The sequence below is a fragment of the Hyperolius riggenbachi genome, chromosome 2 (assembly GCF_040937935.1).
Source record: "Hyperolius riggenbachi isolate aHypRig1 chromosome 2, aHypRig1.pri, whole genome shotgun sequence".
In the NCBI taxonomy this organism is placed as follows: domain Eukaryota; kingdom Metazoa; phylum Chordata; class Amphibia; order Anura; family Hyperoliidae; genus Hyperolius; species Hyperolius riggenbachi.
Genome location: NC_090647.1, coordinates 331243872 through 331467616, shown reverse-complemented (window position 1 = coordinate 331467616; position 223745 = coordinate 331243872). Strand labels below are relative to the sequence as shown.

The following is a 223745-nucleotide window of genomic DNA, read 5'->3' as shown; positions in this document are numbered from 1 at the left end:
CCAGCGTCTGATAAAATACAAGTGAAGGTGGTGTGGACAGTGGCGAGCACTGCGCAAAGGGATGGTAAGCAGTTTTTGCAGGTGGTTAGGGTTAGGAATGGGGGGGAGCAGTTGGGCATTGGTTGGGGGGAGGGATTTGTTAGGGTTGGGCAGCAACATGGATAACCGATAAATTTAATAGTTATTACAAATACATAATGAGCAGCCAGGGTCTTCACATCTCTTCAGGGGCAAAATTTCGTAATGCATTATGATTGAGTTGTCAATCAGTTGTAATGTGGGGGTATATTTATTATAAGCACACTTAATCATTGAAGTGGAACTCCAGCCAATAAAATAAAACTCTTACCATAGGGAAGGACTAGAAGAACTTTCAGGTTTTTAAGGTAGTCTGTCTCATTTTGGTTCTTTTTGCTGTCTGCTTACGTGTGTGTTTCTCTCACTTACTGTTCTCAGTGCCCCTGTGACTGGGACAAAAACTGAGAAGAACCTTCTTAAAAGACACATCCAAGGAAATAAAAAAAAAAAACAAGCTCTACTTACCCAGGCTTCCTCCAGCCCCCTGGCAGCCAATCTGTCCCTTTCTGCAGCTCTGGTGCATCTACTACTGCGCCTGTGCAAAACGCTCCCGGCCACTGGCGGGGTGCAGGCGCAAAAGATGCCGACCTGGCGAGGCCGGCATCTGCAACTAAAGGGATACCGGAGCTCCTGCAAGGGAGAAGCTCCGGTATATATCGGCTGCCAGGGGCTGGAGTAAGCCCCGGGCAAGTAGACCTTTTTTTTTTTTTTTTCTTCTTTTCCCTCTGAACTATCCTTTAACAAGAGCAAGGCATTGAAAACCTTTTAGACGTTCTAATGCTTTCCTACACTCCAGAGAGGGTTTTGTTTACAATGTAGAAACGAAAGTGTGGACACCGCTACCACCCACAAAAACTCTGCAACAGTGCACGACCAGGCCAGCAAAGCACAGGAAAATGTAATAGAGGAAGGTCCGCACTTTTCCATATTTTCAAATCTTTATTCTAGGACATATCCATGAAATAGAACACAAAACAATAACATTTCTATAGCGCTTTTCTCCCATAGGACTCAAAGTGCTTAGGCTCTCAGATTCAGTAATTGGTAGTAGGATGAAGTATTCACACAACAAAAGTTATATTTCTGCAAATGCCAAACTGTACAGGTGGGTTTTCAGTCTGGATTTAAACACGGTCAGGGATGGAGCTGTCCTGATCTGTTGAGGTAAGGAGTTCCAAAACGTAGAGGCAGCATGACAGAAGGCTCTGGGACCAAAAGTTTGCAAGTGGACTCTGGGTATGACTAGATTATTAGAACCTGTGGATCTGAGAATGTGGGGATTGCTACGCAGCTGCAACATATCTTTCATGTATCCAGGGCCCAGATTATTCAGGGATTTAAATGTCAGTAGGCCGATCTTGAATAGGACCCTCCATTTTATAGGTAGCCAGTGAAGGGAGTGCAGGACTGACGTTGTGGCAGTGACAGGGTTGGTTAGCAGTCTGGCAGCAGTATTTTGTATCAGCTGTAGGCGGTACAAGACCTTTTTTGGAAGGCCAGTGTAGAGAGCATTGCAGTAGTCCAGTCGGGAGGCAATGAAGGCATGAACTAAAGTTGGTAGATCTTCTGGTGGGATGAGGTGCTTGATTTTTGCGATGTTCTTAAAGTGGACCCAAATTAATAAAAATACAGGATTTCAGAAATAAAATCTATTTTCTAAATTATAATAATAAATAGCAGCCTTTTTACAGCTGCATGATGACAAATATAAAATATTTTACTTTTATTGGAGAAACCCCTTCCTTCCTTTCAAATTGCCGGGACAGAATCCGGCAAACTGGTGGAGTAGATGGTGTCCAGCAAAGGAGGAATTGCTAATGGCTGCCACCTGTATAACCCTAGTTATGAAAAGAGAAGGTAAAAAGCATGCACTGAAATGCTCATAGGCTTGAAGGAGTGTTTATTTATCTTTGTATGTGTCAGAGTGGTGCAAATAAATATTTTAAATTAAAAAAAAAAATGTTTGGTTTGGGTCCGCTTTAAGGTGAAAATAGGATGATTTCACCACAGCAGAGATGTGAGTTCTGAAGTTTAAATCCCCATCAATTAGAACTCCCAGGCTACGCACATGATCAGAGCTGCCTAGATCCGTGCCTCCTATTTCCAGTGGTGAAGACTGCAAGTTAAGTTGTTTTATTGTCATGCGCTGCCCTCCGATCAGAAGTACTTCGGTTTTGTCTGCATTCAGTTTCAGCCAGTTGTCATTCATCCATTGCTAAAGTTCACGTAAGCAGGCATTTATAGTTAGAGTTGGGTCTGTCACACCAGGCTTGAAGGAAACATATAGTTGGGTGTCGTCCGCATAGCAGTGGTATGTCAGGCCATGTTTTTGGATTCGTTTTCCAAGTGGTAACATGTAAATCGTGAAAAGCAGGGGAGAGAGGATTGAGCCCTGGGGCACCCCATACTTAAGTGGTAGAGGGGTGGACAGGAAGGGCCCCATAGACACTTTTTGGGTTCTGCCACTCAAGAAGGATTGGAACCACTGAAGAACTATGCCATCAATGCTGCATTATTCCTGTAGCCTGTTTATCAAGATGTCATGGTCAACTGTATCAAAGGCTGCAGAAAGGTCTAGCAGTATGAAGATCGAGCACTCTGTCTCTTGCCATGAGCAGGTGGTTGCATATTTGGATGAGGGCAGTTTCAGTGCTGTGGTGTTTCCTGAAGCCAGACTGGAATGGGTCATAACTGTTGTTTTGTAGGATTTTGGCTTCTAGCTGGAGGTATAAAGCTTTTTCAATTAGCTTACCCAGAAAGGGAAGGTTAGAGACAGGTCTGTAGCTGGTCATTGCATCTGGGTCCAGGGAGGGTTTTTTGAGGTGAGGCCTGATGATTGCTTCCTTCAGTAAATCAGGAAATATCCCTGATTGTATGGAACAGTTAACAATTTTGAGGAATACCGGTACAGACAGGTCGGGGCAGTTCAACATGAACTGTGTTGGGCCAGGATCCAGGTCACAGGTAGTTAGGCGGAGGTGAAGGGGGATGCTTGCTGTGACTTCTCCATCAATTTCTTTGAAGTTTGACCAAGATGTTACGTTGTCTCTGCTAACACAGGAACATGCATCAAATTGCTGACATGTTTCGAGCTACAAGCTCTTAATCATAGCTATGATTAAGAGCTTGTAGCTCAAAACATGTCAGCAATTTGATGCATGTTTCCTGTGTTCTATTTTATGGATATGTCCTAGAATAAAATTTGAAAACCTGGACAAGTGTGGACCTTCCTCTTCTAGGTTTTGTTTACAGTTGTATCCCCATTGGAGAAGTTTCACCTCACACTCTGTTTAACTGGAACCTCGGTCAGCAGTAGCAACCTAAAAAAGGAACTAAACAGTCTCCACACTATTCAGAATTTACAAAAATATTTTGAGCGACGTTCCATTTTAAGATGTATTTGTGGGTGTTGGCTACATATGCAATTGCAGGTTATGTTACTGCATACAATGCAAAATTACTGGTGTGGTCAAGACCCTGAGTTATGTGGCCCTATATGGTCTCCGCTCACTCAGATAACGCCTGCCTATCCAGTTGTGAACTCTTGTAGACTGGATACATTTTTGTCCCAGTAATTTAAATGAACCAGTTAAGCTCAGAAAAGGTAAGCATTTCACCAATCGTAGATGCCACAATGGAGTTTGCTTACAAAGGTTGGAGAACGTTAGGGATCACAACTAATCCAACAAACCTGGGCTGGACTTTTTAAAAAGTCTCCTTTAAACAACCCTGAACTGAAAATAAAGCTATAAGATAATTGTGTATTACTTATAGTAAATAGAACTTTAATGGCGCAATACATTTTTATTTTTAATTTCAGTGCTGTATTTCCAAGAGAATTCTATGCAATAGCCATGATAGTTTGATGAAAATGTTGCTCACAATCAGCTGCAAAACAAAATGACAGCCCTGTACATTACAGCCCTGTCTTGTTATCAGCAATGTTTTCCCAGACAAATAGAAGTGTTTTGGTTTCTATTTACTTTTCAGGAGAACATTGAGTGAATTCATGTGATTGCTGTTTATTTGCATTGATAACAGCAATAGTTTGTGACCCTTGCAATGGAGATAAGGCAAGTTATTAGGACTAGTACTATATATACACCCGTGTTTGTCATTATGTGACATGACAGTTCAGGTAAACTTTAAGGTGGCAAAAGTTTGGAACCAACATCTGGGTCGTGGAAACCAAAATCTAACCTAAAGTTGATATTGTTGAAGCCGCATGCACAGCAAGAACTTAAAGCCAATGTGTACCGATTAAAAAAAAAAAAAAAAAAAAAGTCAGATACTCGCCTAAGGAGAAGAAAGGCTCGGTCCTAATGAGACTTCCCTCTCCCGGTGCCCGGTCCCGCTCACGATCCCCCGTTAGTTCGGTCAAATACTGCCACTTCGGAAGTCTTTGGGCGCACTCGGGCTCCATACTGCGCATGCACGAGTGCCCACTATGACGAACTCGCGCAGGGTCTATGACGCGCGTGTGCACAGTATGAAGCGGCCCATCTTCGGAAGCCCGAGTGCTCCCGAAGACTTCCGAAGTCCCCCGCGGCGGGGGATTTGAACGGAGGATCCACCGGGCACCAGGAGAGGAGAGGGAAGGCTCAATAGGACCGAGCCTTCCCTCTCCTTAGGTGAGTATCTGACTTTTTTTTTTTTTTTTTTACTCGGTAACCATTCACTTTAACAAAATAACAATGACAGTCTGGAATTATGTATAGGTGTGTGCACGTAATGATTACAGTGGCACAATTGCTGATAAACTAACAATTCCGTGGCCCCTCTAAATTTTGCTATGACAACAGTTTTAATAATTTACCACCTAAAAAAGTGGTATCATTTTAAATGATCTAGTCCAGGTCTGCTGAGTCACATCTGGTTGCCAGTGTTCTCCAACCCTTCTAAATCCTCTCTGTCTGCATCTTGTGTTATTTCCCACTGCAGTTTTACAGTAGTCTTGGCTCTAGTGTAGTCTGCTGGACAGGAGTGGAAAATGCAGGTCAGCTGAGGCAAGCACGGCTTGCCCATCCCTATTTATACACTGTATCTCATTAAATTAATCCTATAAACAAGCTGTTTTCCTGAGCTTCCTGTGCAAATGAATGACATACCTGGAGCTTTGCAGTTTTATAATAGACATTTTAACCCAGAGTCAAAACACTTTTTTTTTTTTTTTTTTTCGTTTTGAGTTTTCTCACTTAACAAGTGTTTGCACCTTTTGAATCAAATATCCTATATCACCATGGATAAGTCGGCTTTTTGACACATTTTGGGATAAAAGTGTTTGTGTGGTGAAGTGTTGGCTTATTATCTGCAGGTGCTTGCTGTGGGTGATACTGATATACTGTATGTGTGCGTGCCCACCCCATGCATATAGGGCTAGGACAAGGGGGGTCGTCAGCTTATTGGCGGGACCACAGCAAGTGGCCTTTTTCTTATGCCAAAAGTGTGGGATGGACTGATCTGGGCGTGGGACTATTCGCTGTGATTTATGGTACCTTTTTAATGCTCAGCACCTAAGAAAATACTGAATTTAAATTACCCCACATCATGCCAAGTTTGATATTGCAGGATATTCCTTTTCATGTTTTATTTTTATCCCCTTTTGTAGTTGCTAAGCGATGAAAAGGTATTTTGTAGATTAGCTAAAAAAAAAAATCTGAGACGAAATTCAGAAGAGTTTAATGAATCAGGTCCTTAGTTTCTTTAACAGATGCCGAATAACCCAGTTAATGATCTATTTTAATGCTGATGAACTGCTTCTTTAAACTAGCAAATCATCCAGTGGCCACTAAGGCTGACCATACACTGGTCGACATGGCCAAGAGAAAGATCCCCCTCCAATCATCTGATCAGAGAGGGATCTAGCTGCTTGAATCGCTCCACACACTGCACATAGATTTTCAATCAATTTCACCATGAAATCTTAAACATGGGTATGCGCCTGCTGGGGCTCCCAGTCCTCTCCTGGGCACTGCGGTGTAGCTCACCCGTCCACTGCTCAGTCCTGGTTTCTGCTCTCCTCACTGGCTGCTGCTGCTGCTGCTGCTTCTCTCCCAAGACCTGATGCCTGTGTGACGTGACGACAGACACTAGGGGCAGCGTGGCACTTAAAGAAGCTGCTGGTGTTTTAGGTACTTAACACAGGTGCCCAGGGACACAAAAGTGAAGAGAGGAAGGAGCCAGCAGGGAGAGAAGGCACCAGAACCATGCCATGGGCAGGTCAGAGAAGCTATGCTGCTGCGCCAATCGGGCCTAAATTGAACACTGAAAATCTATCAAATAGAATTGGCCTGATTTAGATAAAAAATTAACTAGCGTATGGCTTGCTTAACTGTCACCTTTCACGTGCCATTTTATGGGAAGGCCGGTCTATGACTAGAATCCATGAAATTCAGAAACTTATGTGGGTTCCACTTCAAATACCCAATCAGATAAGTGACAATTTATATTGTAAGGGTGATTGAGTTGGTTAAGTAGTTGAAGTAAAAAAAAAGGACGATAGCTCATCAATACAGACTTATCACTGCTTAAATACAAGGTAATAGATATAGGCTGACAGCTTGCGGTAAGCTCCTTCGGTGTTTAACCAATTTTGGCAACTTAAGGCAAAGACCATGGTGCAATAAAGCGCTGTTCAAACAAAAGAATCAAATAAACTTCCTGTTCATTTTCATTGGTCCAGTCCCAAGCTGTATAGAGTTTGCAAGAAATGTGCATCTAACTGACCAACTCCATTTCTGACTACTATGAACTGGTGGAAAGTAAAGTCATCTTGGCTGCTATAGGCTACTGCTCTTCAAGTGTCATTCCTCTGCAGTGCCTTACTAAGAACATCAGCAGTCTTCAAGATGAAGGGATGTGTAGTTACAGCTCCTTGCCAATATTGTTTCTGTTCAAGCAATCATGATCATGCTTTTGAAATCTCTTTTCTAGTGTACTCTTTATTCTGCTACACTTCTTTTTGTGTTGTAGCTGTTTATACACAGTAGCATGGCACAGAATTGGGAACTATAGCTTAACTCTAAAAATAAACTGTTAAGTTCAATCAAGAGTCTTTTATGTGACTTTTTCATTTACTTTGCTGCTTAAACGATGGTGATATGTAAGTAAACACCTGTCTTCACTTTGATTGGAACACCTGCTTCAGTGGCATCTGCTCTGTATCTGTGTCAATTCTGGTTTACAGGGCTTTCGTGTTTAAGTGACAGTTATGAAATCAGATGAATCTTCCTTCTCTTCTAAAAAATCTGGAAAGCTATAGGCTGTGCTTCAACATAAACAAATCTTAGAAGGTAGAAACATCTATGTTTTTAGAGTATGTGTTGTAATCAGATTTTATTGGTGTAGATGCCTAGATATGAAATCAATATTTGATGCAACTTCCCTTTTAGCCTTCAACACAGCAACAATTCTTTTTTGTACACTTAAAGGCATCTAAGCACGTAGGTGCTCCTACGTTAAATAAATATATAAAATGAACCTCGCACTATGGGAAGTTGGGCTTTTGGGGTAGACCGCATGCATACTTACCTATGGGGAGGTGCTCTGTTATCGTCCATCTGATGGCCTCCATCTTTTCTGTCGCTGCCACAATGCTGGAGGTTGAAATACCTGCAGTGACGTAGTACGCCGCCACAGTGCATGCCAGGAGGGTAGTCCAAATCATGTGGTCTCCGGGACAAGATATGCAATCACATGAATGGACTACATCTCTTGGCTTGCACTGCGGTGGCCAGGGATGTGCTACATTGCTTCGGGTATTTCAACCGTCTTCCGGTATACAGGCACAGAGAAGATTGAGGCCCTCATATAGATCATGGGCTTACTTATGTAAGTAAATGCACGGTGCCCACAGTGGTTTATGTACAGTATGTGTTACCATAGTCTTCAGAAGACACACTTTTTCTCCTTCAAAATATAGGAACAAAAGTCACTGCGTCTTATATTCCAAATACAGGGAGTCCCAGACTTGGGAATGCCTGTTGATATGAACCGCTGACCCGCTGCAATGCCAGAGACTCCCTGTATTGTTCCCATGAAAGCAGCAGCAGTAGCAGCAAGGCTTTCCTAGTCCATTGGAGCTTGCGGCAATCAGAGACTTCTCCTCTCCCTCACTGCTCCCCTACTGCCGTCTTCTGCTTATGATGTGATCAGCAGAAGCGGGCACTAGGAGAGCAGTGAGGGAGAGGAGAGGTCTCTGTCTCACCACAAGCTCAGTTGTATTAGGTGAGCCACGCTGCCGCTGCTTTCATTTTTTTTTCGTATGAGACACATGAGGTACAGGGGGGGTGAAGAAGTTGGTTACGCCACTCAGCGCCGAAACTAAGAGCTGCTATATCATTAATTCTATATTGTGTGTGCCACATAAGGGTAATTTGTGGGTTCTGCCGATCGCTGGACCCCCAAATTGCTTCTCCCACTGAGTTGCTACAACTCAGAGGGGGAACAGTATTTAACTCAGTGGCATTTCAGTGGCAGCAGGCTTAACCGTGACACCACTTACCGGCAGCATAGTAATACATACATCAAAGGGGACACAATGATTTGGGGAGAAAATCTACAAGACGCGCCTGGACCATGGACACATCAGGTTTAGTAAAAAAAAGACAAAAAAACCCCTGTTTTTTGCCCTCTAAACTTAGATGCATCTTATAGTCCAAAAAATACAGTATATGTTGTGTTTTAAGTCTTTTTTTCCTGTTTTTCCCTTGTGATATATATTTTATTGCTATATCAATAGTGATATGGCTGAATGGAAAAATTGTCAGGAACTTCAACTGGTTAACTTGCACTTATGAAGAACTTGGGCTGTTCCATGTTTCCCAGAAACCCTATAGCAGTACTGCTGCAGCCTTTGGGTGTCTTGCTCAATTCTCTTAGCAGTCCATCCCAGACTGACTTACCGTAATAATGTTGAGGTTAGAGTTATGTGGGCCATGTGATCTACAGATGAGTACTTTTGTTTTCTAACAGTTAGACCTCCAGTAATTATATGGCACCTGCATATACCGTGATGCTGTAAAATTACAATGGTAGGCAAACTATAGAGACATTTGCTTTATACAAACAAGGGCATTGCAGATAATACATACTCATACAGTAGGAGGTACCGAGTAGAAATGGTAATGAAGTGACACATTTGCAGGGGTGGCCCAGTCAGAGAGTTTATATTCTAATGACATAGAAGGTTGGAACACAAGGTAAATTGAGTTGGTAAGTTGGTGTGACCTGACAAGGTAATAGAGAAGGAAACCTAGCTGGATCAGTAACTGGACAACATTTTCTAAGTTAGATTGTATGCTTGCCTGAACAGGCGTGTTTAAAGCTCCATCTACACTGTACAATTTTCTGTCAGATTGGATTATCTATTAGATCATTTCCGATTTGATTTGGGGTACTTATCAATGCAAAATCGATCGGAAACAATTTGATGTCTACACATGATGCAATTTCTTATCAGATCACTGGTCGATCCGATGGAAAATTGCACTGTGTAGATGGGGCTTTAACCTCCCTGGCGTTATGATTATTTCCAGATTCAGGATCTAAAACTCGTGCAGTTTTTTCACAAGCTTTTAGACCCTAAAAACAAGAAAAAAAGATATACAACAAAGAGATCTGCAGCAGCTCCTTCATATAACACACAGGCATGGGATTACCTCTCTGAGCTGCAAATTTCTGTCCCGAGCCTGACTCAGGATTACTGCTAAGTAGAGTTGGGCGAACTGTTAGCGCAACTGCAGCCGAACTGTTCGGCTGCCCAACCTGTCATGTGGCTGTGGCTCTTACTACTTCCGGGTCGCAATGACCCGGAGTAGTACGTCTGCGCTGGCCCGACGGAGCGTGTCCTAGATCGCGCTCCCGTTGCCGGGCACTCTCTGCGCATGTGTGTGACGTCATGAGTGACGTCACACACATGCGCAGAGAGTGCCCGGCAACGGGAGCGCGATCTAGGACACGCTCCGCCGGGCCAGCGCAGACGTACTACGCCGGGTCATTGCGACCCGGAAGTAGTAAGAGCCACAGCCACATGACAGGTTGGGCAGCCGAACAGTTCGGCTGCAGTTGCGCTAACAGTTCGCCCAACTCTACTGCTAAGGAGGCTAAGGTTGTGTGAAACTCTTAAAGGAAAACTGAAGCGAGGAGTATATGGAGACTGCCATATTTATTTCCTTTTAAACAATACCAGTTGCCTGGCTGTGCTGCTGGTTGATTTAGCTGCAGTATTGTCTAATGCCTAGTACACACCATACAATTTTCTTTTAAGCCCCATGTACACGATACGATTCTTTGTGCAATTCGATTACAATTCTATTTACGATCCGATTAAATCCGACATGTCCGATTGGGATTCAATTCAATTCGATTTGCCATTGTTTTGCAATGGCAAATCAAATTGAATCAAATCCAGATTGGACATGTCGGATTTAATCAGATTGCAAATGGAATCGTAATCGAATCACACAAAGAATCGTATTGTGTAGATGGGGCTTTAAATTTACCTGCCAGATAGATAATTTCCAACATGTTGGAAATTATCTATCTAACCATCTATCTGCCTACAGCAGGAGATAACCAGAAGACAATGCACCAGAGATAATCACCAGTCTCTACCAGTACTTTACAGAAAATCATTTAATTACAGAAAATCTAACAGAAAATTGTATGGTGTGTACTAGGCATAAATCACAGCAGAAACAAGCATGTAGATCTAACAATAATGTTAAATACACCTGATATGCTGCATGTTTGTTTAGGGTCTATGGCTAAAAGTATTAGAGGCAGAGGATCAGCAGTATAGCCAGGCAACTGGTATTGCTTGAAAGGAAATAAATATGGCAGCCTCCATATATCTCTCACTTCAGTTGTCTTTTAGGCTACTTTCCCACCAAGATGTTGTGTTTTAGGGGACATTATGGTCGCATAACGTTCCCCTAACGCAATGCATGTTGCTGTTTCTTCCAGACAGACAGACATCCACTGTGAACCGAATCTTTCATTATGATGATCCGGATAATTCGACTCACAAAAAAGATCCGGATCAAATGCACGATTCGTTCATGATCTAGACAACACTACAGTCGCACCACAAGTCACCACAGTGCAGTGAATATTAATTAGCTATGTGGCTGGCGAGGAGGAGGGGAGACCTCCTCCTCCAACATTACTGAGCATGTGCAAACAGTCTAACGTGGCTTAGCCCAGTATAACGTACAGCATGCAGCACTTTGTTTAAACTTGCTGCGTTACAATGTAACGTAACGTGTGCACTGTGAACAGCACATTGATTTTACAGAGCTGTGAGTTAGGCTGCGTTACTGGCTGCTGTAACGTGGGGCTTTAACGTCCCACTGTGAAACCAGCCTTAAAGGCATGTGGAAGTGAGTGCCAGAGGACAAGACAAGCTTGCAAGAAGTGATCAGCGCAGGTGTTAGAGGTGGTTATTGGTGCTGATGAGAGAAGAAATTGATTTCCACAGCTAAAATCACTTTTTCAGGATGTATCTTGAGATTAGTACAGCAATGGATGAATGGGCTGCATTTTAGACAACTTTAGGTTAGACTTGAAAGCTTATTCTGAACTAGTGAAGTCTGTCACTGCGCACGCTCCCACCGGCCCGTCATCGCTCGGCACTCTCCCGCAATGTCTCTGCGTCCCTGTACATGCGCAGAGCCAGAGCGGTGGGACACACACACAGGGACATGGGACGCAGAGACAGAAGGGTTTTATTATAGAGGATAATTTGTGTGATAGGGAGCCAGTGAAGAGACTGAAAGAGGGAGCAGCATTAGAGATTTGAGCAGAAAGTTAGCTAAGTTGCCAAGCAAGCTTTATGCTACATATACACACGTGAAAGATTAATAAAAGATCTCGGACCAATTTTACCCCATTCCATGTAGTATGAGAGCCATACTCTACACAGTCTATTCTACTGAGCTTAACTCTCCATCAGGTAAAAATCTTTGCAAGATGCTGGACACAAAGATGCTTTACACATTCAAAAGATCAGTATTTGCAAAAAGTCTGTTCCTGCAAAATGCATTCATAGTCTATGGCCACATACACACATCAGACCATAGTCTTTCGAAAATGAAAGATCACAGACCAATTTTACCCCCTTCCATGTAGTATGAGAGCCATACCTTCACAGTCTTTTCTATGGAGCTGAACTCTCCATCAGAAAAAAACCTTTGCAAGATGCTGCACACACAGATGCTGTACAGACACAAAAGATCAGTATCTGCAAAAGATCCGTTCCTGCCAAAGATCCGTTCCTGCAAATTGCATTCATAAGGTCCGTACACACGCCGGACTTTAGGCAACGGCGGGTCCGTCGTTGCCTCCCGCTGGGTGGGCGTGCCAGCGACAGTCCGGCGTGTGTACGCTCTGTCGTCATACTGATACGGCTGTTTCTGAGCGATCCGCCCGGCGGACCCGTCGTTGCCTAAAGTCCGGCGTGTGTACGGACCTATAGTCTATGATATCTGCATATCATCATACACACCTTGTTTAACCTCCTTGGCGGTAACCCCGTGTGTGACACGGGGTAAGCCGCCGGAGGGTGCCGCTCAGGCCCTGCTGGGCCGATTTTCATAATTTTTTTTTTTGCTGGACGCAGCTAGCACTTTGCTAGCTGCGCCAGCACTCTGATCGCCGCCGGCCCCTGCCCGATCGCCGCTATCTGCTGCGGCGCGCCCCCCCCCCCCCCCCAGACCCCAGCGCTGCCTGGCCAATCAGTGCCAGGCAGCGCCGAGGGGTGGCCCGGGACTCCCAATGACGTCCCGACGTCAGTGACGTCATCCCGCCCCGTCGCCATGGCGACGGGGGAAGCCCTCCAGGAAATCCCGTTCTATGAACGGGATTTCCTGATCGGAGATCGCCGAAGGCGATCGAAGCGGGCGGGGGGATGCCGCTCAGCAGCGGCTATCATGTAGCGAGCCCTCGGCTCGCTACATGATTAAAAAAAAAAATTAAAAAAAAAAACTGCTGCGCTCCCTCCTGGCGGTATTTTTCATACCGCCAAGGAGGTTAACTGACCTTCATCTGCAGATCAGACAATCATCTGCAGATCTGAAAATCCATCCTGGTGGATCTGATCTGCAGATGAATGTCTGTTAAACAAGGTGTGTATGATGATCTGCAGATATCATAGACTATGAATGCATTTTGCAGGAACGGATCTTTTGCAGGTACTGATCTTTTGCAGATACTGATCTTTTGAATGTCTATAGCATCTTTGTGTGCAGTATCTTGCAAAGATTTCAGTCTGATAGGGAGTTCAGCTCCATAGAATAGACTGTGTAAAGTATGGCTCTCATACTACATGGAAGGGGGTAAAATTGGTCTAAGATCTTTCATTTATCTTTCAAGTGTGTACACACCATTAGGCTGGATGAAAACTGAGCCTATCTGTTCCGCAAAGCCGAGTCTTACAATAATCTAAGCATATGATGACACACTAGCATTTTAGGCTGTGTTCCCACGTGAGTGGAAAACTGACTTTTTTTTTACACTGCATTGTAAAACTGACAGTGAACAGATCCCATTTTACAAATCGGATCTGTTCACACTTGTCAGTCTGAAATGGATCCGTTGCGGTAAGTGGCCCACACTTCTGTGTTGTCCGTGATTTACCTGAATAGGTGGATATGTTTCCTATATAGCCTATGGTTGAAACGCATCTTCCTCGGGCTACTGCCAGACCTATACGGACCATTGGAGCGGACACTACACATTACTAGTCTGAGCCCAGCCTTAATAATGTCCTGTGCAAGGAAAGGACTAGAACAGAAGATCTATATTTGGAAACAAACATGTCTGCTCATCAGAGCAGGACAGGATGCCACTCCTCAATGCCAATAATTTATTTGGAGTTGAAAGGAGGTTGTTAGTGTATTAATCAGAGTTGTGAAAGAGAGCTGAATCTAGAGCAATTCGTAGGCGGCAAATGTGTTCACCCTATATTTCAAAATAGTTTAAGTACAGTGCACTTTCTTCATTTCCTCAAAACTTACCAAGAGGACCTTCAGGAAGGAGTACAAAGTATGTATGCCTGGTTTGGGAGGAGTTATCCTGATCTTGTTTCAACAGAGTTTAGAGAAGGCAAATAATGCTGATTGCAAATCTATTCTAGTGAAGGAGGCTATCTGTGGTGATACCAATCCAAAGTAATGAATACGTTCAGATTATTACCAAGGTTTGGTACCCACTGGCCACAGTTGACCTGTACACCATAAGCTGCTGGTCAACCCATCTTTGTCTGCCATTGTGAGTTTGAGGCTTCTACTTGCACCACAATTTGCTCAGAATCTTGGAGACCGTCTGGTTGGATCTGAGTTTTCAACAACAACCTGGAGTCCAAGAATTATACCATGGTTGGTGGGTGGTCAGGATTCAAAGGAATGAATACAATTGGTTGCTGCAGAATTTGTAATTACTGCACATTGACAAGACAGACACCCTTTGAAATGTGCAGGGTAGTAGAATTTAACAAGTCAGGAGTTTTATTGTACCATATATGCTCTCTTATCTTTGTGAACTGAAATACAAGTATGTTGTGAAGACAGAGTGTTGGTTTGAATTTAGCACTGCGGAACACATCTTTGATATTCAGAATCAAGAAGAGCATATATCACAAGGGCAGTGGCGTAGCAATAGGGGTTGCAGAGGTAGCGACCGCATCGGGGCCCTTGGGCCAGAGGGGCCCCATGTGGTCCTTCCTCAACCAAAGTATTAGCTTTCTATTTGGTCCTGTGGTGGAAATAATCACTTCTATAGATGCTTTGAATAGTAGTAATCATTAACAAACTGTTCCCCATCCTCTTCTTGCACCTCTAATACTGTAAATGACCTTGGCAGGTTTTGTTGCGCCATATCAAGTGTTACATATAGAGTGCTTGGGGGGCCCAATGTAAAACTCGCACCGGGGCCCATAGCTTCATAGCTACGCCACTGCACAAGGGAGGTCATTTTGACAACCAGCTTTTACAAATAGAATGTAGACATTTTCCAGCTAGAAGAATTCAAATCAGATATACCTAACCAAGAGTTAGGGTGGCCACACACCATACAATTTTTTTAAATATCTGTTCAATTTAAGAATTGCAATACATTTTTCTGACTGATTGTAACATTTCAAAAATATGACCAATGTACCACACACCTATGTTCAATTTTTTCCTCAATTATGATAAAAATTATTGGAAACTCAGAGAAAATTGCTAGGTTGTGTATATTAACCACTTGAGGACCTAGGGCTTTACCCCCCTTAAGGACCGGCCACTTTTTTTCCATTCAGACCACTGCAGCTTTCACGGTTTATTGCTCGCTCATACAACCTACCACCTAAATGAATTTTGGCTCCTTTTCTTGTCACTAATAAAGCTTTCTTTTGGTGCTATTTGATTGCTCCTGCGATTTTTACTTTTTATTATATTCATCAAAAAAGACGAATTTTGGCAAAAAAATGATTTTTTTTAACTTTCTGTGCTGACAGTTTTCAAATAAAGTAAAATTTCTGTATACATGCAGCGCGAAAAATGTGGACAAACATGTTTTTGATTAAAAAAAAAAAACATTCAGTGTATATTTATTGGTTTGGGTAAAAGTTATAGCGTTTACAAACTATGGTGCAAAAAGTGAATTTTCCCATTTTCAAGCATCTATGACTTTTCTGACCACCTGACATGTTTCATGAGGGGCTAGAATTCCAGGATAGTATAACTACCCCCCAAATGACCCCATTTTGGAAAGAAGACATCCCAAAGTATTCACTGAGAGGCATAGTGAGTTCATAGAAGATATTAATTTTTGTCACAAGTAAGCGGAAAATGACACTTTGTGACAAAAAAAAAAAAAGTTTCCATTTCTTCTAACTTGCGACAAAAAAAAAATGAAATCTGCCACGGACTTACCATGCCCCTCTCTGAATACCTTGAAGTGTCTACTTTCCAAAATGGGGTCATTTGTGGGGTGTGTTTACTGTCCTCGCATTTTGGGGGGTGCTAATTTGTAAGCACCCCTGTAAAGCCTAAAGGTGCTCATTGGACTTTGGGCCCCTTAGCGCAGTTAGGCTGCAAAAAAGTGCCACACATGTGGTATTGCCGTACTCAGGAGAAGTAGTATAATGTTTTTTGGGGTGTATTTTTACACATACCGATGCTGGGTGGGAGAAATATCTCTGTAAATGACTTTTTTTTTATTTTTTTTTTACACACAATTGTCCATTTACAGAGATCTTTCTCCCACTCAGCATGGGTATGTGTACAAATACACCCCAAAACACATTATACTACTTCTCCTGAGTTTGCTCTTGCACTTTTTTGCACCCTAACTGCGCTAAGGGGCCCAAAGTCCAATGAATACCTTTAGGATTTCACAGGTCATTTTGAGAAATTTCGTTTCAAGACTACTCCTCACGGTTTAGGGCCCCATAAAATGCCAGGACAGTATAGGAACCCCATAAATGACCCCATTTTAGAAAGAAGACACCCCAAGGTATTCAGTTAGTAGTACGGTGAGTTCATAGAAGATTTTATTTTTTGTCACAAGTTAGCGGAAAATGACACTTTGTGAAAAAACCAATAAAAATCAATTTCTGCTAACTTGTGACAAAAAATAAAATCTTCTATGAACTCACGTACTACTAACAGAGTACCTTGGGGTGTCTTCTTTCTAAAATGGAGTCATTTTTGGGGTTCCTATACTGTCCTGGCATTTTAGGGGCCCTAAACCGTGAGTAGTCTTGAAACAAAATTTCTCAAAATGACCTGTGAAATCCTAAAGGTACTCATTGGACTTTGGGCCCCTTAGCGCAGTTAGGGTGCAAAAAATTGCCACACGTGGTATCGCCGTACTCAGGAGAAGTAGTACAATGTGTTTTGGGGTGTATTTTTACACATACCCATGCTGGGTGGGAGAAATAACTCTGTAAATGGACAATTGTGTGTAAAAAAATCTAAAGATTGTCATTTACAGAGGTATTTCTCCCACTCAGCATGGGTATGTGTAAAAATACACCTCAAAACACATTGTACTACTTCTCCCGAGTATGGCGATACCACATGTGTGGCACTTTTTTGCACCCTAACTGCACTAAGGGGCCCAAAGTCCAATGAGTACCTTTAGGATTTCACAGGTCATTTTTGTTTCAAGACTACTCCTCACGGTTTAGGGCCCCTAAAATGCCAGGGCAGTATAGGAACCCCACTAATGACCCCATTTTAGAAAGAAGACACCCGAAGGTATTCCGTTAGGAGTATGGTGAGTTCATAGAAGTTTTTATTTTGTTACAAGTTAGCGGAAATTGATTTTAATTGTTTTTTTTCACAAAGTGTCATTTTCCGCTAACTTGTGACAAAAAATAAAATCTTCTATGAACTCACCATACTCCGTACGGAATACCTTTGGATGTCTTCTTTCTAGAATGGGGTCATTTGTGGGGTTCCTATACTGCCCTGGCATTTTAGGGGCCCTAAACCGTGAGGAGTAGTCTTGAAACCAAATGTCGCAAAATGACCTGTGAAATCCTAAAGGTACTCATTGGACTTTGGGCCCCTTAGCGTACTTGGGGTGTAAAAAAGTGCCACACATGTGGTACCGCCGTACTCAGGAGAAGTAGTATAATGTGTTTTGGGGTGTATTTTTACACATACCCATGCTAAGTGGGAGAAATATCTCTGTAAATGACTATTGTTTGATTTTTTTTTTACACACAATTCTCCATTTACATAGAAATTTCTCCCACCCAGCATGGGTATGTGTAAAAATACACCCCAAAACACATTATACTACTTTTCCTGAGTACGGCGGTACCACATGTGTGACACTTTTTTGCAGCCTAGGTGCGCTAAGGGGCCCAACGTCCTATTCACAGGTCATTTTGAGGCATTTGTTTTCTAGACTACTCCTCGCGGTTTTAGGGCCCCTAAAATGCCAGGGCAGTATAAGAACCCCACAAGTGACCCCATTTTAGAAAGAAGACACCCCAAGGTATTCCGTTAGGTGTATGGCGAGTTCATAGAAGATTTTATTTTTTGTCACAAGTTAGTGAAAAATGACACTTTGTGAAAAAAACCCAATAAAAATCAATTTCCGCTAATTTTTGACAAAAAATTAAATTTTCTATGAACTCATCATACACCTAACAGAATACCTTGGGGTGTCTTTTTTTCTAAAATGGGGTCACTTGTGGGGTTCCTATACCGCCCTGGCATTTTACGGGCCCAAAACCGTGAGTAGTCTGGAAACCAAATGTCTCAAAATGACTGTTCAGAGGTATAAGCATCTGCAAATTTTGATGACAGGTGGTCTATGAGGGGGTGAATTTTGTGGAACCGGTCATAAGCAGGGTGGCCTTTTAGATGACAGGTTGTATTGGGCCTGATCTGATGGATAGGAGTGCTAGGGGGGTGACAGGAGGTGATTGATGGGTGTCTCAAGGTGTGATTAGAGGGGGGAATAGATGCAAGCAATGCACTGGCGAGGTGATCAGGCTGGGGTCTGAGGGCATTCTGAGGGTGTGGGCGGGTGATTGAGTGCCCTAGGGGCAGATAGGGGTCTAATCTGATAGGTAGCAGTGACGGGGTGATTGATGGGTAATTAGTGGGTGTTTAGGGTAGAGAACAGATGTAAACACTGCACTTGGGAGGTGATCTGACGTCTATTGGTGTGGGTGGGTGATCAGATTGCCCGCAAGGGGCAGTTTAGGGGCTGATTGATGGGTGGCAGTGACAGCGGGTGATTGATGGGTGGCAGTGACAGGGGGTGATTGATGGGTGGCAGTGACGGGGTGAATGACGGGTGATTGACAGGTGATTAGTGGGTTATTACATGGGAGAACAGATGTAAATATTGCACTGGCGAATTGATAAGGGGGGGTCTGAGGGCAATCTGAGCGTGTAGGCGGGTGATTGGGTGCCCGCAAGGGGCAGATTAGGGTCTGATCTGATGGGTAACAGTGACAGGTGGTGATAGGGGGTGATTGATGGGTAATTAGTGGGTGTTTAGAGGAGAGAATGGATGTAAACACTGCGCTTGGGTGGTGATCTGATGTCGGATCTGCGGGCGATCTATTGGTGTGGGTGGGTGATTGATGGGTGATTGACAGGTGATCAGGGGGGATAGATGCATACAGTACATGGGGGGGGGGGTCTGGGGAGAATCTGAGGGGTGGGGGGGGGGTGATCAGGAGAGAGCAGGGGGCAGGGGGGGGGGGGATAAAAAAAAAATAGCGTTGACAGATAGTGACAGGGAGTGATTGGGTGCAAACAGGGGTTTGGGGGGTGGGTCTGATGGGTGCTGTGGGCGATCTGGGGCAGGGGGGAAATCAGTGTGCTTGGTGCAGACTAGGGTGGCTGCAGCCTGCCCTGGTGGTCCCTCGGACACTGGGACCGCCAGGGCAGGAGGCAGCCTGTATAATACACTTTGTAAACATTACAAAGTGTATTATACACTTTGTATGCGGCGATCGTCGGGTTAACATCCCGCCGGCGCTTCCGTATGGCCGGCGGGATGTTGCGGCGGGTGAGCGGCGCCAGGCGGAGGATCGCGACACTGATGACGCGATCACTCCGCCCATGCCCCTACAAGGACCACCACCATTTGTCTATACGGCGGTCTTTGCGGGGTCCACTTCCCGGCCGCCATTTGTCAATACGCCGGTCGGGAAGTTGTTAATACATTAACAATCCAACACACACCATACAATCTTTAGTAGAGATTGAAGAGAAATATCTGGCATTCCGGATCGATTTAAATCGAAAAAACCGGGAAATCCGATCGGATTTTTCAGTCGAATGAAAAAAAAAGCGTTCAATTTTTTTCGAGAGATGCGATCGTTTTTTCGAATTACTGTAAAATCGGATCATTTTATTGTATCGTGTGTATTAACACATGGCTCTATTTTTGTAAATGGTTTACACAATTGGCTAATTTGAAGATTATATTTCCTATTGTATTCAAAGCTTACAGTGATCCTTATTACATGTTGCCCATACTACATTCAGAAGTTATAGGAGCCTTTAAAAACTTGCTATCATTTTTGTACTCGACATCAGTTATTAGATAACCGCTTATTCTTTCTTTACCCTCCTTGTAAAGATGGCACTCTGTGCTTATGCATTTGGTGCAGCGCACCCTTTCATACTCAGAACTCGGATGCCATCTAATTGAATGTTGAAAGGGGAAATCGGAACTGCTTTAATGGCTCATTAATTGGATAGCATGGTGAAGCCTTGCATGAGGTTAAAGGTAGGTACACACATCAGATAAAAGTCTTTGGAAACTAAAAGATCACAGACCAATTTTACCCCCTTACATTTAATATGAGAGCCACACTCTACACAGCTCTATTGAGCTGAACTCCCCATCAGATAAAAATATTTGCAAGATGCTGTTCACAAGCAAAAGATCAGTATCTGCAAAATGTCAGTTCCTGCAAATTGCATTCATAGTCTATGATATCTGCAGATCCTCATACACACCTTGTTTAACGGACATTCATCTGCAGATCAGATCCACCAGGATGAATCTTCAGATCTGCAAATGATTGTCTGATCTGCAGATGAATGTCCTTTAACCACTTGATGACCCAGCCTTCACCCCCCCCCCCCCCCCCCAAGGACCAGCACTGATTTCGCTGATCTGTGCTGGGTGGGCTCTACAGCCCCAGCACAGATCAAACACCAGGCAGAGCGACTATACCATGTATGGCAATCAACACTAGTAATCACTTTAGTGAATGTTGTCGTTCTGGCTATAAGTTGCAGAGGCATCTGCACGCTACTGTATACAGCAGTACCAACTAAAATTGTAGAGGATAATAGTTCCTCTTTCTTAGTACCCGACTCCTATCGAGACCTAGATTGCTCAATTCAGACTACGAGGCTTGGGACCCACTGGCAGCACTTTGCAACGTATAAAAAATCATAGGCAATTTCCAATCCTGAAAGTTGCAATTCCTGGAGGGATCACAATTTGGGCTTCTATCCCATCAATGCGATCACTCCGGGATCAGTCCAAAGCTGCTTCAACTCTATTGCCCTGTGCAAGAACTGCAGTGGAACCCCCCTCATAAGATTTAACTGCCGAAGCTATTTGTTCATTGCTGGCAAACCGCAAACATGCAAAAAAAAAAAAAAAAAAAAAAAAAAATAAAACTGTTAGTGAGTCCCAGATTTAACCACTTGAGGACCTAGGGCTTTCTACCCCTTAAGGACCGGCCACTTTTTTTCCATTCAGACCACTGCAGCTTTCACGGTTTATTGCTCGCTCATACAACCTACCACCTAAATGAATTTTGGCTCCTTTTCTTGTCACTAATAAAGCTTTCTTTTGATGCTATTTGATTGCTCCTGCGATTTTTACTTTTTATTATATTCATCAAAAAAGACATGAATTTTGGCAAAAAAATGATTTTTTTAACTTTCTGTGCTGACATTTTTCAAATAAAGTAAAATTTCTGTATACATGCAGCGCGAAAAATGTGGACAAACAGGTTTTTGATAAAAAAAAACCCATTCAGTGTATATTTATTGGTTTGGGTAAAAGTTATAGCGTTTACAAACTATGGTGCCAAAAGTGAATTTTCCCATTTTCAAGCATCTCTGACTTTTCTGACCCCCTGTCATGTTTCATGAGGGGCTAGAATTCCAGGATAGTATAAATACCCCCCAAATGACCCCATTTTGGAAAGAAGACATCCCAAAGTATTCACTGAGAGGCATAGTGAGTTCATAGAAGATATTATTTTTTGTCACAAGTAAGCGGAAAATGACACTTTGTGAGAAAAAAAAAAAAAAAAAAGTTTCCATTTCTTTTAACTTGCGACAAAAAAAAATGAAATCTGCCACGGACTCACCATGCCCCTCTCTGAATACCTTGAAGGGTCTACTTTCCAAAATGGGATCATTTGTGGGGTGTGTTTACTGTCCTGACATTTTGGGGGGTGCTAAATTGTGAGCACCCCTGTAAAGCCTAAAGGTGCTCATTGGACTTTGGACCCCTTAGCGCAGTTAGGCTGCAAAAAAGTGCCACACATGTGGTATTGCCGTACTCAGGAGAAGTAGTATAATGTGTTTTGGGGTGTATTTTTACACATACCCATGCTGGGTGGGAGAAATATCTCTGTAAATGACAATTTGTTAATTTTTTTTACACACAATTGTCCATTTACAGAGATATTTCTCCCACTCAGCATGGGTATGTGTAAAAATACACCACAAAACACATTATACTACTTCTCCTGAGTACGGCGATACCACATGTGTGGCACTTTTTTGCACCCTAACTGCGCTAAAGGGCCCAAAGTCCAATGAGTACCTTTAGGATTTCACAGGTCATTTTGAGAAATTTCGTTTCAAGACTACTCCTCACGGTTTAGGGCCCCTAAAATGCCAGGGCAGTATAGGAACCCCACAAATGACCCCATTTTAGAAAGAAGACACCCCAAGGTATTCCGTTAGTAGTATGGCGAGTTCATAGAAGATTTTATTTTTTGTCAAAAGTTAGCGGAAATTGATTTTAATTGTGTTTTTTCACAAACTTTTGACAAAAAATAAAATCTTCTATGAACTCACCATACTCCTAACGGAATACCTTGGGGTGTCTTCTTTCTAAAATGGGGTCATTTGTGGGGTTCCTATACTGCCCTGGCATTTTAGGGGCCCTAAACCGTGAGGAGTAGTCTTGAAACGAAATTTCTCAAAATGACCTGTGAAATCCTAAAGGTACTCATTGGACTTTGGGCCCTTTAGCGCAGTTAGGGTGCAAAAAAGTGCCACACATGTGGTATCGCCATACTCGGGAGAAGTAGTACAATGTGTTTTGGGGTGTATTTTTACACATACCCATGCTGGGTGGGAGAAATACCTCTGTAAATGGACAATTGTGTGTAAAAAAATCAAAAGATTGTCATTTACAGAGGTATTTCTCCCACCCAGCATGGGTATGTGTAAAAATACACCCCAAAACACATTGTACTACTTCTCCCGAGTACGGCGATACCACATGTGTGGCACTTTTTTGCACCCTAACTGCACTAAGGGGCCCAAAGTCCAATGAGTACCTTTAGGATTTCACAGGTCATTTTTGTTTCAAGACTACTCCTCACGGTTTAGGGCCCCTAAAATGCCAGGGCAGTATAGGAACCCCACTAATGACCCCATTTTAGAAAGAAGACACCCCAAGGTATTCCGTTAGGAGTATGGTGAGTTCATAGAAGTTTTTATTTTTTTGTCACAAGTTAGCGGAAATTGATTTTAATAGTTTTTTTTCACAAAGTGTCATTTTCCGCTAACTTGTGACAAAAAATAAAATCTTCTATGAACTCACCATACTCCGTACGGAATACCTTTGGGTGTCTTCTTTCTAGAATGGGGTCATTTGTGGGGTTCCTATACTGCCCTGGCATTTTAGGGGCCCTAAACCGTGAGGAGTAGTCTTGAAACCAAATGTCGCAAAATGACCTGTGAAATCCTAAAGGTACTCATTGGACTTTGGGCCCCTTAGCGTACTTAGGGTGTAAAAAAGTGCCACACATGTGGTACCGCTGTACTCAGGAGAAGTAGTATAATGCGTTTTGGGGTGTATTTTTACACATACCCATGCTAAGTGGGAGAAATATCTCTGTAAATGACAATTGTTTGATTTTTTTACACACAATTGTCCATTTACATAGAAATTTCTCCCACCCAGCATGGGTATGTGTAAAAATACACCCCAAAACACATTATACTACTTTTCCTGAGTACGGCGGTACCACATGTGTGACACTTTTTTGCAGCCTAGGTGCGCTAAGGGGCCCAACGTCCTATTCACAGGTCATTTTGAAGCATTTGTTTTCTAGACTACTCCTCGCGGTTTAGGGCCCCTAAAATGCCAGGGCAGTATAGGAACCCCACAAGTGACCCCATTTTAGAAAGAAGACACCCCAAGGTATTCCGTTAGGTGTATGGCGAGTTCATAGAAGATTTTATTTTTTGTCACAAGTTAGTGAAAAATGACACTTTGTGAAAAAAAAACAATAAAAATTAATTTCCGCTAACTTTTGACAAAAAATTAAATCTTCTATGAACTCGTCATACACCTAACATAATACCTTGGGGTGTCTTTTTTTTCTAAAATGGGGTCACTTGTGGGGTTCCTATACCGCCCTGGCATTTTACAGGCCCAAAACCGTGAGTAGTCTGGAAACCAAATGTCTCAAAATGACTGTTCAGGGGTATAAGCATCTGCAAATTTTGATGACAGGTGGTCTATGAGGGGGCGAATTTTGTGGAACCGGTCATAAGCAGGGTGGCCTTTTAGATGACAGGTTGTATTGGGCCTGATCTGATGGATAGGAGTGCTAGGGGGGTGACAGGAGGTGATTGATGGGTGTCTCAGGGGGTGGTTAGAGGGGAAAATAGATGCAATCCATGCACTGGGGAGGTGATCGGAAGGGGGTCTGAGGGTTTGGCCGAGTGATCAGGAGCCCACACGGGGCAAATTGGGGCCTGATCTGATGGGTAGGTGTGCTAGGGGGTGACAGGAGGTGATTGATGGGTGTCTCAAGGTGTGATTAGAGGGGGGAATGGATGCAAGCAATGCACTGGCGAGGTGATCAGGGCTGGGGTCTGAGGGCATTCTGAGGGTGTGGGCGGGTGATTGAGTGCCCTAGGGGCAGATAGGGGTCTAATCTGATAGGTAGCAGTGACAGGGGGTGATTGATGGGTAATTAGTGGGTGTTTAGGGTAGAGAATAGATGGAAACACTGCGCTTGGGTGGTGATCTGATGTCGGATCTGCGGGCGATCTATTGGTGTGGGTGGGTGATCAGTTTGCCCGCAAGGGGCAGGTTAGGGGCTGATTGATGGGTGGCAGTGACAGCGGGTGATTGATGGGTGGCAGTGACAGGGGGTGATTGATGGGTGGCAGTGACAGGGGGTGATTGATGGGTGATTGATAGGTGATTGACAGGTAATCAGTGGGTTATTACAGGGGAGAACAGATGTAAATATTGCACTGGCGAATTGATAAGGGGGGGTCTGAGGGCAATCTGAGCGTGTAGGCGGACGATTGGGTGCCCGCAAGGGGCAGATTAGGGTCTGATCTGATAGGTAACAGTGACAGGTGGTGATAGGGAGTGATTGATGGGTGATTGATGGGTAATTAGTGGGTGTTTAGAGGAGAGAATAGATGGAAACACTGCGCTTGGGTGGTGATCTGATGTCGGATCTGCGGGCGATCTATTGGTGTGGGTGGGTGATCAGATTGCCCGCAAGGGGCAGGTTAGGGGCTGATTGTTGGGTGGCAGTGACAGGGGGTGATTGATGGGTGATAGGTGATTGGCAGGTGATTGACAGGTGATCAGTGGGTTATTACAGGGAAGGACAGATGTAATTAATGCACTGGCGAATTGATAAGGGGGGGGGGGTCTGAGGGCAATCTGAGCGTGTGGGCGGGTGATTGGGTGCCCGCAAGGGGCAGATTAGGGTCTGATCTGATAGGTAACAGTGACAGGTGGTGATAGGGGGTGATTGATGGGTAATTAGTGGGTGTTTAGAGAAGATAACAGATGTAAACGATACATTTGGGAGGTAATCTGACGGCGGGTTTGCGGGCGATCTAATGGTGTGGGTGGGTGATCAGATTGCCCGCAAGGGGCAGGTTAGGGGCTGATTGATGGGTGGCAGTGACAGGGGGTGACAGGGGGTGATTGATGGGTGATAGGTGATTGGCAGGTGATTGACAGGTGATCAGTGGGTTATTACAGGGAAGAACAGATGTAATTAATGCACTGGTGAATTGATAAGGGGGGGTCAGAGGGCAATCTGAGCGTGTGGGCGGGTGATTGGGTGCCCGCAAGGGGCAGATTAGGGTCTGATCTGATAGGTAAAAGTGACAAGTGGTGATAGGGGGTGATTGATGGGTAATTAGTGGGTGTTTAGAGGAGAGAATAGATGTAAACAATGGATTTGGGAGGTGATCTGATGTCGGATCTGTGGGCGATCTATTGGTGTGGGGGGGTGATCAGATTGCCCGCAAGGGGCAGGTTAGGGGCTGATTGATGGGTGGCAGTGACAGGGGGTGATTGACGGGTGATTGATGGGTGATTGACGGGTGATTGACAGGTGATTGACAGGTGATCAGGGGGATAGATGCATACAGTAAACAGGGGGGGGGGTGGTCTGGGGGGGGGGGTCTGGGGAGAATCTGAGGGGTGGGGGGTGATCAGGAGGGGGCAGGGAGCAGGGGGGGGGGGATAAAAAAAAAAATAGCGTTGACAGATAGTGACAGGGAGTGATTGATGGGTGATTAGGGGGGTGATTGGGTGCAAACAGGGGTCTGGGGGGTGGGCAGGGGGGGGGGTCTGATGGGTGCTGTGGGCGATCTGGGGCAGGGGGGGGAGAAATCAGTGTGTTTGGGTGCAGACTAGGGTGGCTGCAGCCTGCCCTGGTGTTCCCTCGGACACTGGGACCACCAGGGCAGGAGGCAGCCTGTATAATACACTTTGTAAACATTACAAAGTGTATTATACACTTTGTATGCGGCGATCGCGGGGTTAACATCCCGCCGGCGCTTCCGTATAGCCGGCGGGATGTTGCGGCGAGCGAGCGGTGACAGGCGCCGGCGGAGGATCGCGTCACGGATGACGCGATCGCTCCGCCCATGCCCTTAAATGGACCGCCGCCTCTGTGGGTGAGGCCGTCCTGCAGGGCTCCACTTCCCCGCCGCCCCTGTGTAGTGGGCGGTCGGGAAGTGGTTAAAGAGGAACTGCAGTGAAAATAATGTAATAAAAAAGTGCTTTATTTTTACAATAATTATGTATAAATGATTTAGTCTGTGTTTGCCCGTTGTAAAATCTTTTAAATCCCTGATTTACATTCTGACATTTATTACATGGTGACACTTTTACTGTTGGCAGATGTCGCTGCTGCATGCTTTTTTGGCAGTTGGAAACAGCTGTAAACAGCTATTTCCCACAATGCAGCAATGCACAGACAGGAAACTGCCAGGAGTAAGTACTCAGTTTCTTGTGGGAAGGGTTTCACCACAAAATCAGCCATACAACGCCCCCTGATGGTCAGTTTGTGAAAGAATAGATTTCTCATGTAAAAGGGGGTATCAGCTACTGATTGGGATAAAGTTCAATTCTTGGTCGGAGTTTCTCTAAGTTTACTGGCCACATTGGTATACGCAGCGGTCAGTTTGCCAAGACCTCTAAGGCTACTTACACAGTAGGACGTTGCGTTTGATGCGATGTTAAGGTTGCGCAACGCGGCCGCAACGCATATACACTTTCACAGTGCGACATTAAAGTTGCACGTTACAAAATGTATTTACTATGGAACGAAAACGGCGCATGCGGAACATATAAAAAAAAAAAAAACGAAAAACATTACTGAGCATGTGTAACATAAGTAACACAGCAGATTCGTTGCTAAACGCACAGCATGCAGCACTTTCTAATAATGCTACACGTTACACACTAACGCAACGTGTGCACTGTGAATGTCGCACAGACTTTGCATTGCTCTGCGTTAAAGTATTTTATAACGTGCGACTTTTACGTCGCACTGTGAAAGAGCCCTTAAGGCTAGCATCCATCTAAATCAGGGGTCTCAAACTCGCGGCCCGTGGGCCATTTGCGGCCCTTGATACAATATTTTGTGGCCCTCGCCGGCAAAAGCTTCCTTATAGTTCGCTTCAGTGCTCCCAAGTAATCCGCCGCATCCCCGCCGCTAAACGAGGGCTGCAGAGCCCCCAAATCGCCCGGGGGACAATCCGCCCGCATTTCCTGGAAGGGGCAGAGCTTTCAGCTTCAGCTCTGCCCCTCCTGACGTCAATCACCGCAAGGATCGCCGCCTCTCCCCGCCCCTCTCTGTGAAGGAAGAGTGAGAGGGGCGGGCAGAGGCGGCGATGCGCCACGATTGTGAAATTCCTTATGCGGCCCAGCCTCATCCTGACTTTGCCTCCTGCGGCCCCCAGGTAAATTGAGTTTGAGACCCCTGATCTAAATGGTCCATGAAGTTACTCATATTTTCAAACACCAACTCATCCTTTTTAATGGCCAGGGAGAAAGGAGCCTCTAATTTTGGATTTTATCCTAAAGTTAACAGTTCTCTTCTGCAAACTGAAATCTCTTCTTGACTGATCTGGGCAGAATTTGTTTCAAGTTCCTGTAGTTAACAGCTTTGACAGAAAATACTCCCTTTTAGTAGCCTCAAAGGAAATTTAAACTTGAAATCTAGGCAGTTCAGCTGTCTAGATCTGCAAGACTGACAAGTGGTTGGGCACTGTAAACAGGGTAGCAGCAGGGCAATATCTGCAGAGCAGGCTTTCCCAACCAGGGTTCCTTGAGCACTCTGCAGGGGTTCCTTGGCATTTTCCCCCATTATGGAGGAAGTATAATAGAGCACATTATAATAGGGGGTACTGTAAAAAGAAGCACTAAATTGGGGGTCAGAATAATAATGAGCACAGTATAATGAGTGGCAGTGTAATAGGGGGTAGTGAAACTAACAGCCTCACATACTTTTAAAGACCATGGCCTTGATTCATCAACACTTAGCAAATTTGTTAACAACAGTTTGATAAAATACCAAATTTGTTAACTTCATTTCAGGATTCATCAAAGTTATCTACAGCTGTTAGCGAACATTCGGTAACGATTCGGTAACTATTCGCTAAAACGGAATAAAGTGCAATTCATGAAAAAGAAAGTGGGCGTGGTTTAGCGTTACATTTAGGATTAGTTATCTCCTTCACTGCTCTGTCGTTATTCCTGTCAGATCATTGCTGACAGAGAAGATAGAGCCATTTGAAGTGGTTATGTATCAGCTGAGAGTGATTCGAAGCCGCAGAAGGGCAAGAATAAGGTCTGCAACCATATAAATTTGTAAGAGAATAGATTTATTTGCTATAACACGACATCTGCATTTCTCTTGAATCATCTTGTAAGAGAACACAGGCAGTGTCAGGGTTAACTAATTTGCTAGCTGCACTATAATTTTTTAGAAAAGGCTCCTATCAAATTGTGGGATTGTCCCAACCACTTTCAGAATCCTGGTCCAGGTGTAAAGCCCTATTCAGAATGTTGCTACGTAGTGCTCAAAGGACTGCCTTTTACCCACAATTCCATGGGAATCTTATGGTCTTGTGTTAAAGTACCACTGTAAAATGAAAATATCGACACGTTACCGAATGGTTACAGAATGGTTATCGAATTCACACCGAATGAGGAAAAACCTTGATGAATACAACTAGAAATCGCTAAACTTCGAATTCGGTAATTTAACAAACTGGAAAAAGTTATCTCAAAGAGAATGATGAATCGAGGCCCATGCCTCCGGAAACATAAATGCAGGGGTTCCTCGAGATTATAAAATGGTTTGCAGGGGTTCCTTGAGATCCAAAAGTTATTTGCAGGGTTCCTCCAGGGTAAAAAAGTTGAGAAAGGTTGCTGCAGAGACTTGATGTGTTACCAAAAGATCGAGAACAAGATCATCACATTATTCCACTCCTTACCTCATCTCATTAAATTACCATATTCCCACCTTTATAGATCGATGTTAAAATAAAACAAATACCTTAAGGCCCACTGTGGTGGTTCTTCCTTGGCCAGTGTCCTAGACTAGGTAGTCATTAGCAGATGTGTAAAACTTCTGTATAACTCAGCAGTATCCACACAGGTTATACGACATACATCCTCCATTGGCAACAGCACACTTTCATCCCGATTTTCAAATTTCACATATGCATACCCCAGCATTTCTGCTGTCAGCAATGATGGAATCACCTCTATGGATAAGTGAGTCACAGCACTCCTGAGAGCAGGACAGTAGTGAGTCCTCTGCCTTCCCTGCCACATAAACACACACAAAAATAAAAAGGAAATACGGTATGTGACATCAGAAACACAGATGTGGGCACTAGCCACAGCCAGAACCCAGAGAAGGGGGGAAAAAACATACTTGCTTGCTTTATATGCAGCCACTGGGGGAAATATTCTAGTTGACAATTTATACTGACCAGAAGATATGAACAATGACATGCAATTTTCTCCTCCTAATCTCTGCTAAAGATAGGAATGGACAGTGACATGCTATTATAGGACAACTTTAGTGAGAATAAAGTGAGAAGAACATGGAGGCTGCCATATTTATTTCCTTTTAAACAATACCAGTTGGCAGCCCTGCTGATCTATTTGAATGCAGTAGTGTCTGAATCACACCTGAAACAAGCATGCAGCTAATCAGAAGCACAAGTCAGAAACACCTGATCTGCGGCATGCTTGTTCAGGGTCTATTGCTAAAAGTATTAAAGGCAGAGGATCAGAAGGACGCCAGGCAACTGGTATAGCTTAAAAGGAAATAAATATGGCAGCCTCCATATCCCTCTCGTTACAGTTGTCCTTTAACAGCTGATAGCTCTTGGTGAGGTCACACTCACTGGCTAACCATCCAATCTGGAATGGGAAGGTGTGCAGAAGATCCTATCCTGGAAACAACAGCTGATACTAATTTTATAAAGCTTGGAACTGGGCCAGTCAAAATAGGATTTGCATTAGATTAACCCAGTGCCAAATTGCATACAATGTGCAGTAAAACTGCATGCAGGCCAGAATTATTAGCAACAAATTGACTATCCCCTAATTAATGATGGCCAGTGAGATGATCGCTATTCTCACTTGCATGCAAATCATACGCAGCATGGAATTAGTCCAATCAATTGCACTTTCTGCCAATTTTTTTGCAGCCTACTCCAAAGCAGCATACAATTTGCATTAAACTTGCATGAAAGTACATCAACCATATTTAATTCCAGCTCCTTCTTGGAGACTTCCCTTTGTAATGCCCTCGTCTCCTAATTGCTCATTTTAAGTGTTTAGCCACTTTTAGGCCTCTTTTCCCAGAGACATCTGAACCTTTCAGGTGCTGCCCACGATTGCCATTCAGGTGCAATTTAACACCACGCATGTCAAGCGCTGATATCCGTCAAAGAATTGCCCATCACACCTGAGCACGGCAACCTATCGTGCTCAGATGCAACTCCATGGGAGGAGAGGGGAAGTCTGTCCATGCATAGTGCTAGCAAACACTTGGCTGGTGCACGGGAGCAGCTGACAGGCAGTTAATTCACCACCTGTCAGTTGCTCATGAAAAAGAGGCCTTAGAATGTTTACAATGTTATAGATGTCTTATGGCGGGGAGATAAAAAAAAACAAAATACCTCAGGTGGGGGATCTTCTAGGCTTCCCAATCTTCCTCCACCAAGCCTTTCAGGAACAGGGACCCCCTTGCAGTAGCACGGACCTGATCAGGTTTGGCTTTATTCACTTCGCAAGCAGTCTACAAGTGGTTTTGGGGAGGGGACAGCACTGGAACTGCCTGATGGACAAGGATGGGGGAAGCCTCTGGGAGAGTACCCATTTGGGGCACTTTTTTCCCCCTACAGGTTGTCAACTTGGGTACTTTTATATGGAAAATGCATGCCTTTCTTTATGCCCAGTCAATTGAATTTACCTGGAGTTGGATTACAAATTTATAGAAATAGGTTAACTGTGTACCAGAGAAACATGGTGGTATAAAATCTTGTTTTCACAGGGTTACTCATACTAAAGATTTAAAGAATCTGAATGTATTTCTGTAACTGGCTTAGCTATTCATATAAACTGACTTAGACCCATCTTTCAGTTCTGTAACTTGTTCTATTCACGATAAGTGCGTGCTGGCAAGAAAACTTGTACGGTTTCATTTTGTTGTCATGCTCCATTAATAAATCAATATTGACCATATTTACCACTAGTAGCAGAAATTGATCGTTTTCCATTGTCCCAATTATGACCTTCAGCCAAGCTTTATGTACAATTCCCTGCCAAGTTTGAGGACTCACATTAGAGCACTCTTCCTACAGTGTCTCGGGAATTCCATACACTACTGATAACAGGAAGGGCAAGATCTCCCAGGACCAGTTCAAAATTGCAGTCTACTTTTCAGCAGAGGATGGTAACCAAACAGTCATCCAGTTTTAGATTTTACGTGACCTTTAAAGGGAAGCTGAAGTTATCCATCAAACTAGCAGTGCAAAAATAAACCCCTCCATCCAGTGTAAAAATATAAAACCTTACAGCAGCCTGAACAAATTTTCCAGAGAAATAATTGTTCTTGAATGCAACCATATTGTCTTATGGTGTTTTTTGGAAGGCAGGTCAAACAGGAGGGACGGGGGTTGACTTCGGGAGAGACCCCCTGGACTATATAGAATGTATTTGGATTATAGTGTCTGCTCCTTTGGAAATCTACAAAAAGAAAGGTATCGGAAGAACCAGATCCTGCAGCCCACTTTCAAACTATATTTACATGGAGAAGCCCCTGATGATGCAATTGCTAAACCGGTAGGGCAGAGTGGTTAGTGAACGAAGTGACTGTCTATTTACTACATTGCAAGTTATTCATAGCGGATCCCTGTAACTGGGACCTGGAAGGGATTTTAAAGTTCAATTCTTTTTAAGAACCTGGCTCAGATAGCATATTCAATTCCATATACCTATCCCTGGGAGTCTTCATGATTGGCCACACATTAGAAGTGCACACTGTGATAGGTGTTGGTGGTGAAGACATACAATATTAGCACTGAGGGATGGTTTAATATATTTACATGGGGCAGCTCATTATAGAAAGATATGCAAATGTGTTACTGTCAATAGAGATCCTGCAGAGTATTCTTTGCCTTATTTTAAAGGGAAGGTCCAGGGTAATTAAAAATCTACTTACCTCAGGCTTCCTCCAGCCACTTTCAGCCGTCCTGTGCCGTCGCCGCAGCCCTGGTGACTCCCGTTCCCCTCCGGGGCAGATGCCGACCTCGCCAGGTCAACATCTTCCTGCGCTCCAGCGTGCGGCTCACGGAGTCGCACTGACGTCATCTGGGGTGTACTGTGCAGGTGCAGAACTACTGTGCCTGTGCAGTACAGTCTGGATGTCAGTGCGACTCCACACCACTCGCACAGTGGGCATCTTGCACCAGAGGGGACCCTGGGCCACCGGTGGGGAGCAGAGCTGCAGCAAGGGCACAGGACGGCTGCAAGGGCGTAAGTAGATTTTTTTTTTTTTTTACAGGTCCTTGGATGTGTCCTTTAACTCAACTTTAAATGAGACCTGCACAGATATGGAGGCTGACTTGTTTTGTGTATGAAAAAGAGGTTGGTTGTTTTGCTGATACTCTGCCTACCAACGCAAAGTAAGTACACATATAAGGTGTTCTGACAGTACTGGCTACATAATTGCTGCAGGACTGGTTACTCACACTACTGAAGCAAAAAAGTCATTGCAACAATCAAATAATTTATTTTTCTTAGAAAGGAACGAAATATGTCAGAATCTATATTCCTATCATTCCAGCTTTTCTTTAACCAAAGCTACCACCAAAAATTTGCTTGTAGATATATTTTACATCATCCCATGTGGAAGAACTCTACATACAAACAGCAGCACCTATCACTAAACTTATATGTGATTACCCACCTTCAAATCCCTAGCTGCAACATGTTGTATTGGTTACATTTCAGGGGGTCACAATCATAGAGCTCTGCTGCTGAAAGTCAAGATTTGCATACAGAACAGTCAGGATGTGGGGGTTGCTGAGATAGTAAGGAATATTACTTGTGCTAGTATATTTGAATAAAAACAACAAAATAGTAAATTGTTGTGTGGTCACACCAAAAGACACTGGGATAAAGGACCAACCCCCTTAAAGTCTGTCTTAAAGGACACCTGACATGAGAGAGATATTGAGGATGACATTTATTTCCTTTTCAACAATACAAATTGTCTGGCTCACCTGCTGATCCTCTGCCTCTGATAGGTTTAGCCATAAATCCTGAACAAGCATGTAGATCAGATTTTTCTGTTAAGATTAGCTGCATGATTGTTTCAGGTGTGTGATTCAGACACTACTGACCAGAAAAAAAATCAGCAGGACTGCCAAGCAGCAAGTATTGTTTAAAATTAAATAAAATATATGACAGCCTCCATATCTCACTCACTTCATGTTCCTTTTAATATTATGATACAACCATATATTCAACCTCATGTTCTTTATCAGGAAGGAGTATGGACCTCAGTGTTCTATATTCCTCCAAACTGGAACGACCAGAAACAGGCATTGCAAAACAAAGTACCCCAAATGATGCAGAAATGTAATAAAACGGGTCCTCGTTTTAATCTTGTGTTAAAATTAACTGCACACAGGTTTAAATATATCACAGGTTGGAAGAGGGAGGCCAGCAAAACAGGGTCACCCCAAGCCTGCACCTGGGTGTGGGTGGCCATGTGTAAGAGATAGGGATGATCAATGAGATGCAAATTTCTCCTTGCATTAATAGTAATGTAAAGGATATGCAGCTTGAAACAGGACTAATCGGAATTACTTCCTGCTAATTTATGTAGGTCCACGTAAGAAGAAATTATTTGCATCTCATTGATCACCCATAATGGGGAATGCAGTTGAGCAAACAGAGAAGGGTGTGTCAGTGCCACTGGCCACCACTCGCATAGCTTTCTATATCTGTCCTCATAGGTTGTTACATACTTAACTGCCACAGATGCCCTGTAAGCGAAAACTCACCTAATAGCCTCATGTTTTATTAACAGTTCACCCCCATTTGCAGCACTTTTCAGATTTGACATGCCCGGCATATTTGGTTGCCTGCTTCTAAAGTCCCAGTTCAGGTAGTTTTTATATACTGACTAGACAATTTCACATTTTTTTCGCATAAAGCTTTTTTTCAAGAAAAAGTTTTTGCAAAAAAATAAGTGTTAAAAAGAAATGCAAAGATTCTCATGCCCTCCACAGCACCCTTCAGCTACCTACAGACCAAAGACCCTCCATCCCAGCAATCAGTGTGAAGCTGCTAGAGACTGGCAGCTATAGACTCGGCCAGCAACAAGACAGCGCTCTAGCTAACAGTGCAATCTGCCTATGTGACTAATAGGAGACCGTCTCACACTGAATCTGACCAGGCCAGCTTACAGGCTGCTGAGATGGACATGAAAACCTATGAATTGGGGCAGCAAGTAATTTCCTTTATTAAACAATGTTCTATCAAATGCTTATAAAATATGTGCCTGAACTGGGGCTTTAAAGTGTACCTGTAACGGAATTAAAAGTTACTTACTTCAGTAGGGGTAAGTCTCTGGATAGTCCAGAGGCTTCCACAGCCCCTCCTGCAGCATGACCCTCTTAATAATGTTAAAAAAAAAAAAAAAAAAAAAGTCAAATATTGCTCACAGCCACACTCCCTGCCATGTACAAGTGTGGCTGCACTTCACAGTCGCAAAGTATAGGTCACGCCTGCACAGTAGCACTGAGCCACTTGAGCAAAGCTTTGTACGAGCGGCTCCATGCTACTGCACAGGTGAGAAGAGAGGTCCGCTCTTGCCTTAGAGGTTCAATTCTTTATTGCTAGACATATCCATACATTAGAAAACCATGGGAATCACAAAGCTATGTGATGCCCATGGTTTTTTTTTATATATGGCTATGTCCAGCAATAAAGAATTGAACCTCTAAGGCAAGTGTAGACCTCTCTACTTACTTGGATACTTCAGGCTTCTCTGACCTGGTTGGACACTGTCTTGCAGAGTAGGAGGGGTGTAGCGGTGTTCACCCATCTTGTTGCTACTGCACAGGTGAACTCACTATCACCTACACAGCTCACCCCTACACGGAGGGTAGTGCAGCTGCAAAGATAAAACCGGTCCCGGACATCAGCGGAGGGGTCATGGAATATCAGGAATGCCTCTGGATCATTCACTGCCTTACCACTACTGATGTAAATACGTGTATGTATGTATGTATGTATGTATGTATGTATGTATGTATGTATGTATGTATGTATGTATGTATGTATGTATGTATGTGTATATATATATATATATATATATATATATATATATATATATATATATATATATATATATATATATATTTTACGTTACAGATTTACTTTAACCTGTATAGTCCTCTTCCATTCTGGCAGAGGTGAAAGGATTTCATCAAAATACGCAAGAGGTTCTCTAATCCAGATGAAATTCTACTTTACCCAAGATTGCAAGGTTACATAACAGCACCTCAAAATGTGTTCTCAAAGTTCCACAGGCTCTAGTCCCCCCTAAATATACATTATATGTTGTAACCAAGGATTTTATTCCACAATATAAACTGCAAAATTTGATACAAGCTACAAGAAGAGCCAAAAACAAACAAAATAATAATAAAGAGGATTTTAAGGAAACTGACAGAGCTTATTTTGCTATGTCTAACACGCTTGGCTGCCCTAAGCACCTATTCACCCAGCATTTCTGTACAAAGGCCCACTTCAATGCAGTGGCCAATTAAATCAGAGCAACAGATTCGGTATCTCAATTTAAATTTTGGAATTAATGACAGGGGAAAGAAAAAAAAATAAAGTTATTGCTCAGGAAACAAAAATGTCCTACAGTAAAGAAACAGAAGCTAGGTGCTTTTTAACTGAACTGAAACTTTAAAGTCTTGGTACCTTACCACAAGTTAACATTTCATTCAACTCCGCCTAATGTACTGCACTGACTGGATTCCTACAGTGAGGTAAGAAAGGGGGGAAAAGTTCATCTTCAAACAGCAAACAATCCATAACAAACTCAGCTTGCTGGAGAACCAGCGCATCTGTAACTTGTAACAGTTAAGTAAAATATACAAAACAATTTGTATTCCTGTGAAATCTGAGTTGTCTTGAAGGAGTGAGTTAATTGGTTTTCAGGGTCTGAGAAGCACCATGAGGAGCCGGATCTTGAAAGGAAACCGGGCGTGTGTTTAGAGGAAACAAAAGGAATCCTTAAGTTCTTTTGAGCAGTGCAGATCTGAGAGAGAACAGTGTTCATTTGTGTACAGCAGCAAGTGCATCATTGCAGTGAGCACACACGTAATCTTCCTTCTCAGCAGTTTCAGCAGAAACACCAACACAGACTTGATGAAACCAGCGGTTACAGCTTCCATCACACTGTACCCAGTCAACCTGAAATAGAAACATACAGGCCTAAATTATGTAGTACTTTCACACAAGCAGGGAATACATTACAAAACCTTTTGTTGCGGATAAAGTGTACCTTCAACTTAGACTTGTGTAATATACATTAACCACTTCCCAACTGAGGGGTTTTACCTCTTGAGCACCAGAGCAATTTTCACCTTTCAGCGCTCCTTCCATTCATTCGCCTATAACTTTATCATTACTTATCACAATGAAATGAACTATATCTTGTGTTTTTCGCCACCAATTAGGCTTTCTTTAGGTGGGACATTATGCCAAGAATTTTTCTATTCTAAATGTGTTTTAATGGGAAAATAGGAAAAAATGTGGGAAAAAAAAATTATTTTTCAGTTTTCGGCCTTTATAGTTTTTAAATAATGCATGCTACTGTACTTAAAACCCATTAAATGTATTTGCCTATTCGTCCCGGTTATAAAACCATTTGATTTATGTCCCTACCACAATGTTTGGCGCCAATATTTTAATTGGAAATAAAGGTGCATTTTTTTCAGTTTTGCGTCCATCCCTAATTACAAGCCCATAGTTTATAAAGTAACAGTGTTATACCCTCTTGACATAAATATTTAAAAAGTTCAGTCCCTAAGGTAACTATTTATGTATTTTTTTTTAATTGTAAATTTTTTTATTATTTTTTTAATTAAAAAAAAAAAATATTGGGGAGTGTGGGAGGTAAGGAGTTCATTTTTTGTGTAACACTAATTTATTTCTATGTAAAAAATGCTTTAGGGTGTAATTTACTATTTGGCCACAAGATGGCAACAGTAACTTTTTGTTTAATACAACCTGCAAACGTCCTTCCGGACGTTTGAAGAAGTACTAGGAGGCCGGGAGTTTTTTTTTTTCTTTTCACAATGATCGCGCTGCTTATCGGATAAGCAGCGGATCATTGCGGGGCTTAGATCAACGAACGGGAATGGATTTTCCCTTTCATTGATCTCCGGGCAAGCGGCGGGCGACGTGTTTACCGGGGGGAGTGCGTGCTAGAGCGAGCAGGAGCACGGGCAGCAGCGGGAGCGCGGAAAGTATGGGTTTCTCCGTCCCTGAGGGTTAAAGGATGGAATAAGGGACGGAGAAATTCGTACGGGCGGGGGTAAAGTGGTCAATTCTGAGGGATTTCTGCTCAGTATACAAAAATCAAACGTTAAATAGTTTAGAGGGGAGTATAGTTATCTCTAACCTGTTTTGCAATAGAAATAACATTATCAGTAGTAGTGCAAGTGCCAGATTTTTTTTCTGCTGGAGGGAGGAACAGGACTTGCAGCTTCAGCACACACAGCCCAGAAACTTTCCATCAACCCACCCAGTCCTTTCTTTAAAAGAAGGGGATTTTAGTTACAGATTCCCTTAGCATTGTTTCAGTCTCTGTTTGCACACATTGTTATTGTCTACACAAATCTGCATTTTAAGGGCCTGAACATTGTAATTTTTAAAATTTGTGTATGGATTAAGGCAGAAAGGCTGAAGAATAGATCTACATCTTTTTTCCACCTAGCATTAGTAGGAATGATTTAGCTGATCTATAACTAAGCAAAACTCACCCACTGACCACTTATTTTCCCCACCGAATGCCCGGATCACAATAAAAGGTGTGTGTGTGTGTGTGTGTGTGTGTGTGTGTGTGTGTGTGTGTTTCTTGTTTTGGGGGGGGGGGAGGGAGAGAACGACTTGCTTGCACTTTGCTGCTGTGCTCCTTTAGTTACAGTTATAGGGGGCATCTAGCAAACCAGTAAACATTTAGGGTGACTGCTGTATTAAAGTGTGTAAAGGGCTTCAAGGGCAAGCATTGCAAAAATTGTCAAATTTAAAATACATACATACAAATGTACATTTCTCCTAGAGTAAAATAAACTAGGATTTTTTTTTCCTGTGTCGCTATCAGTTACAGTAGGTGGTGAAAATCTGAGATGTGTCAGGTTTTGGACTAATCCATCTCCTCGCATGGGGTATTCTCAAATTACTTCTTTAAAGTGTAACTGTCTGTTATAAAATCAAAAATTATTTATTTTTATCTGGTAAACAAGTAATAAGGATGCTAACCAGGCAATCCAAAAGTTAAAATCTCTATTACGTTTCTTGTTTATAAATGATCATTCCCCAGTTTACCTGACTCTTATTTGGTACACACAAAATTTGGTACACAAAAAGGAAGTTGCTGGGCATGCTGGGTTGTCGTGTTTTGCTTCTGTACATTAGTTAAGTCTGAGGGGAAATAAAGAAGCAAAAAAAAAAAGACAACCCAGCATGCCCTGCAACTTTTTTTGTGCGGCAACGTACCAAATAAGAGTCAAGTAAACTAAGGAATGATCATTTATAAACAAGAAAAGTAATATAGATTTTAACTTTTGGAATGCCTGGTTAGCATCCTTATTACTTGTTCACCAGATAAAACTAAGGAATTGATTTTTGATTTTATGCCCGACAGTTACACTTTAAATACAAAAGCACTTCCTGAACTGCATTTACTCAGCCCCACTGCACCCGCAAGGTACTTCCAGTTGTCGTCCGTACAACCGGATGCAGAGTCATGCAGCTTTCTGTTGACGACTGAGGAATTGGATGCGTGCTGCAGAAAACTGCAGCATGCTATCCATAAATTCCCCTGCGTCGCATCATGCCGGATCACGTAGCATAATTCGCGTCAATGGAAACTACTCCATTGAAGTGAATTGGTTGCAGTTTCCTTGCGGTGCAATGATTGCATTGCACTGCGCATAGTGGAACTGAGCCCTTAATGTTTACAAAGAGATAAGTCACACAAGTGATGTTCTTTTAACATGGGGTTGTTACCCAATCCATCATACAGTGCTAGTGACATTATGGGAGGAGCTTAGTTTATGAGCCAAAGTCCAAGGTAGCATAATAAGTAAAGCAAGGGAATTGAAATTGGAAGATTTGTTTTCTTGCCTTTGCTTGATCTAGTGCCCTATGCATATTAAACTAAGTTGCAACACAAACATACCTCATCTCCTTCAGGCTCCATGCAGTGGTCTGCTGGACAAATTGCATTTTCATCCTCTGACTCGGATGTGAAAGAACATTGGGAGTCACTGTCTCTGTCTGGACGTTGTTCTCTGCTACAAACTTCTTTGGACCGTAGAGTTTTTACCCTCTTTTTCCTTGGAGCTGGTGTCTTCTTCATTCTCCTTTCAGTGCCCTCATGACGCCTCTTCAACTTCTTTTCTGTGCTGTCTGACCTCTCCCTCTTTGTAAAGCAATGTACAGCCTGTAGGAAAGACCATTGTTGACATATTATACCTTGCATTTTATGCATTCACAACATGAGCATGTGGCTCAAGTAGAAATGGGCCATTTGGCATACAGTCATTAGACAGGAAGGGGTAAACTCGCAATTACGCTTTTAAAATATTAATCAGATCACAGCAAACTGAGGAATGTAAATACAACATGCGAAGATTATTATTATGGATTTGTAAAGCACTGACATATTCTGTGGCGCTGTGCAATGTAGGAAAACAAACAAGTGGTACATAATGATGCAGACAATGATATACATCAAATATGGACATTGGTACAAAATTCAGAACTGGTGATTACAATGACAGATGTACCAGAGGAGAAGGGCTCTTTTCCACCAAAACGCACAATCACCATGGCAAATACTGTACAATGCAATTTTCTCCATTTAAAATGACCATTTTTTCTAGTGGTGCTTTGTGGTGAATATTCAAGGATTACAGGCCAGTCGCAAATGGACAAAAAGCAGCATGTTTGGCATGGGGGAGGAAAGGGGAGAGACCAAAGGTTTCCTGCAGCACCTACAGAGCGTTCTGCCAAACAATGCCATTGTGGCTAATTGCTTGTCACCCATGGTATCACTGATGCAGGAAAGAATGGATGCCTGTACGGACATTAGTGCAGCAGGTGAAAAAAGTTCATTCATGTTTGATGTCTATATGAATCTTCACATCTTACAAATAACTAGACAACTGTTGTCAAATCAACAGCCAATATATCATAACTGCAAATGTAAAAATCAGCATTCCTTTACCTCTGATCGTGCAGAGCTCCACTCTGTTCCTTGCTGTTTACTGGTCCCCCTCTCTCTCCCTGTAGGAGATAAACTGCCCTCTGAGATTGTTGTGCTTGGCGTCATAAGAGCCTGATACAGTTCTTGCACTTCAGGAAGTGACACTTGTAAAAGCTGAGCCTCCATCAGCAATTTATCTAATTCAGTGCTCAGGCCTAAGAGGGAAAAATGAACAGAACATTCAACTATTACTGCGTCACCGCAATTCCAGTTATCTTTTTTATTTATTATTATTTTTTTTTTTACTTTTCTCACTTCAAACTTAGCCTGCATGTCTGAAAACAAAGTGTACAAGAGCTGGATTACATTAAAAGTTTTATACATACCTGGGGACCCCATACACTCCGATTGCTCCCACGCCTCGGCTCTCAAGTCTTCTGCAGCGCCGCTACCGGGTCCCCGCACTTCTGGCAGTTAGAGCCAGTCTGACGTAAGAGAAGTGCGCTCTTTGCGTATCTCTCCAGCAGCCACTGGACAGATACGTAAGGACAGTGGCATGGGAGCGTTTGGAGCGTATGGGGCTGGAGGAAACCACAGGTATGTATAAAAAGTTTTTTGTAATCCAGCTCTGAGTCCCTTTAAAGAGTAGCTGCAGTGAAAATGACAATTAAAAAAGGGCTTCATATTTTACAATTATTTATAAATGATTTAGTCAGCGTTTGCCCACTGTAAAATCTTTCCTCTGATTTATAATCGGAAATGTATCACATGGGGACATGTTTACTGATGGTAGGTGATGTCTGTGGAAAGAGATACTGCTTTTTTTGGCAGTTGGAAACAACTTATTTCCCACAATGCAACAAGCCTCCAACAGTGTGATGTCAGTACCTAGGTGCTGACATCACACTGTGGGAGTGTTTGCACCACACTATCAGCCATACAGAGCCCTCTGATGATCAGTTTGAGAAAAGGTAAAGATTTCTCATGGAAAAGGGGGCATCAGCTATCGAGGGCTATTGCATACCAAAAAGCGCTAGCGTAATCGCAAACGCTCAGCGCTTTTTGAATGATTTTCCAGAGCGATTCTAGGCATGTGCCTGGCGATTTCCTAATCATGCCTAGCGATTTTTGGAGCGTTTTGGTGTAGTGTTTATTTATTTTTTATTACAGCAGAGCTGGAACTGAACAGCTTCTGTAACAAAAACGCTTGGAAAAATCGCTCTATTCTGACGCTTTTCAGAGTGATTTTCCACTTTCCTATACTTAACATTGAGGCTTAATCGCCTCAGAAAAGCGCAGAAATGCTGCAGGACCCACGTTTGTGAGAAAATCACATCGCTCTGGTATAATCCATCCCATTCAAATACATTAGCCAATCGATTTTTAAAGCGCCAGCATTTTTAAAAGCACTCAGAAGCGCTGTTGGTGTACACCAGCCCTGATTGGGATGAAGTTCAATACTTGGTTAGGCCCGGTTCACATTAGCGTTTTTCTGCGGAGCCAGCCGTAAGGATCCGGCCATCAGGAAAAACAGTCAGTTTTTACAGCCAGTGTGCTGTAAACTGTCAGTTTTCTATTTGTTACTATGTAGCTGCAAAACGGCCTGGAAAATTGGGTCCTGCAGCATTTTTTCGTCCGCTCAGCGGAACGGACCACGGAACCATACGGCCGGTTCCGTTGGCAAATGCTAATGTGAACCGGGCCTAACAGTTCCTGTTTAAAGCTAAGAAAGTATGAGAAATCCATATACTGTAACCAATTTTAAATTGTGTCTCTGTACCACTCCAACAAATGTTGAATCAGCATGTTATTCAGTGATGTCTGCCCCATGCAATATACAATTTAAAGGGCTGCTGGACAACCTAGAGTGCAGTGGACTGTGGGACCATGGGACATCTGAGAACATTACATCAACCAAAAGAGCAGAATGTACTGCTGATTCACCAGATGTGGCTATGATAATACAGTAAGTGTGAACTTAATTGTATCCCAATATTAGCCCACCACAAACAAAACACTGATTGCAAGTTTAGTGCAACACTGGATGTAGTATTGCAGAATACTCTTTGCATAAGAATTACTGAGTGGGGGCCATGTACACTTTATTTTCTCTTACTCTTGACTTTGGTGGGTGGTATTGGTAGGTAGGTGGGTAGGTGGGGGATGTAGGCATCGGTAGAGGTAGGGCTCGTGTGAGAATAAGGTTAGGTTTAGTGATAGTAAAATATCGGTAAAAGTTAGCATTATTTTACCATCAGAATTACAATTGCCTAATAGTAAAATATTGGTAATTTTACCACTAATCTACTAGTGGTTATTTCAGGTGCCCAAATTACTGTGGTACCCTTTTTACATGTACACTCTTCAACTCTCCACTGACGTCACCTATGTACTTCTTAAGAACTGCAAGATGTAACGAAAATAGATTATAGGGGGTGCCTAATACACAAAGTGATTGGTTAGCATCTGACATGCTGCTCTGCGCCATGACCAGTCCTGGAGATTGCCCTTTAGCGGCAACAGAGCTAGGTATGTATGCTTTTGCCATGCAACCAGGAACACTGTTTCATGGATGGCCTTTATGCCTGCATATTCCACTATTAGCCAAACTTTACAAAAACTTGTAGCCAAGAACAGACAGTGTCTCCAGCAAGGAACCAGGGGAAGCTCAGCTGCAAAATCCGGCAAGGATGATAAACTATTGCCAGGACAACGCTTTCAGAGCTAGAATCTATTACAACATACAGGTTCTTCATGGATTATTTCCAGGCACTTTGAATGCAGAAACTTACTGTTTAAAGGAATACAATTTCGCCCAGGAGAAAAAGGAGAAGTGATGTACACTGTTCTGTTGTCCCACTCATGGGGCAAAGAGAATGATGTGGCCCCAACACTTTGTGACACCTAAAGACCAATCAACATACATTAAATACAAACTTTTCCTATAAAACAAATCTCATTGGAAATAAGCAACATTTTAGCTCTGCATGCAAAAGATAATAAAGACACAAGAAAGTATCTGTAAAGACAAGTTTTAAAGAGTTTAAAAACTCTTACACTAGAAGTCTCTGCCAGCTGCCCAGCAGTTGCTTGCCATCGGTTATAAAAATGACTTGTGCTGAGCCTTTCCTGTACCAGTTTAAGTTCACCAGAAGACATCATGTGCTGTGCTTGATGCTGCCAGTTGACGGTCCTCTCAATAAGATATCGCAGGGCGTCCCCTTCCGGAAGTCGAACACGTAAACGCTGTAATGATGCCAAAAGAGGGAGAATCTTTTCCAGTGGTGGCTTCCTTGAACGATGGCACTGTGGACACAGCCAGACTTGGGATCCGTTCCTCTGAGCATTAACGCAGCCAGAGTGGAAGCAGGCTCGACATAACTCACACTGGATCATAGGAGCAACGGGCTCTCCCTGACAAATACAAACTTTCCAGTCCCTCTGCTCGTCTCTTGATAAGATTCTGTTCTCATTAGAAATACGTATGGCATGTAAAGAGTCCATCTCACAAAGCCGGGCTTCACCAAGAGCTGCCATCTGTTAGATTGTACAATTACAAAGACAAGATGAAAACCTTGGTTTATAATATTGGACACTCATAAAACAAAAACATCTAACTTTTAGTTTTGGGTGGTCACAAGTAATTTATGGAGAAAACCACTTACAAGGAAATTGACTTGCCAGCTGCTTTACAGACAGAATCAATGCGATACAAGGACAAACAATATAGATATTACAGATCAAGGATAGTAGTATAGGAGTTAAAATAATGGCAATCAGGATGAGAAGCATTCATTTTCCAGTTCTGTGCTGTAATGTTTTCATGTCCTCACAGTTTCAGAATTGCTGTTTGTGCTGGATGAATAGCGTGGTTCTGCACTGAGCTACAGCCTGAGGGAAGAAGCTGCTCCTGTGCCTGGAAGTTTTAGTTACAGCTAACCAGTATCTCACCCCTGTGGGCAGAAGTGTAAAGATGGGGGGGTTTGAAGGGGACTATTATCCTGCCTATTTTGTAATCTGTTCCCCTACTGACAACCTATTTTATTCCCTATGTAATTTGGGCTCTAGATATTTCTGGCACCCAAATTACACCATTTGAATTATAATTTGGGCTCCATGGCACCCAAATTACTCAGCGAGTGCCGTAATTCTATTATGGCCTATGGCAGAGCCCCAATACCAAAAGCCGCGCGGCACCCAAATGACCTGTCTTGCATACTGGGAAGGTAAGCTGCAGCATACATGTGATTGCTATAGCACTTCACCTTTGATATGGATTATATATAGTAATTTCCAATTATGCATTTAAACGTTACCAATATGGAAGTATTTTAGGAACATTTACTGCCTATTCTCTGAACTGACATTTTTCATTTTCATCCAGAACACAGTTTATGAGCCAATTATTTATTTTTATGCAATGCACCCAGCCAGTTGAACATGTGTAACAGAATCCTCTGACCATCACAGCTGAGTCACTAGAGTCTTCCAATTGCCTTTCCTGAGCTCTGTGCACACTATAGGGGAATAATGCAAGTCACAGGAAGACCCCACCATGTGTGCATGCATTCCATAGTGACACTCCATTGAGATCATTATCTGGTACCTATCCTACACAATTAACTTGCTATCGGTCAAGAAAACACATTTTTTGTTAGGCATGCATCTTGGGCCCCTTTTCCAGCATACATTTGAAATCGGCACCGGTAGACTTGGGCACAGGATACAGCAGTATATGGCTGATCCTGCTTCTGCACAAGTCCGGGCCGTATTAATTACTATTCCCCCTCCAGGCCGCCATGGATAGTGGGGGAAATTATAGAATTCAGCCTCCAGCTATTGCTGGAGGCCAAATTATTGTTTTTTTTAAGCAACTTCGGCTCAGTCTTCTGACGGCGCCGACGTTACTGAGCGCCGCTCAGTTGTGATTCCCTTTATAGTCAATGGCTGCGCCCAAATCTAGCAGCGCCGAAAAGCACTGCTCCGCTTTTCCATGAGCAATGGATAGGCAGTGAAAAGCCTCTCAAACTCTACAACTGGTTGCTGCTGCCTAGTAACTGCTTGCTGAGCATGCAGTTCACCTGCCGTGGACATGAGCCCTCTAGATACATGCAGTCTCCATATGTATAGACTTAAATTTTGGTCAGTATAAACAATCATTAAGTGATTGTTAGAACAGTTTTCCCAACAAACATGATATTCTAGTAAGCCCAAATACTAAAGCCCTCTAAGGTCAAGCGGCATCCCTTAACACACTGAAAATACATCTTTTAAGAATTTTGAGAGACCCAAGCTGCATGTGTTAATGGACCATAACTCCATGTGTTAGGTAATGAACAATGTACTTAAATGACTCTATAACAAAGACAAGAGCACCAAAATATTACTTACAGCTGAAGCTGTGTCTTTACTTTCAGTCAAGGCTTTCTCAAGTTCCAGAAGGCCATCTGGTTTTGGGTATTTCTTCTTCCCTCCTGAAGCTGATTGGTCTTTCACCTTTCTCATTTTTCTTTTCAAGCCAGGAATACCAACATCACAACGCGGACAGAGTACCTAAAAAGACATATGGTATAAATGGATACTAAAGCTAATGTAGTTAAAAGTAAGCCAGAGATCAAAAAAATCGAAAGAATTGATACTTACCCGGGGTGGTTCCTCCAGGCCCATAGGCACATGCGAGTCCCTCGCAATCCATCTGTGATCAGCCCTGGTCACTGGTTCAGTCCTGTCAGTCCAGGTCTACTAAACATGTGCGAGAGGTCCACGCATGCGCAGAAGACCCAGACTGGACCCAACTGAGCCTTTTACCAGGGCGGATAGCGGCTGAACGGCACACCACGGGAGAACGGCGAGGGACTCACATGTGCTTATGGGTCTGGAGGAAGCCCCAGGTAAGTATCGATTTTCAAGTGTTTTGATCTCTGGTACAACTTAAATGAGGTGAAAAGCGGATGCATTGCTAGTATGCGTAATTATATAGCTTAAGCACTGGATTGTTGCAAAGGAGTATGAAGAACTTTCTAAAAAGTGAAACTCTGACACACATCTAAATAAACCATTTAATAACTTACTAATTTTTTTTTTGAAATGTTACATTTTCTGTGGAAAATAAGGCTTCTGCAGATAAATTGATTAGATGACCAGCTAAGCTGAGAGACTGAAGAGCTGACTCTGTACAAGGGGTTTCTGCTGATGCTCTGATTGCATCATGCTGCTCATAATGAAAGGGAGAAGGCAAAGGCTCAACTGAGAAATTAACAGTTTATAGTTAAGTATGTCCATGGTGCAGAAAGTGATCCTCGTCTGCTATATTATATGGATTTATTTGGCACCTGCTACTCAAAGAGCTTTTACATTGATAATAACCAATTCTGCCACTGAAGCCTACAAAGGACTATGAAACCACTATGGTGTCTGAAGTGGAGCTTTAACAATAAAAGTAAAATATGCTTTAGAGGACTTACGAGGTGAAAAAAAAAAAAAAAAGTTCAGTACCTGCATCAATTTAGAATCCACTGAGGACACCACGCGCGCCCTCCGTGTAGTTCCGCCGAGTCCCCACAGTTTAATCTCCCTCCCGGGCTGACTCCCGACCCCACAGCCCTGGTCAGCTCTCATGCCTCCAGTAAAATGCCTGCCGGAGCTTGGCGCGGCTGCACAGCTCTAGGGCTCCTCCCGCTGCATCCTTGCTACAGGCTGTCTTCTGTGCGTGGATCGGGGGGGCTCTAAAGCTGCACAGCCGCACTCGCGTCTATGCGGACTGCGCAGCCGCGGCCAGTTTACTGGAGGCATGAGAGCCGACCCAGGCTGTGGGGTCGGGAGTCGGCCCGGGAGGGAGATTAAACAGCGGGGACCCAGCGGAACTACACAGAGGGCGCGGGTGGCATCCTTCGTGGATTCTAAATTGATGCGGATACTGAACTTTTTTTTTTTTCACCTCGTAAGTCCTTTAAGGAGAAAGAAGAACATGAACACACCTAATAAGTACCAACGTCAATCTGACAATTACATTTGCTCTGTTGCATACTGTAACTTTGAACCCACTTTAGACTAGAGATGGTGAATGAGATGCAAAAAATTCTCAACTTGCATACAAAATTAATACAAAATGTATGCAGCTTTGCACTAGATCAATGAAATGCACTCCCTGCTTATTTGGATTTTACAATTACAAGCTGCATATAATTTGAATAAAATTTCAGTGCAGACTGGAATTATTAGCATCTTGACCAGTGTGTGATCAATCTCATTTACCTTTCACATACAATATGCAGAGTTTAGCTTAAAGCTACATAAGGAGACATTGATCACTCGAAATGAGCATCTTTGGCAGTCAGCTGTGATGTATAGTTTGACAGCATTCACCAAAGTAATAGGTCTCCTATCCTTCCTCACCATCCTTGGTTTGATAAGGGAAATGAAGAGGGAGGGGGTGAATGCAGTATAACCGAATGAAAAAAAAAAAAAAAAGGTCAGCTAGTTACTTAGGATGCCATGGTCTTTTTTTGTCTACTACATTAAACAAGACAGTTACTCATTTCTAAAGTTTTGCAGTCCTGCAAAGCCAACTTTCAGAGCCACAGCATTCAAATCTTCAGGACTTTGTCCTGGCTGCGAATAAAGATGACCAACCATTACACAGTGGCCATCTTCCATACAGCTGGTCTACAGATCGTAAACTTGCACTAACCATAAAGAGGAATTAACTTTAAAAGCGCAGCCAAAGACTCTACAATGCCAAATTGCTGTAGAGAAGACTAAATCCCAATTAAATCAAACTTATGAAACCTGATTTAAGCTATAAAACTATTTTTTGAACTGTGACTTACCTCCAATAAAGTGTAGGGAGAGTTAGATGTCAAAAATGTGCTGGTGGCACACTCCGTCCAGACTTGGACTTCACCCACAAGAGTTTCAAGTCTTGGTAAGGGACCGAGATGGACCGGAATTGCTCGGCCTTGATTCACAAGCTCAATTAAAGTGTCCAATACAGGAACTCGGGCCCCGGACTTCAAACAAAAACAACAAGTTAAAAAGGATCATTTCACTGTGCGATGTTCAATACACTTACACTAAAGGATGAAACTAACCTGCAAAGTCTCAACCTTTCGCAGCCACTCCTGGGCTCTCTGAACAGCATCCTTAAGAGAATCCACGCTAGGAAGGTAGGCAGGAATACTCTCTGCTTCCTGAAGTGCAGCTGTCATAGAGCCAAGACTCTGACGGGGCCTATGTGAATGAATACAACAGTAAGTTTCAGCAATAAAAAAATTACAATATGGTATGTTCCTCTAATTTCTAACAAATGATAAACTGATAATCAGAGATGGGATTATGGGCATGGAAAGCTTCAAAGTATCAACTGGGAGGGGAGGGAATGCTTTATGAAAGTAACTTCTTCCTCATGGGATGTTAGTGACAAAAGGTCCATAATTGTATTCTATGCAGTAAACTCTCCGTTATCCTGAGCTCAGTTAACCAGAGTGCTTAGGCAATGCGAAAAAAAAGAAGTCTGGCCTCATAGAATGAACAAAGCTACTTTTACACTAGGTTATACAGTAAAACTGTGTCATGCAGACGGTGCCTGGCAGTCGGAAGCACTCTGCTTCGAATCCTCTGCCTCCTCCCCAGCCCCCTTACTCATAATGTGAAAAAAATGTATCAGCACACCGGTTTTCCATAAGTCCGCGCTCTTTTATTGAGCCATGCGTTACCAAAAAGGTATGAAGCCGACAATTGTTTCGGGGGCCGCGCAGGGTCCCCCTTCTTCAAAGCGTATAGTTACGCCCTGTGCGGCCCACGAAACAATTGTCGGCTTCATACTTTTTTGGTAACGCATGGCTCAATAAAAGGAGGGTGGACTTATGGAAAACCGGTGTGCTGATACATTTTTCTCACAGTTTCACTTGAGACAAAGCCTATGTCCCAGTGTCAAGCACCCGACTATATTTTTGATGGTGTGCCCTCCAGAACCTCCTTCTTTCCCTTACTCATAATGCCGCATCACTACACTTGTTAATGGACCCAAAGGCTTTCATTGGCCGAGACATGCTGTCACTCACAGTGTGCACCTATTATTCTTGTACCTAGCAATAGGTACAAGAATGTTCTAATGAGCGTTCCATCCCACTTTAAGTCACCTTAAGACAATTTGTTTTTAAATTACTGTATTTCAACATCAAAAAGGGACCTGAAGTAAGATATGGAGGTTGCCATATGTACTGTATTTCCTTTTAAACATTACCAGCTGCATGATTAGCTGCATGTTTGTTTCAGGTGTGTGATATCCAGATACTAATGCAGGCAAAGTTCAGTAGGACTGCCAGACAACTGGAATTTTTGGATCTTCTATATACCTCTCACATCAGGTACCCTTTAATACAGAGTTTATGATGTGGGTATAATGCAGTATTAGTTTGGCCTATTTTCAAAAGTAACTCTCAAGCAACCCAAAACGACACTGATCTGGTGCATACTGATGGTGCCTGATAATTGAGATTCTTCTGTAGGTGGTAGTAAGTATGACAGCTAAATAGCATCAAAAGAAAGGTTCAAGTACTAGATAAGATATTCACTTTAACTGCACTAGCAATGGCTCCTTGAAGGGTTATGTTCAAAAGTTTTCCCTTAAGGTACATACAAACGTCGGATTTTTCCAAACGACCAGTTATTTGGACGTCAAATCGGGCGCGTGTACGGTCGGACATTCAGCTGATAAGACTGGATTTCAACGATCCGCTTGGCCCGATTTGATGTACATGTACACACGTACATATGCATATAAACTAAGGATCAGACAAAAGGGAATACTCCCAAAAGCTAAGCCTTGTAAGAAACAAGCACTAGTGCAAATAAAATGTTTAAAAAATTCACATGCAATGTCTTTTTCTTAATACTGCAAGTGCATTAATACAGAAACAACTAGAACACCAAATAGGAGTGCTTCTCGGTAAGAGCAGAAAATGATCTTCCAATACATCACAAGGTAGCAGCAGTCACAGATGTGGGTAGAGATGTACCAGATGTACCAAGCATAAACAATGTGATTCTGCTAGCTTGTAAAAAAAAACAAGAGCAAAACCGGTAATGCAAGATAATTGCATCATTGATCAGGGGAAGATTTTTTCTGCTCCTTACTTTCTAGCAACAGATTAGCAGATTGATAAAGCTGAGGTGACTGACACTTAACCTTGCTTTGAGTAGACGCTTGCACTGGTCATCCCATTGTTCTGACATAGTCAGGAGCTCCTGAAGCTTAGCCATTGCTTTCTCCACAGTAGGATGAGGAGCTAAGCCCACACCCAAGTCTATAAGTCTCCTCATAACATCCAGTGTTAATGTCCCAGGATCCTGACAGGCTTGCTGCTGTTCCTCCAACCAGCGGGCCTGTTCTAGCCGCTCACGCAGACTTTCTATGGGCAATTCCAGGTCAAACTGAAAGCTGGAATCAAGAAGCTGCTGCAAGTCACTTGCTTTGGGCATATCTGCTGCTAAAAGCTTCTGGCTGCGCGACTGGAATTCCTCCACACGATTTAAGAGGTCCTTAGAACAAATGTAATGAGATTGTCAAAGTAGAAGACAATGATGGATATCAAGATAACATGAAGAATAATAAAAAAAACCCACACAAACAAAATACCAGATCATAAATACCTTGAGTTGAGGTGTCTGAGTTATATTGCAGGGCAGACAGTGAAGCTGCTTTACAAAAGACCTGAGCTCTGCAACCGTCAAGTGATTCTGCGATTTTCCTCCCCCTGACCGAAATCTGCAACAAGAAAACTCTAAATTAGTATACAGGAAAAAAAAATTTGTAATGTGCAGCTTACAAGAGCTCTAGAAGGAAAAGAACCAGTGATTTTACATTGCATACACACTTCTTAAGGGGCCGATACACTTAACGATTTGCAGATTTGATCACTGTGATCGAATCTGCTGTGAAATCGTTGCGCAAACGTTGATCAATTTCCGTCCGAAATCGATCGTTCCCGTCGATCCATCCGTGCGGAAGATTTCGCTCGATCACTGGCGAGTCGGGAGTGCGTCGAAAGCGGTGTTCGACTGTCGACGACTGACGCTAGCAGCAATACATTACCTGCTCCGCCGGCGCGTGTCCCCGCTGTCACTGCTGCTCCTTCTCCGCTGGGTTCCGGCAGGCTTCACTTCTTCCTGTCCCGACAGGAAGTTTAAACAGTAGAGCGCCCTATACTGTTTAAACTTCCCCGGACAGGAAGAAGTGAAGCCTGCCAGAACCCAGCGGAGAAGGAGCAGCGGTGACAGCGGGGACACGCACTGGCGGAGCAGGTAATGTATGCAGGGGGGGAGGGGGGCAGCGGCAGCTTCACAGATGATGAATCAAATTCATGCTGAAATCGATTCACAATCTGTTTGCAGTAAAGGCAGCCATACAATCCCTCTCTGATCAGATTCGATCAGAGAGGGATCTGTTGGTCGATCTGATGGCAAATCGACCAGAAGACTAGCAGTTCCTGGCTATAGATTTACAACCTGGTATGACGTTTTCCATTTAGCAGTTGCTGTGCAAGGGCTCCACATTTCTCCGCATCTTGAACAACAGCTCGCAAATGCCTCAAAAGGTCATTTTCAGGAAATTTCTTAGATTCCGATACTTCCATGAGCAGCTGAAGACTAGAAAGGTCTGCAAACGATTAATATAAAAACAAATTACACGAGAGTCAGACTGACAACAGTAAACTGTATTCTGTGGAAGCTAAAATTTTAAATAGACATTTTAAACAAATGACAGGAAAAGTTTCCAGAGAGAACTGTATGACATTTACTGTTATCCATCACAATTATTGTTTTCCCCCAGTGCTACAGGTTACACAATGAACAGTGTCATAATTTACATAGCACTCTAACAGAGGTTTTAGCTTTTTGTTTTTTTAAAGCAGAAGATTGTTGTCCACACTGTAAAGTACTTTTTTCTCTTAAGCCTCATACATATGCATGAGGCATGTTGCCCAGCAGGGACTGGGACTTGATCGCTTAGGCGACACTGCAGGGGCGAGCTTGTACGAATGTGTCACTAGCCTGCATGGGGAGGACCAGACAGCAGCGCCCAAGGAGAGTGTCACAGCAGAAGGGACGAGTGTGCAGAACAATGCTCTCTGTCAGCCCTTAGCTGGATCGATCAACCGGACTGATCATTGGTTGAGGCAATTGGGGGGAGGGGCATCAGGAGCCACTGTATGCATGCTAAAGGTGCGTACACACGTCAGATAAAAGTGAAAGATCACAGACCAATTTTACCCCCTTTCATGTAGTATGAGAGCCATTCCTACACAGTCTATTCTATGGAGCTGAACTCCCCATCAGATAGAAATCTTTGCAAGATACTGCACACAAAGATGCTGTACACATGCAACAGATCAGTATCTGCAAAAGATCTGTTCCTGCAAAAGATCCGTTCCTGCAAAATGCATTCATAGTCTATGACCTCTGCAGATCCTCATACACACCTTGTTTAACAGACATTCATCTGCAGATCAGACAATTATCTGCCGATCTGAAGATCCAACCTGGTGGATCTGATCCACAGATAATTGTCCGTGAAACAAGGTGTGTATGAGATCTGCAGATATCATAGACTATGAATGCAGTATGCAGGAACGGATCTTTTGCAGGAACAGATCTTTTGCAGATACTGATCTGTTGCGTGTGTACAGCATCTGTGTGTGCAGCATCTTGCAAAGTTTTGTATCTGATGGGGAGTTCAGCTCCATAGAATAGACTGTGTAGAGTATGGCTCTCATACTACATGAATGGGGGTAAAATTGGTCTGTGATCTTTCATTTTTATCTGACGTGTGTACGCACCTTAAGAGTGTGTGTGTTGTACCAATCACATGAGTGAAGGCTGTCTGTATCAAAGGAGGGGTGCTTGGATACAGACATTTTTCATTGACTATATACTACGCGATTTTTCCCTGCTTTTACAGGTAACCCAATGCCGCGTGAACGATCTATTCTATCAGCAGTCAGCAATAGTAGCTGCTCCCTGCGCTGCCTCCTCCCTTTTGCATAAAACAACTCTGGAAAAAGCTGAATGTGATATACTGTATATACTCGCATATAAGCCTAATTTTTCAGCATAAAAAAATGTGCTGAAAAGTTACCCCCTTCAGCTCATATGCGAGTCAGTGGAGCAAAACAGATGGTGGAGCAGGTTTTGCTAATGGCAGAGGAGCGCACGAATAGTGCACTGGTGATCTCTTGCCAGCTGGCTCCCTGCTGTGTCTGTGCCCCATCCCCTGCAACATGGTGTGCAGAATGTGCTGCTTAAGACTTCCTGTGTCCCCTGGCTTGTGGAGCAGACTATGGCTTCAATTCATCAAGCATTACCGCATTCTGTAATGCTGAAAACAGCTGACTTAACGAAGCACTTTAGAAAATGTTAATTCATCAAAGCTGTTACCGAATGAGAAGCTGAAATGACACAGCAATGAGATAAATTACCGACGTGCTCAACAAATGTTAATTCATCAAGGTTCCCACATTCGCTAACACATTCGGTGTTTATCTCAAGCTCTCCCCTGTCGTTACAGGCTTCGAAAGCCTTCTGTGTGAATGTTTTCATGATTAGCAGGAGCAGGCAGCCAATAGAAACAGCCCCTGTTCTCCTGCAAGTGCCGCTGATAGGTCACACAGGCTTCTCCACACAAGCTTTCAGACCCCCCAGGCAGTGAGCAGAGAGAACGGGTCAAAATATATCCCCAGATTCCCTTCGGTGGTGTAACCCTTTCAGGCCCTGTTTGATAATGCAAAGATGCTGGTGGTGAAATCACCAAGCATGGCATTTGTAATGTCTCCAGGAAGTTCATCTACGTTGTGGCAAATAAATAAAATGTTAAGAAAGACTGATCGACAGATTCAGAGCAGCAAAGGCAGTATAAATAACAGTAACTATAACACCTTTACATCTAAAGGGATGTCTGGATGCCTTCTATTGTTATCAGCTTGTAACAACACAGGGACATTCCAAGCTGCTCTGCACCACTCTGCTGTTATCGAACAGCCTTTGATGAATTGAAGCCTAGTAGTTCGGTAACTTAACGAACCTCTACCACACATGGGAAAATATTGATGAATTAGCACAGTGAAGTGTAAAATACCGAATGCGGTATTTTAAGGACTGGGGTTTTGTTATCGAACACCCTTTGATGAATTGAAGCCTATGCAAGCAACGTGTCAGCGGTGAAATGATCTGGGATACTTCCTGTGTAGCAACCGCTGTCTGATATCTATGCTATCTAGTGGCTTCTTGAGACAAAGCTGTATGATCCTGGGGCACATCTGGCTATGGGGAGGGGGGGCTGACTTGTATTGGGGGCACATCTGGCTATGGGGAGGGGGCTTATATGCAAGTCAATCACTTTTTCCTGGTTTCTGAGAGAAAAGTGGGTACCTTGTCTTATACACGGGTCGACTCATATGCAAGTATATATGGTATTTAAAATTGCAAGATGGTAGCCCCCATGAATCAGACAATACTGTATATGCTGCAACTCCGCCCATCTAGTTAAGACAGTCATGTGCATTAGTGGAACTCTGGGGCAGATTTATTGAAACCAGGCAAGTAAAGCTTTAGCTCAATTAGTGCATAATACAAATGTGGAGCAGTTGTGCAGACTGACTAATTTAAATCTTTAAACTTCACACTAGTTCTGCTTTTACTGTTTTTGCACTTTTTTTTATAAATCTGCCCTAATATTATTTAGATAAGTGGAACACAGCAAAGGTAAATCAAGGGAAGGGAACTTTAGGTTTGCTCTAAGCATCAGTAAGGGGAACTACCTTGGTCAAATGCATATTACACAAATGCAGGATTCAAATGCTGGAATACAAATCAGAATTCAACCTAAACATATTACATTGTAAGCCACATATGTAAATACATCCAGAAAATCTGCAAACTGTATATGCAACTTTGTTCTGAGAAGAGAGTAAGAGAAGATCATGAGTCATACAGATTAGTAGCATAAATTTCAAATGCAAACGTGTATGTTTTTCTGTTAAACATTAACATGCATACCAAGAGAACAAAAGAGTAGAAATTTAGAGGGGAAAAAAACACAATTAGGCTTTGTTCACATCTAAAATCGCCAGACAACTTCGACATACTGACTTGGCCAAGAACAGTGAGTGCATTAGGCCTAAACGTGTGCACACAAGCTATACTAAGCTCGGTCAAGAATCGAGATTGTGTACGTGTCCTTTGTGCTTGTTTAAAGATCTACAATCTTGAAGCCTGTCGAGCTCTCAATTGTTTTGAGTTAAACCCAATTCTACCCATACAAAAAAAACCTTGAAGCACCATTAATAGCAGTAGTTGTTGCAAGTGGCATGACATTTCTGTCTGGTGCCCCATTTGTCTCTGAAAGAGAAAACCATGGCAACGTTGAAACAGGCAAGTGACTAACCATCCTATAAGCCCTCACAGAACCAGCAAGGCAGCAGACATAGAGGTGCTCCATGGGAAGGCACTCTACCTTGGGTGGCAGGTTCTAATGCAGCCATGTAACTGAAATTGCTATTGCAAATTAAACTAGGGACATTTTAAAATGTATAATTACTAATGGGGAGGAAGAGGACAAAAAAAATGTTAACATGCCATCATTTTCCAGCTTACTTCTTTTATTGCTTGCCGATTTAAGAGCTTCTACAACTTCAGAAGCCCAAGAATCATAGGATTCCGCACGCAACTTCACAGCATTCATCATAGGAAACAAATCATCGAGAGTGTAGCGATACCTGAGAAGGTGACATGAAGCAACGTTATGGCACTTCTTCCTAATTTTTACAATAACCACTTATCCAAAATTGCTTAATGAATTAACCCTTCCCCGTCGCATACTGCCTGGAAGCATTACCTCAATCAGAACAAGCTTTCCCTTTGATTCTGGGGGTGGGGTGAGGTCACATTACTGGAGACCACACTGAATAGAATCCAATCATGCTTAGAGTGCTAAGGCGACAAGTTGCACCACAGATTACAGCTTGCATAAAAAGCACACAGGCATGAAGTGCATGGTCAGTAAATTATCATTTCTGCAGCATAAAGCATGTGCCGCAGGAACACTGGTTCACAGTGCAGCAGCAGGAAGGGTTTAACAAATAAAGTCTAAAAAGGTACACCCTACGAGACTATTTTTAGTTGCTGGATTCCTTAAAAACAGAAAATAATGGAAATTTATAGAAAATTACAGTCCTCATTTATAAACAAAAAATTTATATCGGAAAATATGCATAGTTAACATTGTTGTCAAATGATCAGTGTCAACTAGCAGCAGTCCACATAAGATTTGTCTCACTGGATTTTCCTATTCAATGTACTGTTCAATGTATGTCCCCCATGAGTGGATCTTGCTCCTCATCACCTTATCCCTCTAGAACAGGGATTTTTAACCCTGTCCCAAGTACCACCAACAGTGCATGTTTTGTGGAAATCCACAGAGGTAATTAATCAGCTCTGCTGAGACACTAATTACCTCACCTGTGCATGTTTGTGGTTTTCTGCAAAACATGTACTGTTGGTGGCACTTAAGTGTTGGGAAGCCCTGCTCTAGAAAACATATCTAAACGGTGGAAGTTTGCTTGTGTTCTGCATGTCCTAGTGTATATGTGCTACAATTTTCAATGTAAAGTCTAGTCTTCAATCCAGATAACGGAACATGGACTTTAATCTCTTACAGCAGAAATCATTCTAAATACTACAACATACAATTTTTATTAAGTTCCTAAAAATAACCAAATGCATTTTTTCATATGGCATACGAAAAATTACCTTAATCTGGATATCGGAGCATGCACTGTACAAAACTGACTTGAATATAAAGTAAGTGGACCGCCTTACTTTCCCCATTATTGCTTCTCACTGGCACCCTTGTTCGCTAGCCAATCCCATCACCAGTATAGAACTTCATCCTACCTGTCCTGCAGCGGCTGGTATCTACCCCCTCCCCATTGCTGACAAGTGTCCCTCGTGTAACATACTAAGCAGCTGAGAGGGGGGGGGGGGAAACCTAGTGGCTACTGGAGGAAGGTTTGAAGGAGTCTGAATTGACCTAAATGGAGAGGAATAGGGCCCAACTTGTGTTAAAACTGTTTTCCTGGAGAGGGTAGACAAACCATAATGGGCCCAATCCAATTCACTTTTTCTCCTAGGTGATATTTTCTCATTACGAGTGAAACGCCTTAAAGGATACATCCAGGCTCCAAAAATAAACCAAAATCCACTTACCTGGGGTTCCCTCCAGCCCCTGGCAGCCATCCTGTGCCCTCGCCGCAGTTCCGGTGGCTCCCAGTTTTCTCCGCTGCAGAAGCCGACCTCGCCAGGTCAGGTTCCGAGTCAGCTTCTTCTGCGTTCCACGCCGCGGGTCATGTGGTCCGGCCGACGACATCAGGATTGTACTGCGCAGGCGACGTCGGCAGGAACACGTGACCCGCACGGTGGAGCGCAGAAGAAGCTGTCCCAGAACTCAACCTGGTGAGGTCGGCTTCTGCAGCCGAGAAAAACGGGAGCCACCAGAGCTGCGGTGAGGGCACAGGATGGCTGCCAGGGGCTGGAGGAAGCCCCAGGTAAGTGGTTTTTGTTATTTTTTTGTTTTTTTGGAGCCTGGACCTTCCCTTTAAAGAGAATCTGTATTGTTAAAATCGCACAAAAGTAAACATACCAGTGCGTTAGGGGACATCTATTACCCTCTGACACAATTTCGCCGCTCCTCGCCGCATTAAAAGTGGTTAAAAACAGTTTTAAAAAGTTTGTTTATAAACAAACAAAATGGCCACCAAAACAGGAAGTAGGTTGATGTACAGTATGTCCACACATAGAAAATACATCCATACACAAGCAGGCTGTATACAGCCTTCCTTTTGAATCTCAAGAGATCATTTGTGTGTTTCTTTCACTCTGTTCTCATGCACTGAAGTTTCAGGCTGCTCGTTTCTTCCTGCAAACAGCTTTGCCCTTGCCTGTAATTCCTCAGTATGTGAAAGCCCAGCCAGCTCAGAGGACGATTTATCCAGCTTGTAAAAGATAAGAGAGAAGCTGCTCTAATCCTAAATAACACACAGGCAGTGTGCAGAGAGGGGCCTCGAGGGGGGAGATGCATCACAGAACCACAACACTGAAGAACTTGGCAGCCTTCCAGACACAGGCTGACAAGTCTGACAAGAGAGAGATACATTGATTTATTACAGAGACTGTGACAGTAGAATGTGCTGCAGTAAGCCAGAACACATTAGAATAGCTTTTTGAACTTGTAGGATGATAAAAAACAGGATGCAATTTTTGTTACGGAGTCTCTTTAAGACATCAGCAAGCAAGAAAGTACTCCAAATAATTTGGCAGTTTTTTTTCACCTACTTTTTAGTACTTTTTCAGCTGCAGAGTGCAAAAGTTATTTTAAACAAAAGATAAACGTTATCTCCTAGGAAAAAAAAAATAGGAGAAAAAGTGAATTGGATCAGGCCAGATCTGTTCTTAATGTGTAGGTTTCCTAAATCACTGGACTAGTAGCCCAGAGCTAAACTGTATTGGTATGCAAGACATTACTGCAGTATATTTAGCTTCCTAGTGCCTAACGTGCAACCTTCAGGTGCCCTTTTATTAATGAGAACAATCACAGCCAGTGGAACAGGGCAACAATTTGGGCAACAGTTCATGCACAAAATACTGGCAGTGACCATTCTCCATGACAGAATAAAATGAATGTTCCCAGCATAGCCATTGAGCCAGCGTCTCTTATTTTGATGTCCCTGTACGGTCTTGGATTGCTGTAATCTCAGTGAGCTCCTGTCCAGAATATCTGCATAGTGTTAATCCCATATAGCCGTTTAGTAGCTTTTGTACACATTGAATAATTTAGTAGTTTGATGGGTATTAAAGTTTTAAAGGAACTCCGAGCAGTGCAGAAACTATGGAAAGATGCATATCATTTTAAAGCCCTCTTTCCAATGATATATAAACCTATGCCTTTTAGTTTTTGCTATTTTCGCAATTGAAATTGCCGCGGCCACGATTTCTGCTGAATGGTGCTGCTGCTGACTTTGAGAAAAAGTCGCCCTGTGTAATACAATGTAACTATGGAAAGATGGATATCATTTTAAAGCTCTATTTCTCCTCTTTCTGATGACCCCTAAATCGTCGCCCTACGCCTTTTAGTTTTCTCTATTTTCGCGATCGAAATCGCGGCTATTTCAATCGCGAAAATAGCAAAAACTAAAAGGCATAGGGCGGCGGTTTATATATCATTGGAAAGAGGAGAAAGAGAGCTTTAAAATGATATGCATCTTCCCATAGTTTCTGCACTGCTCGGAGTCCCTTTAAGGTCTTGCCCCATTTAGAATTATATAAGAAAATAGAACCACTATATGTACAATGATACTTACCCTAAAATATACTTGTGTTTGGGACAAGAGCACAGACCGTCAACATGGTATAAACACACAAGAGCATTAGGCTGGCAGGGACAGTACACTGCTGACATGAAGCAAGTAGTTTTACATTTCACACACTGGCGCTCATCATCTGCTAGTAATTCCAAATCAATCTCCTCAGATTCAAGTACACCCTAAAAAATAAATTTATCTTATGTTAAATGAGAATAGAAAAAAAAAAACCTCAACCAATATTCAACTACGCAGAACACATTACAGTAAAACAGGGAAAAGTCTCTATTCTCACCATCTTTCGGACAGCCTCACGAAGAGCCTTCTCCTCGTCAATCATAGCAGCTAAATCTTTCTGTACAGAGGATGCAAGAACAACGTCCAGTTCATCTGCTCTATTTGCCATCTTGCATATCATCTCATCATGCGAGAATACACAGTATCTGTTCAGGAGACGATAATGTTCCACACATTGACGGCCAAGAGGTAGCTGTTGAGTCAAATTATACCAGATCATCCCAGGGTACACATCAAAAATATGTATCAATATAAAGTATTAAGTGAATTGGTGATTCACAAAAGAATCCAAGCTGCAAGATACACAAGAACTTTCAATCCTTTTTTATAATCAGATGCTCTACTTAAAGAGAACCTGAACTGAAAATAAAAAGTAAAACTATCTATACGCCGGTATTACTAACCTCCTGTGTATTTTACTCCTCAATCTCTTTCTCCTCTCCTGTGTCCCATTTGTCCACTGTGATCAATGGAATTCTCTGTTCTCCATTTTAAAAATGGCCATTACCCCATAACAGCTTCCTGGTCAGCACACTGTTAAACTGTTATATCACCCACTTAAACCATAGGGAAACATGGACATTACCTTGCACATTCAGTTGTAACTGACAGCTGCTGATATATAACTGACAGCAACTGGTATATTTCAGTTCTGACAAAATATTGTCCGAACTGGAAGAAATCACTGTAAGAAGAAAATGGGGAGCTTCTGAGAGGCACGGACGCTGAGGTTAGTATGTAATATTCATTTGCAGCTACGTCATGTGTTTATTTTATAAATAATTTTACTCGCTTCGGATTCCCTTTAATGATTTACAAATCTGCTTCTGTATACAGCCATTCAGAACAATGGGTACACATGAAAAACTGAAGGCAGATGAACGCTATAGCACATCTTAAACAGAAACCCAAGAATTGAACTTCATCCCAATCATTAGCGGATACCCCCTTTCCTATGAGAAATCTATTCCTTTTCTCAAACGGATCATCCCCCTGATGGGGCTCTGTATGGCTGATTTTGTGGTGAAACCCCTTCCACAGTGTGATGTCAGCGCCTCACAGCACTGAAGTACTGACATCACACTGTGGGAGCCTTGTTGCATTGCGGGAAATAACAGCTGTTTCCAACTGCCAAAAATGCAAGCTGGCAGTGGCATCACCTGCCAGCAATAAAAATGTCACCATGTGATATATGTCAGAATGTAAATCAGGGAGAGGAAAGATTATACAAAGGGCAAACACTGACTAAATCATTTATACATAAATTATTGTAAAAAATGAAGCTTTTTTTTATTACATTTTCACTGGAGCTTCTCTTCAAGCCTAAAAAAAATAAAAATCAGTTTTACTCACCTGGGGCTTCTACCAGCCCCTTGCAGCTGTCAAATGCCGTCGCAGTCACAATCGGATCCTCCGGTCCTCCGCCGCCAGCTACCTTAACTTTGCCGACAGGCCTGGTCACGCGTAGCTTTATACATATTCCCGTCCGCAATAGCGTCCTGCATCTCTGCAGGGTGCTATTGTGGACTGGAACGCGTAGAAGGAGACGCATGGTTAGGCCTGTGCAGGCGCAGTAAGCCTGTCGGACGAAAATTAAAGTGGTTGCCGGCGGGGAACAGGAGGATCTGATCGGGACTGCGAGGGCACGGGACAGCTGCAGGGGGCTGGTAGAAGCCCCAGGTGAATAAAACTTTTTTTCTTTTTTAGGCCTAAGGATCCCTTTAAAGAGAATCTGTACTCTAATATTCTTACAATAAAAAGCATACCATTCTATTCATTATTTTCTCCTGTGCCCCTCTGTGCTGTTTCTGCCACTCTCTGCTGCAATCCTGGCTTGTAATTAACAGTTTTAGGCAGTGTTTACAAACAAACTAACCAGCTTGTAATAGGCTCAGCTAAGCATAGTGTGTGAGTCATTCAGAGTGTGCAGGGGGCCTGCAGAGGGTGTGTATCGCTTCTACCAATCACAAGCAGCCCTGCACATTCCACACAATCAAGCCTTAGCCCGACAAACAGGACAGAGGAAAGATACATTGATTTATTACAGAGACAGTGCAGTTAGGAAAGACTGCAGTAAGCCAGAGCAGATTAGAACAGGCATAGGAACTTAGGATAGAAAAACTAAGGCTGAAAAATTTGTTACAGAGTCTCTTTAAGCCTGGTGTGGCTGAGTTTTTACGCCACCGGCTCCCGTGCACGGGACACAATCGCGCATCCCAGCTAGCACTAAAGACAGCTAGGCTTTGTTACACGGTCCCTGTCCATTTCATTGGCTCCTGACCCTGTAATCAGTGTAAGCCAATCACAGTGATCACAAAATTAAAAAAAGGCTCTGGCGGACTCAAAGCGCCAGAGCTGCAGCCACTAGGGCAGGCTCTATAGACAGTAGCAGTGTTACGGAAACTTGCCTAAGGTCTCCTACTGAATAGGTGCTGGCTTACTGAACAGAGTCGAGATTCGAACCCTGGTCTCCTGTGTCAGAGGCAGAGCCCTTTAAGGGGCCAGAGCTGTGTAGTTCCAAATAAGTTAATGAAAAGCTATTGAACAATGAAGTCATCCCTCCTAGTCACGCTCGAAGAACGGAAGCAGAAAAGAGATCCACGCTTAGCCAACAACTTCAAAGCAAAAAAGATCTGAGACTCTTGTTAAAGTGTATACATTTGATTTCTATGCACTGAATTGAAGAGAGACTGGGACAGATCCAATTCACATATTCTAAGTTTTTTTTCTAGGTCCTAATTTTTCATCATCTGTTTAAAATAACTTTTGCACTCTGCAATTTAAAAAGTACTAAAAAGTAGGTAAAAAGGACTGTCAAAATTATTTTCTTGTATTTTCCTGCTAGCTAGTGGCTTAAAAAGCATTTTGTTGATAAGATGTGAAAATATCAAAACTAGAAGAAAATTTAGGAGAAAAAGAATTGGATTGGGCCCACTGACTCTTAAATATAATAACTTGGAAGAGGTTGTTGGAACGCCTGCTAGTTGCAGTAATAGTTCAGTCTGGAACAACCACTATTTCAAACCATGAATTACTGTAGTCTTCAAACTACCCCCCAGTAAAGCTGGTTTGTGCAACTGCCTAGATCAAAGATTTCTAACAGCTCGCTCTTTTACTGAAAATCTTTATAAATCTGCTCCACTTGTCTTGCAGTGTTGTGTTTACTCAGTATCTGCCTCCCTTTCCCTCCTGTATAATGAGTGAGCTAAAAACCTACAAAACAACAAAGTGTTAAAACCAAAGTACATTTTAAAAAGTAGACATTTAAACATTATTACGGTGACGGTGGATTCAGACTTGCTTTATTTCACTTAAAGGATGCGTCCAAGCAGAATAAAAAAACAAAAATCCACTTACTTGGGGCTTCCTCCAGCCCCTGGCAGCCATCCTGTGTCCTCGCCGCAGCTCCAGTGGCTCCCGGTCTCCTCTGCTGTAGATGCCGACCTCGCAAGGACGGCTTCTTCTGTGCTCTACCGCGCGGGTCACGTGGTCGCGCTGACATCAGGACGGTACTGCGCGTGTGCAGTACAGTCCAGATGACGTCAGCGCGACCACGTGACCCGCACAGTGAAGCCGCATTTTGTTGATTTGGTGAGGTAGGCATCTGCAGTGGAGGAGACCGGGAGCCCCTGGAGCTGTGGCTAGGGCACAGGACAGCTGCCAGGGGCTGGAGGAAGCCCCAGGTAAGTGAAATTTTTTTTTTTAATTCTGCTTGGACATATCCTTTAACCTCCTGGGCAATAATCCCGAGCTGAGCTCGGGGTATATCGCGCAGGAGGATTTCTCCGGCCCTGGTTTGTCGATTTGCACAAATTTTTTTTTTGTTACACGCAGCTCAGCTAGCACTTTGCTAGCTGCGTGTAACTTCCGATCGCCGCCGCTCGCCGCCGATCCGCCGCTACCCGCCGTGCCGCGCAGCCCCCCCCCAGACCCCTTGTGCAGCCTGGCCAATCAGTGCCAGGCAGCGCTGAGGGGTGGATCGGGACTCCCTCTGACGTCACGACGTCCATGACGTCGGTGACGTCATCCCGCCCCGTCGCCATGCCGACCGAGGAAGCCCAGCAGGAAATCCCGTTCTGAACGGGACTTCCTGCTTACTCTGATCGCCGAAGGGGTGGGGGGATGCCGCTGCGCAGCAACTATCATGTAGCGAGCCCAGGGCTCGCTACATGATTTAAAAAATAAAAAAATTTAAAAAAAAGTGCTGCAATTGTATCGCCCAGAGGGTTACGTTTTACTTAACCTCTTGACGACCAGCTAACGCCGATTGGCGTAAACTGGTCGTCTGCGGGTTACCATGGAAACGGCCGCTCGATCGAGCGGCCTTTCCATGTCAGTTCACGGAGGGTGTCGGAGGGACATCCCCCTAGTGGGGAAAAAAGGGGGGGGGTAGTCTGATCGCCCTGCTGCACTCCTGATCGGTGCTGCGGGCTGCAGAGCCCCCGCAGCACCGATCAGTGAAAAATCCCCTGGTCGGCAAGTGGTTAAAGCTTTATTTCTTCCTTGCCATCTGAATGAGAATGTTGTCCTTACCCAGTCCACGGTGCAGAAGTTCACAGCCTCAGCAAAGTTGAAGCCCTGGTTAAAGCCGCTGTGATATGCCCGTGGAAAAGTGATCACAAATTCTCCTGCGCACTGATTGGTGCGATAAATCTGCAAAAAAATTGGAGAGAAAAAAAATATATAAAAATATTATAATTAAAATGTACTGTTTGTGTACTGTTGAAAGTGTACAATGTTTACATAAAATCCACAATACAACTGTATCGCAGACATACCGGCACTCCATGGGACATCAGAGTGTTGGGATTCATAATGGTGACCAACTGATGGAGGAGGTCTGGCTGAGCAACAAATAATTCTGGGGCCAGTTTCTTCATCACCTCCTCCAGCTGTTCTGCAGCATACCCAGGTGCTCCATACCAGGTCTTTGGCTCACCCCTGAAAAATGAACCTATATTTGTAAAGTTTTTTCTGTAAACTTTATAATTAGCTTTACTAATTAGAGTGTAACCACAGTCACAGTATCCATACCAATGTGCCAGAACTAAAATCCAAAGTCCAATATTCCAAATTGTTTTTAACAAAACTCAATTTCTTATCCTCAAATTACTGTACATGTGCAGGTCTTCTCCTATATACATATGTATAGCCTTTCAATGTCCTAGAAAACTGTATTTGCAGACTACACAGCAAGCTCATGGTGAACCAGAACTACTAGGGGTGTGTAAGGGGCTTAAAAGGACCAAAAAGCCCTCTTGCTAAAACAAGTTTGCCTTCTTAAAGAGACACTGAAGCGAAAAAAAAATTATGATATTATGATTTGTATGTGTAGTACAGCTAAGAAAAAAAACATTAAGGTCCGATACATCAGTCTAAAGGTGGCCATACACTGGCCCGATTCCCGGCCGTTTCGACAGCAGATTCGATCCTGGGATCGAATCTGCTGCCAATCGTTCGCGGTAAACGCCGCCGACGATCCGATTTCCTCCCGAAATCGGATCGGTCCGTCGATCGCGCCGTGCGGGAAATTACCCTCGATCGCCCGCGGGTAAAGTGCGCGTCGCTAGCGGCGGCCGATCCGATGAAAAATACATTACCTGATGCGGGCTCCCGGGCGTCTTCTCCGCATCTTCTCAGCGCTGCACCCGCTCCATCCCGGCGCTTCCTGGGTCACTGCAGTGACCCAGGAAGTTCAAATAGAGGGCGCTCTATTTGAACTTCCTGGTCACGGAGTGACACAGGAAGCGCCGAGATGGAGCAAGAACAGAGCGGTGCAGCGTGGAGAAGATGCCCGGGAGCCAGCCTCAGGTAATGTATGCGCGGGGGGAGGACAGGCGGCAGGAGCAGCTGAACAGATTGTGATCGGTTTCAGGCTGAAATCGATTCACAATCTGTTTGCAGTAAAGGCAGCCATACGATCCCTATCTGATCAGATTCGATCAGATAGGGATCTGTCAGCTGGTCGATCTGATGGCACATCGACCAGTGTATGGCTGCCTTAATTGTTTCCAGTACAGGAAGAGTTGAGAAACTCCAGTTGTTATCTCTATGCAAAAAAGCTATTAAGCTCTCGACTAACTTGGTCCTGGAGAGGGCTGTTATCTGACTTTTATTATCTCAACTGTAATTGAACTGTTTACTTTTCCTCTGCTAGAGGAGAGTTCATTACTTCACAGACTGCTCTGAAAGACTCATTTTGAATGCTGAGTGTTGTGTAATCTGCACATATTATAGGATAATGCAATGTTAGAAAAAACACTATATACCTGAAAATAAAAGTATGAGAATATTTTCTTTGCTGCTAATCTTCTAGTAATTATTCATAGTACACAACCAATTCATTATATCTTTTTTTTTCGCTTCAGTGTCTCTTTAAGCCAGAAGAGATTTGAGATAATTCAGATTGGAGTGAGCATATGATGCATCCCACCATGCATCACTGCTTAATATGCAAATCGTCCTTTGTTGTCCATGTAAGCTAACCACACCTACAGAACCACTGGAATGCAATGATGTGTCAGCTTGTTAATTGTACAGAGCCACAGTAATCCAACATGCATACAGACTGGTTGGTCTTCATCAGTGCATGGCATGGATTAATGTGGCTCTATGGAGTAGGACTTGAAACACCCAGAGTTAGACTACCCAGCATCCTCCACTTCGATTCCCAAGTGTTATCTCCTAACAATCTAAATAATGTTGTAAGCATTTTGCCTCCTGTGCCTATTAGAAGTTCTCTGCCTTTACCTGCCTAAATAACTTGTGAATAGATCCAAGAGAAAAATGCAGCAGTCAGCATAGGAATATGGTATCATTGGTCACTGGCATAAAATAAGGGCCCTCCCTGACAGAAGCCTATCTAGGTCCTATTAAAATTACCTTGGGCCCCCAAGTATGATTTGATCAATTCTTTAAGCTGATTTTTTTTATTTCAGAGGAGAGACAGAATCCATCCACTAATATTATTTAGTATTGTATATAGCACTGACATCTTCTGCAGCACTGTACACTTTAACCCTTACCAGTGAAGGTAATTGATAGAGTAGCTCCAGTGGTCCTCAATGTGCCAACAGAAGGAAGAGAAGCACATGCCCACATAAAGCCAAGGCAATTTCATTCCACAGATATCAGCGGTTATATAAGTCAACACCGAAGGTTCCATCACCGGCATATTATTTAAGTTCCAGCCACAATCAATATACTCCTAATGAAGAAAGTAAAAAATTAATTTAGTGTGCGTAAAACATTAATGAGCTTCTAAACATAGCATCCAAAACTTCAGTACTTCACCTCATCTTCTGGTTTTACACGGAACTTTCCATTTCGGACAGGAAATCCACTCCCAAATTCCTTCGATGCAATATCTGCTCCATACTCAACAGTTACATCCTCCTCTATAGTGCTTACCAGGCGCCAAAACTCCTTCTCTACCAGTTCTGTAGGCACCATCTGCAGACACAAACAAAACATCAAGTTTTCCCATAACTCATGACCGTTTTATCATACATAATTTGACATACCGGTATAATAAATTACTTACATGTACAGGCATGTTAAAATAGTCTGACTTGAAATTATCAGCCATTTCCCCAAACATACGAAGAGTATAATCCCTAGAAGCTTGTTCAAAACCAAATGCTTCCTGCGGCTTGCTACATTCCTAAAAAACAATAAATAAATAAATTAGCTACAACAAAACTGCTGGTTCACATAATGATAGTAGTTAGTAGGTTATTTAACTGCCCTACCCTCACAATTCATAGAGGTATGCACTACTGCCCCCTTACCCTTTTCCTTCTCCTCAGCAATGTCATGCAGACATTTGCTCTCTTGATACCCCCCCCCCCCTTCCCCACAACGTCGTGTAGGCTGCCCACTGAGATTATGCTGGCATTTCACCATTCCCTCCTGTAAGGTCATATGACCATTCACCAATCCTTCCTGGAAGGTCATGTGACTAGTCACCATTTAACCTGTCAAGGTCCTGATCATGTGTTTTCCATTTCCTGCCCCAAAGCAATAACGTATGAGTATTCAGTGCTCCCTCTACCAAAAGTAAGATATTGGTGGTATTCACCACTTTCCCTCAGCAAGGTGGTGGTATGCACCTCTTGTCAAGGTCATGAAGCTCTTCACCATCCCAACCAAATGAAAAGCTTAAATTGAACAGGACAGCAGTTTAGCAAGCTTACCACAATTACATGGTAGAAGGCCTATGTAAACAACCTATCCGAACTACATTCTATCAGTTTGCACAGCTTGGAAAGATTGCGCAAATTGTACAATCAGGCCTCTAGCTTTTGCTAAAGGCCAATTTTCCAGGTCTGTAAATGGGTCCAAGAGATGCACAAAAATAAATGCTTGCAAATCTCTCTCAGTAAGCCTTCTAATTTTACATTTAATTTCAAAATATATTTAAACTACACTCAGCACATTTCAGACTCACAGACTTATGTAGGTTTTATACTACCAACAGCAGTGATGTAGCTATACCTGTGCCAGACATTTTGGACATCTCCAGTCCCCTTTGGGCACATCATTAAGTGGAGGAATAAGACAGAAGGTGTGATAACTATCATCACAGCCATCACACAACAATAACCGGTCCTCATCACTTCCACTCCCACAGAGAAGACAAACATACAAATCCACCTGGAAAACAAACCAAGGAAAGCACCTTGTTAGTTTATGATGCATGCTGGAAGAAAGCTATCCGTAGGCATCTATATTGACTATACGAATATTTACAGTTCAGCATGAAACCACCTAATGCTCAGAACTCCAGAAATAATTGATGCAGACACTGCAGTGTCTGCACTTGTTGGAACAATGGAGATTAAAAATTATATAAACAAAAAGTAGGAAATGACAGGCTTTCGGCGAATTCTTTCATAAATTCTTCTTACTCAAGATCACAGGTAATCTGGTCAAGAAATAAAGAGGGCAAGCAAGAAGGAAAAAAAGTAAATCTCCATAAGGAAACAAAAAGGAACATGATTTAGGAGTACTGACTGATTGTTAGTAAAAGCCAGTGAAAAAAAAAAAAAGTGTATGTACATTAAAGGTCAACATCCCCTGGCATTGTGAAAGCCAGAGACGGACACTATCGCTGAGGGGGCTTCAAACTGTGTCACCCAGGGTTCTGGATGGAGAAGATAATGGAGCGCACACAGAGGTGGGGCTAGGGAATAGCCTCCTTCGTGCCTGTATGGGAAAGAAAAATATGTAAAACTTAGATACTCACCTCAGCAGAGGGAGCTCCTAGATGTCCTCTCTCTCCTTCACGGCCATCCATATAAAAACATGACCACACTGCGCAGGCCCTCGCTTGCACAGTAGCATGGAGTAGCGTGTCCGTGATTGGCCCCGTGCTACTGCAAAAGGCAGTGCCTATGGCTATGTTCATACATGGATGGGAGCATGGCTGTACGATCATTAACTAGCTCTGGTCAATTATGAGAAGAGGGTCCCAACGCTGGATTGGTGGTGTGACGATTGGCAATGCCCTTGGACTTTCCAAAGGCTTCCCCTTAAATGAGGCATTTTTTGCCCTCACAGGTACTTTTTGTCTGTCGAAACCCAAAAACCTATCTGTTCTTTCACCTAACCCTAATGGACACCTAACATTAGAGTCATCCTTCCGGAAAAAGTTTGATATGCAGCACTGCGAGGAATGAGTGGTGTACATATGAATTAAAGGTTGCATTATTTCCATGGCAATATTAGGGAACTGCATATATTTATATTACAGAAACCCCTAAAATGTATGGTTCTGGGTTACTTTTTTCCCCTAACCTTTTACTTACTGCACTTCTGCTCTTTTTGGTCTTTTTTGGCTTTTCTATAACTGGTTCCACAGGCTTCCGTTTCACATGTACTGGGGTTACATCTATAAATAAAACAAGAAAACGTATCAACCATCACAGAGAACATACACAAGTCAATTGCTGGATCATCCCAAAACTATGGCACAGGCTTACCATTTTCACATGCAGATGGCGTGGATCCCATCCTTCGGCGCAAAGTTCGTTGTCTCAGTTCTGGGGTTTCTCCTGGTTCCATTTTGACTTTCACATCCTTGAAAATAAAGGAATTATTGTTTGATATAGAAACACTAGGGATGGGCAATAAGATGCTAGTAATTTTTAGTTTATGCAGATTGTATACCAATGTTGTTCAAAATGATTAATTTATATTTACTTGAAAATTGAATGCAAAGTGTATGGAGCTTAGGAACTGGGCCATCCTGCTGCACTTTGGGCCCGATCCAATCCTCTTTTTCCTAAATGACAGTTTCTCATCTTATCAATAAAATGCCCTTTAAGCCTCTAGCAAGCAAGAAAACACTCAGAATAATGTTGTATGTTTTGCCCTACTTTTTGGTACTTTTTCAATTGCAGAGTGATGAAAAGTTATTTTTTTTTATTTTTATTTTTTTTAAACAATTTTTATTTGGTTTTCTCAGAATTACAGAATAATCAGATAACACCAAGATGTATGGGGTATTAATAACAATACATTGAGGTCACGAGAGTCAGAGGGCATTCCCCTCCTGAGGGTAAAGAAGTCCTTCCATCTTGGGAGGCCATGCAGCATGCAGGCCTACAGATTATTTGTGTCCAAGTCCGAGTAAGACCTATTTAAGGGAATAGTAGATGAACACTAACAAACCCTATAAACCCCCAACATTCCCACCCTCTCTCCCCTCCTCCCCCTCCCCCCCCCCCCTCTGGGGGGTGCTCTCTCTACTAGGTCCACCACGGCTGAATTTAAGGAGATGAGGGTCAAAATTTCTCATTAAGCTATTAAACAATTCAAACATGGAGCTTAAAAGGTCCTAGAGCTCCAAGAAGATCCTCATTACAGTACCAAGAAGAGTATTTGAATGGTTCAACCAAATGGGTGATTTCTTCTTGGTTAAACATACACAAAATAAAAGGTTTCCATTTACTGAAAAAGCGTTTGGCTCTTTTTTCTTTATGGAGGAGTGTGTCGTATCTGTCCATGGAGTATAGTTCTAACATTTCATCTTTTACATCCTGAATAGTCGGGCTAGTAGGATATATCCATCTATTTAAGATGGCTTTTTTTGCTGCTGCTAGTGTAACGTGTAGTATATCCGGGTCAGAGGGGATTCTGTCTGGCCTTGTTGGTGAAGGAGTCCTGTTATGGAAAAGATAAAGCATGGGATCCTTCTCAGGGTGTTTACACTTGAGCCTTTTGAGGAAGCGAGAGACTTGGTCCCAGAAGTGAGATATGGCTGGGCATTGCCAAATGCAGTGTACCATATCCGCGCTAGGATGTTTGCACTTGGGGCATTCTGGGGAGTATCCCTGAGGGGGAGTAGAGTATTTAATATTAAATGCATATTTTGCATGAAAAAGGAGGAGGAGATGAGAGTCTCTCCAGCTCTCACATATGATGTTTTTCCTATATGTTGATATGCCTTCTATTATGAGGTTTTCTATCGAAGGAATCTCAAAATATTTGTTCCATCTCTTGAAGTTATCTTGTGCTAATTTTTCGGCCTTAATAGTTAGTAAGCCGTTGTGTAACATTGAAAGGGATAGTCTCTCGGGTCCTGGTTTAAGAAATCTGTCAAATGGAGAAATCTCTGTTAGGCAGGAGATGTTGGTTAGGTGTGCTTTGACATAGGACTTTATTTGGCAATAAGCTAGAAAATCAGTTTTGGGGATGTTGTATAGAGTGTGTAGTTCTGATAAACTCCACCAACGTTTACTTTTGAAATTGAAGAGCTGGCTAAGCTTAGTGACGCCCCTGTCCTCCCAGCCAAGGAAGGTGCTGTGTTGCATACCTGGAGAGAAATCAGGGGCGCCCCAAAGCGGCATGTATTTAGTGATTTTCCATGGTAGGTGAAACAGCTTCCTACATTCTTTCCATGTGGCAATGGAGTCTTTTACTATAATATTGTGTTTGAGACGGACAGGAAGAGTGGACCATTTGGAATGTAGCAGGCCCACTGGAGTCCAAGGTTCTACCAGGGCCGCCTCGAGCTTATAATTTGAGAAGCCTGAGGTTTGGGATACCCAGTCACGAATGTGACGTAGCATACAAGCTAAGTTATATAGTCTAATATTTGGGAGGGCAAGACCACCCAGGCTCTTGGGTATTTGAAGTCTGCTTAATTTAATTCTTGATCGCTTGTTTCTCCATAGAAAAAGTGAAGTTGCTCTATTCAACGCTTGGATGTCGGAGTGTTTCAAGAGAAAAGGGAGTACTTGCAGGGGGTATAAAAGCCTACCAAAAGTAATCATCTTAAATAAAGCTGCTCTACCAGAGAGGCTAAGAGGAAGATTTTCCCAACTACGTAGTTGGTTGACTAGTTTTTGGATAAGTGGGGTTATGTTAAGATTGTATAGTGAATGGGGGTCCCTGCACACCTGCACTCCCAGGTATGTGATTGGTCCTTTGGTGATCTTGACTCTTAGGTCAATATCCGTTGATAGGTTACTTTTGCTAGAAAGAAACATGAGTTCACTTTTTGTTTTATTGACTTTAAAACCCGATTCTCTACCTATTTCTGTTATCAGTTGTAAGATCTTGGGTACTTGGGTCAAAGGATCATCTAGGAATAACAGAATATCATCTGCGAAAAGAGCCTGAGTGGTCCTGACCCCACCCACCCTGATTCCCCCGATCACTTTGTCTAATAGTCTAGCGAGGGGTTCAAGGGCTAGGTTGAAAAGAAGAGGGGACAGGGGACACCCCTGTCTTGTTCCCTTTTGAAGGGGAAAAGAGGTGGATAAGAAACCTGGAGTATAAACACGTGCCTTGGGGGCTTGATACATTAGTCTATAAAGATTGAGAAAACTATTGGTAAAACCCATTTTTATTAAGACCATGTCCAACCATTGCCAGTGAACTTCATCAAAGGCCTTATGTGCATCAAGTAATAGTAGTGCACTCTGTTGATTAGTAACAGGGTACGCTTTCACCTGTTCTAGGATTAAAAGTAATTTCCGAATGTTAGTGACCGCAGACCTGCCCCTCACAAAGCCCACTTGATTAGGGTGGATGAGCTTGGGCATAAAGATGGCTAAACGGTTGGCCATTAATTTGGTTAAGATCTTGAGATCTTGATTAATTAAGGAGATGGGTCTGTATGATTCAGCTAAAGAAGGGTCCTTTGTTTTTTTTATGAATTACTTTAATGTAGGTATCATTTCCAGAGGACAGAAACTGCTCACCACGCAGAATCCTGTTATAAACTTCGGAAAGGGAGGGGGAGATCTCGGTTTGTAATATTTTAAAGAACTCTGAGGAGAGACCATCCGGGCCTGGTGCTTTGTTATTGGCCAGACTTTTAATAGTTTGGATTATTTCAGGTGTGGTAATAGGGGCGTTAAGGAAATTAAGGTCCTCCTCGCTTAGCTTTTTAAGGGGGGCAGAGTCTAGCCACTTGGTACTATCAGTTTCGCTGAAAGTGTGAGAATTTGTATAAAGGTTCCTGTAGTAGGAAGAAAAAATATCATAAATGTCCTTTGGATGATTTTTAATTTCCCCAAGGTCATTCTGGAGACCAGAAATGAGGGCAGGGTCATACCCTCCCTTGGCAAGTCTGGCTAAGAGTCTGCCTGGTTTATTGCCAAATTTGAAGAATTGTAGCTTTTTATAAGGTTGAGTGAGGAGCTCTCTTTGTTTGAACCATTTATCTGCTATTGCTTTGGCCTTGAGCCACTGCTCTCTGGAGGTCGGTGAATGGGAGCTCTGATATTCTAGCAAAGCCTGCCTAACTTTTATGACCTGAGCAGAGTATTCCTTTGCTACTTTCTTTTTTTTGGAGCTGACGTAGGCAATGATGCGTCCTCTAAGGACGGCTTTGGCAGTGTCCCAAAATAAATGAGGGTCGTTTTTATGGATTTTGTTATCCTCGCTGAATTCGAGCCACCAGTTTTGTAACAAAGGGTGGAACTCCTCATCACTATAAAGGTGGGACGGGAATCTCCATATATAGTCAGGGCCTCTAGGGGTGGTCTCATTCAGAGCTATTGAGATAGGAGAGTGATCAGAGATTACTGCATCGTGTATGGTGGCTTTTGTTAGTCTAGGGATAAGATCCGAGGTGGTGAACAGATAATCTATCCTCGAGAAAGATCTATGGGGGTGAGAGTAGAACGAAAATTCCCTTTCGCTCGGGGAGAGGTATCTCCAGGTATCCTGCAGTGTTAGAAGAGTGCTAAATTGAGAAAGGCAAGTGTCTTGGGCTCTGTGAGGGGGAGGCCCACGGCCTTCAATCCTTCTATCTTCGAGGGGGTGCATAACTTCATTGAAGTCACCTCCCACTATTAAATGTTGTGGTTCAGACAATATGCGAGTACCTAGATATTGGAAAAAGCTTTTTTTCCCTTCGTGTGGCCCATAGACATTATAAATGGTAAAGACATCCCCTGGAAGTGTAACTTTGATTGCTACACAACGACCTGATAGATCTGCATATGTTTGTTCTACGGTGCCTTTAAGATGTTTGCTAATTAGGGTTATCACTCCGGCTTTTTTGTTAACTGCGGGCGATCCAAAACAGTGGGATACCCATTTTTTTTTTAGGTATTGTATTTCGGAGGAGCCAAGATGGGTCTCCTGCAGTAGGGCAATGTCAGCGTCTAGGGATTTTAAATGCCGGAGTATTTGAGACCTTTTTATGGGGGAACGTAGTCCCTTAACGTTCCAGGATATAATTTTCATATTATAGGGGTCTTAGGCATCGGTGAACAAAAGGCAGATAAGACATATATCATAAGATATGCAATAGCTACCTGAGGCACCCAAGAATACAATGTGGACCCAAATAGAGAGAGCAACACCCCAAAAACGTAAGAACAAATAGAAACATAACTACTATAACTAGTAGAAAACTTGCAGGCGAAAGAAATAATAACAGGTAAGTGATGGACTATCTCCATCACATATGGCGATTCCCACTTTAGTGGGGATTAGGATTCCTGTTCGAAAGGGAGAAGCGGTGGCATATGTTGCCAGTAAACCTTTAGGAATTGACTTCTCTTCTTCCCTGTGGATGACCAGCAAGCTTCCTAGCTTCCGAAGCCTTTAAGGGCTGTCCGCGGATTGATGTCGGACTATGGCAAGATCAAAGTTATTTATAAAGCAGGCAGACCTTCAATCGTTGGAGGGTTGTTGGGGAGAGGCAGATCGTCTCGAGGAAGACGAGAATCTAGTGGTAAGATATCTATCCGCTTCTCGGGGATGCTTGAAAATTTTAAAAGTATCTTCGTCCTCAAAGATTTTGAGGGTGGCAGGATAAAGCAGAGAGAATTTGATTTTCTTCAGCGCGAGGAAGGAACAGGCCTTGTTGAATGCCTGACGTTTCTCTGTCACTTCAAAAGAGTAGTCATTGAAGAGCTTGATGGCAGCTTCTTGGTATAGGAGAGGTTCGGTTAGGGTTTTGAAGGCCCGGAGTATCCTGATTTTAGCATTATAGTCCAGATATCTAGTCATGACCATCCGGGGGGTTGCTTTATCCGGGTTCTTTTTCGGAGGGCCTACCCTATGGGCGCGCTCCACTCTGAAGTCTCCCGACAGGTTAAGCAGCTGCGGCAGGGTCTTCTCGCAGAACTCGGGGATATCGCTAGGGCAGCATGTCTCAGGGAGGCCTACAATCCTTAGATTGTTACGCCTCGACCTGTTTTCAAGATCTTCAATGCGGGCGTGAAAGACTGCATTGTCCTTTATGAGAGAGTCCATTTTGGAAATGTTGAAATCACAGTCCTGTTCACACTGCCTAATCCGCTGCTCGGCTTCTCCTATTCTAGCTCTTTGGGCCCTGAGCTCTTTGGTCACGCTTGCTAGGGACCTGGAGACAGCCGCCTCCACAGTGGCTTGTAAGTCTGGGGCCAGCAGCTTCATCATTTCTTTGGCCATGGCTTTATAGTTAATGGAAGGAGTAGGTCGCTTACCCTCTTCGGATGGGGCGTCAGAGTCCTCTTCCCAGTCTTGCTGCGAGCGTGCAGCCTCTGATCTGTTTCCTCTCTTCCTCGCGCTGGCGGCCATCTTGCCTTGCTGCTGCGTGTCTCCCTGAGTGTCGGTCTGGCGGGTAACGTAGCGGTCCATATGATTGTCCCCGTGCTGCGGGGGTTGCGTGCAGCTCGGATGTATGAGATCCGAGCGATTTGAAAAGGTATTATGACCGCGGGCGGCCTGGCTTATCGGAGCTCTGCTAGTCTGCGTCCACCATCACAGGCGCCGGAACCGGAAGTCGAAAAGTTATTTTTAATAAAGATGAAAATTATCTCCTAGGTGAAAACTTAAGCGAAAAAGAGAATTCGATCACCCCCTTATGTCTATTTTAACAATCCCAAGCTGCATACACTTTGCATTAGATTTGAATGTAAGCCAGAATTATTTGCATCTCATTTGTTATTGCCAACCACCACTCGGCTTTTATTCAAAATACAGTGACTGTTGAAGCCGTGCTCACCTCTGCTTTCATGCGTTTAGCCCGTCTAGCAGGGGCACAGCTTTCTAAAGGCTGAACAGACTGCCTTTGAGGAATATCGTGAGGTTTGTACTCCTTTTCTTTAATATCTGGGGCAAAAATCGGCTTCTGAAAATTAAAAAAAAAGGATTTATTTTCAGGTCAAGGAAATGTAAATCTGACACCTTTCCTATAGATATCAAAATATTTTTTGTTTCATAACGTTGTTTCAGTTTTGACTGACATGTCTCTTACGGCCTAACTGGCCAGATGTTGGCATTAAAATTAGCCTTTGCCCAAAATGATTTGGATTTTGGATACAGCTAGGAAGAGTTATAATCTCTGCCAGGATTATATTGTTAGCTGGGTCCTGCTCTCACTACACACGGGAAACAACTGAACAATCAGAGATGCCTGGCAGCAAGAATTTATTGCCTAAGGCTGTTTCTCTCAACTGGTGGTACACGTACCCCGAGTACATGAGGCCTCAGCCAGGGGTAACAGTAATCTTCAGTCTTGGACTGGGTCGGTTGGAGAGGGACTTTACTTTCCGGGGTGCTTCCTTCATATCCAATCAAGGCTTATTTTTAATAAAGGTGCCCCATTGCTGTGAGAAGCAAGCTCTGTTCCCAGCTGCAAAAGGCCCTGCGCCCCTCCAGTGACAGGAAGCTCCGCCCCATCGACCATTCCCTCACCAAGCACCCACCGTGACCCCTCTCTCCCCCTCATCTGTCACCAGAGGCGTATCTAGAGGGGTGCAGGCATGGCTGCCTTCTCCTCCTTCATGCTTCAGCACCATACTGAAGGATGCCTCTCAGGCATTTGTACCTGCTCTTATACTGGAGGACATCTCTCATTACCTATACTGGGAGAGTCTACTTATACTGAGGGGCACCTACCAAATCTATACTGAGGGGGTTACTTATACTGAGGGGAACCTCGTTACCTATACTGAGGGACTACTTATACTGGGGGGATACCTCTTACCACTTATGCTAAAGAAGGCTACTTATACTGGTAGACATCTTTAACTACATATACTGGGAGGGCAATGTAAACATGGGTCTACTTATACTGGGTGAACTACCTCTGGCTACCTATACTAGGGTGCTACCTCTGGTTACTTTTACTTTGGGGTTAACTCTAGCAACCTATACTGTGGAGACTTGTATCATTGCAAGAAAATAAGCTGATTTTTTGGGACAAGGTGGTTAGATGGAGTAAGGGGTGGGGGGGGGCGCAATTTCAGTGTTTGCCATAGGTGCTATGTCACCCAGATACGCCCCTGTCGAGTGGAGGAGACACAGGTGACGATAGGAAGGGGACACAGGTGTCCCCCACCGCTTGTCACCTCTGTGTCCCCCCTCCACTCCCCATTTCAACTCTGCTCATCCTCTTTGTCCCCCTACACTCTGATTAGACTCAAATAATAATCATCGTTTGGAGTCTGGGGGTACTTGGATGGATCTGAATTGCATTAAAGGGAACTTGAGTTAGAAAAGTTGAGAAACAATGTTCTAAGGTGAGGAAGTGTTATGAACCTGTCAGCTTTGCGTTGTGTGTACCTACTGAGGTAATATCACTCACTTCCTGTCCTTCTCACAAGTGTCACCCAGTGAGTCCACGTTAAATCCCTTTTCCTTTGGTTACGCAATAAAATCTTTTGGGGTCAGTGGGAGGAAAATTTACTGCAACACGTATCCAAAGAACAAAACAACTGACAATGTTCCTACGCTTCTACTCCTTTCCAACTAGAGTTAGGCTTTGAAACACCTCACCCATGGGGAAAAAAACAGAACACACAATGCATGGGAAAGCTTGATACTCAATACCCACTTTTAACAATTATATAAATACCTTGTCCACGATTGCATCATCCATATATTCAGATATTTTGGAATTGGATTCTGGAGCCTAAGGGAGAATTAAAAAGGTAATCAACACATTTTGGTGTACCATCTCAAATAAATCATTTCTTTATATTATTTTAGCCAAATTAAGAATTTTTTGAGACTTATTTCTTTACACCGTCCCAAGCGGATGTAAAATTATCACTGCAAAGTATACCATTACTGAACATCTATCTGCATTGAGTGCACTAGATACTGTATTTTATTGTCCACAGTTTAATACCTGGCACACATCATGCAATTTCACAATGCTAGGTACACACCATGCATCCCCGTCAGATGGGTCAAATAGATTATTTCCGACAGGTCTCATCTGATTTACGATCATTTTTCTGATTGATTTTGTATAGAAGTGATAGGAAAATCTATCAGAATAATGATCGGTCATCTTTCTGATCGATTTTGTATAGAAGCGATTGCAAAATAGATAGAAAAAAATGATCAGAAATCAGATCAGACCTGTCGGAAATAATTTATTCGACTAGTCTATGTGATGGGAAGTTGCATGGTGCGTGCCTGGCATAAAAAAATAGAAAGGTTGACTTGAAGGGAACTTGAAACAAGAAGCGTCTCAGGTTCCATACTTACCTGGGGCTTCCTTAAGCCCCCTTTAGGCCGCTCAGTCTTTTTGGGTAGCTCCGGTCCCCCACAATTAAGCCTGGAAGCCAAGCCAAGTCGCGCTTCATCGCGCATGCGCGGCCCCGCCAGCTCCCCCATTGCGTTCCCGTCCCTGGGAGCGTTCTGCACCTGTGCAGTAGTACTGCGCAAGCGCAGAACTTTACCAGCCGCAGGAGAAAGACAGGGAGAGCGTCCAAGCATGCACGACGAAGCGCGACTCAGCCAGGCTTTCGGGCTTATTTGCGGGGGACCGGAGCCACCCAGGGAGACGGCAAGAGGCGAGCAGCCTTAAGGAAGCCCTAGGAAAGTATGGTACCCGAGAGGCTTTTCATCTCAGGTGCACTTTAAATAAATCAGTGCAAATAGTAAATGCAGTAAATCAACCCACTTGTCTATTCTCAGTTTTGAAAAATCTTGCAAGTTTGACTCTTGGCTGTTATGGGTAACTGCATTTTACAAGAGACACAAGTAGGACCTTAAGAGAGACCCTGTACTGGAGGGAGAAAAAAGGAGGCTGGCCTATTTATTTTCATTTAAATATCAATGATCTGGCTGTACTGCTGATCTCCCTGGCATTGGTAATAGCTTAATCACATTTAGGTCAAACATACATAAGCAATAGCTGAAACACATCTGGAACAAGCCTGCAGTTAGTGTAATTAAACTTTAACCTCACTGGCGGTATGATTTCTTATGATTTTAGGGTCTAAAAGCGGTACAATTTTTTCATGTGCTTTTAGACCCTAAAAGCATGAAAAAAAAAATCATACCACCAGAAAGTCTGCAGCAGCCCCATCACTTACCTCCCTGGGCTCCAGCGCTGCAGTTTTCCCTCCATCCTCAGGGTGGCATTGTAGCCCTATAGTGAGATAGCCGGCTGTCATGACGACAGATGGTGATCTCACCAGGGGGAAGCAAAGTCTCGGAGGAGAGGAAGAAGAATGGCGGCCCACTTGGGAATCCCACGGGAGGCGAGTTGAAACGCCCGCTGCACGCATTGCTCTGCATAGAACCTCCGGTGGCTACCCCGACTATAGGTCGGGGTTACCACTTTGAGCTGCGGTTTTTCACCCAGACTGTAGCTTGGGGTTACTGCCAAGGAGGGTAATAAGACCACCTGAACTGCATACTTCTGGGCCTGTGGCTTAAAGAATAAGGATGAGGATGAGCAGTACAACCAGCCAATATGCATGGTTTAAAAGGAAATACAAAAACCTTCTCAACCCTCATTACAGGGTCGCTAAAAAGGGAATGTAGTTTCTAAAAATAAAAAAAACAGGTTTGTTCATAGCTCGAACTTTTGATTTAACAGACAAGGTTTTTTTTGCCACGGTACAGCAAGTAAAATACAGCTTCATATACAACAGTTATCAGTACAGATGATCAGATCAAAAATTCCAGTTTTGCAGGAAAACAGCATCCAGCTTGGAACTGAGCCAAACAAATTCAGGAGTTACTGTGTTCGTTTTGCTCATGTATGAGATATATGCTATTTGCATGCAATATTCACACCAGATTATCTCTATCCGCCAGATTTGGAAGTGTTGCTACTGCAGCCATGTGTTTCATCCGCTTGGGTCCATAGGGTTTGTACACACTATGTGCAATGTTCTCAAGTACTGATATACTACACATGGTTTGCAATCTGAATCTTAACATGAAAGTCTGCATCTGGGAATATTTTTGCACATGACACACGTGATTACATTTACATCATAGATGGAAAAAAATTACTTTACACACATTAAAAGTATAAACGAAGCTGTTTTTCTGCTAAAAAGTACTAGTAAATGGCTTCTGATTAAGCCACTAGACAGTGCTGTGTGAAGTCTAATGGTATCTGGAGTTCAGCAACATTTTTGTGCCATATGAAAATTCACTAGGAAACAGTCAACGGATGATTAGCAGCTGCGGGTGATTTGACTGAGTTTGGGACTCATATCAACCCCTTTAAACTTACCATTACCTATTCAGCTGAAATTTGCATGCAATATTCACACCAGATTATCTCTATCCGCCAGATTTGGAAGTGATGCTACTGCAGCCATGTGTTTCATCCGCGTGGATTTTCATGTGTTTCATACGGTGTGGATTTTCTGTGTCAGGTTCTTTTAATTGTTAGAAATAAAGCCTTATTTTTATATGGAATTGGGCAACCACTGCATCTTACTACTTGGTAGACTATCTATATTGGTGAAGCAGCACCAGTCCTGTAAGCTAGTCTCTATAGCTATACAGTGATACCCCCAAGAAATCATATTTTCAACAAAATGTCAAAGAGTCTTCATTTTATGATGTGCAGGGGCAAAGAATTTCTGCGTGGTCTAAGGTGTCAAAATAGGCTGTAATTACAGGTTCTTCTTCTAGAATTCTCCATTAACAGTCAAACTACAAATCTTACCAATACGCTTGATCCATTTTGAAACAAGTTGTAAGGATAAAGAATTCTCTCATAATGGCCTCTAATGTGCGACCCGATAGCTTTTCCTGTAGAGAAGCCCATTTTTATAGCTATTTTGGTCCATTTCCTTTCTCTGCAGACAATATCGAAACCTCCTTCATCAACCACCAGCTGCAATACAGGAAATAAGATAAAGAATACCCTGGATGAGAAAAAAAAAATCTCTCTTAATTACCTTTATGCTGGGAATACACGGTTTGTTTCTGCCGCTCGATTCTGCGCTCGATCGTTTTTGCCGCTCGATTCTGCAGTCAAATCTCTTATCTTTTTCTATTCACCTCTATGAGAAAACTAGTGGCGAAACGATCGAACGGGAGATCGGACATTTGGAAATTATCGAGCCATCCAAATGTCTCAAAAAACGAATAGTGTATTCCCAGCATTAAAAACGCAAGTCTGCATAGTCAAAACAGCTTTCACAAACTAACAATGCCCACGCACAGGCATTTCAGGCAACTTCAATTATTTCCAATGGCACCATTTGAAAAGCATTTGATCTGCCATAATAACAGACAAACATCCCAAGCATTCTGATAAAATTCACTGCTTCTCTTTGCAAATGATCAATATGTAAACTTAACTAAATGGACACACTTGCAATTAAAAATTGGATAATTGGATTCAATAAAGTAACTGAGTCAACTAGTAAAAGGAATGCAAGGATCACTGCTGTGTGAGTGGGCACTGCCAGACCTGTGTATTACGTTTCCCTATAATCTTGCTTAATACAAAAAAACATCTGAATTGTCACCTTGTTCAGCTGAAATAAGTCCAGTATTTTCCTTTCAACATGAGGTATTTTCAGAGCACATCCCTGTAGTTCCCAGAACTTGGCTATCTGGTCTAAAAAATTCAACTTCACCCTGGTTTGAGCCTAATGGGGTGAATAAAGGGAAAGGTGAAAAAGATGGAAGAGGTTAACTAAGAATGTTTATACTTCTTTTCACACCAAAGTCTACTTTAATCTATACAAGACAGTGATATCCTGTTTGATTAGCAGTAGCACTGTACAGAACCTAACACATTGGGAAGTGAAATGCTTTATTTCCTTTAGCTAATTCAATATTAAATACGTACATGGTTGCTACTGAAAATACAAATCAATAGCTAGATAAAGACAGATATATGACATTTTTTTCAAATGTATATCAAAAGGAAGTTAACATTTTCTAGGAGGAGGAAACCATTTTAACCATATGTAACTTTTTTGTTGCATGGCATCTGTGTGGGACTTTTGTACTTTGTTTAGGCCACATTCCCTGACAGCAGGAATTAAATGGATTGGGACAAGGGCTCAGTAAGTTATGCTTAGGCAGTGTCGGGTACAGTGAAGCACACAGTCAATGATAAGTATACTTCACTTTTACTGTTAACATGCGTTTAGTGGTAACACACTGCATGCATGCAACCAGTTATACCGCAACGCTCCCGCTGCACTGTGAACATAGCATAGGTGGTGCATTGCAGTAAGCCGCATTTGAAACTGCCTGTTACACCGCACTACTATGTACGGAGTCTTTATAGGTGGCAGATTTATAGTGCCGGTTATGAATGTGAAGCACCACACTTGTTAAAGCACAACCCCTTTAGTTTAGATCAGGGCTGCCCAATAGGTCGATCGCGATCTACCGGTAGATCGCGACCGCCTCCTTGGTAGATCGCGGCCTCTTGGCCGCGTCTCGTTAATGTTTGTTGCGGCCAGCAGCTCGTGTTTAGCTGCTGGCCGCTGGCCAATAGAATGCATGCAGGCGAGGAGAGAGGGAGGAGAGAGGCGGCGCGTCCGCTGCGTCATGGCTGGGGGCGGCGGAGGGCAGCCTGTGTAATGTGCGTGTGTAACGTGCCCGGCGCCGCCCCCAGCCATGACGTAGCGGCCGCGCCGCCTCTCTCTTCGCCGCCGCTTCTCTCCTACATCCCATTGGCCTGCCAGAGTCTCTCCTCGCCGCCTCTTCTCCTCCGCCTGCAGGTACATATACCTGGCTAACCTACACTGGGGGGCCCTATACCTGGCTAACCTACACTGGGGGGCCCTATACCTGGCTATCTTACACTGGGGGGCCCTATACCTGGCTAACCTACACTGGGGGGCCCTATACCTGGCTAACCTACACTGGGGGGCCCTATACCTGGCTAACCTACACTGGGGGGCCCTATACCTGGCTAACCTACACTGAAGGGACCTATACCTGGCTAACCTACACTGGGGGGCCCTATACCTGGCTAACCTACACTGGGGGGGCCCTATACCTGGCTAACCTACACTGGGGGGCCCTATACCTGGCTAACCTACACTGGGGGGCCCTATACCTGGCTAACCTACACTGGGGGGCCCTATACCTGGCTAACCTACACTGGGGGGCCCTATACCTGGCTAACCTACACTGGGGGGCCCTATACCTGGCTAACCTACACTGGGGGGCCCTATACCTGGCTAACCTACACTGGGGGGCCCTATACCTGGCTAACCTACACTGGGGGGCCCTATACCTGGCTAACCTACACTGGGGGGCCCTATACCTGGCTAACCTACACTGGGGGGCCCTATACCTGGCTAACCTACACTGGGGGGCCCTATACCTGGCTAACCTACACTGGGGGCCCCTATACCTGGCTAACCTACACTGGGGGCCCCTATACCTGGCTAACCTACACTGGGGGCCCCTATACCTGGCTAACCTACACTGGGGGCCCCTATACCTGGCTAATCTACACTGGGGGCCCCTATACCTGGCTAATCTACACTGAGGGCCCCTATACCTGGCAAACCTACACTGAGGGCCCATATACCTGGCAAACCTACACTGAGGGCCCATATACCTGGCAAACCTACACTGAGGGCCCATATACCTGGCTAACCTACACTGAGGGCCCATATACCTGGCTAACCTACACTGAGGGCACGCAACCTATGCTGCAGGCACATATACCTGGCTAACCTACGCCGGGGGGGGGGGGGGGGGGCGTGCTTAGCATTTGAGACGTTGGTAGATCTCCTGGCCTCGGCAAATTTAAAAGTAGCTCGCGAGCCGAAAAAGTGTGGGCACCCCTGGTTTAGATCTATAAAAAGACCGGATATAATAACAAATCATTTCAGCTGTGTGGTATATGTATATGCAACAACCTTGGCAGAACAGGAAGAGAGAGCCCTATTAGTGTAATATAATAGCATAAAGGAAGTTAGGGAAGGTTATTGAAATTTATTCAAGCAATTTGGGTTGCAATCCCCAGACTGGAAAGTCTTCTTCATTGGTCAAAAGAGCCCCATAGTGATGCAAATAATCACTACATTGGTATAGTAACGTGCCAAAAAATGCAGCACTTACCTCCAATGGGGAGGAAAGCTATCATTTTGTAATTAAAATCTTTAGCTTTTTGTGTCATACAATGGTTGCAAGACTATTTTTGTCAGTGGCAACGGTTGCTATTCTTGCAGGTTCAATCACAGTTAAAAAAAAAATATTCTATTTAGCTTTTTTGTGCATAAAACAGAGTTCTTAACAAACGGCCAAATGAAAGTGTCAGTGGCAATTATTGTATTCATGCAGGTGTTGAATATGATGAAGGGCTCGTTCACACTGCAAGAACTTTTTCTAAGGGCTAGTGATTTGAAAAGCAATGCCACGGGTAACTTTTATAAAATCACATTGCTCTAGTGGGATCACATCCATAGCACTAAAATCACAAGCGCTTAGAAAAAAAGCTCTTGCAATGTGAACCAGCCCTAAAGGTGCCCATATATCTACCGATTTGGCAGCCAATTGACCATCCAATTAATTATCAAATCGAAAGAAAATTGGTGCCACCAAAAGCATACCTGATCAACAATCAGCCCAAAAGTGGTCGCACTGTCCGGACATGCTGCAGGATGCTTGATCGAGTGCGCAGCGAAAACGGCTGCGATTATCGTGAACAACAAACGCGATGGATATCCCTGGCTGCTGTCCCCCGCCCCAGTGTAAATGCAGATATACATATAGGAAGGGTTTCTGATGCTGAAAGCAGGATAATTAACATAATGGTGGGTTATCCTGAATAATTTACTATGTTCTACTATATGTCACAACAGTGCCTATTTAAATGTAAGCAATAAAATTTGGGTATGTTACACAACATAAATCTCTGCACTACAGAATAAAGAAATACATTGTCTTGCAGCTCTAGAGCCCTGGTTCTACATCTCACAAGGGGCACCATCAACACTGAGTTTGTTGAGCCTTCTAGTGTATGTGTTTTTTTTTTTTTTTTTTTACACATCCCGAAAACTTACTGGTGGGGATAATTGACTTTTGCTCAAAATAGGTTTAGAGCAGTGTTTAACATCATTACAACATCTCCGAAAGATGGTGTTTGCCTAGTATCTTAACATCTCAGGTTTCCCTTAAAGGGACACTTAAGTCAAACAAAAAAAATGAGTTTTACTCACCTGGGGCTTCCAATAACCCGCTGCAGCTGTCTGGTGCCCTCGCCATCTCCCTCCGATCATCCTGGCCCGCCGGCAGCCACTTCCTGTTTCGGTGACAGGAGCTGACAGGCTAGGGACGCAAGTGATTCTTTGCGTTCCTGGCCACAATAGTGCCATCTATGCTGCTATAGCAAATATTATATACCATATAGCAGCATAGAGGGTGCTAATGTGTCTGGGAACGCGAAGAATCACTCGCGTCCCCAGCCTGTCAGCTCCTGTCACCGAAACAGGAAGTGGCTGCTGGCGGGGCCAGGAGGATCGGAGGGAGACAGCGAGGGTACCGGACAGCTGCAGGGGGCTATTGGAAGCCCTAGGTGAGTAAAACTCATTTTTTTTGTTTGACTTAAGTGTCCCTTTAATGCACATTTATTTGTTAGGTGTACTCAATGTCTGTATATATGCTTATAAATCATTCTGTAATGCTTGTAATTGACAAAACATAATTAATGAGTTCTATTTATATACACGATAATTCTTCTAATCCCCAAACACACTGTAATACGACAAGCTCAAGTACTCCCTGAACACCTCCCAAGTGCACCCAGGGGTACGTGTCCCATGTGTTAAGAACATAACGTTTAGAGCACAGTGAGAACCATTATTCAATGTTCTGTGTTAAGCAATAAAAGATTCAGTGCCAGCAGTAAATATGTAAATAAAATTTGTCAGCAAAAAGTGAAAAAAAAAAAAAAAAATCACCACTAAGGGCAAGTTCACACTTGCTTACAAACCAAGTACCCATTTGGAACTTTTAAGCTCCGCTTAGCGCAGGAAGCCGATCCACCTCCACTTGTTTAAAAAAAACAAAAAAAAAACCACAGATCCGCTTGTCGTGTTGCACTAAGCAGAATGCAGAGTCCAAACTTTCCACATTTTCCCGGACCAGCCAGGAAAAGGTTTGTAATGAAAGCCTATGAGAACGGATAGTGTCCATTCTCATTAGGCCAGTTGCCGCATCCGCTTTGCTCGACTCGACTGCCACCGTGGCGTGAATACTCATGGGACTCCATGCTGCAGACTCCTCCACTCGGTCTCGGGACACGGATCGGTACTGGGCAGAAGCATGGAGATCTCCACTGGCTTGCAAAAGACTAATGGGAATCTTCAGCAGCAGTGAGGATTCTCATTGGTTTATGGCAGACCAATGAAAATTCTCCCTGTTGCTAGACTATGTTTGAACGTCTAAAGGCGCGTACACACGCCATACTTCTGCAAACGATGGCCCGTCAGACCCTCCCGCTGGGCGGAAGTTCTGCGGACAGTAGGACGTGTGTACGCGCTGTCGGCAGACTAATAAGACTGTTTGACAGATCCGCCCAGTTGGACACGTGTATATACCTTTAATAATCCTCTACAATAAAAGCAGTTAGGCAAATAATCATTTTTAAGACATAAGCTTTATTGCTAATTCAATGTTTCCACATGCTGCAAACCCCAAGGCCCAAAAACCCTTTCACCTCAAGTTCATTGAGTCTTTGGATACGTGGAGTGAAGTGCAGCTTGTCCACATCACATGCGAATGGGGGTTGCCAGTCCTAGGAGGAAAATTATATATAGGTTTAATTGATTACATCAATGTATAGTAAAATGAATAAAATTTTAAAATAACGACATACCAGATATCTTCTCTAGTACCAAACATAAGTCACAAACTGGTTTTAAATTAGAGGCCTCTGCATAGGCAGAAAAGTACCTAGCTACCAGAGATTAAGATGTCCGAGATATGCAAGAAAAAAGAAAAAAAAACACAACACACACCTTTGATCCCTGAACAATCTTATCTTATATAACCAATCATTGCACTGCAGAGCGGGGGTGTGTGTCACGGGGGCGCGCGATTGTTGTTATTATTGTTACTGTGTGAACATACTAGCAGTGACTGTATATAAGATAAGATTGTTCAGGGATCAAAGGTGTGTGTTGTGTGTTTTTTTTTTTTTTTCTTTTTTCTTGCATATCTCGGACATCTTAACCACTTCACAACGGAGGGGTTTCACCCCTGAAAGACCAGCGCGATTTTTACCTTTCAGCGCTGCTTCCATTCTTTTCTTTCCTGTAATATGATTGGTTATTGGGGACTGGGGTTGTTCAGGGATCAAAGGTGTGTGTTGTGTGTTTTTTTTTTCTTTTTTTTTTTCTTGCATATCTCGGACATCTTAACCACTTCACAACGGAGGGGTTTCACTCGCGCGCCCCCGTGACACACCCCCCCGCTCTGCAGTGCAATGATTGGTTATGGGGACCCCAGTCCCCAATAACCAATCATATTACAGGAAAGAAAAGAATGGAAGCAGCGCTGAAAGGTAAAAATCGCGCTGGTCTTTCAGGGGTGAAACCCCTCCGTTGTGAAGTGGTTAAGATGTCCGAGATATGCAAGAAAAAAGAAAAAAAAAAAAAAAAAAACCACACAACACACACCTTTGATCCCTGAACAATCTTATCTTATATACAGTCACTGCTAGTATGTTCACACAGTAACAATAACAACAATAACATTTGTAAAGCGCTTTTCTCCCATAGGACTCAAAGCGCATAGCTGTGTCTCAGATTAATACAGGGTTGCAGGCTGGGTTGTGTTACAGAGGAGATAGTCAGATGTTCATGAATGCCAGACTGAAGAGGTAGGTTTTCAGTTTAGACTTAAATGCTTCCAGGGATGGAGCTGTCCTGATTGGGTGTGGCAGGGAGTTCTAGTAAGTCTGTTAAGCCTAAACTACACGATACGATTCTTTGTGCGATTCGATTAGGATTCTTTTTACGATCCGATTAAATCAAACATGTCCGATCGGGATTCTATTTGCCATTGCTCTGCAATGGCAAATCAAATTGAATCGAATCAAAGCCCGATCGAACATGTTGGATTTAATCTGATCGTAAATAAAATCGCAATCAAATCGCACAAAGAATCGTATCGTGTAGATTGGGCTTTACAGCTTTTCAAATTTATGCTGCGAATAAACAATGATTTTTTTCGCAGATAGATGGTTTGATAATTTCTGACAGGTCCGATCTGATTTCTATCGTTTTTTCTGATCGATTTTCTCATAGAAGTGTATGGAAAGCAATTTGAAAACTGATCGGCCAGTATTCCCAGCATTAAGGTGCCCATTAATGGTACACATTTTTAGTGATCGATCATATTTTCAATAAGATCATTCAGACTGAAAGAAAGGACCGTATTTATTCAATCCACAACACTAAAGAATATAACATGCGATCATGTCTGCAGCAGTTATGATATGAAAACTCCATCAAGCAGAATGATTCTTTCTTTAAGGAAACAATCAATAATGCAATCGGCTGATTGGTCCCATCAGCTTCTCTGTTTTTATGCAATACAACCTGAAGTATTTGATCAAAAATGCTACTGTTCCCTAAAATTGTACCATTAATGCGGACCGTTCAGCTCAGTACAGACGCCAGATGAAACTAGAAGGCGGCTGATATTGACCCGCACTGCCGAGAATCCAGCATGTGTGCGGCCGCCACCGATCCCTCTCAACCAGCAATCTGTCCTAGCGGATCACTTCAGCCAAGCAACAGCCAAGATCATAGTTCTCCTCACTACTGATCCCTGTCTGGTGATATTGATTGAGCAGGTGTACGGCCTTTAGAATAGAATACGCTAATAAAAAAAAAAATTATGAAAAGAACAGTACTAGATTTTTAAAATGTATATTTTTCAAACAGCGACAAACATACACGACACCCATTCTCTAACACAACAACCATTCTAGGAACTCGACCCTTACATATTTAACACAAATATCACAAGGGTAACATATGGCAGATATAAGATGGCTTTACACAACATAGGCCTCGATTCATAAAGCATTCCCGCATGCGGAAAAGCTGATAAAAGCTCACTTTACCGACCACATAGCAAAACTTGTATTCATAAAGGCTTTTTCCGCATGAAAAGCCGACATTCCTGAGAAGAACGATAAATCACCGCCTTGTGCGGTGATTATCTTACCAAAAGTAACAAAATGTCAATTCATAAAGATTAGAGGAAGTGGTATGCAGACGGGGAATACCGCTCCCTCTGATGTGGCGAGAAGCGTGCGGAATACAGTGCAGTGAATGGGACAGACCTCCCAAGCAGCAGCAGAGAGAACACCGCACGGAGGGACTCGGCCAGCTTCTGTGTTTCTGCAAGGCTCCCGACAGCCTACCCCCTGCCTACAGCGGGAAATCTCCGCTCAGCTATCGCAACTAGCAACATTTTATGAATGCCCACCTTGGAGTCAGAAATACCGAGCGCGGAGTTTCCCCGCACTGATTTACATCACCGAACACTTTATAAATCGAGGTCATAATCTGTTTTTTGAAATCTTTATCCAGTGTTACCACATCTCCATAGTATGAGGTATACATTTCCACTGGGCTGCCTTGTTCCTTTTTGAATTGGGCCAGGCACCCGTACTATAGCAAAGGCGCATTGCTACAGGTTCAAATACCATATGTAAAAAATTGTAGCAACCACTATTTTTTGGACCGCCCACTATTTGGAAGCAGCCTATTGTTTTCAATAGGCTGGGGTTCTGCATCCAATAAGGAATAAAACAGAAGACTAGAAATGAAGTTCAGACTAATCCCGTAGAGAAAAAAAAGAAGACAATTCCACATCAAGGTTTCATGTGGATCCATTTACCCTCCCTCTTCTCTCCACAGGTGCCTTTTGCCCAGAACCTAGGTTTCAGTGGTGAAGATCTGCCCAAAAACCACATCACCTTATCCTGTACCTTTCAAGAAATGTATCTATGGTAAGGGAAGCGGGTTTAAATGACAAGGCAGTTATTTACCGTACAGTGCCATAACTGAAAAGCAAAATAATTTCCAAGGTCATTTTTATTGTTGTGACTTATGGAGATGCACAGTGGCACTGAGAAAGAAATTATATCCTGAAGAAGAGGTTGACCTGAACCCAGAGGGCACCTTCTTGGTACATATGAGGTTTTTTTCCCACACGTTAGATACTAATCTCTGTAGTGATAAGCCTCTGGATAGTCCAGAAGGCTTCCCAGGTCTGTCTACATGCCATCAATCCAGAGTTCATGCTCAGAAAGTGGTGCTTGCGCACAGGGTTTTCCCTCTATGCTTGAGCAGACCTTATCCACATATGCCCAGCGTGGGTGCACTTTCTCAAGGCTGTGCTCCTGGACAGAATAACCCTATTCCACCCAAATCAGTAGGATGGAGAAGCATCTGGGAAGCCTCTTGACCATTCAGAGGCTCCCCACTAATCAGGCAAAAAAACTAACGTTTATACTTTTTACCCACTTCAGAATTATTAAATGGGCAAAGTCAGTGGGGTGCTAATAATTCCAAATTGATGCAAATGGTATGCTACCTTATGTCCATTGGAAGAGGACCTAATAAGCGCAGCAGCTGCAGTAACCAATTGGTCCATTTTGATGGGATGCATTGCTGACCAAGAGCGTAGTTCAGGTCAATCATACTTTCAACAGATCTTAATAGACTAAAGATCGGATTCCAAGACCACAAGGAAATAGCTACAGAATTGCTAAATACAGTGCCCAGACTGCAGTTCACATAGAAGTGTTTTTATAGGAGCCAAAGGTTCCACATCTCTTAAAGGTGAAAATTCATAAAGGATTAAAAATGCACAATTGCTAATGACCAGAAGAGGTAGTTGCAAGCTGCTTTTTTTGTATGAAAATTTCTAATATTCTTTAAAAAAAAAAATGCATTATCGCTAAGAGGAAATATTGAGTTAATTTAGCAATTCATAGGAATAAAATAAGGACCATCTCTTATCTTAAGCTGGCCACTAACGGTCCAATTTCTAGCGAAAAATCATTCGAGCGATCAGAAATTCTGATCGGACGAAAAATCGTTCACTACACCATCAACTAACCAATCATTGCTTCCTATCACGACCACCAAGAAAATCCAAATTTTCGTTCGACGAAAATTCATTCGGGCGACATTTTTTTCACTCGTTCATAATCGATTGTGTCCACCAATGGAGATTATTTACAACCAATTCGATCAGAATTTCTGATCGCTCGAATGATTTTTCGCTAGAAATTGGACCATTAGTGGCCAGCTTTAGTGTGCTATTAATATGAGAGTTGCCTGATGAAGAGATGTTTATGTTATCGTCCCGGGGGCAGTAGATCAAAGCCCCGCAGGACTTCATCTTAAGTCCCAGGGGCGTAGATATACATACCTAGCCGGGATCCCCCGCATTCTCACTGCCGCTCATTAGTACACTGATCAGTAACATGGGAACACTGTTCAATGACCAATCAAAGTGCCTGTGATATAATTGACATATGTTGTTAGAGACCACCAGGGCTGTGGAGGCTGAGTCACGGAGTTGGAGCAATTTTGGTTACCTGGAGTCGGTGGTTTCAATAAACTGAGGAGTCGGATGATTTTTGTACCAACTCCACAGCCCTGGTAAGAATTAGACTAAGGAGTCTAGGTGTCCAAGTTGAAGCAATTTTGGGTACCTGTACCTGGAGTCAGACGATTTTTGTACTGGCTCCACAGCCCTGGAGACCACTGCTTGTGATTGTCTTATGAGAAAAATCTAGTATCCAATAAGGATGTACAGCAGACACCCAGGGGGACGGCACGACAGGTAAAGTATGAATGCATGGGCACCAGGGGTACGTTTAACATATGGGGGGAAGTGGCGGGGGGCTTCCATCATATTTGTTGTTCACGATTATCGCACACCATACAGGCACGCACCCAAGCGACTATCAGCACAAGATTTCACAGCATGTCCTCAATACATTTCGGGGCAAAATTGGTTGAATTGTCAATCATCCATGTTCTTGGCAGCATTTTTCATCCAATTTGATAATTATCAAGTCGTATGCTCAATCGGCCAAGTCGCCAGATGCATGGCCACCTTTAACATCCTTTAGTAATCTAGAATGCTGTACATTGTTGTTACTAGCAAAGTCCCCACTCACTTATTGTTCCCCTTCTAGAGAACAGCATAGGCTGCTCAGATACACCCGACCAGCATGACTGTACAGTGCTAAAAGGGTTGCTCTGAGCAATTAATGGGTAACTTACTTAGACAAAGCTACCTAAGGCAAGCACAGAGGTATGTTTATGGTAGATCCACATACCTCTGTGCTTGTCCGCTGCACTGTTCCTTCACCTCGGTCTCAGTAATTATTCAGGATGAGGAAGGTCTGCAACAATGTTTCCTTCCATCACCCCCCTCCCCCCTAAAAGTCCAGGAAGAGGATTGAATGAGAAGGTGATAGGAGGCAACATTGCAGCAAGCCTGCCGCTTTCTGTCCATTTCCCAGGGCTTAATCAGGTGGTATCACATCTAGGGAGTTTCTCACAATATCGAGGCAACAACGTCATCCTCCATGTCAGCAGTGATATCGGCATTAGATGAGTGGTGTGCATCTAATAGCAACTGGCGATCAATGCGTATTACTGCCATCTGGCAGTTAAAAGGAAAATGAAAAATGCTCTTATGTAAAGGTTTTACATTTTCTCTCGAGTTTACAAGGGCATTCAATACAGGCCCGTTTCTAGGGGAGGGCAGCCCGACCTCTCCCTCCCTTCCTCTCCCCCCTCCAAATGCAGAGTTAGCGAAGGGAAGCGTTGTAAATGGTCAGTAAGGGCCCATTCACACTAAAGCATTTTGCCGGCGATTTTGACAAAACGCTCAAGCGCTAGCGGTTTTTAAAGCGCTAGTGCAATGATACCCTATGGGCCCGTTCTCACTTAGGTCGATTTGCGTTTATCGCCGGCGATTAAATCGCCAAACACAAACGTGTAGCCTGCACCATTTTCAGGTGATTTCCTGGCAATCGCTTTTCAGTGCTATAGAAGCACTAACCACGATTGCGGAAAAATAGCAGCAGTGTCCAGCGATTTTTCCACGTTAAATTGCGGAAAAAAATCACTCACGCAAAACGGCATTTTGCGCTTTTAAGTGTGAATGGGCCCTAACTCACCTCCCAATCGCCACTTACTAGCCGCTGGTCTCCTCCTCAGATAGACGCTTATACACATGCTGCTTCCTGTTTCGCAGGAAGCAGCGTGTATAAGCGTCTGTGCAGAGGAGAAGACCAGTGGCAAGTGATCGGCGACTGGAACCTGGGAGGTGAGTTACTGACCATTTACCAGGGCTGTGGAGTCGGAGTTGAAGGCGGAGTCGAAGCAATTTTGGGCACCCGGAGTTGGAGTCGTTGATTTCATAAACTGAGGAGTCGGAGTTGGATGATTTTTGTACAAAATCCACAGTCCTGTTAAGTATTAGACTAAGGAGTCGAGGAGTCGGAGCTATTTTGGGTACCCGGAGTTGGAGTCGTAGTTTCATAAACTGAGGAGTCGGAAGATTTTTGTACCGACTCCACAGCCCTGCTATTTGCTCGCTTCCCTGCGCTCACTCTGCAGTCGGAGGGGGGAGCACGGAAGGCAGCCCAGGAGAGGAAGGGAGGGCTGCCCTCCCCGCGGCTGACTCCCCCCCCCTCCATTATGGGGCAGCTACCTAATCTAACCTATACTGGGGGGCAGCTACCTAATCTAACCTATACTGGGGGGCAGCTACCAAATCAACCTATACTGGGGGGGCAGCTACCAAATCAACCTATACTGGGGGGCAGCTACCAATCTAACCTATACTGGGGGGCAGCTACCTATCTAACCTATACTGGGGGGCAGCTACCTATCTAACCTATACTGGGGGGCAGCTACCTATCTAACCTATACTGGGGGGCAGCTACCTATCTAACCTATACTGGGGGGCAGCTACCTATCTAACCTATACTGGGGGGCAGCTACCTATCTAACCTATACTGGGGGGCAGCTACCTATCTAACCTATACTGGGGGGCAGCTACCTATCTAACCTATACTGGGGGGCAGCTACCTATCTAACCTATACTGGGGGGCAGCTACCTATCCAACCTAAACTGGGGGGGAAGCTACCTATCTAACCTAAACTGGGGGGAAGCTACCTAACCTATACTGGGGGCAGCTACCTATCTAACCTATACAGGGGGGCAGCTACCTATCTAACCTGTATTGGGGGCACCTACCTAGCCTATACTGGTGGCAACTATACGGGCTATCTATATTGGAGGCACCTACCTAACTAACCTATACTGGGGGTACCTACCTATCTACCCTATGCTGGGGGCAACTATTCTGGGTACCTATATTAGAGGCACCCACCTAGCTAACCTGTACTGGGGGCACCTACCTATCTAACTTATACCGGGGGCACCTGCCTATCTAACCTATACTGGGGCAACTATACCTGCTACCTATACTTGAGGCACCTACCTGGCTAACCTATACTGGGGCACCTATGCCTGGCTACCTATACTGGGTGGACCTATAGCTGGCTACCTATACTGGGGTACCTATGCCTGGCTACCTATACTGGGGGGACCTTTAGCTGGCTACCTATACTGTAGGTGGGGGGGGGGCTAGAAACTAGAAACTGCCCTGATTCAATAGAAAAAATTACATTGACACTACTGGTTGATAAAAGATCTTATGATATACTTTCTCTTCTATTTCTTAATCCATCAGTCTGTTACAAATGAGCAAACACTACAGTGCCCACAATTGAACATTCAATTTTCTTTTTCAATAATCCAAACATGCATGCTGGATGTTAGATTTAGCAACCCCAAGCCTCACCACTTAGGTGCTCTTTTTTGTACCATGGAGGAAAATGATCTCTCTATTTCCAGTAATTTTCAATCCATTATCTATAATTGCCAGTGTTTTTCCAATACTTATCTCAACCATGGTTAAATGATTTAAAAATGTGAAATAAAATATACTTATGCATTGGTATTTTGCTTTGTCATTTTTATTGAATTCAACAAATCAGCCCTAGGAGTCATGTACTCCCTCAAAACTAGTTTTTAAAACTTGGCTTTCATATCCTCTCTCCCTAAATCTAGTATGAAAGTTTGCAGTCTCCCTCAAAATCCTCAAGTACAACTGTGTCTAATCATCAACATCTGTCCGATAGGTGTTCCTCAGTTCAATGAAGTAGTGCAAAAAGTGTTGCCAGCTTTGGGTTTTCAATTTGTTGTGGTTACCAATCTCTTCCTGCCTTTTGATACACAACTCCAGAAACGGAAACAAGGAATGGAGTGGCACTCGCTGAAGAGGGGACTGGTGTGCCAATGTCCTATCAGACCTCCACACTCTAGAAGAGACAGGCAACGCCAAGTAAAACATTTTTACTTGGTGGTGCCTGCCTCTTCTACATCTACACAACTCCAGAAATGGCATCTCTAGTTCACGTTCAGTCTATGATAGTACTGTTACAATAATTTCTACTGAAGTCAGACAAAAAGAACCACAAGGCTAATCGAGGGCCATGCCAAACCAGAAAATCATCTATGTATCTAATCCAGAGGATGGTGTGTTTTAAACAGGCCATGTTCACATTCTACTCTTCTCTCCCACAGGCCAAGGTGGAGGCATGCATAGGACAGCACACACATTGGCCCCCATGGAAGTCCCCCTTTCTGACAAAAACCATCCATGAAACAGGAAACCAGTCCTATTTTAGCACTTCTACAATAAATTGGCATCAATGCAAAGGCATCAGACTTAAAGGGAACCTGTGCTGAGTAAAAGTATTTAAAATAAACACGAGGTAACTTTAAATGAACATTACATAGTTACCTTGCCATCAGTTCCTCTCAGATGCTTACCATTTTCTTCTGACAATGATCCCTTCCAGTTCTGACATTTTGTCAGAACTGAAATATATCAGTTGCTGTCAGTTACAGCTGAGAGGAGAACTGATGTGTCCATGTTTCCCTATGGCTCAAGTGGGCGATGTTACAGTTTAACAGTGTGCTGACCAGGAAGCTGTTAAGGTGTAATTGCCGTTTTGAAAATGGAGGATGGAGAATTCCATTGATCACAGTGGACAAACAGGACGCAGGAGAGGAAAAAGAGATTGAGGAGTAGACTACACCGGAGGTAAGTATAACTTGTGTATGTTTATTTTGACTTTTAATTTTCAGTTCAGGTTTTCTTTAAAGAGAAACTCCGACCAAGAAATGAACTTTATCCCAATCAGTAGCTGATACCCCCTTTTACATGAGAAATCTATTTCTTTTCACAAACAGACCATCAGGGGGCGCTGTATGGCTGATATTGTGGTGAACCCCCCCCCCCCCCCCCCCCCCCACAAAGAAATTCTGAGTACATACTCTTGGCAGTTTCCTGTCTGTGAACCTTGCAGCTTTGTGGGAAATAGCTGTTTACAGCTGTTTCGACTGCCAAAAACCATGCAGCAGCTACATCACCTGCCCCCAGTAAAAATGTCACCAAGTAATAATTGTCAGAATATAAAATCAGGGATTTAAAAGTTTTTACAATGGGCAAACACTGACTAAATCATTTATACATAATTATTGTAAAAATGAAGCACTTTTTTTATTACATTATTTTCACTGGAGTTCCTCTTTAAGTAAAGCATTTTTAATTTCATGAAATATTAAGTGCATACAACTAGTTATTCCACAAAATTTATAACAGAAGTTGGCAAATAGTGTAAAAGTTTGCACCCAATAAATGGATTAGACCAGGTCCCATATGCCATTAACTTTTTTGAAACTAGAGACCAAAGTTCTTTTGAATTTACAGTCTGTATGGCTCCCTTTTAGTTGACAGGTTTAACTTCTGAAGACTGTTGTGATAATTAATACAAGATTTGAATGGACATCCCACTAGGCAAAGCCATGATATGGTACAGTGTAGGTCTGCACCTCAAATCAGGTACAATGTTTTAAAAAGACCCTTTAATGCTTTAGGTACCCACAAGGACTAAGATTTTCTCTGCAGCTAAATGGACAATGGGTACTGCAGATGCACTGCATGGAGGAGAGATGTGACTTTTAAGGCTGAATACCCACCAGAAGATGGATTGGGGAACCTACAGCAACATGACGAACGAACATTCCCCGTTCTATCTTCTACTGTGGGAACATATGACGGCTGCGATGGATCGATCACACGATTGCAGTACTTTGTGCGGAGTATCGTCAGAGATCTTAAAGAGTACCCAGGGTGGTATTTTAAACTTAAAGGGACACAGAGGCATGTTCCCATCTGCAGGATATGCCTCTGTGTGCCCGATCGCCGCTCTATGTGCCCCCTGCTCGTCCACCAGAATCTGCCAACATTCAGATGTCGAAAGACTTTCGGATAAGGGGCTTCCCACTGCAGGATAAGGAATGCCTGCAAAGCCCCCTTCCTCGCCTATCTGAGCCTTCTAACAGGTTTTCCACTGCCTGCTCCCCTCCTCTCCCCGCCCCCTTTATGTCAATCAGTGCTGTGCTGGTCCAGCAACTACCCCCTCCTCCCTAAGATGAGGCAGCATTTTTTTTATTTTTTTTTACTTTTAGACCCAGCTCGGGTTTTCTTTAAAGATCTGATTCGCCATGATCGTCGCAAGTAGCAAGAGAATCGTGCAAAATTTCCCACAGTGCAAAATCGTGGAAAACGCAGAAACAGTTGCACAACACGAGACAAAAAGGTACACACATCCCATTTTCATTGGCCAATTTTACCACTTCCATGTAATATGAGGATACCATGTAACACAATGTAATGCCTACACAACCTGCTCATAGTATTCAAAATCTGCTGTCCCTCATGCTACATGGAGGTGGTAAAATCAGCCAGTGATTGGTCTAACAAAATTGTAGTGACAACCTAGCCACTGGTCCGCTGTAAAAGGTTAATTCATGTTAACTGCAAACACTCAGTTCCATATGCAATTCCCTATTTATCCTGAGTTTTCTCCTAAGAGAATTTTTAATCCTCAATTTAAAGTAACTTTTTAGCACTTTGCAATGAAAGAGTAGGTGAAAAAGTACTGTCAAAATTATTTTGAGTGTTTGTTTACTTGCTGGTGGTTTAAAAGGCATTTTAATAACAAGTTGTGCAAATATCACCTGGGGAAAACAAGAGAAAAAAGTGAATTGCCTATGACCCTCAGTGTTTAATGGAGTAGAAGTATGATGAAGTGGTTCTCGGAGGTCAGGGTATGCACTTTATTAGTGTACACACATCCAATTTTACCACTTCTATGTAGTATGAGAGCTTACCTACACAATCTGCTGGCCCTCATACTACATGATGGAGGTAGTAAAATTGGCCAGTCATTGGGCAAGCAAAAGTGGATTCATTTATAAAAAATCATATGGTTCTAGCCCTTTCTCCAATTTACCAAATATATACAGTATATTTTATTATTCTACAAGATACTGAAGTACATACAAAGTTTCCCCTAGCCAAAATGAACGCTTGCCCTCTTTTAATCTGTAAATCCAAAGTTATGTAGGTGTCCCAATCATTGGCTCCCCCTCTAGTGATCTTCCTGGAAGGATCACTCTCACTAGATGCCTACTGTTACTGGTAGATGTTCAAAAGAAATTTCCTTCCATTGTGCACAATATATGGCTCAGTCAGGAACTGAGAAGTACTGTATTTATAATGCTCCTCACTAAAACCGCCAAGCAGAATAATCTCTAAAGATCATTTTGGGCAACTGAGCCTGAAATGTATACAGTACTAAAGCTCAAAGAGAGTCTGAAGCAAAAAAACAAAGACAAAAAAAAAAAAAAAATTGCTACATTTACCTTTTAATTCACTTCAGAAGTCTCATCAGCGGTAAACCACCGCATCCTGCCGAAAAACAAGGGCTGCAGACCCCCCAAATCCCCTGGGGGGAATCTGGCCGGCGCTTCCTGAAAGAGGCAGAGCTCTCTGCTGTAGCTCTGCCTCTACTGAGGTAAATCGCGTCAGATTGCCGCCTTTCCCCGCCCCTCACTCTTCCTTCACAGAGAGAGGCAGAGATCCGCGCTTCGATTGATGGCAGGAGAGGCAGAGCTACAGCAGAAAGCTCTGCCTCTCAGGGCAGCAGAATCCACAGCCAAGTTGGTCGTGGATGTTTGCCCGGGGATTTGGGGGGTCTGCAGCACTCGTTTTTCAGCGGGGATGCGGCGGTTTCCACTGATGAGACTTCTGAAGTGAAAAACTGTAAATATAGCAATTTGTTTTTCACTTCAGAGTCTCTTTAAAGGGAACCTAAACAGAGGGATATGTATGTTTCCCTTTAAAGAGAACCCGAGGTGGGTTTGAAGAACAGCTTGAACAGCTTGTCAGAGCTGGCTGTGTTTATCTCTATAGTGTCAGTCTGCTGCTCTCCCCGCCTCCTGCAGAACTCCAGTCCCCGCCTGCATCCCTTCCCTCCCTGCTGATTGGAGGAAAGGGACGGGGCAGGGACCGGAGCTATGCAGGAGGCGGGGGAGCAGCTGAGACTGACACTAGAGATGTAAACACAGCCTCACAGCACGGCTGTGATTTATGAGGGATTGCAGAGTGCAGGGGGACCTTAGTGGGGTTTGGGATAGCAACAGAGGCTGGGCTGTATAGGCAGATCCAGCCTCTGTATGCAGATAACATTCTTAAAACACACCTCGGGTTCTCTTTAAACAATACCAGTTGCTTGGCAGTCCTGCTGATCTCTTTGGCTGCAGTATTGGCCGAATCACACACCTGAAACAAGCATGCAGCTAATCCGGTCTGACTTCAGTCAGAACACCTGATCTGCATGCTTGTTCAGGGGCTGTGGCTGAAAGTATTAGAGACACAGGATCAGCAGTAGAGTCAGGCAACTGGTATTATATTAAAATGAAAAATCCATATCCTTCTCAGTTTAGGTTCCCTTTAAGATCATAGTTTGCACAAATATGCAGGAGAACAAACATTTCCTATGCTGCTTAATTGCCTACTATAGTCTAAAAATTCCCTTAGGTCCTTTCTCCACTGGTGCATTGCTGGTCATGTGTTTAGCAACACAGAATATCAGAAGTGCATAAACTGCACTGTATACGGTTTCCAATCATGTGTTGCTTGCAATTTTGAGTGAACTCTGAGCGAGATTACATTGAGTAAATGCAGTGCATTTCCATTGTGTATGAATGGGTTCTGCTCCACATTGGAAAGCAATGCGAGTACTTTGCATTACAGGCAGCACACAAGTGGGAAAGACATGTTAATGCAGACTTAAAGTCTGAGTATGCCTTTGCCACACAAAATGTGTCCTTTAAAGCAGGGGGTGTCAAACTCAAACACAAAGTGGGCCAAAATTGTACACTGGGACCTAGTCGCGGGCCAACCTCAAGGTCTACTGGCCACCTTCCTCCCTTCTAAAGTACCCAGGTGTCTAATTCCCCCTCTCCAACCCCTATACAGTTCCTTGGTGTCTAATGGTCCTCCCTCTCTTATACAGTTCTCTAGTGTTTAGTGCTTTCCCCCTACCTCCCCACATGGCGTCTCTGGTTTTCTAGGGCTTAACCTCCAATACAGCTTCCCTGGTGGTCTAGAGTGAGCCAAACATAATGCAAAGTGGGTAAACCACTTGAGGGACAAATTTAATGGCTCTGAGGGCCAGATTTGGCCCACGGCCGGAGTTTGACATGTATGCTTTAAAGCAGACTGAGCACCACCTTATTTTTTGATCTTCCCACATAAGGGCGGTTCTTAACCAAGTGTGCTCTTGGAGGAGCACCATTACATACTTATTGGGTGCAGCTCCCCTGGTCCTCTGCCCGATTGAAATGTGCCAACTTCTCGGATTTCCGGCAGCAACCGCAGTTTGTATTTCCCCCAATACATGCCAGGAGTCCATGGATGAGTGCAACACACGCATGAGCTCGCACAACACTTCCAGGAGATACAAACTTCGGTTGCTGCAGCAAATCTGAGGAAAAGATGGCACATCCCACTCACGCATCTGCCCCCTCCCTCTCCACAGAGCTGTGCAGTAATAATGTTCTGGGCAACAAAACTCTAAAGGTCGCCATACATCAGACGACTTGGCGGCCGATCAACTATCGATTTGATTATAATCTGATGAAAATTGGTGCCACTAAGTGCATGCCCAAACAACAATGTGACCAATTTCAGGCAAAAATGGATTGCATGAATCGGTTAGACATGCTGCAAGATGTAAGGCCGACTTGTCTGATTGTGTGCACGGCGGTAGCGTCGAAGAATATCAGGACGAGCAACGAACAAGAAGAGCCGCAATGTTGTCCCCCCTATTGTGTGGTGTGCCCCTCTCCCCGGTGCACTTTACATTACTTGTCAGTGGCCTCCGTTTGTCCACTGCTGGCTCCGGGCGCACTCCTTGCTCCATACATGCTCTCCACGTGCTTTCCGAGTAACACCTGTACGCCGGCAGCAACGTGGGGCGCATGCACAGAGCAAGGGGTGTGACCAGAGCCAGCAGCGGACAGGTAATGTACAGAGCTGTGTGTGTGTGTGTGTGTGTGTGTGTGTGTGTGTGTGTGTGTGTGTGTGTGTGTGTGTGTGTGTGTGTGTGTGTGTGTGTGTGTGTGTGTGTGTGTGTGTGTGTGTGTGTGTGTGTGTGTGTGTGTGTGTGTGTGTGTGTAAGGGTTCATTACACATTAGGGGGGACAGCGTCGGCAAGGCGGTGGATGCGGCGTTCAAGCATTTCAGCATGAAATTGATCAAGAATTGGCCTGCGGTGTATAAGCAGCCGACAGCTCTCTCTCTCTCTCTAATCAGATTTGATGAGAGAGATTTGTCTCTTGGTAGAATCTGCCCATCATCACTAGATGTATGGCTACATTAAATGATGCACCAGTTAAGCTGATCACACAATTGAAGTTTTCTGTGAATGGATTAAATGCTTAAAGAGGAACGTTCGCGAAAATCTTAAAATTTAAAACACATACAAATAAGAAATACATTTCTCCAAGAGTAAAATGAGCCATAAATTACTTTTCTCCTATGTTGCTGTCACTTAGGCCCCGTTTACACTTAATCAGTTGCTCTCAGTCATAACTGAAATGTCAACTGATTTTCAAAGTAAGTCCCATGTTTTCCTATGGCACCTTTCACACTTACCGCGTTTTAACTGAAATATTTTTCACAATACACTGCTATGGAGAAGAAAAAAAAACGCGTACCAACTGATTAAGTGTAAACAGGGCCTTACAGTAAGTAGTAGAAATCTGACATTACCAACAGATTTTGGACTAGCCCATCTTTTCATAGGGGTTCTTAGGGTTTCCTTAATATTTAAAAGCACTTAGTGAATGGCAGTTGCTCTGTCCAACTGCCAAAATGTGTGCATCGAGCAGGGAGGCTGACCAGCATCATTGTATAAATCTTTTTCAGGGAATGTCTTTATAAAGAATAAAAGCCATGCTGAGAATCCCCTATGGAGAGATGGACTAACCCAAAACCTGTCGGTCATGTCAGATTACTACTACTTACTGTAAATTACAGCAACATAAGAGAAAAGTAATTTATGGCTCATTTTACTCTGGGAGAAATTTACTTATTTATATGAGTTTTAAATTTTAAGATTTTCACAATACTTCCTCTTTAATATGTAATTGATATAAATTGCTTACCTTGCCTAACATCAGTAGATTTTACCCAAAAATTCAGCAGAAATCTTGACCAATATCAATCACACCACAACTGTTAGCTTTGCACTGCCAAACTGTACAAAGCTAGTGGTAGCACTATTCTGATTCTACTAAAATTTAGTGGAATAACTACAGATGCAATGTGGTTGATTCGGTATATAACAAACAGATATCAGAAACTATCAATTGGTTATCTGATCTACAAAAACCTGCCGATCAAAATCTGATCGGATTGTGATCAATTCCTTCCACACATGGCACATCAGTTCTTAACAGATTTCAATACTATATATAGTGAAAGCTGATTGAACTTCAGCTCTTCACTGTCCAATGCAGTGCAACACAATGGCCATTGATCGACCACTATTTCTGCTCTACCCTAGACTGATCTAAATTGTCTGTCCAGTCCCATCGATACTTCTGTTTAAACCCAAGTGAAAGATCAATCGAAATTCTAATTGTATGCACATTAGCGTGACTTTTCATGCAATTGTTTATTTTGATTAGCTAAAGTTGGCCATACACTGGTCAATTTTTTTAATCGCTATTTGGCCAATTCGATTGAATCTGCTAGAAACCGATGCAGCAATTGATTGACTGATTTACTGCCAAAATCGATCAATTTGGTCGACCATACTGGATGAAAAACTTTGCTCAATTGGTGGGCGGGTCATAAGAGCATTGCTAATGGTGTTTGATTTTGCTATTAACGACTCAGCAGCAGAGCTACTCACCTGTCAGCCAGTATCCACTGGCCACATTGTCCAGTGTATGGCCAGACTACATATCAAAATGCAACAAAATATGCATCAAATAAGAATAATGGTTTATTAATTATCCCCATTTTATTGTTTGCTGCTTATAACTTTTGAAGGACAAAATAAATGAATAGGTATGAATGCTATTCCTATTTTATTTGCAGTCTATAGACACTTCAAAGACCATATCTGGAAAACATTCATATTTCAAAACTGAAAACAATTGGCCACATATGCTGTGCTGTAGAAAAATCTATATAAAAAAAATCATTCTATTATTGATTTATACAACACCAGAAACTTCCCTGGCAGCTAAACAGTAGCACAAAGAGAGGGGAGATACAAAAAAAATATACAACCGAACATCTACTGTAGGTCCTATACACACAATGCAGGACATATGTAATACATAATCAAACAGATTGTTTAGTACATTGTATGTATAAAGAGAATAAAGTTATAAATCCAGCAGTACTAGAAACACTAGGAAACAGTAACCTGGCACTTTTGAATTTATAATCTATACAGGTTAAAGCCTACAGAAAATGGAAAAGGAGGGGGGGGGGGGGGGGGGAGGAGAGAGATGGGCATTGTGACTTCTAGACTACTAGAAGTTTTGTATTTTCAAGGAACTGAACCTGAGTAGAATTACAAAAAGGGCTGAGCAGCAAAACAAAGCTCCAAACAGACAGGAGTCTTTGTCAGCAAAAGGATTGTTTGTGATGGTTTCAGCCATTAGTTATTAACACTTGGCTTGGGGAAGCTCCAACTATTGTACTGTTCTATGGAGAGAGAAAGGACAAAGCAATCGGACAAACACTTCACCATGGGCAACTGCTACACATCTGAAATTTGATGGACATACAAGAAAAGCAGTGGATACCTGTACAAATATACAAGACAGTTGGCCAAGTAAAACCATAATCATTGCATTCATCAAATGCATAATGTCAGCACTGGGCTGAAGCCTTAATAACATTCACTACCACAAAACTAGGAGAAAGACCACCACTAACCCCATGTGGAATTTAAAATTTTAATCTAGCTTCCACGTTTCCAAAGCAAAGATTTTGTACTAATATATTCAGTGTCCACTGAGGTAGGTTGAAAATTCTTGCTCCACAGGAAGCAGCATTCCCTTTGCACAAGGCAAGCTGACAGGTAACAGCAAGCCTTTCAAACTGGAACAAGGTAAACACCTTTGCCCGATGTCGCCTGTTGGGGATGAGGACCTGATCCCCTTCAGCAGTATTGCTGAGCCGGGCTGTACACACGCGTGTTGGCTCTGTAGCAGATGATGCGCTGTATTGCTATGAGGGCGGGGGTGACGGAGGGCCGACAAGCGCCATTTGTCTGACGTCACACGGCAGGCGTGGGAGCGGTGCAAACAATGGGCTCAGCGTCGCTGGGGGCGAGTAGATCCGTGTGGCAGATCGCTCGCGGGTTGGGAGTTGCCAACTGCCGTATACATACCTGATTATTGGTTGAGCCGGTCATCGGCCGACTTAGGTCAGGCGTGTGTACGAGACTTTAGTCTTGTGGAAAGTGTCTCCTCGTTGTCCTTGGCTTTACACTATCTGCATGGAATTTGTGTTTTCCACATGTTTACATGAACTTCGTCCAGGAAATCCAGTTTCCTCCCACATCCCAAAAAGGTTATTTGGATGCCCCCGAAAACTAACCTCTAATGCTAGATACACACAATGCAATGTGATTGACAGGTAATCTGATAGGAAGTTGCATTGCATGTACATGTCCAAACAGTTCATGATCAATAACAGGATCGATTTTCAGATGATTACTTCACAAAAATCGGACAAGTCAAAAATATCTGTGTACCCATCAATTTGACGGAAAGTTGCACTCGTGTTCCTAGCATAATGTACACACACAATTTCTGTTGGGGCAGGGATTGTGACAATACTTTGGGCAACGTTTTTGGGCCTACTTCTGTACAGGTGTCGCTAGCCAAGAGACAAGTGATGCACTCTGTTATGGAGGCGGACAGAGACAAAAGCAAGACACGCTATGGAGGGGGGCAGCAGTTGACAGCAGTGGCACAGGGCTGTTAGGGGGAGAAAAGCAAACATCCGCCTGTGCTCCGCTGAGACAATCCATCAATCTGGACATCTCAGCCCAGCATTGGGGAGGATCAGGGGCCACCATACACACATACTGCACACCTTAGCTGACAACCATCTAGAACAGTGTTCCCAACCCTGTCCTCAAGGCCCACCAACAGTGCATGTTTTGTGGAAATCATAGAGGTAGTTAATCAGCTCTGCTGAGACACTAATTACCTCACCTGTGCATGTCTGTGGTTTTCTGCAAAACATGCACTGTTGGTGGGCCTTGAGGACAGGGTTGGGGAACTCTGATCTAGAAGACTTAAAGGGATACTGTAGGGGGGGGGGGGGGGTCGGGGGAAAATGAGTTGAACTTACCCAGGGCTTCTAATGGCCCCCCGCAGACATCCTGTACCCACGCAGCCACTCACCGATGCTCCGGCCCCGCCTCCGGTTCACTTCTGGAATTTCAGACTTTAAAGTCTGAAAACCACTGCGCCTGCGCAGCTGCATCCTCGCTCCCGCTGATGTCACCAGGAGTGTATTGCACAAGCCCAGTATGGTCTTTGGTCTGCGCAGTATGCTCCTGGTGCCATCAGCGGGAGCGAGGACACGGCAATGCAAGCGCAGTGGTTTTCTGACTTTAAAGTCAGAAATTCCAGAAGTGAACCGGAGGCGGGGCCGGAGCATCTGTGAGTGGCTGCACGGGCACAGGATGTCTGCGGGGGACCGTTAGAAGCCCCGGGTAACTTCAACTCATTTTCCCCCGACCCCCCTACAGTATCCCTTTAAGGTAGGGGGGATATCAAGACTACAACTATGGTAGGAATTAGAGGGTGAGCACCTCTGTGGGAGAGTTAGTGGCATGACTATGTAGAGAACACTGGTGCTATATTACTGCATAAGAGCAAGAAAAATTGCCTTGTTGAATTTTGCATCACATTACTAGTCTTCACATGCTTCAATCACTGCTACCTAACATGTCTGATATGCTTTTGTAATGCCTATGAAAGGCACTGCCACAGCTTTACATTGAAACTATGGTACAGAATACATCAGCTACAACCTCTGTTAATTTCAACCTAGCATGCTGCATTGCCTTGTGTTATGGCATCCTATTAAGGATAAGCTAATATTGGCATTTTATAGAATGGATCATTGCAAGATACATATTTTTGCAAAAAATGAGAATTTTAGATGAAAATGTGTTTTAGAATATCCCTAGATGTCAATGCATCTGGTGAAAATGTGTTTTCATGCCCATATATTTCCATGAGTAACTGATCTGTGTGAAAATTACTTCATGCCACTGACTAAGGCATTTGGTGTAAATTTTCTTTCACTTGCATGCGCATTTTTTGTTAATATCCTTATCGGTGTGAAATCAAGTATCTATACGGTGTGACTAATGCAAAGAAAGCACAAGGAAAACCACACACATTTTTGAAGCTTTGTGCCTATAAGATAGATAGAGATGTAGCCTTGCAGGACACCTGAAGTGAGAGGGATATGGAGGTTGCCATATTTATTTCCTATTCCCTAGCTATCCTGCTGATTCTCTAATACTGTTAGCCACAGACCCTGAACAAGCATGCAGATTAGTTGTTTCTGACTGAAGTCTGAGTGGATTAACCGCATGCTTGTTTCAGGTGTGTGAATCAGTCACTACTGCAAAGATCAGCAGGACAGCCATGCAATTGGTATTGGTTAAATGAAAATAAATACGGAAACCTCTATATTCCTCTCACCTCATGTGTTCTGCAAACTATCTCCAGAATCTAGATTTTCATTATCCGAGACAATTGTGATCCTCTCAAGCAAAAATCTAGCATCAGCACAAGTGTCCCATGACTTTGTTTAGCTATCAGCCATGACAGATCACTAAACAGCCAACATGAATGACCGCCATTGTTCAGTGCCTTCCCCTCGCCCTCCCCTCTCCATAGAATATAGGCTGTATGATTGTGGCTGTACAGTGCATCTGTGCAACAATTATGTCTAAATCGGTCACCTGAAATGATCACACAGCCCTTTTTAGAAACAAATATTTAAGTGGAATGAAACTCGATAGTGAAAAAAAAAATCCAATAAGAAATTTAGCTTACGGTACCTATCCTGTTTTTAGAGTTCCCTGTCAGATTTAAGAGAAATACGATATGAAAAAAAAATATTTCTGCTGGTTTCCATCTTTACTCTCTTCTGTAATGCCAAAAGTGACATAACTTATTTATGCATTTATATAGCGCTGACATATTACACAGTGCTGTACAGAATATATTGTCTTGTCACAGAGGCCCAGTGCACACCAAAACCGCTAGCAGATCAGCAAAACGCTAGAGGTTTTTGGAGCAGATTTCAGAGCGATTCTAGGCATGTTTAGAGACTTTTCTAAACATGCCTATCGTTTTTTGGAGCGTTTTTGTGTAGCAGATTACAAATATTGTTATACAGTAAAAGCTGTTACTGAACAGCTTCTGTAACAAAAACGCCTGGAAAACCGCTCTGATCTAGCATTTTCCAGAGCGGTTTGAGCTTTTGCTATACTTTACATTGAGGCAGAAACGCTTCTGCAAACCACAAAAGTGCTGCAGGACCCACGTTTGCGGTTTGGTAAAAACCTCAAACCGCTGGTGTGCACCATCCCATTGAAATACATTAGCCAAGCGTTTTCACAGGCAGAAGCGGTTTGGAAAATGCTACAAAAACCGCTCGGTGTGCACCAGGCCTAACTGTCCCTCAGAGGGGATCACAATCTATCCCTACCATAGTCATATGTCTTTGTATGTATCATGTGTAGTGCATGTATCATAATCTAGGGCCAATTTTAGGGGGAAGCTAATTAACATATTTATGTTTGGGGATGTGGGATGAAAACGGAGTGCCCAGAGGAAACCCACACAGACATGGGAAGAACATACAAACTCTTTGCAGATGTTGACCTGGCTGGGATTCAAACCGTGAACCCAGTGCTGCAAGGCGTGAGCGCTAACCACTACGCCACCGTGCTGACCTCCACATCACTTTTTTTCCCCCAAGCTCACTGTTAAATTACTGCATATTTTACATATTACTGTCCCTCCCACAGCAAACATTACATAGATAAAAGGACGCTTCAAGGTGGGGTGGGTGGGGGAAGGGGTCATGAAATACCTTCTGGCCACAGTGTCCTTATCTCATCTGAAATGGGAAGTTTCAGTCATTTGCATTTTGAGATAAGCTTGTTACTGTAGCAAAATAATCCACAATCCTGTTGGTACCACACAGTTCAAAGGCACCCAGACCAAGTAAAAAAATATAGGTAAAAGATTATGGGACATATAGGGACTTATTTTAGAAAAAATAAGTGTGTGAGTGTGTGTCGGGGGGGCACTAACTATTTTTAGGCAATTTTTTTTTAAAATTTTGGAAAGTTGCAACCCCTTTAAGTTATGATCTAGCCTCTTAATCCCAAAATTATACAACTTATTCTCTCCAGTAACCATCCATCAGCTGCAGCCCTCCAAACATATGTTAAGGCTTCACAATTGAGGACATTTTTATTTAAAACAGTTTGCTCAAACACATAAGCAACCAAAGCATAATTTTCAAGCACAGGCAAGAAAAAATGCAAATGAAGCTCACAAAAGACTATCAAAACAAGTAAAGAAAAAAGATATGAAAAGAAAATGTCATGCACAACAACAATGTATAGCTCTGAATTTATTAATTATACAATAGAGTAGAATGCACCTTATTAAACCAATTAGCTCTGCCATGCTTCCAGTGTGTGTTTTACATATTCCCCCGTAAACGCCCATTTCTAGCTCATCAAATCCCACAAGCACCATAAAGCATAAGAAAAACAAAACACACAAATATATTACATTGTGAGAACAACCAACAAATGCTCAAGTTAGGCAATGATTATGGATAAACATCCAGACAGAGCTTTTACCCAAATAAAGTCAACTGGCTATCACATTTCAACACTACATTTACAATGACACAGAAAGGGTTAACTAATGGACTCCCAAAATCATGCAACTTTTATTGGAATACGTGAAGTAGCCATATTGGCTGCTTTCAGCCTGCAAGTGTGTGTGACAGTGTGTAAAATGGTGGACAGCATTGGATAAAAAAAGATGGAGGAGATTCACAAACAGAAAAGCTAGATGTGCTGCAAACTATCGTCTAGTGTGTTGAGCAAACTGGGATGTGGCACACACAGGCCACCAGAACAGCTATATCTCTGACAAAAAAGGGCACGGTGACAGAGGCTATACTGCCCAACCCACTACAATAACAATATGGAGCAGCTAATCCTGTGCTGAGGATGCAGTTCACCCTCACACAAAAGCTCCTAAAGTCACTCATAATGTACTCCCTACTACACAGCAGTACAGCTAGCTAGCTTCTCCCAGCTCATCCTTTACTGACTGATATTCAAATCAGAAAAACTTTCAGCCTTATAAAATATATTAATGCCACACTGTAGGTATTCAGTTAGATGACATGAGGTCTATGAAAAAAGGCACTAGAAACCAGAGCATATGGCTAATCTCTCCTAGGATGCACTGCAAGACATTTTAAACTAACAAAATATCTGTATTGTACTCCACTACAAACTGTTCTATCTATAATGACAGCTGCTGCTAAGTTTATTATCAAAATAAAATATATAGTAGAAAAAAAATAGAACTTAAAAGTTCTTACTTTAATGTGGGCTGAGAACATTTGTATCTATTTTCCTTTTAAAAACAAGGTCAAAGTGTCACAGATGCAAATATAATTATGGCTTCCATTAATGTAAGTCAGTATAGCAAGTAATATGACATTCACTTGACAGATAAAAGGACACAAGCCGATTACCAGGCTTGCAGTAGTTCTAAAGATGGCTGACCCGGGTGTGTTGTGGGTCTGTACCAGTGTAATGAGATTTACAAATGAAGAAAAAGTTAAAGTAATTTATAGGTTAAAAATCTTAAAACAGACTTAAAATTAACAAAAAGTAAAAAAGTTACAGGTTTAATAAATGTTGAATTATTAAAAAAAAAAATATTTGAAAGATTTATTTTTCAAAAGAAAAACAGCAATGGCCCAAGACAATGCTTGAACTAATCAAACCCTAGAAATGCTTCCAGTCAGTCTCACTTCAAGTAAAATGTGTGTAGTTTATGAAATTTCTATATTTAAGTAAAAAGATTTTTAATATGTTTTCGACACCTTATATAGGTAGTCTGCATGTCTGGTGCATGACAGGGTGATATTAAGCTATTTAGGGTGACAATGGCAATCACATCATATTTCTGTGTTAAGGTCAGCAACAGGGTAATATGTCAATCCTAGACCTGGATGACCATCCATTCTTTCATAGGAGCTAGAGGGTCACCCCCCTGTCTCCTCTCAACCTATAACTTCAATGGATATAAATACTTGGTGCTTTTAGTGGTTCATAAATGCTAAACTTCAGGTTCAAAAGCAACTCAAAAGAGTGCTACAAACGTTCAGCTAATGGCCAAAAGAACTGCACTACCTAAGTAAGAGGGGTTTGAATATGTCACCCTCTTTGCTGCATTGTGCCACACACAGCCACCATGTTTTTCCATCCTCCATCAGCAGCTCTGTCCCGTCTCCTCTGCAGAGATCACGATGTACAGTATAGAACACAGATAGATGCAGTCACTTGGTTGGTCTGTGTTCCTCTGAGGGCCCATGGCAATGACTGGGAGGGCTGAATAGACGGGCTGATGGCTCAGAGTCAGCAGAGGATGTACCTATGTCCACAGGTTATTATAATTAGATGATCAGTGTACAGCCTATGGCCCTGGTGTCAGGCCGTGTCACCTCACAGCTATGTAATGTGGAGCCCCCCTCTGCACACACAAAGGATTGGGGGCTCGGACGCCATATTGAATAGTTCTGTAGGCCCCCGAGCCCCCCCTCCACCTGGAAACTAAACTCGTGAAGAAGACGCAGCAGATCTGCCACAGCGCAGAAACACTTTAGCAAATACACGCAAACTTCCGGGAGCAAAAGCCCAAGGCGTCCTCTGCTCATTGCAGAGCCTCTCATCACCCCCCATGCGCCTCCCGCAGGGGACCTGCCAGCCATGTGCCGGGGGTGCGACCCTCTATAGGGCGCAGAAGACGTCCCCAGGCAGCCACGGTACAAAGCTCCATTCATCAGCCGCAGGAGGGGACGGGGCCCCGGCATGCACGCGCGTCTCCCCCGCCCCCATACTCACCGGCGGCGGCCGGACCTTGCAGATGCCGGTGCGCTCCGCGATGGGTCGGATCTTGTTGATAAACGCAAACGGATCGGCGAATTCCTCACGGCTGGGTTCAAACACCGGACACTCCGGCGGGGGGACGAACTCCATATCGCTTGACCGGAGCAAACCGGCCGACACTGAGCGCATGGCCCGCTGGGAGGCAGGGAGGGCGAAACCCCAGGTCACACCGGAGAACTGGCGGCCGGGGGAGCGGAGAGACACTTTCCAACCGACAGTGAGCGAGAGGCCGCACTGAGCAGAGCCGAGGGGGACGTGTGCCTCCGCCGAGGAGGGGTGGCTGAGAAAGAAATAGTCCCAGTGTGTACTCGGGTCACGTCTGCAGGGCTTCCTGTCATTATACTGTCCGGCCAGGGAACACACTGGAGGGAGACTCGTGGTGACATTGGATCGATTATTATCTGTCCGTCAGCGATTTATGCTTCCTGGTTGTCAGTGACAAATTTGCCTCACAGGCTGTGCAGCACTTCTGCTGCTGCCACCACATTGCCAGAGCCGCAGTCCCATGCTTCCCATGTATGATTTCTGTGCTCCTCATACTTCAGCGTGCTAATGGGGTAAATGTTGCTTGATCGTACGGCCAGCCTACTTGTACTATTTCTATTTGTGGAAACTAAGGAATGGGGCATGTTTTCTCACGACTGTGTGCAGTAACTAGCCAGCCATGGGCCTATGACACAAACACAGCGCTGTCGTGCTGCAGAGCCCTCCTACGAGCATCCATTGGAGCAGCCTGCCTCTAGTGACAGATCACATCCCACAACGACCAACTGGCTTCCAATTGTGGGATCCACTCCTTATGTTTACATGGGCGGAGGGATTTGTATACAGCTGACTGCCACACCATCGCCGGCACTTCTTTTTTTAAAGAGCCTTATTCTGTCAGTAGATTGGTGGACGGGTTGGCGACGTCAGGAATGAAGAGGGGCGTGCAGGCTGAGCTGTATCTGGGAGTTCATTGTCTACAATGAGTGTAGAAGTTGGTCACGTAATCTTGGGAACTGGGCGGGGGAAGGGGGCATGTCCTACAGGGCAGAGAGACACCTCCTCCTATTATCTCTGGGTGAGTTGCGCTATCTGTGTGAAATGTTCAGGGCTGGGATGGGAAAACTGGAACATAATTGGTACGGTACGGTTACATGTAGATGTCACTTGGGCGTTTAGCAATGTAGTTGCATGCATTTCCAATGTGAAAGCAAGTACAAGTGGTTATCAAAACGACTGATTTGTGATGGGTGCATATGCTTGGTGCATCTGCACAAGTCTGGTCAAGTAATTCAAAGCCATATGTGATGGCAATTCAGCATTAATCAGGAATGTGCAAAGTTTTGTGCATCGTTCATTGGTTCCCTTCCTGCAGAATGAGCGTTCCTTACCTAGAATAGAGCAGATCCTCCCATGTGGCCAGTTTTGTAACTACAGCTACTCCCTGCTCAGTGTATTTAAGGCCCTTTCTAACCTATTTGGTGCCCTATTTGGGGATGCAGAGGTTGCAACCGCACCGGGGCCCTTGAGCCATAGGGGCCATCCATCAACCATTGTATTAGGTTTCTATTGGTCCTGCGTTAGTAATATACCCTTCTATAGATACTTTGAATAGTAGTTATCATTAACAAACTGTTCCCCATCCCCTTCTTGCACCTCTGACTCTGTGGTTGTCCTTGGCAGGTTTTGATGCGCCATATCAATTTTTATGTATAGAGTGCTTGGGAGCCCAAATGTAAAACTTGCATGGGGGCCCATAGCTCCTTTGCCACGCCACTACAAGGAAACCTGTCACCTGTCCAGGCTCAATGGAGCCACGGACAACACATTGACAGACGACCTTTTCCCTGTAAGCGGCATCATGCCCCTTTGTTCTTGCCCCCAGAAGATGCATTAGGCCTCTGTTTCTGCCCCCAGAGTCCTCCCCCTCCAGGTGTATAGCGGTGACCGTGTGCCCTGCTGAGAATTCAGCAGCAGAGCAACTCGCCTAGCAGGACAGTGCCATCCACATCTTCACCCCGCCACCACCTCTTCTCAGTGACCCAACGCATGTAAATTATGTAACATGCCTCTGGGTCACAGAGAAGATGCAGCCAATGAGGATAAAGACAGGGAGCATGCAGACTAGTCGAGGAGCACACCGGTCGGACAGGTGAGACGCTCCACTACCGAATTATCTGCAAGGGGCCACTGTATGCTTAGGGACAGACCTGTGGAGGTCCAACAGATTGGGTAATTGCCCAGTTTGCCTATATGGAAGTGCCGGCCCTGTACACACAGCACCACCGCACACAAAGACATACAACATGCTACTAACACAAAGCAATCACTTGTAGAAATATAAAAATTGAATTTTTGTAGAATAAAAAACATCACACAAAACAGAAATACTTTTCCTTGTGCAATCGCTAGTCTGTACAGTATGATATGGGTGTTGCTAGTATAACTCTATACCCAGAACATTCAGTGCTTTTCTAAGTGCCAAAAATGGGACAGCACACTGCATTGCAAAGCTGGACGGAGCACCTCTGGACAGACTTGTAGCATGCTTTGCACGCCTCAGAAAAAAAATCGGTGTGGCCAGATTAAATGTGGGGCCATATACTGAGTGTAACAGTGGATGACAAGAAGTGGTAGATGACACATGACTGTTATAGATAGTGGATGAAGCAAAATGACAGGTAGTGATTGAGTGTAGCGACAGCTAGGGGAGAGCGAGATATGACATAGATGATGAAAAGTGACAGCACATGACTGAAATGATAGGTAGAGGATGACAAGAAGTGACAGCGGACGATGAGAAGTGTAACATAATAGATGCAAAGAAGTGACAGTGGATGATGAGAAGTGGCAAATATTGGATGATTAGAAATGGCAGATTTTGAATGATGAGATGCGGCAGATATTTGATGATGAGTAGTGACAGATGATGGATAGTTAGCAGTGACACTGTAAGGCCTGACAGGTTATGTCCCCAATCAGTCTCTATGCCCCAATCTATTACCACGGCTCTGAGCCTGGCCCACGGTCTTCACCTATAGACAAGCCCTCACGTGAACAGGACACGTTATTTGTCTCTTGACTACGGTTACCCCCAGGTATTAACGTGCAAGACATACAGACTGAAGTAGAGAGGACAATAACCCACCAAAACCCCAATGAGGCTAGTAACACAGTTCAATAGTTCAGAAGTATCACACAGGGCTATTACCTTGATTCAGGAGGATGAGGCCCTCAGCGTCGATTGTCAGTAATGACAGATGTATCAGGAACAGGCAGTGAAGGATCCAGGTATATATGAGAGAGTTCATGCAAAGCCCACATGCAAGGTTATTCAACAGGCAGTGAATGATCCAGGTAATAAGAGAGTTCATGCAAGGTCCACATGCAAGGTTATTCAACAGGTAATGGATGATCCAGGTAATATATGAGAGAGTTCATGCAAAGTCCGCATGCAAGGTTATTCAAGCAACAGACAAGGATTGGTTCAAGTATACTTAGAATGTCCAGGTAGCATGCAAGAGTATCCAGTAAACAGGCAGTGGTCAGTCCAGATGGCAGGCAAGGGTATCCAGTTGACAGATAGAGGTCAGTCCAGGCGGCAGGCAAGAGTATCCAGGAATCAAAACAAGGGTTAATAACAGCAGACAAGAATAGTCAAATACAAGCCGAAGGTCAAGATCCACTAATCTAACAATGTAAATGAGCACCCAGCAAATAGCCAAAGCTATGCTTCTCACGGGCGATGATTGGGAGCACTCTGCAGGTTTAAATACAGCTTTCATCCAATCCGTGGCCATCTACACTCTGCACCAGGGGCGTAATTACTGGCCCTGCAAGGGATGCGGCCGCAGGTGGGCCCGGGGGGAGAAACCTGAGAGGGGGCCCGGGCTCTCCGCCCGCACTTATGCCGAGCGGGCAGAAGCACAAGACAAAAAAATGATTTGTTTTGGAGCAGGCTGTTGCTGCAGAGTGCGGCTGCGGGCACTAGGACCTGGAGGCATAATCATTTCCCACCTCCTGCTTGGACGCTTTCTCGGGCCCCCCTTCCCCGCCCCCTCAAGCACGCCGGACTGACACAGAGAGACCAGGAAGAGGATGTCACGCTGCTACTGCTGAGAAATGTGAGACACGCAGCCTGTCTGCATGTGTGTGCCTGTGCGATGTCTGCATGTGTGTGCCTGTGCGATGTCTGCATGTGTGTGCCTGTGTGATGTCTGCATGTGTGTGCCTGTGTGATGTCTGCATGTGTGTGCCTGTGTGATGTCTGCATGTGTGTACCTGTGATGTCTGCATGTGTGTGCCTGTGTGATGTCTGCATGTGTGTGCCTGTGATGTCTGCATGTGTGTACCTGTGATGTGTGCATGTGTGTGCCTGTGTGATGTCTGCATGTGTGTGCCTGTGTGATGTCTGCATGTGTGTACCTGTGATGTCTGCATGTGTGTGCCTGTGTGATGTCTGCATGTGTGTGCCTGTGATGTCTGCCTGTGTGATGTCTGCATGTGTGTACCTGTGTGATGTCTGCATGTGTGTGCCTGTGTGATGTCTGCATGTGTGTACCTGTGATGTCTGCATGTGTGTGCCTGTGATGTCTGCATGTGTGTGCCTGTGTGATGTCTGCATGTGTGTGATGTCTGCATGTGTGTGCCTGTGATGTCTGCATGTGTGTGCCTGTGTGATGTCTGCATGTGTGTGCCTGTGTGATGTCTGCATGTGTGTGCCTGTGTGATGTCTGCATGTGTGTGCCTGTGTGATGTCTGCATGTGTGTGCCTGTGTGATGTCTGCATGTGTGTGCCTGTGTGATGTCTGCATGTGTGTGATGTCTGCATGTGTGTGCCTGTGATGTCTGCATGTGTGTGCCTGTGTGATGTCTGCATGTGTGTGCCTGTGTGATGTCTGCATGTGTGTGCCTGTGTGATGTCTGCATGTGTGTGCCTGTGATGTCTGCATGTGTGTGCCTGTGTGATGTCTGCATGTGTGTGCCTGTGTGATGTCTGCATGTGTGTGCCTGTGTGATGTCTGCATGTGTGTGCCTGTGCGATGTCTGCATGTGTGTGCCTGTGCGATGTCTGCATGTGTGTGCCTGTGCGATGTCTGCATGTGTGTACCTGTGATGTCTGCATGTGTGTGCCTGTGTGATGTCTGCATGTGTGTGCCTGTGTGATGTCTGCATGTGTGTGCCTGTGATGTCTGCATGTGTGTGCCTGTGTGATGTCTGCATGTGTGTGCCTGTGTGATGTCTGCATGTGTGTGCCTGTGCGATGTCTGCATGTGTGTGCCTGTGTGATGTCTGCATGTGTGTGCCTGTGTGATGTCTGCATGTGAGTGATGTCTGCATGTGTGTGCCTGTGATGTCTGCATGTGTGTGCCTGTGTGATGTCTGCATGTGTGTGCCTGTGTGATGTCTGCATGTGTGTGCCTGTGATGTCTGCATGTGTGTGCCTGTGTGATGTCTGCATGTGTGTGCCTGTGCGATGTCTGCATGTGTGTGCCTGTGTGATGTCTGCATGTGTGTGCCTGTGTGATGTCTGCATGTGTGTACCTGTGATGTCTGCATGTGTGTGCCTGTGTGATGTCTGCATGTGTGTGCCTGTGCGATGTCTGCATGTGTGTGCCTGTGCGATGTCTGCATGTGTGTGCCTGTGTGATGTCTGCATGTGTGTGCCTGTGCGATGTCTGCATGTGTGTGCCTGTGCGATGTCTGCATGTGTGTACCTGTGATGTCTGCATGTGTGTGCCTGTGTGATGTCTGCATGTGTGTGCCTGTGTGATGTCTGCATGTGTGTGCCTGTGATGTCTGCATGTGTGTGCCTGTGTGATGTCTGCATGTGTGTGCCTGTGTGATGTCTGCATGTGTGTGCCTGTGCGATGTCTGCATGTGTGTGCCTGTGTGATGTCTGCATGTGTGTGCCTGTGTGATGTCTGCATGTGTGTGCCTGTGTGATGTCTGCATGTGTGTGATGTCTGCATGTGTGTGCCTGTGATGTCTGCATGTGTGTGCCTGTGTGATGTCTGCATGTGTGTGCCTGTGTGATGTCTGCATGTGTGTGCCTGTGTGATGTCTGCATGTGTGTGCCTGTGTGATGTCTGCATGTGTGTGCCTGTGTGATGTCTGCATGTGTGTGCCTGTGTGATGTCTGCATGTGTGTACCTGTGATGTCTGCATGTGTGTACCTGTGATGTCTGCATGTGTGTGCCTGTGTGATGTCTGCATGTGTGTGCCTGTGTGATGTCTGCATGTGTGTACCTGTGATGTCTGCATGTGTGTACCTGTGATGTCTGCATGTGTGTACCTGTGATATCTGCATGTGTGTACCTGTGATGTGTGCATGTGTGTGTACCTGTGTGATGTCTGCATGTGTGTACCTGTGATGTCTGCATGTGTGTGTACCTGTGTGATGTCTGCATGTGTGTACCTGTGATGTCTGCATGTGTGTACCTGTGTGATGTGTGCCTGTGTGATGTCTGCATGTGTGTGCCTGTGATGTCTGCATGTGTGTGCCTGTGTGATGTCTGCATGTGTGTACCTGTGTGATGTCTGCATGTGTGTGCCTGTGTGATGTCTGCATGTGTGTGCCTGTGTGATGTCTGCATGTGTGTGCCTGTGTGATGTCTGCATGTGTGTGCCTGTGCGATGTCTGCATGTGTGTGCCTGTGCGATGTCTGCATGTGTGTACCTGTGATGTCTGCATGTGTGTACCTGTGATGTCTGCATGTGTGTACCTGTGATGTGTGCATGTGTGTGTACCTGTGTGATGTCTGCATGTGTGTACCTGTGATGTCTGCATGTGTGTGCCTGTGTGATGTCTGCATGTGTGTACCTGTGTGATGTCTGCATGTGTGTACCTGTGTGATGTCTGCATGTGTGTGCCTGTGTGATGTCTGCATGTGTGTACCTGTGATGTCTGCATGTGTGTACCTGTGATGTCTGCATGTGTGTACCTGTGATGTCTGCATGTGTGTACCTGTGATGTGTGCATGTGTGTGTACCTGTGTGATGTCTGCATGTGTGTACCTGTGATGTCTGCATGTGTGTGCCTGTGTGATGTCTGCATGTGTGTACCTGTGATGTCTGCATGTGTGTACCTGTGTGATGTGTGCCTGTGTGATGTCTGCATGTGTGTACCTGTGATGTCTGCATGTGTGTGCCTGTGTGATGTCTGCATGTGTGCGCCTGTGATGTCTGCATGTGTGTACCTGTGATGTCTGCATGTGTGTACCTGTGATGTCTGCATGTGTGTGCCTGTGATGTCTGCATGTGTGTGCCTGTGATGTCTGCATGTGTGTGCCTGTGTGATGTCTGCATGTGTGTGCCTGTGTGATTTCTGCATGTGTGTGCCTGTGTGATGTCTGCATGTGTGTGCCTGTGATGTCTGCATGTGTGTGCCTGTGTGATGTCTGCATGTGTGTGCCTGTGTGATGTCTGCATGTGTGTACCTGTGATGTCTGCATGTGTGTGCCTGTGATGTGTGCATGTGTGTGCCTGTGTGATGTCTGCATGTGTGTGCCTGTGTGATGTCTGCATGTGTGTGCCTGTGATGTCTGCATGTGTGTGCCTGTGTGATGTCTGCATGTGTGTGCCTGTGATGTCTGCATGTGTGTGCCTGTGTGATGTCTGCATGTGTGTGCCTGTGATGTCTGCATGTGTGTGCCTGTGTGATGTCTGCATGTGTGTGCCTGTGATGTCTGCATGTGTGTGCCTGTGATGTCTGCATGTGTGTGCCTGTGTGATGTCTGCATGTGTGTGCCTGTGTGATGTCTGCATGTGTGTGCCTGTGTGATGTCTGCATGTGTGTACCTGTGATGTCTGCATGTGTGTGCCTGTGTGATGTCTGCATGTGTGTGCCTGTGTGATGTCTGCATGTGTGTGCCTGTGTGATGTCTGCATGTGTGTGCCTGTGTGATGTCTGCATGTGTGTGCCTGTGTGATGTCTGCATGTGTGTGCCTGTGTGATGTCTGCATGTGTGTACCTGTGATGTCTGCATGTGTGTACCTGTGACGTGTGCATGTGTGTGTACCTGTGTGATGTGTGCATGTGTGTACCTGTGATGTCTGCATGTGTGTGCCTGTGTGATGTCTGCATGTGTGTGCCTGTGATGTCTGCATGTGTGTGCCTGTGATGTCTGCATGTGTGTGCCTGTGATGTCTGCATGTGTGTGCCTGTGAGATGTCTACATGTGTGTGCCTGTGCGATGTCTGCATGTGTGTACCTGTGATGTCTGCATGTGTGTGCCTGTGATGTCTGCATGTGTGTGCCTGTGTGATGTCTGCATGTGTGTGCCTGTGATGTCTGCATGTGTGTGCCTGTGATGTCTGCATGTGTGTGCCTGTGATGTCTGCATGTGTGTGCCTGTGATGTCTGCATGTGTGTGCCTGTGATGTCTGCATGTGTGTGCCTGTGATGTCTGCATGTGTGTGCCTGTGTGATGTCTGCATGTGTGTGCCTGTGTGATGTCTGCATGTGTGTGCCTGTGTGATGTCTGCATGTGTGTGCCTGTGATGTCTGCATGTGTGTGCCTGTGTGATGTCTGCATGTGTGTGCCTGTGTGATGTCTGCATGTGTGTGCCTGTGATGTCTGCATGTGTGTGCCTGTGTGATGTCTGCATGTGTGTGCCTGTGCGATGTCTGCATGTGTGTGCCTGTGTGATGTCTGCATGTGTGTGCCTGTGTGATGTCTGCATGTGTGTACCTGTGATGTCTGCATGTGTGTGCCTGTGTGATGTCTGCATGTGTGTGCCTGTGCGATGTCTGCATGTGTGTGCCTGTGCGATGTCTGCATGTGTGTGCCTGTGTGATGTCTGCATGTGTGTGCCTGTGCGATGTCTGCATGTGTGTGCCTGTGCGATGTCTGCATGTGTGTACCTGTGATGTCTGCATGTGTGTGCCTGTGTGATGTCTGCATGTGTGTGCCTGTGTGATGTCTGCATGTGTGTGCCTGTGATGTCTGCATGTGTGTGCCTGTGTGATGTCTGCATGTGTGTGCCTGTGTGATGTCTGCATGTGTGTGCCTGTGCGATGTCTGCATGTGTGTGCCTGTGTGATGTCTGCATGTGTGTGCCTGTGTGATGTCTGCATGTGTGTGCCTGTGTGATGTCTGCATGTGTGTGATGTCTGCATGTGTGTGCCTGTGATGTCTGCATGTGTGTGCCTGTGTGATGTCTGCATGTGTGTGCCTGTGTGATGTCTGCATGTGTGTGCCTGTGTGATGTCTGCATGTGTGTGCCTGTGTGATGTCTGCATGTGTGTGCCTGTGTGATGTCTGCATGTGTGTACCTGTGATGTCTGCATGTGTGTACCTGTGATGTCTGCATGTGTGTGCCTGTGTGATGTCTGCATGTGTGTGCCTGTGTGATGTCTGCATGTGTGTACCTGTGATGTCTGCATGTGTGTACCTGTGATGTCTGCATGTGTGTACCTGTGATATCTGCATGTGTGTACCTGTGATGTGTGCATGTGTGTGTACCTGTGTGATGTCTGCATGTGTGTACCTGTGATGTCTGCATGTGTGTGTACCTGTGTGATGTCTGCATGTGTGTACCTGTGATGTCTGCATGTGTGTACCTGTGTGATGTGTGCCTGTGTGATGTCTGCATGTGTGTGCCTGTGATGTCTGCATGTGTGTGCCTGTGTGATGTCTGCATGTGTGTACCTGTGTGATGTCTGCATGTGTGTGCCTGTGTGATGTCTGCATGTGTGTGCCTGTGTGATGTCTGCATGTGTGTGCCTGTGTGATGTCTGCATGTGTGTGCCTGTGCGATGTCTGCATGTGTGTGCCTGTGCGATGTCTGCATGTGTGTACCTGTGATGTCTGCATGTGTGTACCTGTGATGTCTGCATGTGTGTACCTGTGATGTCTGCATGTGTGTGTACCTGTGTGATGTCTGCATGTGTGTACCTGTGATGTCTGCATGTGTGTGCCTGTGTGATGTCTGCATGTGTGTACCTGTGTGATGTCTGCATGTGTGTGCCTGTGTGATGTCTGCATGTGTGTACCTGTGATGTCTGCATGTGTGTACCTGTGATGTCTGCATGTGTGTACCTGTGATGTCTGCATGTGTGTACCTGTGATGTGTGCATGTGTGTGTACCTGTGTGATGTCTGCATGTGTGTACCTGTGATGTCTGCATGTGTGTGCCTGTGTGATGTCTGCATGTGTGTACCTGTGATGTCTGCATGTGTGTACCTGTGTGATGTGTGCCTGTGTGATGTCTGCATGTGTGTACCTGTGATGTCTGCATGTGTGTGCCTGTGTGATGTCTGCATGTGTGCGCCTGTGATGTCTGCATGTGTGTACCTGTGATGTCTGCATGTGTGTACCTGTGATGTCTGCATGTGTGTGCCTGTGATGTCTGCATGTGTGTGCCTGTGATGTCTGCATGTGTGTGCCTGTGTGATGTCTGCATGTGTGTGCCTGTGTGATTTCTGCATGTGTGTGCCTGTGTGATGTCTGCATGTGTGTGCCTGTGATGTCTGCATGTGTGTGCCTGTGTGATGTCTGCATGTGTGTGCCTGTGTGATGTCTGCATGTGTGTACCTGTGATGTCTGCATGTGTGTGCCTGTGATGTGTGCATGTGTGTGCCTGTGTGATGTCTGCATGTGTGTGCCTGTGTGATGTCTGCATGTGTGTGCCTGTGATGTCTGCATGTGTGTGCCTGTGTGATGTCTGCATGTGTGTGCCTGTGATGTCTGCATGTGTGTGCCTGTGTGATGTCTGCATGTGTGTGCCTGTGATGTCTGCATGTGTGTGCCTGTGTGATGTCTGCATGTGTGTGCCTGTGATGTCTGCATGTGTGTGCCTGTGATGTCTGCATGTGTGTGCCTGTGTGATGTCTGCATGTGTGTGCCTGTGTGATGTCTGCATGTGTGTGCCTGTGTGATGTCTGCATGTGTGTACCTGTGATGTCTGCATGTGTGTGCCTGTGTGATGTCTGCATGTGTGTGCCTGTGTGATGTCTGCATGTGTGTGCCTGTGTGATGTCTGCATGTGTGTGCCTGTGTGATGTCTGCATGTGTGTGCCTGTGTGATGTCTGCATGTGTGTGCCTGTGTGATGTCTGCATGTGTGTACCTGTGATGTCTGCATGTGTGTACCTGTGACGTGTGCATGTGTGTGTACCTGTGTGATGTGTGCATGTGTGTACCTGTGATGTCTGCATGTGTGTGCCTGTGTGATGTCTGCATGTGTGTGCCTGTGATGTCTGCATGTGTGTGCCTGTGATGTCTGCATGTGTGTGCCTGTGATGTCTGCATGTGTGTGCCTGTGAGATGTCTACATGTGTGTGCCTGTGCGATGTCTGCATGTGTGTACCTGTGATGTCTGCATGTGTGTGCCTGTGATGTCTGCATGTGTGTGCCTGTGTGATGTCTGCATGTGTGTGCCTGTGATGTCTGCATGTGTGTGCCTGTGATGTCTGCATGTGTGTGCCTGTGATGTCTGCATGTGTGTGCCTGTGATGTCTGCATGTGTGTGCCTGTGATGTCTGCATGTGTGTGCCTGTGATGTCTGCATGTGTGTGCCTGTGTGATGTCTGCATGTGTGTGCCTGTGTGATGTCTGCATGTGTGTGCCTGTGTGATGTCTGCATGTGTGTGCCTGTGATGTCTGCATGTGTGTGCCTGTGTGATGTCTGCATGTGTGTGCCTGTGTGATGTCTGCATGTGTGTGCCTGTGCGATGTCTGCATGTGTGTGCCTGTGCGATGTCTGCATGTGTGTACCTGTGATGTCTGCATGTGTGTGCCTGTGTGATGTCTGCATGTGTGTGCCTGTGTGATGTCTGCATGTGTGTGCCTGTGATGTCTGCATGTGTGTGCCTGTGTGATGTCTGCATGTGTGTGCCTGTGTGATGTCTGCATGTGTGTGCCTGTGCGATGTCTGCATGTGTGTGCCTGTGTGATGTCTGCATGTGTGTGCCTGTGTGATGTCTGCATGTGTGTGCCTGTGTGATGTCTGCATGTGTGTGCCTGTGATGTCTGCATGTGTGTGCCTGTGTGATGTCTGCATGTGTGTGCCTGTGTGATGTCTGCATGTATGTGCCTGTGTGATGTCTGCATGTGTGTGCCTGTGATGTCTGCATGTGTGTGCCTGTGATGTGTGCATGTGTGTGCCTGTGTGATGTCTGCATGTGTGTGCCTGTGTGATGTCTGCATGTGTGTGCCTGCGATGTCTGCATGTGTGTACCTGTGATGTGTGCATGTGTGTGCCTGTGTGATGTCTGCATGTGTGTGCCTGTGTGATGTCTGCATGTGTGTGCCTGTGATGTCTGCATGTGTGTGCCTGTGTGATGTCTGCATGTGTGTGCCTGTGTGATGTCTGCATGTGTGTGCCTGTGCGATGTCTGCATGTGTGTGCCTGTGCGATGTCTGCATGTGTGTACCTGTGATGTCTGCATGTGTGTGCCTGTGTGATGTCTGCATGTGTGTGCCTGTGTGATGTCTGCATGTGTGTGCCTGTGATGTCTGCATGTGTGTGCCTGTGTGATGTCTGCATGTGTGTGCCTGTGTGATGTCTGCATGTGTGTGCCTGTGCGATGTCTGCATGTGTGTGCCTGTGTGATGTCTGCATGTGTGTGCCTGTGTGATGTCTGCATGTGTGTGCCTGTGTGATGTCTGCATGTGTGTGCCTGTGATGTCTGCATGTGTGTGCCTGTGAGATGTCTACATGTGTGTGCCTGTGCGATGTCTGCATGTGTGTACCTGTGATGTCTGCATGTGTGTGCCTGTGATGTCTGCATGTGTGTGCCTGTGTGATGTCTGCATGTGTGTGCCTGTGATGTCTGCATGTGTGTGCCTGTGATGTCTGCATGTGTGTGCCTGTGATGTCTGCATGTGTGTGCCTGTGATGTCTGCATGTGTGTGCCTGTGATGTCTGCATGTGTGTGCCTGTGATGTCTGCATGTGTGTGCCTGTGTGATGTCTGCATGTGTGTGCCTGTGTGATGTCTGCATGTGTGTGCCTGTGTGATGTCTGCATGTGTGTGCCTGTGATGTCTGCATGTGTGTGCCTGTGTGATGTCTGCATGTGTGTGCCTGTGTGATGTCTGCATGTGTGTGCCTGTGCGATGTCTGCATGTGTGTGCCTGTGCGATGTCTGCATGTGTGTACCTGTGATGTCTGCATGTGTGTGCCTGTGTGATGTCTGCATGTGTGTGCCTGTGTGATGTCTGCATGTGTGTGCCTGTGATGTCTGCATGTGTGTGCCTGTGTGATGTCTGCATGTGTGTGCCTGTGTGATGTCTGCATGTGTGTGCCTGTGCGATGTCTGCATGTGTGTGCCTGTGTGATGTCTGCATGTGTGTGCCTGTGTGATGTCTGCATGTGTGTGCCTGTGTGATGTCTGCATGTGTGTGCCTGTGATGTCTGCATGTGTGTGCCTGTGTGATGTCTGCATGTGTGTGCCTGTGTGATGTCTGCATGTATGTGCCTGTGTGATGTCTGCATGTGTGTGCCTGTGATGTCTGCATGTGTGTGCCTGTGATGTGTGCATGTGTGTGCCTGTGTGATGTCTGCATGTGTGTGCCTGTGTGATGTCTGCATGTGTGTGCCTGCGATGTCTGCATGTGTGTACCTGTGATGTGTGCATGTGTGTGCCTGTGTGATGTCTGCATGTGTGTGCCTGTGTGATGTCTGCATGTGTGTGCCTGTGATGTCTGCATGTGTGTGCCTGTGTGATGTCTGCATGTGTGTGCCTGTGTGATGTCTGCATGTGTGTGCCTGTGCGATGTCTGCATGTGTGTGCCTGTGCGATGTCTGCATGTGTGTACCTGTGATGTCTGCATGTGTGTGCCTGTGTGATGTCTGCATGTGTGTGCCTGTGTGATGTCTGCATGTGTGTGCCTGTGATGTCTGCATGTGTGTGCCTGTGTGATGTCTGCATGTGTGTGCCTGTGTGATGTCTGCATGTGTGTGCCTGTGCGATGTCTGCATGTGTGTGCCTGTGTGATGTCTGCATGTGTGTGCCTGTGTGATGTCTGCATGTGTGTGCCTGTGTGATGTCTGCATGTGTGTGCCTGTGATGTCTGCATGTGTGTGCCTGTGTGATGTCTGCATGTGTGTGCCTGTGTGATGTCTGCATGTATGTGCCTGTGTGATGTCTGCATGTGTGTGCCTGTGCGATGTCTACATGTGTGTACCTGTGATGTCTGCATGTGTGTGCCTGTGATGTCTGCATGTGTGTGCCTGTGATGTGTGTAGTGTGTGTCTGTCTGCATGTGTGTGTAGTGTTTTCCTGTGATGTGTGTAGTGTGCTTGTCTGCATGTGTGTAGTGTGTGCCTGTGATGTGTATTGTGGTGTGTGTGTGTGTAGGGTCGGTGATGTGTGTTGCTGGGACTGCAGAGATGTGTGGGGGGGGAGGGGGGGACTTTACCCTAAACCACAGTGTATTTAAAAAAATAATAAATATATATATATCCTGCCTTAAGATTTTTGGATGGGGTGGGCGGTTGTTGCTGGGGAGGAAGGGTGTGTGTGTTTGGATGGGGGGGCCCCATCCAAAGTTTTGCAGGGGGGCCCAGTGGTTTCTAGTTACGCCCCTGCTCTGCACATCCAATTACACAGTAGTACACCTCCCTAGGTGTCAGCTGTAACATCAGCTGACACCGCACTATCAGCTGACCGGAGTCAGTTGACTATAGTTTAAATCTGCGGAGGGTGTACTGGGAATGCAACCTCCGCCTATCAGAATGTGCAGCCTGTGTCTGAGCAGCCGTGTCATCAGTGGGGAACAAGCGCCGAGACCCGGAAGCAACGTATTCCCGCCTGGGTCTCGGGGGAAACATCATCAGAAACAGGCAGGTTCCTTATAGACACATAGCAGATGACAGTAGTAACAGGCGGGATAATGAAAAATGACAGGTGGTAGGTGAAAAGAATTGATTTCTAAAGAGTGAGCAGAAGTGACAGCTAGTGGGTGACAGTAATGACAGATAGCAGGTGGTGTGATGTGACAGGTAATGTAGAACAGTAGCGGTAGAAAGTGTATGACTGGCTCCTATATATTCCCTGGTGGTAATGGGTGCCTGGATCAGTAGTATTAACCCTTTTAAATCATGTTAGACTATGTCTGTCATTGGCTTTTTCCTCCAATGGTCCAATGTCGGGCATACCATGACATAGGAAAAACTGGTTGCTGCTAGATGGTGCTGTTGCTGGGTATGATCCGGGACAGCATCAGCCCCTTCAGCTCAAAGTTTCTGACTAAGTGAAACACGTTGATCGTGGCCGACCTCATCCTCCGACACTGCGTCACGCAATATACATACAAAATTGGTAATTACAGTGACAAATGTAACACGATGAATAAAATATATAACAGATTGCAAGATACAAAATGAATAACAATGTCCAAGACACAAAAGGGTGAGAAAGCCCTGCCCTTGCGAGTTTACAATCTAAATGATTGTAGGGGGTGGGGGGAACAAGAGGGGTAATATACAGTATTCAAACAAACAGTGTGTTTTTAGGTTAGTAAGTGAGTAGTACAACTTCATTAGAGGTCCAAGGGGAATGGCCTAAGTTAGATTTTGTGCTTCTCAGAAAAAGTGATTTTTGATAGAGCAAAGATTCGTGACGGATGTGTTGTGGAAGGGCACTCCGGAGGAGGTAAAAAACACATGAGAAGTCTTGTATACGTGAATGCAAGGAGGTGATTCTAGAGGAGGACAAAAGAAGGCTTTGTGCAGATCTGAGATTGCTGTTGGGTTGGTATCTGCAAGCTAATGAGGAGATGTACTGGGGGAGAGATTGTGGAGAGCTTTATAGGTTCGGGTTAGAAGTTTGAAATGGATCCTTTCGCTAATTGGCAGCCAATGAAGAGCTTGACAAAGAGGAGCAGCAGAGAAAGAGCGAGAAGAAAGATGAAAGAGATGAGCAGCCGAGTTCAGTACAGAATGGAGTGGTGCCAGTCAGTTAGTTGGTAGTCCACAAAGCAGTATATTACAACAGTTCAAACAAGATATTAAGATATTATAAGAGCATGTACTAACATTGTTCTAAATGAGAAAAGGTCGGATGTGAGATAAGTTTTTGAGTTGAAGATTACAGGAGCTGGTTATGGAGTGAATGAGGAGGAAAAATTGAGAGAGAGCAGTCAAATATTACACCCAAGCAACGTGCTTTGAGAACTAAAGTTATAAGGTTGTTATCATCATTTATTGTTATATAAGGCAGAGAGGTAGACAGATGGGGGAAAGTTGGTTAGTACTGTTTTACTCATATTACATTTTAAAGGACTACTGTAGGGAGTAAAAGAGATGAACTTACCCGGGGCTTCTAATAGTCTCCCGCAGACATCCTGTGCCTGCGCAGCCACTGCGCCGTTGGCCCGGCCTCCGGTTCACTTCTGAAATGTCTGACTTTAAAGTGGCAAAACCACTGTGCCTGCGCGGGCGTGTCCTCGCTCCCGCTGACATCACCAGGAGTGTATTGTGCAGGCCCAGTACGGTCTGCGCCTGCGCAGTACGCTCCTGGTGACATCAGCGGGAGCGAGGACACGGCCATGCAGGCACAGTGGTTTTCTAACTTTAAAGCTGGAAATTCCAGAAGTGAACCAGAGGCATGGACCGCAGCATCGGTGAGTGGCTGCGCGGGGACAGAACGTCTGCGGGGGACCATTAGAAGCCCGGGTAAGTTCAACTATTTTTTCCCTACCCCCCCTACAGTAGGGGGCTGTGCATGTTGATGGAAAAGAGGAGAGGGCTAAGGACAGAGACTTGAGGAACCCCCACGGACAAAGGATGTGGAGAAGAGGTCTGATCTGAGTATAAGAGACTGTGAAAGACCATCCAGAGACTCAAAGCGCCAGAGCTGCAGCCACTAGGGCGCACTCTATAGGCAGTAGCAGTGTTAGGGAGACTTGCCTAAGGTCTCCTACTGAATAGGTGCTGGCTTACTGAACAGGCAGAGCCAAGATTCGAACCCTGGTTTCCTGTGTCAGAGACAGAGCCCTTAACCATTACACCATCCAGCACCCTGTTCCACCACAATTACTACCCCCTAGCAAAACTAGTCACGCAATGGCTCCACTTATGGTCCTCTTATAATTTATCCTGGCTGGGGGCAGATAAATTCAATTAAGATGACTTTGCTCTCTAAGGTGCTTTATTATTTTCGCCTGCTTCCTGTGCGGGTCCCACCTCACTTTCTCTGTATCCTTTAAAAATAAGGTAACTAAATTTATTTGTGGCGGATCCCATCCAAGAATCCCCAAATCCTGTGTGGATTCTCTTTGAGATACCCGCGGCTGACCCACAGTCGGTTTAGACCCCTATCTGGCTATCGAAGGCCCACCGTCTTCGGACGTTAAGTACCCTATTTCAACACTGCTTAGCAATATGGGATTCAGTCCGTTACTCATGTGCTCTTATGTCGCCTACCTTACCACTTATTTCCTTCTTGGACAACCCAATGTTCAAACCTGGCTATGAAAACCCCCAAAGTTTTAAGTGGTGGAGGGATCACGGCCTGGAGCAGATGAAATGTCTAATGCTGAATACACACGGTGCGTTCGCGCACTCGATTTCCCGCTCGATTCCCGTCGATTCGTTTATTTCCAACATATCCGATTTGGATTTCGATGGATCGTTAGGTCGATTTGGCATACTTTGCATGCGAATCGACCTAACGATCCATCGAAATCCAAATCGGACATGTTGGAAATAAACGAATCGACGGGAATCGAGCGGGAAATCGAGTGCGCTAACGCACCGTGTGTATCCAGCATAACAGGTGGTTTCGGAATGTTATCATGGGCAGACCTGAAAGATAAATTCCAGATCACAGAAAATTAACGATTTAGTTATCTGCAATTGAGACACTGCTTGCGTACTCTTCTCCTGACATCGGTGGGGTTCCCATTAGGTCTAACCAGGTTTAAGCACATCTGTATCAACAATCCCTTTGCTAGGAAGCCTTATCTCTGAGCTCTACATCTTACTCAACGGCCCTACACAATCCTTTCAACACAGGTATGTGGCCAGATGGGAGTCTGACCTGAAGGACGTCAAATCAAAGGAGGAGTGGGGGGAGACCTGAACAATAATTCCCAAATTGTCTTTACATCTGGCAGTTGTTGAATCTGCTTATAAAGTCTTGCTTTGTTGGTACTGGGTCCCGGCTAGACTAGTGCAACTTCCCGAGGCAGGCTCTGGCCTCTGTTTCAGAGGATGTGGAGCCAAGGGGGGACATACAGCATACTTTTTGGTCCTTCACCATGTTAACGCGATTCTGTACTATGGTATTCCGCCTGCTTCATACATTGTTTAGTAAGATGATTCCTAGAGACCTTTGGTCTGCTCTTTTGCACTTTAAAATTGAATTTTAAATAAGAAGGAAAGAATAATAACCATTTTCCTCTTTATTGTGGCAAAGCAGACCATAGTCTGCTCATGGAGAACGCAATTCCTATCACTTGAGGAAACCAAAACTAGAGTCACAGCGTTCCTGGTGCAGGAGCAGATGGCTAGCATTTTAGAATATAAGCTGGAGAAACATCATGCTATCTGGGATCCCTGGCATTGGTTGATGGCATAAGCGCGGGGGTCAGGGGGACCCGAGGGGTGTTCGTTGGCTGGAGGGGAACGATCGGAAGCAGATTCTTTTCTTATCACCTCTACTCTCTTTCTCTTTTTTTCTCTTTTCCTATTTCCTTTATTCTCTTTACTTTGATTTGGTTACCAGGCCATGTTGGGTCATACATACGTGTATGAAATCGAGCCTCACGCTTATTTTCCTGTCTCCTCTGCTATAATCCATTATCTGTCACAGGACGCTTATACGCGAGGATATGGAGACAGAGTACCTTAGGAACGTGTGTATGATGTGTGATACTCTTCTTTTGATTCGCAGAGTAAGGCCTGGTTCACACTGGCGTTTTTTCCGGACCCGGATCGTATACTGTACAAACGGAACGGATGAGAAATGGTCCAATGTAAATCTATGGATCCGTACACACTCGTCCGTTCCACCTAGTCCGGATCCTGATGCGGATTGCGTTCCGGTCTGCGTTCCGGATTTTTCCAACATGCACTATTTTTGCGGAACGTCGCCGCCACCGGAACTGATCCGGACAGTTTTCCAGCACACCAGGAACTAATGCAAAACGGAAATTGACTTCACACTGACTATAAATCCGGACGTCTCTACCCCACTTCCTGTGCCTCTCTATTATCCAGCAGCCATTTTGGGACATCTTGGTGTAGCTGTAGAACTTCTCTGGGTGTCGTCTCAGGTCCTGGTACAGGGTCTGGAACTGTCCCTTCCTTTGTCTGCTCATGAGTAGAGGGTGCACCCACCATCTCCTGCGAGGAGCACGCTTCCTTCCCACATAATAGTAGGTGAAAATCAGAAAGGAGGCTATTCCAAGCCAAAAGCTGTACAAAATCACTGGATCCATGGTCCACACAGCAGTCTCCCTCTCCAAAGATGATGTCCAGACAGCAGTCTCTCTCCAACAATGACCCCAGTGCTTCTCCAGACCTTCCAGACCCAAGGTATTTATAATGTATGTTATCTCTTTAAAAAACTGATTCAAAACGTATGCAGAACGGATGAAAATCCGGATGCAAACGTAACGGATCCTGACCGGATCCGGATTGCGAACGGACCGGAACGGATCCGCACCTGCGTTCCGATTTGTCAGAAAACGCAGGTGTGAATCGGGCCTAACCGCGAACTGTTTGATAACATCTTTGTCATGTTAAAACTTTCAATAAACATTTTGAAACAGAAAATTCACAGAAAACACTGTACACACATAAGTTAAATGCTATGCAATTAAAAACATACTCAAATGCAAATGAATGCAGTGTCCACAGCAGCAATACCGTGCATTCACATCTAGGTGGCACCCAGCTTCTTGCTTAGTGACTTTTATCGAGATAATTACCTTCACAGTGCCCCATGATTGTTAAAGCCTATTTAATGATAATGAAGAATTAAAGTGATACTGAAGTGAGAAAATAAAAACCTGATACCTATGGAGAGGGAAGCCTCTGGATCCTATTGAGTCTTCACTGTCCCCTTGTTCCATCACTGTCACCCTCATTCTACATATTCGACCAACTGGTCGAATACACCTTCAGGGACCCTCAGAAGGCTTTGGGAGCACTTGTGTCCCTGAGTGCTCCTGAAGACAGACGTCTCTGTACTGCGCATGTGCAAGCACAGTACGGAGCTGTCTGTCTTCGTGAGCATGCAGGTCAGAGACAGCAAATTTTAAGCGGGGACAGTGCTGGAACGCAGGGACCATGAGAGGAATGGGAAAGCTCTATAGGATCCAGAGCCTTCCTTTTCCATAGGTAAGTATCTGACTTTATCTTTTAATTTCACTAAAGATTTGCTTTAATGCATTAATTGTATGTACATATGCAGTGCTTTTGGTTGCACAGTGGCATAGTAGATAGCACTTTGCAGCACTAAGGTTCAGATCAGGGACAGGACACTTTCTACAAGGAGTTTGTATGTTCTACCCTTGTTGCTATAGGTTTCCTCTGTCATCCCAAAAACATACTACTTAGTAAATTGGTTCCTGCCTAAAACTGGTCTTATGCTGGGCATACACGGTAAGTTTGTTGCTTATTAATCGAGCCGCTGATGGCTCGATTGATAATATCCAACAGGTCCGATGATCCGCCGGATAGATTCCCCACTCGATCCCCGCGGGCGGACAATAGCAGGGAATCGAGCGGAAGATAAGGAGCGCCCGCGGGGATGGATACAGGTGCCGGCGGGGACGAGCGGGGATGCGCCGAGATCGAGCCAACGGCTCCATCCGGCGCATAATTGCATCCGTGTATGCCTAGCATTAGACTAAGATAGGGATATTAGATAATAACTACGGTAAGGATTAGATTACGAGATCCTCTAAGAATATTTAGTGACATGACTACAGACTCAGTAAAACACCATGGAAGGGGTCATCAGCACTATATTAATACATAAGAATATGTAGCCTATTTGTAAGATACCGTAACTGATACAGGTAACTGAATTTATAACTTATATGTCAACTAACCTTTGGCTTCTGGCTATGAAGACCTCACTTAGATCCTATTTTGAAATGCTCTTGAGAAACTGTCATTAGGATTTCAAAATTAAATGCTGTTAGTTGTGATATTTATCCCTTCAAGAATGGAGATTAATAATATTAATGAGGAAAGCAGCAACAGAACTCAGCTGACTACCAGAATGACTTTTTAAAATTCTTTTTATTATGCCTAGATTTTAAAAGAGACAATTGATTTCAGTCTGCAGTGATCTTAATGACATGATTTCTGGGTGGTGACAGCATATGATGTCAAAATGGGCCCATCCCTTGACTGTGGCTTGACAGAAAAAACTATGCACATAATGAAGGGCTGCTTGTCACACACTACACCTCACCTGCCACACAAGTACACACAGTCTGCACCCACTCACACATACTCTCATCACTCTAGCTAGAGTACACTCTCCACCTGCATACACTCCCAGAATTAAGTTCTGACCAATATATACAAGTGAAACACCTGCTGTTTTTAAAGAAACACACATGAAAAACGTCTGCAGTGCACACTATCATACACACTAAAGTATCACACACAATAACACACATAAATTTCATGTGGTACTGACACTGCTATCAGTGCCCCACACCATCGGCCATTCAGTACACCTGGTAATGCAAGAGACCAAAATATTCAAAAACCTTTTACAACTGTATTAACAAGAACTATTCAGTCCATAACACATATCATATACAACTGACAACAACCATTACTTCACATCATGCTGCTTGAACATTACAGACACTGGAGAATCCGTCCCTTAGCTGATATAACATTTAAAGAGGAACTGTAGTGAAAATAACATAATGAATAAAATTGCTTTTTTTTTTTTACCAATATTCATTTATAAATGATTTAGTTAGTGTTTGCTCATGTAAAATCTTTCCTCACCCTGATTTACATTCTGAAAATGTTCACAGGTGGCAATTTATTTAGTCCTGTCAGGTGCAGAATGTTTATTTCTGAGAATTTCTAAAGCCAGTAAAGATAATACCAGGGCCCATATGCAATTCTCCTTTTCACCTGAGTTTTCTCCCAGGAGATAATTTTTCATCTTTGATTTTAAATTACTTTCCAGTACTTTTCAACTAAAAAAGTACCAAAAAGTTGGTGAAAAGGTACCATTAAAATTATTTTGAGCATATTCTTGCCTTCTTGGGGATTAAAATGCATTTTATTGACGAGTTTAAAAATATCACCTAGGAGAAAACTCAGGTGAAAAAGTGAATTGCATATGGCCCCTGGTCTCCCAGAATGCTCTAGGAGGAGAGTTCCATATAGCTAAACTGCCTAGGCTAAGCATCACTGGGAGGTCGGGTCTACATACCAATATACAGAAATGTATAGATATAGGAAGTGTTGTTGATGCTGAAATCAGAAAAAAATACTGTAACAGTGGGTATCCTGAATAGTTTACTGCATTCTACTATAGTCACTACAGTGCCTCTTTACGAAAAGATGACTAGACAATGTTTCACAACCACGGCTCCCCACAAAGGGCTTCCATAAAACATTAAGCATAAATATTCTGCCCTATAATTATTAGCTTCTAGCACCATACACGCCCAATAAATGCATATATTCTTACAGTCAGATTTTAATACTACATCTACTTCTATCATCATCCATAACACATAACCCAAACCAACTGTATGAATCCTATAACAGTACATCACCCCCTCCCTAGTACATGGTGAGCTATACGTTAATCTCCACAACTTTAATTGGTTGAGCTTCTGTCTCTACAGCAGGCTACATCTATAAACTATATCATGCAATGCACATGCATAGAAATCCCATTATTTACACAGATTGATATAAAAAAGCCACTCTTTACACACAGAATATTCTTAAACATTCACCTTTCACTACTGTATCAGCTTAGCCTACTCCATAACTTACACAAAACATGACGAGTGTGTACACACAAAATTAATCACAGACAGTACAAAGTACAGCTCCAGAACTGAGGAGAGGGATTAATAAATTCAAACAAAAGACACACAGCTACGACACATAATAAGGCAAGGCCTTTTGAAAGCGCAGGGTGAGATCACAATGACCTTCCTGCACACATAGCAGTGAACTATGTTCACAGCAACACAGTATGCAACAAGCTGCTTAACCTACATGCAACCTTATTATGAAAGAATCTGCCCCTTCTCTCACCACTCCCCTAAATACCACCTGCTCATCCATGTCCTGCCACCTTATGTTTTTTGAAATTGCATTTCACATGCCATCCCATATCAAGTGACAGTCAGGCTAAGGGGCAAATCAAAGTTCAGCAATATCATTCTTTACAATACAATACAATACAATAACATTTCTATAGTGCTTTTCTCCCATAGGACTCAAAGCGCTTAGGCTCTCTAAGATTAAGTAGTTGGTAGTAGGATGAAGTATTCACACAACAAAAGTTATATTTCTGCAAATGCCAAACTGAACAGGTGGGTTTTCAGTCTGGATTTAAACACGTCCAGGGATGGAGCTGTCCTGATCTGCTGAGATAAGGAGTTCCAAAACATAGGAGCAGCATGACAGAACGCTCTGGGACCAAAGGTTTCCAAGTGGACTCTGGGTATGACTAGATTATTAGAACCTGTGTATCTGAGATTGCAGGGATTACTATGCAGCTGTAACATTTCTTTTATGTATCCATGGCCTAGATTATTTAGTGATTTAAATATCAGTAGGCCGATCTTGAATAGGACCCTCCATTTTATAGGTAGCCAGTGAAGGGCGTGCAGGACTGGTGTTATGTGGCAGTGACAGGGTTGGTTGGTTAACAGTCTGGCCACAGTATTCTGTATCGGCTCTGGCTTTCCTTTTTTGGAAAGCCAGTGTAGAGAGCATTGCAGTAGTCCAGTTGGGATGTAATGAAGGCATGAACTAAGGTTGGTAGATCTTCTGGGATGAGGTGCTTGATTTTTGTGATATTCTTCAGGTGAAAATAGGATGATTTCATCACAGCAGAGATGTGAGTTCTGAAGTTTAAATCCCCATCAATTATAACTTCCCAACTACGCACATGATCAGAGCTGTGTAGATCCGTGCCTCCTATTCTCAGTGGTAAAGACTGCAAGTTTGTCTGCATTTAGTTTCAGCCAGTTGTCACTCATCCATTGCTGTAGTTCGCCTAAGCAGGCGTTAATAGTTTGAGTTGGGTCTGTCACACCAGGCTTGAAGGTAAGACATAGCTGGGTGTCATCAGCATAGCAGTGGTATGTCAGGCAATGTTTTTGGATTCGTTTTCCAAGCGGTAACATGTAAATTGTGAAAAGCAAGGGAGAAAGGATTGAGCCCTGGGGCACCCCATACTTAAGTGGTACAGAAGTAGACAGAAAGGGCCCCATAGACACGTTTTGGGTTCTGCCACACAAAAAGGATTGTAACCACTGAAGAACTATGCCATCAATGCCGCAGTATTCCTGTAGCCTGTTTATCCAGATGTCATGGTCAACTGTATCAAAGGCTGCAGAAAGATCTAGCAGTATCAGGATGGAGCACTCTCCTCTGTCTCTTTCCATGAGCAGGTGGTTGCATATTTGGATGAGGGCAGTTTCAGTGCTGTGATGTTTCCTGAAGCCAGACTGGAATGGGTCAGAACTGTTGTTTTGTAGGATTTTGGCTACTAGCTGGAGGTATACAGCTTTTTTAATTAGCTTACCCAGAAAGGCAAGGTTAGAGACAGGTCTGTAGCTAGTCATTGCATCTGGGTCCAGGAAGGGTTTTTTGAGGAGAGGCCTTCCTTCGGTAAAGCAGGAAATATCCCTGATTGTATGGAACAGTTTACAATTTTGAGGAATACCGGTACAAACAGGTCAGGGCACTTCAACATGAACTGTGTTGGGCCAGGATCCAGGTCACAGGTAGTTTGGCGGAGGTGAAGGAGGATGCTTGATGTGACTTCTTCATCAATTTCTTTGAAGTTTGACCAAGGTGTTACGTTATCTCTGCTAATGGTCTTTCGGCGCTATAATAGGTTCAGATGCTATAAATTGGATGGCGGACCTTATAGTGGAGACTTTGTCTGAGAAGAAATGGGCAAATTGGTCACAGAGATCCTTTGAAGACTGGATATTAAGTTTTTCACATGCCGGGTTTCAGAGTTTTTCCACTGTGCGGAACAGCTGGGCTGGTTTAACTGTATTTGCAATCTCATGTGATAGAAAGGATGACTTTTTCTTGGTGATTACTGTCAGGAATATAGCAGCTAGTTATGAGGCTGATGATGTTAGGAATACAGGAACACATTTCTTTCATTTTCCCATTTTTATATCTGCTGGGTTATGTCAAAGGTGTAGATATGCCAGGCTATATTCATGGACTGTTCATGTGATTGTGTGTGTGGGTCAATAGACCTACATTTGCATCTAAAGAGGACTTCAGTGAATAGAGCTGGGGTAACCAGACAATGGCAGAAGTGAAGTGTTGAAGTCATTGACAATGGAACTCATTGACACTTCTGTTGATGAAGGCTGTTAAAGCATTGTGAAGAACTCTAGACTAGTGAGGAAGAATCTCTTCACCAAAAGTTGACATGTGTGTTAAACACTATTTCATTGTGAGGAAATTGAATTATTGGTGGAGGTGCAAACTATACCCTGTAAATTACATCTATTGGAAGGGGTTGGAAATCTCTGCAGACTTTAAAAACGGAGACAGGAAAAAGCCTTAATCAAGTTTCACCTGGAGTTGAAAAGCCTCACTTCACAATCTTTTGATGTATAGACTTTTACCTGGAAATGGAATTATGTCTGAGATTTAATTAAAAACTAGTTCCTCCCCTCCCCAAAGAAGTTGCAGCCTCCAGGCATATCTCACAGTATAAAACAGCAGCTAGGATAGCCACAACTTGTAGTTCGTGGAGATAGCACACACGGCTAGAACTACCCTGGTTCCTGACCAGAAAGTGCGTACTCCCGCAACAACGCCAGATCAATACGCTGGTACGTTTATTTCCCCGTTTATTTTGGTAAGCAAATCGCTTTGTGTGTATTTATGTAACTTTTATCTTTGTAACTTTTTACTTTGTTTTTGTAATCTTTTGTATATATTCTGTTCTGCATTGTTCCACTTTTTTCCCTGGAATATTAAATTATTATTTAATAAGCTTGACTTCTGCTGTACTAAACTAACACTCATAGCCTAGAAGAGATTGAAGTGTGTATAAGTCCGCGCCTGATTGTATGATTGAGCGACACTACCGTATAAGATTGTAATTGCATTGTGTGTGGGGCGTTTGTCATACGTTGGCCTAAAGCGCGCAGCTGACCCAACGTACGAAAACGCCAGTGCGAGTAGCTCAACAGCTGAGTGGCTAACAGTATCGTTCGGAACGACTGTTAGTGGTTTTGCTTCCCTACAGTGTAAGATTGCAACTCTGTGTGTGTGGGGGCGTGGCGTTCCCATATTCGGCCTAAGCGCAAAGCTGACCCGAATACGAAAACGCGGATTGCGCGCTGAGGACTCGACAGCAGAGTGGAAGTGTCTAGCGAACCGCTAGTGATGGCAGTGAGAGGTGTTCTGAGGGGTCCCAGCCTTGTTTTTGCTCGAATAAGGCTGCTCCCCGCTTGATCTGGTCAAACCCGCAGTCGGGAACCGTATACGCAGGCGTGCCGCGGGCTGGTTCTTGACATAATTGGCTGGCAGTGGTGGGAACGTTTAGTACATTAGTACGCAGTTTAGCTCGCTATTCTGAGTACTAAAGGCTGGAAGCTTGCTAGAAGAAACTAGCCTACAGAAGTCTACTCAGTGCAGAATCTATATACGTTTTTTTTTGTTCAAAGATACACACTTGGCATTTTGCTTCCCTTCCCCCCTTTTTTCTTTTTATTTTTGCAACACGATGGCTCAAAAAGCATCCAGCTATGCAAGGCAAAGCAAAGAGATACTACTCAACCTGTGTGAGCACAAAGGCATCGAGACGGTGAGCGGCCAGACTAAGGAGCAGTTAGTTCGTGCCCTCGAGGAGTATGATGAGGCAGAGCAAGCCCGTGCTTCAACGTCAGCGGATGCAGCTCACGCCACGCCAGAGGAGGAATCGCTCCCCCTGCAGAATGCGAGTGGAGACGATGTCCTGGACGATCCACTGAGCAGGGAGATGCCATCTCTGGAAGCTGATCTACAGCTACTGAACTGCGCCTAAAGCTGACCCTACTGCACCGACAGGCAGAGGAGGGAAGAGCTGAACGGCAACACCAGCTGGAGCTGGCTAAACTTCAGCAGCAGAACCGGTCTGCTGGACCCGCAGAACGCGACGGTGAGCGAGTCCACAGAATCCCCCTGGATAAGTTCCCCGCTATGGACAAGGACTCTGACATAGACACTTTCCTACAGGGGTTTGAAAGGACTTGTCGGCAGTATGGGGTGCCCCGTGAGCAGTGGACAAGATACCTCACACCAGGGCTGAGGGGCAAGGCCCTGGAGGCGTTTGTGAGTCTCCCCCAGGAGGAAGAAACAGACTGTGAGGCAATTAAGAAAGCCATCATTGCGCGATACCACCTCACGCCAGAGGTGTATCGCAAACAGTGCAGCGAGGTCCTAATGACAGCTACCTGGATCATGCTTGCAACCTGCGCACTGCCTTCCAGCAGTAGTTAAAAGGACTGTCAGTCAAAACCTTGGACGCCCTGCAGGAGCTGATGATAAAAGACCAGTTCCTACACACCTGTCCTGTTGAGGTCCGGCTGTTTGTGCTGGATCGAGAACCAAAGACAGTGGATGAGGCTGCGGAACTGGCCGATTCCTACACCGCCTATAGAGCACCCGAGTCCCGGAGGACTACTACTCCCAGCTGGCGGGGAGAACAGATGGCTAAACCTGTGTCACCCAGCACCCAGAGGAGGCAAGCACCGCTATCTCCTGGATTCCGGCAACCGACCACTGACACTCGGAAATGCTTTGTATGTGACAGGGTGGGTCATATCAGCACGACTTGCCCAGAGAGGAAGAAGGAGGCCCCAAAATCCAGTGAGGCCTCAAACCCCAGGGACGTCCCAACGGCTTTGTGTGCTACCAGGAATGCCACTGGCTATGCAGAGAATCTGCAGCTTGTCACGGTTGGGGGTACAATTGCCACTGAGCTGAGAGACACTGGAGCAGAAGGGACTCTCATACATCCCCAGCTTGTGAACCCGGAGCAGTACATACCTGGGAAAATGATTGCTGTCAGAGGAATTGGGGGTGTCACCCCAGCCATACCCACCGCCTTGGTCCACCTGAATTGGGGGGCCGGCAGTGGAATGAAAGAAGTTGGGGTAACCGACAAAATCTCTGCCAACGTTTTGCTGGGTACTGACCTGGGACGGTTAGTGGCCCGGTATGAGCCTACTCCAAACCCCGTGGAGCCTGCATCCTCAGCAGAAGTTCAAGACTCTTGCAAGGTACTGTGTGATAATGCTGTGCAAGTGGGGAGTGCTGGCGAGGCCCCAGGGGCTACGGACTGTGTACTAGGAGCCAGCCCTAGTGATTCTCCAGGGCCTAGGCCTGAAATGGGACATGTTGATACAAAGAATGCAGAAACTGATGATGTCATTTATGACGCACGGACTATCGAGGCAATCGATGCAAGAACTGTTGATGCTACTTGTGAAGTGCTGAGTAGCACTGTGTATAATGCTTCAGATAATGTTGATGGGGGATGTGATGTTCTCAATGTCAATATGTGTAAGACAGATAATGCTGATGTCATATGTGTTGTGCTACATAATGCTGTGTGTCATGTGGACACTCCATCAGCTGCAGGAGTAACCAGCAGTGCTTGCTGGGCTGCAGCAGATGGATTGTCCACTGAAGGGGCAGACGGCACCAGGCCAGATCTTCCCCCTTTAGATGTTTTTAAGACCAAATGTGACGTGATTTATGATGTGTGTAATGTGGGCGCTCCCTCAGCTGCCGTGGTAACCCGCAGCGCTAGCGAGTCTACAGCAGAGGGACTGTCCACTGAAGTGACAAATGTTGCTGGGTCAGCAACATCCACTTCGGAACCTGGCCCTGAGGGCCCAGGAGCCTCTCCGTCTGCAGCCTTCCTGGAATGTGTGACAGGCAGCACTGAGCTCTCTGGGGCTGTTCGATTTGACAGCAGCCTGGAAGAGCTCAGGGGGCTAGCCAGCAGGTCACCAGCTGGGAGGGGCTGGCTGAGAGGGTTCTGGGAAGTTATTCCCTCGGAGCTGTCCGAAGGGGAAGAGGCAGACCAGCAGATAATCGTTTCCCAAAGGGACTGAGAGATAGCTCCTGCCACTATAGAGAAAGTGCGTGTAGAGATGGTTGGAACCCTTCCCCAGCTGCAGCACTGTCTCTATGGTCGCGAATTGAGGGTTGTCACTGACTCGCATTCCCCTGGTTGGTTACGTCAGGTTGCCAAGGGCAACGACACATTGCAGCAACCTGACCTAGCTTTCCATTCGTGTAGCTTGGAGCTAACTGACAGGTGGGGAACCCTCCTAAGAATGCAAAGGGGTTATCCCACCCGGCCAGGCCGTCAATGTAGGCTTTGGCAGGACGATTCATTAGAATCATCTGCCAGCGCCATCTGGAAGAGGGGGCGTGTCAGGAATATAGCAGCTAGTTATGAGGCTGATGATGTTAGGAATACAGGAACATATTTCTTTCATTTTCCCATTTTTATATCTGCTGGGTTATGTCAAAGGTGTAGATATGCCAGGCTAGATTCATGGACTGTTCATGTGATTGTGTGTGTGGGTCAATAGACCTACATTTGCATCTAAAGAGGACTTCAGTGAATAGAGCTGGGGTAACCAGACAATGGCAGAAGTGAAGTGTTGAAGTCATTGACAATGGAATTCATTGACACTTCTGTTGATGAAGGCTGTTAAAGCATTGTGAAGAACTCTAGACTAGTCAGGAAGAGTCCAAAAGTTGACGTGTGTTAAACACTATTTCATTGTGAGGAAATTGAATTATTGGTGGAGGTGCAAACTATACCCTGTAAATTACATCTATTGGAAAGGGTTGGAAATCTCTGCAGACTTTAAAAACGGAGACAGGAAAAAGCCTTAATCAAGTTTCACCTGGAGTTGAAAAGCCTCACTTCACAATCTTTTGATGTATAGACTTTTACCTGGAAATGGAATTATGTCTGAGATTTAATTAAAAACTAGTTCCTCCCCTCCCCAAGGAAGTTGCAGCCTCCAGGCGTATCTCACAGTATAAAACAGCAGCTAGGATAGCCACAACTTGTAGTTCTTGGAGATAGCACATACGGCTAGAACTACCCTGGTTCCTGACCAGAAAGTGTGTACTCCCACAACAACGCCAGATCGATACGCTGGTACGTTTATTTCCCCGTTTATTTTGGTAAGCAAATCGCTTTGTGTGTATTTTTGTAACTTTTATCTTTGTAACTTTTTACTTTGTGTTTGTAATCTTTTGTATATATTCTGTTCTGCATTGTTCCACTTTTTTCCCTGGAATATTAAATTATTATTTAATAAGCTTGACTTCTGCTGTACTAAACTAACACTCATAGCCTAGAAGAGATTGAAGTGTGTATAAGTCCGCACCTGATTGTATGATTAAGCGACACTACCGTATAAGATTGTAATTGCATTGTGTGTGGGGCGTTTGTCATACGTTGGCCTAAAGCACGCAGCTGACCCAACGTACGAAAACGCCAGTGCGAGTAGCTCAACAGCTGAGTGGCTAACAGTATTGTTCGGAACGACTGTTAGTGGTTTTGCTTCCCTACAGTGTAAGATTGCAACTGTGTGTGTGTGGGGGGGGGGGGGGGGGCGTGGTGTTCCCGTATTCGGCCTAAGCGCAAAGCTGACCCGAATACGAAAACGCGGATTGCGCGCTGAGGACTCAACAGCAGAGTGGAAGTGTCTAGCGAACCGCTAGTTGTGGCAGTGAGAGGTGTTCTGAGGGGTCCCAGCCTTGTTTTAGCTCGAATAAGGCTGCTCCCCGCTTGATCTGGTCAAACCCACAGTCGGGAACCATATACGCAGGTGTGCCGCGGGACGGTTCTTGACAATTACCTTTTGGTATTTCTTTAAGTGGAGGATTAAGGCATGTTTGTCTTCTGGGGACTGAGATTTGTGCCACAGTCTTTCAAGTTTTCGGCCTTGTCTTTTCAACTCTTTTATAGAGATATCAAACCACTGTGCATGATGGTGTGGAGTAAGATATTTGGTGCACAGAGGAGCAATGGTCTCAAAGTTGGAGGACACACATTTGTTGTATTTTAACACCAGAGTATCAGGGTCCAAGCTGGAGTCAGTCAATTCATCAAAGCTGAGGTTATCTCGGATATGTTGTGGAGTTAGCCCTTTTAAGTGGCAATATTTTATTTGGTTCTTGAACTGGTTTTTGACAGCTGGTATTGAGAGGGAGAAGTGGATAGTGTGATGGTCTGACCAGGCAACAGGATTAATTTCAACACTGGCTGTTGACAGACCAGTATGGAATATAAGGTCCAGAGTGTGACCTTTCTTGTGAGTGGCAGAGCTGATTGCTTGGGAGAAGCCCAGTTCATTTATGGCACAAGTTAGCTCTATTCCTAATTGCGAAAAGGGGTCATCCACCCATGTATTGAAATCTCCAAGAACAATCCATCTGGGGTGTTCTAGTGTTAGGTTGCATAGGAGATCTACAAGTTCCTTAAGGAAGGCCGAGTCCTTTCCTGGTGGGTGGTAGATCAGCAATATGGTTATGTTTTTCTCAGCTGAAAGTTGCGCCCCCAAGCATTCAAACGAGTTGGTAGGTCCTACAGTCTGATTTTCAAAGCTGATCTAAAGCAAAGTGCAACCCCTCCGCCCCTGCGTTCTTTACTGTTGCAGTGTATCACGGAATAGTTTATTGGCACGGCGGCTTCCAGGATGGGGCCAACTGGTTCAGCATGCCAGGTCTCAGTCAGGCAGGCCATATCAGAAAACTCTTATTAGGTCATGAATGATTGCTGTTTTGTTGTTTATGGATCTGACATTACAGAGAACAGCCTTGATGGGGTTACCCTGGGCGCTGAGGTCTGTGATTGAGGACTCCAGGAGGAAACAGTCTCCAGATGTGTGGCTGTCATCTCTGCTGGATTGTGCTGGAACTTTTAAGGTTGTTGCCTGGGTGTACTCTGTAGATTTTGTCACAGAGTTATTTTGGTTCTGCAGTGAAGAACGTCTTTTTTCATGTCCTCGGGACCCTCTTTTGGTCTTTCTGAGGATTCCAACAGACTTAAGTAGAGTTATTGTTGATTTGTCATTTGGATAAATATTTCTTGGTTAGTATAAGGGGCCCATACACCTAACGATTTTCCCGCCAATATACAGCAGATTCGATCACTGTGATCGAATCTGCTGTAAAATCGTTGCGCAAACGCAAACGATTGATTTCCGTTCAAAATCAATCGTTCCCGTCGAGCCGTCCGTGCGGAAGATTTTTCTCGATTGCCGGCGGGTTGGGAGTGCGTCGATAGTGGCGTTCGAATGCCCGACGACCGACGCAATACAGCGGCAATACATTACCTGTTCCGCTGGTGCGTGTCCCCGCTGTCACCAATGTCTTCTTCTCCGCTGGGTTCTGCGTTCCGGTCTGGCTGGCTTCACTTCCTGTCCCGGCAGGAAGTTTAAACAGTAGAGCGCCCTCTACTGTTTAAACTTCCCCGGACAGAAAGAAGTGAAGCTGTTACGATCTGCATCTGCTGGTAAATTCCTGCATGAACTAACTTTGCTTCACCAGCAGATGTCACCAGCCTCCTCCATGAATTTACAACCTGAACTTTCCTCTGCCCACCAGCAGAGGGCGGACTGTCTAGAGATCTCTCCACAGACAGGGAGGAGGCCTGGACTGTCACATGGTCTCTCAGCATGGCATTAAGCCACACCTGTGAACTGGCTAGTTGCTAGCTCTTTGTTCCTGATTCTAGCCATCCTGTCCTGAGTTCCCTGTTCCTGGTTGTATTGTTCCTTGTTTCCCTGCTCTATTGATCTCCCGTGTTTTGACCTTGTGCTTTGTATACTGACTACTCTTTGCCTAGCGATTACTGTACTGTTTTGATCTCCTGTGTATGACCTATGCTTGCTGACTATCCGTGTGTCTCCTCCTCGATTATAATCTGTATTTTGTAGATATATTCTAGGTTTATGTTGTGTTACTATTCCGGATCCAGGGTCAGTGTGCACACAGTTCTATACACTGGATCTACTCTGCATAACTCACTTTATGCAGAGAGGTCCTTGTATAAACCCTGATTTCATACCTTGTATGCTTATTGAATTTCTGCCTGTATTTGATGCAGTGTATTGTATGTGTGTTGCCTGCAAGTTGATACCGATTGTTTCCGTGCATGAGTTAATGCACAGTATTACCTTATTTTCATTTGATAATAAATCCTTATTATTCATTTACTCCTGGCTTGTCAGTCTTTTCCTAAACAGTGACATCTCTGCCTGGTTGCGGGTTTGTGCGTTGGTTTCTGTTTGCACCAGGTGCAGCGCACAAACTCCATGCAAATTATAACAGAAGAGCTAGCCAGAAAAAATTGTCACTAGGAAAAGGTCTGGGATCCTGTTTTTTTTTCTCCAGCCATGATTGACATGAATTTAAAGCACCTGTCTGAATATGCTATTCTAGCAAAAAACAAAAGGAAACTTTGCTACCATGTATTTGCAGACGATTCCTATGAGGATCTGCAGCAGCTGATTTCATGGGTTCAGTCCGTGAGTAATGAAAGAACCTTTCCTTATGATTTAAAAGACTTTTTGTCAGTTTTGCAGGAATGTTGTTCTGAAGCCCAACAAAATTCAGTTGCTCATTCCACAATACATGTTCCGGGTAATTTATCAGGCCCCGTTAAAAGTCCTGCTGCCCCTTTGAATCAAGCCAAATCCTGGCCAGTAATTAACCAGATTCAATCAATTAAGCCCACTCATGATCCTGCTACTTCCATTAATACTGGAATCTCATTTGTTTCAGCTATGGAAGTTGATTGGACTATTCAGCACAATAACTTCTACTCCTTGCTAGCAGAGGAGGACCAATATGAGTGTTATAAGGAATTGTCAGCATATTCCCGTGAAGAGTTAATGCAAATTGTTATGCATGTTAAATCTTTTATGCAGCAGGGCAACTCTGCAGAATCTGAGATGCAAGCGTTGTTGCAGATTCTGCAAACCCTAATTGCAGTAAGAGACCCTTCTACCTCCTGGACTCAAGTTAGATCCCTGCCTGTCTATTGCAATAACTCCTCCTCAGTAATAAACCAAACCAAGCCAATTAAAACTAATCATATTCCTGTCACTTCCAAACAGACAGTTCAGTCCTGCAATTATGCTCAGGGTAATCTGCAAGCTCCCATTAAGAGTGATTGGGATCCCCCATTCAGTAGATGGGAAATTAATGCACTGAATGATGAATTAAAGTATGATTGGGAGTCATTTAATGAATTCTATTCCACAAAAGATACGACATTCTTGGATGCATGTATTAAATCTGCAACTTCTCTGATGAACCTGAATGTTTGCAAGTCTGACTGTGTACTTCCCTTGATTGATGAATGGAAAAAGATTTGGCATAAAAAAGATCCTTCTGAGTTTTCTGGTAGTCAGTTTGTGCAGCATTCAGCAGCCAATGTTAACTCTGTCAGTTCCAGCAATAAGTTTGTCAGCTTTGATCCAGTATTCCATCCTGAACAGATTGATCAGATGTTTGGTTACCTTAAGAGTGACTGGGACCGATTTCTTGAGTTCTATCTAGAAAAAGGTGATTCATATATTTTTGCATGCATGCGTGCTGTCCAGTCCATGGTTGATCACAAGACTTGTAGATATGAATCAGGTTCTGGTCTAGTAATCGCTTGGCAAAGAATTTTGTCTCATTCTTATGATTTTCAGAGCACATCACCTGTTAATTCTGCCCCAGGCATCAAGGGAGAGACATGCTCTCTGTCCTCAGTAACCTGTTCCACGGACTTGGAATTACCTGTATCCAAAAATCATAAAAGAACTGCTCCTTTACAGACTGCGGTTAGATCCACTCCATGGTCGTTCCAGCTACCTACATCATACCTGCCCTGTTCTGCTGCACATCAGGACTTTGTTAAACTCACCCCTGCTTCCAGACTGAGTCAAAAATCTAAGTTCAAACGGAAATATTTTCCTACAGCCTCCATCCTTCCAGTTACCACCGCAAAGACTCCAACAGTTATGTTGCCGGTTTCCGCAGATCTACAAACTGTATCGATACCGAAACATAATCCATCTTCACTCCAGCCTGCTGTCCCTATTATGCCAGCTCTGCCTGTGCCACTTGCCTCAGTCGTGCCAGTTACTCCTGACATGCCAGTGCCAGTCTCCTCAGCCGTGCCAGTCTCCTCAGCCGTGCCAGTCTCCTCAGCCGTGCCAGTCTCCTCAGCCGTGCCAGTCTCCTCAGCCGTGCCAGTCTCCTCAGCCGTGCCAGTCTCCTCAGCTGTGCCAGTCTCCTCAGCCCTGCCTGTGCCAGTCTCCTCAGCCCTGCCTGTGCCAGTCTCCTCAGCCCTGCCTGTGCCAGTCTCCTCAGCCCTGCCTGTGCCAGTCTCCTCAGCCCTGCCTGTGCCAGTCTCCTCAGCCCTGCCTGTGCCAGTCTCCTCAGCCCTGCCTGTGCCAGTCTCCTCAGCCCTGCCTGTGCCAGTCTCCTCAGCCCTGCCTGTGCCAGTCTCCTCAGCCCTGCCTGTGCCAGTCAGCTCAGCAGTACCAGTGTCTGTCAGCTCAGCAGTACCAGTGTCTGTCAGCTCAGCAGTACCAGTGTCTGTCAGCTCAGCAGTACCAGTGTCTGTCAGCTCAGCAGTACCAGTGTCTGTCAGCTCAGCAGTACCAGTGTCTGTCAGCTCAGCAGTACCAGTGTCTGTCAGCTCAGCAGTACCAGTGTCCGTCGGCCCAATGTTTTCCCTTTCAGAAGATTTGGCAGTGTCCTTGTCGGTCGGCTTGGCAGTGTCCCTGTTGGTCAGTTTGGCAGTGACCCAGTCAGACAGCTTGGCAGAACCTCTGTCAGTTGGTTTGGCGGTGGGTCCTCCAGACGTCTCAGCAAGCCTCCTGCCAGCTGCTCCGGCAGAGTCTCAGTCTGCCGTTCCAGCAGAACCATACTCCACAGCTCAGCCAAAGGCCCAGCCAGGTGCTCGATCAGTTGGTCTGCCAGTTGCTCGATCTGAGGTTCAGCTAATAGCTCTGCCAAGGGTCTTGTCAGCTATGCAGCCAGTGGTCCAGCCAGTCGCTCAGCCAAAGGTCCAGCTTTCTCGAGTCTCTGCTGATGCCCTTTGCCCTTCAACTTCTGCTAGAGCACAGACTTATGCTGAAGTTCAACCCGCACAGATGTCTGACACTCAGGCACCACAGACCTCTGTTACTGCCCTGTTTCCACAGACTCCTGCTGAGATCCAGCTCCCTCAATGTTCTGCTGAAAGAAGTCTCCCACAGTTTTCTGCTGAGGCTAAATGCACACTCATCTCTGCTGATGGCTCGTCCTCAAAAACATTTTCTGGTACTCAGTTCCCACAGATCCCTCCAGATACCCTGCATTTACAAACTGTTATCCAGTCTGCTGCTTTGCCTGCTTTATTGGAAAATGACTTTCAGTTTATCCATCCTGATGGCCTCCAGTCTGCTGTTCCTGCTCCTGATAACCTACAGTCTGCTGTTCCTGCTCCTGATGACCTACAGTCTGCTGTTCCTGCTCCTGATGACTTACAGTCTGCTGTTCCTGCTCCTGATGACTTACAGTCTGCTGTTCCTGCTCCTGATGACTTACAGTCTGCTGTTCCTGCTCCTGACGACTTACAGTCTGCTGTTCCTGCTCCTGACGACTTACAGTCTGCTGTTCCTGCTCCTGACGACCTACAGTCTGCTGTTCCTGCTCCTGACGACCTACAGTCTGCAGTTCCTGCTCCTGTTGCCTCCAAGTCTGCAGTTCCTGCTCCTGTTGCCTCCAAGTCTGCAGTTCCTGCTCCTGTTGCCTCCAAGTCTGCAGTTCCTGCTCCTGTTGCCTCCAAGTCTGCAGTTCCTGCTCCTGTTGCCTCCAAGTCTGCAGTTCCTGCTCCTGTTGCCTCCAAGTCTGCAGTTGCTGCTCCTGTTGCCTCCAAGTCTGCAGTTGCTGCCGATGCCCTCCCATCTGCTGCTTCTGCCGATGCCCTCCCATCTGCTGCTCCTGCTGGTGCCTCTCCTGATGAGTTCCTGTCTGGTGCCTCTCCTGGTGGTATCCTGCTCCTCCTGTTTATGGCCATTATGCATCCCTTCCTGATGGCATCCAGTTTTCTGTTTTATTTGGTGACCTCAGATGCCCTGCTCCTGTGGATGTCCAATCTATGGCTCTTCCTGGTGTCCTTCATTTTTCTGTTTCACCCAAAGGTCTTCAGAGGGACTTGCAACATGTCCTATTGCCTCTGGGTCCTTTTGTCCAGTCAGCCTGGTAATACCCGGGTTGTGGCCTCATTTACTGACCAATTTATGGCCTGCCCCTTTCCAGTATTTTCTGGGACCCAGGTGGGCATAAGTCCAAGTGGAGCATCCGGAGGCTGCTCCTTGAGGGGGGGGTAATGTTACGATCTGCATCTGCTGGTAAATTCCTGCATGAACTAACTTTGCTTCACCAGAAGATGTCACCAGCCTCCTCCATGAATTTACAACCTGAACTTTCCTCTGCCCACCAGCAGAGGGCGGACTGTCTAGAGATCTCTCCACAGACAGGGAGGAGGCCTGGACTGTCACATGGTCTCTCAGCATGGCATTAAGCCACACCTGTGAACTGGCTAGTTGCTAGCTCTTTGTTCCTGATTCTAGCCATCCTGTCCTGAGTTCCCTGTTCCTGGTTGTATTGTTCCTTGTTTCCCTGCTCTATTGATCTCCCGTGTTTTGACCTTGTGCTTTGTATACTGACTACTCTTTGCCTAGCGATTACTGTACTGTTTTGATCTCCTGTGTATGACCTATGCTTGCTGACTATCCGTGTGTCTCCTCCTCGATTATAATCTGTATTTTGTAGATATATTCTAGGCTTATGTTGTGTTATTATTCCGGATCCAGGGTCAGTGTGCACACAGTTCTATACACTGGATCTACTCTGCATAACTCACTTTATGCAGAGAGGTCCTTGTATAAACCCTGATTTCATACCTTGTATGCTTATTGAATTTCTGCCTGTATTTGATGCAGTGTATTGTATGTGTGTTGCCTGCAAGTTGATACCGATTGTTTCCGTGCATGAGTTAATGCACAGTATTACCTTATTTTCATTTGATAATAAATCCTTATTATTCATTTACTCCTGGCTTGTCAGTCTTTTCCTAAACAGTGACATCTCTGCCTGGTTGCGGGTTTGTGCGTTGGTTTCTGTTTGCACCAGGTGCAGCGCACAAACTCCATGCAAATTATAACAGAAGCCAGCCGGACCGGAACGCGGAACCCAGCGGAGAAGAAGACATCGGGGACTCGCGCCGGCCGGAGCAGGTAATGTATGCGGGTGGGGGGGAGGGGAGGCAGCGGCAGCACCACCACAGATTGTGATCGGTTTCATGCTGAAATCGATTAACAATCTGCAGTAAAGGCAGCCATACGATCCCTCTCTGATCAGATTCGATCGGAGAGGGATCTATCTGTTGGTTGAATCTGATGGCAAATCGACCAGTGTATGGCCACCTATACAGGGAGAAGTGTCTCTGCTGAATATTGATGTTTACACATTAGAATGGACAAAAGAGACAGCTCAGGGCTCCTGCTGAGATAGGCCCTGTTTAGAGTAAAGGCGGATTGTTCAGGAACAGCTTTATCAGTCCGCCGACAGTGCATACACACGCACTACAGTCTGCTGAAAACCCGCCCGGCGGGAGGTGCCGACGGACCCATCGTTGGCTGCTGTAGTGCGTGTGTACGCACCTTTAAGGTGTGAACTTTTTCAGCTCCAGCTTTGGTGTCCTGCAGAGATCAAAGGGCCTGTGTAGACTGAATTGTCCATACACAGAGATGTATGGATGGACAGCATGGATTTGAAAACACAGTCCCTTTTTAGGAATTTGAAGATATTATATATAAAACATACGTAGGAAAATATAGTCTATTGAGCATAGATGCTGTGGATAATCGATGAAAGTTACTCACAGGATGGAGAGAGGGTGGCATCAAGAGGCCGAAAGTCTTAAAAGTCTCAGGTCAATTCCAAGGAAGGTGTGCAGTGTACAGCAGTGGGTGATTCCAAGGAAGATCCAATGTAGCTTAAATCTCTGCCATCCCAAGTAATCCAAGTGTTCTGAAAGGTTGTAGGTGTTGCCAGAGAAGTGATGCATTAGAATCCTCTAAAATGTGGGTCCAGTCTTTCCATTAAGAGGTTTAAAGTAGCAGAAATGAGATGTAATGTCTGGAGCAGCCTTAGAGAGCAGCAGCATCAGTCTGGGTGTGCTCTGACTCGTACTGTTCTTTGAAACTACTGGACCCCGCGAGCTCCGGGCAGGTTCAGTGGAGTGATCGTTAAATGAAACAACGCACTCTTTAAACTACAGTAATTGAGCCCAGCATAATTGGACTGCGCATGCTATGGCTGCACAGCGTGCTCAGGGGATTATAACATTCCCTATAGTCATTAAGCTGAGCTGCTATAGCAGCACAGCTTAGTGAATCAAGCCCACAGTGTTGGTGTTGCTTGAAGACTGGGTTGGGAAGCCCTGGTTTAGACCGCCTCTGTATTCACTACACCCTACATTCACCACATTGTATCCATGAGCTGCCCATTATTCCATCATTGTAAAATTTCTAACATACTGACAAAAAGTAGATAATTATTCAACGTATTAAACCACACTTAACCACATGCTGTACACACATGCTGTACGCTTATCCACCCACTTTACACACAGTCACATGCTATACCCTTACCCACATGCTTAACAGTTATCCATGCGCTGTTAGAGACTACTGTATTTATTGTCATTAATTTATTATTCATTGCACTGTGTTGCTGTATACTGTACATATATATAGTACAGTAATTATTTAAATGAATTAAACGGTTGACAGAGTATCACTTATTATTGATCATGTATTTACTGTTAGGCTCTGTTCCCACTTGTGACGGATGAAAGCGTATACATTTTCAACTGATCCATTGGTCTGTTTAGCGCAATGTTTGATATGTTTTTACATATTATTTCTGCATCTTCTACTGCATTGAATATGTTTAATGCATTTTAAACATATTCAGAATACATATTCCAAAGGAATTTTTGATGACTATTTCCTTGTAAAGGTTGTTGGGCGTGGTTGTTCTGGACAGGGAGGAGCAGGAAGTTGTCCAATATGTTTTCCCCCCACGTCTTGCCTATGAAAATGCACCAGGTGTGTACGTTTCTTGGCAAATGGGAATAGAGCCATATACTTTCTGGTTGAACTTGATGGACCAATGCCTATTTTCATCCCAACTATCTAACTATGTATTATTATGCACCTTTCTGCTCATCTAGTTATTCTAGGCCATGTGCTGCTGCAGTGTTTGTGATGTTTTTATCATTGTTTGTTGCTGTGATATAGATTAAATAAAGATACAATAGCTTGTGTTGACAGTTTACCCCATTCCTTTTATTTTTTTCTTCTAGCTACTGTAGTTTTTGCAAAACTGTGACTGTTAACTGTGCTGCAACAATGGCCACTAGAAAGAAAAAGGTTGAAAAGGAAGGCATTAAGAAAAAGGTGATGATTACAGTGGAAGTTAAGAAGGAAATCATCAAGAAGCACGAACAAGGTATGCGAGTGGCTGACATCGCAAGATGTTATAGCAAGTCTACCTCAACAATTTGCACAATATTAAAGAAGAAAGAAAACATAAGGAGGCTAGATGCAGCAAAGGGAGTCACAAGAGTATCAAAGCAACGGCCACAGGTTCTGGAGGATGTAGAAAAGTTGCTTCTTATATGGATAAATGAAAAGCAACGTGCAGGTGATACTGTGACCGAGACCTTCATCTGTGAGAAGGCAAAGGCTTTGTACACTGAACTCATAAGTAAATTACCAGGTATGTCAACAGAAAATGAAGAAAGCTTCAAGGCAAGCAGGGGATGGTTTGATAACTTTAAGAGGAGAAGTGGCATCCATTTTGTGAGGCATAGAGAGGCTATGAGTTCTGATACAAAGGCAGCTGAAACATTCACCACTGAGTTCCAGGAGTTCATGGTTTCTGAGGGTTACCTGCCGCATCAAGTTTTTAGCTGCAATGAGACCAGGCTTTTTTGGAAAAAGATGCCAAGGAGAACCTATATTGCAGCAGAAGAGAATGCAAAGCCGGGTCCCAAGCCCATGAAAGACTGTCTCACCCTCTTGTTTTGTGCTAATGCAAACGGGGATTGCAAAGTTAAGCCCCTACTCGTGTATCATTCTGAGAATCCGCGAGCCTTCAAGAAATGCAAGGTGCAGAAAAGCCAGTTAAATGTTATGTGGAGGTCCAACAGCAGGGGTTGGGTCACTCCTATCTTGTTTGTTGAGTGGATCAATGAGGTCTTTGGTCCTGCGGTAAAGAAATACCTTTTAGAAAAGAATCTGCCAGTCCAAGTCTTACTGCTAATGGATAATGCTCCTGCTCATCCCCCAGGCCTTGAGAATGACTTACTGGAGGAATTCAAATTCATTAAGGTCAAGTTTCTTCCTGCTAACAAGACTCCACTACTCCAGCCCCTGGACCAGCAGGTCATTTCAAACTTCAAAAAGCTGTATACTAAAGCACTATTTCAGCAATGCTTTGATGTAACCAATGGAACAAACCTTACTCTCCGAGAGTTTTGGAAAAATCATTTTCACATTGTTAACAGCCTCAAGATGATTGATAAAGCCTGGGATGGGGTAACCAAGCAAACCCTTAATTCTTCTTGGAGAAAACTCTGGTCTGATTGTGTTGTTGGTCATGACTTAGTTTATGAACCAGAGCCACCAGTTGTTGATGAAATTGTGTCCTTAGGGAAGACCATGGGACTGGAGGTGAATGAGGACGACATTGAAGAGCTGGTGGAGGAAAATAGCCATGAGCTGACCACTGATGAATTGATGGATCTGCATCTCGCACAACAGCAAGTGGTTATGAAGGAGATCTCGTCTGAGGAGAAAGCGAAAAATACAAAGGACTTTCTCACTTCAAATGAGATACAGGAGATGTTTCATATGTGGGAAAGCTTGCAAAATTTTGTAGTAAAACACCACCCGGATAAGGCTTTAGTAGTTAGAGCAGTGGAACTGTTTAATGACAATGCAATGTCACATTTTCACGAAATCCTCAAAAGGATGCAACAACAATTGTCATTGGATATGCGCCTTGTTAAAGAGGAACTGTAGTGAAAATAACGCAATGGATAAAATTGCTTATAATTTCCGATATTCATTTATAAAGTATTTAGTCAGTATTTTCCTATTGTAAATTCTTTCCTCTCCCTGATTTATATTCTTAAATATATCACAGGTGACAACATGTTTAGTCTTTTTTTTTTTTTAACTCTTTTTATTGAAGAATGTATCAAAAAAGTTATCAACATTGCATTCAGTACAGGATTCCAAATAACGTACATATAAAGGAAGCTTGAGAAAATAGAGAAAGAGCAAGATTAGAGGTTATAATACTTATTATCATTACAGTGTCGTTTATCTGAAGAGACATATATTTATACTAGAGTCCTCATATGACTTACACAGTTATCATTGCATAATAGGAGGATCTAATATTAAAAGGTGACGTCTCACAAAAGGTGCTATCCACCATAGTCATATGTCCATGCCAACACTGGAGTGTGGTTTATCTAGAGAGGTATATTAACATACAATATAAACTTTAACAAAAAACAACATCAACTGCTTAGCTGCACCGTGGGCCTTATGCTATCTGTTCTATTTAAAGTGGAATATAACCCTGCATTTCAACTTTGCTCTAAAACATTATTTACAGTATATTATATGCAAAAAGCATTTTTTTTTTTACTAGACCAGCATTGGAAGGGTTACACAGAGTTTTAAAGTTCCTGGAGATTTCTGCAGACGCATCCGAAGCTGAAATAGATACATTTTGTTTACAGAAATGTATCTAAGTGTTGAATGTGACTCACTCTCTCTGACTGAGGAGCTGGAGGACAGCCAAAGTGTGTAACATTCAACATTATGTAAACAAAATGTATCTATTTCAGCTTCGGATGCGTCTGCAGAAATCTCCAGGAACTTTAAAACTCTGTGTAACCCTTCCAATGCTGGTCTAGTAAAAAAAAAAATGCTGGTTGCATATAATATACTGTAAATAATGTTTTAGAGCAAAGTTGAAATGCAGGGTTATATTCCGCTTTAATAGGCCATAGGGATTATCCATCCAGGTGGGCAAAGCGAATCTCCCTTCCCCCCCCCCCCACCACCAACACACATGTTGTTGCTTAGTCACGATTAGTACTTTCACACTTAAAGAATACTAACAGATATAGATCTCAGTGGTCATCAACAGTAAGATGGCTATCCATCCAGGGTGTCCATACAAGTAAGAATTTACCAATGCAGCCACAATTTTTTTAGGTTATCTGCTCCAATGACAGGTTAGCGTTTATGAGGCTCTTCCATCTTGCAATAGAGGGAGGTCTAGGGTTCATCCAATTTAAGACAATAACTTTATTGGCAAAGTAGCAGGTTTTCCTTATTAACGCTCTATATTGTTTGGGCCAGGCCTCTTCATCTAATATGCCAAGAAGGGCAATTTGGGGAGAGGGATCCACTTGTAGCTCAATAACCTGTGAAATTATTATGAAGATGTCTGTTAATCCGCTGCATATAATTTACATCGAGGGCAACAATGCACACTGGCAGTTTCCCATTTGAATCATTCTTTTAGGGGTAAGGTAAACTTGATGGATTAGATAAGTTTGGATGAGTCTGTCATTTGCAGCGACAGAGATCTGAGAAGGTAGATCCCATACCTCTTCCCAATCCTCATTAGTTAGTGTCGGAATCACCTCACGCCACCTGTCATAGGAAGGATCGTCGCCAATTTTAACGTATACTGCATATGAGTATAAAGTGGATGTACGGCCAGCAGTGCCCTGGGTTTTAAATATGCCTATCAGAGGAAATTCAGAGAGAGTTGAGTGTTCTCCTGCAAATTGAGCGGTCAGCGCATGTCTCAATTGTAAGTATTTGTAAAAACTTTTCCTGGGGAGGTTAAACTGTAGTTGCATTTATTCAAACGTTTTAACAGTGTTGAGATCATAAACCTGATAAATAGAGTGTATTCCTTTGGCTATCCACCATCTAGCTTCCTGGGATTCAACTAATTCTGGAAAGGCAGGGTTGAACCATAATGGAGATTCTGAAATAGTGTCTGAAAATGTGGCTATCTTTTTAATTTGTGACCAGACTCTATGACTAAGTCTGTGGACTGGAAGGCCTCCCCTGCCACCAGGCGATCGTGCCTCAAGAAAACCCAATAAAGGACAATTACCCAACATGTATGCAATGTGCTGTTCGGATTTAGACTTTGGGGTTTCATCAAACCAGCTTTTCATGTATCGTAGTTGGCCAGCTAGGTAATAGAAATAGAAATCTGGAAGTGCCAAGCCACTGGAGTCTTTAGGTTTTTGCAGGGTAGCCAGTTTAAAGGGATACTGTAGGGGGGTCGGGGGAAAATGAGATGAAGTTACCTGGGGCTTCTAATGGTCCCCCACAGACATCCTGTGCCCATGCAGCCACTCACCGATGCTCCGGCCCCGCATCCGGTTCACTTCTGGAATTTCAGACTTTAATGTCTGAAAACCACTGCGCGTGCATTGCCGTGTCCTCGCTTCCCCTGATGTCACCAGGAGTGCACGGTGCAGGCACAGACCATACTAGGCCTGCGCAGTACGCTCCTGGTGCCATCAGCGGGAGTGAGGACATGGCAACGCAGGCGCAGTGGTTTTCAGACTTTAAAGTCTGAAATTCCAGATGTGAACCGGAGGCGGGGCCGGAGCATTGGGGAGTGGCTGCGCGGGCACAGGATGTCTGCGGGGGACCATTAGAAGCCCCAGGTAACTTCAACTCATTTTCCCCTGACCCCCCTACAGTGTCCCTTTAAGTTTGGGTCTGGTATTGCCCCAAATAAAAGGGGACATAAGGGTGTTGAGATCTTAGAAGAATTTGACAGGAACAGTGACTGCAACATGCTCCAGAATATATAAAATTTTTAGGAGGAGGATCATTTTGATCAAGTTTATGTGGCCGGCCACAGACAATGGTAAGATCCTGCTTTCTTAGCAATTGAAAATGGCCGTTATTTCCCACAATGCAACGAGGTTCACAGACAGTAAACGGTCAGGGCCATGATCCTGACATCACACTGTGGGAGGGGTTTCATCACAATATAAGCCATATACTGTTGATGTCCATGAGCATCTATTTGAGGAAAGGTAAAGATTTCTTGTGGGAAAGGGGGTATCGGCATCTGGTTGGGATAAAGTTTAATCCTGGATTAAAGCTGCTCTTTAAAATTGCTCAAGAGAGAAAGAGATTCAAGTGAACACATGGCAATGATACCATTCTAAATCAAATTTGTCTCCAACCCCTTTCCAAGCCATTAGACTTATGCTACATACACACTTGAGATAAAAGTCTTCGGAAAAGGCAAGATCACAGACCAATTTTACCCCCTTCCATGTAGTATGAGAGACATACTCTACACAGTCTATTCTATTGAGCTGAACTCCCCATCAGATAAAAATCTTTGCACGATGCTGCACACAAAGATGCTGAACACATGCAAAAGATCAGTATCTGCAAAAGATCAGTACCTGCAAAAGATCCGTTCCTGTAAAATTCATTTATAGTCTATGATATCTGCAGATCCTCATACACACTTTAACAGACATTCATCTGCAGATCAGATCCACCAGGATGGATCTTCAGAGCTGCAGATGATTGTCAGATATGCAGATAAATGTCTTTTAAACAACATGTGTATGAGGATCTGCAGATATCATAGACTATGAATGCTTTTTGCAAGAACGGATCCCTTGCAGGAACAGATCTTTTGCAGATACTGATGTTTTGAATGTGTATGGGCATTTTTGTGTGCAGCATCTTGCAAAGATGTGTATCTGATGGGGAGTTCAGCTCAATAGAATAGACTGTGTTGAGTATGGCTCTCAGAAAACATGGAATGGGGTAAATTGGTCTGTGATCTTGCCTTTTCCAAAGACTTATCTCAAGTGTGTACGTAGCCTTATCATGCTAATTTTAACACACACAGTCTTATGTATGTCTGCAATGTTACTTGCATTATAACACTGACATTTATATCCACCAGTATTGCAGTGATGGCTCCTGCCCCCATCACCACCACCACAGGATACCTATTTCTATGTTCACTCCTGACCATTGACTGGCATGTTTACAGGAACTAATTGGTGCTGACTTATGCTTTTAACATACACTGGCATGCAGTAACTGGCACTTTACAGGCTTTAATTGGTGATGACTGATACTTTTAGCAGAAGTTTAGAGATGCTCACTGGTGTTTGGTAGTGCTTCACTGGAGCATTTTCCACTGACTACTATGAAAATCAAATCACTAGTCAGGGCCACTAAAATGCCAACTAGAGCCAAGCTTGTAGTGTGAACTGTCCAATAGAATTAACAACATCCTAGCATTTTCGCGAGACAAGTACCTGGTTTGACATAGCTTTATAAATATCTCACCAAGTCCTAACTTCATGATGCCTTTTTCCTGGTGTACTATCTATGAAAAAATACAGACCCCTATTACCGTTTCCCCAAAATTAAGATATCCCCCGAAAGTACCAAAAGCCCTGGCAGGAGTTTCGAGCATGCTTGAAAAAGTAAGCCCTAACGGCAGTAAGGGGAAAAAGTATGACGACTTGTGTTACTGGAGCCCATGGTCTCACGGGCAGGACCATGGCTCCGTTATAGGGCCAATCACTGCTACTCAGCGAGTGCAGTGATTAGCTTAGTAAAGGAGCCATGGTCCCGCCTGTGAGCCCATCGGCTACAGTAGAAACACAGGTTAAAACACAGCTGAGGAAATAGGGGGGCACAGGGAGAAGTAGAGGAGAACACGGGGACAGAGGGGGACACCAGGAGAACATCGGGCAAGACAGGGACACCGAGAGGACATGGGGACAGCGTAGGACCCAGAAAACATTGGGGGACACAGGAGGACAGGGGATAGAGGAGGAAACCAGGAGGACACTAAAGTTAAAGGGGGACATGGGCTCACAAGAGGTGGATCCAGCAGAGGAAGAGGGCACAGTGGGGAAGGCAGGAGGACACATAGCGCAGGAACTTGTGTGTTAACAGAATTTTAAGATATCCCCTAAAATAAGCCCTAGCACATATTTAGGTGCAAAAAATAATATAAGACACTGGGCCATATGCAATTCACATTTTCTCCTGTGTTTTCTCCTAGGAGATAATTTTTCATCTTTTTTCATCTTCAATTTAAATTAATTTTTTTTGCACTTTGCAAAGGAAAAGGTACCAGAAAGTAGTTGAAAAAGTACTGTAAAACTTATTTTGAGTATTTGCTTGCTGTGGGGTGTAAATGGCATTTTATTTACAAGTTGTGAAAAGATCACCTTGGAGAAAACTCAGGTGAAAAAGTGAATTGCATATGGCCCAGGGTCTTATTTTCGGGGAAACTCTATACATTTGCTAAAGGCATTGGTGCATTGTAATTTTTTTTTCATGAACCAGAGCTGGATTGCACACTGTTCTTTAGTAAACAGTTTTGCTTAATCTGTGCGATAAGGTTAAACGTTAGCTGACCTTGCAGCAACTGGGTTGAAGTTTAACAGTGTAGTTTGAATCACACTTGAGCTCTGTAGCCTATACTGTCCTTGTAAGTTTACACTAAATCTGTGAAGCACAAGGGACTACGTATGCTAAGCTGTTGATATTCAAAATTTGAGATCAGATTGTGCCCTGAAAAAGAATGCAGTTATATAGTACTATACTGACTTTACTTTCGAAGAGATCTGACAACACTATCCCACAGCTTCTTCTCCATACTGCTTCTCCCCTTGTTTGCTGGTACACTTGAATTGAGTGTAATACCGTGCATAACAGCATAAACATACTACCAGTGGCATAGCAATAGGGGGAGCAGAGGTAACAACCGCATTGGGGCCCTTGGGCCATAGGGGCCCTCCTTCAAGCACAATATTAGCTCTCTATTGGTCCAGTGCTGGAAATAATCACTTCCATAGATGCTTTAAATAGTAGTAATCATTAACACACTTTTCCCAATCCCCTTCTTGCACCTGACACTGTGGAAATTCTTGGCAGGATTCGGTGCCCGTATCAATTATGTATAGAGTGCTTGGGGGGCCCCATGTAAAACTTGCACCGGGGCCCATAGCTTCTTAGCTACACCACTGCATACTCCATGTAAGTTCCCACAATGACCCATGCTGTATTGCACCAACCCTGTGTAAAATTCCGAGACTAAGCTCAGTCGGCCTATTGTTCTGCAAGCAATTTCCACATGTGTGCAAATTGAAAGTTTCATCGCTCCTATAATGTTCCAATTCAAAGATTATACAACCTCAATAGCTGGTGTACTCTGTGGCAGGCTGTCTGCCAACAAACCTCAACTCCTTTTGAGAATGCACAATTTCTTTCACACTTTTTCCACTGCACAGAAATGCTCTTCACTGGCCAATAATAAACATACATGTTCTGGACACCAAAGTAATCAATTTCTCATCTAGACCATCTCTGATCCTCATAGCTGTGCTCTCCCAGGGTTTCCATGATGCAGGCTCGCCCCACTTTGGGTCACTGCCGCTCGGCTGTTAGAGTTTAGCCCTTGGATAGATTCTTATTCTCCGCTATGGGCATCCCCAATCAGGGACTCCACTCCAGTTCCATCACTTGGCTCCAGCCTCGATTGCTGCTTGGCGACCCCAGCGTTGGATCACGAGCTCTGCTCCCTTGTTCGAGGATGGTGGCTGAGATGCACCAAAATTAGTCAACGCTTTCACTCAGATCACCTAAGTGGACTTACTGAGATACTGACTAAGGTACTGCTTCAGGGCAACATCTTGTGGGCTTTTATCATCACTGCAGCGATGCAAATTCAAGTACAACCAGAGTTTCAATTATTCCCATTCTTTTTTAGTTTTATATGCTGCTGTGATTACTTTTCTCCCTTAAACAATTTTTCTACCTCTAACACCTTTCATGGTCCTAATCTTAAGACGTATATCCAAGGAGAGGGGTGAAGGCTACCTTAACCCAAAATCAATGAGCCTCAATAACTAATAATTACTTTTACTTATTCAACTCTATTGCAAGTAAAAGAACCCATAGGGAAGATGGGCAGACCCCACAGCAACATGGATCACAGAAATATACCTAGGTTTAAATCAACATTCAGTCCTCTTGGGGCCAAAGTATTACACTTGTAAATCCACATGCATACTTTCTGCAATAGGATCCTATCAAAATCTCTTCTGGGGCTAAAATTTAGCCTATGGATTCCATTGAATCTCAGACCTCTTCCATCTACGACATGGAAATGTTTAAAATGCTGTGCTACTGAGCCCTTTTTCACTCTTAGGGCGCGTTTCCACTTGGGCGGAAACCTCCGCGAATCCGCAGAGTTTACCCGCAGGCGAATAGTGCGGGGAAACTCTGCCATAGGGTGCAATGGTAACGCCGGTCGAATCGCTACCGCTAGCGATTCGGCCGGCTTTTCCATCCGAATCGGTGCGGGAGGCTGCGGATCCCATAGCCGTGCATGGCACGGCTGATGGGATTCGTCTGCTTTCTGTAACGATCGGTGTCAGCACGCAGAGAGAATCTGATTATTGGTGATCTGCAGTATCACCAAGAATACAGATATATACCTGATTATTGATGATCTGCAGAATCACAGATTAATACAGATATATTGCTAACCTCTGGACACCTGGATAATGTGAGTGTTTGGTGTAACGGTAGTACTTTGAGTATAGCACAGGAAATTAGAGACAGTATGGGCAATACTGCTCTAGAGAAAAGGAAACCTTCCAGTAGCCTGAGACTCCCCAAGGGGCGGAGTCAGGCTGGAAGAAGGAAGGTCCAGAGAGTGAGTGACAATCAAGATAAATGTCACTGAGTGATCTGGAGACTATCTCTTAATAGTAGAGATAGCTCTCGAGGTCGGGCAAGCCAGGTCGGCAACACACGGTCAGATAAGGTACATAGACAGAAGGCTGATTCGGTATCCAAGGCTAGCAGGGTTTGGCAACAGAGTATCAGATATGCGAGGTACCGAATCAGAGATAAGAGGAGTAGTCAGGAAAGCAATAAGTCATAACAGATATCAAACAATGCCTAGTCTGGGTGTGAGGTCCTTGGTCTCTACACCCTGGAACTAGTCTGATGTATAACAGAATGGTAACACACGTTCCCTAGTCTGGGTGTGAGGTCCATGGTCTCTACACCCTGGAACTAGTCTGATGTATAACAGATTGATAACACAAGTTCTCTAGTCTGGGTGTGAGGTCCGTGGTCTCTACACCCTGGAACTGGTCTAAGCATAAACAGATTGATAACACACGTTCCCTAGTCTGGGTGTGAGGTCTATGTACAGTAGTCCACAAGAACACACCAATTGGTAATTACCTTTGCAGCACATGGTATGTAGTCCTGTATCTTAAATTCCACACTAGCATTACTATTTGGAAATGTGTTATGCCTAATACACACTAATACACGCGGTATGATTTTCCATGCGATCGATGGATCCGATAGATAAAATCCGTCATGTCCGATATTGCTCCCGATCGTTTTGGCGCTCGATTTCTCATAGCGGTGAATGGAAAAAGATAAGAAAAACGAATGAAGATAAGAGGATCGAGCGCAGAATCAAGTGCGGAATCGTGCGGGAAAAACGATCGGGTTGCAAAATCGCACGGAAAATCTTACCCAGCATTACCTTTAAGTACATATGTTCAATGATTACATTTAAACATTCCCTTTTTCTTTATCTTCTCTTGGCTGTCTCAAACTCACTTTTGACTAACGTCTTTTAAAGTGAACCCGAGGTGAGACTGATATGGAGGCTGCCATATTTGTTACCTTTTAAACAATACCAGTTACCTGGTAGCCCTGCTGATCTTTTTGGCTGTAGTAGTGTCTGAATAAAACCAAAAACAAGCATGCAGCTAATCTTGTCAGATCTGACAATAATGTCAGAAACACCTGATCTGCTGCATGCTTGTTCAGGGTCTATGGCTGAAAGTATGAGAGGCAGAGGACCAGCAGGATAGCCAGGCAACTGGTATTACTTAAAAGGAAATACATATGGCAGCCTCCATATAACTCTCACCTCGGGTTCACTTTAAATTGCTGTTTCTCCTAGCCATCAAAAGGGATCTGTCACCCACCAATTTGGCTATTTCCTCATTTAGGGTTATAATACCTCAATTTAAAGGGACTCAGAGCTCTAAAATTAAAAAGATTTTATACATACCTGGGGCTTCCTCCAGCCCCATTCACTCCGATCGCTCCCATGCCGCCATCCTCTGCTGCCCGCAGCTTCGGGAGCCGGGTCCCGTCACTGACATCAGTCCTGGCCAGCTATGCAGGACAAGTGCGCTCTTTGCGTATTTCTCAAGCAGCTGCTGGAGAGATACGTAGAGGGTGCACTTCTCTTATGCCAGTCTGGCTCCGACTAACAGAAGTGCGGGGACTCGGTTCCCGAAGCTACGGGCAGCTGAGGGCGGCGGCATGCGAGTGATCGGAGTGGATGGGGCTGGAGGAAGCCCCAGGTATGTATAAAATCTTTTTTAATTTTAGAGCTTTGGTACACTTTAAGACCTGTAGCAATTGTTCCCAATGGCTACCGTATCTGGTAATAAGTCTCACCAAATTATGTCTCATCTTTTTATTTCTTTTCTGACCAATAAGACGTTTCTTTCTGCCTTTAGGTCCCTTAACCAGTTGCCGACCGCACGCTTATACCGTGCGTCGGCAAAGTGGCAGCTGCAGGACCAGCGACGCAGTACTGCGTCGCCAGCTGCAGGATGATTAATCAGGAAGCAGCCGCTCGTGCGAGCGGCTGCTTCCTGTCAATTCACGGCGGGGGGCTCCGTGAATAGCCTGCGGGCCGCCGATGGCGGCTCGCAGGCTAAATGTAAACACAAGCGGAAATAATCCGCTTTGTTACATTGTACGGCGCTGCTGCGCAGCAGCGCCGTAAGGCAGATCGGCGATCCCCGGCCAATCAGCGTCCGGGGATCGCCGCCATGTGACAGGGGACGTCCTGTCACAGGCTGCACAGGACGGATAGCGTCCTGTGCAGCCCGGATCACCGGGGGGGGGGGAGAAAGGTAGGAGAGGGAGGGGGAGAATGTCGCCGCGGAGGGGGGCTTTGAGGTGCCCCCCCCCACAACATGCCTGCACGCAGGAGCGATCAGACCCCCCCTGCACATCATCCCCATAGGGGGGGAAAAAGGGGGGCGATCTGATCGCTCTGCGTGCCCTCTGATCTGTGCTGGGGGCTGCAGAGCCCACCCAGCACAGATCACAACAAACAGCGCTGGTCCTTAAGGGGGGGTAAAGGGTGGGTCCTCAAGTGGTTAAACTTTCTTGATAATTCTATTTCAGTACCCACTTTCTTTTAACCTAATCCTCTGCTGTACTTCTTCTTTATACATACATTTCTATTGTTGCACAATTTCTCCTGATCCTTAAAAATATTCCCACTGGAAGCAATCTAATTTGACATCCCATGTGGTGGCTAGAAGTATGCAGCAAAGTATTTCCAGCACTCCCTTTTCTATAAGTACTCAACATCAATTTGGTTTCAACTTCTTTTAACCGTAAATCCAAGAATGTAATTTCTTACTCATTTGCATCATACATCACATTGATGTTTCTTTTGTTATCATTTAGTTTCCTTATAAACTGCTCCAAACTACTTCTGTCGCCTCATAATCACAGTCTATAAAGTAGTTGGTCGTGTTTGCCATCAAACAAAATAATTCCTCATCAAAATTAAACACACCAAATCCAATATACTGAATATCTATTACGGACTCCTTCATTTTGCCCATAGAACTCATCAGAAAAAAAATGACATTGCCTCCAATCCCACTGTGTGAGGGAAGGAGGAAAATCTAATGACACTAGCAAGCGTTCTTCTAGTAAATGAACCTTGTCTATTTACCTGTACACTTGTGGAATCCCATGTGGTTGTTTCCATTTTCATTGAGATTGCAGAACAACCACAAAGTGCTGCATGCAGAATTCTGGGAGACGCTCCTTCAGTGACTGCATCAATACTGCAGAGCCAAATTGCAATTAGTCTGGGAATCCATGTTTTCAGTGGGTCCCAGGCCTGAGATTTTCCTTTTACTCTATTATAACTTGTGCTGCTTGTGCCGATAGGTGAGGGAAGACTCTAGATCAGGCATGGGCAAACATGGCCCTCCAGCTGTTACGGAACTACAAGTCCCACAATGCATTGCAGGAGTCTGACAGCCACAGTCATGACTCATAAAGGCAAATGCATTGTGGGACTTGTAGTTCCGTAACAGCTGGAGGGCTGAGTTTGCCCATGCCTGCTCTAGATCATCTAGTGGCTTCCCGGGTCTTCCTCACCACACACTGACGCTCTGTACACATCCAACAAATAGCTTTTCATGGCCATAAATCCCACTTTGTACAAACATGGCCATACTGCACCTACAAGCGGCTCTGTGCTACTATGCAGGTGTAGCCATACTCATGCAGACAGTACAACCACACTCATGCATGAAGGCCATCGCAGCTGTGAACTAAAAGAGGGTCCTGGGAAGCCACAGTCTCAAGGACATGGAAAGCCTGGAGTATATGAATGGGCCATAAGCCACTGCAGATATCAGGGACAATGGGCTCTATACTCACGAAACTTCTCAGAAATCACTTATCACCTAACTGGTAAAAATTACCTTTCAGTACACATTTACAAGCAAAATAATCACTCAAAGTAAGTTGTTTCTGATTAACTTAAAGAGGATCTGTAACATCAAAAGATCCCCTGGGGGGTACTCCCCTCGGGTGGGGGAAGCCCCTGGATCCTAATGAGGCTTCCCACGCCGTCCTCTGTCCCATGGAGGTCTCGCTGCAGCCCTCCGTACAAGATGACGTCATTATTTACCTTCCGGCTCCTGCGCAGGCGCTCTGACGGCTGTCGGCTCCGAACTACACGGAAATACCCGATCGCCGTCGGGTCTGCTGTACTGCACAGGCGCAAGTTTCCGGCGCCTGCGCAGTAGAGCGGACCCGACTGAGATCGGGTATTTCCGTGTAGTTCGGAGCGGAAAGCAGCCACAGCGCCCCCGCTGGAGCCAGCAAAGGTAAATATTGATTTTACAGTCGGGTCTGTCGCCGGCTGTTCGGAGGGCTGCAGCGAGACCCCCGTGGGACAGAGGACGGCGTGGGAAGCCTCATTAGGATCCCGAGGCTTCCCCCACCCGAGGTGAGTACCCCCCAGGGGATCTTTTTGAGGTTACAGAGTCTCTTTAATTTCAATAGTACGTTTCTTACATTAATTATATTTTTGATAAGATGAAGACAGGTGAAAAAGCTTTGTGAATCATGCCCAATGCCTTATACCTCAATTATGATAGGATGTTAAAGGTAGGGATGCTCGTTCGGATTCAGCGGCATCGAAATTCGGAAATCAGTAATGGAAGTGCGATTGGCGGATTTTTGCAGAAATTTTTGCGGAAATCACGGAAATTTCCACCGACTTTAACATCAATTTTCTCAAAAACTACAAGGTCTTTTTGAACTATTTATTTTCCTCTTGTTCCCGGAAAATGTGGTGTTTCTAGCACCTATGGGGGATTTGCTATTAACCTCTTGAGGACCATGGTGTTAAACCCCCTAGTGACCAGGCTAATTTCTGCTTAATTGGCCACTGCAGCTTTAAGGCCAAGCTGCAGGGCCGTACAACTCTGCACACAAGTGATTCCCCCCCCCCTTTTCTCCCCACCAACAGAGCTTTCTGTTGGTGGGGTCTGATCGCCCCCTCTGTGTTTATTTTTTTTAAAATAAATATTTATTTGTTTTTTTTGTGTAATATTTATACAATTTTTTTTCAAAATCCCCTCCCTCCTCTCAGCCGGCCAATCACGGTGATTGGCTGTCATAGGCTTCTGCCTATGAGAGCCGATCGCTCTCGTCCCCCAGGGGGACAGCCGTGTCACACGGCTGTCCCCAGTACAGCTGATCGCAGCACTGAACATGTAAATAAACGCCGTGTAACAGTCTTCCGAGCAGCGATCGCCGCTCCGCTACGCCCACCAAGCGGGAGATGCGCGCGCAGCATGCACGCAATCTCCTGCAAACTGCTGCCCCAGGACTTTGCGCCAATCGGCGTTAGCTGGTTCTGGGGCTGCCGCCACGGCCACGCCCATCGGCGTGACACGATCGGCAAGCAGTTAACCTCTAAAGTCGGCATCATACCGCATAGCGGTTCCAATGCAGATTTTCGTGGTAATTTCTGTCGATTTTAACATCGATTTTCTCAAAAACTACAAGGTCTTTTTTAAATATTTTTTTTCCTCTTGTTTCTTCTTTTCTGCTTAACATACCTTGAAAATGGTGTTTGTAGAACCTACGGGGGCTTTGCTATTAACCACTAAAGTTGGCTGCTGTTGACTGTAATGTACAATGCAGAAAATTTGCATTACCAATATGCGGTATTATGCCGACTTTAGAGGTTAAAGAAAACCCGAGGTCAGATTTAATGATGTTAGCCTCCGTTGCCCCATGGTGTGCCTCCAGGACTCCCCTGCGCGCCGCTATACCCCCCGCAGTGCTAGCGAAACGCAGCGTGTCGCCAGCACAATGTTTACCTATGCGCTGTCTGTTAGCGCCGCTCCCCCGCCTCCTCCGTATTGGCACTACCCGCCCGCGTCCCTTCCCTCCAATCAGCGGGAGGGAAGGGATGCGGGCGTGTAGCGCTGATACAGAGGAGGCGGGAGAGCGGCGCTAACAGACAGCGCATAGGTAAACATTGTGCTGGCGACACGCTGTGTGTCGCTAGCACTGTGGGGGGTATAGCGGCGCGCATGGGGGTCCTGGAGGCACACCATGGGGCAACGGAGGCTGGTGTTAGTGTGCACAACCAGCCTCTGTGCCCTACTAACATAATTAAATCCCACCTCGGGTTCTCTTTAATAGCAAAGCCTCCATAAGAGCTAGAAACACCAAATTTTCAGGGAATGTTTAGCAGACAAATGGAAACAAGGAGGGAAAAAAATTCAAAAAGACTGTAGTTTTTGAGAAAATCGATGTTAAAATTGGCAGAAATTACTACAAAAATCTGCATTGGAACCGCTATGCAGTATGACACCTTTACAGGTTAATAGCAAAGCCCCCATAGGTGCTAGAAACACCAAATTTTCAGGGAATGTTAAGCAGTCAAGTGGGAACAAGAGGAAAAAAAATCTTTCAAAAAGAGATTATAGTTTTTGAGAAAATCAATGTTAAAATCGGCAGAAATTACCGCCAAAATCCGCATCGGAATGAGTAATCGTTAGCGGTAGTGGTAATTGGCAATGGCGGAATGCAGCTTTTCGGCGGAAACGGAAATTGGCATTTCCGACCATACCTAGTTAAAGGTGCACATTGCCTCATTTCTTTTTTTAGTGGCATTTTATATATGCTGTCATATGTACAGGGTGGGCCATTTATATGGATACACCTTAAAGATACATCTTAATACTTACAATAAAAAGCATACCATTCTATTCATTATGTTCTCCTGGGCCCCTCTGTGCTGTTTCTGCCACTCCCTGCTGCAATCCTGGCTTGTAATTGCCAGTTTTAAGCAGTGTTTAAAAACAAAAGACATAGCTGCTAACCAGCATGTGATATGCTGAGAGAAGCTCAGTCTGTGACTCATACAGAGCCTGCAGGGGGCGTGGAGAGGGTGTGTATAGCTTCTGCCTATCACAAGCAGAGCAGCACATTCTTGCCTGAGTGCCTGAGCCCGACAAAGCCGTCAAAGGAAAGAAGATTAGATTATATAACAGAGATAATACAGCCACTGTGAAACTAGGAAAGGCTGCAGTAAGACAGACCACATTAGAACAGGTATAGGATAGAAGAAATAAGGCTGAAAATTTTGTTTCAGAGTCTCTTTAATAAAATGGGAATGGTTGGTGATATTAACTTCCTGTTTGTGGCACATTAGTATATGTGAGGGGGAAAATTTTTCAAGATGTGTGGTGACCATGGTGGCCATTTTGAAGTCAGACATTTTGAATCCAACTTTTGTTTTTTCAATAGGAAGAGGGTCATGTGACACATCAGACTTATTGGGAATTTCACAAGAAAAACAATGGTGTGCTTGGTTTTAGCATAACTTTATTCTTTCTTGAGTTATTTACAAGTTTCTGACCACTTATACATTGTGTTCAATGTGCTGCCCATTGTGTTGGATTGTCAATGCAACCCTCTTCTCCCACTCTTCACACACTGATAGCAACACCGCAGGAGAAATGCTAACACAGGCTTCCAGTGTCCGTAGTTTCAGGTGCTGCACATCTCATATCTTCACAGCATAGACAATTGCCTTCAGATGACCCCAAAGATAAAAGTCTAAGGGGGTCAGATCGGGAGACCTTGGGGGCCATTCAACTGGCCCATGACGACCAATCCACTTTCCAGGACACTGTTTATCTAGGAATGCTCGGACCTGACACCCATAATGTGGTGGTGCACTATCTTGCTGGAAAAACTCAGGGAACGTGCCAGTTTCAGTGCATAAAGAGGGAAACACATCATCATGTAGAAATTTCGCATATCCAGTGGCCTTGAGGTTTCCATTGTTGAAGAATGGCCCCACTATCTTTGTACACCATATACCACACCATGCCATCAATTTTTTTGTTCCAACATTCTTGGAGGGATCTATCCCATGTGGGTTACTGTCAGACCAATAACAATGGTTTTGTTTGTTAACTTTACCATTCACATAAAAGTTTGCCTCATCCCTGAACAAAATCTTCTGCGTAAACTGAGGGTCCTGTTCCAATTTTTTTTTGCCCATTCTGCAAATTCAGTGCGCCGATCTGGGTTATCCTCGTTGAGATGCTGCAGTAGCTGGAGTTTGTAAAAGTGCCATTTGTGAGTAGCTAATATCCACTGAAGGGATGTTCGACTAATGCCATTCTCCAGTGACATGCAGCGAGTGCTACACTGTGGGCTCTTGCTGAATGAACCTAATACAGCCACGGATTTTTCTTCATTAGCGACAAATTTAATGCGTCCACATTTTGGCAAATCCAACACTGAACCAGTTTCACGAAACATAGCAAACAATTTGCTAACTGTAGCATGGGAGATGGGTGGTCTCGTAGGGTGTCTTGCAGTGAAATCTGCTGCGATGACCCGGTTACTGCATTCACCAGATATCAACACAATTTCTATCCGCTCCTCGAGTGTTAACCTCGGCGACATGTCAATGGCTGTAAACAAAGAGAAGCTTGTAATTAACTCATGAAAGAATAAAGTTACAATAAAACCAAGCACACCATTGTTTTTCTTGTGAAATTCCCATTGTTTGATGTGGCACAGGACCCTTTTCCTATTGAAAAAACAAAAGTTGGATTCAAAATGGCCAACTTTAAAAGGGCCACCATGGTCACCACCCATCATGAAAAGTTTTCCCCCTCACATATACTAATGTGCCACAAACAGGAAGTTAATATCACCAACCATTCCCATTTTATTAAGTTGTATCCATATAAATGGCCCACCCTGTATAACTACGGTATGCTATTCATGAGAATTGGTCACATGTGCCGTAGCTCCGCTCCGCCGGGCCGAGCTACGGCACACGTGACCAGCAAGGGAATCCTGAGAGCACACAGTGGTGTGCGGAGTGGCGTGCAGCAAAATTCTGAGGCGGCATCAGTCGGGACAGTCACCCGGGGACTGCATCTGTAACTGACATGCTGTCATAAAAGTTTTCGCTTGTGAGTGCAATACTTCTTTCAATCTATTAAATCATACGTTTTTACACTATGTCAGCCCGTTTTAGTCCTAGTGCTTACTGAAGAAGAGAGGGTGCTTTGGAGTGGACTATATGCATTGTGGAGCGTGCTAACCCCCAAAGGCTTTCATTCCAACCTCCGGATATTTTGGAGGACATTTGGGTGAGTGCGGGCACGTAGGGGGGGTGTCCCAGCACTGTTGGTGTAGTGTGAGGTGACGGACTAAGCACTGTGGAGAGGTGCTGGGATGTTCTGAGTCTCGCAGATATACACTATATATGTGTTTTCTTTTGCATGTAACATGGAACATGACTTGTACGGATTGGAGCAACTGATACAGTTAACCCTTTCTTTGGATTGTCTACGAAAGACCTGAATAAGGGGTGTAAGAACTTTCTGTACTGTTAGTCTATGTTTTGAGTGCGGACTTTTTTACTTTATTGAGAAGGACATGTATTTTTCCTTTTAAAATAATGCCAGTTGCCTGACTCTCCTGCTGATCCTGTGTCTCTAATACTTTCATCCACAGCCCCTGAATAAGCATGAAGATCAGGTGCTCTGACTGAAGTCAGACTGGATTAGCTGCATGCTTGTTTCAGGTGTGTGATTCAGCCAGTACTGCAGCAATGAGATCAGCTGGACTGCCAGGCAACTGGTGTTGTTTAAAAGAAAACATCCACATCCCTCTCAGTTTAGGTTCCCTTTAAGCCCCCCTTAAGACTACGCCATTCTTCAATAGGCCACTGCAGCTGTAAGGTCTCGCTGCAGTGCCACACAAGTGATTTCCCCCCCCCCCCCTTTCCTTCCCACCAGGGGCGTAGAAATAGGGGGTGTAGAGGTAGCAAACGCATCAGGGCCCTTGGGCCAGAGGAGCCCTCCCTCAACTACAGTATTAGCTCTCTATTGGTCCTGTGCTCATAATAATCACTTCTATAGATACTTTTAATAGTGGTAATAACAAACTGCTCCCCATCCCCTTCTTGCACCTCTGACACTGTAGTTGCCATTGGCAGGTTTTGGTGCGCCGTATCAATTGTTATGTATAGAGTACTAGGGGGCCCCATTGTAAAACTTTCATTGGGGCCCACAGATCCTTAGCTACGCCACTGCTCCCCACCAACAGAGCTCTCTGTTGGTGGGGTCTAATCACTCCCCCAATGTTTATTTTTTTTATATTTATCGGATTATTTTTGTAATAAATATGCCCTTATTGTTTGCTGTGTTTATTTGTATGAATCACATCAGAGATGCATTGAATTTCTCCATTGTTAATCAATGTGCAAACCAGTGTTACACAGTTTGATGTAGTGCACTGCTATGGGCCATTGATCTGCTACCGCTCCCCAGTCAAAAATTTGAGAAAAAATAGTAAAGTCCTGACTGGGAATAAATATGCAAAATATTACAAAGTTTGAATTTTTGACTTCGCCTTGTTAGAGTTTTGCAAGGCTCACCTAAAGATGCAGGTAGCAGCAGTTTTTAAGACCGTTTTTGTTTAAGGCCATGCCTAGAAACAGATTTTTGTTTCCTTAGAATCAGTCTTTGGTAGGAATGGTTAGATACAAATTATTAATGGATGCAGATTTCATGCAGTTTGAAACCAGACCAATACCAGTTTGCCCATAATTATTATTATTTGAGAAGCCAACACTGGTAGAGATAATCCAGTTGAATCTTTTATCCCCCAATGTAAGAGTGAACAGAGGCGCCAGCAGGATAAAAGGTTCTAAAAGGCTTAAAATCCCTCAGGAGGTGGTGGTGGACTCGCCTCCCTGAAGCAGACAAGATACCGCCAGTTTTATGCCAACAGGTTTATTAATATACTCCAAAACAAACAGTGCAACCCGTTTCACAGGTATGTTCCCACTTCCTCAGGCAATAAACAGATAGGAGTACACAGTATAGTCTCAAGGTCACGAATAGTGCCTCTGTATTCGTGACCTTGAGACTATACGGTGTACTCCTGTTTATTGCCTGAGGAAGCGGGAACATACCTGTGAAACGCGTTGCACTGTTTGTTTTGGAGTATATTAATAAACCTGTTGGCATAAAACTGACGGTATCTTGTCTGCTTCGGGGAGGCGAGTCCACCACCACCTCCTGAGGGATTTTAAGCCTTTTGGAACCTTTTATCCTGCTGGCGCCTCTGTTCACTCTTACATTATCAATATCCACCCCTGGTGGAGGGGTTGATCCCTGTTAGAAATCACCTTTTGCTCCAGCACCAGCACCCCCTTAGAGGTGCACCTCACAGAATGTGAGCTGACTCGACTCTCTTCACAGCAAGCATTATAGGAGATAGACTTTCTTAGGTGTCTTCAAAGTTTGATGGAGTTTATTCAGTCAACAGATATACAGATACTCATCTCTACATGTCGTTACATCTTAGCGAAGCAATCGTTCTTTAAAGAGTAACTGTCAGGCTGCAAAAGCTAATTTAAAGAGAACCCGAGGTGGGTTTGAAGAATATTATCTGCATACAGAGGCTGGATCTGCCTATACAGCCCAGCCTCTGTTGCTATCCCAAACCCCCCTAAGGTCCCCCTGCACTCTGCAATCCCTCATAAATCACAGCCACGCTGCTGACAAACAGCTTGTCAGAGCTGGCTGTGTTTATCTCTATAGTGTCAGTCTGCTGCTCTCCCCGCCTCCTGCAGAACTCCAGTCCCCGCCTGCATCCCTTCCCTCCCTGCTGTTTGGAGGGAAGGGACAGGGGCAGGGACCGGAGCTATGCAGGAGGCGGGGGAGCAGCTGAGACTGACACTACAGATGTAAACACAGCCTCACAGCACGGCTGTGATTTATGAGGGATTGCAGAGTGCAGGGGGACCTTAGTGGGGTTTGGGATAGCAACAGAGGCTGGGCTGTATAGGCAGATCCAGCCTCTGTATGCAGATAACATTCTTTAAACACACCTCGGGTTCTCTTTAAACCTCTATTCTCCTGTGTTAACCAGTTTAGAAGGAAGCCAAAAAGGCAATACTGAAGTTAAAAATCTCTCTTAGTTTTGATGTGTGCTGAACTGCAAGGATGTTAGACCCAAGCTCTTAAGAAGCCGAGAGCCGCATACCATACAGCAAAGCATTCTGGGGCCCTCCCCTCGGCTGCTAGTGATAAGTTACAGGGCTCGTGTTACAAAAGCAGCAGCTCACAACACTAAAAAAAAACTCCGGGCAGAGTACACTGCAGGACATGGCCACTTGGCTAATTAATATTCACTGCACAGTAGTTTTTACATTACCGATCTTTTGTGTGAGTCTAATCATCAGGAAGCAGGCAGGACATGACAACACATTTGGCTTCATAGGAGACAGACAAACATGGAACCTGCCATGAGCTGTCAGGAGCATCATTCTCTGCAAATACTATATAAAGATTCTGTGAAATCCAAACGTGGACAGTGAAATGCATATGTAATGTAAGTACAGCCAATGTTTAGCTACTGATATATGTGTTTATTTTCTCTGAGACCCTATACCTAACAGCTCCTCTTTAAGTCCATTTGCGTTACAAGCTCTTGACTAACATTCCTCATGAATGGTAATCAGTTATCTTCTTTCTATACTAAGTTCCATCTAAACGAAGTATATAGAGCATACAAGATAAACTAACGAGACATAAATAAATAAATATATAAGTAAAGATTAAGACCAGCGGTGACAGGGACAGAAAAGTGCCTCTCTGTAAACCTGCTGTTGGTTTTATACGAACCAGAGAGTTAAATGTGACCTCATCTGAGCCATCCCCCAAACCTTACAATTGGCTCAGACCCTTCGTGGTATCACAATACCCACCTACTTGATTAATATTCTACGAGCCCCTTGTCCCAGTTGCAAGAATGTTGTTTTGTAAATATGGCCTATGTTGATTGTTCCCGTAGTCTATTTGTCTGGGGCAGTGTAGGCTTAAGACCTTGTACTAAGAACATCTTCTCAGTATCTGCTTGCATCATCTGCTTCAAGCAGACACTGAGATACATCTGCCTGCATCACAAGAAACTCTACTTAAAGGTATATTCTACGAACAAGCTTTTTACCTAAAACTCAGTCCAAATAACTGAGGCTTACTTAAATAACAATCCCCAATTTTCCTTATCTACAGAGAGCGACTTTTAATCCTGAGTGAGGACAGGTCTAATCTCCTCACCTGCCTATACAGTGGTTACCTAGGCGGTAACCCACGTTTGTGAGTATATACATTATATACTTTTCATTTCCAACCCCTTGTTTTGCATACTACACTATGGCCTCGATTCATAAAAGTGTGGTCGGGAAAGTAAATCCGTGCGGGAAAACACAGCTTTCGGTATTTCAGACTTCTGGGTGGTCATTCATGAAAATGTTGCCAGCTGCGATAGCAGTGCGGATATTTCCCGCTGTAGGCTGGCGGTAAGCTGGCAGAGTTCCTCTGTGCGCTGCTCTCTCTGCTGCTGCTTGTCCCATTCATTTACATGTAATCCACATGCTTATCGCTACATCCGAGCAAGCGATATTTCCCGTCCACATACTGCTTTCTCTAATCTTTATGAATTGACATTTTGTTACATTTGTTATGATAGTCACCGCACAAGACGGTGATTTATCGCTCTGCTCGGGAATGTCAGGTTTTCATGCGGAAACAGCCTTTATGAATACGCATTTTGCTAAGTGGTCGGTAAAGTCAGTTTTTAGCATTTCCATGAATCGTGGCCTATATTGGACTCTCGGTATTTCTTTTGCTTTTATCCACCAAACCCAGGAACACTTGTGTTCACTATTCTATGGAGTCAATTTCAAAGGCCACATTCACAGGGGTGCAGTACAACTGCTTCGTAATGTATCTTACCAGACTGCAATACTTATGCAATGTTCAGTGTGGTGGGTGGGTTGTGGTAATGCACAGTTTCCCCTTATGTAGTGTCACTAGTAAATGTGCATTAACAAATGTTAAAAGGACTCTGAGCTGACTAAAGTAAAAAAGACTTTATACATACCTGGGACTTCCTCTATCCCCATCCACCTGGATCGCTCCCACCCCGCCATCCTCCGATGTCTGCAGCTCCAGGAACCGGGTCCCCGCGGCCAGCTACGCACAAGTGCACCCTCTACATATCTCTGCAGCGGCTGTTTCAGAGATACACAAACAGCGCAGTTCTTCTACGCTAGTTTGGCTCCGACTGACGGAAGTGCGGGGACCTGGTACTGGAGCTGTGGACATTGTAGGACAGCAGTGTGGGAGGGATCCAAGCGGATGGGGCTGGAGGAAGCCCTAGGTATGTATAATATCTTTTTACTTTTCAGCTCTGGTACACTTTAAAAACAGCATCAGAACTGTTTTTCTTACCCAAGCCTCATTTTTTTTTAGCTGCATTTTTCCCAAAGCATGATGGGATTTCTGACGGTCTCATTCTGTTTTGGTGCTTTTTTTTTTTTAAATTTTGGATTTGAAATTTGAAGCCTAGCGTGCACAGCTGGGAGGGGTGATCAGGACAGTTCATGCTCTGTCACCTTTCAACCAAAAAGATGGCTGCCCCCATGAAATCACAAACATTTTGCCCGTCCTTTTAAAACAGGGTGGGTAAGAGATTACATATCTATTTTAATTAACATAACTAATGTAACTTAATTATGTTTCTTTAGGCTGAAGTTCCCCTTTAAAGTGTACCCAAGATGGGGCCAAAGGAATAAAATCTGGGATTTCCTGTGGTGGCTGCCAGATATGTAGAGGACACACTTCTCTTACGCAGTCTGGCAGCAACTGGCTGAAGTTACAGGACCCGGTACCGAAGAGGCAGAAGACCGAGGACGGCAGTGTGGGATCGATCTGTGCACATGGGGCTGGAAGAAGCCCCAGGTATGGATAAGCTTGATACTGTACCAGCAATTTGTCCAGCCTGACTGTGCCAAAGTAGATCTGACCTCTTGCACAGGACAGAAAGAAAAAAAAACCCAGAAATGCACCCTGTAGAGTTTAGCCTGTTTAATTCCCCCTCATTTGGCAGCCAGACGGATACATTCCTCTCAGCGCAGCGCCTGTAAAACTCCACTCTGTAAAGCCTTACACTGGCTCCCCATCAGCTTTAAAGGGACACTTAAGTAAAAAAAAAAGTTTTACCCACCTGGGGCTTCCAATAGCCCCCTGCAGCTGTCCGGCATCCTCGCCGTCTCCCTCCGATCCTCCTAGCCCCGCCGGCAGCCACTTCCTGTTTCAGTGTTAGGAGCTGACAGGCTGGGGACGTGAGCGATTCTTCGCATTCCTGGCCACAATAGCGCCATCTATGCTGCTATAGCATATATCATATAGCAGCATAGAGGGTGCTAATGTGTCTGGGAACACGAAGAATCACTCGCGTCCCCAGCCTGTCACCAAAACAGGAAGTGGCTGCCGGCAGGGCCAGGAGGATCAGAGGGAAACGGCGAGGGCACCGGACAGCTGCAGGGGGCTATTGGAAGCCCTAGGTGAGTAAAACTCTTTTTGTTTGACTTAAGTGTGCCTTTAAGATCAATTCCAAAATCCTGTGCTTGGCCTACAAATCAGTGCACAAGACATGCCCAACCTACATCTCTGATCTGGTCCACAGGAACATACCAGCCCACCCCCTCCAATGACCTGCGCCTAGTCGCACCACACATATCTCAGTCACATGCACAATTGCAGGACTTCACCAGGGCTGCCCCCACTTTCTGGAACTCACTCCCACCAGCCATCAGACTCACCCCCCAAACAAGCCCTCAAGACTCACCTTTTTACGCTCGCATACACCAGCACCATAATATGTTCTGTTAGACACCCTCTCAAAAGATGCACCCATTGTCTCCTCCCCCACCCTTTAGATTGTAAGCCTCTGGCAGAGCCCTCCTCCCTAGTGTATCCAGCTTGATTATGCAATCTTACTGACAATCACCCCTCTCGTGGACTTGAACAGTCTCTATTTTGACCTATGACACTATTGTTATCAAATCATTTGCATGATCTTGTTTTGTTGCGAGTTTCCTGTATGTTAACCCATTTATCTATTGTGTAGCGCTGCATAAGATGTTGGCGCTTTATAAATACAAATAAGTGTCTAATCACTAGTTGTAATCTGTGATGTCACATGACTTCCTATAGCAGATAAACTCATTTGAAAGCACAGGCTGTTATGGCTGCTCCCATGAATCAGGAAGCAGAAACAGTGCAGAATTTTAGGATTTTTATCAGCTGTAACAAATGTTTGTTTAAAGTGTATTATTGCTGTTGTGTATCTTTTAGAGCAGGGAGAAGTTCTGAGTTCAGGTTCACTTTAACCTTGTAATCTACCACAGGTGGAAGTGCTTATACTGTACCTCCAATGGGAGGACAGAGTTGTTCCTTTGCAGCAGAGAATATACCAGGATATGCTGGGCCACTTACATGACAAATTCTGATATAGTAAACCACTTTTCCTGGTCCCTTGGGAGTTTACAGTAAAATCAGAAAACTGGCTATAGTAAAGTCAGTCCCCTAATCCCAGCAAATGAGTCTGTATAAATCTAGAATGCATGACCAATTTTGATATAAACTACTTTTCCTGGTCCCTTTGAGTTTACTATAAAGGGATTCTACTGTAACAAGATTATACTGTATATGCTTCACTGTACCCAATGCAATGGGAGCATAACATGCAGCACCACTGTCCTTATCTGCTGCAGTCCTGCAGCCACGGAACACACCATCCACTAACATGGCCTTAAAGTGAATGGAAACCACATTAAGGAGAGGGAAGGCTCTGGGTCGTATAGAGCCTTCCGTCTCATCTCTCGGTACCCTCTATCCTGTGCTGGCTTCTCCTCCCCTGTTTCAATCCCCCACCAAAAGGGTATTTGGAAGTCTTCAGGAGCAGTGTCCTCCTGAAGACGTGCAGCTCCATACTGCCTACCTTCTTCAGGAGCACTCAGACTCCCTGAAGACTTCTGAAGCCTCCTTCTGCCGGGTAAAGCCAGGGCTGGAACAAGGGGACAAGTATCTGTCTCATTTTTTTAAATGCGGTTCTCATTCACTTGGAGTCTAGCCTGCTACTCTGCATAAAGCAAATCTAGGATGCACTGTGCCTGCCTGTATCAAAGCATTTTTGGGGTAAAGGAACACAGAATTTTAGGAGATTAAAATTAAAGGTGGCCATACATGTGGCAACTTGGCAGCTGATCAACCATCCGATTATTATAATTGAATGAAAATCTGTGCCACAAAGGGCATGCCCGATTGACAAAGTGAGCAATTTCAGGACAAAAATTGGTTCCACTATCACGCATTGTGCTAGAGGTCAGTCGAAAGTTGGTTGGTTGGGTGTGCAGCAGGCGATTTCAGATCAACTCCTACCGCAACATATAAATGCATCCTCCCTGTAAGCATTTCCTGTCCTGTAGCAGCCTTTGTGCGGTGTCAGTCCATCTCTCCGGGTTCTGAATACATGCTGGTGGTGCATCTGATGTCAGACATCAGATGTAGAGCCCAGAGAGATGGACGGACACCACACAGAGGCTGCTACAGGACACGTAATGTATAAATGCATTTATACATTAGGGGAAGTGGCAGGCTCAGCCAATTCCCTGAAGATTTTATGCTGAAATTGGACAGGAATTGGGCTGTAGTATATGGGCAGCTTCAACAAAGACAAGTTTATCTCTAATCAGATTCTATTACAGATAAAAATGTGTCTGTCGAGTTTATCCATAATCAGTTGTATGGCTACCTTCAGGTTTATGGCCTACCCTCAGTTATATGCCAGTAATTCCAGATTGCATGCAGCTTAAATGCAAATTCCATGTAACTTTGGAATGGACTAATGTAAACCCTTCCTACTCCAGATAGACAATTTTTCTTTTTTTAAGATTAAAAAATTAAACCAACTGGAAAAAGATTCTTTATTTTCAGCAGCCATAACAGGAATGGTGGATTTAAAAGGCACTTTAATGCATGAGCATTAATATTCTTCTCCTTCATCCTCTCCCTCCACAGAGTCTGTGCCAACCTCTTCATAATCTTTCTCCAATGCAGCAAGATCTTCACGTGCTTCAGAGAACTCTCCCTCTTCCATGCCTTCACCTACATACCAATGAACAAATGCACGCTTTGCATACATCAGGTCAAACTTGTGATCCAGACGTGCCCATGCCTCAGCTATGGCTGTTGTGTTACTAAGCATACACACTGCTCGTTGCACCTTAGCCAGATCACCACCTGGGACCACAGTGGGTGGTTGGTAATTTATTCCCACCTGTAAAAAAAAAAAAAAAAAAAAAAAGAAGGTTAGCCGATGCAGAAGTTGAGTTGACATGGCAGAGGTAGTTTAATGGAGGATCATTAAGATGCAAATAATTCCCAGTTGATGCTAACCTTTTACAACTTTACCAAATGCATTTGATTTTTCATGCAGCATACAATGACGTCACCAAGTCTCGAAATGTAACTGTACGGAGAACGAGACTTTGGAGATGGAGGGTGTGCGCCGCAGCAGTCACTGGTGAAAGCTCTCGGGTGAGCAGATCGGGGATAGGCCACCCACACAGCCGCCATAGAAGGGGAATCCCCCCGCCTGCACAGAGGGGGATCCCTCGCCAGCACAGCCTCCACATACAAGGGGGAACCCCCGCACATTCTCTGCCCCGCTGGCTGCCCAGGGATTTCCTAGAGTGGCTGGATGCTTGTTCTGCACGCTGGGGTAGCACAGATCGCTACCAACAGCGTGCAGTCAGGCATCCAGCCATCCTGGGGAATCCCTCTGAAGAGAAAAAAGATGCAGCCGACAGGGCAGAGAAACAGGAAATCTCCCTGTCGGCATGGACAAGCTCAGCTCGTCATTAACGGTTTTTGCAAGTTTTTGCTGGATGAACTCCGCTCGCCCATACCACCAGGATGGCCAAGAAAAAAAAAAAAAAATATTCCTATGATTGTATTATGCAAACCATGGTTGAATCTACAAACACCTGAATGTGAATCAAATAGCTCCAACCACTCCCCTGCATCACAGCATGTGGCAGTGAGGTCTCACAGATGGACATAAGGGCTGTTGCTCATTGGGATTAGGACTTGATCCCTCTAATGCTGGACATACACGAGTCGACCTGGCAGCTTGATTAGCCGCTGGATCGACTCCCGCCGCGTCCCCGCGGGCGGCCAGATACCCGCTCAATTCCCCGCCCGCGGGGAATCGATCCGGCGGGTCATCAGACCTGTCAGAAATTATCGAGCCATTAGCGGCGCGATTGATCTGGGCGCATCGGCTGTCTATGCCCAGCATTAGGGCTCAAACCCGCTAGCAGCCTTTTCTAGACACTAGGGTATTGAAAAGTGCTTTTTAATACAATACTATGGGGGATTTTTATAAAATCACATCACTCCAGTATGAACACAACATTAGCAAGAGCTTTTCACATCCCAAGTGCTTAAAAATTGCTTCGTAATGTACTGCTCACAAGTTCCAGGCCTTAGTGACAGTTCAGGGCGGAGTGCTGTATATAGCTAGCCTACATTCTAGCAGTGAGTTCTGTTGAGTTCTACTTTAAGGCTTCATAAACATGTATGGTGGCCCCAATGTGTCAGGAGCTCTGGACTGCTTTTCTGAATGCAGGCTGAGGCAATTTGTTCTCCTTATACTCCCCCCCCCCCCAACCAACCATTCACTTCAACCCCTTCCATAGCAGCAGAACTCCCTGCTAGAAGGTCATCAAGATGCAAATTCCAGTTTGCTGCACGATTAGGCAAATTCTACATGCAAGTGTATGCAGTTCGAAAATGGACCAGTTCAATCCCACCAAGGTTAAATTCAATAGGCCCATTTTCAAGCTGCATAGGTTTGCATACAGAATATGCATAAACCCTCAACTTCAAATTCGCATTGCACTGACCATCCCTATAGTGCCGGCAGGTATGTTCAGTTGCAGCTACATACAATAGTCTGTCCACTGCTCATAAAGACGGATATTCACCTTTATCTAGTATGGGCACTTCCCTACGGAATCTGATCACAGTATTCAAAATCTGTTGGCCCTCATACCTAAAGGACAACTGAAATGAGGTATATGAAGACTGACATGCATTTCCTTTTAATACCAATTGCCTGGCTGTCCTGATCCTCTGCCTGTGAGGACCAGTTTCCACTAGGCACCGAGCGTCCGAGACGTGTGGCGGGACTTCCTGTTGTGCAAGCATGCAGCCAAATCCCAGAAGCCATGCCATGCACAGCTATGGTATTTGCATGGAAAAATACTGCAATGTCATCCGGCAGCTGCATTATCCCCTATGTCAGAGTTGCCCCGCACAATAACACTGCAGATTCAGCCCAATTTCCACACTAGTGGAAATGGGCCCCTACTTTTTAGCTATTGATCCTAAACAAGCATGCAGCAGATCTGGCGTTTGACATTACTCCTAGAGGACTAATTCATAAGAAAATAAAGAAAGTTCTCTGCTCCCCCTGAATACAGCAGAAGCTTGTCTGCCTTGTTTACACTTCCACCCTATCTGCATGGTGTGTACCAGGCATTCATTTCCCATCATACAGACTTTCCAAAAGGTCCGATCTGATTTCTGCAGGGCTGTGGAGTCAGAGTAGGGGCAATTTTAGGTACATGGAGTCATGGTTTTATAAACTGAGGAGTCGGATGATTTTTGTGCCAAATGCACAGCCCTGGATTTCAGATCAATTTTCTGATAAGTCTATCAGAAATCAGATCAGACCTGTCAATCGATTCGACCCATCTGATGTGAAATTGCATGTCATGTACCAGGCATAACCGTTCTTTCCTCAATAGCTAATGAAGTGCAAAGCATGAGTTTTAATCCTTGGAACAGGTCAGATGGTTCTAGCAGTTTTTATTACATTTTGACCACAATACCAATGGATTAAAAACAACAACAAGGACTTCCACAGGAGTACAAAATTATACAAATGGACATGCCAGAAGCTACACTCTGCAAGGGTCAGTATAAACCTATGTAACATACCTAGGGCTCCCCTCCACCCTACTAAATAGCAATTCTAATAGACCCATCAAGCCTCACAAGAGATACCATTAGATAGATATGCTTGGAGGATTGTGTGAAGTCAGTTTTAGGCCTGGGGCCCACTAGGAATCACTGCAGCACTGTGTGCAGCGATCCCTAGGGTGTTTGCCAGATGTTTTGAAGCGCTTTACATGTACAGCCCTTATGATTTGCATGTTTTTTTTAAAACCACATTTATACTTACCATGCATCTTGTCTGTAGCCCCACCCCCTAAAGGACGATGTCATAGGTTTTTCCTCTATGACCAAAGAAGCGCCTGTAATCTCTTCCTTTGGGGGCAGGGCTATGGACGGAAGGAGAAAATATAGAGACCCAGTAAGTATATTAAAGTTTTATTTAAAGTTTATATACTTTGAATTGAGCGCTAATGTGCTCAAAATGTTGTATGTCCTGCAATTGCCCCTTTAAATGCAATCGCACTAATAGGTTCCCCTCCCCCACTTTCATTGGCAAAGCAGTTTTGGGAATCGCCATCGATCCCAAAATGTTGCCAACAACGCCCTATTGGGTTCCTACCCCAACACCCATTTGTTTACAGTTGCAAGGCAGTAATGTTCAAGTTCTTCACTATCTGTACAAACCACTTTAGACCAGAATATACAAGCAGATTTATATTCAAATTAATGTCAGGCATACATTGTATATTCCTGGCTTTTATAGTTCTCCCTTTACCAAGATGGCCATCCATCAGAATATGAAAAGCAAGCTCATTTCGTTGGTTCACTCAAATGTCAACGGTGGTTGGATCCAGAGTGAAAACATTTTTTTAATTCTTGAACTGTACATTTGACTAATACTGAATCTGCTTCTAAAAGCTGGCTTCTGCAATACTTAGAAACGCTACAGAAGGTGTATCCTCAGCAGCACTACTACCTCTACCATAAGCTGGTCTTTCCTGTTCTAGAATTCAGGTGAATTTCCTTGTACAGGAGTGAAGCTACATACTTTTTTTAAATGAGACTTTCCTCTGGTCTAGTGCAACAGCAAGTTATCTAATTTAAGGTCAGATTTTCATCTGAATTCAAGAGCCCAGTCAATGAACAAGCCATGTCTAGTGATCGTGTTCATTGAAAGTCACTTGAAAAATATTTTTAATGAGCCTGGAGGGAAATTAAAAAAAAAACAAACAAACAGATACTAGATAGTCCTGAGGCTTCCATTGTCCTCAGGCACCACCAATCCAGCACTGGGACCCTCTAAGCAAAGTCAGACAAGATTTGCTTTCATGACCACCCTCAGTGTTAAAGTGTGGCTGTGCAGTGGAATCCGTCACCTTAACAACATGCACGCAGTGCTGTACTAAACATACACAAGTACTGTTCATTGAAGCATACTTTGTATGTACTGCAAGCATCACATTGTGACTTTCTTCTGCATTACAGCCCAGTTTTGTTTTTTACAGGGCACCCAACACCACAGGGTGAGAAGTAGCCCAAGATTGTTTCAGTGCCATTGCTGTAGAATCAAATCATTATCTGAGATTCATATTCTTATGAAAAATAGGTTCAACAACAAATCTACAAACAGCAAGAACTTACCTTAAAACCTGTGGGACACCAATCCACAAACTGAATACTACGTTTTGTTTTAATAGCAGCAATTGCTGCATTGACATCTTTAGGCACCACATCTCCACGATACAACATACAACATGCCATGTATTTTCCATGCCTTGGGTCACATTTCACCATCTGATTGGATGGTTCAAAGCAGGCATTAGTAATTTCTGAAACAGACAGCTGCTCGTGGTAAGCCTTCTCAGCAGAGATAATGGGAGAGTAGGTGACCAGAGGGAAGTGGATACGTGGATAAGGCACCAGGTTAGTTTGGAATTCTGTCAAATCCACATTCAGAGCCCCATCAAAGCGCAGAGATGCTGTAATTGAAGATACAATCTGGCCAATCAATCGATTCAGGTTTGTGTATGTTGGGCGCTCAATATCTAGATTTCGTCTGCAGATGTCATAAATGGCTTCGTTATCTACCATAAAGGCACAGTCTGAGTGCTCCAGTGTTGTATGGGTTGTTAAAATGGAATTGTATGGCTCCACTACAGCTGTAGACACTTGAGGGGCTGGATAAATGGCAAATTCCAGTTTGGACTTTTTGCCATAATCCACAGACAGACGCTCCATAAGTAAAGAGGTGAACCCAGAGCCTGTACCCCCACCGAAGCTGTGGAAGATCAGAAAGCCCTGAAGACCAGTACATTGATCAGCCTGAAAGAAAGTTGGGAAAAAAAAAAAAATTAGCATACATTACCAATAACGAAATCTCATTGAAAAAAAACATTTCTGCTTGACAACCTAATACAAGTCTGGAATTAAAACTGCAGGCTTAGGGCTGGTTCAGACGGGCGTCTGCGCAGCGGTTACGCCTTGCGTTAAACGCTCCCATTCAAATGAATGGGAGCATTTGTACCAGGCTTTTACGTGAACGTGGCGTTCGGGTCACATTTTTCCCTGGCGTTTAACCACTTGCCGACCAGGGCTTCCTGCAATGATCGGTGCTGCTTGGGCTCTCCAGCCCGCAGCACCGATCAGGAGTGAGCCAGAGCGATCAGACTACCCCCCTTTTTTCCCCACTAGGGGGATGTCCTGCTGGGGGGGTCTGATCGCCGCCGGCTCTGTTCGTTCGGCGGGGGGGGGCTCCTCAAAGCCCCCCTCCGCAGCCATTTTCCGCCTCCGTCCCCCTCCGGCGTTTCCCTTCCTCCTATGGGCAGCGCAGGACGGAGATCCGTCCTGCGCCGCCTACAACAGATGCCGGCGAATGAGAATGCGGCGATCCCCGGCCAATCAGAGGCCGGGGATCGCCGATCTGCCTTACGGCGCTGCTGCGCAGCAGCGCCGTATGATGTAAACAGCGGGGATTTCTTCCCCGCCTGTTTACATATTGCCGGCGAGCCGCGAGCGGCGGCTCTCCGGCAGTTCACGGAGACACCCTCCGTGAACTGACATGGAAAGGCCGCTCGATCGAGCGGCCGTTTCCATGGTAACCCGCAGACGACCAGTTTACGCCAATCGGCGTTAGCTGGTCGTCAAGAGGTTAAGGCGACCCTGGACCCTACATGTAGCGTCCTGGGGCAGTTAACCGCCACGGGTAATGCTCCCCCAGGGGGAAGAAAAATGCCGACCGCATCCGAAAGCTACGTAAAGGCTGCTGAAAGCCCGAAAGCGTTACCGCCACCAAACAAGACGCCACAGAAAGCTGGGCAGACGCCCGTTTGAACCAGCCCTTATCAAAATCCACTAACCCCATATATAGACTGGCACAGGCCCTACTCTCAACTGAAAGCAGGAGCATATAGTCAGGCATATACCCACTGTTGGTTGAACTGTGGGCTCACTGGTTAATAGAACCTTTAGACCAACCTTCCCACATTCTTAAAGGACTTCGAGTCCAAATAGACAAAAACATTTTTTTACCTGTATCATTTTTAAATCCAAGGCGGAGACCCTCCGTTCTGTTGCCAAACTATTTCAATGTCCCCAAGTCAGGTGCCGACCGCACCGCACAGGTTGTACGCTATTCCACCTCTCTAAGATGGCCGCTGAGCGGAGCCGCGGCTGCGCAGTACGCATGGACGCTATTGTGGCTGCGCAGCCTTTAGCCCTCCTCCAGCCGCGTACTGGGTCCCGGCATCCTGAGCGTATGTCGGGCATGCTCACATCACTGCGCCTGACGTACGCTCAGGAAAATGCCGGGACCCAGTACGCGGCTGGAGGGCTAAAGGCTGCACAGCCACACTAGCGTCCATGCGTACTGCGCAGCCACGGTTCCTTTCGAGGTGGAATAGCGCACGACCTGTGTGGTGGGGTCGGCACCCGACCTGGGGGCATTGAAATAGAGCGCGATCATTGTGAAAAGAAAAAAACGTTCCCAGCCTCCTAGTACTTTCTCCAAGCGTCCGGAAGGACGCTTGGAGGTCGCATTAAACAAAAAGTTACGGTTGCCATCTTGTGGCCAAATAAAACTACACCCTAAAGCATTTTTCACATACAAATAGATTACTTATACACAAAAAAATTAACTCATTACCTCCCACACTCCCCATTTTTTTTTGTAATTAAAAAAAATTACAATAAAAAAAAAAATACATAAATAGTTACCTTAGGGACTGAACTTTTTAAATATTTATGTCAGGAGGGTACACCACTTACTTTATAAACTATGGGCTTGTAATTAGGGATGGATGCAAAACTGAAAAAAAGGTTTCCTTTTAAACAATGACAGTTGCCTAGCTATCCTACTGATCTCTATGGTGCAGTAGTGGCTGAATCACAGACCTTAACCATAAGGACCAGCAGTCTCTGGGCACTTAAAGACCAGAGACCGCTCGTCCAATCGCCGCACATACCCGCCGCCATCGCCGCGACCCCCAGGACATAGACTCTGCCGTCTCTATGACGGCAGTCATGTGAGCCGGTCAGGAGCCGCTTTCATTGGCTCCTGACCCTGTTTTTCAATGTAAGCCAATGGGAATGGCTTACATTGAAAGACAGGGCCAGGAGCCAATGAAATCGGCTCCTGACCCGCTCCCATGACTCTGCCGTCATAGAGACAGGCAGAGCCTGTGAGATGCGGCGAGAATCGTCGGGTTTGAGCGGCGCGGAGCAGCGGAAACGGTGGATGCGCGCTGCAGACAGTGATTGAGATCTACGCCCTGCCAGCCAGGAGCCCACCAATACAGGGCGTAGATCTCAATCACTGCGGTCCTTAAATGGTTAAACAAGCATGCAGCTAATTCAATCTGACTTCAGTCAGAGCACCTGATCTGCATGCTTGTTGAGGGGCTGTGGATGAAAGCATAATGCTGGGCATACACGGCTCGTTTTATAATTATCAATCGAGCCGATGGCTCGATTGATAATATTCAACCTGTCAGATACCCCGCCGGATCGATTTTGCGCTTGATACCGGCGGGGAGAACAATGGGATCAAATGAAACGCTGATTAGCAGCGCCCGTAGGGACGAGCGGGAAACGATCCGTGCGGACGAGTGGTGACATGCCAGCATCGGCTGCTGGCTCGATACCGGCGCATACACTCGAGCCGTGTATGCCCAGCATTAGAGACATGCTCAGCAGGAGAGTCAGGCAACTGGTATTTTAAAAGGAATAATCCATATCCTCAGTTTAGGTTCCCTTTAAAGGATACGTGAAGTGACGTGTGACATGATGAGATACATATGTACAGTGCCAAGCGCACCAATTATGCGGTGTTCTTTTTCCTTTCTCTGCCTGAAAGTTTAATATCAGGTATGCAAGTGGCTGACTAAGTCCCGACAGGAAGTGACTACAGTGTGACCCTCACTGATAAAGAAATTCCAACTATAAAACACTTTCCTAGCAGAAAATAGCTTCTGAGAGCAGGAAAGGGATAAAAAGGGTCAAGGTCAGATTTTTAGCTCTGGCATAACTTCAATGAATTTGTCATTGAGCAAAAATAAAAACAGTTAAAGTAGATTTAAAAATAAAATCTCTCAAGTCATTTTTAGGAGAAAGATAAATACAATCGTTCATTTCATTGTTTATTTTCGCTTCGGGTTCCTTTAACCACCCTGGTGTTCTATTAAGATCGCCAGGGCGGCTGCATGAGGGTTTTTTTTAAATAAAAAAACAAACAACTATTTCATGCAGCCAACTGAAAGTTGGCTGCATGAAAGCCCACTAGATGGCGCTCGAGGCGTTCTTCTGATCGCCCCCGGCAGCCAAAAGTAACACGGAAGGCCGCAATGAGCAGCCTTCCGTGTTTGGCTTCTCCTGTCGCCATGGCGACGAGCGGAGTGACGTCATGGACGTCAGCCGACGTCCTGACGTCAGCCGCCTCCGATCCAGCCCTTAGCGCTGGCCGGAACTATTTGTTCTGGCTGCGCAAGGCTCAGGCGGCTGGGGGGACCCTCTTTCGCCGCTGCTCGCGGCGGCGATCGGGCAGCACACGCGGCTGGCAAAGTGCCGGCTGCGTGTGCTGCTCTTTATTTCATCAAAATCGGCCCAGCAGGGCCTGAGCGGCACCCTCTGGCGGTAATGGACGAGCTGAGCTCGTCCATACCGCTAAGGTGGTTAAAGTGTACCTAAACCAATGAGATTTACTTACCAGGGGCTTCGACCAGCCCCCCACAGCAGTTCTGTGCCCACGCTATTCCTCTAGGATCCACCAGTCTCCCACCATGGCAGAGTTTAGTAGTTCACCAACCGGGAGTTAAGCTCACATTCCCATCCCCAATGAGTCCTGCGCATGCACATCCCGCCGACTTCCGGTCGGTGAAGACCTAAACTCCAGTGCGGTGAGAGCAGAGGATCCTAGAGGACCGGTGTGGGCACAGGATGGCTGTGGGGGTGGGGGGGGCCTGGTTGAAGCCCCAGGTAAGTGAATCTCATTGGTTTAAAGTTCACTATAAGCTCCACTCACTTTAAAGAGGAACTCGTGTGAAAATAATGTAGTAAAAAAAAAAAAAAGGCTTCATTTTTTTTACCATAATTCTGTATAAATGATTTAGTCAGTGTTTGCTCATTGTAAAATCTTTCCTCTCACCGATTTACATTCTGACATTACATGGTGACATTGTTACTGTGGGCAGGTTATGTAGCTGCTCCTAGCTGTTTTGGCTGTTGGAGACAGCTGTAAACAGCCAATTCCTGTCTGTGAACATTGTTACATTGTGGCAGTTTGCCCAGAGTACCGCGGTACTCCGAGCTTCTTGTGGGAGGGGTTTCAGCACAAAATCAGTTATACAGCGCCCCTGATGGTCTGTTTGTGAAAAGCATTATATTTCTCATGTAAAAGGGGGTATCAGCTACTGATTGGGATAAAGTTCAATTCTAGGTTGGAGTTTCTCTTTAAGTTTAAAAGTAAAGTTCTGAAACTGACCAACATTGCCTGAAATCGCCATAGATTATGGAAGTCTTACAGGGAACTTAAACTGATATAGTATAAAGGACAGGGCTGTGGAGTTGGGCCAAAAATCCACCGACTCCGACTCCTCAGTTTAGGATTCCACCTACTTCTCTAATTTGCATATTACAATTTTGTTGATTAACAGTATGTAACGTGAAATTCGTCTCTTAACTGCCAACGCTTAGGGATTTTACAAGACAACTGAAGTGAGAAGGATATGGAGACTGCCATATTTATTCCCTTTAGTCATAGACTAAAACTAGTCCTTGGTAAGAGTACTTGTAAAAGTACAGACTGGAACAAAGAACATCAGGCCCTAGGCATTGTAACTGTGGGTACATGTAAGAGTGATGTCCAGGTACTCTGCAGGGGAATGAGGAGATTCTTCCTCTATTACACATTCTTCATGCACAATCTGAACAAGGTTTATGGGTGATAGACAACTCTGTGTTCAATGTGCACAACATTCTCAGTGGATTACCTGCAGCTCTGTGGGGAGAGCATATGTAGGGTATAGTACTACTGTGTAACATAGTAAACCTGAGACAGATGAAATTTTTATACATACCTGGGGCTTCCTCCAGCCCCCTTCAGGCTAATCAGTCCCTCGCTGTCCTCTGCCACCTGGATCTTCTGCTATGAGTCCTGGTACTTGAGCCAGTCTGGTGTAGTGCGCATGCACACACTCCGCCACCGGGAGCGTACTACACCTGCGCAGCACTATTGCACAGGTGCAGAATGCTCCTGGCTGTGGAAGCGGCATGTAGCCAGACTGCTCTGACTGGCTGAATTACCTGGACTCATAGCAGAAGATCCAGGTGGTGGAGGAGGACAGCGAGGGACTGATTAGCCTGAAGGGGGTTGGAAGAAGCCCCAGGTATGTATAACACTTTACTTTTCATCCGTCTCAGGTACCCTTTAATTTGTGGTCACCAAACCAAATTTTAACATATCAAATTATTTGATTTCATGAGCAAAGAGTGCATACATTTGCATAAACCAGTATCAATGCAGAATTATTTCCATCTCATTGACCATCTCTGTTAGTGACACGGCTACACATATATACTACTGTACAGTCACAATCAGATATGTACTGTATATCTGACTTTAAAAATATGGGGACTGCTTTATTGAAGCAGAACAAGTAACTAATTTATTTCATTTTTGTGGACTGAACACCGCTATTACTGTATATATACACACACACATTTTTAATGACCTATTATCTGAGAAATAGAACATTTTATCATATTTTCTATTTTAATTACAGTTAAAAAATTCATTAGGAGTCGGAGCCATTGCATTTTTTCCCCGACTCCAGGCACCCAAAATTGCTCCGACTCCGAAGCCCTGATAAAGGATATGGATTTTTCCTTTTAAAGTACCAGTTGCCTGACTTTCCTGCTGATCCTGTGTCTAATACTTTCAGCCACAGCCCCTCAACATGCATGCAGACCAGGTGCTCTCACTGAAGTCAGACTGGATTAGCTGCAAGAGATCAGGAGAGTCAGGCAACTGGTATGGTTTAAAAGGAAACATCCATATCCATCTCAGTTTAGGTTCCCTTTAAACATGGCTAAAGCTTCATACCAGAAATCCAGGATTCCCGATAACCCTGTTCTAAAAAACAGGGCTGCTGTGATAGTAAAGCCCCACTGGGTGGTGTTAATCAGCAGATTCAGGCTAGCTTCAGTGAGCTTTGCATGTGTCACGTAAGGTCAATGAGAAGTATGCTTCACTGTTAACATGCACATTGCAGATATGCATTAAAGCTGCATAGCATCAAGCCATGTTAGAATGCTGATGTTATGCTGCACCACTGTAAACCTAGCCTTAGGGCTCGTTTCCACTATCGCGAATCTGCATGCGTCCAACGCATGCAGATCCGCACATGTAATACAAGTGGATGGGCCTGTTTCCACTGTAGCGTTGTTGAGGTGCGTTTTTTTCAGCGTGAAAAAAACGCACAAAAGAGCCAACGATTTCGCCTGCGTCGGGAATCCGTGCGAATCGCCGCTAATGTATTTAATAGTAAAAACGCATGCGTTTGTTACATGCGTTCTTACCCGCGATTTTGCGTGCGATTTCGCACCTTTTTCAATTTTATTTAGCCCTGGCAGTGTCATGGTTAAAAATCGCAGGCGAAATCGCGGGTAAAAACGCATGTGGAAACGCATCCGCATGCGTTTTTACAAGCGTCGGAATGCGGCCGAAATCGCGTCGCAACAGTGGAAACAAGCCCTAAGTGACATGTCAACATTGTATTACATCCCCACTCCTGCCACAAGTCTCTGCCCTCTCCTCACACCCATATAGTTGAACTATGGATTAGCCATTAGCCTGTTTATGTTCATTAATGTAGCTTGACCAAATACTAGTCCAATCCCAAACTGCATAAATTCAGTCTAATTCTTGATCATAAATTTGCACTACTCAGATATGTCCAGCCCCAATTTACATACAAGCAAGAATTACTCACCAGCTTCCTGACTCTTTCTAAAACTAAATCTATAATCTCCTTTCCAACAGTGTAGTGTCCACGAGCGTAGTTGTTGGCAGCATCCTCCTTGCCGGTAATAAGTTGCTCAGGGTGGAAGAGCTGTCGGTAAGTGCCATTTCGAACTTCATCTGTAAAGATTTAAATGTTGCAGTTTATCATTCAGAAGCCTCAGACTCCTCTTAGCCTATAGAAGGCAGATTAATAGGGATGTTAATGAGAATCTACAGCTTTTGCAGAATTATGCAGTTTTGCACGAGACCTTATTGCAAATGGTTTTAAGAATGCAAACTTGTTTAACATTTTAATAAGAGAGCTTTTTGGTCCTTTGTAGCCCCTTACACACTCCAATGAGTTCTGGTTCACCATGAGCTTGCTGGGTTGTCCGCATTTACTATTTCAGAACATTCAACTTTATTACAGTGCACCCTTTCAATAAAAATACCATTTTTTTTAGCATTGAAGTAGCAGTAATATGACTACATAGTGTGTGTCACAGATGTTGGAGGGTCTATGACAACAATTCCCTCAATCCCCATTTAAAGGAATACTGTAGAGGGGGGAGAAAGTCGAGGGAAAAGGAGTTGAACTTACCTGGGGCTTCTAATGGGCCCCCGCAGACATCCTGTGCCCAGGCAGCCACTCACCGATGCTCCGGCCCCGCCTCCGGTTCACTTCTGGAATTTCAGACTTCAAAGTCTGAAAACCACTGCGCCTGCGATGCCGTGTCCTCGCTCCCGCTGATGTCACCAGGAGCGTATTGTGCAGTCCCAGTATGGCCTGCGCCTGCGTAGTGCGCTCCTGGTGACGTCAGCGGTAGCGAGGACACAGCAACGCAGGCACAGTGGTTTTCAGACTTTAACCACTTCGGCCTCCTGGACGTACTAGCTACGCCCAGGAGGCCATGTGCGCGAGCACGCGTGCTCCCAGCCCGCAGTTCGTTTGCCAAGCAATCAGTGAATCGGCCATGGTGCCTGATCACTGATTCCTCTCCCCCGCAGAAAAAGCGACAGCTTCACTCGGAAGCTTTGCTTTTTCTGGCAGTTGCGTCCCTCTAAGCGTATGTTACGCTTAGAGTGACGTCATGTAAACCAACTCATGGCCGCCATCTTGTGGCCAAAAAGTAAAACCACAACTAAAAAAAAAAAAAATAAAACACATTTACATTCTAAAACTACTGTTTACATCCCACCCTCCCAAAAACACCCAAATAAAATGTTTAATATAAAAAAAAAAAAAAAAAAAAAAAAAAAAAAAGAATTACAATAAAAAAAAAATGTAAATATTTACCTAAGGGTCTAAACTTTTTAAATATCAATGTAAAGATGAAATATTTCTATATTTTATTTTAAACTTGTAAATAGTGATAGATGCAAAACGGAAAAAATGCACCTTTATTTCCAAATAAAATATTGTCGCCATACATTGTGATAGGGACATAATTTTAACGGTGTAATAACCGGGACATATGGGCAAATACAATACGTGAGTTTTAATTATAGAAGCATGCATTTTAAAACTATAATGGCTGAAAACTGAGAAATAATGATTTTTTTCCGTTTTTTCTTAGTCTTCCTGTTAAAATGCATTTACAGTAAAGTGGCTCTTAGCAAAATGTACCACCCAAAGAAAGCCTAATTGGTGGCGGAAAAAATAAGATATAGATCAGTTCATTGTGATAAGTAGTGATTAAGTTATAGGCTAATGAATGGGAGGTGAACATTGCTCGGATGCATAAAGTGAAAACGACTGAAGGCTGAAGTGGTTAAAGTCTGAAATTCCAGAAGTGAACCGGAGGCTGGGCCGGATCATCGTTGAGTGGCTGCGCGGACACAGGATGTCTGCAGGGGACCATTAGAAGCCCCAGGTAAGTTCAACTCATTTTACCCCGACCCCTACAGTATCTTTAAGCATTTAAGATCTGCTCCAGTGCTAGAAGCAAGGGTAGGGCTTGGACCTCAATCCCCACAGGACAAAGTTGTACAACAGTCTTGTATTTGCAGTTCAAAATTGGTACACACCATGCAATTGTCACTGCAGTATGCCAGCATACACGTGCATGCAATTGTTTTTCAAACTGATCGGATTTCTAATCAAAAGACACATAAAATAGCCAGTATGTCAATATTTTTTCAGCATTTCTGATCTGCTTCAGATCAAGAAAGATTTTGATCTTAAAGAGGAACTGTAACATAAAAATATCCCCTGGGGGGTACTCACCTCGGGTGGGGGAAGCCTCCGGATCCTAATGAGGCTTCCCACGCCGTCCTCCATCCGTCAGGGGTCTCGCTGCAGCCCTCCGTGGAGTCCGGGCAGCGGTGACGTCATTATTTACCTTCCTGGCTCCTGCGCAGGCGCTCTGACGGCTGTCGGCTCCGAACTACACGGAAATACCCGATCGCCGTCGGGTCCGCTCTACTGCGCAGGCGCAAGTTTCCTGCGCCTGCGCAGTAGAGCGGACCCGAATGAGATCGGGTATTTCCGTGTAGTTCGGAGTGGAAAGCCGCCACAGCGCCCCCGCTGGAGCCAGCAAAGGTAAATATTGAAATGACAGTCGGCACAGTCGCCGGCTGTTCGGAGGGCTGCGGAGAGACCCCCGTGGGACAGAGGACGGCGTGGGAAGCCTCATTAGGATCCGGAGGCTTCCCCCACCCGAGGTGAGTACCCCCCAGGGGATGTTTTGAATGTTACAGAGTCTCTTTAAAGCGGAATATAATCCTGCATTTCAACTTTGCTCTAAAACATTATTTACAGCATATTATATGCAATTTTTTTTTTTACTAGACCAGGATTGTAAGGGTTACACACAGAGCTTTAAAGTTCAGTGGAGAGAGATGCTGGCAGCCCAAGTTTAGATAGATCCATTTAAGTAAACACAATGTAGCAAGTGAGGAATGCGACTCACTGTGTCCGGGAGCTCCTGCACAGTCAGTGTGTCACATTCCACATTTGTTACATTGTGTTTACTTAAATGTATCTATCTAAACTTTGGATGCGGCAGCATTTCTCTCCACGGAACTTTAACCCTCCTGGCGGTTTGCTAAAAGTCCGCCAGGGGGCAGCAAATGCGTTTTTTAAAAAAAAAATTCTCTTTTTCATGTAGCGAGACAAAGTCTCGCTACATGATAGCCGCTGCTCAGCGGATTCCCCCAGCCCCTCCGGCGATTGGAGATCCCGTTCAAAGAACGGGATCTCCTGGAGGGCTTCCCCCGTCGCCATGGCGACGGGGCGGGATGACGTCACCCGTCAAGGGGGACTCCGATCCACCCCACAGCGCTGCCTGGCACTGATAGGCCAGGCAGCGCACGGGGTCTAGGGGGCGGCTGCGGCGCGACGGATCGGCGGCGATCGGGCACTGCACGCAGCTAGCAAAGTGCTAGCTGCGTGCAGCAAAAAAAAAAAAAAAAAAAAAAAAAAAAAAAAATGCAAATTGGCCCAGCGGGGCCTCCCGGTGGCATAGCCCGTGCTCAGCACGGGCTTACCGCCAGGGAGGTTAAAGCTCTGTGTGTAACCCTTACAATGCTGGTCTAGTATTAAAAAAAAAATGCTCGTTGCATAGAATATGCTGTAAATGTTTTAAAGCAAAGCTAAAATGCAGGATTATATTCCGCTTTAAGATAAGCCACTGGCAAGCAGTAGACCATTTATTTTTCACCCAAGATCCAGTAACTCTTGGTCAAAAAATAGGTTCGGAAAACAAACATGGTGCATACCAGCTTTTAAACAGCTGTCAGCATAAGGCGATAAATGATCTAGTCCAGGCCTGGGCAAACTTCACATGGCCCTGCCGCACTGTGCGAACCGCATTACTATAATTTTTTGACCTCCGCCCCCCTCCCTGCAGAGTTGCAAGTGCAGGTTAAGTGTATGGTCACCTATTGGCAGGCCAGATGAACAGCGCATGCACAGGCTGTAGTTTGCCCAGCGCTGATCTTGTCCGACATATACTGCAAGTCTATGTTGTGTCAATTTAAGACAAGCTTTGCAATCGATTTCTCCCATCCATTTATAGGTCATTCATGTCTTGTGTTTGGCTTAGTTCCACTGGAGCAGGGCTTGATTCACATGAGGAAGAAACATAGCACAGGCATTTAAAGAGACTCTGAAGCAAGAATAAATCTCGCTTCAGAGCTCATAGCAGGGCTAACGGCTGCAGCCCTGCCTCTCAGCGAGTCTATAAGACGCGCATCGCCGCCGCCCCTCTCAGTGAAGGAAGACAGAGGGGCGGGGGAGAGGCGGAGATACGCGCTGACAGACGCGCGTGGGGCAGGGCTGTGGCGGTTAGCCCTGCCCCAACCAGTAAGCGCTCCCCCGCTGCACGGAGGGGATTTGGGGGATCAGGGACCCCCATTAAGCCGCGGGATAGCGGCGTTTTAGCAGGGGCACACATGCCCCTGCTATCTATGAGGTCTGAAGCGAGATTTATTCTCGCTTCAGACTCTCTTTAAGTGACCTGAACACCTATTATGGAAAAGATTTAAAGCAGACCTTTCCCTCCCTCCCCAGCACTACTCCAATTCCAACAACAATCCAGTGCATAACATTAGGAGTGACGTGCCATAATTACGCCACTTTGACACTCGTGCTCTAGGGTCAATTGCACTGGATTGTTATAGTATTGTCATAAAGCAGATTAAAGTTTGAACTTTATCAGTGCTGGAAACTGACTTCCCTATGTAGAATTGTCACAGGCATTTCAAACATAGGATGAGATTGTGTTTTAGGTGTCTGCCTAAAGCTCCACTTCACAGCTTACAAGCTTTTCAAGCATACCTATAACAGCTGATTCCAGATCCACAAACACAGCTCTTGGGACATGTTTCCCAGCACCAGTTTCGCTGAAGAATGTGTTGAAAGAGTCATCTCCTCCACCAATTGTTTTGTCACTTGGCATCTGTCCATCAGGCTGGATACCATGTTCCAGGCAGTATAGCTCCCAGCATGCATTGCCAATCTGAACTCCAGCCTGACCAACATGGATGGATATACACTCACGCTGTAGAATAGAGGGGGGAAAAAAATAAGTTTAATTTTGGTTCACATTGCAGAATGTCTTATTTTATAAGTTCTTCCTCTATACTTAACCTGCTGAGCGGTCTGGACGAGCTCAGCTCGTCCAACACCGCCAGAGGCTGCCGCTCAGGCCCTGCTGGGCCGATTTTCGTCAAATAAAGTGCAGCACACGCAGCCGGCACTTTGCCAGCCGCGTGTGCTGCCTGATCGCCGCCGCGAGCAGCGGCAAAAGAGGGTCCCCCCAGCCGCCTGAGCCCAGCGTAGCCGGAACAAAAAGTTCCGGCCAGCGCTAAGGGCTGGATCGGAGGCGGCTGACGTCAGGACGTCGGCTGACGTCGATGACGTCACTCCGCTCGTCGCTATGGCGACGATGTAAGCAAAACATTAACACATACATTTTACGCGTTACTGGTTCAATGCGTAAATTTTTACGCATTGAACCAGTAATGCGTAAAAAATGTATGCGTTAATGTTCCTGCACTAGCGGGAATGCGTAAAAATGTACGCAATGCGTCCCGCCGACCTCCAAGGTCGGCAAGCTGCCAGCGGGGGACTGGAGCAGCAGTGAGTGACTACGAGGGCACAGGATGGCTGCATGGGGCTGATAGAAGCCCCAGGTAAGTGAAACTCATTTTTTTATTTTGCTTGGACATTCCCTTTAAGCTGGCCATACACTGGCCCGATTTGCCGCCGTTTCGACAGCAGATTAGATCACTGGGATCTAATCTGCTGTCAATCGTTTGCGCTACACGCCGAATTTCGATCTATCCTGTCCGATCCCATCGATCGCTCCGTGCGGAAAATTACCGTCGATCGCCCGTGGGTAGGGAGCGCGTCGCTAGCGGCGTTCGAGTGCCCGACGACCGACGCAATAGAGCCCGCATACATTACCTGCTCCACCGGCGCTACTGCCCCCGGTCCCCGCTGCTCCGTCTCCGTTCTGGTCTCCGGCATGCTTCACTTCCTGCCGGGCAGGAAGAAGTGAAGCATGCCGGAGACCAGAGCGGAGACGAAGCAGCGGTGACCGGGGGCAGTCGCGCCAGCGGAGCAGGTAATGTATGCGGGTGGGAGCGGCGGCAGCACCACCACCACCGATTGTGAACGGTTTCAGGATGAAATCGGTTCACAATCTGTTTGCAGTAAAGGTAGCCATATGATCCCTCTCTGATCAGATTCTATCAGACAGGGATCTGTTGGTCGAATCTGATGGCAAATCGACCAGTGTATGGCTACCTTAATCTACAAACTTGTCCAATTGACTCACTGGAAAATAGTTACACTGCTGAAGCCACAAATGGTATGAGCACAAGCCTGACCACACCAGTTTTCAACTCGCTAGCTAATAAGTCAGATCTAAGGAACACAGATTAAAGTACCTGATCTTGAAACCTAACCCAGCCTTGAAAACCTCCACCCAGCCAATCCAACACAGATCCTATGTATCCAATGTTAAGGTGGCCATACACTCATTAGATTAGCAGCAGATCAGTAGATTTTCTGATCTGATTAGGAACTTTTTTTTTTTATGAAATCTATTAAAAAAAAATCAAAAAAAAAAATCAATCTGATGGCATTTTGTTGCCATCAGATTTCCATTAGGCCCAATGCAAAATGATAAGCCATCTCAAGAGATAAGCCTAAATTTTCCAACATGTCAGATTGATTGAAATCGATCGAAATTGGCCGCAAAGCGATCGATTGGTCAATCGATCGGCCGAAAATCGGCTGAGTGTATGGGCCACTTAAAGGGATACTGTAGGGGGGGGGGGGGGGGGGGGGGTCAGGGGAAAATGAGTTGAAGTTACCTGGGGCTTCTAATGGTCCCCTGCAGGCACCCTGTGCCCGTGCAGCCACTCACCGATGCTCCGGCCCCGCCTCCGGTTCACTTCTGGAATTTCAGACTTTAAAGTCTGAAAACCACTGCGCCTGCGTTGCCGTGTCCTCGCTCCCATTGATGTCACCAGGAGTGTATAGCTTGTGCCCAGTATGGTCTGGGCCTGCGCAGTACGCTCCTGGTGACATCAGTGGGAAAGAGGACACGGCAACGCAGGCGCAGTGGTTTTCAGACTTTGAAGTCTAACATTCCAGAAGTGAACCAGAGGCGGGGCCAGAGCATTGGGGAGTGGCTGCGCGGGCACAGGATGTCTGTGGGGGACCATTAGAAGCCCCGGGTGACTTCAACTCATTTTCCCCCGACCCCCCTACAGTATCCCTTTAACCACTTAAGGACCGCAGTCTTTTCACCCTTAAGGACCAGAGCCTTTTTTCCATTCAGACCACTGCAGCTTAAATGGTTTATTGCTCAGTCATACAAGCTACCATCTAAATGAATTTTACCTCCTTTTCTTGTCACTAATACAGCTTTCTTTTGGTGCTATTTGATTGGTGCTGCGATTTTTACTTTTTATTCTATTCATCAAAAAAGACATGAATTTTGGCAAAAAAATGATTTTTTTAACTTTCTGTGCTGACATTTTTCAAATAAAGTAAAATTTCTGTATACATGCAGCGCGAAAAATGTGGACAAACATGTTTTTGATTAAAAAAAACCCATTCAGTGTATATTTATTGGTTTGGGTAAAAGTTATAGCGTTTACAAACTATGGTGCAAAAATTGAATTTTCCCATTTTGAAGCATCTCTCTCATTTCTGAGCACCTGTCAGGTTTCATGAGGTGCTAGAATTCCAGGATAGTATAAATACCCCCCAAATGACCCCATTTTGGAAAGAAGACACCCCAAAGTATTCACTAAGAGGCATGGTGAGTTCATAGAAGATTTTATCTTTTGTCACAAGTTAGCGGAAAATGACACTTTGTGACAAAAAAAATAAATAAAAAAAAGTTTCCATTTCTGCTATCTGGTGACAAAAAAAAATGAAATCTGCCACGGACTCACCATGCCCCTCTCTGAATACCTTGAAGTGTCTAGTTTCCAAAATGGGGTCATTTGTGGGGTGTGTTTATTGTCCTGGCATTTTGGGGGGTGCTAAATTGTAAGCACCCCTGTAAAGCCTAAAGGTGCTCATAGGACTTTGGGCCCCTTAGCGCACCTAGGCTGCAAAAGAAATGTCACACATGTGGTATCGCCTTACTCAGGAGAAATAGTATAATGTGTTTTGGGGTGTATTTTTACACATACCCATGATGGGTGGGAGAAATATCTCTGTAAATGAGATTTCTTTTGATTTTTTTTACACACAATTGTCCATTTACAGAGATATTTCTCCCACCCAGCATGGGTATGTGTAAAAATACACCCCAAAACACATTGTACTACTTCTCCCGAGTATGGCGATACCACATGTGTGACACTTTTTTGCACCCTAACTGCGCTAAGGGGCCCAAAGTCCTATGAGTACCTTTAGGATTTCACAGGTCATTTTGAGGCATTTATTTTCTAGACTACTCCTCACGGTTTAGGGCCCCTAAAATTCCAGGACAGTATAGGAACCCTACAAGTGACCCCATTTTAGAAAGAAGACACCCCAAGGTATTCCGTTAGTAGTATGGGGAGTTCATAGAAGATTTCATTTTTTTTTCACAAGTTAACGGAAATTGATTTTTATTGTTTTTTTCACAAAGTGTCATTTTCCACTAACTTGTGACAAAAAATAAAATCTTCTATGAATTCCCCATACACCTAATTGAATACCTTGGGGTGTCTTTTTTCTAAAATGGGGTCACTTGTGGGGTTCCTATAATGCCCTGGCATTTTAGGGGCCCTAAACCGTGAGGAGTAGTCTAGAAACCAAATGCCTCAAAATGACCTGTGAAATTCTAAAGGTACTCATAGGACGTTGGGCCTCTTAGCGCACCTAGGTTGCAAAAAAGTGTCACATGTGGTATCGCCGTACTCAGGAGAAGTAGTATAATGTGTTTTGGGGTGTATTTTTACACATACCCATGCTGGGTGGGAGAAATATCTCTGTAAATTAAAATGTTTTGATTTTTTTTACACACAATTGTCCCTTTACAGAGAGATTTCTCCCTCCCAGCATGGGTATGTGTAAAAATACACCCCAAAACACATTATACTACTTCTCCTGAGTACGGCGATATCACATGTGTGACACTTTTTTGCAGCCTAGGTGCGCTATGGGGCCCAACGTCCTATTCACAGGTAATTTTGAGGCATTTGGTTTCTAGACTACTCCTCACGGTTTAGGGCCCCTAAAATGCCAGGGCAGTATAGAAACCCCACAAGTGACCCCATTTTAGAAAGAAGACACCCCAAGGTATTCCGTTAGGTGTATGGTGAGTTCATAGAAGATTTTATTTTTTGTCACAAGTTAGTGGAAAATGACACTTTGTGAAAAAAAACAATACAAATCAATTTCCGCTAACTTTTGACAAAAAATAAAATCTTCTATGAACTCGTCATACACCTAACGGAATACCTTGGGGTGTCTTCTTTCTAAAATGGGGTCACTTGTGGGGTTCCTATACTGCCCTGGCATTTTAGGGGCCCAAAACCACGAGGAGTAGTCTGGAAACCAAATGCCTCAAAATGACTGTTCAGGGGTATAAGCATCTGCAAATTTTGATGACAGGTGGTCTATGAGGGGCCGAATTTTGTGGAACCGGTCATAAGCAGGGTGGCTTCTTAGATGACAGGTTGTATTGGCACTGAAGTGCAGGAATGTTCTCAAATCATGACCTGGACATGGCAATTAAGTCGTACCAGCAGTGATCAGAAAAAAAATTTCTGTCACTGCGGTGGGGCGGGTGAGGGTTTGGCCGGGTGATCAGAAGCCCGCAGGGGGCATATTAGGGCCTGATCTGATGGGTAGCAGTGACAGGTGGTGACAGGGTGGTTGATAGGTGATCAGTAGGTGATTACAGAGGAGAATATATGCAAGCAATGCACTGGCGAGTTGATCAGAGGGGGTCTGGGGGGCTAATTTAGGGTGTGGGCAGGTGATTGGGTGCCCGCAAGGGGCAGATTAGTGTCTGATCTGATCTGATGGGTAGCAGTGACAGGTGGTGACGGGGTGATTGATGGGTGATCAGTGGATGATTAGAGGGGAGAACAGATGTAAACAATGCACTTTCAGAGGTGATCTGAGGGTGGGTCTGCACGCAATCTGAGGGTGTGGGTGGGTGATCAGGTGCCCACAAAAGGCAGGTTAGGGTCTGATCTGATGGGTGGCAGTGACAGGTGGTGACAGGGGGTGATTGATGGGTGGTCAGTGGGTGATTATAGGGAAGAATAGATGTATACAGTACACAGGGGGGAGGGTCTAGGGAGGATCTAAGGGTGTGGGGGGGGTGTGTTCAGGAGCCCCCAGGGGGCAGTTTAGGACCTAATCTAAAAAATAGCGTTGAGATAGTGACAGGGAGTGATTAATGGGTGATTAGGGGGGTGATTGGGTGCAAACAGGTGTCCCAGGGGTGGGCAGGGGGGGTCTGATGGGTGCAGTGGGCGATCAGGGGGCAGGATCAGTGTGCTTGGGTACTTACTAGGAGGGCTGCAACCTGCCCTGGTGGTCCCTCAATCACTGGGACCACCAGGGCAGGAGGCAGCCTGTATAATACGCTTTGTATACATTACGAAGCGTATTATCCGCTTTACATGCGGAAGATCGGGGGTTAACAACCCGCCGCCGCTGCTAATTGGCTGGCGGGTTGACGTCGCGGGTGGGCACATCCAGCATGCGATCCCCGGCCAGCTAGTCCGCAACGAGCCGCCGCCGATCGGCGTATTGCGCGGTCGTTGCGGGCTCCACTTTGCCGCCGCCCCTAGGTAGGGGCGGCCGGCAAGTGGTTAAAATCACAATCCAGAGATAGATATATAGAGATATATATATAGAGATATATATATAGAGATATATATATATATAGAGATAGATATATAGAGATAGATATATAGAGATATATATATATATAGAGATAGATATATAGAGATAGATATATAGAGATAGATATATAGAGATAGATATATAGATATATATAGATAGATAGATAGATAGATAGATAGAGATATAGATATATATATAGAGATATATATATATATATATATATATATATATATATATATATATATATATATATATATATATATATATATATATATATATATATATATATATATATATATATATATATATATATATATATAGATCTATCTATATCTATATCTATATCTATATATATCTATCTATAGGTGGTTGGGAGGGGATCAAGGGATACATGGGGGGGAGAGAGCTGGAAAAAAGTTTATTTTTACACTAAAATCGCACAGCCTGTCACGGCTGCAGGCTGTGCGTCTCTCCCTGTCACACAAGATCCACAGTGACAGGGAGAGGGAGGCGGAGAGGGAGGCGGAGAGGGAGGCGGAACGGCAACTATGTTGCCTTTCGGAGGGTGATCGCTGTGATTGGCTCACAGCGATCACACGGCAGGGAGCCAATCAGTGACGGCTCCTGCCGATACCCGGAAGCCTTAGCTGTCATAAGACAGCTAAGTGCAGCCGGTTCGGTGCGCGCGATCGCGGCGGGGAGCGGCGGCGCCGGTGATAGAGATCTACGCCTTGCCAGCCAGGAGCCCATCAAAACAGGGCGTAGATCTCTATCACTGCGGTCCGGAAATGGTTAAGTATCACATGTCAGATACTTACCCTTACCACTCAATATAAACTGACCCACCGCTTTTAATAGAGATCAAGAAGTCAATGTCAAGTCTAACTTTGATAAACATGTAATGCAGCTTGGAAGAGGGCCATTTAAATGTGATTGCTGCAGATTTAAATTAGCACAACCCAAAGTTCTTACAATTTGTAGCGAATCAGGAACATTAAGCAGCTAAGCAGATGAAACAATACAGTGACACCTCATGGGGTTTTTCTATGGTTTGACCATTTTGCACTGCAAAGATGTTACACAGAAGCATTCCAGCTACAAAACTTGTCTTCTAAGCCAATAATGGCATGATGATATCAATCTACAGCTGTTAACCACTTACCGACCGCCCACTACCTATGGGCGGCGGCAAAGTGGCACGTACAGGATCGGGCAACTCCAATGGGCGTCGGGTCCTGGGACACTGAATTACCGGGGATCACGCTTCGCCCACCCGCGACATCAAACCGCTGGATGTTTAGAAGCGCCGGCGGGTTATTAACCCCCGATCTGCCGCAATGCAAGTGTATAATACGCTTTGTAATGTATACAAAGCGTATTATACAGGCTGCCTCCTGCCCTGGTGGTCCCAGTGATCGAGGGACCACCAGGGCAGGCTGCAGCCCTCCCAGTACGCACACACACTGATCTGGCCCCCCTGCCCTCTGATCACCCACAGCACCCCTCAGACCCTCCCCCCCTGTTTGCACCCAGTCACCCATCACTCACTCCCTGTCACTATCTGTCAATGCTATTTTTTTTAGATTAGGCCCTAAACTGCCCCTGTCGGGGCTCCTGAACCCCCCCCCCCCCTCAGATTCTTCCCAGACCCCCAACCCCCATGTACTGTATACATCTATTCTCCCCTGTAATCACCCACTGATCACCTGTCAATCACCCCGTCACCACCACCCATCAGATGAGACCCTAACCTGCCCTTGTGGGCACCTGATCACCTGCCCACACCCTCAGATTGCCCGCAGACCCACCCTTAGATCACCTCCGAAAGTGCATGGTTTACATCTGCTCTACCCTCTAATCACCCCGTCACTGCTACCCATCAATGAGACCCTAACCTGCCCCTTGCAGGCACCCTATCACCTGCCCACACCCTCAGATAGCCCCCCTCAGTGCATTTACATCTGTTCTCCCCTCTAATCACCCCGTCACTGCTACCCATCAGATCAGGCCCTCATCTGCCCCTTGTGGGCACCCAATGACCCGCCCACACCCTCAGCTCTCCCTCAGAGCTGTTATGCCACAGAATACGCAACCACCAATCCAAGAAGCTACTATGCCCAGCCTTTTCGGTGAAAGCCACTCCCAAGTTTCCGAACGTAATATTTTTGGGGGCCTTCTCCTTAACATGGGTCTAGTCAAAAAGAATGTATTGCGGTCTTATTGGTCTACACACCCAATACCTCACATGCCCAGGTCACGATTTGAGAGCATCCTGCGCTTTCTGCACTTCAGTGCCAATACAACCTGGCCTCTAAGAGGCCACCCTGCTTATGACCAGTTCCACAAAATTCGGCCCCTCATAGACCACCTGTCATCAAAATTTACAGATGCTTATACCCCTGAACGGTCATTTTGAGGCATTTGGTTTCCAGACTACTCCTCACGGTTCTTTAAAGTGAATGGGAACTGCATTTAAAGAGAACCCGAGGCGGGGTTCTTCCATCGCAAACCATATACAGAGGCTGGGTCTGTCTATAGAGCCCAGCCTCTGTTGCTAGTTAGTTCCCTCCAAAGACCCCCCCCCCCCCGTCAGACCCCATAAAACACAGCCGCGCTACGCGGCTGTGTTTGTTTACCTCACTACTGTCAGTCTCGGCTGCTCCCCCGCCTGCTGAATCGCTTCGGTCCTCACCCGCGTCCCTTCCCTCCAATCAGCGGTGAGACAAGGGACGTGGGCTGGGACCGGAGCAATTCAGGAGGCGGGGGGGGGGGGGGGGGGTTGGGGGAGCGGAGAGACTGACAGTAGTGCGCTAAACACAGCCGGCTGCGACACGCAGCGTGTCGCCAGCGCGGCTGTGTTTTATGGGGTCTGACTGCGCGCAGGGAGGGCTTTGAAGGAAACTAACTAGCAACAGAGGCTGGGCTCTATAGACAGGCCCAGCCTCTGTATATGGATTGTGATGGAAGAACCCCACCTCTGGTTTTCTTTAAAAAAAAAAAAAAAAAAAATCAAGCAAATACTCACCTAAAAGAGGGAAGGATCTGGGTTGTATAGAGCCTTCCGTCTCCTCTCACGGTGTACTCTATCCTGTGCGGGCTAATGTCGTCCTCCCCCCCCCCCGTTTCAATCCCCCACCGAAAGGGTATTTGCAAGTCTTCGGGAGCAGGGTCCTCACGAAGACATGCGGCTCCATACTGCACAGGCGTGAGCGTGCAAGAGAGCGTGCTTGCGCAGGGGCAGTACAGGGCCGCCCTTTTTCAGGAGCACCCGGGCTCCCTGAAGACTTCTGAAGCCTCCTTCGGCCGGGTAAAGCAGTATTTGACTAAATTAGTCAAATACTTCTACCGGGCGAGCCAGCACTGGAACGAGGTGACCAGGAGAGGAGCGGGAAGGCTCTATAGGACCCAGAGCCTTCCCTCTCCTTGGGTAAGTATCTGTCTCTTTTTTTTAAATGCAGTTCCCATTCACTTTAAGTGGTTAAAGCAGGGGTCCCTAACCTTTTCCGGCCCGGGGACCACTTTGACCAAATTTTTCTCTGGGGACTGGAGGAGGGTGGAGTTGTCATAGTGGACAGTGTCGTGCGCGGCGGGTTACCCCGGGGGGGGGGGGGGAGGGGGGGCTTGGGGTGTGGCAGCATAGTTGCCCCAGTATGGCTGGCATAGTGCCCCAGTATGGCCGTTCCAACCCCCCCCCTGCTATTACTTTAGCCTGCGGCAGCTTCTTCTCTTATATTCCTCTCCTGCCGGCGTGTAACGGATTCACAGCAGCGCGTCTCCCGGCTGCTGTGATGAGGAGGAAGCAGGAGAGAGCACGGCTTCCTGTAGCGGCGATGTGTATCGCCGTTACTATGGGAACCGCTCTCCTGCTTCCTCATCACAGCAGCAGGGAGACGCGCGTGGGGGCAAGAGGACAGTCCTGTAGCCCATCTGCAACGAACCAGCAGTGGACCGTAGGTTGGGGACCCCTGACTTAAAGGACTTCGAGGCCAAATAAAATAAGTTAATTACCTGCATCATATTTGAAGGCACGGAGGACGCCGTCCACGCCGGGTCCCAGCCGCTCAATAGCCCCCCCCCCGGGCCGGCTCCCGACCCGGGCTCTCCTGCCTCTTCAAACATGGCCGCATCTGTGCAGTCTGCATAGCCGCGAGTGCTACTAGGAAACAGCCTGTAGCGTGGATCGGCCCTAGAGCTGCACTCGCGGCTATGCGGACTGCACAGCCACGGCCAGGTTTGTAGAGGCAGGAGAGCCCGACCCGGGTGGCTATTGAGCGGCGGGGACCTGACGTCCTCCGTGCCTTCAAATATGATGCAGGCATTTAACTTTTTTTTTTAATTTGGCCTCGAAAGTCCTTTAAACACACACACACACACACACACACACACACACACACACACACACACACACACACACACACACACACACACACACACACACACACACACACACACACACACACACACACACACACACACACACACACACACACACACACACACACACACACACACACACACACACACACACACACACACACACACACACACACACACACACCTGAGCAGAGCCACAAGAGGGCAGGCTTGGGCTTGAAAAGACACCAGAGAACACAGACTCCGCTATAATAATTCCTGAGCAAAGCCAGACTGAATGATCAGTCGGGGATTTTATCATGCCTGATAAGAAGCAAGCTGAACAGTTAAAAATGAAAAAGCAGGGTAAAGCTGGCCACTAACTGTCCAATTTCTAGCGAAAAATCGTTCGAGCGATCAGAAATTCTGATCAGATTGGTTGTAAATAAGCTCCATTGGTGGACACAATCGATTATGAACGAGTGAAAAAAATGTCGCCCGAATTTTCGTCGAACGAAAATTTGGATTTTCTTGGTGGTCGTGATAGGAAGCAATTATTGGTTCGTTGATGGTGTAGTGAACGATTTTTCATACGAACAGAATTTCTGATCACTCGGACGATTTTTCACTAGAAATTGGACCATTAGTGGCCAGCTTTAGTGTTTTCTCTAATGTCCCCACAGATATATATGGTAAAATACATGAGGTTGCTTCGTCTCTGGTTCACTTTAAGGACCACAGACGTACACCCCCTTAGTGACCAGGCTATATATTTTTTTTACAGCTCACTGCAGCTTTAAAGAGAACCTGAGGTGGGATTGAATTATATTAGTGGGGCAGAGGCTGGTTGTGCACACTATCACCAGCCTCTGTTGCCCTATGGTGTGCCCCCAGGACCCCCCTGCGATCTGCTGTCCCCTCCGCCGTGCTAGCGACACGCAGCAGGTCGCCAGCACAATGTTTACCTATGTGTGTGTCAGGGCCGCTCCCCCACCTCCTCTGTATCGGCGCTACCCGCTCGCGTCCCTCCACTCCAATCAGCGGGAGGGAAGGGACGCGGGCGGGTAGCGCCGATACAGAAGAGGCGGGGGAGAGGCTCCAACAGACACCGCATAGGTAAACATTGTGCTGGCGACACGCTGCGTGTCACTAGCACGGCGGAGGGGACAGCAGATCGCAGGGGGGGTCCTGGGGGCACACACCATAGGGCAACAGAGGCTGGTGATAGTATGCACAACCAGCCTCTGTGCCCCACTAATATAATTAAATCCCACCTCGGGTTCTCTTTAAAAGCTTGCTCCAGAGCCACACAACTTAGCAGCCAAATGAATCTGGACTCCTTTTCTACCCAACAGAGCTTTCTGTTGGTGGGCTCTGATCGCTGCTGCAGGCATTTTTTATTTTATTCCTATAAACTCTCCCCAGAAGACCAATCAGGGCAATTGCCTCTAATAGGTATAAGCCTATGAGAGGGATCGCATGTCTAGCCCATCCAGAGGACAGCCAAGTGACAGGGCTGTCCCCAGTACAGTAGTAGATCACAGCACTGTACAACAAAGATTCTTCAGTCTGCTAGCTGCAATCTGCCACTGGCAGACTTGATGGAGCTCAGCTCCATCACTCAAGCGGGGATGCGCGATCCCCGCTAATCTCCTCTCCCAGAACTTGCATTAGGTGGTCATAAGGTTGTTAAACCAGTTCTCCCCTCAGTACAAACACCAGACCATTTTCTTATGCTAGGTATGATACAATTTTCTGTTAGATTTACCTGCCAGAGCGATTTTTTTTCCAACATGTCATCTTAATTTCGATCAATTTTACTGATTGAACAAAAATCTATTTCATGGAAATAGATACCAAAAATCGATGATCGATCTGTCCATGCAGAAAATTTAGCTTGATCGCCGGCAGCACATCTTTAGCGGTGTTCAAGATGGTGAAGGGCGACGCAGCAATACATCTGTCCACTGGCACGAGTTCCCGCAGACTCACTTCTTCCAGCATATCCACTTCCTGTCCGGTCCTGTGAGAAGGCGAAGTTCAAACAGTAGAGAGCGCTCTACTGTTTGAACTTCCTTGTCACAGGACAGGACGTGAAGATGGAGGAGGACACTGAAAATCGTGAGAGACTGCAGGGTCCCGTGCTGGCAGACAGATAATGTATTGCTGCTGGCAGGGGTTGGCGAGGCAGCGGCAGTTCCACAGGCTGTGAATCGATTTCAGGCTGAAATCTATTCAAAATCTGTGTGCAGTGTATGGGCAGCCATTAGATCCCTCTGATCAGAAAAGGGTTGGTTGGTCGATCTGGTGGCAATCGACCAGTGTATGGCTGCCTTTAGTTTCGATTCTGCCAACTGATCGCTCGGCAGTCCACAGACACGAGCGTCATCCTCCTATGCATTCACGTCAGCGAGAGCATTCTGTGCAGGCACAACGCAAAGTTCTCCCTTACTGCACAGGACGCTCTTGCTGACATGACCACGTACGAGAATGCATGTGGCTAGGGCCACGCAGGTGCAGTGGACCACTGGCAGAATTTAAACTAAACAGGTGGCAGGGAACGGAGGATTTTTGAGGACCAGTACAAACAGGACAGCTACGGGAGGCTGGTAGGAGCCCCAGGTAAGAAACTTATTTACGACAGTTTAGGATCACTTTAAAGGACTTACGAGGCCAAATTCTGCCCCCAAAACCTAAAAAGTTAACTACCTGCATGAGTTTGTATGGCACGGAGGACGCCGTCCACGCCCTCCGTGCCGTTCCGCCTGATCCCCTCTGCGCAATAGCCCCCCGAAAGGCTGCGACCCCACGGTCCGGGTCGGGATCTGCATCCTGCAGAAAGACGGCCGCCGAAGCTGGCCACGGCTGCGCAGTCCGTATAGCCGCTACTGCGCAGCTCCAGGGCCAACCCCCCGATCCACGTAAAAGGCAGCGTGGATCGGAGGGTTGGCCCTAGAGCTGCGCAGCCGCAGTAGCTGCTATGCGGACTGCGCAGCCGTGGCCAGCTCCGGCGGCCATCTTTCTGCAGGCTGCAGATCCCGACCCGGACCGTGGGGTCGCAGCCTTTCGGGGGGCTATTGCGCAGAGGGGACCAGGCGGAACGGCACGGAGGGCGCGGACGGCGTCCTCCGTGCCATACAAACTCATGCAGGTAGTTAACTTTTTTTAGGTTTTGGGGGCAGAATTTGGCCTCATAAGTCCTTTAAGCAGAAAAAAAAAAAAAAGTCATAGCCCCCATGGGGAGGGAAGCCCCTGGATCCTAGGGGCTTCTGTAGTCAGCAGCAGGTGCCCCAAGCTACCTCCAACTCACTCAGCTCTCTTCAGCAGTAGCCGGGCCAGATCTGATCCGCATTGGGTTCTGTTATTTCCACCCGAGTGGGACAGTGGTAGTGCACATATACACAGAGGCCACAGTTTGGGGTTCCCAGCAATGGAAGGGGTTTTAAAATGTGTCACCTTCAGATATCGGTACTCCATGCCTCTAGCAATAATTCAAGGCCCAATGAGGTAAGATGCGACACTAGCCTCTAGGGAGGAAGGCCTACAACAGGAACACTAGACACTAACACATGGAGGGGATCACTGTACATGTTTCCAGATTATAAACACATGAAATCTATTACTACAGAAATATGTAAAAAATCTTTGCAACTCCATTTTGTAATACACTGCAGAACACAGCCCTCAGTCAGCTCTGTATGACAAAAATAGTTTCTCTGAGCACTCCTAGGATTCCTGCGTGAAGAAAAATCCCTAGATCATAAAAATGTCATATTTGTCAAAGTAAAGCAGCCTTGCCCTAGCCACTGCACTACGACAGCCCAGGCAGATCAAACCGGCTTATCCTGTCCTAAGGGCGGAGACGTTCTAAAAAAAAAAAAAAAAAAAAAAGTGGATTTGCATTGTGTCACCGGATCCACCCCACCCAGCTCTACAGACGTCCTTCATTGTGCAACTTCGGCTTCCCCGCCGGCTAAACTCCACCAATATCAGTAACGCCGCCCAGCAGCCTACATGAGAGCACGTCACAATAGCCGGATTCTCTCGCTGATGGGAATAGCGTATCTCCCGTGTACTACTTTCCCCAACTTCCGCAGCATGACAGCTGCTACTGGCGCCATCACATCAGCGCTGACACCACGCCGACACGCAAGGATAGCGCTGTCCTATGGCACATGTGAACTACCATCATATTACATAGAAACTCTAAAAACTTCCCCAGCCTTTGGCGCCATTTTCCTAAAGTTCCCCAAATGCCTTCAGCTAGTTCCCCAGTGACGTCTCACCATGGTTACGGCTTCTCAAGGTCACGCGACAAGAAGAAAGTAGACGGAAGACGATCGTCCGGCAAAGATAGCGGGAGGATACGGCGAGTGCTCCCGGCTCCGTTGACTGTAGACGCGCTACGGGTCTCCGCCAACACAGCAACTGACCGTTCCCGCCCAGAGCGCGTCTAATATAGCCCCGGATAGGGCGTGATCGGCGCTCATTGGCCCACATGCAAAAGTGAAGCGATGTGATTGGGAAGAACGGACTTTAAATGAAACATACGAGCATTGGCGATTGGCCAGAACGCAGTCATAGGAGGAGTTGGTGTAAATTTAGAATTCCTGTCAGTAGGTGGCGAATGGCGGGGCGGGCTTAGGTGACAGCTGGGCGGATGTTGTGTGCTGTGTGACTTTGTTCGGCGGCAGCCTGTGGGACGTGCAGCAGCCATCAGAACAACACGTGGTGCCAGCCATAGGGAAATGTAGAACATGACCGCAACTACTTCCTGTTGTGGCGTTAAGGTGGCCACTAATGATCCAATCTTTTTCATCCAATCTTACCATTTCTATGTAATATAAGGTAACTGCCTGAAGTATCCATTCAGTATATTCACTCAATTTACCCCTATACTACATAGATTTGGTAAGATTGGATAAAAAAGATTGGATCATTAGTGCCCACCATTAGGAAGACAAGAGACAATTGGAAGTGATGTCAGGGTGGATTTACAACAATGACTTTGGTTACTTCCCTCAAACTGAAAAGGACATAGTTGCTTAGAAGCTTTTATTCCAATAGTTGTGTTCCAGCTGTAGAGAGATAACATTGCTTTGCTATGGTATCAAGTGTAAATATTATACACTGGCAGACTTTCTTCTGACCCGTCCAACTTATAGATTCTTCTCTTAACATCTGCACCCCTGATTAACCAGCAAAGAATGATCCTGTTAGATCAGTAATTTTGGTAAATTCCTGCAAAAGATTGATCAAAATTATGATTGGGCAGCATCTTGGGGCAACAATCTTCATGTTAACCTCTTGACGACCAGCTAACGCCGATTGGCGTAAACTGGTCGTCTGCGGGTTACCATGGAAACGGCCACTCGATCGAGCGGCCTTTCTATGTCAGTTCACGGAGGGTGTCTCCGTGAACAGCCGGAGAGCCGCCGATCGCAGCTCTCCAGCAAAATGTAAACAGGCGGGGAAGAAATCCCTGCTGTTTACATCATACGGCGCTGCTGCGCAGCAGCGCCGTAAGGCAGATCGGCGATCCCCGGCCTCTGATTGGCCGGGGATCGCCGGCATATGATAGGCTGAAGCCTATCCTTCAATGCGCAGGACGGAACTCCGTCCTGCGCATTACGGAGGGAGGGAGGTAAGGAGGAAGAGGGCGGAAATGGCTGCGGAGGGGGGCTTTGAGAAGCCCCCCCCCCTGCAAAACGCAGATGGCCGGCGGCGATCAGACCCCCCCCCAGCAGGACATCCCCCTAGTGGGGAAAAAAGGGGGGTAGTCTGATCGCCCTGCTGCACTCCTGATCGGTGCTGCGGGCTGTAGAGCCCCCGCAGCAACGATCAGTGAAAAATCCATTGGTCGGCAAGTGGTTAAGGTGCCTATGCACTATGAGACATTCCTCAGCAGATTGTGATTGAATCTGCCATGTATGGGCACCTTCACAGGAAGTTAGGGAATCAATCTAACAAAAACCAACCATGGTGACCTTGCAATACAGCTCATAAATATCTTAAGTTCTACACTGGCTTTTACAAGCCTAGATATTACAGGGAAAGGAAAACCACATAGATGAATAATTATACCTAAAGGAGGAGCAGCAGTTTATAAGATAATTATGTACACTGTTATAGTGAACATTCTGGAGTAAAAATAGGCACAACGTAACTATCGTGTTTAAATGCTTCCTTACATAACAGTGTGAATAGCTAGATTTACCGTCACTAAGTACTGCTGAAGGCTGACAAAGAAATGGTCAGTGATACTGCCACTGTCTTGTTTTGGGGGTACTGTACAGGGGCATAACAATAGCCCACGGGCCCCCCCCCCCCCCCCTTCCAGGTGCAAAGCAGCAGAACATCCTCCTTTACCTTGTTCCAGCGATGGGACAGATCCTCTTCATTGCAACGCTGCACAGCCTATAACCTTGCTGATCCTGAGACATGTCACATAACATGCATACACTGGAGCCGAAGTTGATGGGCTGCATGATTTAGCAGTACAGAAGAGGAACAGAGGACCTGTCCCACTGCTGGAATTAGTCTGATACTCTGCTAATGCTTGTCTACAAGCTCTGTGGAGAGGGACGGTTGGAGCAACACACACCTGTGTTTTTGTGTGTGCTGGGTGGAGGAGGCAGGGCACACGGTGGTTTTCTGAAGGCCCCAACATAGTTACAATAGCTAAAATGAAGCAGCATTATCCTAGAGATAAGGAGCAGACTATTTGGGCAGCAGCTGATCTCTGCTAAGTGCTGTAGCGAAGGGCAAGTGATGAAGCAGAAAGTTTGGATACACTGGAAGCTGTAGCCACAACCTTAAACAGGCAGTCCCTAGGCAATGGGATGCTCTCTTCTGGATTTAAGCAGCATTCGAGTTCGGCAGCCCCTAGGTGTCTGAGCAGCCATATTCATGATCATTCTGTTAACCTCCTTGGCCTGAAGAAGAGGCTAGGAAAGGTGCCCTAAACATAGTCTGCTTTGCTCTACTCCTGGCCTATTTGCCACAGCAGGTGGGAATCTCAACCATTGCGGTCTAATTACAAAAAATAAAATATTAATGTCTCTGTTCACCATTGGCACATGGAATGCTCCAAAACATGCAAAATGAGGTCCTAATGACAACCCTAAATAGTACTGAAGTAACCTTGTGCTTAGTTGGCAGCAAACAAATTAGTTAATCAAAACCTCTCTATATCAGTTATCAGTATACAGGAGTATATACAGTTTGTAGTAATCTTCTTAAAAAAAAATAACATAGAAAATAGCTTCTAACAGAACTTCTTGCTAACATCTTAACAGAACTTAATGTTGAAAAATTAATAAAGTAAATCACTACAATATTAAGCATATTACCCCTTCTCTTTCATCTCTGGCATCTAGAACCACGTGTGGGAAGGTAGCTTCTGGCTTGTAACTGAGTAGGTGTCTTTCAGGAGAGATTTGGTTTGGATGTCTCCAAAAGCTCTCAAAACCAGGATTCAATATGACTGCCTAATTTGGAATTTCCCTAAATCTCTGCTTCTGATTGGCTGAGATTTCCGTGCGTAACTCGCCATCTTTCACATTTAAAATACCCATAACACTTTTTTGTTTGTAAACTCCTTAATTATCTTAACTGTGGTAGTTGGGGATATTTACACTTACTGACATTTAATTACCACGTCATTTTGACACAGTAAATAAAAATGGACGTCACCAGCCATCTTGTCTGCTGATTTGACTTATTTGCCCCAGACATTGGGACTTTAAAACATTAAACAATGTCATTCATAATGCATTTCTGATAACGTGTCCTTCTGCTAATTAGTTTGGAATGTGCCTGTCCTTTTGCAAACAAGAAATCAGTCATGTTGACCCAGCAAAACAACTGTCAAAGTCTACAGCAATTTAATGCTTATTGAAGTATACAGGGCTTCACCGTATTGAAATATAAAACATTATATAATTCTTCTTAAAACAATTTATCATGCAAGATATAATTGCACGTTAAAACCTAATAGTTTTCTATTATGAACAAATACATTTAATAATTTCCCCTGGCAGATGTCACTTTTTAATCATTTTTAAATAATAAGCAGTATTAATAATATTAATTTCATAAGACTATAAAACCGCCAGGTGGCATAATTGTCCTAGATATGGGACAATAGAAAAAAAACCTTGTATTGTTCTTTGTTGACATTCCAGAGGACATTCATAGCCAAAACATCTAAAATGTGTTTTAAACTTTCACTGGCAGAATCCAGCATTTAAATGTATTTCAAAATAATAATTTCTATTATATATAATTATAGAGTTTAACAATAATTATTTCTCTCTTTAGAAGGTATGTATTTATTAATAATATTTATGTGTAATAGATCAAATATACATATGATTGCTGCAGTAATGTCATTTTTAAACTTCTTTCATTTAGTATTCACACAAAACACTTATCTATAACGTTGACATTTGAAAGATGCTTGTAACATAAACAAACATGTTTTAGCTTCTGTGACTAAAATAATCTTATGAGTTTCACTGCCTGGAATATTATGAGCCGTCACAGAGCAATATTTTAAAGAAGTACCCCAACTTTACAGTTTACCATAACATTTTGCATAGGGCATTAAAACTTAAAACATACACGTATGACAGCTTTTCCTGCATAAATAAACCGCTAGAATTCTGACAGTGCCAACCCCAGAAGAACTTCTGGATCAGCACTTCTACTGTGCGTGGGGAAAAGAGGACACTCGGAAGAGAGCAAGCTTAGTAGGGTAGTCAAGTAGGTGTGAATGGGGCGGGGAAGAGGTGTGATAGGAACTGACCAATGTGGCAAGCCTGCCTTTCCCTGTGTGTCAAATTTTTCCACTGGTGATTATGGGGACCGGGGTGGAGCAAGTAGAAAAACAGATAATGCGCAGAAGTAGACATCAGCCATCATAACATACAGTGGAGGAAATAATTATTTGACCCCTCACTGATTTTGTAAGTTTGTCCAATGACAAAGAAATGAAAAGTCTCACAACAGTATCATTTCAATGGTAGGTTTATTTTAACAGTGGCAGATAGCACATCAAAAGGAAAATCGAAAACATAACCTTAAATAAAAGATAGCAACTGATTTGCATTTCATTGAGTGAAATAAGTTTTTGAACCCTCTAACAATAAAAGACTTAATACTTAGTGGAAAAACCCTTGTTTGCAAGCACAGAGGTCAAACGTTTCTTGTAATTGATGACCAAGTTTGCACACATTTTAGGAGGAATGTTGGTCCACTCCTCTTTGCAGATCATCTCTAAATCCCTAAAGTTTCGAGGCTGTCTCTGTGCAACTCTGAGCTTGAGCTCCCTCCACAGGTTTTCTATTGGATTAAGGTCCGGAGACTGACTAGGCCACTCCATGACCTTAATGTGCTTCTTCTTGAGCCACTCCTTTGTTGCCTTTGCTGTATGTTTTGGGTCATTGTCGTGCTGGAACACCCATCCACGACCCATTTTCAGTTTCCTGGAAGAGGGAAGGAGGTTGTCGTTCAGGATTTCACGATACATGGCTCCGTCCATTTTCCCGTTAATGCGATTAAGTTGTCCTGTGCCCTTAGCAGAAAAACACCCCCAAAGCAAAATGTTTCCACCCCCATGCTTGACGGTGGGGACGGTGTTTTGGGGGTCATAGGCAGCATTTTTCTTCCTCCAAACACAGCGAGTTGAGTTAATGCCAAAGAGCTCTATTTTGGTCTCATCAGACCACAGCACCTTCTCCCAGTCACTCACAGAATCATTCAGGTGTTCATTGGCAAACTTCAGACGGGCCTGCACATGTGCCTTCTTGAGCAGGGGGACCTTGCGAGCCCTGCAGGATTTTAATCCATTGCGGTGTAATGTGTTTCCAATGGTTTTCTTGGTGACTGTGGTCCCTGCTAATTTGAGGTCATTCACTAACTCCTCCCGTGTAGTTCTAGGATGCTTTTTCACCTTTCTCAGAACCATTGACACCCCACGAGGTGAGATCTTGCGTGGAGCCCCAGAGCGAGGTCGATTGATGGTCATTTTGTGCTCCTTCCATTTTCGAACAATCGCACCAACAGTTGTCACCTTCTCTCCCAGCTTCTTGCTAATGGTTTTGTAGCCCATTCCAGCCTTGTGCAGGTCTACAATTTTGTCTCTGACATCCTTGGACAGCTCTTTAGTCTTTCCCATGTTGGAGAGTTTGGAGTCTGCTTGATTGATTGATTCTGTGGACAGGTGTCTTTTATACAGGTGACTAGTTAAGACAGATGTCCTTAATGAGGGTGACTAATTGAGTAGAAGTGTCTAACCACTCTGTGGGAGCCAGAACTCTTAATGGTTGGTAGGGGTTCAAAAACTTATTTCAATCAATGAAATGCAAATCAGTTGCTATCTTTTATTTAAGGTTATTTTTTCGATTTTCCTTTTGATGTGCTATCTGCCACTGTTAAAATAAACCTACCATTGAAATGATACTGTTCTGAGACTTTTCATTTCTTTGTCATTGGACAAACTTACAAAATCAGTGTGGGGTCAAATAATTATTTCCTCCACTGTACCTCTGTGCTTAGTTTATATTGCTGCAGTTCGGGTTACGTATCCTACTACCGAGCGCTGTAATAACAGCACAGGAGATTTGGGCACAGCCGGCGCCACCATAGACCGTAATAGGAAACGGCGCACAGTGAGTAACTTTGTCGCCATCAGAAGACGGAGCTGAAGTTACTTTTAAAACACTGCAATTCGGCCTCCAGCAACAGCTGGCCAGCAATCATTCCCTACCATCCACGTCGACCTGGAGGGGGAATATTAATTAACGCTGCCAGGACTTGTACAGGAGCAAGGTAAGCCGTATATCGTCTGTATCCTGTGCCCAAGTCTAGTACTACACCTATCACTGTCATGAAGGTAATTTTGACTTTTTTGAAAATTCAACCTTGATCCCGTGCCTTCAATGTTTCTCTTAATATTATTTGTTGCCTGCAAGACGAGGGGAGCCTCAACTGATTTTTTTTTTCAAAATTAAATCTACCAGTAAACATAATATTTATGGGTGCTTGCATTGGTCTTTTAAAAAGTTTTCTGGGATAAAATTTATGTTATAATGCAGCACCACCAGCTGTTTTGTGGCACACAATGTAGCCCCCCCCCCCCCCCCGAGCAAAAAAAAGTTCTTGGCAAGTGCCAGAATTTGTATTATAAATTCCCAATCGGGTAAGCATCTGCCCCGCAGCTTAGCAAATCTATGGATAGGCTTTTGAGTCTGACTGAAGACCACTACCAATGAATGCCACTTAATGCATTTTTGTAAAGCTAGCCCTTAATGTGTTTAATTGCTTTATTGACCAATTACAGCCCTATACACTTTACTTTCCTTTTTCCCAGATTTACAACCTTGTATTTTAACTACTGAGAGTATTGACATGCACTCGTCACAGAAAATAACTTCTTCTGGCACCAGTACATCATATGATTACTTAGAAAGGCAGACATTTCTCCCAGGTGATATTTTTATTTTTTGTCAGTAAAATGCCCTTTAAAGAGACACTGAAGCGAAAAAAATATATACGATATAATGAATTGGTTGTGTACTATGAATAATTACTAGAAGATTAGCAGCAAAGAAAATATTCTCATATTTTTATTTTCAGGTATATAGTGTTTTTCTAACATTGCATTAAGCAGGCCATACACTGGCTCGATTCCCGGCCGTTTCGACAGCAGATTCGATCCTGGGATCGAATCTGCTGCCAATCGTTCGCGGTAAACGCAGCCGCCGATCCGATTTCCTCCTGAAATCGGATCGGTCCGTCGATCGCGCCGTGCGGGAAATTACCCTCGATCGCCCGCGGGTAAAGTGCGCGTCGCTAGCGGCGGCCCGATCCGATCAAGTATACATTACCTGAGGCTGGCTCCCGGGCGTCTTCTCCACACTGCACGGCTCTGTTCCGGCTCCATCCATTCCGGCGCTTCCTGTGTCACTGCAGTGACCAGGAAGTTCAAATAGAGGGCGCTCTATTTGAACTTCCTGGTCACGGAGTAACACAGGAAGCGCCGTAATGGAGCCGGAACAGAGCCGTGCAATGCGGAGAAGAGGACCCGGAGCCAGCATCAGGTAATGTATACGGGGGGGGGGGGGGGGGGACAGGCGGCAGGAGCAGCTCAGCAGATGGTGAATCGGTTTCAGGCTGAAATCGATTCACAATCTGTTTGCAGTAAAGGCAGCCATACGATCCCTCTCTGATCAGATTCGATCAGATAGGGATCTGTCAGCTGGTCGATCTAATGGCACATCGACCAGTGTATGGCCACCTTTATTCTATAATATGTGCAGATTACACAACACTCAGCATTCAAAATGAGTCTTTCAGAGCAGTCTGTGAAGTAATGAACTCTCCTCTAGCAGAGGAGAAGTAAACAGTTCAATTGCAGTTGAGATAATAAAAGTCAGATAACAGCCCTCTCCACGACTAAGTTAGTCGGAGAGCTTAATAGCTTTTTTGCATAGAGATAACAACTGGAGTTTCTCAACTCCTCCTGTACTGGAAACAATTAGACTGATGTATCTGATCTTAATGTTTTTTTTCTTAGCTGTACTACACATACAAATCATAATATCATCATTTTTTTTCGCTTCAGTGTCTCTTTAAAGAGAATCTGTACTCTAAAATTCTTACAATAAATAGCATACCATTCTATTCATTATGTTCTCCTGGGCCCCTCTGTGCTGTTTCTGCCACTCCCTGCTGCAATCCTGGCTTGTAATTGACAGTTTTAGGCAGTGTTTACAAACAAAAGACATGTCTGCTAACCAGCATGTGATAGGCTGAGAGAAGCTCAGTCTGTGACTCATATAGAGCCTGCAGGGGGCTTGGAGAGGGTGTGTATAGCTTCTGCCTATTACAAGCAGAGCAGCACATTCCTGCCTGAGTGCCTGACCCCGACAAAGCCATCAAAGGAAAGAAGATTAGATTATATAACAGAGATAATACAGCCACTGTGCAACTAGGAAAGGCTGCAGTAAGACAGACCACATTAGAACAGGTATAGGAACTTATAGGATAGAAGAAATAAGGCTGAAAATTTTGTTACAGAGTCTCTTTAAGCCACTAGCAAAAGCAAGAAAACACTCAATATAATTTTGATATTACCCTTTTACGCACTTTTTAGATTTTTTTCTGTTGCAAAATGCAAAAATGCTATTTTTTGGAGAACATGGAAATGATGTCCTGGGAGAAAACTCACGAGAAAAAGTGAACTGAATGAGGGCCTCTCTGTCCTAGTGCATCTGCCAAAGAGGTGAATTTTTCAGTGACCCTGCTCACATTAGTAATCCCAAACTCCCCGATTGGTGCAGAGGCCAGAGGATGACATCAGATAACAGGGGGCGTGTGCCTGCATTTCCACAAAGTACAAAAAAGTAACTGAGCTTAGAGGGGATCCTATTATAAAATGTAGTAAATTGTGGCATAAACAGTCAAGGACACCTTAAAAATGTGTTTGTCATCTATATCAAACTGTGATTTAGTTAATTAGTTTTTTGCAAAACCTGCCTTATGCTATACAAGGCCGGTTCTAGCTACAATGGTCGATGTTTAGATCATTCCAAAACCAGTAGAAAGGTTCAACAAGACATGCTGGAAAATCTCAGTCACAAGTGCTCGATCCGGTGCATGGCAGTAATGGCGTTCGGTACTGTGACGACCCACTTACACAACGGTAACCCTGGCCTGTGTTACTTCTGTGTCTGCCGTCATCGTGGACTACGTGGCGTTGTGCATGTGACATCATAACCTGGAACCACGTGGTACAAGGCTTCTGGTGACTAGGAATCGTGTCAGTGGAGGGTTGAGATTTTACTGACCATGGATACCTGGGGGGGGGGGGGAGCACTTTAAGACGGAGGTGTCGGCAATAGGCTAATTTCTGATACAGTAGGATGCAAAAGTTTGGGCAACTTTGTTAATTGTCATGATTATCCTGTATAAATAATTGGTTGTTACGATAAAAAATGTCAGTTAAATATATCTTACAGGAGACACACACAGTGATATTTGAGAAATGAAATGAAGTTTATTGAAATTACAGAAAGTGCGCAATAGTTGTTTAAACAAAATTAGGCAGGTGCATAAATTTGGGCACCACAAAAAAGAAAATAAATCAACATTTAGTAAATCCTCCTTTTGCAGAAATTACAGCCTCTAAACGCTTCCTGTAGGTTCCAATGAGAGTCTGGATTCTGGTTGAAGGTATTTTGGACCATTCCTCCTTACAAAACATCTCTAGTTCATTCAGGTTTGATGTCTTCTGAGCATGGACAGCTCTCTTTAACTCACACCACAGATTTTCAATTATATTCAGGTCTGGGAACTGAGATGGCCATTGCAGAATGTTGTACTTGAATGTTGCATGAATGCCTTAGTGGATTTTGAGCAGTGTTTATGGTCGTTGTTGAAAGATCCACCCCCGGCGCAGCTTTAGCTTTGTCACTGATTCCTGGACATTGGTCTCCAGAATCTGCTGATACTTAGTGGGATCTATGCGTCCCTCAACTTTGACAAGATTCCCAGTCCCTGCACTGGCCACACAGCCCCACAACATGATGGAACCACCACCATATTTTACTGTAGGTTAGCAGGTGTTTTTCTTGAAATGCTCTGTACTTTTTCCTCCATGCATAACGCCCCTTGTTATGCCCAAATAACTCAATTTTAGTTTCATCAGTCCACAGCACCTTATTCCACAATGAAGCTGGCTTGTCCAAATGTGCTTTAGCATGCCTCTCTGTTTATGCTGTGGGCAGAGAAAAGGCTTCCTCTGCATACAGCATCTACTTATGTAAAGTGCGCTGAATGGTTGAATCATGCACAGTGACTCCATCTGCAGCAAGATTATGTTGTAGGTCTTTG

General features: G+C 44.8%; 3 protein-coding genes across 3 annotated transcripts; 1 reads left to right on the top strand and 2 right to left on the bottom strand.

The window, feature by feature from the left end:
• Positions 1 to 36239: 36239 nt before the first annotated feature.
• KDM5B (lysine demethylase 5B) lies at positions 36240 to 114034 on the bottom strand. The gene is made up of 28 exons (XM_068269358.1): positions 113259 to 114034; positions 88205 to 88282; positions 83037 to 83159; positions 82226 to 82396; positions 79154 to 79210; positions 77300 to 77425; positions 70827 to 70923; positions 70653 to 70735; positions 69340 to 69498; positions 68387 to 68506; positions 68137 to 68295; positions 67869 to 68050; positions 65622 to 65784; positions 65377 to 65496; positions 60842 to 61036; positions 60547 to 60728; positions 56786 to 56907; positions 52643 to 52793; positions 51788 to 51902; positions 51324 to 51676; positions 49225 to 49363; positions 48964 to 49143; positions 46526 to 46687; positions 44192 to 44671; positions 43927 to 44038; positions 41156 to 41349; positions 40106 to 40369; positions 36240 to 37110 (listed from the first exon to the last, which is right to left on the bottom strand). Exons 1-28 carry the CDS (start codon positions 113430 to 113432, stop codon positions 36973 to 36975), a joined length of 4599 nt encoding a protein of 1532 aa, XP_068125459.1. The 5' UTR covers positions 113433 to 114034; the 3' UTR covers positions 36240 to 36972.
• Positions 114035 to 114317: 283 nt separating this feature from the next.
• On the top strand, positions 114318 to 155708 carry LOC137544428 (tigger transposable element-derived protein 1-like). Its single transcript, XM_068265503.1, has 2 exons — positions 114318 to 114366; positions 153895 to 155708. The coding sequence occupies exon 2, from the start codon at positions 153941 to 153943 to the stop codon at positions 155615 to 155617; it is 1677 nt and encodes a 558-aa protein (XP_068121604.1). The 5' UTR covers positions 114318 to 114366; positions 153895 to 153940; the 3' UTR covers positions 155618 to 155708.
• Positions 155709 to 181128: 25420 nt separating this feature from the next.
• LOC137546647 (tubulin alpha-1 chain-like) lies at positions 181129 to 213288 on the bottom strand. The gene is made up of 5 exons (XM_068269357.1): positions 213134 to 213288; positions 198456 to 198678; positions 193665 to 193813; positions 185824 to 186504; positions 181129 to 181495 (listed from the first exon to the last, which is right to left on the bottom strand). The coding sequence occupies exons 1-5, from the start codon at positions 213134 to 213136 to the stop codon at positions 181202 to 181204; spliced, it is 1350 nt and encodes a 449-aa protein (XP_068125458.1). The 5' UTR covers positions 213137 to 213288; the 3' UTR covers positions 181129 to 181201.
• Between the last annotated feature and the right edge of the window lie 10457 nt (positions 213289 to 223745).

What these genes read in the sequence shown, in the direction of transcription:
- KDM5B (XM_068269358.1), bottom strand. Translation starts at nt 113,432, where the DNA reads ATGCGCTCAGTGTCGGCCGGTTTGCTCCGGTCAAGCGATATGGAGTTC. An exon ending in GCCATCTGCATGTGAAAATG is followed by an intron (nt 70,736 to 70,826) that starts GTAAGCCTGTGC and finishes TTTTATTTATAG; the next exon opens with ATGTAACCCCAGTACATGTG. An exon ending in ATTTTAACATGCCTGTACAT is followed by an intron (nt 68,296 to 68,386) that starts GTAAGTAATTTA and finishes TTGTGTCTGCAG; the next exon opens with ATGGTGCCTACAGAACTGGT.
- LOC137544428 (XM_068265503.1), top strand. Translation starts at nt 153,941, where the DNA reads ATGGCCACTAGAAAGAAAAAGGTTGAAAAGGAAGGCATTAAGAAAAAG.
- LOC137546647 (XM_068269357.1), bottom strand. An exon ending in TCTGGAATCAGCTGTTATAG is followed by an intron (nt 193,814 to 198,455) that starts GTATGCTTGAAA and finishes AAATCTTTACAG; the next exon opens with ATGAAGTTCGAAATGGCACT. An exon ending in TAGAAAGAGTCAGGAAGCTG is followed by an intron (nt 186,505 to 193,664) that starts GTGAGTAATTCT and finishes ACTTTCTTTCAG; the next exon opens with GCTGATCAATGTACTGGTCT.